This window comes from Diabrotica undecimpunctata, chromosome 6, assembly GCF_040954645.1.
Source record: "Diabrotica undecimpunctata isolate CICGRU chromosome 6, icDiaUnde3, whole genome shotgun sequence".
NCBI classification, from domain to species: Eukaryota; Metazoa; Arthropoda; class Insecta; order Coleoptera; family Chrysomelidae; genus Diabrotica; species Diabrotica undecimpunctata.
The window spans coordinates 144,407,466-144,616,237 of NC_092808.1; the positions used below are offsets into that span (position 1 = coordinate 144,407,466).

Genomic DNA, 208,772 nt, shown 5'->3' on the forward strand with positions numbered 1-208,772 from the left:
CCTTTTTTTTAATTTTTACGTTGACTTAAGACAAATTTTGTTGACATTATTTTATCACTCGTTCTTACAACTTCTATTAACTTTCATTAATCAAACTTTTCATCAACATTTCAAACGTCATTCAAACTTTTTTTTCATTATTCTATTAGCAATGATATTAAATCCATTTCTAGTGATACTTTACCTATATACCACAATAGTACATCAGATGGCACTAATATAAAAGGGGAATTAATTTATAATGTTTATGGATATACAAAAGCAAGTAAGACTTGGCTGTGCTTTGCAAAAGTTTAAAACAACAAAATAAAGAGATTAATTCTGCATAAATAATTAAATAAGTATATAACTACTACTTCTTTTGGTGTCTTATTCAACAAGACAGCCCAGCCCATTCAACAAGACAGTCCCAACCCACTTTTCGCTCAATTGGCGCCCAACGTGGGGAACGAATTGTGTAACAAGATGACGCTGGGCTCCCTTATTTAATGACATCGACTAGATATCCCAGATATAAGATAGTTTGATGACTGTTTTGTAAATTTGGACTTTCGTTTCTTTCCTGATATTTTTTTCCTCCATATTATTTGATTCAGGCATCCTGTGACTTTTTTGCTCTATTCACATGATCTTTCACTTCTGTTTCGAGGTTTCTGTAGCTAGATAGTGTGATGCCTAGATATTTAAACTCCATCACTTGCTCTATTAGTATCGCGTCGTGTGCATAGCAGGTTATTTTTAGTTTTTTTCTCCCATTTGGTATCCGTTTTTAGTTCTGTCTTTTTTTATTATTTCATCCATGATCAGGTTAAACAATAGAGAACTCAGGGAATCCCTCTGTCTTATCCAATTGCCAGCTTCAATTGGATCAGTTAGTTCTTTTAATAATTTTACTTTTACTGTGTTATTCTGGTAGATATTTTCGATCATTGTGATTATTTCTTAAGGTATCTCTCTTGCGTACAATATGTGGATAACGTTCTTTAATTGCACCTTGTCAAATGATTTCTTAAGGTCCGCGAACATAAATATGCCAATTTGTTGTAATCTAATGATTTTTCTTGCACTTATCTCATTACAAATATAGCGTCGGTACATGATCTTTCCAACCTAAAACCTTGTTGTTCTTCTGCTAGTGCTATAATTTCATCCAGTTTATTTGCTATCACCTTGTTTATTAATTTAAGTATTGTGTTTAATAAATGAATTCCTCCGTAATTCTCTGGGTCCGATTTGTCTACCTTTTTGAAGATAGGTATTAGAATGCTTGATCTCCATTCTTGTGGTATTCTGGTCCTCCATACTTTAAGAGTTCATTCGGTATTCTGTCCCATCCTGGTGATTTTCTTTACCCCTTCCTCCTCAACGTTTATTTCTTCATTTGTCGTCACTTCTGGTATTGTTGGTTCATTATCGTCACCTTTGGCAAATATAAATCGAAAGTAGTCTGCCATATTTTCTCCTGAATGAGTTTTGCTTGTCTAAGTTCGTTTATCTCTTTTATTTGTCCTCTTATCATTCCCTATATTTCTTTTTCTATTCCGTAGAAGTTTATTTCTAATTCGTCAGTGATTGTATGCCTGTTGTGTTTGTTGTGTTCTGTATTGTAAAAGGCTTTCTTCTTTTTATCACATTTTGTCTTCACTTCCTCTCTAAACCATGGGCTTTTCTTTTTTGATATGAATTTTTTTTCCCAGCTTTCATCGACGTTATCGTTTTGTAATATGAAGTTATGGAAATACATGTTATTTGTAATATTAGTGGATTTATTAATAAATTTAATGGAATTTCTGCTTAATGAATTTGATACAGTTCCAGGAAATAAAATAAGTCTTTCCGGGAAAGAACCCAAGTAAAGGAACTGAAGTAGCAGAAAGTATCCTACTGACTACCGAGAAATGCCTGTTGACAAGATGACGGTTTTGCTAATTGTTAAAAAGACATTATGTGTATCAGGAACGTCTACAAGCAATATAGAAAATCGAAATAGAAAAATAATAAGTAAACAGGATATTTACGTGTAAGATAATTTGGATGCTAACTATTTTTGAAAGAAATATAATAAAGCAAAACAAAAAGTTAACAATTGGACGAAATCTAAAGAAATTAGGAATAAAAGAATGATTTGAAGATGTAATGAAAAATGTAGCGTTTCTTACATTTCAATTTTTATTTATTTTTAATATGTAGCATATTGTGAAGTTTATATTAGTCTATTTCGGATTGGAAGTCGAGTCGTAAAAAAACAAAAAAATATGTAATTTTCGTTACAATCATTGCCATTCATTCTCAAAACATAAAATCTTCAGCCAGAATAAAGATGCTGTAGTAAGTATACTTTTAAATCTGCTAAAAATTGAATACTTAACAAAAAGCCAATACACGTATCAAAGCAGACCCTTTCAGGAACTTATAGTTATGATATGAATAATATTTCGAGACAGATGTTTACCCAAAGCTCACAAATCATTCAGACTCAATATCTTTTCAAAAACACACTCTCGATTTTATGTTAACATGCTGCAAAATTTGTTTTCCTATTTTACGGAAATAATAGATACTAAAGGGCATTATTAGCAAGTTTCTTCAGGACCAACAATGCGCCACATATTGAGGTACAAAACCCTTGAAATTTCAGGTAGAATTCTTTACAAAGACATCCGAATCTGTACTACCGGTATGTTTTATTATGTCTCTATATTATGTAGCGACTGATTTTTGTTGATGTATTAGGCAAATAAAAATAACCGCAAGGGTCAAATAAGTGCAGGGGCTGTACTAACTATATAATTTATTTAAAGCTCGAACTTAACGTATATTTCTGATTAATACAGTTAAAAACGTGTATTCTGTTTTTCGTTTACAGAAATTGTAGATTGTTGCCAAAACAATATTGTTAAAGAACTACCAAACTCATCATAATTTTTTTACGCTAATAATTGTTAAGTTTCGGGAGTATTCACGTATTGATTGCAAGTATTGATTTATTAAAATTTAAGAGTTAATGAGCGATTTAAAATCTTTATAAAATCAGTCAATACCAATCCAGTGCCGATATTCGATCAGACCATAATCTACTTTGCTGTACAATCAGTGATAGGCAAAACTCAGAAAGCACCTACAATATTACTGAAGGCACTCCAAAATCAAGTTTTACCCCGTTTTACCCTATCTATTTGTAACCCGTTTTACTAAATATGTTAACATTATAACCCATTTATTTTATTATTATTTAATGCAAATTTACAAAACAATCTTCCAGGTGGTGTTTACGTGCAAAAGAAAAACTAATAGTCAAAAGTGTTCAACAGAGAGCATGCAACAGGCTAGGAGATGGGTTTCTACCGAACATCAATTGCATTTGCTGTTCCTCAGACAACTTTACAACGTCATGTCAAAAAACAACGGGATAATGCAAGTTATTCTGTTGCAAAAGTGTTAGGCGATAAAAGGCCTGTTTTACTCCCGAACAAGAAGTAGAACTTGTTTCTTATCTTAAAGATATGGAGGCAAGATTGTTCGGCTTGATCATGAAAGAATATAGGCAACTTGCCTTCGACCTTGCTGATAAAAATAGGATTGAACACCCCTTTAACAAAAATCATAAAATGGCTGGAAAGGAATGGATGCAAGGATTTTTAAATAGGCACAAAGAGTTGTCAAGCAGAAATCTCGAGACTACGTCAGGTGCCCGTACGATGGTATTTAACAAAATGGCTGTTCAACAATTCTTTAAACTGTTGGAAGAAACTGTCCAGAAATATAAATTAACAGCAGGAAAAATTTTCAACGTAGACGAAACAGGAGTTACGGTCAATCCAAAGGGGGTTTATAAAATCATAGCTTCAAAAGGAAAGCGCCAGGTTGGCGCGCTTGCATCCGCCGAGAGGGGTGAAACTATAACTGCAGAAATTTGTTTCTCTGCCTCAGGAGCCTCTATGCTAATATTTCCTGGAAAGTGAATGCAACAGGGGTTTTTGGAGAGCCTCGTGCCTGGTGGATAGTTGAGCTTAATAAAAAAGGGTGGATAGGTAAGACATTGTTTTTTCAGAGTTTAAGAAGTTTGTAGAGTATTCTAGAGCTTCAAAGTATTCACTGGTTCTACTTCTGCTAAATGGTCATTCATCACATACGAAAAATCTGGACGTAATTAATTATGCGAGTGAAAATGAGGTGAAAATTCTATGTTTTCCACCTCATTACATGTATCCTCTACAGGCCTTAGATGTTGCATTTATGAATACATTAAATGCATATTATGACAACAAAGTAAGGAAATGGCTTAGAACACAATGGAAGAGTAGTAACATTTCAGCAAATTTCGTCTTTATTCAGTGCCGCATATTTAGGAGCATCCACAATGACTACTTCGACAAATGGTTTTAAAGCAACCGGTGTGTGTCCTGTGGATATGGCCGTTTTTTCTGAAGCAAATTTTTTGCCATCAGCTACAACTGATAGAGAAATTGACCCAAGTAGACCTGAAAATCAAGTAGATCATATTGTACAGTACATTAGAGGGAAAACTCCCGAGCTTCAATTACGATCGTCTATTAGACTTGAGCCTCAACCAAGATCCTCCAAAGGGATTTACTCTATTTTTAAGTTTGTAATTCCCAACGCTATCGTAGCAGTGCCTACAGTAAATCAATCCCAGAAACGCGTATCAAAAAAAAAAGAGGCAAAACCGCCATATTAACGTCTTTGCCTTAGAAAACGGAGCTGGAATTTGCACAGGAAAAAACGCAGGCCATGGGGACAAAATCAGCAAAAAGAAGAATAGCCGATGATCAAACCAAATCACAGATGAGTAAAAAATCGACATTGAAAAAAACTAAAAAACTAGAGTCAGATTTAGAAGGCGAAGATAGTGACACTGACTGCTTGTACTGCGGAGACTTTTATTCAAGTTCCACATAGGGGTAGATTAGCTGTTCCAGTTGCCATAAATGGACTCACAATTCATGTGCAGGTGTAGAAGATGAGGATGATGAGGAAGTACTTGTATGCGAATTTTGTCAATAGGCTTTTCTTGGTTTAAATATCGTACCCTATTTTACCCTATACGATGGGAATAATGGGGTAATTTACATTATTTTCTGTTTTTTCATATAATAAGAAAAACTATTACTTTTTAATATCACTTAATATTAATAAGTAATTACTACTTTAACAATGATATTTGCCTTATTTCAAGACCTTGAAAGTTAGAGATTTGATTTAAATCCCAATGTAAAACTGAAGTACCCCATTTTGCCCGCCTTTCCCCTACTGTAGAATTTTTAAAGTTATAGAATACTATTCCTTAGGAAAAATTTGGAAGCAAAATACCCCAGTGCCTATTTTAAAATCAAAATCGACATTCTCAAGCATTATTACATAGTTTTAGCTGGTACCTATAATTCCAGAGACATTAGCCCGTATTAAACTTTTCGGACACCGTGTATATTTTAAATAGTTAAAAGCATTGTTAATATTTTCAGAAAAATATTTCACAAACAAGATCCAATTAGCAACGACACTTCCCCGTAAAACTCTTGAGCACGGGACTGAAATAATGAATTCTCCCTCCGAATTACCCTTCTGACTCTTGTCTTTAATTCATTTACTGCATTACCTGCTTCCTGAAAAACGTCTAATTTTTCTTCGGTACTCCATTCACACTCGCACAGTTGATATTGGGCAAGTAATGAAGCATAAATAAGTGAGAGAAGTGAAGTGAAGAGTATTATCATTCAGTGACATTTCAAGTGTGTAAGTGTGTGTGTTTGTTGCCGGATTGGATTCAATGACCACCAAATGGAGTGCACGCAACCGTTCTAAACAAATGATTACATAGGTACCTAATCGAATTAGGAAGCGACATAGGGTTTTTTCTACTTTTTTACTCGTTTTGCGAGATATAAAGAAATAAATAAATATTAATAACGATAACGATTATTTTGAACAAATCAAATTTTCTTTTTCAAAATAGGTAGAGGCGAGGACGATATTATGAAATACCATTTACATTTCTAAAAATAACTTACTATTTTTTAAATGAAAATTCCCAAAATTATCATGACTCCATGGTACGACTAATTGCAATGATGTAAGAAATAAATTATTTATTTTGTTTTTTAAAAGAACTGAAAAGAAATATTTAAGATTTTATGCTAGTCATTACTCTTTCTACTCTATTAACAAAAATCACACAATAAGATTCTTTCTGTGCTCCGGTACAGTCAAGGTGGGCCCACAAAGAACAGCTTAAGCATTGAATCCAAATCTCTCCTTGTTCATCTTCGGAGAATTTTCCATTACAGAATGTACATTGAGATTCTTTGTTTTCTGGTTCTTTAGTTAATGGCATAAATTCCATTACAGATAATACATCAGAGTGGAATGGGCCAAGAATTATTTCTAGTAGGTTTAGGTCTAGAAGAGGGATGTTCTAAGGTTAGTTTCATAACAGGAGATCTCTAAATTTTTGCCTTGTTTTGTTGTTTTGAAGCTCTCGAACGAAACGAAAGCGGCATTAGTTAGTCTCGTAGTTTCAGGCCTAGGAACAGTGAACTTAGAAGCAATGAAATCTTTACTGGTAAAAACATTTATAATTTATCAACAGAATATATATCAGTCAATTTGAAGCCGTTATTGCTATGTCCCCACGTTGTACTTTCAAGTAGGCTTTGCCAAACAATTCCATCATATTCAAAACACTCAAGGGCCTTGAGCTACGTCTTAAAAAAGATCTCACCTCTTGAATATAATGAGACTTTATCGGACCGATAAGGATTTTGTCTATTGTTTGTATTATGTGAACTATGTGGGCGTAGACAAAAAATCATAACATGATTTTCACTCACTAAATTAATTACATTAATGTTCCACTTGTGGGTTATGTGACCGTCAAGAAGAAGCAGAACAGACGACCCAGCTCAAGGTTTTGATACAGCAATGAAATGTTTAAACCATTTAATAAAAATATTTGTCTGTATCCAACTAGATGAGTGGCATGATGCGATGGTCCCTGAAGGAGCACCTCCTTCAGGTTAGAAATGCCAATGAATGCTTTTAAGAAGTCAGTATTGCCCGAATGAATTGGCCTGCTTCTAGCCCCGACCTTAATCTAATCGAACAACTTGCCTGAGGTTCGTGTAGTTTTTCAGACAATGTGTGGCGAACTGGTCAAACTTTATGTTTAAAATTACCTTGCAATATTACAAAATTATTACAATACAAAGACATCAATTACAAATGACATGAAAATAATTATTTTTAACACCTGTTTTTTATCAACAGACCTACATTTAATTTTTTTAATTTTACAAAATCTCCTAGCTCTGGCAAAAGATGTATCCATGGGTTTACGGACTGAAAGATTTGGGTTCCTTTTCATAAAAACGTAAAACCTGTCTTTGCCAGCAGATTCATCTTTAAATGGGTGGGGGTTGATAGGCAAGACTGCAGACATCTCTTTTTGTGAACCCATAGAACATGACCTCCACCTCAAGTAAATATTTTTGCAACATCTTCTACTTCTTAAGGGAAAACTGGCTTACGACTAAGAGTAGTTAAAGTTACTTCATACATAGTTCAAACGGGATAGTTTGAACTATGTATCACCAATCACTATATAAAAACTCTTGTACCGGAATATAAGTAGTATTTTGTTTATTTCTAGTTTATTACAATTCAACAGATTTTTTTCTCTTACCAATTTGTGGGTTGTTACTTTGTCTGCTAAAGCAATTTTATGCATATTAATAAACACAGACATGTAATATTGGCATAATTACTATACCTTTTTTGTTCTGTATCCTTATAAGACAGCACCCTAATATGGGCTTTTTTGTAATTTCAGCATTTAATTTACTTTGTACCACTGACCTGATGATGCTTTGTAAATTTTAGAAAGCGAAACCGGTCGTCTTGGGTAGTAAAATTAAATTGATTGTGAGTAAGTCTAATTTATTTCTTTTGCCTCTTTTTTAAAATCTATACCCTTTCCATTTTCAAAAAGCTATTTACTAATCTGTATTGGTTTTTTTTGCTAGGACCTGTTGAATTACCTGGCCGTTTAACAGGATAGGATTACCTCAATTTTCTAGAAAATATTTTACCTGATTTATTTGATAATATTCCGCTGATGATCTGACAAGGACATAATTTAATGTGGAATCAGATAACATGACAAAAAGAAATATTTTTAATAATTCATACAGGCTGTCCATTCCAGACAGGAATGTATGGAGAAGCAAGGAGTACCACAGATCTGGTATACAGGCGGATCCAAGACTGGAGAGGGTGTGGGGGCTGGAATATACTTCAAAAATAAAAGAAAAAACGAAAGCTTGGCTTGGGGAGTAATTGCAACGTTTTTCAATCGAAGATTTATGGAATACCGCAATGTTCAACGGGAAATATTAAGAGAACATTTGAAAAAGTATATATCCATATATTGTCAGACAGTCAAGCGATACTAAAGGCACTGGCGTATCAGGAAGTGACGTCCAGAATGATTTGAGACTGCATCAGAGAACTGAATTAACTAGGAGACCGGAACAAGATAGGGTGTGTCTGGGTACCAAGGCATCAGGGCATCGAAGGCAACGAAAAAGCAGATCACCTTGCTAAAAGAAGATCAAATGAATCAAAAGGACCAGTTGTGGTTTGGATTAAAGAAAATTATGAGCGATATTGGGAGAGAATCCCTGAACAAACACATGGGAAAATCTTCATTAGTGGACCATGTATAAAATGAACAGAGGAACTGCTTCATATAGACCAGAATAACTTAAAAATAGTAACAGGAATTTTGAAGTAAGGTAATGAAGGTAATTGTGTATTTATCTTACTGCCCCAACTTTTGTTCCTTTTCTTAGTTATTTTTTTCTAACTTTTGCTTGGGCTACTTTGTAAACGACTATATCACCGATATTCTTTCTATTGAGATATTTTGAGTACTTTGGTCTTTTACTCTTAATTTCAGTTTTGATTTCCTGATCCCACGAATAGTGTTTCTTTCTTTATCTACTTCGTATAGTTCGATTTTTTCATGCGGAGCTGCCTGTATACAATTCTTTATTTGTTTGTATTGTTCTTATATCAAGTTGAAGTGATTTCTGGTGTGTAGCTTGTCATCTAATCTATTTTTAAACAGACTTCTTACACTGTCATATTCCAAGCTGTTTAGATTGTATGTTCCTTCTTTTGGTATTTCGTTTTGTTCTGCATTATTTATTATTTAGCAATTAATGGTTACTCCCACAGTTTGGTCCTCGGCATGCTCTAACATCGCCCTAGTCTATTATGGATTTGACGCCTCTCATATTCTAAGTCCATGTGTATTTATGTATATCTATGTGCTGGTAGAAACCATTTAATAGGGTAAAGGGAGGAGAGATGGACCACCTTTTAGAAAACTGAAGCCTGTTTCTTTATTAAACAAACATCAGAATAGAAAAAAATTGTATAAAATAACTTAACATTGGTATTTGTTTTGGTATAAGTAAAAACTAGAAATTATAATTCTTAAACCTTAAAAAAACATAATGAACTGGCACGTCATCGGTCCATCTGTCCTCAACTGGTGATGTGAAATGGGTCACTAGGAGTAGGAGAGATGGACCAAGCTAAACCTTTTTCTTTTGATAGCAAGAGACATGCTTCTTCATTTTAATAAAGTCTTGAGCAGTAATCTCTTAAGTTATTTTTTTACGAACTCTCTTTACTGCTGCTGCCAATACAGGCACTTGCGTTACCTCATCAAGAGCCTTTCGGGGAGATATATCTTCATCAGTAATTGATGACATGTTTGGGTTACCGTGCAAGGATATTTTACCATTGATTGCAGAGGGATGTGGTTGAGGAGATTCTGATCTAACTGGAAAATTCATTGTTTCTGTTTCTGATGGGGTGTGTGTCAAAAATGCATATTTTGGGATTATTAATGGATTAAATGGATAAATTCCCGTGGATTTAAATTCAGAAGCCGCATTTTTTACAGTTGTGGAGTTTCCTCATGCTCGACCTAAGAGTTTACCAAACTGAAGGCGTTTTAGAACCCTTTTTGTGTTATTCTGTACCATAAAACGGCATTCAGCATAAAAGTTGCTTTTAAGTGACTTAAAAAGCACGATCCAATAAAATTATTTCATTTTGGTCTGCAAATTCTAGTAGAATTCTGGAGGCTGAACTCAAATAAAATTATCACACGTGGCAGTTTCAATTATCGTAAATAACACTCCTACAAGTACGCACCGATGCGTTACAATTGCAACTAACGTTAAACGATACAACAGAGTAGGATAGACTTGCTCTGTTGCTAAGCTTGGTCAGGTATACCTAGCGGGTCGACTATTCCCCTGATCCATCTCTCCTCCCTTTACCCTATCTTTAGGTTATTTTGTTTACTCTCTCTTTCCAATGACGATACAGCTCAAATCGAGCCTTGGCCTCCTCCAAACTATCCCTCCAACCTTGCAGGTCCCGATCCAATCTTGTCCAGGTTCTCACGTCTAGCAAATGTTGCGCGTCTGCTGCCATTTCATCCTCCCACCTTTTCCGTGGACTTCCTTTTGGTCTTGCGCCCTGCATTTTACTATCTAGGGCTCTTTTTGGCAATCTACCGGTCTCCGTCCTCACTACATGGCCAGTCCATCGAAGTCTCTGAAGTTTAACGAATTCTGAGATCGGTGCCTCTTCGAACAGTTGGTAGAGTTCATGGTTGTACCTGGATCTCCATACTTTCATCTTTCGTTTTGTGTCTTCTGTCATCACCCATGTCTCGCATCCATAACATACTATTGGTCTGATAATAGTTTTGTAGATCCTGATTTTCGATCTTTAGTGTGTGTTTTTGGAGCGGAACACATGAACGAGTGAAAAGTACGCGAGTATTTGGTTTAAATATGCTTATAAGTCGTAGGTATAAACGCAGTTCTTGCGTTATCGCAGGTATTTCGAATTATGATGACCTAGTCTACTACTACTACTACTAAGGATTTCCACAGTTTTCACTGTCTTCCTTCACTCAACCGTTTTCTCCAATTTTCCCTGTCATTCCAGTCTCCATCTCGCAGGGTTCTTTTCTCCATAGCCTCGTCGATTTCATCTCTGAATGACCTAGTCTATGAGGCTTAATTGAGAATTGCCTCCCCTGCTGGATTGTTGCATGTCTTTAATATAGTGGTCTCTCTCTTATCTTCTACATTCTTATGACATTAACTATTTTGAATAATTTACCAGCTCGCAGACGTTTATTATATGTCAATGTAAATACGAATTTTATTATGGGTAAGACAATTTCATTAAGTATAAAGTTCCTACTAATATAAGAATATAAGCAAGTTTGACTGTTTATTGAATATTTGGATATATATTGAAAGTTAAAAGCTTTTCCCAATTGCCCCCTAACGGTTTTAAAATAGCACCTACGCTTTTCGAGCACCTCCAGAAAAAATAGCATCCCTTGGCCCTGCCTCCATTAACTTTTACCGCCTTCTGAAAACTTGGGAGCTAGACGAGATAGCGTAACCCTTCCAAACATTAATATAACAAAGATAAGGAAGCAGAATACATATTTTATGAAATTATCGCGAGCACAAATAATTTTAATGAAAAGTCTGGCGTTGAATTTAGGGGAAAGAGTGACATCAGCTGTTACGTTCAGTCCAATGAGTTCCACCCTTACCCTTGTAGCATGCTCACCGCACACATTACACCACTGTTGAAAACAGTGACGTACTTTGTCGCAGAGATTTGACAAAAATTGATCATGCGTGTGTCAACGCAAATCTTCAGAAATCACCGTCTTATAGACATGAAATCCCCGTTTAAATCCACTAATTCCCGCTGCAAAATTCAGAAGGGCGCATCGTAATGAATTTTAGATTTTATTTAGCAATATTATTATTATAACAAGCATAAAAATTTTATCAAGAATGGTTAATTGTTTTATTTGTATTTTATTTTGTTCTACCAAGTGGAAGCTTTCACGACCAGTGTTTTTTAAAAAATGTCCTCAGAGTTTATAGGTCGTAATCTGATTATTTTATCTTTTGTTTTATCAGTCAGCAGAATATAGTTACGACCGTTGCCTAATCGTCTTTAATAATGTATGTTGCAGTTTCTCACAAAATTTAAGAAAAAAAATTTCCAGATCGTTCCCCATAAACTACAAAAACAATGAATTATTTGAAGACAACAGATTTGGTTTAAATAAATTAAAGAAAATGGTGACGTATTTTCTTGTTCTGCTTTTCGCATTGAGAGAACTGTAAAAAGTAAATAAGTGCGATAAACATCAGGACGATAAAGGAGAATCATGAAAGGACATAGTATTTATATAAAAAATATAGTTCTGTCAATTATATTGTTATATATGACCATCCCCTTCACTCCTTCTCCTTCAATATTGAGGAGGAAGAGGTAAAGGAAGCATTAAGGAAATTAAAAAATAGAAAATCGCCAGGAGAGGACTGAATACCGAACGAACCCCTAAAGTACGGAAGACCAGATCTGACCAAACAACTATTAAAACTAATTCAAGCAATAATAGAACAAAACAGAATTCCTCAAGAATGGAGATCAAGCATCCTAATACCTCTCTTCAAAAAGGGAGACAAATCGGACCCGGAAAATTACAGAGGAATTAATTTATTAAACATAACAATAAAATTAAAAACCAAAGTGATAACAAATAAACTGAATTAAATTATAACACTAGCAGAAGAACAACAAGGTTTTAGGTGGGGAAGATCATGCACCGACGCTATATTTATAATGAGGCAAGTGCAAGAGAAATCATTAAAATACACCAATCCGGCATATCTATGTTTCGTGAGCCTTAAGAAGGCATTTGACTGGGTCAAATTAAAAGACGTTAACCACTTACTGTACGCAAGAGATAAACGTATCAAATTTTAATTAAAAGTAATTTATTTGTTTTTGCAAAATAAAGCCTAAGGCATATTAAATCAAATAAACGTATAAAATGTCCAATTTTGCTAATCATAATATGTATATATATTATATATATACACTGGGACACGTTATGAGAAATCAGCACCGTTACTCCCTGCTGCAGTCTATATTGCAAGGTAAAGTCAAAGGTAAGCGAGGACACGGTAGAAGGAAAATATCATGGCTGCGGAATTTAAGAACATGGTTTAAGAAAACCTCAACGGAGCTGTTTCGAGCTGCAGCGAGCAAGGTCATGATTGCCAATATGATTTCCAACATCCGAAACGGATAGGAACCAGAAGAAGAAGAATATATATATATATATATATATATATATATATATATATATATATATATATAGATTTAAAAGTTTTGCATCACCCCTGGTATTCACGATTCTTGTACTTTTATAAATCAATGTCTGTACTAGCCCTCTAAAGAGACTTCAGGCATGCTACAGGCGTCAGAGTATCGTTGGCTACAACAAGAAGAAGAATTTTAAAGAGTTCAAGAGTTCCTCGGTTACAGCCTAGACATGTTTTGCACCACCTCCAGTGGGCAGTGCTATGTTTTGGGCAGGTATTATGGTGATTATTGACGGTACTCTAACAGGACAAAGGGACATCACACGGATCTTAGAACCTCATGTGAGATTAAGGCAAGGAGCTGTGGGTGAAAATTTTGTATTTATGGATGATTACGCTCGACCACATAGAACTCAATTGGTTAATGACTATCCTTAGACAGAAGATATTCGCCGTTTGGAGTGGCCTGTGATGTCTCCAGACATGAATCCCATTGAACATGCATGTGTTGTGCTCCTTTCTTCAACGAAGGGTTCCTTCCAAAACCCATCATGAATTTACAATTGCCTGTAAAAAACAATGGACAGGAAATGATTTATCGATTTGTTAGCAATATTAGAGCTCGAATCGAGGCATGCATCGATGCCCATGGTGGAAATACACGATATTAATATTGTTAAATAGATTTTAATTAGAAAAAAATTTTTGAGTTTTAATTTTTTATTTATTAAAAAAAAACAGTATCTCTTTTAAAACAAAAAAGATCTGTCAACGTTATGATATTTTTGTTCATAGATAATGCGAAAATTTTGGCCAACGCATAACTTTTGAAACTGTGTATACAGTATAGAAAAAAGTTTATGGTCGGTATGGACCTTACGAAATAATAAAAAAAGGAGAAATTCAACGTTGCCAAACTTATTGATTTTATATGACCTGTTGTCTTTTTAGCATTTGAACAATGTTCTAAGATAATCAAATTTAGGCGAAATGGATTTAAATGGCAGCTTAATGTTTTTTATTGGGAATATGCCACAATTTTACTTTACAAGTGTAATATAACATTTTGATTTCCACTTCGGAAATCGTTTTATATAAATAAAATTTATTAATGTTTCGTATTTTAAGTACGATTTCCGAATTAAAAATCTAAACATCAAAATAAGCTTATTTTAGAGTCAAATTGTGCCTTATTCCAATTAAAAATAATAAACTGCATATGAGGCTACAATAAAAAAGCTTCATACAAAATTATTTGGCAATGATCTCTCGATTCGTCAAAGCACCGAATCAAAGTAAGGACAGAGGTAGCGAGTAGAAGTGGGTCGTTGACGTTTTTATCGTAAACCGATTTTCGTAAACAAGTTACTATGATTGTTTAACAGTAGTTTCAAGTAAGAGAGTACCTACATAAACAAACATAATGGCTATTATCGTTTATACACAATATTTATTGAAGTGAAAGAAACTAATGAAGGATATATTTATTAGGTATAACTTGAAAAATAAACTAAACAGTACAACCCGATATTAGTAATTGTACTACGTCGGATACTATGGATGTAAGGTTACCGTTTGCTAAAATTTTATTGCAAGATTCTTGCAGGCAGTGTACCATAACAATCAGTGAACTACCCTTCAAGTATTTTTGGCCACTCATTGTACTTGTTATTTAAAAGGCCGTAAAATTTGGGAAAGTTGAGAACAAATAATCCAGTGTTCATTATTTAGATTTGGTCTAAGTCTAAGTCTGTATTAACTAATACCAATGTGGAACGGATTGCCTATTCTAACTCGGCCATTCTTTTTAACATGTAATAGGTGAAGTGAAGTTCTACCTAGTTTCCACGTCTTGGATTGGCCGTTTGGGAACTGTAATTAATACTTTAAAAGCCTTTCTGAAGGTAAGGTACTTTTTTTGAAATGTGTTTTTTGCCGAATTGTCAAAAAAAAAGACTTTTTATTTTATCTATTTTTACACGACAGCATTTAAGTGAGTCCTCCACCAATAAATTTAACGCATGAGCAAAACAATTTAAATGTTTTCATTCCAAAACATCTTTAATAGATTGGATCATATTTGAGGCATTATCAGTTACTGCAAAATTTACTTTTCGTTTTAGAGCCCACTGATTAATAATTTCATTAATTTCAAAAGCGATGTTTTCTGAATTATGGTTTCCAGAAAAATGGCAGCCAGCCTAATAAAACCGTTTTAAATTCTAAATTTTTGGTTAAATGTTGTCCTGTTAATGCGATGTAACTCTCAGTTACTCCATATGTCCAGAGGTCAGTAGTAATACATATATTTTCTACTTCTTTAACAACTTGTGATCTAATAATTTGCTCATTTCTGATATAACATTCTGAAGTAATGAACCTGACGTAATGAACAAGTTTTTCTTGTTGGCGGTTTATATCCATGAATCCACCCTGCAAACTTTTTAAAAGCTTGTTCTTCAACTATGGAAAACGGATGAAACGAGTCTTTGCATAGGTTTAGTAAATCCAAATCTATTTGTATCTTTTGTTCTAAACTAATATTTTTATTAATGGAAGTATCTTAGTATGTTAGTACTTGTAGTAGAAGTAGTCGAAACGGGCAGAAATACGTCAGGAGGAGTTTCAATCATTGCAATATTCAGAAAGTGGACCATAAAAGCTGTATCTTCTACAAATGTGCATTTTTTGAAAATAAAATTATTATTCTTATACTAGGTCAATAATTTTGACTAAAAAAAATAATTCTTAATTGAATATTTACAATAAATAAATTCTTTGACACACTATCAATAAAGATTTGAAATCGAAAATACAGATCAATCTTAAATCGAAACTCATTCATTAATCAGAATACCTAGTTATAAAAAACAAAAGAAAGAGTTAAGAAGCTGGTTACTTCTATAAAAAAAGAAGATTGACAAGTGAAAATCAACCAGTACAAGAAAAAGAAACTGATAAAGATGACTTAAGTCCATGGTGTATTTTTGATGAATTAATTGGACATGACACATCTAAATATACCCACATACATATATTACCCACAAAAAATTTCGAACGGAGATTGGAACTGTCCATTACAGTGTTGGAAAAACCATCGTCATGTATATCCTAACTTAACCACTATATTCATAAAATATTTTAGTATGGTAACAAAGTCTGTTCCTTGTGAACACATGTTTAAAATTTGGTTTAATTTTAAATAAAAGAAGAACACGGTTAACAAGAAAAGTGGAAAAACTTATGTTTTTAAAAGTCAATTTAGACGATTCGCGATTTAATAATCTGTAATGTAAATGTAAGTACTATTTGTATTGTTTAATTTATTTTTCAAGTTATAATAAATATATCCTTTGTTAGTTTCTTTCAATATAATAGCCAATATGTTTGTTTGTGTACTCGTTTATTTGAAACTACTGGTAAACAATCAACTAGTTACAGTTTACGAAAAACGGTTCCGATAAAAATGTCAACGACCCACCTCTAGTTTCTTAGGTATATTAGGATCGGAACCAGAGATATGTAAAATATCTCTGATCGGAACTAATCGTCTCACTAATGGGCAATGGGCATCAATAAGAAATATGGAGGGAAGACCAAGGGGAAATATGATTGTTATCTTTGTCTATTCGCTGAAAATATGATTTTATATCTGTCTTAGACATCCTGTTAAATTTTACCATACCAACGATAAACTTTTACCTACACTGTATACCTTATAATAACTAAGTTCTTTACAAAGACTTTTTTAATCTTCTGCCATGAAAACTGTACTATCAAGCATTTTCAAATCGAGATTAATGACGCTCTACCCCTTTTCTCAATACCGAATAAAGTATAGTTGGTTAAGTTTTAATATTTGATTATAAAAATTTAATTTATCCACAGTATTTTTGCGTTAGAGATGGTAGGAAAAACATAAAGACATAAGACATAAACGTAGTTTGAATTAAACAACGGTAGATATAACTGCATTTCAAAAGTTTTTGTGGAGTTTTCCTCCAATTCATTAACTACAAATCCGGTGAGACCGCAACCAACTGTACATCGAGGCGGCAAATATCGTTTTTCGGAAATTATATAATTCATTCACGCTTATAACGTCACCTTCATTTATGGTATTACTTATACGAATCTGATGCTAATATCTTCAAAGAAAATGAACCGAAACACAGCACGTGAGGTTTAACGAGACTGGGGAGGCTTTTCAGACTCACTGTAGCGATACGTTTATGACCTAAATTTAAAATTGAAACAAATTGGGATTAAGAGTTTACGGTGATTTAAACAACTCACGGAGGGTGAATCATCGCCCTTTACGGGATATAAAGTGGAGACAGAACATCAATATAGGTAGTTTTATGCTCACTGTAGCAAAGTTTTGGTGGAGGTTTGGGAATTGAGACAATCGTTTTGATTTTTGATCGATATGTTTCGACGTATTTATAGCGTAGGCAAATTCATTGCTACTAATACAATTCAATATCGCTTAAGGATTTTTATTAATGCATTGTCAAGTAATCCTCAGAAGCCATTTGGTACAAAATACACAAAAAAAGTGAATTGAAGAAGTTTCTTTTTTTATTTAGAATATAATGGTCATTTTATTTATTAAATAAATCGTTTTCTCTATTTTAAATGAGTTTTATTATCGGAACTGTGGATTTGTACGCATTTTCTTCATAGATTTTTGTAACCGCATTAACTTCTAGAATTGTTAGTCGGGTGGTTTATTTTTAATTTAGAAACAGTTTTTATACTTGGCAGTTTTGAAAAAAAAAATAGCACAAAACAGAGAAACCTGTCGTTTGATGGTCGCCAACCTTCGGTAGAAGACGGCACATAAAGAAGAAGTTTTGAAAAATTCAAACGTTTTATGAAATCTTACGGTTTGTTACACAGTTTACAAAACTTATTGTTTTATTTAATGTCTTCTCTTAGAGCTTCTTTCATATTGTGTTTCATTTTGGCTGTCGATTTTCCTGAATCCTGTACACTGAACAGAATATCATTATATGTTGCACTGAAATTGATATTTGACAGTTGTGGCAAATCGGCTGAGGGTCCGTGGGGATGATGTATCCATGTGTAAATTTTGTATGACCTAGCCGCAGTCTGTTGAGTACTACTTGGTCATGTCTTTTAGTTGGCTTCTGCTTGGCTTTATTTTTCTTGCCAGGTTTTTGTTAATGTAGGTTTTTATTAGGGTTTTTTGGTTTGAAAATGATATGTTTTACATTATCGGGATTGTCAATATTAATACACATAACAGGGATTAAACCTCATAAGTGCGAGTAAATGTATTCCTTAACAGTAAAGGTGATTCTCAGAAGTACCTTAGCTTATAGAGCTTTCCTGTACCTGATATGTAAGTAGTATTTGTATCGTCGTAGATTAAAATTAAAATGTAAATTAAATTCAATTTAACTAACACAATTTGCCTCTAATAAACCATGTACCAACAGCTGACTGACTATTTATCAGATTGACGATACCCAATGGCATTAATGTCTCAATACAATGCTTGTTTTGTTAATCTCACTCTCAATTAATGTTAACACTTTCACTGCTGATGTCACGCATGCGTAACTTTAAGTTATTTTGCCAGGTGCTGACGACATACTGGCGTGACATCTGACCAGTTAAATTTAAGAGAGCATTTTAAATACAGCGTATGCAGCAGATAGTTCACATCTTTTTAGCGTGTCACTAAGGCACAAAGTATTTAAAATATGTTTGCCGTTTTCAGAATTTCCCAATGAGGTGGCATTCTCGGTATTCGGCATTCGGTCATGCTAGAGTAGGAGATACAAATTAGCGAGGTCAAGTCAGACACGCGTTCAAAGAATTCGAGCAGTGTGATTGTATTGTTGCAGTGGAAGGTTGGTTGTCGGCTTATTTATTTTGTTACGTTCGCGTATAGATCGTTTTGTCTTATTAAAATGGCGGACTCTATACTGGGACCTTCAAAATGTAAAAAACGGTTAGCTTTGTTATATGAATCTACTAACGAGGAGGACTTATTCAGTAATCATTCTATTGGCAGTAACACTGATTCTGATTTCGAGGGCGTTTCTTCTTAATCCGATGAGTATTCAGACGATGATAGAGAGAGGTAGTATTTATATTTTATGTGATAACAATATTATTAATTTTTTTATTGTTATAGTAAATGAAATGCCGATTCATTCGACTGCCGAAGTTCAAGCTCGATTATACAAAGTACGACCTAAAATAGCGTTCTTCAATAATAAAATGTCTGCTGTTTATTATCCTGGAAAAAACCTTTCACTTGATGGTGTCAAGTGAAAGTCAATGGTACTATCGCGTGGACGCTTGGTATTCCGACAATATATCAAAAACAAGCGTCATAACTACGGGATAAAACTCTATATTCTTACAGAGCCAAGTGGTTTAGTTCTAAAATCTTAAGTCTACACTGGAGCCATGGATGATGTCGGTGGAAAAGGCCACACAACAAAAGTAGTTTTACAGCTACTTCAGGAATATTAGGACCAAGGACATAGTGTATACATGGAAAATTTGTATAATTCCTATGAATTAGCTAAAATATTAACAAATCGAAGTACTTACTGCACTGGAACACTAAATGTGAAAAGCGAACATAATCCCAAAGACGTTATTGAAAAAAAAAACTAAAAAAGGTGAGCGAATTGCTTGTTTTTCTGATAATATTTTAGTTGGAAATGGAAGGACAAACGTGACGTTCTTTATATCTCTAATGAATTTGAAAATGAAATGACGGAATTTCTTGATAGAAGGAATAGACCCAGAGAAAAACCTACTGCAATTTTTAATTATAATAAGCATATGGGGGGTGTCGATCGGCAAGACCAACTAAACTCTTACTACCCATCTGAAATAAAATCAAGAAGTTGGGCATAAATTACATACACTTGATGCTAATGAATTCGTACTCGCTACATAAACAATTTGTTTTACGTCCGATGAGCCTCTATGACTACCGACTGTCAGTTTTGGAAAAACTATTAAACACCGGGACGAATAACAAGCTGAGGCCGACAATTAAAACAGTCCACATTATTACCAAAATTTTGGCCAAGGACAAACAAGGAAAAACAGTAAGAAAGCGATGTAGAGTGTGCTCTGGCATCATCGTCAGTGGCGTTACAGCTCTTTATGAGCCAAAGCCTTCTTCAGAACAATCCTCCATTCGCCCCTGCCTCTGGCAACTCTTCTCCATGCTCTAATTCCGATAGACTTCAAATCATTTTCTAGGTTGTCTTGGTACCTAAGTCTCGGTCTTCCTCTTCTTCGTTGTCCGATCGGCCCTCTTCGGTCAAAAACTTTTCTGACTATGGCATCTTTCTCTCGTCTGATTACATGACCTATCCATCTAAGGCGTGCTACTTAATGAATTTTACAACGTCAGGTTGTGTGCTCTGGCAAGAAAATCCGTAAAATGACGCTTTACCACTGCCAATAATGTACAGAAGACCCCAGATTATGCGTCGAATGTTTTAACGATTACCATCAATAGTGCAACATTTTATAACATGTTATACATATAAACAAATTACGTAGTTATGTATGTTATGAATTTGAAGTTTTTTTTATTGTTCATCTGGTGTTTAAGTTTTTATTACTTTTTGTTTTGTTTTCAATTGTTTTTACTTAGTTTTCTTAAAATTTTCTGCAATAAACTTTTAAAGTAGTAAAAAATATATTGACACGCATGCGTGTCAGTCAGCACATGGCAAAAAATTTATACCTAGGTGCGCCCTACACGCATGCGTGACATTGATAAAAAACAACTAAACTCTCTATATATGGGCTTCAGTTTAGTACTAAAGCAATTATAAAGCCCAACATATTAAAATTTTTACAAAAAAAATGCCGCACCCAGCAACTTATATATCATAGAAGTCAGCAGCGAAAGTGTTAAAGCTGCTCACTTACTCAATTTGTTATTATTTAGTGTCATTTATTGTGTTTCAGTTGTTTATTGCTTGTTTTATGTTGTTTTAGCTTTTAGTTTTTAATACATATAAAAATAACGTACTGGGGCCCGATGATGGGGCAAATATTGTAAGCCTTAAAACCGGTAGCTCAAAATTTACCAACTTTTTTAATAAAATCTACTTAAGATTGTGAGTATTGACTTATTTTCCATATACTAGGATTGTCATGATATTGACAGTTTCTACTGCTGCTTTATTAGCCGCTTCGTTACCAATTATCTTAACATGGGATGGTACCCATAAGAATAATATGTTTTGCGACGTGTTTGGGCATTGTATAGCATGTCCTTTATTTGTACTAAATTGGCATTTGTACAAAACGTGACATCTGTAATAAGAAAATTTATATCGTTGCTGGTACATTGGTTCAATGCGTCGGCGATTGCTTAAAATTCTCTAGTATATATGCTAAACATCTTGGCTAGACGAGTGACAGAGGTACTGTCTTCGAAAATAGCTGCAGCAGCTACACCAGTGCTGCTTTTGGAGGCAATAAATATTGGAGGAGTAAATATTAGTTTGAAATCAAGATATCTAGAGATGGTAGACTGGAATTGTTATTTTATTTCAGAACGAATGTGTGAATATTTGGTATAGTTGAGTAAGGTAAAATCTACCTTTGATATTTGAACTTTCCAGAGAGCAGACTGGCATCTGTTTGTAGAAGTGGCTTTCGATTATTGTATATCGTATTCAAATCAATTTATACGTTCATTGAAAGGTAAGTTTCTAGGGGACTAATTTGAGTACAGATTTGGAGAGGTTTTCCTTATTAAGCTTATTATGATGGGATTTTCATTTGCACTGGGATATTTAATAGCACAACACTCTAAAAAATTAACTAACTTATCTAATTAGCGTAGTTCTGAAAGCTCTGAAAACTATGCGTAATGTTGTGGATTGAATACACATCCCTTTTTAAAAGTCAATCTCATCTGGTCAACATTTTAAACTAAAGCAACAAGAAAACAGTTCGACAGCACATAAACAATTTACGGGATAGCATAGAAATGAAAAAAATGAAAACTTTACAATCGTAAATGCTTGCATCAAGCAAGCATATTTATTCAATATGGTTAATGATGCATATTAGCTTGGATATTATTTGCTTTTTGGTTAACATACCACCTACTATCCTAAGCGTCGATCTAGACGAAAATTCAGTGAGTAGCGAAGTACAAGATGTATATGTACAAGATGTTATGACTGAGGGAATCATTTCACAAACTTCTAACATATCACGTTCTTCTAACATACCACTCGCAGCATCACATGATGTCACACCGAGTTCATCAAGATCTTCTTCGGTAAATCTAAAAGTAAACAAAATAAAAGACCAAGAGCAACAAGTTGTACTTGATAAATGCCTTAGTGTTATGCCTTAGTGTTATGCCAAACCCAGCAGATATCTTTAAAATCTTTGGGGATTATTTCGTTGACTAACTGCAGTATATGAGTTGGAAAGCTCCAAAGCTGCAGTCTTGGGTAAAGCGCGAAATACAACGAATTCTCTTAAAATGAACGATGACTTTGAGCTCCAATTACAGCAAAATACACTAAAATGACAACAGCAACCTATAAATAAACAGAAAATCATAAATCAGTCCATAAAACGGGCACTTCTCAATAATAATGACCTAGAAGTTCCAAATAATGATAGGGTAATTCCGGTAGAGATAGATCACCTTTTTAATTTTGGCGTTACTTTCTGTTTATTGCTCCGATTCTTATAAAACAGAAACTGTGATATTTTGTTGTGATAAATGTTGCTTATTTGTCGAAATAATTTATTTATATCTATTATATATAAAATTAAAAAAATGGCATGTGGCCTAGGGTTAGATGGACCACACTGTAGGGGATAATTGGACAAGCATATTTAAGGGTACTATAGTAGAAAAGTACTATTAGTAGTACTATAGTACAAAAAACACAAATACTTCCATTAATACTGTGTAATACAATATGTTTTGAAAGAAATTTATTCTAATACATCATAGGTAAAATTATAAACGTTTTTTTTTAAGAATGTGTTACAAAATTAAACAAAAAGTGTTTGTTTATTACATTTTGTTTTTAACATCTGAGTAAAAATATATATTTTAGACTTTTTCTTTCTAAATCAGTTAGTTTTCAAAAGTTTTTTTCTTAAGTTCCGTTTTCCCACAACCATCGGGAAGTTCGCCATATTTTGTACAGTTTTCGTGCATCCAACAGGAATATTTGACACACTTGACCGAATATTCTGTCTTAGTCGTTTGATCGTAGTCTTCATAGCAACACACACATTCATTTTCATATAAAATAAGGATTTCATCTTCATCATCACTGTCCTTACAAAATGAAAACGCAGTTGAGCTTTTATTCAATAGGCTTTTTAGGTAAGTTGACCTTTTCTTTATTTTAGATCTGTCTTCATTTTTTCGATCAAGCATTGATCTTTTTAGGTTTCAGAGTGTTTTTCTTTCTTCCTTTTCTTTCAATAGTTTTTCTTTCTTTTCCTTGCTTTGTAAAATATTTCCGAGGAAATCCGGCAAGTATAAAATTTTGGCTACATTTGCAGCCTTGCCACGAGCAGTTACCTTTTTCTTCAAAATTGGAATTGGTGTCAACTCAGCCAATATTTTGGAAGGTGTAAAAATTTTAGTCCGATCTATTTCACGCTGAGGTAGTTGAGTATTTCTAAGTACTGGGTATTGCAAAGTTGTTAGTAGTGCTGCTTTTTGCGTCAGCAGACTAGGTTATATTTTGACTTACTCCAATAGTTTCATGTAGACCTACAGTAGAATCTTGATGAGGAGTTAAAAAGCATAATTGGATATAGCAGACGTCTCCAGTGGCACCGCACCACAGCTTCTTAAACCTGACATTTTTTTGTTAAAAAATAAGTCGAAAAGTATTGACTTCAGAAAAAAATGTATAGGACAAAAGTTGCTTAAAATTCGTTAGTATAGTCACTCCCGGTATTAGTTTTAATAAAAAAAATTTATTTATAAAGTGTCATCCCCCCCCCCCCAGAGTAAAAGCACCCTACAGTGCACGGTGAAAGTAAGAGTAAGTAGAATCCTCAGCCAAATTTTTATTAGAAATCGGTGCAGGCTCAGAATATTATGCGGGAAAATAGTCATTAGCTGAACTGACTAAATTGACAGATTGGTTCCGTGTTCTATCCAGGACACACGTAAAACTCTTAGTTAGTAAATTGTTGTTCTTGAGAGTCTATGTTTCAACTGCATATGTAGCAATGGGAAAAATAAGTGTATTGACTAACCTGAGCTTAGCATTCTTTGTTATTGGGCGGATTTTCCATATTATAATTATTATAGCAGTTGTGGTTGGGATCATTGTCAGTCTATGCTTGATTTCAGATAAGTTATCGCCGTTGTTGCTTATCCGGCATAGCCGTTCGATGACGGTAGTCATTTCGGCTTCATTCGTTCCTAGTAAGTGTAAGTATAAGTGGGTCATCTACGTATCGCTGATTACTGATTTTTTTACCTCCTATAGTAATACCTCCATCTCATTCGTCTAGAAATTTTCTCATTATATAGGGTAAGTCTGGGTGATATGGTAAACAAAAAAATTAAGCCGTGTAGAAAACAAGAATTGTTTATTTAAACGAAATAAAAATAGACTTCTTTCATAAAATATATTGGCAACAACTTAACAGCGTCATAGTATTTTTAGAACATTACAAATGTTTAAAAAGAAAACAATATTTATTTTTATTTAATTCACCATTTTATCTATGCACAATGGTGAAATGGCGAAGGTACTTGGAGTGGAATTGTCAACTTAGTTCTCCTACTTTTTACCACATATATCAAACATGGATTAATATTTTGAACAGTCTTCGTGCAGCTAATACATTTGATCCAATCCACTTTCTTTTTAATGTAACTGTACAGTTTACCACACTCTACACAGCAATCTTTATCGTCCGTGTCATCATTGTCTTGCAAGTGGATATCCAGCGATGGGTCGGAATCGGTGTCAGTGGTACACGTTTTTCATTTCTTAGGTTGGTTGGTTTTGGTATTTCCTTTGGTAGCCTCTTTGGTTACTGTTTTTTCTTTGACCTTCCTTTTAGCATTTGGTCCACTCTTCACTGACTCATTTGTTTTGTTTTGTCGTTTTCTGTTTCGTAGGTTAGCGATGTTTTCTGGAGAATTCAAAATCTCAGCTAGAGCTGTAGAATTCTCCCTTGCAAACGTTACTTTATCTAGGATAGGTATCGGTAAATATGATCTAGGAGTTTCCCAGGGGTTGTTTGACATTTTCTGTAACCACTGTTAAAGTCAGATCTGGTGTTTCTGATGAAGAATACATGATTTCCTGAGGATTTCCAGCACAGCGTAGTTGTAATGAAGTTTGCCTGCGTTCATGTTCCTGATCTTTATCTACTTCTGCTGTTGGTTTTTCTGGCGAATTCGTGGTTTCCTACCAGTGCGACTCGTTGTTTTTCTGTTGTTGATCTAAATCTGATGTTAAAAGGCATATTTGAGAATAGCATCAAGATTACACGGGATGATTCTTGTACTTCTGAATCCCGATATTGCGTTGTCTGTCGTAGTTGCTTGTACCCATGTCTCTGTAAACAGTCCTCCAAACACTAGTCTTGAAATTTTTCTATTTGGATTCATTTTAATGTAGGAATTACAAGCATTGTAATTGTAATAATAGGATTTTAAAGCTTAAAAAATGCTCTATCTAGTGGCTGTAGAAAATGGGAAAATGGGAGCTATGTCCATTAAAAATGAGCAGGACTATTCCCACATGTTTCCTCGGTGCAATAAATCTCCTTCCATTGCCACCGCACACCTCCCACCATCTCCAGCCTCTAGATATCACGTTTTTTTTTTCTCCATTCAAAACAACGTACTACCAAGAATTTGACAAGTATATAAAACCAAAAAAAATGTGAGAAAATCAATACAACAGACGTTGCGGAACTTGTTAAAAATGCCTTTAATAGGTCTGTTGAGAAGGCTGTAAATGGTTTTCAAACCACAGGGATCTTTCCGTTCAATCCCGATGTTTTTTGTCAAGAAGAATTAATATCTATACCAGTAGTTAAACAATATCAAGATAATATGTCTTTTCTGCCTGATACATATCAAACATCATCGCCAACACCAGTTCCCCTAGATAAACTACCAGGGTCCAATGGAGTCCAAAATAAAAAACTGGGACCAAAAGCAACACCATCATCAGAAGATTCTTTATCTGTATCAGAAGTAGAGGAAGTCTAAAACATTGATCTGAGCGACGATAAGGATAAATCTGTGCAGCTAAAAAATTAAAGCTTATCTCGTATATCTTTCAGTGAACTTTGCCCTCTACCGGCACTACCAGTCAGTAGTTATACAAAAACTAGAAGCAGGCGAACTCAACACTTGAACATTTTAACATCAACACCATTAAAAGAACAATTAGAAAATGAGGAACAAAAAAAAACAAAAGAAGAATGAGGTTGAGCAAGTTAAACGAACAATTGAAGCTACTAAGATAAAAACAGAAAAATTAGTCAAGAAGAAGACTTATAGTGTGAAAGCACATTAAACACGAGAAAGCGAACTATGTGCAGTATGTTAGGAGTTTGGATCAAATGAATTATGGTGGAGATGTCGTCTCTGTGGTCTCTGGGTTCATGTGGACTGCACGTAAGCGGATACTGCTACTTTTTACTCAAACTGTAAATGTAACTTAAGTAATATATACTTTATACATAAACCTAAGTAAACTTAACCATTGAACTTGTCCATCTGTGATCGATATTTCCCATCCTTGGTGGATATTATCCATCTCCATTGTCGATATTACCAGAATTTTTTGAGTTTCAAAATAGTTGACTTCAATAGTTTTGAAGCAGTAATTGGTTAACTGGATGAACTAAACGTCCATATTATAAGTTTCAAATTCGTAAAAGCTATAGCAAACAGTCTATAACAGTTTTGTCTTAAGTAGTCGATATTCCCCCACCTTCCCCTATTAAACTGAAACTGTATATGTTATGAGCGAAGAATGCCTTGAACAATATACGGGGGTTTGAAAGAGATTTGGCTAAAAAGAACCAATGAAAAATTAATACGAAAAGATACTTTAAAAAAATAAAAATTACGATACTTGCTTAGTCACGTCGCTAGAATTAAAGGAAGAATTCCCAAAGAATTAATAACCAGTGAAGCTACTAAAAAAAGGAAAAGAGGACCTGTAAAGAAAATGGATGAAGTCGCTAAAAGAAGATCTGAAATTGTTAAGGATACAAAATTGGAAAATCCTATCACATGATAGAAAGAAATGAGATATTTAAAACTATTGAATATGCCTCTGAGACCTGTTGAGCTGATCAATACCCATATAATAATAATATAGGTACCTATCTATAGCATCCGAATAAGACAAATAACAAAGAACGTTTTTTTAAAATCATAAATGCTAATCTACAAAATGATGATCTTAAAATTTTGCACAAAAAATAAACGGTGGCTTAATATTTATTAATCCTTTCTTCTTTATTTCTTTAGATAATAAATATTTAATAAATACCTGCCTCTCATGATTATATGTCTTTTAGCTATATATAAAGGGGAGGTAGCAGTTAAAATAAGGAAATTGGAGGTTTCACATAATGTGAAAATGACAGTTGACTTAGTATACCTGAAACCAAAACACATAAACCCCTCCTCCGAAAAATCGCAACAGCCCATCCACAAAAGCGGCGATATTGTTAACGACTTGTTAAAAACGGGATCAGATTACGATCCGGATGTGGCGTTTGGCGTAGCACCTCCAGTCCCAACTCAAACCATTGACTGAGCAGGTCTAGTGGCGCCCTCTTAGCGGCGAGAATAACTTCCGCTCCAATGATCAACTAATTCAGAGAAATCGATACTTCGCCACACCCCTTATCTCTCCCATTGGACCCGGCGTGTCGCGTTTACCCGGGATTGGCGGACGGACCGGAGTGTTGACAGTTGTAAACACCTAAAAAGGTGTACTACAGGGCTCATATGGTCGTATGACAGATTTGCGGAGTGGCTGTCTATTGAATTCAGTTTAATTCGTGTAGTGTTTAGAGTCACACTAAATTTGTTTAGTTAGTTGACCATTACTTTCGGCCAGACTTAAGCGTGCTTCCCATTAGTCACGTTCCATTGAATCTGAACACTTACTCATCTAGTCAAGTATCAAAAATTGCTTAATTGTGTACAATTAATTTATTTTTAATCATTTTTTATTGCAACGGTTTTTTCGTCGGACTGGAAATTGTTGTTTGTGGACTTTTTAAAAAAGTTTTAGTGCAATACGGTACTCCAGATTATCGCAGGGTGTAAGTACATTATAAGTAATACATCTAATGTTTTTTGCATTAAATTTTATTTTATCTATTAATTTTCCAGAATATCTTTTTGCGCGTTTTGCAAAATTTGGCGATTACAGAATACGTTTATACAACGTAGCTAATCAAAATTCATGAAATTTTTGTCGACAATTATATTTAAAAAAAATTTAGCACGTGCTTAATCATAGTCTCGGAAAATAGATAGATAACCTAAATGTCTAAATGCCGGCAAAACAAACAATACAAGAGCATGATTCAAAATCCATGCTTGATTTCAACTATTACGATATTTGGATCATACTTTTTGAAAAAAAGTATTTATGTGCTTATAAAGTTATGGACAATTCTGTGATGTTTGTCCAGTATAACGTTTTGTATCATTTAATTATTTAAATTGTATCTTTAGCTTCTCCTAAAAAATATAACGTATCTATTAGTCTAAAACCCTGTCAGATTTTGGAGTTTGTATAAATCCCTAACAATATTTTAAATGGTCACTTTGTTTATTACTTTTATTTAAGGATATTTTATTAGGATTATAGTTATCAAGAATATACCTTCATCAATAACCATAACAAATTTTTCTATTTGATACACAATATAACATAACCTAAATATGCATACAATCAAATAAGAGCCTTCTTCTTTTTGTGCAATTTCGGAATTATCCGACGTTGGCGACCAGCACGGTAAAGGCGTCACGGTCTTCAGTTGCAGTAGGTATTTTATATCTATCTGCTCTCAATATACGCCGCAAAGAAGATATTTTCCTAAGTTTGACATTCTTAGTATCATCATAGTTATGTGTACTTCCTGAGGAATCCTTAAAATTTTCCTATGTATCCACATTTCTAATACTTTAATATAGTCCATCGTTGTTACATTATATTTTCAATATTAGATAGGTATATACATATATATTCTTCTTCTTCAAGTGCCATCTTCGTTCCGAAGGTTGGCGATCATCAGGGCTATACGTATTTTCGAGACTGCTGACCGAAACAATTCGTTGCTGCTACAGCTATACCATTCCCGTAGATTCTTTAGCCAGGAGTTTCGTCTTCTTCCTATGGACCTTTTTCCTGCTATTTTCCCTTGCATAATTATTCGAAGCAGTTCATATCTTTCGCCTCTTGTAATGTGTCCCAAGTATTGCAGTTTTCGTTTTTTGATGGTAAGTATGACTTCCTTTTCTTTATTTATTCTTCTCAAGACCTCGACATTTGTGACTCTCTCGGTCCATGATATTCTCAGGATTCTGCGATACATCCACAGTTCAAATGCCTCTAATTTTTTGGTATCAATCTTTTTCAACGTCCATGACTCCATTCCGTAGAACAGCACAGAAAGTACGTAACATCTCATCAGGCGAAGTTTCATTTCAAGGCTCAAATCTCTTCCGCAGAACACTCTCTTCATTTTAGTGAATATGGATCTGGCTTTTTCTATTCTTATTTTGATTTCTGCTGAGCTATCGTTGTCTTCATTTATAAAAGTGCCTAAATATTTGTATTTGCTAACTCGATCGATAATTTCATTGTGTAAATATAAATTTTGGACATTTTGTGTTGATTTCGATATTACCATAAATTTAGTTTTCTTTATGTTCAAAGATAGTCCATATTCTTCGCTGCAGTCTGCTATCTTATTCACCAATGTCTGTAGCTCTTCAAGTGTTTCTGCGATCAGAACGGTGTCGTCGGCAAATCTCAGATTGTTTAATCTAACACCATTTATTTTAATACCTACGGATTGCTCAGAGAGTGTTCTATTCATTACGTCTTCGGAATAGAGATTAAACAGGGTTGGTGACAGTATACACCCTTGTCTCACACCTCGCTTTATTTCAATTTCTTCAGTGGTATTATTCTCTACTCTCACTACTGCTTTCTGATTGTAGTATATATTTGCTATTAGTCGGATGTCTCGTTTATCTAAATTCTTTTCTGTCAGGAGTCTGATTAGGTGATCATGCCGCACTTTATCAAAGGCCTTGTTGTAATCTATGAAACACATGAATACATCTTGATTTATGTCAAGACATCTTTGAGACATAACGTTCAGTGCAAACAACGCCTCTCTTGTTCCAAGTCCATTTCGGAATCCAAACTGGGTATTATTGATGTCCATTTCCAGTTTTCTGTGTACTCTAGAGTGTATAATTTTCAGAAATATTTTCAGTACATGGCTCATCAGACTGATTGTACGGTAATCACTGCATTGTTTGGCATTTATCTTTTTTGGTATAGTAACAAAGGTGGATAAAAGCCATTCATTCTTGTGGTATTTTTCCTGATGTATAAATGCTATTGAAAAGTTTAACTAAAATGTGAATCGAGTCTTTTTCTATTAGTTTAAGGATTTCCGTTGGTATTTCATCTGGACCTGGGGCTTTACCATTTTTCATTCTTTTTAGTGCGTACATTACTTCTTCTTCCGTTATTTCTGGACCTTCGTTTCCTTGTATGTTACTTAGCTCAGATTGTTGTCTATCATCTGCAAAGAGTTCTTCAATATAGTTTTTCCATGTCTTCAACTGTTCTTCTAGTTCTGTTATTATGTTTCCGTTGACATTATACAGGGTATTTGGCTGCTTACGTTTTTGTGTACCTGCAAGTTCTTTCACTTTTTTATGTAAGTACATTAAAAATATCATGTTTTGCCTGCAATTGCTCTATTTCTTCACATTTTCTTTTATAAAAATCTTCTTTTACTATTCTGATTTCTATTTTGATTTCTTTGTGTATTTGTTTATACCTTTGTTCGTTTTTTCCTTTCATTATTCTCCGATTGTCCATGAGAAGAAGGATCTTATCAGTCATCCACCTTTGCTTTATTTTTGGTTTGTCTTTAGTCAGAATTTTCTTCACAGGACCTGTTATCGCCATTTTTACGTTTTGCCATTTTTTATCTATGTTGTTCGTTGGCTGTAGGGCTGTAGGGATGTAGGCATATATATACATATATATGCCTACATGAAATTTGCAAAATTCCACAAGATTGACTAACATCTACGTTTTTACCTTCCTAAATCCCAAAGCGTTAAGTAATGTAACGAATTTTGACTGATAAGTCCCATGTCCCATATGCTAAAGTTATTCCTGAGAATAGTTCATGACAGAATTTACAAAAAATATGAATAGAACATGGGCCTTAGGAATAGAACCTTTTGGCTTCAAAAGGGTATGCGAATCCGAGATTCCTTTCATTGTACTCATGCAACAATGTCGCGATCAGAAAAAATATATATTTGTGTTATATACATTATAAAAAGGCACGCACGAAACAAAAAATAGAACATCAATTCCAATGATACACGAATAAGCACAATACGTGAACTTTATTGGAACCAAAATGCATTTATTAGAACAGGGATAGGGAACACTAAGACGAAAAAACTCAAAGAGGAGTTGGACAAGGTTGTATACTCTCGCCGTTATTTTTCAACCTGTACGTAGAGGAGATATTTGCACGAGCTCTGGATGAAGCCTGTGGCTATTAAAGTCAGTGGAAGAATCGTTACTAACATCCGATATGCTTACCATACGGTAATAATTGTTAGAAGCGAACAAAAACTACAAAATCTGCTGAACAAAGTAAAGAGCGAGGGTGAACATTATAGTCTTAAAATGAAAGCAAAGAAAAACAAACATAATGGTAATCACTTCTTCTTCTTTTGCTGCCTATTCGTTTCGAATATTGGCGATCATTCTGGCTCTAATTATTTTACTGATGCTTTAAGTAGATTAGTTGTTATTCTGTAGAACCATTTCTTTAGATTTTTTAACCATGATATTCTTCTTCCAATTCCTCGCTTTCCGAATACTTTGCCTCAAAGGATTATTTTCAGTAATCTGTATTTAGTGCCGTTTCTCAATATGTGTCCGAGATATTCTAACTTTCTCCTTTTAATCGTATACATCACTTCTTTTTCTTTCCATATTATTCGTAGTACAATCTCGTTGGTTATCTTGTCCGTCCATGATATCCTTAAGATTCTTTTGTATAGCCACATTTCGAAGGCTTTAAGTTTTTTCTCGATCGCTTCAGTGAGTGTCCAGGATTCAACTCTGTAGTATAATATCGAGAAGATATAACATCGTAGGAGCTTTACTTCTATCTCCAGATTAAGGTTGCGGCTTTTAAAGAGTTTGGCCATGTTGTTGAATGCACTCCTAGCCTTTTCTATTCTACACTTTACTTCTTGTGAGTGATCCCATTGTTCATTTACTATTGTTAAAAGATAGGTAAACTGTTTTACTCAGTCCACTGGTGTATTCTTGATAAGCAGTTGGACGTCTCTAATTTTATTTTTGCTGATGACATGACCATAAATTTAGTAGATTGTAGTCCAAACCTTTCACTTACTTCATTTACTTTGTTTATTAGTTGCTGTAAACTGTTTAAATTGTTTGCAAAAATAACGGTGTTATCTGCATAGCGGATGTTGTTTAGGCGTTCTCCATTTAAAAGGATTACATGTTCGCAATTTTCCAAGGCTTCACTAAATATTTCCTCTGGATATAGATTGAATAATATAGGTGAAAGTATACATCTTTGTCTAACGCCTCGCAGAATCTGGATCGCTTCCGTCGGTTCATCTCCAAGATTTTTTCTTATTGTGGCTGATTGGTTCCTGTATAAATTTTGTAATTTACGCCGGTCTTTATCATCTATTTGGGCTTTTGTTAGAACATCCATTATTTTTCGGTGTTGAACTGTGTCAAATGCTTTTTGGTAGTTGACAAAGCAGGTGTAGATATCGCAAGTCATATTGCTGCATCTTTGGAATAATACCTGTGGCCTAAACAGTGCAACTCTCGTACCTACGCCTTTCATGAATCCAAACTGTGTGTCTTGTATTCTCTCTTCGCATAGCTTGTATATTCTGCGATGTATAATTTTAAGAAAAAGTTTTAGTGTATGGCTCATTAGACTTATTAGCCTATATTCTCCGCACTTTTTCGCTCTCTGTTTCTTTGGTAACGTAATAAATTCTAAAACTAGCCAAACTTTTGTAATATTGCCTGGATCATAGATATTATTGAAGATTTTGGTAATCTCGAAATCATTTAATGGTAATCACGAAAAATAATAATCCAAACATAAACATATTACTAAATGACTAACTACTTGAACAAATTAAAATGTCTAAATATCTAGAATACTGAATATATGGGACCTTACGCTCGCAAGAAGAAGTCAAATTTAGAATTAAACAGGCCAGAAAATCATTTCTAAAAATGAAACAATTTTTCAACAACCGAGATCTTGATCTAACTCTACAATATCGCATAATAAAATGATTTATACACGGTATCCTACTATATGACAACATGACATGCCATTATTTGTCTTAGTTCTAAATTGAGATTGATACTACACAGTTTGCATTTTCAAAAAAATGTTCTTAGTTATTCTAATTCTACGCCTCATGTTATGTCAGTATCTACATAGCTAGTTCGTTATCATATATATCATATCTATAAGTAACATTCCCAAATATGTGAATTTGTTAACCCTTTGCATTCGGATTTCACTTGTTTCGAGCTGTTCATTTGGATATAAATTACGGCTGCAGACAACAAATTTGGTTATGTTGTGATCTCCGTTTTAGATCCTAATTCGTGGATACGATTCAGTGGAATTTATAGGCCTCCGACACTTAATTATTGTATCATCCGCGTATTGTGTCTTACATTAAAAAATTTCCAATTTATTTTTATTTTGTGTAGTTAGCCTTAAATTGCTTTAAAACACTGAGTAGATATTAAATAATGATGGCAATAGAATACAACTCTGTCTCACCCCTCTTTGTAGATATAATTCGTCGGTTACACTATTTTTAATTTTGACGTTAGCGGTTGGATTGCAGAACAAAGTTGTAATGATGCAAATATATTTTCTATATTTTTTTCATTTTTCATTCTATATTTTTTAGTATCTTCATTAATATAACATGTTGGCCTGTATCAAATGCTTTTTTGAAATCAACAAAGTACGTAAAACATCTTTGTTTTGATCAAGATACTTCTGCAACAGGACTCTGTGCCCGAATGCATTTTTAAAACCAAACTGTTGGTATTTGTTCGAGGTCTTGTTCGTCAATAGTAATTTTGTTGTTAATATCAACTAGTATAGATAGAACCCTTTTTGTTTTAATATTTCGGTTACCTATCTTATTTTTTATGTATGTTAAAAAAATCATTTTTAGCTATTTATCTTCCAGTTCCTCGCCTTTTTCATTCATAAATTTTCCGGCAAAGTAAAAAGTAACTGCCAATTCCATAAATACCTTTATTATTTTTGCAATAGTATTACATATTTATTTTAATGAAATAACAGATCTGTTAGTCTAAAGGTCGGTACACATATACGAGCAGAACTGTTCGCCAACCGTTTGTGAACGCTATATTCGTCTATTTGTACGACGGGACGAACCGCTTGCGAGCTGTTCGTTCGTTGTTCGTCAGGAACCACTGCCTGTCGGTTTTTGGGACGAACACAAAGAATGTTCGCAGTTAAATTTGGACGGTGTTCGAGACTATAAATTGTTTCTGCTAAGTGTGCGATGAGATCATTCGGTTAAACCAAATGCCGCCTACCGTGTAAACAAAATACCGAAATATTTAGAATAACGAAGTAAATTAATTCTCGGTTTGTTATTAGATACTTAGGGTATTGGATAGTAACGAACATAAACATATTTTCAACGAACTGTTCGCGAACAGCTCACGAGCAGTTCGCGAACAGTTCGGCTCGCATATGTGTACCCATCTTAAGATCCCACTGCAAGATCACAACTTAAAATTAGGAGAATACATTGATAATAGGTTTCCAGTCAAAAAGTGATAGTAAATATTTTTAATTCAATTAATAGTAATTAATTTTTGAACAAAAATTTTATGTCGTTCAATTATTTTTTAAATAAAATACACTGCTCATGACGTGTGTGTATGTTTTTTATATCAAATTAAAGCTATTCTTTGGTATGATGATATAAGATTGCTTAAAAAATGGTCACAAATTAGGGTTAACAGATGTTAAAAACGTGAAATATCAAAGATGAAGAAAATAGAGTTAGCGCACAACAACACTGGTTTGACAAGTGATAATATGTATGTACATTATTAACAATATTTATCGATGCATGCTTTAAAACTCACACAACTAACACTTCAAACCAGTGGCGTTGCGGGCTAGCTCTCTTTTACTTTATTTTTGATACCTCGTATTATTAACAGCTGGAAATCCTAGTTTGCGACCGTTTTTTTTTTTCAGGTAAACTTATACCATTATAATAAGAAAATTATCTTTAATTTGACATAAAAAGACATGCATATATGTCACGATCAGCAAATTTTATTTAAAAAATAAATGAACAAAATAAAATTTTTGTTAAAAGATTAATTACTATTAATTGAATTAAAGATATTTACTGCCACTTTTTAACTGGCAATCTATTATCAATGTATTCTCCTAATTTTAGATATACGTAAAAATGTGAGTTTGATTAATTCGTTATGTAAGTAGTAATCTTGCAGTGGAATCTTAGACTATCTGTATCATCCAGGATAGTGACGGCCAAGCTTACCAAGCCGGACTAAGATACCAGAAATTTTTAAATTTTTTATTTAACCGTGCTTCAGATGGCAAGTAAAGCCGTCCGTCCCAGCTATATAAGCAGTCGTCAATACTTAAATTTGAGCCTAACGGCTACACAAATGGAAGATGTCCAATAAACCAATTAGCTGCAGTAACAACAACAAACGGCTTCCGAAAAAACAAATATCCCGAATATTGTACGATGGGAAAGACAGAGAAGACCGGACTGGAACCAGTGTATTAAAGGAATTGATATCTATATAGCAACGTCTCACATACGACTACAGTCTTAAATCATAGAAGAGGTAGCCCAAGGTCTAAAGTCGGGTTCCAACGACGCGTTGGGTACCAATCCTCGCCTCAATACGGTTAGCGCGTCCAAATGTGATCGGGCCATTCCCATGGAACGTGAAATGTCGAGGTTTTAGTTTACTTTTGCGCTCCAGGCTCCAAGCTCTTTTGAACCGTGTTGATTTACAGACAAATTTGCCAGGCCGAAGTTTGCCAATTCTGTCATATTCAACGACGCGTGAACTGGTAAGATTGGTGCGGGGAGTGGTACTCCACGCGCTAATCGGAGCGAGAAAAAAAAGGAAAAGTTTCAGTATAAATTACAATATTAATTTATAACGACATTGTCAGTAAAACACACAGATAATAATTTTCTACATTTGTTATAATCTGGTTAGAAACTGAAATATAACTTAATTATATTAATGATAATATTGTTTCATAATCACTAAAGCACATGCGTCATTACAACTGACGATCTGAAAAGTCTTTTCATTTGTTATTTCTAATAATTTTTTTAAATTGTTTTGTTAATGTAGTCTACTCAAAAGCTCGTTATGAAAATATTTATGCAATTTACTATTTTTATTGGGAATAAACCACAATGGACGGGGATGTTAAAAACCTTTCCAAACATTTCTGATTTGTATGTATTTGTCCCATAAGAAGTTGGAAAATTTGTTTTTTTTAATTGTTTGAATACTAAATAAGGACTTTTGGTTATGAACAGTCATTCTGTGCGATTGGTATTATTTGTTGTTGGTGAATTTGTGAGGTAAGAATATCAAAGTAATAAGATATTTACTATGAATGTTTATATTTTAAGGTTATGTTATTGTTTGATTAAACTTTAATTATTTTTTCTGTATTTCAAGGTATTTTGTTGTTGTTTTTATCGGTGTTATTTGAAAATTAATCAAGAAATCATTTAATTTATTTACGTAGTTAAAAAATATTTAAATTAATGTTTTTTTTCTTTTTAAGTGCTAGTGATTTTATCCCCTAAAGACTAAATAAAACTAAAAAGTATTATATTCAAAAAATATTTTTTAACATCCATTATGGTAATTTGATAGAAGGGTTTCCACATAATGTTATATTCTAACTTAAACTACGAGAAAACGAATATCTTTAGTCTTTTACAGAATAAAATCACTGGCAAGGAAAAAAGAATAAAACATTAATGAAAATATTTTTCAACTTCGTAAATAAATTCAAGGATTTATTGATTTAAAATTACACAAATTAGAAATTATTGGAAAGGTTTTAAAATCCCCGCTCATTGTGACGTCAGACTTCATTTGACGTTTCGATTTCCGAATTGTTAAAATAGTTTTGCAGCTTGTTTCAAATAAAAATTAATGTACCAGAAACCGTCAACAATTACCGTACTTTTTCGATACAATTCGATAGATTATTACAATATAATAATATCATATGTTCAAATGGAGACTAGGTTAGAGTCTACACAAAAAAAAAGAGTTTTTTTAGCTGCTATTTAGAACTATGTATTTTTACTTTAACTTGATACATAAATAGAGATAAATAAATAAAGAACTCCGCCAAATGCAAGAGAACATTGTAGTTTTACATCGCAAAAGAGCTGTAACGAAAGTCATGCTCTTAATTTTGTCCGTAGATATGATCATATGTTCGACAATCTGGTAAAAATAATAACTTACTTCAGAGATTTATTATTGTTATTTACTTGCTTTGGACATCAAAAAAATAATTCTCTTCATCGGTATTTTTTTATTGGCAACGACTGAAACATGCTACTAAGGAAAATTTAACTATCGTACACGTAGATACTGCATTCAGCAAACCTCTTGCCTCCACCAATAAATGTGTTAAATTTAATCTATATTTTTATTTTATCGGAATTCACAACTTTTCAATTTGCATTTGGTAAAAGCAATGTTAATGCAATAACTGGTCTTCGGTTTTTCGTTTCGACTTTTAAAAGTAAATCTAACATAAAGACAAATAAATCAAATGAGCAGAAAGGCGATCCTGGTTGTGTGGACTTATGTCTATGCTTTAAATAGGTGTGTGCTTCTACTTTATGTTGCTCTTCTATCAATATCATCGTTCTAACCTTATTTGCAGCAATTCTAAACAGTTTGTTTGTGTTTTAGCGTTTTAACTTCCTCATCCAGTCTTTATTGACATTTATTCCTTTACTTTATAAAGCCAGTCTAAGACCAATAATGACATATGCCTCAGAAACAAGACCCGACACAGCCACAACGCAAAGGCTACTGGAAACTGCAGAGATGAGAATACTGAAAAGAATTACATGAAATACGCTGAGAGATCGAAAGAGAAATGAAGACATTAGAAGAAAATGTAACGTACAGTGTATAAATGAATGGGCACAAAATAGAAAAAAAGAATGGAATAACCACATCAGCAGAATGGAGGAGAATTGCTTATAAAGAAGAAGAAGAAGAAAAAAAACTTCCTCATCTAGAGCTTTATTCTGCGGCTAGGAGTCCTTCTTCCCTGGATCTTTCCTTGCATTAAATTTTGTAGAAATATGTAGGAACCTCTCAATGTTTTTATTATTTAACTTGAGAGTCGATGCTTCTATGCCTTACAGAAAGGTATTTAAAACAGGATTTTAACAGTTTTATTCATAGAAGGAAATTTATACCACAATTATTAAACAATTTCTTTTCATTTTGATGAAAATAAAGAATTTACCATGCAATTTCAATTCATCTTCGAATTTCAACGTTTTGGTCACTTGTTTCATGTACCACATGTATATACCTATCATATTATTCCAAACATTATTGTCAATTATTTTTATCTACTTAAATTGTATTTCATCTAAAAATAGCCAAAGTGATTGTTAAAGAAGTTATTATTGAGAACACTCTCAAAAATACTTGTAATTATTGTAAACGAACAAAATTTTAATACATTTAACCGAAACGTTTTCAAGCGAAACGATCTCTAAAGTATCCGACGCATCACCGGTAGCGGATCTTCCACAAAGGCTTAAAAATCTCTATTCAGGTATCGCCGGCATGCTTAAAAAGGAACTTATAATGTATACTTAATGCCGTTATAATGTAATCCTTTGTAAATAATCTTGTTGGTAACCTGTGTACTTTTCAATTAGTTTGTACACAAAGACTCATTTCCGTTCTTATTTGCGGCAGTTGGAAAATAGTCCATATCTCTATGTAGGTACCTACCGTTGTAGGTGGTATTTATTTTGGATCGCCATACAATGATGACCAAATAAACATTTTTGAGTTGTTATTATACATTTAGACGTTGTCCGGTAAGGTATTAGGTGAAATAATTTACAGAGCCAGCAAAAAATGTTGTCTGTGAAAGAATTGAAAACAAATATAGTACCTATAATCTAACCTCACAATTGTCTGGTTTATTTAAAACACAAATTTAAAGAAAATATAAAACGTGTTTAAAACTTATTGATTACTTTAATCAGTAAATAAAATTTGATATCAAACATAATTAAAACAGGAGCTTAAGAACTTATTAAAGCTTAAGAAAATCCTGCAGAATGAGCTAACATAGTTGAAAACCTTCTATAAAGAGTCTTCTAAGAAAACCTTCTAACATAGTTGAAAAAACTTCTATACTGAGTTATACCGCTCAAGAAACGATCCCCCCGACTCTTCAAAGCAAAATCTGAAAAGACAAATAACAAACGTAAATTCTGAAGTAATGCCCGAAATAAGCGAAGTAGAAATAGAAAATGCAATTAAAGAATTGAAAAGAAATAAAGCACCGGGTAGTGATGGAATTCTGGCAGAAATGTTGAAAGAAGGCGGAGAAGAAGTCATCAGGTACCTAAAAATACTTTTTAATAAATGCCTATTTGAAGGAAACATACCAAAGGAATGGAATACTGCTAACACAATATTAATACACAAAAAAGGGGACAATACAGATCTGAAAAATTATCGTCCAATATCACTACTATCACAACTTTATAAAACATTCACAAAAATAATTACAAATAGATTGACAACAAAGTTCGATGTATATCAACCAGTAGAGCAAGCCGGATTTAGAAAAGGGTTCAGTACATGTGACCATCTTCACACACTAAAGGTCCTAATAGAAAAAGTTAACGAATACAATTTACCAATCTGTTTAGCATTTATAGACTACGAGAAAGCTTTTGACAGCATAGAATTATGGGCTATTGAGGAAGCACTGGTCAACAGCAGAATAGAGTCTAGATATAGGATATTAATACATAATATATATCAACACGCTGAAATGGTAGTCACAATGGATAACGGAATGAAAACGAGGCCAATAAAAATCAACCGAGGAGTAAGACAGGGAGACACCATATCTCCAAAACTATTTACTGCCGCACTTGAAGACATCTTTAAATCACTAAATTGGGAAACGAAGGGACTATCGATAAACGGAAAGTATTTAAACCATCTAAGATATGCAGATGACGTAGTACTAATAGCCGACAGCTGGAAAGAACTGAAGACGATGATCGATGAGCTTCATACGGAATCCATAAAAAAAGGACTAAAAATGAATCTGAGTAAAACTAAGCTAATGTTGAATAAAGATGATCAACCGACGATAACCATCCAAGGAACAAAAGTGGAACATGTAGAAGAATACATATATCTGGAAAACATTTGGAAAACTCTCATACATACTGAAAGACAAAAAGATACCCCAAAACCTTCGAACCAAAGTGTTCGATTCTTGTATCCTTCCCGTTCTCACTTACGGAGCTCAAACCTGGACATTCACAAAAAAGAACATGGACAAGATTCGAAAAACTCAGCGAGCCATGGAACGACAGATGCTTGGTATCTCACTAATAGATCGGCAAACGAACGAAGCAATCCGGAACAAAACAAAAATAAAGGACGCCGCGAAACAAGCAGCTAAGTTAAAATGGAAATGGGCTGGACACAACGAACGTCTCGAAGATGGTAGATGAAACAAAGAAGTCGGAAACTGGCGACCGTACGATGCGAGGAGACCAAGAGGAAGACCTCAAATGCGCTGGAGCGACGATATCAAAAGAGTCGCAGGACCAATGTGGAAACGCCTAGCACACAACAGGGATGAATGGCGAGAAATGGGAGAGGCCTTTATTCGACAATTCGGATAAAAAAGGGCTATAAAAAAAAGCTAACATAAAAGAAACTATTTTACAACCAATAAGTTTCAATGGTGTCATTGGTGTTTGTAGTGAATCAGTGACTGCCTTAGAGAATTATTTTACATAGTAGAGTACTAGCAATACCGAGTTATATTACTAGTAGTACCGTAAAATGGGGTGAAATTGATCCTTCTTCTTCTTCTTTATCGCGGTCCATCTTTTGCGCGGTCGTCCGATACTTCTGTCGATTGGTGACTTATCTCTTGCTGTTTTGACGACACGGGTCTCCTCCATTCTGCTTATGTAGTTATTCCATTCTTTTGTTCTATTTTGTGTCCATTCATTTATACACTGTACATTACATTTTCTTCTAATGTCTTCATTTCTCTTTCGATCTCTGTCGTTTTCAATAGCCTTTGCATTGTGGCTGTGTCGGGTCTTGTTTCTGAGGCGTATGTCATTATTGGTCTTACACTGGCTTTATAAATTCTTGACTTCATCTCAGTGTTAATGTGTCTGTTTCGCCATATAGTGTTATTAAGGCATCCTGACAGTCTATTTGCTTTGTGTACTTGATCTCTCACTTCTTTGTCCAGGTTTCCATAGCTAATGTAATTCCCAGGTATTTTATTTCCATTACTTGTTCAATACAGTGATCATTTTTTATTTTTCTTACAATTTATTGTGCATGTGTTTCGTTTCTAATTGTCTTGTAATTATGGTACGCCTTCTGTGTTTTGGTTGACTCAAAATGATCCAAAAGGATCACCTTGCTGTACTGACAGATTCTGCTACCTATGCCAGACTCTGCTAGATGCTAAATAAATTTTTAAAAACGACGTTCTTTAACAGCAACTTTCATTTATTAAATTAAATTTTAGTTTGCTTGAAAAAACTATTACTCAATTAAAATCATCAAAGTTGTTCTGGGTAGCTGACGTTCTTGTTTGTAATTTTTGCGAAGAAATAGAGTTCAAATATTTTTGTGAATTTAAATATTCTCCAATTACATCCGTTGAAATGGAAAGAAGTTTCTCAATTTACAAATATATGTACACAGATAGAAGCTATAAGTTTTTATTGAAAAATTTGGAGTTGGAGTCACTTAAAACTTCACTGTATTTAAAATTCTTAAAAACATCAAGTATATCTGTTAGGTACTAGTGATGTAACGAATATTCGCATTCGCGAATATTCGCATATTTTTGCATATTCGCATTCGCATTCGCGAAATTTGTGCGAATGTTTTGCGAATATAAATATGTATAAGAAAAAAAATAATTTGAAGATTAGGTTAATAAAATAAAAATCCATTCACTTCTCAGTTTTTTTTATTAATAAAACTCACTTTATTTTACAAGCTTAGAAAACTATAAACTTAGAAAACAAAAAATAAATGATGCAGTGTAAACAACCAAAAACAAATTATTCTCTGAAACTTTTATTATCCAAGTTTTTAATTTTAGAAAATCATCTTGAAAAAGTCTAAGAATTATTAAACTACAAATTAAAAATAGGCTATGTGTTTTTATGTAAAGAGTTTAAACAAACAAACATAAACAGTTCGACTTCAGTTAGATAAGTTTAGATAAATTTATTAATTCAACAATTTTCGGAACAAGATACATATTATAATGTACATTACACTATAATATAATACAGTACATGATTTGTATAATTGTTCTGAAAATTGCTGAATTACTAAATTTATCTGAACTTATCTAACTACACACCTCACGCAAATGAGACTGCCGGCAGTGCCGGAGACAATTAAAATTGCCAAATTTAAAAAAAAACTGAATATTAGCATTCGCATTCGTATTCGCGAATGTCGGTGGCATATATTCGCATTCGCATTCGCGAATGTTCAAAAACTGACATTCGTTACATCACTATTAGGTACATATCCAATATGTGCAAGCTCTACTACTAAGAGACTTCTTTCCGAGTCTACTTTTTTGCCAATGGATTCCTCATCAAATATATCAAATTCATAATTTTTAAAATGGTGTTTTGTTTCATTTTGATATTACTTTTGGACGACATTATATACGTAATTTCCATAACAATCACTTATGAGCTGAGGAAAATCCACATGTGTAATCTTTTGAAGCTCATTCTCAACATCAGTTTTTTCTAAATATGTGGCTTGGAGTAATTGATGATCATTTAATTGGTGCATATATTCTCCCACAATGACTAATAGACGAATTTTACCTTTCTGAGTTTTCTACGGCAAAGTTACCGATTCTCTTTATAGAAATTCGTCTACAGCTGAGACAGAACTTATGGTTGGATATGGAGGGTAGGTACAAAACATTGGTATACTCGATCTCCGGATTTAAAACCTCCATTTTTTAAAACCTCATATTTTTACATTTGGTGTTTTTAAGTCCTTAGTATCCCAGTCTCGTCAAAAATGTTGATGACCTGAGGAATCGAAATATAGTCAGCTATGTGACAATAAGAAATACACAAGGAATATTTGCGCAAATATGACAATCAACGAGGCTAAGAGTTGAATTTTGTATTACGTCTAAGGAAGGCCATTTTAAACACTTTGCGGTAGCTCACCAAATTTCATTTGCATATCGCAACCGGTTTTAGAGCAATAAATAAATGGTCAGTTTGTGAGAAAAATATTAACTCTAATAACTAACTAAATATTTCCGGACATATGTTTATATAGTAAATTGCCTATTATTTTTTTCACGTAAAATCACCTGAAGTTTGCCGTACTTATTTACTACAACCCTGTATAAACAAACTACATTAACAATGTCAAACTATATATGTTGCGACATTCAGCATGGTGATTAAACTATAAAACAACGAAAACTACGTTTTATTTGACTTTACGATTATCGTATCAATAACAGAACTATTTATATTAAAAGATGCTCTACTGTTTTACAACGGACTAATATTATGCGAAGGAATATCCACAATAATGAGTATTTAAATCGTCATTCTAATCGAAATCGTCAATAGATAGATATTATTCCCTAACAGAACAACAGAACAAAAAGTGATTCTTGATGTAAATACAATTAAGTCCGATCTGAGAGAGAAATCCCGTTTCGTACCACATACAAACCAATCGAATCTCATCCCTGGCCTACCCTTTATGTGTGTTGTGTACGTTCGTTCTCCCGTTCGAGGGAATCTCGCTTTGTCGCTTTCCTGTTTTTCTGTTATAGTACAGGAGCTATCTACATATCCGTGTATATTTTTGGATTTTGAATGTTGTGATGTTGTACTTATTTCCTTTTCTTTTGAATTTTCCTGAAAAGCCCTTTACATATGGTATATATTGTTGTCTTTTAAAAGAATAAGCCAAGCTGCATTTTGGGATCATTTAATCAATTATGAATTGTTTGGTATGAAGTATTTTACAGTGAGAATTATATTGGGAAGAATGCAAGAGTGCGTAAATGAAAATAACAACCAACAAAATAGGATTTAGGCCAAATACCGCCCCTGATATTCATATCGAGGCACGAGGAATTATTTACGAAGAATCAGCGAAGATATACGATAGTATATTTGAACTAATTTGAACTACGATAGTATATTGACTTTGAAAAAGCCTTCGATATAAGTAACTAAAAGAAAAATGTGATATATTAAAACAGTATGAGTTACCACACAAAGATGACAAGATTCTACGACGAGAACACAGCAGGAGTAGATCATAAGAGCGAACTATCATAACAAATTGATTTAAAAAAGGAGTGAGACAAGATTGTGTGTTGTCTCCAAACGTTTGTTTATAGGATACACACACTATCCAATGACATATATTTAAACGAAGTAATACCAAGATCATGGCTGAAGTCAACGTTAACTACTCTACCAAAAAAAAACAAAATCCGTATCCTGCAACGATTTTCGGACCGGCAGCTTAATGAGCAATAAAAAATATAATATAGCAAATAAAAAATTCAAGTTTATTTTCGGCTTTCTGATGATATTGTAGGTACATAATAAACACCATGACGTACGTCAAGACAAAAATGTCTTCTAGCAAACCAGTAATAGTATTAAACCCAGCCTGTTAGACTGGAAAAATGACATTCGGGTGCTACAATTTATTGTAGGAAAATTAGCTCGTATAATCACGAACCATTTCACCCAACCCCAATGCTCCACCACCGACAGCACGCTGATGTGCTATAGAAGCTTTAAATCAGCAGAGTGCTTGTCACGTGGACACCCTGGGTACAAGACTCCTGCATGATAACTTGCCCCGAAGTATGCAGGACAGCGTGAGGCGCTATCGTCTCTACTGACTTATCATCGAACTAGAACTATATTGCTTGATCGGACGCTGAGTCTCCACTCCGGGCTAGGCCCAGTTAGGCGACTCGGTGCTCGAGAGCGTAGGTCCCTCTTGCCCTTTTTGTTACCGTTTTTTGAGGTTTTGCGGTTTTGTTCGTGTTTAAATAATTTTTGTGATAGCTGAATCGATTTTTAGCGTTTTTTGTAGATTTTTTGAGGTCTGCCCAAAACGTATAAAATCAACATTAGTAAATAGGTACGCTGCTATGCCAAAGGTGAGCGTGTGGCCTTATTTTAATAGAATTACGATTATTTAAAATGTATTGTGTATTTGCTGTTTGGGTCTTCTGTTCTTCCATCTAAGGTACACATCATACCTTAATATCTCTCTCAGGATCCAGTTTAGGTGGTTTTTTAGCTCAGCTGATTTTGTTCTGGCTTTTTCTTCCATCAGATTAAGTACCCGTACTTATTTTAAGTCTCTGAACAAGAAACGTTTAAGGACGTATCTGGGCACATTTGCAGCTTCTCTAAGGTAGCTATTGTATGCTGTTTGTATATTCTTCTTATTGCCATGACTTATGTGTGAGCTCTCTTATTGCGGCTAGGACCGTTGCTGTTTTCTGGATTGTCGCGTTAATATGTGTGAATGTTATACCTTGCTTCAATATGACTCCTAGGTATTTAGCTTTGTTTATTCATACAATGAGGTTACTTTGTATTGTTAGCTGTTCTTCTGGGTCACCCCTTCTTTTTTTTTGAAGATAACCGCTTGGGTCTTCTCTGGATTTTTTGCTATTTTCACTGTATACTTCATTCTTTTATTGTCTTCAGTGTCTGTAATTTTCTTTCAGCTATATATAGGTTCCTATGTTTTCCGCGATTACAATGTCGTCGGCATCGTGGTTCTGACGTCCATTTTAGGAACACAGCGATATCTTTAGCGAGTTGGCTCTCAGTTGCAGGAGTTCCGTCAGTGCATTCTATGGTTTCGTTTAAAAGAGTTTATCCCATCGAAATATAAGATAAGGGGAAGTAGGGGTTGAAGTATTGTCCGTCTCTGAGGACAACACCCGCTGGAGCGTCGCAATAATATGTTTAAAGGACAAATATGTAATATTCACCTCTATGTCTGGCAGATACAATATAACTTAAATCTGGAGGGTATGAATTGTTATTGGCTGCACGGGCTGCTTCTTCATTGGAAAATAGGCTGGGGAAGTAGTCAGATAACTTTCCTTGTCTTTTGAAAAAGTTACCCCTGTCATCAGGGCCATCTTTAATCATTTGTTCTTTAGCTTCAGCTTCGGTATGTGAAACTCCAATTAAATTACGGTAAGCAATGGAACGCATTGAGTGGCAGGCAGCACACACTTGTTTGTATACCTCATAACCTCTTCTTACACTAGAATGATCAAAGGAACTGAAAGTTCTAGAATAACTCCAAATATTCTTTGGAGAATGCAATTCTAGATCAAATGATTTAAGTGATTGGTTCAAAGCAAACAGCAAGTCTCCAGTAACACCAGCAATAAGCTCTAAGCTTCCCAAAAGTGCTTTTCTTTCGCAGGTCCATTCTTTTGTTGTGGAATACGAACTTAACTGGCCCACAGAGGATGAGATTGTTGTTTTTAAAAGACCAGTTTCACAACGTCGGCAAAAAGGCTGAGGCAAAAAGTCTTCTCTTGCTATAATTTCCTGATAGGTTGGTCAAATGGTTGCGGATGAGTTGTAAATGGAATATATTATAAGCCAGTCTGAGTCTATAGTGATAGTGAAAGTACACATCTCAAATGATTGTCCTGATTTAAAATTTTGCATACATCAAATATATTTTCTAAGCAGTTTAAAACTAATTGTGTTCTCAGTATTACCATAAAAATATTAGTTAACTAAATAATGTATTAGCACTTTCCCGTTTGGTTCCAATAATGTGCAGAAAATGCATAATGAACAAAGAATATCAAGAAACTTTCTTGAACATAGAAATAGATATTGTGTCATGTTTTCGAGTATTCTGCTGACCTGTATTTTTTTACATTTTTTCATACTGTTTGTAGTCTGAATAGTCCAAATATATTACAATATTTTTATTTTCTAAGCTTTTGTATTATTTTATTGTTTTCAGTAGTTGAATCTTAATTATTAAGTACCTACATCTTTGCTTTTTATATCTTTTTTATTTTTAAACATGAAATAATTATTTGTGTAACTCCCAATGATAACCATATAAGATTAAATTTAATGCCTTGACTCAATTGAAAACTCAATTGAAAATAAAGTGAGCATACCCTCATGCAGACAATAACCAAGAAAAATATATTTAGATTTCTCAGGATAAATGTGTCAGAATCTTTTGTGTACGATTATTAAGTATATCCAAATATCTCTTGACATCTTTATTTCAGCGTAGCTGGCAATAGAATAAGAGGCGAAATGGCTAGACAAGTATCACCAAAATATCTGAATAGATCTTACGCTAATATTTGTAGGAATATACATTTATTTAATAACCCTTTACGCAGTGAGGTTTCTCCGCGTTCCCTATTAAAAGTAATAATTATTTCACCTATTTATTTCTATAAAATGGCTGTTTGAGGTAGGACTGAAAAAGTCGGCAAAAAATGTGCCATAACATTAACTTTATTTTATACTTCTCATCTTCTCTAAAAATGAGTATAGTTGATTAGTACAATTCTTCTACATCTTGGTTGAAAATAAAATATCGGGTTATTCTTGAAAGCATACTACTACTACTAAGGATTTCCACAGTTTTCACTGTCTTCCTTCACTCAACCGTTTTCTCCAATTTTCCCTGTCATTCCGGTCTCCATCTCGCAGGGTTCTTTTCTCCATAGCCTCGTCGATTTCATCTCTGAATGACCTTCGGGGTCTTCCTCTCTTTCTTCTTCCAATCGGGCTCCATTCTGTGATTTTGAAAGCATACTAATTGTTATTAAGTAGATGTATTTATATAACTATTGAACTAATGTATTCGTACATAAATAACAGATAAAAGGTGTATATATAAAATTAGAGAAAGACAATAGAACTGTTACACACTTTTTAGCCAACAATTGATGACGTCAAGCACATTTGGTACAGCGCAAACCACGTCCCCAATTAAGCATGTGGTTTGGCATAGAGGACCAACCAGAGATGTTCGGTAGTTTGCTCTTCTCTACTATCTCATAGGGCCGACTCACAGAGTAAACCCCATTTTGTATGGATCTTGCCACACCATCAAGAAGTCTATTGAGTGCTTTCCATGTCATCCATCTCCTGCTTTGTCTCCAGATGTGAGGTTCTCGGATGGCATCATCCATTCATTACTCTTGTCACTTTAAACTCCCCACAAGCTCAGTCTAGTCACTAGGGCTAGCTCAGTCAGATCTTCGGTGGTATGCAGAAAACCACCACAGATACTCCTGGATTTAAGGCGTTGGCAGGCGGGTTGGTAGCCATAGAGATGGTGTGCATGTGAGGAGGATCCTTTATGTTTTTCCTTCCGAGCTGCCACTTCACGTCTAATGTTAAGCGGTGCTATTACAGACAAATAGTACACCTTGTTGATCTCAGGCAGCTCGTGGTAAAGTTTCATTTACAGCTATTGAACTATCGACATTAATACAACTATCGAACCAGCTCAGCTCACTAATCTCACTAAGTTTAAGAAAGGAATAATTTCTATTAGATAAAATAGGAGTTTACCGAATATTAGTACCTAAATGCTCAGAGAGAGATAATTAAATCGAAAAAAATACGATGAAAATTTTTACTATAAATAGACAATTTACCAATAAAAAATGTCAACATTATCTAAAGTTGATCTTCTTCTTCTTAGAGTGCCATATCCCTACGGAAAGTCGGCGACTACCATGCTTATAATATTGTTATACTGATCTCGGTCTTGCGCTACGTGTAGCAATTGGTCCGCTGTCAAACCTGTCCACTGCCGCAAATACCTCAACCAAGAGAGTTTCTTCCGTCCTATCCATTTCTTTCCTTCAATTTTACCGTTGAGAATTAGCCGAAGGAACTTATATCTTGGTCCTCTGATTATATGTCCAAGATATTCTAGTTTACGCCTCTTAATAATATTTAATAGAGTTCGTTGATGTCCCATTCTTCGAAGAACTTCTTCGTTTCTGGTTCTGCTAGTCCATGGAATTTTTAGTATCCTTCGATACAACCACATCTCAAACGCCTTGATTTTATTGAAGTTGATAATCAAGCTTAATTAAGCGCCGACTTAATAAGAGTAAAAACTTAGGAGTTTAAAGTTTCTATCTGGACGTAGTTAGGTATTTTTAATAAAAAAAACAATGCAGCAGACATTACTTAGTAATAAAGCATTTACGCAGCAAACGCTCTACAAAAATTATTGTCCCGCTAATAACCTTAGTAGTTGATGCAGTTAATTGTAATAGCAAACATATAATAATTGCTTCACGTATCATTTACATTATCCTATTAAAATACTTATTACTTGCACAGTAATATGTAAAGAGTTATATTTATATCGAAATTTGATCTACAAGTAATTGTCACACCTATTTTCTAACAAAGTGTGACTTGTTTTCACGCCAATATGTTTTGTAACGACGTATAATAGAAATAATTGAAGACTTTGTTAATTAAAGAGTTATTCAAAAAGCTCAACAATAAGTAAATAATAAAAGATTGATTGTAGTGAAAATTATACTTTTAACTAACGTTTGACGTTGAAGGTTAGGTTATTTCAAACTTGACGGGTTACTCACGTTGGCCTCGAACTTGTAGGTAAATATCTATGTTTTCAGTTGAAAATTCTAAGCGTGGTGTTTTTACCCTCAGTATCAGTGGCGGCTTGAAGTTTTAGAGAGGTTTTTTTTATCTCCTCAGGTAGGAATACCGTATAATAAAAAGGCTTCAATCATCGTAGGAGATTTTTTTTGGTTTTTTCCTATAAATTTAGAACCTAAACATGTTTATAAATTAACTCTAGTCTACGTTGTTTGGAAGTAGCAAAATGAGTTATAACGTCATCGTAAAATTTATTAGAGTTTTGGAGAGATTTTAAAAGTTTTTTTCTTTTGACATTTGTGACAAGTTTGACATTCTCTCTTGTTTCATTATTTTTGGACAATATGTTTTGATTCTTTTGAAACAACAGAAATCCCGTTCGTTTGAGGCAGAAGATGGTAGTAATGAAATTAATGACAATAATTAATTAATTTCGGGAATAGTTTGTTGTTATGAATTACAGTATATAAAATTATACATATCTTGTAATTTATCCTTACCTTCTGAAACTTTTAATTCATTTTCTAATTTGAATGATGTAAAGAATGATGAATACTTTTTAAGTAACTTGTCTAATAGTTACCTTGGTAATTCTTTGGCGTAACTTTTACATTTTAAATCTTCAAAGAGGCCAAAAATTTGCAAATCTTTGAAATTTGAAAAACAAGTACCTATTTGCATAGTAATAGTATTCAAAATTTCCAAATATACTTGTTTTTCGAGATACGTGTCTATGTCATGCCTTTTTCTTTTTTGAGGGGGGGGGGGTTCAAAAATATATGCGTATACACTGCGTATATATTGAAAAATACTATCATTACGAATATCTCTGAGATTTTGCACCAGCTTTGATATTCTATTTTTGGAACAAATAATGTCATTTGGCTGATTTTGAACAACATTGAATATTAAATCGGATTGGATAAACACTTTCTTAAAAATATTTAAAAGAATATTAAAAGAGTAATCATTTTCAAATCGATTGCTTCACGGATCGAGAGATCATCACTTTCAAAATCGTCGCCTTTAATAATAAAATCAAAAACTTAAAAAGCTGTTCATGGAAATCTGTTACAGTTAAAACTACCCGAGATTTAAAATTTTATCGCGTCTGATAAACTGTTGGCATTTTTTTCGAAACAAATTGTTCTTAAAACATTAATCCGTTTAGATGAGTTTAAGAAAAATGAAGCAAATCGCTTAAACTGGCAAAAAAAGACGACATTCTTTAATTTTTCCACGTATCCTACAAAACTAAATTCATTATATACGCATAACAGTGAGAAAAGAAAGTTTGCAGTGCAATAGTTTTACTTTTTGACTGGAGACCATTCAATTCAGCGGATATCACGGCAGCGCCGTCATACGTTTGCCCTACCAATTTAATTTTGATATTAAAAAATTTTAATCTGTCCTTAAAACACCAAAAATATATTCTGCCTTATGGCTTTTACTCACGTCTGTAAAACCGAAAAACCTTTCATAAATATTACCACGTAACGCGTATCGAACAACAATTTAAAAGTTGTGAATGACATGATATTATATGAGTAGTTTCATCTACTTCTAGTGAAACGACAATGGTCTCCTGAATATCAGATTCATTAATGTTATTCAAGACGTAACTAATTAATTCTATTAATTCATTCTGGACTGTTTTAGATACGCCACTAAATGTCTTCGAATCAGAGTAGAATAAAGTAAATTAGAAAATTCCAAATCGTATTTCTTAAGCATTTTTATTAGTTCTCTATAATTACCTTAATTTAACGACAATGGAGGACACCATGACCTCCGATTCATGGTGTCCTCTAAATGATAATTCCTGACAACTTAAAAAAATTACAATATCAATTAAACGACGTAATACTGCGTGATTATTTTTTACAATTTCTTTATGTTTAATAGCATTTTCCCATGTAAGCCCGGTAAGCCATGAGTACTAGCCGTACCAGTTTTCCGAAAATAATCTATTACTTCTTTTATCCCCCGCACTTATATTTATAAGCCGGGACATTTTAGACAAAGGACGCACCTTATTTTTAATGTCAATTTGTTCTTCGTATGGAATAGATAAAAACTTATTTTACAAAATTTAATTTGCAATATCAGATTTAACAGTACTTACAGTTTCTGCCAGAGCTATTATTTTTTATTTTCATTTACCTGAATTTGTTTACACTTAAAAAAAACACCTTCCAATATATCAAAAAACCTTTGAACTATTTATGGTAGCGATAACTTATCACAGCATAACTTTAAAAAATTTAAACAAATCAATACAAAATGAATCGATCGATACGATACCAGGAAAGCCAGTCAGTGCACTCCCACTACTTACTGCTTATCCCGAAATAACATTTCATCAAGCGCTCGCAGGGCACGTGACACTTTGCGGCCAATCCAAGTCAAGCATCGAAAGATTCAAATTTGCCGTACCTGCCGTTTAAATGTATGTTTGGTTGCTTATCGACTTCCGTTGATTTTTACATGCAAATCCTCAGGCTTGCCGAAACGGGTCTTAGAAGAATTCAAACAGTCGGATAGATGGCTCGAATCATTAATTTAAAAATTGTTTTGATGAGCATGGATCACTTAAGGCTCGAATTGGTCGAATTATTTTAAAAACCATGCATAAAATTTAGTCTGTATTATCTCACAGAAATATTTATTTTTTTATTTCATAGAGACAAATGAGATCAACTTATTACCTGCGATAATTAATTATTGAAATAATGAATAAATTGACTATTAAAAAAAAATCTATAATATTTATAAAAAATGTGTGGGTCGGCACTGCCGACTCACACTGCTCAGTATGATATTCAATTCTGATTATTGTTTGTGTTATTTGTTTTTGTATTATGTGTTAACGTATTATATGTTTATGTATTGTGCATTGCATGTATTATGTAGAATTGTAGACGAAGTGTCACCGAGTTTCTATTAATCTGTTAATGTTGGTATCCTCTTGTTGCTGACTTCTTCTTTTAGTATTGACAATTAGAGCCTGCCGCATTCTGCTGATGAGTTTGCTACACATTTTTTTTTATTAAATAGGATGAGTTCGGCTTCTTTGATGTTTCCTTTTTTCATGTAAGTTTTATGATTATTAATGCATATTTCCATTGTACTCAATGTGTTCATTGTCACAGGCATGTTTGCCTATCTGTGATTTATCGAAGTCTCTATTTTTGATATATGTTTCATGTTCATTCAACCTAGGACTAAGTGGTCTTGCGATTTCTCCCACACATAAATTTTAAGGACCCTTGCCCACAACGGTCAAGTGACGAACAGGGGTCACCAAATCATTTCTGTAACAAAAATTGTAGCCACTCATTAAGTTACAGTTAAAATATTTAATTGTTTAAAAACTGGTCTACAGGAATCCAAGCGCCTTCTAAACGTCATGGTACGAATAATTTTTTTTTTTTTTTTTGAAGAACAAGCACCTCATTAATTCGCGAGCAATTTCCTCAACAAACTAAGCAGTATTGCAAAATTGTTTGATTTTGGACAGAATAGATCTCAGTGTATTGCTAGTTTTGAATGTTGTTTTGCTGTTATTTCTTATTTCCTATCCTTTTTAAGTTTTCCAATAAGCCCTATAGATACATATGCTATTGTTGTCATCTTTAAATCCCTTCTTGTGAGATTTCTTGTAATGTTTTGTTGTTAGCTTTCTTCAATCTTATGAAATTCCTTATTTATAGATGACAAAGGGTAATCATTTTTTTAGCAGCATTTTTTCTTCCGGAAATGAATTTGCATTAGGGTAGTTGTTTTGGGCTTTATCATATTTTGATTTCATAATTATTTTTTGAATGTTTATGATTTTGGTTTAAGTGGTAATTTAAATATCTGTTATTCCCAATAACAATTTCTGAAACCGACTTGGTATTCCCAAGCCGGCTTCAGAAAACATAGATCGACCATAGATCAGATCTTTACTCTAAGACAGCTGCTTGAAAAAAGATGGGAATTCAATAGAACTATCCATAATATCTTCATAGATTTCCGGCAAGCGTACGACAGCATTAAAAGGTATCAGATGTGAAATGCAATGGCAGAACTTTCAGTTCCAAAAAACTTATCCGGCTTGTTAAGTTATATGTGAATAGCTGTAGATCCAGAGTACGGATAGGTAACAAACTCTCAGAATCTTTCTAAATAAGCAGTGGCCTGAAACAAGGAGATGCGCTGTCACCTCTCCTCTTTAATATCATCCTGGAGAAAGTAGTAAGAGCAGCACAACTTAAAATATAATTACTGACAGTAAATAGACCAAAATTACTACTAGCATACGCAGATGACATTGACATTGTGTGAAACACAGTCACCAATGTGAAGGAGACTTTTAATAAATTGGAAGTAGAAGCAAAGAAAACTGGTTTAAGGGTAAACGAAGAGAAAACCAAATACATGTGCATCAACAGACAAAAGGGACGAGATAGAATAGGGCAAAATGTTAAAATAGACCCATATAACTTTGAAAGAGTGGAGAGTTTTAAATATCTCGGAGCAACAATCACTGCAGATAACGATATCGCGGAAGAGATTATAGGAAGATTTCAGGCAGCAAACAGATGTATGTACAGCCTCCACAATACTATTACATCTAAAAGCCTAACACGAACATCAAACATTAGAATATATAAAACGGTGATTGGACCGGTGTTCATATATGGGTGTGAGATGTAGACCCTGACCAAATAAACTGAAAGAAAACTTAGATGTTTTGAGAGGAAAATCCTCAGAAGAATCTTTGGGCCTTATCACGACATTAATAGCAACCAATACCGAATGAGAACAAACGCTGAGGTCAAGCAGATGTTTAAATCGAGCGATATAGTCCAAGAGATTAAATCCCAACGTTTAAATTAATTACTATTTAAATGGGAATAAGCCACAATTAAAGGTTAAAATACGTTTATTGACGTTTCAATTTCCACTTCGAAAATCGTTCTCAAAATACAAAACAAACTTTGTTTGTATTTTGAGAACGATTTCCGAAGTGGAAATTGAAACGTCAATAAACGTATTTTAACCTTTAATTGTGGCTTATTCCCATTTAAATAGTAATTAATTTAAAATGCCACAAAAATAGCTTCAGAACAATATCCCAACGTTTAAGATGGGCTAGCCATGTCCATAGACTCCCATAACGCCTTGCTAAGTTAATATGGGAGGAAGACTCCATAGGAAGAAGGCCCTTAGAACGTTCACGAATGCTATGGAGAGACAATACAACCCACCCTGGGTTGTAGTGCTACGAGAAGAAAAAGAAGAATATGTAGTGTCTAATCTAAGAAAAAAATAACTTTTAATACTCACGTTTTATTACATAATATATATTATATCTTTCTAACTTTTACGAGGTCCAAAGCTTCTTCTTTTTCCACTCTTCTTAATACTTCGATATTTGTGACTATATTCACCATGTTAAAGTTTACATCTTATACAAAAATACGAGAAATGAGTAACATTTAAATTCTGGATACTTCTTATTCTAGACATAAATACTTATTTAAATTTTACTAGTTATAGAAAATTATTTTCCAAATTAATTTTAAATACCTAGTACATCGTATTGACCACATTTTCGTCATGATTTATTATTATTAACCTATCCCAGAGGTATATACTAATCGTCCTAGGGACGGTACAGCCCCTGCACTACGTGTTCTGGAATCCGGGGGAGTTTAATGTTTAAATGCCTCTTAGTTTCATTGCCATTCCGTTCCGATTCTGTTATTGATAAAGTTAATGAAATTAAGTCCGAAACAGTGTTCGTCGAGGCCCATCAGTATCTTCACTTGAAGGGGACTTTCTCTCGTGTACTTCCTAATTAGTAGCAATTTATCTACGAATGGTATTTGTGGTATTAGAAGTTTACGTATGAAGAGTACGACGTATTGGGGTAATATGTTATTCTGGGAGGTATTTACACATTGAAAATTAAGATGTATAACCAAATATTATTTATTAGAAATGCGCAATACAGTATAGAGCCCTCGAAATAATCGTAATTTTATAAGGCCATAAATTCATTTATTTATACAGCTCGTTAGTAATGTAAAATGTAGTCACCATGCTAAATGATGTGATAATTATGGTTTGATATTTTCAGTTTAAAGTTTGATTGCGTTCCTATGTTTAACAATTAGTTAAACAAATTATTTGTTTCTTTTTTTAAAATATCATTTTTGGAATAAGGAATAAGAGTCAAGTAATAAATGAAATAGACCTTATTGTGTATGTACAATATATAAAATGTGTACATATAAAGATAACGAATACAGCTAAGCATATTTTAATATCCATCACAAGATAAATGAATAAAATAAACTTACATTAAAGTAAAAACGTCTGATATAGAATAGAATAGAAATATGTTTTATTGTCACTGAAAATTGTACAATTTTATGGACAAAGCTTACAAAAAGACTCAAGAGCTGCCGTGAACAATTTTAGTGAAATATTGTCTCCTTGTCGAACTCTTCGACCTAAGCTGAATTTTTCTGTGTCTTCATGTAGTCGTATACTTGATGTAGCGTTCTCGTATATGTTTTTAATTAGTGTCGTGTACCGGTAATCTATTCGGCTTTGATTTAGGGCTTCCAGTACTGTTTCAAACTCTACGCAATCAAAAGCCTTGTCGTAATCGACAAATGCAAGAACCAGTGGTATGTTGTACTCGATGCACTTTTCTATTAAGATCTTTATGGTATGCAAATGGTCGTTTGTGCCATATCCTGCCCTGAAGCTTGCTTGTTCCTTGGGCTGATAGAAATCAAGTTTAGGTGTTAGTCTCTTTGTTAAGATTTTCATAAAAAGTTTGTACATATATGTCAAGAGGCTGATGGGTCTATAATTTTCTAATTTAGTAATATCGCCTTTTTTGTGTAACAAGACTATCACTGCATTGTTCCAGTCTTTTGGAATCGTACCCGCATGTAAGCAGTTATTAAACAGTTCGCTTACTGATTTTAATAGAATTTCTCCTCCTGCTTTTATTGCCTCAATAACGAGTCCATCATCACCAGGCAATCGATGGTTCTTCATTTTCTTTAAAGCTACTCTTATTTCTGAAACAGTAATGGGTATAAGTATTTGCGATCCCTGATTTACGAGAATCTTTACTCGTGTTTGGAAATTGTCTTGTGGTCTTTGGCTGGTATAGAGGTCGTTATAAAACTCTGGTTATTTTCAGAATGTTTTGTTTATCTTTTGTTACCTTTCCGTCTTTATCTCTCAGCTTGTATATTTATTTTTTACTTTGTGTGAGTTTTCTTTTCATTATCTTTAAACCTTTGTTCTCTTCTACTGTTTGAGTAATTACATTAGTATTATATCTTCTTACAACTTTTCTAATTTCCGCTGAAATTCTTTTATTTAGTTTTCTATATTCTTCTTTGTTTCTTCTTCTTTAGGTTTCGTCGTATTTCCATGAGAGCTTTTGTATCTTTGCTAATCTTTTCACTTTTGGTGTCTTAATTAACTTACGAAAGACCTAATTAACTTACAACAAAATACAAGTTACTTTAAATTTTTGGTATTTGAGTAAGTAAATTATTTATATTATATTATAGGTTATTTTTTGTTGCAGGTCGCCGATAATTAGTCCCTGGCCAATATTTCACCAACATTCTTCCTGCACAGCAACTCGGAGCCGCGGTGGCACCATGGCCATCCGGTATAACCAGTGTAGACGACATGGCCCACAAAGGTAAGGGAGCGGGTATGCTATATAATGCATGATGATTTTTCTAAAAGAAAAATGCAAAGTTACGGTATATAATCTCTTCAGAGATATGACCCCTAAAAATCATACGAACGAGCTGAATTCTGCCGAGAATGTCAATTTTGGGATACTAAAAAAAATGCAAAAACGTTAGCTACTTCCTTGGGCTTTTCCCAAAATCCCTCCTCGTAGAGAGAGGAGGGGACACATCGATTTACCAAGAATCTGTACGCCATAGAAAGAAATGTTTCAATCAAAAATGCAGCTAAGATCTTTTTGAACAAAAATGTTAATTCACACTTTTTCTGTAGAATGAACCATTCTCTCAGAAACAACACTTGAAGCGACCGGCGATTTTAAATGTCAGTTTCGCGCACGAAATCAAGTTAATAAATAAAATTTCTATTAACTCGACGGTAAAAATTCGATATCTTTTGATCCGAGTGTCCTATCGACAAAAATTAAAATGGGGTTTAAAAGCGAAGAGTGCAGATTTGGTTTTTGTATTTTGCCACAAAATAAAGTCAGTTCCTATAAAGCTGATGAATAAATAAACGTTGCGCGATTTTTGACATTTTTTACGATTTTCATGAGATCAATAAAATTTATTACTTCCATTAATCGGTTGCTATGGAATCTCCATTATTAGAGCCTTATCTTTGTTTTGGCAACGAATATGAGGGATTTGAAATATGCTACAAAGCGCTAAATTTCACATTAAAAACAATCTCACGTTAAGGTGAGATAGTGTTTACATTTCATAGACTGTGTGTGTGTGTGTGTGTGTGTGTTTTTTTTTTCGATAGGGAAATTTTACTCTTAAGTTTGTTAAAATATTTACTAGTGCGATAGAGCTTACTGATAAAGCAATGCAATTTTCCGATGTAGAATACTGAGAATATACAATGCACAAAGCAAAACACGTACTGTTAAAAATAATTATCTTCACTATAGAATTATTCATGGACGTTACAATAAAAATACCAATTTAGCAGAGTTAGAAACTTTTGTTAGGACGTTTTTGATCGACAAGTCCAAGTACAGAGACAAATTGAGGGGCTTAGAATACAAGGGATCCAAGTGCAATTTTACTAGTTTTGAGATATTTAAGGTCAAAGTTTTTTGAATAATAAAAATTCCTTGTACATTAGCTACAGTCGTACATAGTATTATTATATTATTAAGGGACCAGAAAAATATTATACCTACACACATTTTCAAAAAAATAACCAATTCACCTTTATTTTGAAAAAAAGCACTTGGAGCCCTCTTATTCTGAACGGTCAACCAATTATTATCTGGACTAAAATGCATCCGTAGGATCTGCAGGAAAAGAGGTAAATTTTGAAAATGTTTGTTTAAACCTTTATTGGGTAAATTATTTATTTATAATATGAAACGATAAAATAATAGAAGATTGCCAAAAATATCTTTTCACTAAGCAAGTTTCACTCATAATCAGAGTCCAGCACTGCTGTATCTTCCATGTCTTCGCCAAACTTAATTTGCTGCGATGCCGACTCCAACGTTTCAGTTTTTTCTTGAAAACCTTCTTCAGACGCTTCGTTGGCGGTCTTAGTTTTAAATTTTTTCTTGTGTTCATTGGGAAGGTTGTTGTAGAACTCGTGGTAAATCGGTAGAATAAAATCGAGAAGTTTTTGAATATTGTCCCATTTCAATTTATTGATTTTTATCGGCTGAGCGTTAAGATTTTTTTTAAACATATTTTCCATGGTAATAGTAGGACGTCAAGCTCCTTTTTGTACACATACACATGTAAAAAATAAAAACTCTTCATTTAATTTTTCCTTAAAAGAAAACGAAAATGTTTCGGAAGATTTTTCATACAAAAAGTACCGCACTGGTCTCCATTTAAAAAGAACACCTTTACTGTCTTTTTTGGGATCACTTATAACTTTGTTTATTGTTTCAAAACTGTAAAAGTTTTCTTGATTTATTCGGTGTACATCAAACTTTTTGCAAGCTGATTGAATTAGCTGGGCCCAGTGCTCTGGAATAAATACCTGTGGATTCTTACGCTTCACTTTTTCAATTATACCAAAATCTCTATCGCACTCCATAAAAGTATGGCCTGGTTCCAAAAACTTGTGATGAATCTCTTGAATATGAGTAGATTTAACCAAGAACATAAACAGCTTTACAATGTTTTTATTTTTGTTCTGTCCACCACAGCAATCGCTATATGCGATGATCTTGGTAACACATTTAGAGAGTACGTTATTTGCAAAATGAATGAGGCACGAACCAATTTCTTGAGATCCCCTGCTTGAAATGGATTCATCCCAGATGTACATTTCTGATCTTCCTGTGGTTACATTGTGAACATAAAAATTATACGTCCAAAGCTGTCGCAAATAAAATGCTTTGGAAGTAGTTATTAAGGGAGTGGGAAGGGTTTGCTGAAGATCAAAACAGATTACGTTCGTATCTACAGATGCTTTGTATTTTTCACTATCGTGTTTTTTCATTGTTTCAGCCATCTTTGCTTTCCGTTGATGAAGCTCTTGATCAAATTTGGCTATTTTTACTTTTTCTGCATCTGCTGAATATTCTATAATATTTCTATAGGCGTCACATCTACTGCATGTATCTGAGTTTGGCCTATGAAATCTTAGGTTAAATGCCGTATTAAAAATATGTCTATAATATGAGAGCTTCACTGGATCCTCATGTAGTTCCTCACATTGTTAAACATATAACTGGTACATTTTGTTTAAATTCAAATCTGGTGCCAAGTATCTTGTGTTCAAATTTGAATTACTTGAATAATGACTTATATATTTTGGGAATTTGGCTATATGCTCAATAACACTATTACGTTTCTGTGGATCCATTCTTTTAGTAGATTGTTGCCCTCTTCGATCTTTTTCGCATACACCAACCTGATCAGTTTTCTTACAAACAGTTCTAAATCTTTTATTGCTTATGTTTAATGTTCGAAGAAAGAACAGTTTGCAGACTCGTTTATTTTAAAGACATATCTCTGTGCTGTAGCTTTTATGTTTTTTTGTCAATTTTGATCTAGCTACATTCTTCTTTTTTATACAGGAAGATAAAAAGGAATTTTGAAGATCATATGATGCCAGTTTGTAAAAGCTTTTGAACAACTGAATTCGTTTTTCTTCCGAGATGTTTTCGTTGCATTCATACCTACAGTTATGGTTGTATTCCTGGACAGATCGTGCAGCATGGTTTTTCCCTTTATGAGCCACATATGCCATTCCACTATTACGTAATTTGTTTCTTTTGTTAATTTTCCATTTGCTTTCATTTCTGCTCTTTTTACGTGTTTTTTTGAAGTTTTTACATTTTCTGACGATAAGGATTCTTCTGATGATAATGAACTACCTGGGTTAAATTCACTTTCTTCATCTGTTTCAAACGGATCGACGTTCTCTGAAACAAAACGTACCGATTACCAAATTGGTTTAAAAGTAATATTGTTAAAAAATTAAAAGAGAAAGTCCCAGTGGCTGGCTGTATACCGTAGTTTTAAATTTAAAGTATTTTATTTCAGAGAAGTAAAAACTTAGTTTGTTACGTCTTCGGGTATATATCGGGTATATATTTTATTAAAAAACTTTTAAAATACTGCTAAGATATTTAAATAATACTACAACAGACGACGGTAAAAAAATTAAATTTTATTTATGTATTAAAAGCAGCACGATGTAGCCGTAAACAGCAATCATAATAAAAAATGTACAATCAATAACGTTAATTTTAAGGTTAGCTCAAAACAACAACATACTCAGTCCGAATTGAACTCTCATTTTAAAACTTAATAAATAAAAACCTACTTACCTTCACTGCCACTGCTATAATACATTTTATATAAATATTTTTAAACTATTTCTATCGTTTTATACACAATTTAGGCCATAAATATCGAAGGTGATAATATACGTTACAACATATAAGTCAAAGTATACTGACTGAATTTAAGTTGGAAGTTGGAATATAAGGGAACCAAGTGCGCTTGGATCCATTTTAAACTGAAGGTGTCTATACTTTTATTTACAAAACTTTTTTCAAACCCCAGTAGATGACAATCTATGTATGAAATCACTTAGATCTATTTTAAAATTAATAATACTATACTTTAGGTATTCAAATCTGTATTTAACTCGATATTAAAAAAAATGCACTTGGACCCCTTTTATTCTAAGCCCTTCAATTGTTGAGACGATACAATTATATGAACTAAACTTGTAAAGGTATTTCTAAACTCAAATAAGAACCCTAAGATAAAAAATCTAAACAGTACCGTAACTAAAACCGACAGTAATTTGGCGTCTGTAATAAAAATTAATCACATATTCATAATAAAATTCATTAATTTTTTTTTTTTAGTTTGCTAATTATATGTTAATTTATAAGCGAATTTGCAATTTTATTCCAAAATTACAATATCATAATATATATATATATATATATATATATATATATATATATATATATATATATATATATATATATATATATATATATATATATATAGTGTTTCCCTATTCTTTCTTCTTCTTGATGTTAACGTTTTTTGTTACTAATAAAATCTTGTGCAGCAACTCGTTATCTTGTCCCTAGCTCTTTATATAGATATTTTCATTAGGCTTCTTGTTGCAATTTTCCTTTTCATAAACCGTCCAAATACATCCATCAAGTGCGTAAATAAAAGATTGATTTTTTATTGTCGGGCTTTAGAAATAGGCGTCACACCCTACATTCTTTCGTTAAGTATTTTCGAGCTGTAGCTGTAGAAAAATTCCATTATTGAGAATCCCTTTGTAACAGTGTGATTGTGAGCTGGAAGTCTATATATAAGGGACAAGGGACATCTTCCCGTTCTTATTCCTTTTCCTTTTCTCTACAAATCAACCGAAGTGTCTAGTCCAGTACTTTAGAATATTTACTGGATAAAAAGGCATGACGTCAACCCCGAGCGGTCTTTATAAATTGTCCCTTTTATTTGTTTGGATGTTGCACTTTGTTTTATGGCGATAGAGAAAATATAGCATAACGCGTTTATGAACACGAATTTTTTATATTTCGGTGATATTTAATGACTATAAATAGTCTTTCTATGGTGATTATGTGTTAATATTCTTTTTATTATGAAACACAGTGCCACACCAAGGATTATTTAAAAATATAAAAATATTAATTTAACACTAATAAAAAAAATATGTAATATGTAACACAAAAGATATATCGAACTCTTATCGGGGATGCTTTGCACGTACACTACACGACATTTAAATCAGTTATTTATTAAACATATTACGTCACCCATTTCCAGAAATTGACATTGACAGAAAACCAATGTTTACATATGCGTATCATTTGCTGATGAAACATATTAAGTACTATTTCCGTCGACCGTCTATTTATAATCAATTTTAACACCCTCAAAATCATTGATTAATGACCCCTATTAATGAATGATTTTCTATTAATGAACGATTTTATTGTAGGCAACACAACATACATTGCTTGCATAAATTAATTAAACGCTCTGTGATTGGCAGTGACCTGTGGTCGTATTTTCGAATTCGTTCGAACATATTTCGTATACGAAATTAGAAGAAATTCGCTCGAAATCCAGTTTTTTATATTTTCAAATAGTGCGTATACGAATTTTTTCCTATACGACGACACGAATGGGTATGAACCATTCGAATTTCGATGCTAGTATACGATCAAATTAATTTTTGTCATTTCAGTTGTCACTGGGCCCGTGTACATCAGATAAAATTTCAGTTGATAGTTTTTAATCGTTGTTTTAGATTGAACAATACAATAAAATTTACATTAATACCTACCATATTTTTACATTGAACTTTGTTTTTAATGGGTGGTTTAAATAATTTTTTAATAGAAAGAAATAGTTAACGCCCTTGCCGAGGCGATAATATTAGCGGAACGAAGAGGCAAGTTTACCAACCCATTCTTAACCATCTAGCAGTGGCGGCTTTTGGGGGTAGGCAGGATAGGCCGGGCCTACCCAATAATTTTAAGAGCTTTGAAATTGAAAAACATATATTTAAAAATTATGTTAATGCATGTAAATAACTTTTAAATGTACTAAATCACTCAATACATTAGCGTCCGTTAAATCAACTAAGTTATTATATTACCACAGAAAGCATCGAATCGTATTCAGGCATTTTAAATATCATTAATAGGCATGATCGGAACTGGCCGACCCAGCTCACATAAGATCCCCCTACAAAAAGCTTTTGAAGTTAAGCAGCTTGCCGGACAACGATTTATATTGTCGTGTTTATGCTTGCTGTTTAGGCACCAGACGATCGGGCCTACGATGACCATCGTTTCACTTGCAACGTAATTATCGAATTGTAATATAAATTTTCTTTTAAATTATGATAAAAAAATATTTAACATAATCTATAATTGTAACATATTTTTGAACAAACAACACAATTGCAAAGAAGTGCACGGTTGCCCAAATAAATTTAAAAAAATTCGTAAAATTCGAAGAAAAAAAATCACATTTGCGTGATTTCTATATCGCCTGATTGTATGCAACTTATATATGTGAGATTGTTTTATAACTGATACATAAAAATGAGTTTTTATGACGCTTTAGCAGGTTGCAGTAATAGTAATGTTGATAGTGAGTGTTTGGACATTGTTGTTTCACTATTGAAATCGCCATTATCTAGAAGAACTGAAAGTGATAGAAAAAAAATTATTATGAATGAAAGGCCTACTCCAACATTGCGAATTGACCAAAAAGATTGGAAAAAGGTGCGTACTTTTAATTGCTCTTGGTATGATATCTACAAATGGTTGTCTGGAAGTATTACGAAAAACTGACTATATTGTTGGCCGTGTTTGTTATTTTCTAATAAGAAATATGTATAGAATTGTGAAAGGATACTTTGATTTAAAAAATATGTCTGCCTCCTTAAAAAAACATTCCAGTTGCAAGGAACATTTAAGTAATTTGCTGTCCGTTAAGGATGTACAGAAGAGGGCGTTTTCTGTTCGCGATTTGCTAGATGAAAAATAAAAAATCGCAAAAATTAGATACAACGCAGAAGTTAAAATGAACAGAGAAATCATTAAAAAATTAGTTGGGGGGGGGGGAAGCGGGTCATGACCCCGTGACCATAGCTATGTAATTTGCTGGCTTGGCCTACCCAAAATTTTACCACACCAGCCGCCACTGCCATCTAGAGGACTATTCGGATGTACAATTTCAAAAATTGTACAGATTAACAAGGCCCCTCACAATGGAGTTGATAGAATGGCTTTTTTTTGTTCGGCCGACACTGAAGCACCATATTTCATGCCCTTTTTTACTTCTTGTTTTAGATAACAAATTCGCCATAAACTAGGTTAAGTAAAACTGCCAATTATTCTTCTTTTTTTATGATTTAAGTTTTGGTTGTTCGAATTTGCAGTGTTGCCGGTGCAAATTCTTTTAGTATACGTATAAAATTTCGAAGGACGTTCAAAAATACAGATTCAAATTCATATACGAAATTTTTCATTCGAGTTTACTCGTATACGAAAAAATTCGATTGAATTCGAAAATACGAGCCCTGTGGTGTAGGTAACCAAACATAAGTATACCTATTTATATTCCTACTTAAAAATTAATTTAAAATGAAGTAGCCGCTGTTAGTACTATCTGTCATTGTATGTCATTATTTACTTTATTGTTTAAAATTCTGTGTATTTGAAAAATCAAAGTATGGATATTGACGAAGAGTTTAATTTAACTACACCAGAATTTAACTTCTTTTATCACAGAATTTACAGAGGTCCAAGAAGACTTAAATATAAATTTCTCAAAATGCTATACAGCAGATAATCATTTATCAATATCTTCCTTTAATTTCAGTAATTGCACCATTTCGAATATTAATGTTTACTATAATAAAACTACCACTAAGGAAACTTTGAATAAAATCAATGAAAGCTGAATACATTGTTGTTTATCGTTAAGTAAATAAATATTTAAACTAAGATATCTTTATTTCTGAAAAGTACGGTCGACGGAAAATTTTGTAACGAACTCGTGAATTAAAATGGCGATTAACAATCTCGAACATTAACGCGCTCGCTTCGCTCACGCGTTAAAATATCTCAATTGTTAATCGCCCTTATTAATACACTTGTTGGTTAAATAACTATTATGGGTCCCCCACTAACAGACCGTATTTCATTCAGTTTATTTATGAAAGATATTAAGTCGCTGACTTAATATGTACGTTCATCTACCAATTTGACAGAATACATACAACCTCTAACCTAACTTTTGTTTGTTTGTCATCTGTCGTTGCTAAAGCATTACTGTTGCTTTACATGCATATTTTAGTAACAAAAATGAGTGAGTGAAAGCGTTAAACGGAAAAAGAGAAAAGGTATACTACACACTGAAGAGTATAAAGTCAATAAAATTAAAAATGCAATACTTTCTGGAGCAGAGTATGTTAATAACAAAGGCAATATATTACGTGCAAGAAAAACCGGAAAACCGTGCAGGTAAATAGTTGTAACTAATATACATAGGCAAGTTATGTTAAATTAGGTTATATTTTACCCGCAAGATGAAATGCTGGGATAAAATTTCGGAAGGACATCGTCAGAACATTTTGAAAAAAATATTTTCCTTCAAGACCAAAAACGAACAAAATATTTACTTACGGAGTCTAATCGAGGCGACATCTATAAAAAATCGAAGACCAAGAAAATTATAAAACCAGAGGAAAAGATCATTTAAAGACAGAACCAGTTTATTTGTTTATAACGTTCATTTAGGAGAACGTAAAAGAATGATTTGCAAGAAATCGTTTGAAAACTTCCATGACGTAACATCATTCAAAATTAATCGCATACAAAATTTACTACTTTTGGGAAAAACTCCTGAAGATAAAAGAGGGCAGCAGAATAACAGGAAAACCATTCCAGCCAGCACTGTTGCTCAAATAATGGATCACATTCAATGTTTTCCCTTAAAAAAAGTAATTATTCTATGCAAGAAGTCGAATATCATTGTTCAAGCCTGAAGATAAAAATTATTTACGATCATTTTAAAACTAGGTACCCTTACACAAAAATAGAATATCCATTCTGTTACAAAATTTTTAAAGAGAGGTGTCCACAAGTGGACACTTGCTGTGAATTTGAAAGACTAACATTAAGATTGAAAAACACAACACTTAACGATACTGCAAAACGTGTTGCTGCTGCCGAATTGCTTGTCCACAAAAAACGGAGTAACAAATTTTACAAATCTATAAGAGATACAACAGAACTATGTAAAGCGAGTAAGGGCACATCACTTTGTTTAACAATCGACTATATGCAGAATATTTCACTTCCATGGATTCCTATCCAGGAAATGTACTATTTTAGGCAATTATCCGTGCTTCCATTCTCAATTCATAACGTTGCTGATGGAACTGCTACGTTTTAATTATATCATGAAGGCCTTGCTAAGAAAGGACCAAACGAAGTTTACTCCTTCCTATTGGATTACTTAAATGTTTATGCTTTGTCTAGCGCTGAAAATTTGTACCTGTACAGTGACAACTGTGCAGGACAAACAAAAATCATTCCATGATACGTTTTCTCTTGGCATTGACAGATATGGGCCGATTCAAAAAATCTCTTCATTTCTATAGATTGCCTTTAAGAGGTCATTCATTCCTCCCGAATGATAGATACTTTAGTCTGGTTAAGCATGTATTACATCGAACAGATCGCTAATACACTGTCAAAGAAGTCATGGAACTAATACTACACACTGGAAAGGAACATACGTTTTTAGTAAAGCTAGTTATTACCAGACATTCTTGATTTTTTAAAATGGTGGCTCACTCTCTACAAAAAAGTTACCAAAGAATTTTATAATACGCTACCAGACTGACCAACTCGCCAATAGGGAATAGTTTCTTACATCATCACATTAAGTAAATTAAGTTTATAAAAGCACATTAATGTTTTTTGGCAATAGTTTCTTGTTATTTTTTCACGTTTAATAGCTTATTTTTATGTTTTAGATAAAAAATAACTATGTTTTTTTATGAATCATACAAGTCATAGATTCAAAATTTTGTAATTTTGTCATGTTTCATTTAAACCCTATTGTCAGTGTTTTATATATTTAAAATAATTTATAACATGTAATCCTGGAAACGGTTTTTTGTTTCTCCTATAAAATTTAAGTTTTATGACTTAATATGATTCGTTTATTCGATGACGTTTGTTAATCCACGAAGGTTTGTTAGGAGGAGTACACAAAATCACAATGAACAACACAGAACTACGTAGCAACACGGAGCGACGTACGTGTCCAAAAAACGCAACTGGTCCTCTGGTCGGTCGACAAAGATCCGATGTGTGTGCCTGTGCACGTTTTCATTTGGTACCGTTCGCTTTGGAAGGACGGAAACGATCACGGCAGACTTCCATGCAGTGGCAATGATCGAACGTCACACGGCATCTCTGCCGTGGCCGTGCCGTTTGCCGGTCGATGCGTATGCAAGCTTACATTGTTTCTTCGCGCCACCAAAGGAATTTGTTCGATCGAACGTTTATCGACCGTCTAAATTCGATGTGTGTGCGCCTAGCGTCTCCATAAGATTGAGAACACTAAAGTGTTATGTGTGGTCTCTATTACTATATGGCTGTGAGACCTGAACATTAAAACAGTATGAAGTCAACAAATTAAATTCATTTGAAATGTGGATGTACCGCCGAATGCTAAGAATAAGCTGGACCAGCAGAACTACGAATGAAGAAGTACTGAGAGCAATGAACACACGCTCTCATCACGCCCATATCTAGGACACATAATGCCCCATAGGGAATTTGAGCAACTCCAGGTAATATTAGAAGGCAAGATTGAAGGTAAAAGGGGCATAGGACGAAAGAAAAAATCTTCGCTACGAAACAGAGATTGGATCCACACAAAAGGAAATGAATTAATTCATCAAATTTAGAACAGAGAGAAATTTGCCATATTGATCGCCAACCTCAACAGAGAAGGCACTTAGGAGAAGGAGGCTCCGAGCGTAAGGATGTAAAAATATAGCTGATGAGAAAAAAGAAAAAAGGAAACGACACTTATGACGAATGCCACTCCATGGAAATATCCAGAACAGCTTAACTTTTAAACTGAAATACAGGAAATCTTAGAAAAGGGTGGAAAGGCGCCTAAATTTTGTAGTAGAAATTGGCTCTAGCAAAAACTCTGAACATACAAACAAAGAAGAACCTTTAAAAAGAAAAATACAGAACATAAAATACTGATTGAAGAGGAAAATTAATCATCACTAGCATTCATTGATTTTAAACGAACAATCGCTAAAATGAACAAAAATAATGAAAATATAAATATTTCTACGAAAAATTAGGTATAAGCTTTTTATATTTACCTTAAGTTAACCATTCTCTTTATAATTTATTCATTAAACGCCTTCTGGAAAATGGTTGACACCGTTTGATATAATTTCAGAGATACGCAGTTAACCATTGTAAATGAGAAACTCCGTGGAACGACTTAATCTCAAAAGTTCCGAAACCTCGGTAATGGTATCAAGAACAGTTTTCTCCCCCATCTTTTAAGCCGCGGCCCTGAACCGACTTGTGTGTAAGGTGGAGATATGTCTTATATCCTTTTCAACCCCAGATAAAGCGTAGTTAGGATAACAAAGCAACCTGTATGTCTGTGTGGGTGTATGAGAGTATTTTAAGTGTCATTATCAGACGTGAGATGTTGAATTTACTAGTAAGAAAAAGCGCAATATTTTAAACAAGATTTTGCAATAGCCTTCGTATTCCAATATTGTTTAAAATATATATTTTTTTTAATTTTGGAGGATTTGAGAAACTATTTAATTTAATATCTTAAAAGTGCTTTCCATAAACTTTTGCTTAATATTTGACAACAATAAACTCACTAGAGTATAGCAACACATGGTTTTTTCCATGAATAATGTTTACGCCAACAAACTAAAAATGGAGACAAAGGAAGTAAAACCAATATGCAAGGGCGGACTAGGTAATCTAGGCACGTACCTAGGGCCCATAATTTTTTGGCCCGAAAAAAGGCTTTTAATTTAATTTTATACTTAACTTTTGTTTTCATTTAACAGAAAAACGTAATATTCATAATTATTGCTGAAACGTGTCTAAATTATACGGAATCTTTGATTGATAAAGTCGACAAGGTTGGACAAACGTTCAACGTAAAAAGTCAAAAGTAGCTACATATTTAAAATCATCATCATCATCATCATCATCAGTGGCGTTACAGCTCTTTATGAGCCAAAGCCTTCTTCAGAACAATCCTCCATTCACCCCTGTCTCTGGCAACTCTTCTCCATACTCTAATTCCGCATATTTAAAATCAGTGTCTCCTAAACGTTAAGTATGCACCTTACAGTGGCGCACCCAGAATTTGTCTTAGGAGGGTTTTTCAAATTTTTTTATGCTACCTCCATTTTGAGTCCCTAAAATTTGGGTTTTAGTTTAATATAAAGTACTAAATATAGCACTGCCAAAGATTCAGGTATCTATTATCCTGCCTACCAACTAAAACCACCCTCTCTTACTTGTGCGCAGTTGACTGTCGCACGTACCGTACTCCAAAAGTGGGGTGGCCACTGCAAGGCTGACGACATTTTTAGAACACTCCTTTCTCTTATCTAGATCTATTGTTCTGAAGCTATTTTCTTGTGGAATTTTAAAGTAATTATTATTTTAATGGAATAAGCCACAATTGAAGGTTAAAATAAGGTTATTGACATTTGGCATTAATCCAACTTGTAAATACAATACATTTTGAAGACGGCTATTGCCGTATTCCCGTTCTCCCCCGGGAATCCTCCCGGTCCAAGGCCTGCTCCTCCTCCAAACCTCTCGATTCCATCGGTCTTCTAATTCCTTCATTTCATGAGCGTCGACGTCTAGCTCTTTTTTTTTCTTCCAGAGAGCTTCCATTTGTGAAGTTTTTGGGGCCAACGTTCGTCAGGTATTCTCAATAGATGTCCAAACCCTTTTGAACCTCTTCTTTCTATTCTGTCAATGACCGTTTCTGTAGCATTCATGTTATTTCTTATAGATTCGTTGGTCTTCCTTTACTGCCTTGATGTTCTAGCACTTCTTCTTAAATAATCAATTTCAACTGCCAACAATCTTCTCTTCATGTCTGCATTAATTGTCCATACTTCAGAGCCATAATAAAGAACTGATTCAACCATGGTTTGCTTCAACCTATTCTTTTTTTGTTCCATTTGGAAATGTGGTGATCCCACCATAAGGAGTTCGGAAATCCTATAACTTTACGTCCCTGATTCTTTCGTATTTAATTTCGATTCCGCCCAAGTCGTTCTTAGCAATGAGAGGACCTAAATATTTAAATTTTTTCACTTGTTTGATTTCCACGTCCTCGTCTATCAACACTTCAAACCTTGCATCTGAATTGATAATTAAGTAAATATTCTGTTTTCTTCATGCTGAATAGTAACCCCCATTTTAAATATTCTCTCCATAGATGCTTTATCATAAACTCCAGATCATGACTAGGATGACTTGGTCATCCGCAAAGTTCAAGGAGAACAGTACGTCAGTTCCTATGGGGATTCCCTGGCAGTGGTTTTTCCAATTTTGGATAGCTGCCTCAATATATAAATTAAACAGTAAGGGTGACAAACTGCATCCTTGTTTTAGTCCTTTAGTTACTTTTATTGGCTCTGATAGTCTATTCCGATTTTTAGGTAAGTAGTGTTACTCCTGTATACTTCTGTGATTGTTCCTAAAAGGTAAGGACTAATGTCGAGTTGTTGTTAAGTTTGCCACAATTTAAGTCTTGAACTGTATTATACGCCTTTTCTAGGTCGATGAAGGCTAGATGTACTTCGGTACCAACCGCTATTCTTTTTTCTATTAATTGTTGGAGTATAAACAAGTTATCAGTGCAAGATTAAAGATCAAAAATTCAAACGTCAATATACTTATTTTGACCTTTAATTGCCACTTATTCCCATTAAAATAGTAATTAGATCTTATCTCTATCGTTACCCCGATTGGTGTTTCTGTTCTTCTTCTTTCTTTTTAATGACTGCTCGGATGTAATTGTGGACACTATTCCATGCCTCCGTATTTCCCGTCATCTTCACGATCATCTCTCTTACAGTCAGATCGTTCATACCCATTTCTTTATAAATTCTGTTTCTCTCCACTGTACATCTATTACACTTCAGCATTATGTGAGTAACAATGTCGGAATATTTACAGTATAGGCATGTATCTGTATCTGTCTTTCTGAACCTATGAAGATACGCCCTAAAACAGACCATGTACCCAGTCCCTTAGGCTCGGGATCAGCATCTTAGTCCACTGAGCAACATCTTCCTTGTTGTTCCACTCTTCTTGCCATCTTTCCATTGATCTTTCCCTTTCTTCTTTTTTTTATAGCTGTTGTCAAATGCTTTTTTCTCCCATAGAGATGTCCCTTTTCTACTGCTAACACATGCAGAGGAACACAACCCGTAATAGTCCACAAGGCCGCCGCAGATACAGTCCTGTAGGCGCATGCTACTAGCAACAGACTGGTTCTGTCTACTTTTTCATAAGCCTAATATTAGGTATCTATATCTAAATATAATGAAAAATATTATTAATTATTGGGTTCTACATATTTAAAGTGGTAATTTAATTATTCAATCAGCGTTTTGGATTTTTTGTATTGTGTCTGAAAGACAAGTTACATTTTCCTACTATTCTTTATATATTGTTTACTTTATATGCTCTGTGGGAGAACGTTTAACCCCCAAAATCCCCCTGGGTGCGCCACAGGCACCTTATGTGAGTTTTGATTAAAAATTGTGGAATTAAACTGAAGTACCTAGACTTGATTGTATATAGATTGTTTTGGATTAATAGTTAATACTACAGGTATTTGACTTCTGTTTTTACTGGTAGTGATATATCGTTCATTGTGATTCTCGGGTATATGATGTTTCTGTTCGTGAATGTAATTTGATTGGACTTGGTTTGGTTAACTTTGATTTTCCATCTATTCATCCAGCCTTGTAGTAGATTCAGGTATATAGGAAGGTTTCCTGATGCTACTTGAGAGTCATCATCTATATATATTATCGCGGTGTCATCTGCGAACATGGCTACTGTGGTAGTATTTGTTGTTGGGATATCAGCCATATATATGAGGTACAGGGGAGAACCAAGGATACTTCATTGAGGAAGGATGGATTTTATTGGATAGTGATAAGAGGTTTCTGTAAGGAATTTGTTTATACAGAAGGCCATCGTGCCAAACACCGTCAAAGGCCTGTTCTACATCCAGAAAGCATCGGTGCATATTTTTTTTTCTTAGAGGCATACATATCGTCTATTAAAATAGTATCGTCTATTAAAATAGTTAAAACACGTATTTACGTAAATATAGCTATTTTATTAAATTAAATCAAACTCGTTCACAATGGTCATAATTAAATCACACTAAATTATTATCTCTCGTTCCGCTGTGTTTATGTGTCATCACCGAACTACTCGTGACCATATAAGGCAATTAGGGACCCAAGCCAATCACCGTATTAGAAGTTGAGTGTGTCTTCACAATGTCATAACAGAACTACCAGTATTCCATCTTAAGCTGATTAGGACATTAGGAAGTTAGTGACTTAAGCTGATCAGCGTATTAGGATAATAGTGTGACTGCATTCGACCATCCTGACGTCACGATCGTCCTCGATCGTACAACACCTATTAAAAAAAATAATATGTTCTTTATTATTAAGAATGCCAATTTATAGAAAGGCTCCATTATTCTGCAGAATGACATAGTCTAAATCAATTCGTTTCAGATAGCTACAACTATCCATACAAGCTCATTTTTAAACATTAAAACATATGGCTGTCATTTTTCAGAATGACAATGTGAATAAATTTGTTTCGAATAGCTACGGCTATTCAAACAAACTCATTCAAGACATTAAAATATTTGGGTGTCATTTTGCAGAACGGTGAACTGAATATCCATTCAGAACATTAAAACATTTATTTGTCATTTTTCAGAATGACGAACTGAAAATCCATTCAGAACACTATAACATTTATTTGTCATTTTTCAGAATGACGAACTGAAAATCCATTCAGAACATTAGAACATTTATTTGTCATTTTTCAGAATGACGAACTGAAAATCCATTCAGAACATTAGAACATTTATTTGTCATTTTTCAGAATGACGAACTGAACATCCATTCAGAACATTAAAACATTTATTTGTCATTTTGCAGAATGACGAACTGAAAATCCATTCAGAACATTAAAACATTTATTTGTCATTTTGCAGAATGACGAACTGAAAATCCATTCAGAACATTAGAACATTTATTTGTCATTTTTCAGAATGACGAACTGAAAATCCATTCAGAACACTATAACATTTATTTGTCATTTTTCAGAATGACGAACTGAAAATCCATTCAGAACATTAGAACATTTATTTGTCATTTTGCAGAATGACGAACTGAACATCCATTCAGAACATTAAAACATTTATTTGTCATTTTGCAGAATGACGAACTGAAAATCCATTCAGAACATTAAAACATTTATTTGTCATTTTGCAGAATGACGAACTGAAAATCCATTCAGAATATTAGAACATTTATTTGTCATTTTTCAGAATGACGAACTGAAAATCCATTCATAACATTAAAACATTTATTTGTCATTTTTCAGAATGACGAACTGAAAATCCATTCAGAACATTAAAACATTTATTTGTCATTTTGCAGAATGACGAACTGAAAATCCATTCAGAACATTAAAACATTTATTTGTCATTTTGCAGAATGACGAACTGAAAATCCATTCAGAACATTAAAACATTTATTTGTCATTTTTCAGAATGACGAACTGAAAATCCATTCAGAACATTAAAACATTTATTTGTCATTTTGCAGAATGACGAACTGAAAATCCATTCAGAACATTAAAACATTTATTTGTCATTTTGCAGAATGACGAACTGAAAATCCATTCAGACCATTAAAACATTTATTGTCATTTTTCAGAATGACGAACTGAAAATCCATTCAGAACATTAGAACATTTATTTGTCATTTTTCAGAATGACGAACTGAAAATCCATTCAGAACATTAGAACATTTATTTGTCATTTTTCAGAATGACGAACTGAAAATCCATTCAGAACATTAGAACATTTATTTGTCATTTTGCAGAATGACGAACTGAAAATCCATTCAGAACATTAAAACATTTATTTGTCATTTTGCAGAATGACGAACTGAAAATCCATTCAGAACATTAAAACATTTATTTGTCATTTTTCAGAATGACGAATAAAATAAATTTGCTCCAAATAGTCAGAACTACTCAAATAAACCCATTCAGATCATTGAAACACTTTGTTGTCATTTTTCAGAATGACAATTAAAATATATTTTTTTTTTTTTTTAGTTCCAGCTATTCAAACAAATTCCTTTTAAACCATAGAATATCTTTATGTCATTCTACAAAATGACTACACTATCATGTAACTAACCTGAATCATTTTAAGATCTTTGAATCTTAAATCTCTTGATGTGTTCTCCACCAACAACTCCTTCATAAGGACGCCTTGTTCTTGATGAATGTACATCTTTTTTTTAAACGATATCTATCATTTGGTAGAACCTCAACAATCCTGAATGGCCCTCTATACTTTTCTAAAAGCTTCTTACTTTCATTGTTTGCTGGAAAACTTGTAACTTTTGTCAATACCAGGTCACCAACAGCATATTTCACTGGAGAGCATCTTTTTTATTAAATTCGTTATTCTGTTTGATTTTGTTTTCTTCTAATCGTTTAGCTACATCCTTTCTCAATGACGTTACACCAATAATGTCCATATCATTATCATCTATGTATTTGTCTCCATCAACTCTTAATTTGTACCCGAAAAACACTTCACTGGGAGAAGATTTAGTTATTCGGTGTTTTGTTCCGTTTATTCCTTGTTGAATGTTTTTTAAATATTTATCCCACATATCGGACTCAAACTTTGCACCCATTGTGGCCATGGTATCCAGTAATATTTTATTTGCCCTTTCTACTTGGCCGTTGCCTCTTGCCATTCCTACTGCGGTTGTAAACACTCTAATTCCTCTCTCTGCCATATAATTCAAAAATTCTTTTGAAACAAAAGCTGATCCTGCATCTGATATCATTCGTTTGGTGTTACCAAATATTTTAAAAATTTCTTCTAAAGCACGAATAACATGTTTACTTGATGTATCTGGGACAGCTTGACTCCCTTCTCGGCGAAGAATCGGTGGACGAAATAGTTGTGGTTTCACTACTGGAACTACTATTTCGCTTGGACTTTTTCCTTTTCGGCATTTTGGACACTTAACATTAAAAATCACTTATCATTAAAAACAGTTCACTAAATTCTACCGTAGGTTCTTTAACACACTTCTGATATCGTCTATTAAAATAGTATCGTCTATTAAAATAGTTAAAACACGTATTTACGTAAATATAGTTATTTTATTAAATTAAATCAAACTCGTTCACAATGGTCATAATTAAATCACACTAAATTATTATCTCTCGTTCCGCTGTGTTTATGTGTCATCACCGAACTACTCGTGACCATATAAGGCAATTAGTGACCCAAGCCAATCACCGTATTAGAAGTTGAGTGTGTCTTCACAATGTCATAACAAAACTACCAGTATTCCATCTTAAGCTGATTAGGACATTAGGAAGTTAGTGACTTAAGCTGATCAGCGTATTAGGATAATAGTGTGACTGCATACATTAGTTTTTTACAATCCCATTACACTGGTAGTATGAAACTAAAATTTTTTACATGGTTGGAAGTAAGCTGATTAATCTATATGAAGGGGTAATAATTGGTGATTGAATACATTAATGACGCTAGACAAGCTAAATAATACATTTATTAAATACTGTCATAACTCATGTTATTTTATATTTACTCTGTATTTATAGGCATAGTGACTCACCATGAAGCTGTATAATATAAATTGGATATACAATATTTAGAAAAAGGTTAATACTGGTATAGTAAACAGTATTTATAATCTGAGTATTTAAATATTGTTGCTTGTTGTTGAAGCAAGAAAAATTATAAATTAAAAAAAAATTATAAATGTTCTTTTTATCAATAGTTTGTCATAAATTAGTCAAATCTAAAAAAAGCTTCAATATCTAAAAATATATGGATTTATTTTTTTTATTCTTTATGCAAAAAGGGGATACACATAATTATTTGTTTCAAAAACTTCTTCTTTTTATAAAAGTGTTCTTTTATATTTTTACTTTACAATGTTATATACAATCAGATATATAAAGGCCAATAGACTCAGATGGGCAGGGCATGTGATACGCAATAACGACAATCGCCTTATAAACAATGTGTTCTGGGAAAGGCCAGAGGGAAGAAGGTCTCTAGGGCTGCCTAGAAAAAGGTGGAAAGATGCAGTCAAAGAAGATCTAGAAAAAATGGGAGTGCGACAATGGGAATTACTGGCACAGGACCGACAAACATGAAAGACAATAGTAAACGCGGCAAAGACTCACGAAGAGTTGTGGCGCCATTGATGATGATGATGATGAATGTTATATCTACAAATATATAATAATGAACTTTAGAATACCTCCTTTAGATGTCATTGGAGAAACTTAATAAAATGTTCTTAGATTCAAATTCTTTTGTAGATTCAGATGTAATCTACAAAAAAGATAAATCATATTAACAGATTTAAGTCATGGGGCTTTAACTCCCCCTAAGAGCAAAATTCACTCATCCTAGATTCCTAAGCACAGAGCTCTATAGAGATTCAATATTTAATGGATTTCAATATTTTCAGCTGTACGTTTAGACAGACTACCATTTCCAGTTTTCGCCCAATGCTACCGATGTCTTACACAATTTGTAAAAACATTGTAAACAGTATTGTATCTGTAGACTGGTTGAAGATATTCTTCACGAAAATTAGCCATACATTTAGGGATCGTTGTCATACTAGCACTGGTCATTCCCTTTTATGCCTGTACGGAAGTAAAATTCGATAAGTTTTGTTTTTTGCTCTTTGTAAAACACCATTGGTTTAATTTAATCTTAAAAAACCTAAAAAATAGTCAATCCATATGTTACATCATTTAGAACGGTCACTAAACTACCAACAAGCCGTATAAATATATGATTTCGTGGCCATCTTTATGAGAATTTTGTTTAAAGGCTCTTTAATTTATATATTAAATTTTTATGTTAATATTTTTCATTTTTACATTTATGTTTTTCACATTTCTGGACATTACTATTACAAACACCAAAAGGCATGAACTATCTCCTAGTTTTATCCATTTGTTTATAATATTTTTCTTCTGTTCTCCGTCTATCGCTGGGCGAAGATGTCCAGCAAGGCGAACTGGAACCAGTGTAAAAAAGAAAGAAAAATAGTTTCCAGGCCAACTCACATGAGAATACTTACGATAAAAGAGTGAAATCTCGAATAAGGAAAATTGTCCATAGTTTTTTTTTTGGAAAACATACCACCCACCATCCACAGCATAATAAACAGAGTGAAGGATGATGAGGACCTACCAGTTTTTTCAAAAACCTCATTTCGTATGCTACTAAATGACATGAGTTTTGAATATGGTAAAAGAGGTTCGATAATGATGGAAAGAAAAGACATCATATCCTGGAAACACAAGTACCTCAGACAAATAAAAACATTGAGGAAGAAGGATCATGTAAACCTTGTTTATACCGATGAGCCTTGGACTAACGTCGGTGTTTCAGTCACAAAGGAATTGAGGGACATAACAATCAAGAATCCACGAGATTCCTTAATAAATAAAAGGTATTTATATACGTTACAAAAAAACTGTCATTTATACTAGAATTTTCGAACTAACCATCAATATCTAGCTTCTAAATCGTTTCACATAGGAAATTTCCCACAGAACTGTATAAAGGCCCCACGTAAGCCCAAGGAGAAGACTTGCTACGGTAAATCGGTAGAGAAACTTATCCATTTTCGACTTCATTTATTTATTTCGATTTACCGTAGCAAGTCTTCTCCTTGGGCTTACGTGGGGCCTTTATACAGTTCTGTGGGAAATTTCCTATGTGAAACGATTCAGAAGCTAGATATTGATGGTTAGTTCGAAAATTCTAGTATAAATGACAGTTTTTTTTTTGTAACGTATATAAATTTCTTTTGCTACATTCATGTAATAAAGTTATTGAATGCAAAAAAAAATTAATAAAAGGTCTCTCTACAGGACTGAAAGCTCCAACTCAAAGAGGTCCTCGGTTTGTTCTTCTTCATGCTGGAAGCGAAACTGGTTTTGTGGCATGTGCCGAATTAACTTTCTTGGCCAATAAAGGAATCGTTGATTACCACGACGAAATGGACGGGGATCTATATGAAGAATGGTTTGGGAAAACGTTAATTCTAAACTTGCTGAAAGACAAAAAAACGTTGACCTTTTGGATAACGCGTCATGCCACTCCCGCAAATTTATTTTTCCAAAAAAATTGTGGAATAAAAGGCAAGTCAAGGATTGGCTAATCGAAAAGAACATTTTCTTCCAGGAAGATTATAATTATGTATTTTTATTGATGTTGCAGGTATTTATTTTACTAGACTTGGCAATAGACAAATGTTGCTCAAGTCAATCAATGTGACAATATAATATCAATCATTATGACGAATGTATTGTAATTTGGCTGGCTTTAATTTCTAAAACTCAATTATTTGTTGTTTTTTCTAATTTTTTTTCTACCAGTTCCATTACCCTTTTCTTCTAATATTTTTCTACATATTTGTATAAAACTAACAAAAAAGTATTAAAAAGACCTTTTCTTAATCACCTTGTATATAAATCCCGCGTGCGATTCCATACAGTTTTGATTTGGTTTTGGACGTGACCAGGTTGACGAACAAGAAACCGTGAAAGTAATTGACAACTGTAAGTGAGAAATGTGAAAAACGGGGAGAAGTTCTTGATAAATTTTCTCAGCCGAAAACGTAGAGGAAATTTCCTTAAAAACGTCAATCATTCGGTTGGTTGACGCAAGTTTCCTTTTCAACGCTGCCATGCTGACAAACTTAGAAAAACGAAAGAGTAAGACGGAAGCGGGTCTGAGTTGAATAACAATCAATCCCTACACTTGGAAGTTACTGTATACTCAACTGCGTTGTTTTGATTCGGATTTTATGCATAGAAACTTTAAAGCAAATATTATCGTAAATTAAAGTAGATAAAATATATAAGATTAGAAATTTGTATATTAGGAAATATTCAAAAACTCTAAAAAATTATAACGTAAAGTAAATTTAGAAGAGTATTAAATTTATTATTCAACAAAAAAAAAGTGTATATTATTATTTTGGTAAGTTTGCAAACGTACAGGTAAATAAAAAGGAACATGTACTGACAATACTTAATTACTAGGAAAGTATTTCCTAGTATTCCTCCTACACAAAATTCCTCCTATTCCAGTAAAAAAACATTTCGACAATAATATTACAAATCCAATCATTACATCCGAAATTTCACATCTTCTTGAAATTCCAAATATTTAGATAAATCAAGATTACGTTGAATCAAGTAATCAAATATATACAAATAACAGTGTAGGACTTAATCATGGGTTAGCTAAGCTAAGACCATTGCTCGGATATACTGATCAAAACGGAAAAGGAGCTACACCATTGGGTTCTATTCACCTCATTACAAGACTTTCCTTTTATCTCGACCATGATGAATCTTCTCCAGGTTTGTACTGGGCGACCTCTTTTTCTTCTTCCTTGGGAGTTAACTTTAGGGCAATCTTTGTAAAACTGAAATTATTTTTTCTGAGTGTGGCACCAATCCAACCCCACTTTCTGGACTTTATTTGATGTTCTACTCTTTTTTGTTCGGTGAGGTGTAGTAGATATTCGTTTCTGATGATATTGGGCCAGAAAATATGAACAATTCATCGTAGTGATTTATTAATAAAGACCTGCTGTTTAGCTGACAGGGTTTTTGTCACTTTCCAGGTTTCACATCCGTAGAGTAGAACAAAGATGACATTTGACTAGAATGTGCGGATCTTGGTCCTTGTAGTATACTCGCCAGATCTCCAAACAGGGTTAAGCATGGTGAATGCTTGTTGAGCTTTTCGTATACTCATACGAATATTGTCCTCTGTACCTCCGCTTTCTGTTATGTCACTTCCAAGATACGTAAAGCTTTCCACATTTTCAGTCTGCATGTTGTTGATAGTAAATAGCGTGTTGTTTCTTGCATTTACTCTCATGGATTTAGCTTTACTAATATTGATTTTCAAACCTACTTTATTGGCTTCAATGAAAAGTGTTTCCAATTGATTAGTCACATCTTGGAACCTTTGTCCTAACAGGCAGATATCGTCAGCGTACTTCATCGCTTAGGCGTGTTAGGCGTGTTAGGGTTAACTTCTATTGTATTGCTCTTGTATCGGAGTCTAGTTTGGAGAGAACATAGTCTACTGCTATGGTAAAAAGAAACAGAGAAAGCATGTATCCCTGTCTAACTCCAGTAACTATGTCAAATTCGTCGCTGTTGATTCTATTGTGTGTCACGCTACATTTCGTCTCAGTTTACAGTGACTTTATAATGGAAATTATTTTATGCGGGATGTTTCTTAGCTCTAAAATTTTCCATAAAGCAGCATGAGATAAGCTGTCAAAGGCACGCTCGAAGTCAACAAAAACCATGTATAGTTTGTTTGGATTGTTTCATTATTACCTTCACAGTATTAATGTGGTTTATGCAGAACTATTCTGGTCTAAAGCCTGCTTGACTAGCTCGAAATTCAATCTTGTGTGTTAATCTTTTAAATATGATGGTCGTGAAGATTTTATTTATTGCAGTAAGCAAGGTTATTCCTCTCCAAGTTTTGCACATTGTGAGGTTGCCCTTTTTTGGAAGCTTAATAATGTAACCCCTTTTCTAGCCCGATGAAATGCGGTTTGTTTCCCACACCTCTCAGATTATGGGGAGCAAAAGTTCAGCAGTTAGATGCGGATCAGTTTTAAGTATTTCGACAGCAATGTTATCGATTCCTGAAGAGTCTTTATTTCTCAGAGATTTGATAGCTGTTATAATCTCCGTTTTGTAAGGGAGCTCGCAAGATATACGCAAGTCTACATTCTGCTGGTTTTCGACAATTTCATCTGCGTTTCGCATGGGCGTGCCTAGCATCTCCTAAAAATGCTCTTTCCATCTCTTTACTTGGTCATTTGTTGTAGTAAGTAATTCGTCTGTCTTGGATATTACAATGTTTGAACAGTTGGGCTAATTTTTTGTTAGTCGTTTAGTAATTTGGTATAGCTCTCTAGTTCTGTTGTGTTGTGCAGCTGTTTTAGCTTGTTTTACCAGTTCTTCAGCCCACCTTTTTTTATCTCTTCTTGCATGTCTTTTAACTGCTTTATTTATTGTTTCATATTCTTGTTGTCCATTCGCTCTTTCTTCTACAATTCTTGCTTGATTTTGTCTTTTGTCGTCTTGATTTTAATGGTACCGATTACGAGATGATGGTCACTTGCTATGTCTGCTCCTCTTTTATTACGTACATTAAGAAGAGATGTTCTCCATCTTTTTGATATATTTTATTTTGATATATTTTTGATATACCAAAGTTTCAGTAATAAAATGAAATTTAAGATGGGTAGGTTATTGACCTTCCGCACCCGAGTCTGGTGCCGAAGCTGCCGGCTGTAGCTTCCAGACAAGCTTCAGGGGGTAGTGGTCTTGGAGGTGGTATCGACATTTTCCTCCGATGGTAAGGTTATGCCGTCTATCGGGAAAGAGTATGTAGTAGAAAGAAATATAGTGACCCGTCTGCTTTCGGAAACCTAATCGCTATTCGGGGTCGGAAGAAACAAGAGTTGGCCAAGATAGGCTGATAGAAAAGATTAAAGACATTTAACTTAAGACAAGTTGAAAAAGAGTCAAATGTGAAAGCCCTTATCATTCGCCAGGTGCGTTTCATAAGAGTATGAGTATTGATTCAATTTGTGTTCCCGCCCATACTTCGGGGTGTTGACTACAGACTATATGATTCGTCCAGCATGCCATAGCATGCAAGACATTCTACAATGTAGGCACATGGCCTAACGCCAAAGTTTTTATTACTGAACTGTATTTTTTTTTTTCTTGTGAAAAACTGGTTTCTTGTGGTTATTACTGAACTCTTTTCTAAAAATACTTTTAATGTTTTTGTAGTATCTATTAATTGTTATATTCTCTTTTCTGTTATTAAAACATTTCTGACTTTTCTACGATCGACAAAATAAATAACTTTACTATCACTCTATATTTAGTTACTCATGCATGGCTTCGATTCCAGGATAAATATAAAAATCGAGAAATCTCCACCTTTCACTAGCAGCCTCCATTTGTCACTGGACGAATGAATAAAAGAGAATAAAAGGATCTGTTTTGGCAGCTCAAAAGACTGATTTTACTGATATATACGTTTGGTTAGAACTTTTCCGTATTTATAAGAACTTTTTATTGACCCAATGAAGAACTTCACGTGTGGCGGTGACTTATTTGGGATGGCGAGTCTGGTGGTGTATCAAGGTCGTTAGAAAGAAAAACGAACAGATATTTATATTTACACCACGACGTCTCTGAAGAGAAATCAATGGGGGGTGTGTGTTTTGTTTTATTTTTTGCGAAAAAGAAGTCCGCAAAACAGGAAAACGTATATTTTGCAGGCAAGAGGAATTTTATCTCTAAATTATACCGGCTTTCGTTTTAATTGTATTTTGAATTTCGGGCTTAACTAAAACTATCACATAAAATATTACAGGTAGAGTAAATTTTTATTTAGGTTGATTAAAAATATATACAATGTTTGAATACTTTACGTATCTTACGGAAAAATAAAACAGATGGAAAATATAATTTCAGTTATCTTAGTTTGTTTTAATAATAACGCAACAAAAAGAATGTATATTAAAGATTAATGTTATGAATCGCACAATAAATGTATTTATGTAGGAAATATGAGAAATGGCTGGTTAATAAATTAAAGTAATAATCTCCCTCTCTCTCTCTCTCTCTCTCCCTCTCCCTCTCTCTCTCTCTCTCTCTCTCTCTCTCTCTCTTTTTCTAATGGCGCTACAGCCCAAATCGGGCCTTGGCCTCCTCCAAACTATGCCTCCAACCTTGTCGGTCCCACGCCGATCTTCTCCAGGTTCTCACGTCTAGCAAAGTTTGGGCGTCCGGCCACGTCCGCTGTCCCATTTCCGTGGCCTTCCTTTTGGTCTTGCGCCCTGCCCTCTAGGGCTCTTTTCGGCAATCTTTTTGTCTCCATTCCTACTACATAACCAGCCCAGCGAAGTCCCTGAAGTTTAACGAATTCTGAGATCGGTGTCTCTTTGAACAGTTGGTAGAGTTCATGATTATACCTGGATCTTCATATTTCGTTTTCGTTAATAGGTCCAAATATCTTTCTTAGGACTATTCTCTCGACGACTTCCAGTTTTCTTTTTGTCTCTTCTGTCATCACCCATGTCTCGCATGCATAACATACTATTGGTCTGATAATAGTTTTGTAGACCCTGATTTTCGATCTCCAGTGTGTGTTTTTGGAGCGAAACACATGATCGAGTGAGAAATAAGCTTTATTTCCCTTTACTATTCTTCTTTGGATTGCTGGTTCTTCTGTTCCATCCGTGTTTAATGCAACTCCTAAATATGTGAAACTTTTTACCGTTTCAATATCGTCCTCTAATTCAACTGTGCGTCTGTTTCCCCTAGCTCTTGCCTGTGTTAACTTTTTTGTCTTTTGAATATTTATTTCTAGTCCGATCTCTTTTGCCTTTGATTTTAATTGTGAATATATTTCTGCCGCCTCTTCTGTTCAGCGAGACATGATGCTGATATCATCGGCATAGGCGACAATCTGTATTGATTTATTTGTTAGGAGATTACCTCTTCCTATATTCAGCTGTCTTATCACATATTCCAAGGTCAGGTTGAATAGTGTCGGTGCCAGCCCGTCTCCTTGTTTTAATCCTTGGGCTATCGTAAAGTTTTCAGTGAGCTCATTTTGGACTCTGACTATTGCTATTGACGAATCCATTGTTGTTTTTACCAGTCGGATGTATTTTTGGGGATATTAAAGCTCTGCAATATTTGATACAACTTGTTCCTATTAATTGAGTCGTAGGCTTGTTTGAAATCTAGGAATATGTTGTGGACGTCAATGTCGTATTCCCACGATTTGTTTAAAATTTGTTTCACTGTGAATAGTTGGTCAGTTGTAGATCTTCCTTGTCGGAAACCGGTTTGATATTCCCCGACAATATTTTCAGTTAGTTGTTGGAGTCGTTTGTTTAGTATGTAAGTAAAAATTTTGTACGCCGTGCACAAAAGGGTTATGCCGCGATAATTTTCGCATTTCAGTTTATCCCCTTTTTTTAGAGATTGGGCATATAATCCCGGTTTTCCAATCATTAGGGATCTTTTCATCATTCCAAATCTTGTTCATGAGCACATGCCTTTGTCCTACTAGGTGATCGTCACCTAATTTATATAGCTCAGGGAGAACGTTGTCAATACCTGGAGCCTTATTGTTCTTTTGTGCTCGTATTGCCTGTTTTATTATTTTTATGGTACAGGTGTGGCTTTTATACATTCATTTTTACAACAGAAGCTGTTGCCATTATAAATATTTGAATAATACCTACTACATACCTAGTACATAATTTTTACTGACTCCCTTTCAGTTTTAAATAGTCTAAAATTTCATTTGCAAATCAACTCCGCGTATAACATCCTTACAACAATCCTTACATAGCCAAAATAAAAACGCTGCACTCGCAAATTTTAAGAAACTAAAAAACTGATTTCTCTTTGGGTAAAAGCATACTCAGGCATCACGTACAATAAAAAAGTTGACAAAGCAGCTAAAGAAAGCACACAGTTGGGAGAAGAAGTTACTTATTAACATTGGATGAGAGAGTAAATATAGCCAAGGATAATTTACATCAAAAATGATCTGAACAATACATATATTTCTGTTTGACAAAATGCACAAGATACTCATTCTTGACATTCGAAAAAACTGCTGGTTCGCAAATTACAACGAAGTATCCGAGAAGTTCCATAACAACCATATCCCGAATGAAGTTCTGACATCCTTGCTATCTAGCTCATTTATACAAAATAAATATAATTGACAACAATCTTCGTGATATTTGCAAAGATATCCCAGATTCGGATCATATATTTTTTAATTGTAGCAAGTATACACATCAGTCAGACATCCTCAGAAAAAATCTAAGAAGTTTAAACGTTATCGGTCCCTACAATGTTACGAATCTTTTGGCACTAAATGATAAACGTGGTTTAGATTTTATTTTATTTTTCATATTTCAGTCTAAAATTAAATTGTAGAATAACTAGTTTATGCTTGTAACCTTAACTGTCTTTCCTTTTGTTTATATACCTTAGTCTACCCGGTATTTGTTTAAAAACGAACACTCAGAACGACCCCTGGGCGAGAAAAGTGTGACCCTTGTCGTAATCGCAAAATGCTTATTATGATTAGTCTTTCCAAAAAAAAAATTTGTTGAAAAAAATGTTTGTTTTAAATATAATAAATCGGTCTGTTCTGTCTGAGATAACCTAAAAACAAAAAGCTAGACTTAAAAGAAATACTTACTTCGTTTGTGGATGCATGCCAAGGATCATAATCCTTAAAAAATCGAACTTTTTCGACAAAAACAACTCACCCAATCTATAAATACAGATCTTACTGTTTTACATGAAAGTGTCTCTTAAGTAATCTATAATCATAAGTTTTAATAATTGTTATTATTTCTTGCAGGTAACTCAGGATGTAAGAAGAAAATTGAAGCTTGGATTAAATAAACAAAGACCCGTACGATGTAGTGCCGATTGATTCTTAAAATCAAAATATACTAAGAACTTTTTGTAGATGCTTTTAGAACATAAATATTATCAGAAATAAAATCTATTTTTGATTTGTGTGCTTATTTAGCTACATTCTTTAAAAAAAATATTACTTTAATTTCAAATTTTATTGCTATCATTTTTAGAAAGTTTTTCATTTGAATATTTCATTTTGAGTTAAGTACTACATTTAAATATAATCTGTAATATTATAACCAAGAGCGAAATCGAGTAGGCCAATATATGAAGACTCTTATGTTTCTATTAAAAATTCTGGCGAAGTTGATCAATTGATCAACCGTTGACCAATGCTGTGTAAGCGCATAGTTAGGTACTATTAGTTTTGTTCGCGTTAAAAGTACTGAATGTGTTCAGAATCTGTTCATAACCCTTTTCTTAATCGGGTTGTATGCAAGCGCGGTTCATAATCGGTTCAGGATTTATTTAAACTGAGAAAGAATTTTAAATAACCTTCAAATATAAGTTTACATATTCTCAAAAACGGCAATGTTAACTTCATCATTCCAATGTCAGCACTTTGATGTTTCAGACCGTAGTTACATACCTTTGTGCTTGCCGAAATTCTGGCGTAGGTAATACGTCATAATTTTGTTCCCAATCACGGATTTCCATTTTTACGTGGCTTTTGGGTAGCCTGGCCTGAGAAAAATGAAGGTCACAAAATTTTTGTTAATCCTGTTATCTGGTCCCTTCAAGAAGTTAATGGAAGGAATATTAGAAAGCAGTTAATCTACGATTCATAAACGAGTTGTTGGTCCCACACTTAAAATATTCCGACCGTGACAATCCATTTCAGGCCGTAGTTAAACATACATTTGTGCTTGCCGAAATTCTGGCGTAGGTACTACGTCATGATTTTGTTTCCAATCACGGATTTCCATTTTTACGTGGCTTTTGGGTAGCCTGGCCTGAGAAAAATGAAGGTCACAAAATTTTTGTTAATCCTTATGTTGTCTGGTCCCTTTAAGAAGTTAATGAAAGGAATATTAGGAAGCAGTTAATCTACGATTCATAAATGAGTTGTTGATCCCACACTTAAAATATTCCGACCGTGACAATCCATTTCAGGCCGTAGTTAAACATACATTTGTGCTTGCCGAAATTCTGGCGTAGGTACTACGTCATAATTTTGTTCCCAATCACGGATTTCCATTTTTACGTGGCTTTTGGATAGCCTGGCCTGAGAAAAATTAAGTTCACAAAATTATTGTTAATCCTGATGTTATCTGGTCCCTTTAGGAAGTTAATGGAAGGAATATTAGAAAGCAGTTAATCTACGATTCATAAACGAGTTGTTGATCCCACACTTAAAATATTCCGACCGTGGCAATCCGTTTTAGGCCGTAGTTAAACATACATTTGTGCTTGCCGAAATTCTGGCGTAGGTACTACGTCATGATTTTGTTTCCAATCACGGATTTCCATTTTTACGTGGCTTTTGGGTAGCCTGGCCTGAGTAAAATGTAGTTCACAAAATTTTTGTTAATCCTTATGTTATCTGGTCCTTTTAAGAAGTTAATGGAAGGAATATTAGGAAGCAGTTAATCTACGATTCATAAACGAGTTGTTGATCCCACACTTAAAATATTCCGACCGTGACAGATCTCTTAAGTACTATCTCTAAAGTACTTGTAGTCATGATATAAATGATTGTGTCTTAGATCAAAATTAAAATGACCAGGATATCTATCAACTGTCCAATCCATTGTTAAGATATAACATTAGCAAAAATATTTACCAGTCAACCACTTAACCACGTCTTTGGTTTTACTCTTTAATTTCAAGATAATTTTATTTATTATTTTTATAGAATGACCCTTATTGTTGCTGTATTTTCCTTATGACTTTTCTTTGAGTTTCTTAGTCCAATTTTATCTTCAAGGAGAGGATTATATATTTTGATTATATTTTTTGCATATATTTTTCTCTGATTTGGTGACTTATCTTGTAAAACTCGTTCTTTTCATTTATCTCATTCCGTCCATTTTGTTTCCAATATTTATTTTGTTTTGGATATGGTATATAATAACTAAGGTTGTTTACATGTTGTATAAATTATACCGTTTCATCATGATACATCCTCTGTTTGCGTCTACAGTCGGACATTGGCCTTAAATTTATTCCATCATATCTGTAGCTTCTTTTCATCCGTTATTAAACCTGTATCATTCATAAAACGGCGGTTATTTAACTATTCTCTTTCAATGATGATTCATTTGTCCTCCCAGTTTAGTATTTTTAAAGCATATGGAACTGCTGAAATGTGGGAGCGCAAGGATCTTATCCTTTAAACGAGTATTTTTCAATAAAATCGAAGCAGAAGAGGAGATTTCAGTTGAGTGCAATCTATCATACGTGTCCTCCATTTTCAAAAAGGGTGACAAAAGGTCGACAAATAATTATAGAGAGTATTATAATGCCTTCAATAGCAAGAAGCTTTTCCACAATTATTATAAAAGAAAAAATGGGACAATACATGGACCATTACGTCGAAGAACTAGTCGGATTTCGAAAAGACAGATCATGTCTAGATAATATATTCATCATAAGAAAAGTGATAGAAAAGAACCAAGAAAGTCGATAAAGCGTGCATACGATAGCGTGCTCAGGAAATAACTATGAGAAGCAACCAAAAGAATGCACGTTAGAGAGAGTAGAGTAGAAATGGGTGAATAAAACACAGAGACTATATAAAGAAAAGGAGATGCAAATAAAGCTAGGCAATGAAATAACAAAAGACATTAAACATTCACCTACACTTTTTAACATATAGGTATTATATAGATCAGGCTTTGAAAAGATGGTATAAAAAATGCGGAACAATGAGCAAACCAGTACCAGAGAATGTATTACAATCACTTCTTTTGGCAGATGAGCAAGTCATTTTTACACAAGACAGAAAAGACATGGAATATATGATAAGGAGATTAAAGGAAAGATGTGAGCTATGGAGACTCAAGATAAATATATGTAAGACAGAATACTTATGTATTGGATCCGAGATTGAATACTTGAACTTAAGTTTAGAAAAAGAAACTAGTAAGACTTTTAAGTATTTAGGGTAAAAGATAAACTGAGATGGTACATGTATGAAAGATATCGAAATGAAAATAGCACAGGAAAAACAAGCCATGGAACAGAATGATATAAAACGACAGTCTATCCAAAGAACACAAAAAAGGATCTTTCAGAGCATAGAACTGAATATTACCTTATATGGTGCAGAAGTATGTCCAATGGCAAAAACAATACGAAATAAATTAAAAACAGTTGAATTGGATTTTATGGGAAGATATGTACAATCCACCAAAGAGTATAAAACATGAATAGAGAAAATATGGAACAAAATGGAAATAGAATTCTTAATTACAAAAAATTTGGAAAACAGACCCATGTAAAACAGGCATTACGGGCACGTACAAAAAATGCCAGAACACAAGAAGTCGAACAGAATATTGGGTTTGGACCCGCCAGGAAAAAGACAGAGGAAGACTTTCTATTAGATGAAAGACGTATATAGAAAATGCTGTGATAAATAGAGATCTCATTGAAGGTGATTGGGCGAATAGAGTGCTGTGGAGGATGTAAACGGCGAATTGATAATGGGAAAAAGCCGAAGAAAGCATAAAGAAGGGAGACATAGCGTCGCCGTATCTTACTCTTCTCCTGATGTCTACTTTATTGGAGGTTTCGTGAAGATTAATAGTAGCTGTTGCATTTTCATATATATCTCTGATGCTGTGATTGTGTTGTGGTCATTATCATCGTCGTTTCATAATGTACCCACAACAAAGTTTGCCATGATTACTTGTTATTTATTACGTCTATTACCTCTTCTTCAAAATCTTATATAACTAGTATAATTCTTTTATGTTAAGCTGTTTTCACTTGAAGATCCTTTTTGTGTGGGGGATCATCGCTTTCTGGGTTTTACAGTTTCTCGTCTGACTTCTCTGTTTCCACTACTTGTCTTCATTCTTCTCTCTCTTTGATTGTATTTTCTATATTTCCAATTTCCATATGTTAGATAATAATATATTCTTGTACGCTGTTTCTGATATTAGTCTGTTTTGTCTTTATCGCTGGTGTCTATCTATAAACGACAAAAATAATGTGTATAATAAAATAAGCGTCAAGCGTCAGTGGCAATTTAATGCCTTTTTTAACAAGTCTAAAGATAAGATTCGACGTGTTTGTGACTCTGTCATATTTGCTATCTTCTTGAGAGGTAGTGCATTGCCTTGGATATAGAGCACTTTTTCTCATATATAACACTTGGCGAAATTTTAGTTCATTTTAGCAACATTAGAATAGATATAACAATAGTAGCGTATTTATCTTAGTAGTAGTTTCGTTACTAGTACAATAGTGAAACTTATTACATGCATTAACCTAGGTATATTTTGTTTTTATATAGATCAGTCGAATTCGACAAACATTGAACGTGTCTTTGTTTTCGAGTGAGGTAGTTCAGTTGACGAGACTTGTCTCGTAGCTTGTTACCACACTAGTGTTATGTACACAGTTATACCCGTATGTCATCTTCCGGATGATGTACGGTTTTATTAGAAACGTTTATCAAAGAAAGTAACATATGGTGTGCCATATACTTATTTATTAACCATACACAATTTGCCTAGCTATAGATGAAATTATACTGAATAATATTCAATACAAAACTGATGAAATGGAGACTAAAAGTCGATAAACTAGATAAAAAAATTTGTGTAAAGAAAAGGAAATTCAAAATAATAATTGCACGATATAAGCTGCTCGATAGGCATAAGTCAAATAGTCTTAAATTGCGCAATATCACGTGTTCCAACATCATTTTAAATATAAGAATAAAAAATTATTGTAGGCATTTTGTGTCAAACGCATTATGGTCATTCAGTATTCACCTTAATACGTTAACTGCGCATGACGCCATTTGGCGACGACATGGTCTGTTACCAGGTGCGCACGCCGTCATTTGGCGTAAGAGCTCCGTTTTAATTTACTTAACCAGTATTTAGTACGTAATGAGTATAATACGACGTAGTGTTGTACACAGCGAATGGATTAATCATTTATAATCAAGTAGCAGTAATTAAAAAAGAAAACGAATTTCCTAAAGAAGTAGGTAATGAAATAAGCGTCAGGAATAGTTTTGAGATGACCCTGTCCTATGTAACACGTATTAAAAAGAAGTATAGGTATTAGGAGGTTACACCATCGTTCGAAATTTGACAGGGAAAACACTAATAGTAATAAGTAATAAACAAATAAAAGATAAATAAGGAAATATATATAATTAAAATAGAACATGAAATAATACAAAGATGGAAAAAAACACTTTGTTACACAAACTCTTTTAACAAGATTTACAATAACACTGCTGAGCGCTACACCCAAGATAAGATAATCTCCACGATCATACTTACAAATAATTGATGCAGAATGAAGTGGCGAATTATCTGCGGCGATTTAACCTTTACAAAAAAAAAACAAAATAAACCATTTGAAAGGTTATGAAAAAACACATCTTTTTATCATTAAACCAAAAGAAAGTTCGCCGAGATCGCAGGGTAAGGGGAATTTCAATAAAATTGATTTTTCTTTTTTTGTTTTTCAAATAAGATTCTTCTTCTTTTGGTGCCTATTCGTTTCGAATATTGACGATCATTCTGGCTATAATTATTTATAATACTTTGCTTTGAAGGATTATTTTCAGTAATCTGTATTTAGTGTCGTTTTTCATTATGTGTCCGAGATATTCTAACTTTCTTCTTTTAACCGTATACATCACTTCTCTTTCTTTCGCCATTCTTCGTAGTACAGTCTCGTTGGTTATCCTGTCCGTCCATGATATCCTTAGGATTCTTCTGTATGGCCACATCTCGAAGGCTTCAAGTGTCATCGCTGCAAGCTCCATCGCTGGCATCGCTTCAGTGAGTGTCCAGGATTCAACTTCATAGTATAATATCGAGAAGATATAACATCATAGGAGCCTTACTTTTATCTCCAGATTAAATTTGTTTCTTTTAAAGAGTTTGGCCATGTTGTTGAATGCACTTCTAGCCTTCTCTATTCTACATTTTACTCTTTGTGACTGATCCCATTGATCGTTTACTATTGTTCCAAGATAGATTTTACTTGGTCCACTGGTGTATTCTTGATAAGCAGTTAGACGTCTCTAATTTTATTTTTGTTGATGATCATAAATTTAGTTTTTGATATGTTTACTTGTAGTCCAAATCTTTCATTTTCTTTGTTTATTAGTTGCTGTAAACTCTTTAAACTGTCTGCAAAAATAACGGATGTTGTTAGAGGATGTTGTTTAGGCGTTCTCCATTTAAAATTATTCCATGTTCGCAATTTTCCAGGGTTTCACTAAATGTTTTCTCTGAATATAGGTTGAAGAATATAGGTGAAAGTATACATCCTTGTCTAACGCCTCGCAGAATGTGGATCGCTTCCATTGATTCATCTTTAAGATTTGTTCTTATTGTGGCTGATTGGTTCCAGTATAAATTTTGTATTATACGCCAGCCTTTATCATCTATTTGGGCTTTTGTTAGAACATCCATCATTTTTCGGTGTAGATATCGCAAGTCATATCTCTGCATCTTTGGAATAATACCTGTAGACTAAACAGTGCATCTCTCGTACCTACAAATGTCATGTATCCAAACTGTGGGTCTTATATTCTCTCTTCGCATAGCTTGTATATTCTGCGATGTATAATTTTAAGAAAAAAATTTTAGTGTATCAAATGTGATAAACAAATAGAATTGTTTAAAAACCACTCGAACGATCGGACCCAACTTTTGCTCAAATATAATAACTGCATAAAAACTGACACTGGGAGCTGTGTTTTAAATAGTTTTATTGTTTATTTTAATAAATATAAGCAATTAAAAAAATGCTTACTTTCGGTTTTCATTTGCAATAACATTTTTTAATTGAGAAAATCTCATTTTAAAGTAGTCAATGCATTTCAAGGAGTCTGTTAAACGTTTTCATCTACAATACGTAGTTTTTCACAATATTGAAATGAATGAAAATGTCGCTTTTTTTCTTAAATGTTAATAAAAAACACGACTTAGTAAAATTTCGATAACAACGAGATGGTACGCCCTTTATATAGACTTCCCAGTTGAAAAATAGCGCCCGATAATTTTTCGATTTTTAAACGCTTCGTTTCGTGGGTTATATAGAAAATATGAATAAAAACATGGTTTATTGCCGGCAATACATTTTCCAAAATCAAAAGCACAGTATTCATAATGAAAATGTTAGTATATTCTTTATTTAAAATTAACTTAAATTAATATTAAAATTTCTTAAATATTGTCGGCTGGTTCTTCAGTTACTTCCAGCATTACTACGGTAATAGGAATATTCAATGCTGCCTCTAACGGTATTTCAGTGATCGGTCAATACCGACTTTTTAGTTAAAGTACGTTAACAATACTGCGTAAGCTATAGGATAGGTATACGAGCAAAGCGCGGTGAGAGAATTACAAGCGCGTGAATAGCATTCGAAGCATCGCCACCGCAGCAATCATTCTAATCCTCCGCATTAGATGTTTCACATTTAGACCAGGGCATTTAGAACAAGAAACACCGGAATAAATCGTAACTTGTAACTATTTGCATTGTGTTCTGGATGACGTCAGGAAAAAAGTCGACAATAGAAAAATGGGTAGAAATGCATAATTGCATTTACAGTGCATAACATGCATCCAAAGGTGCATAACATTTTTGGGACCATATCGAATTTAATAAAAACATGTCAAAATCAGTATATTAGGGGACAGATTTTATTACTCGGGGGATTTTGGGGTCGCTGAACACGAATACGTCATCAGAATCAACCCCAGAGCACCTGCAGCGTAGAGTTATTGCTAAGTCACGTTATCTTCTGGAGTTTCGAGTGTTTTCAACACTAAATTGATGCAAACAGATTACTCGGGGGTTTTTGCGGTCGTAAAACTCGAATACGCCATCAGAACCGACCCCAGGAGCTCTTGGTGCCGAGGGTTACTACTAAAGCACGTCATCTTCTGGAGTTTCGGGGGTTTTGGCACTAGATTGATGCAAGTAGATTTCTTGGCACATTTTGGGGTTGCTGAACACAAGTATTACAACGCACCGACCCTTATAGCACCTAGTCCCCAGGATAATTTCTATGCACGTTATCTTCTGGAATTTTGAGACTTTCCGACACTAAATTGATGCAAACAGAGTACTTGGGGGTTGTCGAAGTTGCTCAATACGATTATGACGTGGAGTACCTGGTGTCCAGGGTGACGAAGAACAACGTTAATGCCTGTTAATAACATGAACAAATTATAATCAAGTAAATCGATTTGAAATAAACGAAGAGAATTGTTCATTAAAAATTGAGTTTCTATTTATAAATTCAACAAACCGTAAAATAATGATTTTTCGTCAATTTGTTTTGCAGTAAACCTAGTCACCAGGTAATCCGGAAATTAGTTCCTATGGCGTATTCATATTTAGTGACCCCAAAAACCCCGAGTAATCTGTTGGCATCAATTTAATGCCGAAATCCCTCGAAACTCTAGAAGATAACCTGCCTTAGCAGTAATCCTATGTACCAGATACTTCGGGGATCGGTTCTGATGGCGTATTTCGAGTTCAGCGACCCGAAAATTGCCCTAAGTAACAAAATTTGGCCCTTACTATAATGATTTTTGACATTTTTTCATAAAATTCGATATGGCTTCAAAAACTGCATGCACTGTAAATGCAAATTATGCATTTCTATCCATTTTTGTATTGCAGATTTTTTTCCCGACATCGTCTCGAATACAATGTAAAAAGTTGCAAGTCAAAAGGTGTTGTATTTAAAAATCGACTAATTTTTTCCAATGCCCTAGTCTAATTATTACTTTCAAACAGGTTTTTTTAACTACATAACTCTCGTGACCGAAAACATTGGGACCGACGGTTGGTGTATGTGTGTAGGCTTGTTGACCGACAAAAAAAGTTGTCAGGTTGGGTAATGGAGAAGTCGGCTGTCGGGATGTTGCGGATTTACAACCAGATCGGTCGGCCCGACCATCGGATACAACTTTTTTGTCGATCAACAAGCCTACACAACCGTCGGACCTAATATTGTCGGCTACGACAGATGGGTGGTTTTACCGGAACGTGTGTAGGGGGTTTAACATTGCCGAACTATACTGATACTACATAAAATAACGATTTAAGTTAAACTAAAACATGGACGCCATATGTTACATTTGAAAATAGAATATAAAAATTCTAATAATAGTATGACTGTGGACAGGGCATAGCGGTGTCAACCAGCTAGGGGGGGTGTTCGTCAGCGGGCGTCCCTTGCCCGATTCCACTAGGCAGAAGATCGTCGAGTTGGCGCATTCTGGAGCAAGACCCTGTGATATTTCAAGAATTCTTCAAGTCTCTAACGGATGTGTTTCAAAAATACTTGGCAGGTAAATAACTTACTGTATTAGTATGTCGTCGTGAGAGTGTTATGTAGGTATTTTAAGACAGATCTCCCTGTTTTAATTAAAAAAAAGCAAAATATAACAATATTTAAAAAATAAAATTAATTATCATAATAAAATAATTTTTAATAATCTTTTTTGAAAACGATTTCTGGATTGGAGACCGTATCGTCAAAACAAATGTAATTTTCATTACAATAAATTGTGGTTTAGTCCTATATAAATACAATATTTAAGAGTGGGGGGGGGGCTCAACGATCCTCCTAAAAAAAAACTTCCAAGATGGCAAAATATTTTTAAAATTGCATTTTAATAGGATATACACCTAAAAGAGTAATTTATCTCAATACAACAGGACTTTTTTGAAAACAATCTTTATTCGCTTTTTAAAAATACACAAAATAAAAAAAAATAGCAAAAGGATCATTTTACCTGCATATTTGGGGTAAAGCGATTCCTTATACAAACAACAAATATATTATCAAGAAAAAAATGTCTTTAAAGCCTAATATTTCTCTGAACTCTGGCGAACGCAAGGGGAAAATCGCAGCAACGTTCACAAAGGAATTCATCTTCGTCTTCTTCAACTCCTGCACACAATTCGTGAGCTCATTCCAAACACTTTCGGCATGGAATCCATCCGTCACTTGAAGTAAAATATTCCTCGAAGCAGAAGAGACAAGTTGCATGTCTCTGATTGTCTTCTGAATCCGAAGAGTTGAATAGACTTTTTTTATATTCTTTTGTTGTTTTGGTTTCTTCTGTTCGAGATTCTTCTTATTTTCATTTTTCCTTTTAATTGTTTTTCCTTTTGCTTCTTTCTTGTTGATGTTCTCTTCAAGAGCAGTTTTGTACTTCTTTCTGTTGTGTTTCTCTTGCCTTGAATTTTAGGAAGAGGTTGGGATTCTTGTGATGTAACTGTAAACGATGAATTCATTTGTTCATCTTGCTTTAAGCTGGGCCCAGGCTCAGGATTCTTGTACAGATCGCTTACTTCGCTAGAACCATTATTTGCTTTGTTGGTTAAGCCTGTCGATAAACTAGCTACTTTACAGAACCCGTTTATACCATTTGTTGGTATACAAGCCTTTACGTAGCCTTTGCACAATATTTTGCTAATTTGAAACACTGACACGGTTCTACCAGGATGATGGTTCAACCATCTTTCTAATGTTTGGTCTAAATAAGTCTAAATTAAGGTATATGTCTCGCGTGTCGCCTACCCACATACTGAGTTTACGAGCCGCCACTGGTGTTGACAAAAACTTCTAAATTTTATTTTTTTATGCAAATTAGTCAGAAATAGTTTGATAAAATTTTGTTGTTATTTTTGTAGGTATTATGAAACAGGATCAATTCGTCCACGTGCAATCGGAGGTTCAAAACCTAGAGTTGCCACCGCTGAAGTGGTGTCTAAAATATCTTCATACAAAAGAGAGTGTCCTTCCATATTTGCCTGGGAAATTAGGGATAGGTTATTGCAAGAAGGTGTCTGTACAAACGACAATATACCAAGCGTAAGTATTTATTTGAAATTTTCGAAAGATACAATTTAATGCATTATTTTCTATCCTATTATATACCTTTTCTTTATACACTTATATACCTTTTGTTTATACACTAAATAATTCTGTATTTTTAATTTAAAAGTAGTATCTTATTGAATTTTTTTGGCTTTTTGCAAAAAATTATATTGGTCAAACTGGTAAAACCTTCAACAAACGTATAGTAGAACACACAAGGTTTTTGTGTTCTGCTCTACACAATAATTAAACAACAGATTTCACATACGCACTTCTAAATCATAATCATTATTTTAATGACCAATTTGATTATTAGAATTTACAAAAATTAATAATGAGACAAACAGCTCCCCTCTCCTCAACATTTCAGTTAAAACGTGTAAAGTGAGATAGTGACTCGAGAGCAACTGCCGAAACAACTGTAGTGTAAATAAATTATTGTAATAAATTTTATGGGAAAGCAGAAAATAAATGTTTTCAGTGTCTTATTCTTAAATAAAATGAACTTCCTTCAAGTAACTGTCGAATCCATCACTGAAATTCTTCTCATACACAAATTTTGCACTTTCAATCGTTTTAACTGCAATCTATAAAAACAAATTATGTATCTAATATATAAAATGTTCTGGCCATTATTCATGAAAAACGATATCCTGTTGGATCTCTTAAATACGTAGGGGACGGCAACAAATATACAATGTTATGAACTGCATTATCTAAACAAACCAACACATTGTACTATAATTATGAAGAGACACCCAACACACCCTAACAATCTAGACACGTCAGACGGATTTCCGAGTCCAGCTTAGACTTCCCTAAGAACTGCTGTCTGATGGACCATATCAACGTTCCCCGGGGAGCGGAGTGACAGAACTATAATGAATAGAGATTAGTTTCGAGATAAGAGTACATACATCGAGTTGGAGACATGTATAAATAAACAGACAAAAAGTTGGGACGGGATTTTGATGTATTTATTTGAAGTAATATGGGCACATAAAGTAATCAATGATTATAGTAGTATATTTTAAAATTTGTTTTTTTTATATTGCCACATATGCATATATACCAGTTTAAATGCAAATATAAAGGATTATTTGTTGGTTTCTGTGTGCTTCATTTATTTTAGTGGTAAATTTTTATGTAGTTCTACTCCACTGTTAAATTATGAACATTTTTGGGCTCAAGTACACTTTCTAATTTACGTAAATATCCATGTAAAATTATTTTTTGTGTAACTGATTTTTTTTAATTTAAATTTAATTCCTGAAGATTTAGCTTGAACGATTTAAATTTTGTTAATGTCTGTCACGGTAGGTCAAGAATATATATAACTGGACTACAGCCACGTTTCTTGTAAGGCCATTATTTCAATTCTATATGTCTAACGTATTTGATCTAAATTTCTTAAAGCTCCTTCCTCCATGGAACGTAAGTCCCTCTTACGTTGCATCGTTTCATGTTTCCATTTTTAATCTATTTTCCATTTGTTTCTTCTCTTTCCTGCTATCTTCTTTTCCTTATTCTAAATTCTAAATTCATCGAATTCTCAACTAAGACTGAACATAAGACATATTAACCTATCTATAAACATAACCATAGGAACAATATTATAATAGAAACTTTACAACCACTTGCCTAAATTCTTGTATAGTATCTACCTGTGAAATACCAAATACCTGAAATCCGAAAGCCGCCAGCCGCTTTGAATTAAAAAGTATTCCCGAAACTGCTTTATGACTGTACCTGCAAAAGGGCGGCAGTTCATACAATAAATAATATTTTCTGACATTCTTTTTATATTAGGATGAAATACATGATAAATGAAACGCATTTGAGTATTATCACGTACTGAATAATTATTATTGTTTGGAATATTAGAGTTCACAGAATTATCTGAATCATTACTATTTAATTATTTGAATTTATTTTCATTTTAAAAAAGTATTATCATCAGTGGACTGCTTTTGGCCGCCCCTATTGTTGGCCGCCCGTGTGCGATGCACACTTGGCGCACATGGTAGCGACGGCCCTGCATATTCTTATCATTTTTCCTTTGTTGATTACTATTTACTAGTTTTTTGACGATTGTGCAGATGCTCCTTTTTTTATTGCTTATAGCTGTTCTTTTTCTTCACCCCATCTCCATTCATTACCATCTACTGTTAACTTTTTATATCCTATTCTTGCCTTTTTTCCTATTCTCCTTTCTTCTTTCGCTACTTTGCTTATTTGTTTCTGTATTTCTTTTTCTTTCATTGTTAGGTCACTGTTTATGTAAACGCGGTCTTTTTGGTTTTTTAACTTGTTCTTGTTTTTTAATACATGTGTTTCTTCTATCATTCTTTCTGTTTCTATAATACAGAGCTCTCCTCAATCTTTGTGGCATTCTTTAATTTCACTTTTACCTGCAGTTCTCTGGATATAAAACTTCCCATTCATTCTCTTATGTTTCTATCGTCCATTTTTAATCCTGATATCACGTTTTTCTTCTTACTGCATTTCTCTATGTGATTGATTCTTTCCTATAGTTAATTTACTTCTCTTTTCAAGTTCTTTTTAAGGTCAAAATTGGATCGGATTTTGTGCAGAGCTATATTTTTGTTGTTTCAATTATTTTGCCAAGATCTTTTCTACGTTGGATTTTTGACAAAGGAATAATTGCAGATGAGGCTTCTTTAGCATGATAGATGAGGGGAGCCTGATGAATGTAACCTTTGTATCTTGAACATGAAGAGATTGGTATATATGCTGTAATATTTGTGCTAGTTGTGCTAGTGCGTGATCGTTGAAAATTTATTTTAACGACTTAATGGTTAATACTAATCAATCTAAGATTTAAAAATTCCGTTATAAGCATTAAGACTTACCCTGAAGCAGATGTCCTATGAGACCATAAGCTCCTTGTCTCAAACATGAAACCGAGGATAAAAAAAGATAATAAAATCCAAAATTTCTAAGGTGAATACTTAGTTCCTCAAGATAAACGAGATACGTGCTGGGGCACATACTTAGAAATTATCAGTACGAGTTGTTACAGCTGATTATGAAGGGTAAAATCGAAGAAAAAAGGGGTCTTGGTAGACGACAAATATCCTGGCTAAAAACTTTCGCGATTGGACCGGATTTAACATATAGACGCTTTTAAGAAAAGTAGAAGATAGAGACGAATTTGCAATGTTTATAGCCAACCTTCATTAGTGAAGTCGGCACGAAAAGAAGAAAAAATGGATGATAAGGAGTCAGGATAGCGACCTCTTTTATTGGAGAAGAAATATATTTGAAGGCCTGAACTATACTCTATAGACCTTATGTGAAAATGATACATAAAATGTATCATATAATGATCGATGTAATTTAATAGAGAGCAAGGAGTTGAGGAACTGGTTTTTAGCTGAGGATGAGAGGGTGTTGAGAGAAGGATCAGCTACAAGGTAGTCAGATGGTGAACAGGGTTGAAGCAATTACACGATGTAGAGGTGGTGCCATGATGATTGCCAACATTCGTAACGAATAGGCATATCAAGAAGAGGAAGAGGTGGAATATGATAGTAGGTATTGGCTCCTGAGATGCAGAGGAGGTTCATTGACTTTGCAATATAAACTGTCTGCCAGATCGAGTGAAAGACAGTATTATGAATTGTATTTAGTAGGCCTTGATCATATTTATATGTGATCATGTGAATAAATTTATACATTATTAAATTTAAACTAAATAAGAGCTCTAAAAATGTTTAAAACGACACCTCCATCAGTATCCCCCTGAAAATGAAAGTGTTTTTCTTAAATTCTGTCATTTTAGGCCGTTGCCTTTGAATGAATGATCATAAATTAGAAATCATTCTTACAATTTTACAGTGTTGGACCATAGACACAAAAAAGTTGTTGAGGGTGATGAGTAGTGCAGGAGAAGAGAATTTTTACCGAATTTTATAATTATTTTAGATCTACTTGATGATATGTATAATCCTAGTTTTTTATATTGCTTTGAAATTGATTAGCTTCAGTTAAATAATGATTTTTTAGGACGATTGAAATGTTTAAATGGTTAAAATATTGGTTTGTGCGGTGTTAATAGTCCTTTTAAATTCAGTCGAATTTTGTGCACAAATAGTCCAGCCGGGATCTCTGAGTTTGTTTACAACTAGAATTTCAATTGCTATAATTTTTGTTGATGATAATGATGATGACATGAATCAATAAGGTTTAAACAAATTTGTTTAATTATTTTTTGCACCAGAATTTATTATTTTTTATTATTATCGTATATCTTCAATTTTTGTAAGAATTTTCATTCTGAAAAATCGGATATAACACCCATTCATTGATTTCATTGATGTTTTCTTAATTTATGCTATTTAACAAAATTTGCCCAGATTTCTTTAGATGTCCTCGATAAAAATAGTTGCCAATTTGAGTTTAGGTCAAGGTTATAACAATCGTTGAGTCGGGGAGGATTCAGATACCCAAGTGCATCGGCTCCCGTTTTTCTTGTGAAACAGGCGGCAAATCTATGCACCCTCTACGCACTCTTTACGGTTTGCTGCCTTCCACCCCTCGTGTATTCACATTACACAGCATAATTCCACACCACCGACTCGCTCTCCGTCTCTCTCTTGCTTCTCTCAACGTCTATTTGTTTTCTGATCTTAGATGGAAAATTATCTTTCTTTCTTTTACATTGTATCTATGTGATTCGCAGCGGATGTGACTACGGAAAATAAAAAAAAACTGACGACGTTGCCTCGGGGGTATAAACCAGAAAAAATTGTCGTTGGTCTCTGAAAATGTAAGCGAAAAGCATCCTCAGGTATATGTCACTTAATTAGTACATGAACCACATGTTGGTAACAAAAAAATCAACCTGAAATTATATATTTGTCAATCATTTATGGAACAGAAGTTTTGTAGACAAAAATTTCTTTGAATTTTATATTTTATGTTATTATCTACTATTATAATAAAAGACAACTACATTATACAGAAATATTTCTTCTTCTTCTCCAAACTCCTTTTACCCGTTAGGGTGTCGGATTTTTTTGTTGTGTTGGTGTCTATTTTCTCTGTCCATCCGTTTTTGTTTCTCGATATTATTTTCATTTCTGTGTTGTTCATCATTCTGGCTTTACCTGCTTTTATAATGTCATTTATCCAGCATTTTCTAGGCAGTCCTCTCTTTCGTTTATTTACTCTTTTAGTTTTAAATATTATCTTTGGTCATTATTCGACTCCCATCCTCTGTACGTGCCCAAACCAATAAAATTGTTTTTTGATTATTTTATTTATGTATTCTTGATCTAGCTGTTTTCTTATTTGATCATTTTTGTCTTTTCTGGTATTGTGTGTTATTGTCCTCAATGCTTTGATTTCGATAGCATTTAATTTACTTCTATGTTTCTTTTGTAAAACCCAGCGTTCACTTGCATTTGTAACTATTGATAATGTTAATCGTATTATGTACTAGTAATTTAGATTTGATATTTTCTTCTGTGTGTTGTTTTGTTTAGCGTATAGTAGATTTTGTTGGCTTCCTTCTGTTTATCTGTTTATATTTATTGGAAAAGATACTTTCTAGATATTCAAATGTTGAGACCTCCTCTAGTTTTTGTCCTTTGTACGTCGCATTTTTGTCTTTAAAACTCATTATCATAATTTTCTTGACATTTACTGTCATCTTGAACTTCTCTATCTCTTCTATCCATATACAGTGTGTCAATTTTAAAACTTACAATGGGCTATATCTCACGAACAAAAGCTGAAATCGAAAAATGCTTGAAACCGTTTCTATGATAATAAGGTGGAACTAAAATGACATGAAAGAGAACTCACCCCCATCAACCCCCTAGGAGGCACCCACCACAATCAAAAAAGTTTAAATTGCAAATCCCTACTTGTGATACATCATTGAAAAGACTATAAAAAATGCTATCCAATGGTATAAACAATAATTATACAGGGTAAAGCAATAATTGTGAAACTTTGGCTTAAATGGAAAATTGAATTAAGTTTGTGTTGAACTACAAATTTGTTAAAAATGTCAATTAAGTAAATGTACAAAGTGGGTTCCGTTGTTTTTTAAATTATAAAACAGCCTATTTTCAAATTCTGCTCGAACTTTGGCAAATGTTGTTCTAGTAATAGCACGACATGCTTGCATAATTCTTTCTCGCAATTTCTAGAATCTAACCCCATAGAAAAAAGTCAGGTGGCGTTAAGTCTGGTGACTTCAGTGACCACTCAATAAGACCTCTCCTTCCAATCCATTTGTTCGGATAATTAGTATCTAACCAGTGCCTAACTGGAGCTGCATAGTGAGGAGGTGCTTCATTTTGTTGGAAGTGCAGCAAATCTTCGTCTAGAACTAATAATACAAAAGTCATAGTAAGCCGACTAATATTAACACCCTGTATAATTTTTAAACGATAATAATAATTATACAGATCATCAACAGAATCAACAAAAACCTCATTAAATTTTACATTTAAGCCAAAGTTTCACAATTATTGCTTTACCCTGTATAATTATTATTTATACCGTTGGATAGCATTTTTATAGTCTTTCCTAATGATGTATCACAAGTAGTGGTTTGCAATTTAAACTTTTTTGGTTGTGGTGTATGGGGCCTATGGGGTTGATGGGGGTGAGTTCTCTTTCATGTTATTTTAGTTCTCCTTACTATCCTAGAAACGGTTTCAAGCATTTTTCGATATCAACTTTTGTTCGTGAGATATAGCCCATTGTAAGTTTTAAAATTGACACACTGTATGTAATATGTTACTTTTTACACCACTATAGAAATAGAAAAGTTAAGAGTAGATTTATGATAACCAAATTGAGTTACCTGAAAATAACAATTAGGTTTTGTTATCATTTCATATTCATAATGTTTATTTTCACTTGTCACTGTCACTCGTCTCTCACCGGCTCAAGCTGCTTCGTAATATGGCGTTCCGTCAATAAGGCGGTAAAATTCAAATTTAAGAAAATCTCGACAGCCGATATTGTATATTGGTATTTTCCATATTTATTTACTAATTGGTTTCATCTTGTTGTGATTGTTCGCTATAAGAACTGTACTAGTATCCAAAATTCCAGAAAATTTTCAGGGTTTTTCATCAACACTCGTCTCATGATCGTGATATATATATAGTTTATCAATATAGTACATTTGTATTTTGCTGTTTTATATTTCTGATTAATATTTTATGTATTTTTCACTCTGTATATATTAATATAAATATTTAATAAAATATGGAAATGGATTCAAGCGAAAGAGAGTCAAAGATATTGCGACCTTATTGCGACAGAGTTTGGCTAGTCAGTTAACGGCTGCTAGTTACGAGTGGCGTGATTTAGTCTTCAAATTGGAAACGTTTAGTACAATTTTGTACAACTTCCAGTGTTTATTAGTAGTTATTGCTAAGGTCTTCTTCCTCTTATACTCATAGGATGTCACTCAATATTTTGCGCGGTTGCCCGATACTTCTTCTGCAGATTGGTGATTTATCTCTTCATTGCATTGCATTGCATTTTTTTCAATTTAGTGTTCATTCGTTTATACACTGTACGTTACATTTTCTTCTAATGTATTCACTTCTCTTTCGATCTCTTAACGTATTTCTTGTAATTCTTCTGTTCTCTCATCTTTGCCGTTTCCAGTAGCCTTTGTGTTGTGGCTGTGTCGGGTCTTGATTCTAAGGCACATGTCATTATTGGTCTTACACTGACTATAAATTCTTGACTTCATCTTATTGTTAATGTATCTGTTTAGCCATATAGTGTATTTGCTTTAGACTAATGGCAGGATTACTAAGGTGATATTTTTTAATTCTCTGATAGGAACACCTTAGTGTCGATTCAACGAAAATGGTTTCCAGAAACCAAAAAGGTGTTGCCTGGTCGCCAGGAACGAAAGAGAAAGCAGTAACACTTCCTTAAGAACTTTATACATATCAACAAACAGCAAACAAGTGGGGTGGTGGCGCCACAAAATCAGGTGTAATGAAAGTTTGTAAACCTTGTATAACACTGGAAAGACAAAATCAGCAAAAACAAACGGCAGAAAACCAAATGTTAGTTAATATTGTCTTAAGGAGATCGTCGTAGATCCGCAAAAGACAGTAATGCTGTTTTCAAATCAACTGACTTACAAAAATATGAGACCCAACTGTCAGAAGAAAATTTTGTGAAAATAGATTGAGAGCAAGAAACCCTAAAAACAAGCCGTTGATAAAACAGAGGCAGAGGCATTGATTGGGCTTTAACACACAGAGGACGGACAGAGGAACAGTGGAGTAAGGTAATTTGGAGTGATAAAACCAGAATATCGATCTTTGGAAGTGATGATGTGAAGTTTGTTCGCCGCCGACCAGGATAAGACCTTTTTTGTGAGTGTCATGTTATGGGCTCGTGTGACCACTAACGGACTTAAACGTTTAACATCAATAGAAGGCAATATTAATGCAAACAATTATCAGGAGAAATACTGCGTGCCAAACTATTGCCGACTATCAGAGATGTGTTTAAAGGGGATGCTCAATAATGCATCTTCCAAAAGAAGAACCAAAACTTCCCTCAAATGGTTGAGAAACCATGACGTTATAGTCCTGACCTGGCTTGGAAATAGTCCCGATCTAAATCCAAAAAAAAATGTCTAGGGGTAAGGATGAAAGTGTTAGTATCACGACGAAACACATGTAACAAGAGAGAACTGATAGAAGCCATTATTCAAAACTGGTTTAGAGTTCTTTACCCAAGAAGATTTGGCTCGTTTCGTGAACTCCATAACTCGCATGATCGAGTCTATGCTAACAAACAAAGGTTATTCCACCAAATACAAATTTCTTTTCATTTTTTTTAAATATATCTACCAATAGCTAATGGCTGTTGTTTGATTTATTTTAAAATTTTTAGAGGGTTTGCCTTCGTAACATATATGTTAAATATTAAGTAGAAAAATTAAACGATGCAATAAAATTATAGATAACATTTTTGTAAAGCTTCCAGAATTTTATCCACTAGTGTTTAATGTCTGAGTAAGAGTAGTTTTAAATTTGTATAGGGATAAGTCGACTATATCCAACTGTTATTTTGAGGGACTTCGTTCTAGATCTTGTATTTTTTATTATTATATCCATGATTGTTATAAATAGTAGAAGGCTAGGCAGTCTCGTTGTTTCACTGTTTTTTCTAGGATAAAATCTTGTGATGTTTCTCCCCGGATTTGTATTTTCGCTCTAGTATTTTCATATACACACAACGCAAAAGTCTAAGGATATGTTAATAATTTGACAATACCAATGACAGAAATTTCATGACCATATAAATTTGCTTGTACTATAATTGTTGATACAGACACTCACTTCTTATCAAAAAAAAGTTGTAAAACTGATAGCAATACGTGTTTTAGCATGTTTTTTATAAGGGACAAAAAAATCGACATTTTTATGTTTTGTTTATTTTTAATTTTAGTCACTTTATGCCATTCTTGCTTAATAGGTGAGTTAAAGATATTGTCTTTTTACCATGCAACGACAACATTTACCATTGCACGAGATGAGTAGAACCGTGGGCCTCGTTAAAGCTGGTATGCGACAAACTCAAGTTGCTGACCAGCTGGGTGTCTCCCAAAGCGTTGTAAGTCGTTTATGGCGTCGCTTTAGGGACACTGAGAGTCCAGCCGAGCAACATCCACGATATGGTCGCTCAAGACCGATATTTAATTTTAAATGCTAGAAGGCAGCCAACAATCACAGCACCCGAGCTGGTTAATGAATTACAGCTTGCACATAATGTAACAATTAGCAGCAGTACTGTGAGGAATCGTCTCCATGAAGCCAATCTTCGTAGTCGACGATCACTGAGATGTCCACCTCTATCTAGAGGCAATCGCGCTGCAAGATTATCCTGGTGTCAAGAGTTTCAGAATTGGACTGACAATGACTGGGCCACAGTTTTGTTTAGAGACGAGTCTAGATATGAATTTCATCCAGATTCTCGTCGGACAAGAATTTGGAGACGACCCGGAAATTGAGAACGATTACGACTTCAAGAAGTGTATGCATACAGAGGTGGTACATTAACGGTATGGGGCGGAATCATAATTGACGGAAGAACTGACGTCATTTTCCCACGTGGCTTTCTCACAAGTCAGCAATATTTGGACACTATTTTTGAACCTATTATGCGCCCATTTGCTGCTGCTGTTGGAGAAAACTTTACGTTATGAGTGATAACGCTCGACCACATGTTGCGCATATTGTAACAAACTGGTTGGATAACGAGGGTATTGATGTATTGCCGTGGCCAGCTTAATCACCGGACTTGAATCCCACTGAGCATGTATGGGACATGCCCCAACAAAGAATTACTCCACATATGGGCAATATCTACAATGAATTTCAATTATAAGAGCTTCTGAGAGAACAATGGACACAAGTACCTCAACCAGACATTAACAATGTGATAAGGAGCATGATCAGTAGATGTAGAGCTGTGATAAGCCAACGTAGTGGCCATACTTTATTTTAAGTTTATATTTCGTATTTTTGACATTTTATGGTGGTATGTGAAACATGGGTGATTTGCAATATATTTTTTTGCTCCAATTTTCTGTTTCTTTTTTGCAATTTATGGTTTTTGACATATTAAACAACAATTTAAACTATTCATTTTGTATTACTTTTTTTAAGTTGATTATAGATAAACAAAATACGTCTATTTATAAAAATATCCCTAGACTTTTGCGTTGTGTGTATTTATATAGACAATCACACAAACTAATAACACTTATATAAAACCAACAAAATAGCACGAAAGTGTAATAATGTCATCCACAAAAAGGGAGACAAAACCAAGTGCTCTAATTACAGGGTCATCTCCCTACTTAATATAGTGTACAAAATCTTATTGAACATCATATTAAGTAGTATCTTTTGTAGAAAATTTGATAGGAGAATACCAAGCCGTATTTTGAAAAAATAGATCGACCATAGATCAGATTTTTACTCTAAGGCAGCTGCTTCAAAAACGATGAGAATTCAATAGAATTATCCATAATCTCCTCATAGCTTTCCGGCAAGCATAGTGAAATGCAATGGCAGAACTATCAGTTCCAAAAAAACTTATCCAGCTGGTTAACATATGTGGAGATCCAGAGTATGGATAGGTAACCAACTCTCAGAATCGTTTGAAATAAACATTGGCTTAAAACAAGGAGACGCGCTGTCACCTCTCATTTTTAATATAATCCTGAAGGAAGTAGTGAGAACAGCACAAATTAGAACAGAACTACTGACAATAAATGGACCAAAATTACTACTAACATACGCGAGTGACATTGACATTGTGGTAAACACAGTCCCCAATGTAAAGGAAACTTTCAATACATTAGAGATAGAGGCAAAAAACCGGTCTAAGGGTAAATAAAGAGAAAACCAAATATATGTGCATTAACAGACAAAAGAGACGAGAAAAAATAGAGCAAAATGTAACAACATACCCATATAACTTTGAAAGAGTGGAGAGTTTTAAATATCTCGGAATGACAATCACCGCAAATTACGATGTAACGGAAGATATAAGGAAGAGAGACTTCAGGCAGCAAAAAGTTGTATGTATAGCCTTCATAACACTATTAAATCCAAAAGCGTAACAACAACATAAAAAATCAGGCTATTAAAACAGTGATTATACAAGTGCTCATGTATAGGTGCGAGAAGTAAACGGCGACAAAAGCAATGGAAATAAAGCTCAGATGTTTTGAGAGAAAAATCCTCAGAAGAATCTTTGGACCTTATCACGACCCGAATACTAACCAATACCAAATGAGAACAAATGTCGAGGTCAAACGGATATATTTCCTGGGTGAAAAATCTACGTACTTGGCTCAACACAACAACCACAAATCTTTTCAGAGCAGCAGTTTGCAAAATACAGATTACGATGATGGTCGCCAATATCCGAAACCGATAGGTACTACAAGAAGAAGAAAATGTAGTCCAAGAGATTAAATCCCAACGTCTAAGATGTCCACAGACTCCCTTATAACCGCCTTACCAAGTTAATCTGGTAGGAAGCACCGACAGGGAGAAGGCCCTTAGTACGTCCACGAATGCGATGGAGAGATAACATATGGTCAGATTGTAACGATTTGAAAAATTCTCCAGGACTTGGTTTGAGTATTTCAAAATCCTTTGACTTAAATTAATTTTATTTGAGTACTTTTGTTCGATCCTGTATAAGGTTTCTAAATTCTGTGAGTTCCACTTATATATTCGAACGTTATTTTATCATAAACATCTCAGAACGAAGAGATAATTGTTTATTTGTACATTTAAAGTGCACTGGAATTGCTTCGCTTTCAGCTTCGCGATACAGAAATAGATCATTATATCTCCATTTCTATTTTTTTTTATTTCTCCGTATTCTCACATGCATCTTAGTCCTTTGTTTATATCATTTTCTATCCTAGCGTTCCAGTCACTTTTTATTAGGAATATTTGAGTTTTTTTTTTTTAATTGTATTAGTGTGTTTTGTAGTTGCGTATAGAACTCGTTCAATTTGGTATCATCTGATCCCGCAACTGGTGCGTATATCTGTATTATGTGCTGCTGATACTGCTTTACAAAGGGTTTTTTTACAGGTATAGAAATCGAGTGGAGGTTCCACTCGAACATCGACAAGAAGCAGACCATCCAGAGAGACTTGAAAATGGCAAGTGAGATCTTGCCGAAACGTCGTCAAAATGGTTTTTATCAAAATCAACAACATTTAACGCGGAGTCAAACCCGGAATACCATTGATATTATATATATATATATATATATATATATATATATATATATATAGAGAGAGAGAGAGAGAGAGAGAGATGATTACTGCCTCTTTCATTCCCCAATTGAACAACCATGATGTGCACGAGCTGTCATTTCAATAAGATGGCGCAACATGTCACACAGCTCGTGCCATTGATTTATTGAAGGAAACATTTGGTAACCGCGTAGTTTCACGTTTCGAAACGTGAATTGGCCTTCTAGATCGTGCGATTTAACACTGCTAGACCTTATGTGGGAATATGTGAAGGTGCTAGTCTACGTCGATAAGCATGAAACGATTGACCACTTGGAGGACAACATTTGCCGCGTTATTACCGATATATGGCGACAAATATGGGAAAAAGTTATCAAAAATTGGACTTCCAGATTAGACTACGTCAGAGCCAGCCTGCCAGCCAGGTCATATGTCAGAAATCATATTTAAATTAGAATGCCAAAAGATTATCTCTCGAAAAAAGTCAATTTCATGTAAATTTATAGAATCATCTTTGTTTTATTTCATTTCAAAGTGCCATACCTCTAAAAAAATACCCTTTACATAGTCTCTTTTTAAATTTGTGCTCCTTTCTACGCTTGAGTAATATAATGTATAGTTTTTATCTAGTAATTTTATCATTTTTCCCTTTATTTAATTTCACTTAATCTTATAATACCCATTCTATATTTTGTCCATTTCTTCAATTATTTCTCTTTCTTTACTATATTTAGTGATGTTACGTTCCACCATGCTACGATAGTGTTCTTTATATATTTGCCTGTTTTTTCATCTGCTTTTTCGTTTATCCTGGCTTTGCCTGTTACGGTAAATATTAAAAAAAAAAGTTTATTTCGTAAATATTTGCCCATTTTAACATTTACAGCGAAAGAAGTAGACAGGATAGACAAAGGTCAGTTCAGTTCAGTTCAATTCAATTATTAGTATTGCTTACACCGTTTTGAAATGTAGCAAGTGACCCGACCTGGTCAATTGTAAGTGTGTTAAAGTATATAATAAATCAAAAATAAAATTCGTCTTTCTTTGTGGAAAAGTAAACATGAAAGTTCAGTTGGCTAATATAGCGAGATCCAACACAACATGGCGATCCTCACAATAAAGAATAAGAATAATCTGATCTATCAAAAAAAGAAACAAGATTCAAAAATGGAATTTTCATCTTAAAAATAGGGAACAATCATAATAAAGAAAAAGAAGAACACATAACAGGTAACACGAATCAGAGTGGAACGCTGTCACTTGTAAATTAAGAATTTTAAGAAATATAAGAAATCAAACAAAAAAATCAATAAAAACGATCCTGAATCACTTACAAGAAGGAATTTTTAGAGAATATCAATAAGAAAAGGTAAAAGAAATAATAAATTAGACTTACTCACAATCAATTTAATTTAACTATCCAGACGACCGGTTTCGCTTTCTACAATATGCAAAGCATCTTCAGGTCTCGATACAAAGTTAAATAAACGCTGAAATAATAAACCCATATTATGGTGTTGTCTAATAAAGATAAACAAAGATAGAAGATATAAATTACAGTAATTATGCCAATATTACATGTCTGTGGTTTTTCAAAATGAATAAAATGTTTAAGCAGACAAGGTAAGACCCACAAATTGGTAAAATAGTCTAATAAATTGTAATAAATTAATAAATGAACAAATAAATAAAACATTACTTACATGCCGGTACTCTATTAATTGATGGTTGAAAGAACATGGTTCAAACTATCCTGTATTGTTGAATGAAGAACTTAAGTCTGCTATTGTAATTGTTTGACAGTAAACGGGGAAGTTCTTAAGGAGACAGATTTTATCCAATGAAGTAGAGATAGGTGTAATGTGATTGTTTGTTAGATGAAAGTAATGTTCCATACCATTGAGTTATTTAAAAGTTATTTATATTTATTCTAGAGATAGATTTATGAAATGTGTGTTATTTATTGAGATTTTATTTTTTTTATTTTATTTTATTTTATTTTATGAAGGTGACACTCAATAAATAACACACATTTCATAAATCATAAACACAGTAATATGGGTTTATTATTTCAGCATTTATTTAACTTTGTATCGAGACCTGAAGATGCTTTGCATATTGTAGAAAGCGAAACCGGTCGTCTGGATAGTTAAATTAAATTGATTGTGAGTAAGTCTAATTTATTATTTCTTTTACCTTTTGAAATGGACTCACACAAGCAACACATTCATGATTTTAATATCAATAAGATACACAAAAATTTTATCGGCAAACTTAAAAAAGATAGAAAATAATTACACCATTACAAAAATATTTAAAATAACCAACACACTGAGATCTATTTTATGCAAATCAAATCTAACAATGAATAAGAAAGATCAAACAAAATATTTCATTTGAATGCTAGCATTCCTTTGATGAATAGTTTATTTTTTAATTGTATGATTTATTATAAAGTCGATCCTAAAAGAATCATCAGCTCTGTGTCTTGATCATTATTGCTATCATAAAATAATCAATCACGTTTGACGTTCAGATTCAAGCAGAACGAAACTATCATCATTATTGGTTTCGCTTCTTAGCCCTTTCCGTAAGTTAAACAAAAATATCCTAAGAATGTAGAAGGAAAGCATCGCCAGTGTTTATAGGGAGCATGCAAATTTCCATGGCAACATCCCCTCGACTCTGCCGCTTGTCGGATGACTATATCCGAAAACAAAAACGTTATGGATTTTTCAGCTAAATGCGCAAGTACTTATTCTTTTCAAAAGCTGATGCTGATCCCTACAGTAATTTCTTGAAACGTTTTGTTTTATAATATCCAGAATGTATATGTATACATCCTAGTGGAATCTGACGGAGTAACGTATATTTCGAACGTATGGATCTCTAAAAGATGGAGTTGACTCTGCAGTGAAATATTCAGGAATTAAACGCTCGCACTTATAGTACGTAGTTTACCAATGCGGGTTTTTTTTTATTTTTAATAATTCATATAGATCAGTACAGTGCATACTCTTTTCCAAGTAAATGTTCAGTCAGAATTTTTTCTGCTCCAAGTGAAAGCCCCGACATCATCTTTATCATGGTATTACCACTGTCAATGGACCGTGGAAGTGATGACGTAGATTTTATTGACATATGTCAGTTTCACTTTCCAAACAAACCTTGTTTAGTGTGGATAATTTGTATTTTTCGTTATTTTTTCATTTTTTTTACAGAATCTTTCCGCTTTTTGCAATATCTAAGTATTCTAATAGTTACTACAACAATTTTACAAGGTTGTGTAAATAATAAAGCATGTTGTTTTATACAAATAGCAATAAAATGCATGTATCAATAAAGTAAGGTTAGAATGTCTTTAATTTAAACTTTTAAACTATATTTCATAGAAATAGAACACTGAATTATGATGGTATTATCGTAAAAAACACTATACTTAAAAGAAAAAGCAGCAGAGGAAGCAAAATGTTAACTTTATAGAAATTAAAAAGTCTTGAGATTAAAAAGTCAGTAACGATCTTAGGTTACCAACTTAAGATCTTCTTCTTGTGGTGTCTATCCGTTTCGGATGTTGACGGCCATCATGGCAATCTGTATTTTGCAAACTGCGGCTCTGAAAAGATATGTAGTTGTTGTGTTGATCCACGTAGGTAGATTTTTCAGCCAGGAAATGCTTCTCCTTCCTGGTCCTCGTTTTCCTTCTACTTTTCCTTGAAGAATTAATTGCAGTAGTTTATTGTGGTATATAAATTTAGTTTTATTGTGGTTAACAACTCTTTTCCTTTTTGCATTCTTAATAAAATGTCCTGGTTAGTAACGTGGTCGGTATAGGTCGGTATATCTTCCGGATTCTACGATAAGCCATATTTCATAAGCTTCAATTTTCTTACAGGTAGCGTCTGTGAGAGTCCACGACTCAACTCCGTACAACAGTATAGGAAAGATATAACATCTTAGTAAACTGATTGTATGGGTACTGATAAATCGTGGTATTTGAATAGCTTAGCCATTTTTTGAAATCAGCTTAGCCTAACCACAAGTAACTTTGTCTTTATTGTATTTATGCTTAGTCCGTTATTAGAGCATTCTCTAGTGACTCGATCTATAAGGAATTGAAGATCTTCGATACTTTCAGCCATGATCGCGGTGTCATCTGCATATCTGATGTTGTTAATAGTTTCTCCCCCGATTCGAACTCCACATTGCCCTTCCAAGGCTTCGTTAAAAATTATTTCTGAGTAAACGTTAAACAAAGTTGGGGACAACATACAACCCTGTCTAACACCTCTTTTAATACAAATTTTGTCTGTTTCGTTGCCGTCTACCAGAATAGAGGTTTCTTGATTCCAATATAGATGTAAAAATCTCAGATCTTTATCATCTATTACAATCATTTCTAGATATTCGAACAGCCTACCATGTTGAACCCTATCAAACGCCTTCTCAAAATCTATAAAACACGTAAATTGGTTTCTGTACTTCCCATGATCGTTGAAGTAGTTTTAGCATTGAGAACAAAGCTTCCCTTGTTCCCAATCCTTATCTGAAACCCAATTGTTTATTTCCCATTGTGTCTTCACATTTCTGCTTGATTCTATTAAGAATAATCCTAAAAAGTAGCTTAAGAGAGTGACTCATGAGACTAATTAGTCTAAAGTATTTACATGATGATGTATTAGGTTGTTTTGGAAGTGGGATAAATGTAGACTCCAACCATATTCGTGGCAGTGTTCCAGTTTCGTATATGTGGTTATAAATGTTTGTTAGTTCTGAGACATATTTTGTGGTGTTAAGTGGTGGCCTCGTATCCAGGAAGAGCTCTTTTATGTAGTTGGTCCATTCTTTCTTTTTTTCGTTTAAGTCGAGAATAATTTTACCTTTGGAGTTTCTCATAAAGTGAGGAGTTCTTTTTCTCTGAGTGTAGGTAATTTCCTTAAGTTTTTTGTGTATATTAAACTCGTCATGGTTTCTTTGTAGTTCTTCCATCTCACGACATCTCTGTTTCATCCAGGCCTCTTTTGCTCGCTTAACTTCGTATCTTATTTGTCGATATATTTCTTTATATCGAGTCTTATATTTATTTTTACAATTTCTTCTTTGCTGAATAAGGTCTAGTATGTTATCGGTCATCCAATCCTTTTTCTTTACTGGCTCTTTTTCTGATTTCAAAACTTCGTCTTCTATGGTAACCATGGCGGAATTCATTATATCTATATTTTGTCCGATATTTTCTTGTTCAAATCTTTCTAGCTGTTTTTAATTTCATGATTTATCTTATTTCCGAACTCATCTGCTATTTCGGCATTTCTTCTTCTTCACGTGCCATCTCCGAGACGGAGGTTGGCAATCATCATGGCTATTCTGATCTTAGATGCTGCTGCTCTGAATAGATCAATTGATGTGCATCCGTACCATTCCCTCAAGTTACGCAACCATGAGATTATTCTTCTTCCTACACTTCTCTTGCCTGGATTTTAACTTGTATAATCAATTGAAGTAGGTTGTATCTCTCATTACGCATAACATGCCCCAGGTATCGCAAATAACGATATAGACTATAAAGATATAGACTATATAGATAGACTATATAGATGTCTTATTATTAGTTTTTAATTTTTAATGAAATCTGTTTAATAAAACAGATGTTTAAGCTAGAAACTCAGATTTCATTTAAATGTGCATTGGAAAAAGTCTTTTCCTTGGTGAATAGTTTCTACAAACTATTTGAAATTACCAAAGAAACGGATCCCCAAAACACCTTACTAAGGCAATGAGAAGTAGGTTCTCGAAATTATCCAATGTAGAAATCGAAACGTCCAAATAAACATTTTTAAACTAAAATTATTGTTGATTTCCAATAAAATTAGTAAATAAATATTTTAGAATATTTTAAAAATTAAAACCAAATTCACACTCCGTCAAATTCGATAGTTTAGGCGGACGATACATTTAGGCGATACCATGAATTATTTGATCCACCTGCTGTACAGTACTTATTTTAATTAGCTAATTAGCTATCAGCAACGACTGTTTACTTTGACCAATATCTTTTCTCGCACCGCCTATAAATCTTCCGATTTGTCGCTGTTATCAGTAAAACCAACAACTTGTGATTTGGCACCAATAATGCTGGTATGAGTCATTTGTAGGTTTGACAAATTGAATGCCACATTAATTAAATAAGAATGTTCAGTGATTTTGTTAGAATATAAATATAAAATTTAATAAAAAAAAATTACAATTTCTTTTAAAAATTATATATTCGTACTACAACAAAAATAAAGTTTTACAATAAAAGAGAACTTGTTAACATCTGTTTTATTAAAAGATGATTATCATTTGTCGTTTTTAAATAGGGAATTTTTATGTATAGACAAAATGGGACACAACAGCTTGGAACGAGATCCTATAACATTCACAAGACACGATACAAGGAAAATAATAATACCATACATAAAAGAATTATCAGAAAAACTAATAAAAAAGATAGGAAATAACTTTAATATTCAACAATATTCAAAACAACAAACATATTGAGATCTATTTTATCTAAAACCAAACAACGAACAAGAAAGAACAAAGGATTGTATTTATAAAATATCTTGGGAATGCAAACTTGTATAATTCCGAGTCTGGTAGTGATTTTTCAGGAGTTGAGCGTAAACATTTTACTCTTCTTAATTATTATTTCTTATTGCTACGTCTTAAGTTTTAAAATTTTCTTTTCTGTCCATTTCTAAGGCTCTATATGCTTTTTTCTTTGTATATATTTTTTGAGGAAGACTTCTGTCCACTGCTGGACATAGGTCTCTCCCATTTTTCGCCACTCTTCACGGTTCTGTGCGTCTTGTTGCCTTTTCTTGGATATTCGTTTAATGTCATCCATCCAGCGTGTTGGTGGTCATCCTCTGCTGCATTTGTCCTCTCTTGGACGCCAGTCAATTAGTTTTCTGGTCCATCTTGAGTCTTTTAGTCTCGCTATGTGACCTGCCCAATTCCATTTCAGCTTGGCTATACGTTCGACATCAGTGATACCTGTTCTTTTCCATAGGTCTTGGTTCCTTATTTTGTTTTTTGTTTTCATGCCGAGAATCGATCTTTCCATGCGCCTTTGTGCCACTCGCATTTTTAGTGATGTTGTTTTTGTGAGAGTGAGAGTTTCTGCTCCGTATGTCATAATAGGAAGAACGCATTGGTCAAATGTCTTCCGTTTCATAGCTATCGGGGTGTTGCTCTTAAAGATGTCTCTTCGTGAACCATACGCCACCCAAGCAAGTAATATTCGTCGTTGAAATTCAGAGGTCTGATAATCCTTGCTTATTCTGATTTCATGACCGAGATATATGTACTTTTCTGTTAATTCTATCACTTGATTTTGGATGGTTAGGTGTTCGCTGGGAACCCAATTTGTCATAAATTTGGTCTTGCTATGTTCATTTTTAGACTTATTGTTGAAGATACGTTTTCTAATTCTTGTAGCATTTGTTGTGCTTCACGCAGATCTTCGGTAATAAGTACTATATCGTCTGCAGAACGCAGATGATTGAGCATTTCCCCGCCTATTTTTATTCCTCTATTTTCCCACTTTAGCATTTTAAAGGCGTATTAGCGGACCGTTATAAATAATTTAGGTGAGAGAGTGTCGCCCTGTCTCACACCTCGCTTTATATGATTTTATTTTATTTCTCTGGTGGTATCATGTAGTTTTACACGCGTTGTGGCGTTTTGGTACAATGTTTGTACTAACTTTGTAAGTCGGTAGTCTATTCTACTATTGTTTAGAGCAGTTATAATGCTGTCTAATTCCACGGTATCGAAGGTTTTGTAAAAGTCTACGAAGATAAGTACCAGTGATCTGTTATATTCTATCGATTTTTCTATTAAGGTTTTTACTGTTTGTAGGTGATCGTTTGTTCCGAATTTTAAGCGGAAGCCAGCTTGTTCTCGGGGCTGGTAGAAATCCAACTTTTTTTCTAGTCTTGTCGTAATTATTCGGATAAATATTTTATAGATGTGGTTCAATGAGCTGATTGGTCTTTAGTTTTCTAGGTGCGCCTTGTCCCCTTTCTTGTGTAGTAAAATTGTTACTGCATTGTTCCATGTTTCCAGTATGCAACAATCTGTTTGACAAATGTTAAACAAAATTTTTATTTGGTTAAGAAGGTCACGTCCGCCCATCTTTTTAGCTTCTATTACGACTCCATCAACTCTTGGTACTTTGTTGTTTTTCATCTTTTTCATTGCGTCTTGGATTTCGCTTAATGTGATCTCTGGCATGAGCTCTGAACCCTGGTTGATGATTTTGCGTGATGCGGCGGCTTCCAAGTTTGTTTGGTCTTCTCTTTGACTTGTGTATAGTTCTTGATAGAAGTCTTCAACTATGTGTAGTAGTTCTTCTCTATTCGATAAGGCGACTCGTTCTTTGTTCTTTAGTTTGTGTATTTCGCATTTTTCATTATTTAGCCGTCTTCTCAGGACTTTCAGACTGTTATTGTCTTCTATAGTTCGGTGGAACTTTTCATTCTTACATTTTCTTAAATCTTTCCTTATAGCTTTTGATACTTCTTTATTTATTTTTTGTAGTTTTTCTTCGTCAATGCTTCTGTTTCCTTTGATTTCTTTTCTAGTTTCCATTAGTTGCTTTGTTTCAATGGTTATTTTTTCGTTGTGGTGTCTTCTAGGGCAGCATTTTACTCAAGCCACTCGAATAGCTTCTACGATATTTTCGTTTAGGGTATTTACATTATTTATGCATTCATTTTGTTGTAGGATTTTATTGATATTGTCTTGGTATTCATTTAAATTCGTTGGGTCGTTCCATATCGGGTTGGCTTTCTTCCTAATTATTTTGGATCTTTCTGTTATTCAGTCTAATTTAAGTGAAAATACTAAACTATCTATTTTTGTTTACGACTTCCGAATGAATGATTGTAAATTGTATGTGCATTGGGGCTTACAAGATTGGAGTTCTATGTTATTCACAGATGAAGGTAGGTTTTGTCTCTGCTCTGATTAAAGAAGAGTGAGAGTTTGGAAAACACATAGTCGACAAGAGAAACTCAGGCATGTGCAGGGTGTTCGTCCATATAGTAGTCTACAAGTTATAATGTAGGCAGCAATAATTTTTTATCATCGAACTGTTGCTGTTTTTGTGGAAGGCACTTTAAAGCAATATCAATATTTTGATCGTATCTTAGAATAGATTGTCCTTCAATTTGCCACTGCTGCAGGTCCTGATTTGCATTACACACAAGATAATGCAGCAACAGTAAGTTTGATTTTATAATGAGGATATTACACTTTTACCGTGGCCAGTACAATCACCAGATCATAATCCTATCGAGCATAGATAAAATTTTCTTCAGAGACAGACTGCTCTTCATCTGAACAATGTCCATACTAAAAGAGGTCTTCAAGATCTTCTTACACAGGAATAGATCTAATTGCCTCAAAATGAAATTCATAATTTAATTTTAAACATGCCAAGGCAGTGTCAAGCTGTAATTAATGCTGATGAAGGAAAAATAGATAAGTTGTTAGATTTTTATGTTTTATACTGACTTTTATATTAAAAATCTCCATTAAATTAGCGCTTTTCTTAACGTTTGTTTGAATATTTCATCAAACAAACTTATCAGGCATTCTAACGGTATGTCACTTTTTAAAATCCAATCAAAATTGTGGTATATATTAGAAAAAAAATGTGTTCCTTAGACACTTTTGATGTCTCTATATTGATCTGAAAAACAATATCCTTAGAGCAGTGGCGCACCCAGAATTTGTCTTAGGGGGGGGTTTTGAAATTTTTTTATGCTACCTCCATTTTGAGTCCCTAAAATTTGGGTTTTAGTTTAATTTAAAGTATTAAAGATAGCAGTGCCAAAGATTCAGGTATCTATTATCCTGCCTACCAACTAAAACCACCCTCTCTTACTTGTGCGCTGTTGACGGTCGCATGTACCATACCCCGAAAGTGGGGTGGCCACTGTAAGGCTGAAGGCACTTTTAGAACACTCCCTTCTCATATCTAGATCTTACCTATTGTTCTGAAGCTATTTTCTTGTGTCATTTTAAAATAATTACTATTTTATTTGACATTAATCCAACTTGTAAATACAATATATTTTTAAGTCGGCCAACGTTCGTCAGGCATTCTCAATAGATGTCCAAACCATTTTGAACCTCTTCTTTCTATTCTGTCAATGACCGTTTCTGTAGCATTCATGTTATTTCTTATAGATTCGTTGGTCTTCCTTTCCTGCCTTGATGTTCTAGCACTTCTTCTCAAATAATCCATTTTAACTGCCAGCAATCTTCTCTTTAGGTCTGCATTAATTGTTCATACTGCAGAGCCATAACAAAGAATTGATTCAACCATGGTTTCCCTATTCTTTTTTTGTTCCTTTGGAAATGTTGTGATCCCACCGTAAGGAGTTCAGACATCCTACAATTTTACGTCCCTGATTAATTCGTGTTTAATTTCGGTTTCTTCCAAGCCGTTCTTAGCAATGAGTGGACCTAAATATTTAAATTTTTCCACTTGTTTGATTTCCACGTCCTTGTCTATCAACACGTCAAACCTTGCTTTTGAATTGATAATTAAGTAAATATTCTGTTTTCTTCATGCTGACTTGTAACCCCCATTCTCTCTATAGACGCTTTATCATAAATTCTAGATCATAAGAATCTTGAGCTAGGATGACTTGGTCATCCGGAAAGTTCAGGGAGAACAGTACGTCATTTCCTATGGGGATTCCCATTCCCTGGCAGTGGTTTTTCCAATTTTGGAGGGTTGCCTCAATATATAAATTAAACAGTAAGGGTGACATACTGCATCCTTATTTTAGTCCTTTAGTTACTTTTATTGGCTCTGATAGTCTATATCCGATTTTTAGGTAAGTAGTGTTATCCCTGTATACTTCTGTGATTATTCCTAAAAGGTATGGACTAATGTCGAGTTGTTGTTAAGCTTGCCACAATTTAAGTCTTGGAACTGTATTATACGCCTTTTCTACGTCGATGAAGGCTAGATGTACTTCGGTACCAACCGCTATTCTTTTTTCTATTAATTGTTGGAGTATAAACAAGTTATCAGTGCAAGATCAAAGATCAAAGATTCAAACGTCATTAAACTTATTTTAACTTTCAATTGCGACTTATTCCCATTAAAATAGTAATTAGATCTTATCTCTGTCGTTAGCCCGGTTGGTGTTTCTCTTCTTCTTCTTTTTTTTTAATCACTGCTCGGATGTAATTGTGAACACTATTCCATCCCTCCGTATTTCCCGTCATCTTCACGATCATCTCTCTTACAGTCACACGGTTCATACCTATTTCTTTATACATTCTGTTTCTCTCCACTGTACATCTATTACACTCCAGCATTGTGTGAGTAACAATGTCGGAATATTCGCAGTATAGGCATTTATCTGTATCTGTCTTTCTGAACCTATGAAGATACGCCCTAAAACAGACAATCTACCCAGTCCCTTAGGCTCGGGATCAGCATCTTTGTCCACTGAGCAGCATATTCCTTGTTGTTCCACTCTTGTTACCATCTTTCCATTGATCTTTCCCTTTCTTCTTTTTTTTATAGCTGTTGTCAAATGCTTTCTTCTAATATAGAGATGTCTCTTTTCTACTGCTAACACATGAAGAGGAACACAACCAGTGATAGTCCACAAGCCCGCCGCAGATACAGTCCTGTAGGCGCATGCTACTCGCAACAGACTCGTTCTGTCTACTTTTTCATAAGCCTAATATTAGGTATCTATATCTAAATATAATGAAAAATATTATTAATTATTGTGTATTTATACAATAATTATTGTGTTCTACATATTTAAAGTGGTAATTTAATTATTCAATCAGCGTTTTGGATTTATTGTATTGTGTGTGAAAGACACATTACATTTTCCTACTATTCTTTATATATTGTTTACTTTATATGCTCTGGGGGGGGGGGTTTAACCCCCAAACCCCCCCCCTGGGTGCGCCACAGCCTTAGAGAAGGTAGTAAAACGTTTTAGCCTAATATATTTATGAAAATAGTATTGAAAGTTTGCCTGAGACGTGAAAAAGCGCTATAATTAAACGCAACAAAAATTATACTTTCTTTAAATAAGTCTTAGAGTACACGAATGAAAATTATTCTCGTAGTTTGTTCCAGAACTAAATTAGCCGCAATACACTAAGTTTGTATGAAACGTTGGAGCTCGCGTCGACGCTCGAGGGGTTCGTGAGAGAAGAGAAGTGCTTCTGACAATATTCATAGAAACACCCCTCTCACGGAGCTCGTCACGGAGGTTAAACCGATAATTACAAACTGTTTAAAGCAACTAATACTGTTATATAGAGTTTATCTTGCTCTTTAGAGAACGATAATTTCAACGGGAATCAGTTACACCGCACTTGGGAAGTTTAAATACATATATAAGTAATTAAGAAAGTGAGTGATAGGTTATATAATTGGGGAGATTTTGAGTGCTATCGTCAATTATATATTTTAAATATATTTGATAATGTTTCTATTTTCTCCATAATTATTAACAGTGGTGGCTGGCGAGGAAGAGCAGTGGAGCCCGCTTTTGTTAGAAAAATTATGTAAAAACAAATTAATAACTTTATTTTATTAAAATATTTTTACCTGGCCCAACTAAATTTTATAGTAATCGCATTTGCTTTAAGCACTATATACGTGGCTGATTTCATAACGAATGAGAAATTCATGCAGTTACCATGGAAATGACACGCAGTAAATATAATGTTTTGGAAGCACATCGCCCTACAGGCACGGAGCTAAGGCAATGGTATAGGTGTTCAGAAAGCAGGCACGAAAAAAGCTTGGTTGAGCATTACGGGTACGTACGTGCGTTTTTCTAATTCTCAGGACAAAACAACAGCGTTAAAGTAAGTCTGAACAAACGAATTAACAAATCATCGCAAACAGAATAGAATTTTTAGTCTAGAGCGATACCGTAAGCGAAACTGTATTTTAAAATCGAGGCATCCTGTAAAAAAGTGAAGTTGCCTTTGGAAATATAAAGGAGCAGACTACGATTAAGAATTGAAGGGATAATAGAGGATCGAAGACGAGTAGGCAGAAGAGACATGTCATGGCTTCGCAAAATAGTAGAACTTTAACAGACATAAACGTTCAACGCCACGAAGAGTGATGCAGAATAGAGAATATTTTCAATGCGCAAATGCCGTCAAAAAAGTCACTACACTTCCTGGGGCAGATATTGGATCTGATCTTCAATCACTTGTAGCAGATATTAAACTAAGGTTAAAACGAATTCAGCGACAAAAACCAAAAACCAATATACTTAACTTTGACGATATAAACATAAAACATAACATTAAAAAAAATTTAATTCAATAAAATAAAAAACATCGGAGAACAACTAGAAGATCCAGAAGAACTATGGAGTGAATTTAAAAACCAAGTTAACGAAATCTCCACAAACAATTATTATAGAAAAAAATCAAGAAAAATAAATGGATGACAGACGACATCTTGAAATTAATGGAATAACGTCGACTGATAAAATCTAATGAAACAGAATATAAACACCTGCAGAGAAGAATAAAAAAGGAGATCAAATTAGCCAAAGAAAAATGGATGAGAGAAAGATGCGACGAAATGGAGGATGTAATATCTAAACACGACTTATTTAATGTGCACAAAAAACTAAAAGAAATGAGTAACATATTTAAAAAACGAGTTCCCTCTGTACTCGTTGACAATAATAACAAAATTATTGTAAATGAACACGAAATAAAAAAAATGGCAGCTGTATTTATCAGAGTTGTTTGAAGATGACAGAAATAATATTGCCGAATTCTACCAAAACTGTACTGCCGGCCCAGAAGTTATGAAATGCGAGGTAGAACACGCTATAAATAATGCTAAAATTAGAAAAGCTTGTGGTCCAGATGATACACCAACTGAGTTGCTGAAACTAATAGAGGATAATAACATAAAAGTAGTAGTAAGACTTTTTAATTCAATATATAGTCTAATGAGCCACACTCTTAAAATTTTCCTAAGAATACTTTACGACAGAATTAGACGCAAATGCGAAGAAGATCTCAAAGATACCCAATTTGGTTTTAGAAATGCTATCGGAACCGGGGAGGCACTTTTTGAGCTTAACATCCTATTACAAAAATGCCGTGGCCAAAGAAAAGATGTATTTGCATGTTTCGTGGACTTCGAAAAGGCATTCTATAAAGTACAGCATATAAAATTAATGCAAAGACTTAAAAATATCGGAATAGATGACAAGGATATTCGTGTCATTAAAAATTTGTACTCCTTTCAAACTGCTATCGTCAAAATTGGAGATAACCCAAAATATCAGGGAAAAATCTGTTGGATAGGGAGATAAGAGAAAACATAAGGAGAGCATGTAATATAGAAGACATAAATGGATGGTTGACAAAACGGAAACAGGAGTGGAACGAACACATTAGTAGTATTGACAGATCAAGAAAAAGATGGTGCGATAATTTAAACAATTTAAGATGCTAATATTGAAGAAGAAACAAGCTTTACAGCCTACATACAAGAAGGAAGAAGAAGTTTTTATTTCTATGTATAAATTTCCTTTTTTGTCTCAAATAATCTTCAGACTCCATCATTCATTATTGTATACCTGATTTTTATCGAGCGGCAAATTATTGTCGCTCAGGTATTGATGGTGATCCTGCGTTCACTTTGAATCCTTATTAGAGGTGATTTTGAAGAAGATTTTTCTTCTTGATGTGCCTATCCGTTACGAATGTTGGCGATCATCATGGCAATCTTTATCTTATCGGCAGCAGCACGGAAAAGCTCCACAGATGTTGTATTGAACCAAATTCTGAGGTTCTTTAACCAAGATGTTCTTCTTTTTCTTGGACCTCGTTTTCCAACTATTTTTTTTTTTGCAAGATGGCTTGAAAGATAGCATATCTCGATTCATTTCGCATAATATGTCGGAAGAATTGTAACTTTTGAGATTTGATGGTGGTCAGTACCTCTCGGTTCTTATTCATTCTTCTGAGGACCTCCTCATTTGTGACTCGGTCAGTCCACGAGATCTTAAATATTCTCCGATATAGCCACATCTCAAATGCTTCCAGTTTTCTACATATATCTTCGTTCAAGGTCCACGATTCAACACCATAAAAAGGGAAAGAGAAGACGTAGCATTGCAGCATTCTTACTTTTGTATCAAGAGAGAGGTTGTGACTCTTGAAGAAGGCACCATCCAATTGAAGGTGGATCTAGCTTTTACGATGCGTGCTATAATCTCCTGGTTGTTGGTCCATTCTTCATTTATTATGGTGTCGAGGTAGTTGTAGTGCGTCACTCTTTCTACAGGGGAATGGTTGACGTAGAGTTGACCTTCTTTTATCCTTTTCTTGCTAATTATCATAAGCTTTGTCTTCTTAACGGTTATATTGAGTCCATATTGTTGATTGTACTACGTGATTTTGTTCATAAGAACTTGTAGGTCTTCTATGTTGTCCGCAAATACTATGGTGTCATCTACATACCTGATGTTGTTTAGCCGGTAACCATTTAGTAGAATACCTTTTTCAGTTTCGTGCAAAGTTTCTTTTTACGAAACCAAAATAAATATTCTTTCAGAGTACAGATTGAAGATTAGAGGAGACAAAATACAGCATTGCCTCACTCCACGCATGATTTTCACATAGACAGTGTGTTCACCTTCAACTCTGAGATTTGTTTTCTGATTCCAGTAAAGATTTCTAATTGTTTTCAGATCTCGGTGGTTAATTCCTGCTTCTTTTAGTATTTGCATCATCTTGGCGTGCTGTACTTGATCAAACGCTTTTTCATAATCAACCAGACATGCGTATACGTCACAGTTGACGTCTCTGCATCTCTGGAATAAGACTTGTACTGAGAACAAAGCCTCTCTAGTACCAACAGCATTTGTGAACCCGAACTGGTTGGGGGAAATTTGACTTTCACACAGCTTATAGATTCTCTCATGAATTACCTTTAGGAATATTATTATTTATTATTATCTTAAAGAAGATAGTCAAACCCAATATATTATATTTAATCATTTGTTGTTGATTTATTCACATAAAACAAACTATGACTACAATAAACTTTATTAATTATAAGGATTTTCCAGAAACTCCAATGGATATATCCAATTACCAGAAGAAGAAAAACAACAAAGTTGGGAGAAATACGTCAAGATCTTATTTACAGATAATGGGGGGGAAATAAATGAGCCATTACCAACTAATGAGAATATACAAATTCTAATATCAGAGCTGAAACAGGCAAACTCAAAAAGTAGTAAACCCCCTGGATGAAATTCCTGTAGATATATTAAAAATCCTGAATGACGAAAATATTGAGTGTCAGATGTTAAATTCTTGGGAGCGATGGAGGGGCAAGAAGCTGTTATCTGTACCTCTGGTTTCTTTTTATAGTTTCTTCTACGTTTCTTCTCTTAATTTGTATGTACTTTTTGTGTACCTTATGAATATGTATTATTTAAATAAATAAATTGATAAATAAATGATCTAATGTGTTTAAACAATTGTTTTTCAATTTTGCACATTGTTCTTTAGAGCGTCTAGCGATATTTGAAAACACTCGCATATTCGTGAAATACACTATACTCTTGTTTTGGTATTATCCTGATTGTACTCATATTCAATTCTTCTGTAGGTTCCGCCATCGTTATATTTCTATATGTTCATAAATTGCAGAGTTGTATTACTAATATCGATACCGTTACAAGATATATGCATATCTTATTTTTATTTAAAAATTTCCCAAGATTCCTTCACAGTGGGTTAGTTGATAACAAGATCAATATTAAAAAAAGCCGATTGAAATACAAAACGTTTTTCGAACAACCCTCGCAAGAGTTCTGAGACCCCAAACGTTCTCATCAAGATTACATCGGTATTCCTAAATTAAAATCTAAACAATCACATGCCCTTGATTGCAAGTACCTTGTATATCCATTATGAGTCGCGCTGTCGATTTTTAGCCGTCAATGCTAAAAGGTCACACAGCATAATAGTCGATCAGCAGGAAGTCATTTCATTGACTGTCACCCCGTGATACCCGTTCCGACTTTTTTCATTCGAGAATAATGAAGACTCAAACATAAAACCCTCGTTCAAGTGAACCTTTTTCCGTATAATAATTGTATTTCCCAGAGCAAGGTGGCCTCTACAAGTGACATTTTTGACGTCTATAACTTTTGGGAACATACTCGCATGTACTTCAACTACTTCATTATGTCTGCACTTTAAGAAATTGTAAAAATAGTTTTAAAATACTGTCGGTTTTATTAGTTTTAACTAAAAATTATATAATTGTGCATTGTTATGGCTGAATAAATAATATTTACTATTTTTGATCACTTGTTTTCTAACGTTGCAATGTTTACTCAAATAACTTGTCAAAGTTTAAATACATGACTTCGATCTGTAATACCGATATTATAGAAGAAAATAAAAGTGTTTGTTGCAACAGTTTCATGCTGATATTCCACTCGACTGATAAATGCTTGGGCCTTTCTGCAAGTGAAGTTCGGGCAATAGTGTTAAAAAGCAGATCACTAATATTCTTCTTTGTTGATTGCCGCGAAGCCTTCAAAAAGATTCCTAACTTGGTGAGGCAAGTTACTGAGTTGAGAAATGAGCTACACAGAACCAAGACTGATTTGGAGATGGTCACCGTGAAAGTCACAGCATTAGAAGACAAACTGTCGCAATTAGAAGCAAGTGATGGGAAAATAAACACTAACATGCCAAACCAAAACAACACATTTGACGTTTTGAAATGCAGGATCGTGCTACGAGATCCAATAACATTATTATGTTTAATGTAGCTGAATCACATTCAAAGGATGTCAAAGAGCGCATAAATCATGATAACCTTTTGATAACGGCTACTTTGCAAAAAACGTCTATTAATACAACGGACTTCAAATCAATACTCAAATCAATACGTGTGGGAAAAAGCAACCCCAATCTGCTAAAGGTGATTTTTTTCAGATATGAAGTTTGTTGGTGAGTGTTTGAAACGCCAAAGATCTCTGCCTCATAATATTAGGATTAATGTAGATCTAACAATACTGCAACAAAAAACACTGAGAGTAGTACAGAGTGAGCTCAAAAATAGAAGAGATAATGGTGAGATAGATCTGGTTATTCGACAAATAAATGGGATTCATAAAATCATAAAAAAACCAACTACCCACTCTCACAATGGTAACCACAGACATCCCAATGGGGAAAATTCCAAAAGTGCATAGGGTAGCGCCCCATTAATAGCATATTTTCATAATATGGTAGGATTGCGAACAAGATTTCGGCAGTTAGAGATGTCAGTATTAAATTGCTCATATGATATTATAGTTATTATTGAATCATGGCTGAGTGACGAGTTTTCAGAACATTAAACCAAATTTCGTGGTTATAATTTGTATCGTTGTGACAGGAGCATGACAACAAGTTCTAAAAACCGGGGTGGAGGTGTAATTATTGCTATAGCTGATAGTTTTATGTCAAAACTCATTCCCTCTCCTAATAATACCATTAAACAATTATATTATGTGGAATTAATGTTAAATTATCAACATTACATTATTGGTGCAGTCTATCTACTACCTAGTTCCTCAATGGAATGCTACATAATTCACTGTGAATCTGTCAATACCAAAGACACACAGATAGCAAGTTTATAATACTAGGTGACTACAATTTACCTGAGGCGATATGGTATAATAATGAATTGGGAGTTTGTGTGGATTGTCCTGAGAACTCGAATGCATTAGTAGTTGCTGAATATTTTTCTTTTTATATTTTTTTTTTTCAAAAAGTAATACATCCAAATGATAGGGCTAAATATTTAGATTTAATGTTTACAAACATATCTGAAGTCAAAGTAGAACCAGCTGTAGACCTTTTAATGCCTTTACATAATAATCATCTAGCTTACACATTTGATCTTTTATGTACTATCAAAATTAACCTAACATATGAAAAATACTATTTTGACTTCAGAGATGGTAATTATATAGCGATAAATGATTATTTGGCAGGTAGCAATTGGGACAAGTTATTTTATGAATTAGATATTGAGTCTGCTGTACAAAAGTATTATGAAACTCTGGATGCTGTCTTTAATCAGTTTATTCCAAGAAAACTCATTAATAGCTCTAACTTTCCAAAATGGTTTTCCCCATATTTAAAAAAATTTATTATTACAAAGAAAACTAGTCGCAAAAAATATTTACAAATTCTGAAGCAGATTACTTGATATTTTCTAACTTAAGATCTAAATGGAAAATAGAAACTCAAAAATGTCACTCTAATTATATAAAAAAACGGGTGTGGCAGTCCAGTGGGACTGCGGGTAGAAGTTATACTTTTATACACGCGTTCGCCGTTACAAATTTATATGGGAGTCAATCTGCACAATCATTACATATGTAATGCTATAGGTAAGGGAGAGCAGAAAGAGAAAAAGAATTAATTATATAGAGTCAATCTGCACAATCATTACATATGTAATGCTATAGGTAAGGGAGAGCAGAAAGAGAAAAAGAATTAATTATATAGGTACATGGTGCATCGTTTGCTGTATATAAACAACATTTGACCTGTAATAGGAGTATAGTAAATGAAGGATTGAATCAATATTTTGATGAAAATGTATATTTTTATTTTCATATATGTATGAGTTGAATGCAAAAAAATCTTTTTAAACATACTCTGCAGTAAAATTCATTGTTTATTTTGTTATTAATATAAAAATACACTACAATACACTGCAACATAATTCAATATAAAAATACAATACAAATTAAAATGCAACCTTCATAAGTATTTAAAAATGACAATATGCATAACTTACTTACGCATATGTTTAATTTACCATGATAAAAATATTAATAAAAAAATAATAATAATATTAATAAATATTAAATATATTTACGAAAAGAACATTTTTATTCTCGAGAGAGAAAATATATCTTCTGTCTCTCTCTTACCTATATCTTACATATGTAATGATTTTGCCAATTCACTCCCGTACAAATTTCCAACGTCGAACTCGCGTATAGAAGTTTAACTTTAAAAACTGTTGGTAACAATCTGAAACGTAATCCAGCACATTTCTGGGGATACATTAATGATAAAAAAATCAAACAATAATCACATGTACCTTAATAACCAAATGGCAGATAATGCCCAAAACATAGCTAACTTGTTTGCCGAACATTTTGCTAGTGTATATGATTCATTCATATGTCGATTGCCCAAAACAGACTCATGTTCAAAAGCAAATATTTCTTTATATACTATTAAAATTTCTGATATTTATGATGGTATATGTCAACTCAGAAACTCTTTTTCAACGGGACCAGATAATATTCCAAATTATTTTTTGAAAACATTGTTCATTTACAATCTCCAAATGCAATGGATCTGTTGGAGACATTGGAGAGGAAGGAACAAGTAGACTCAATCTACACTGACTTCTCCAAGGCCTTTGACAGAGTCAATTTCGGCCTTTTTGCTTGCAAAACTCTACAATTTAGGATTTACTATAGAGGGAAAGAAAGAAAGAAAGAAAGAAAGAAAGAAATAACGAGAGTCTTCTAATAAACGAAACCAACGTCGAACAAGTGGACAAATATGCATACCTGGGAACAATGATTAACTCCACAAATGATTACAATCAGGAGATAAAAATAAGAATAGATAAGGCTAGAGCAAATTTCAACAAAATGAGAAGAGTTCTATGTACCAGGGATTTAAAACTGGAACTAATTGTTAGGTTGGCGAGGTGCTATGTTTTTTCGACCTTATTTTATGGAATGGAATCTTGGACCTTGAATGCTACATCAATGAAAAAACTGGAATCATTTGAGCTGTGGGTGTACAGAAGAATTCTGAAAATATCATGGACAGAACACGTCACAAACAAAGAGGTTCTGAGAAGGATGAACAAAGAAATGGAAATTTTAAATTCAATAAAAACAAAAAAATTGGAATATCTTGGACATATTACACGTGGAGAGAAATACACCTTGCTCCAACTGATCATGCAGGGAAAGATCCAAGGAAAGAGAAGCATAGGGAGGCGTAGAATGTCATGGCTGCGCAACCTGAGAGAGTGGTACGGATGTACATCAAATGAACTTTTCAGAGCAGCCGTCTCAAAAGTTCGAATAGCTATGATGATTGCCGACCTCCGCCGCGGAGATGGCACTTGAAGAAGAAGAAGGAGGCCATAGAATGGATATCAATTTTTTTAGGGTATCCAAAAACAAAGGGTGAAACTATTTAATTTCCCATCTGAATCATTTGAGGTTTTATCAGGTGTCCCACAAGGAAACCACTGTTCACCATTACTATTTAATCTCTTTATAAATGATATTTCTGATAATCTTGAACCATTAGTTTTACTTATATAGATGTATAAAATCTATAGCTGATATACATATGTTGCAAAAGGATATTGACAGGTTATGGGACTAGAGACAGAATAATCTTACATTAAATATCGATAAATTTATATCATTTTTAAGAGGAATAACCAATACGACTCAAACTATCTTATGAATAATGTTAACTTAAGATATAAAAATCAAGTTAGAGACCTGGGCATCACTTTTAATGAAAGCATTAATTTCAAGGACCATATTTGGATTATGGATTTACATTAAGAAACTGTAGTGAGTTCCCAATTGATGACGAAAGTGGTGTACTTTTCTCTTGTACGCTCTCAACTAGAATATGGCTCACTAATCTGGTTTCCTATGTATGACCAGTATATCAATTCCATTGAGAAAGTTCAGGATAAGTTTCTTAGGTATTGAGGTTACAAAATGGGAATTCCAGTTGCAAATATAGACAAAAAAGTAATTTTAGATAGATAAATCTAACAACACTTTATAACAGACGAATTCAGTTTGATTCTGTATATATTTATAAATTATTAAATAACTTAATACATCTTTCATGAAGTTTTTCGTGAAAGTAATAATTTTTACGTGAAAGATAATTACGTATATATTGAAATAGGTCTACAAATTACTTGTATTCAGACAGCTGCTCGTCTAGCCCCGATTTTAATACTCAAACACGTTGTTAGAACGATCTTGACAAACTAAAATTTGTTACTTCTTGCTGTGTCAAACTTCTTTTTACTTTCGATTTAATGTCAGTATTTTTTTCGTCATCATCATCATCGTCCAGCTTCCTGTATCCAAAGTTAAACATAGGACTCGCCTATTTTTATTATCCTTTCGTCTATTTAAAGTGGGGTTTTTTGTTCCAAAACCCATTTCTCTTCTTAAATCTCTATCTTAATGTTTGTGTTTTTAGAACGATTTTCGAAGGAAATTAAAAGTCAATAAACTTATTTTAACCTTCAATTGTGGCTTATTGCCATTAAAATAGTCCCTGAAGATGCTCTTAGAGCGAAAGTACTTGGGCAAGATTTAATAAAAGAACTGTGCTCGATATCTACCTTTAATTTGTAAAATTCATACATTCTAGAATTCAACCATATCCCATTTTAAAAAAGTAAAGATTCTTTGTAATCGTTCTGATCATTTTGCAAAGGTTCACATCCACCGTGGTCAAAATTACTTTCGAAATCATCCATCGAAATATGAAATCTAAGCTATGTATTATTAAGTATTATCTGCAAAGATAAAATCTGTCGGAAAAGCTGTAGAGTAAAAGGGGAAGCGTTTAAAAATCGCAATGTGCAATAATCTGGGATAGAACACGTGTCGGGCACACGTCTCACGCATTTGAGTACATTGTTGATCTCTCAACCAAAAAACTGATTACGATATTAAAGTTGGAGATTAAAAAGATATTTTAATATATAGCTCAAATTATATCCTGTTGAATGCATCTAAAGAATGGTCAAATTTAATGAAAAAAATTATTACATTAATAAAGGTATATATATATATATATATATACTGTTATGATTGTTTATTTTGACTTTAATCTTAGTTTATTGAGCCAATAAAAAAGAATTATAACTTATTTGTTATCAAAAGTAAAATAATCCTTATATTACCTGTGTTCGATAGATTCAAAAGATTTTCTAGTTGTCTTTTATCGGATAGGAGAAGAAAGGATAAGAATACAAATATATTATATTACAAAGATTTACGTTTCTTTATTTTATATGAACGAATAAAACAATTATTAAATTCTGTCGTTATCTTATCAATCAGCATACAGGAAAATAAATCAAATTTTTATAATAATAAGATTATAAAGCTACATACATTTATATTACGTGAAAACCAATTTTACTTAAATTTTTCTTTACTTGAAACAAGAAACAACAAAACTTTAAACTTTTGATTAGCCTAACAAAACCTCAGTTCTTAAATTTTAATGCTAATGACCATGATGTCGAAACGCTCCTTCACAGATATAAAATTCAATTGTACAAACACTTACAGCTTATTTTCTTCTTGAGTTGTATGTTGGAACATACCCAGAAAAGTCCAGTCCCCTCAACGATGTGGTCTCTCCTCTTTGGCACCTCGGCTTCTTCTTAACGTCTCTGCAAACCTCCTGCAGACTACACAAAAAACACCTGATTCACTTCTCCAAACTCAGCTACTTATTTATGACACCAGGACCTCCTTTTGTCAACTTGATGCCGTAAGAATACTTTCACATATACTTTATAAAATGCCCACGGTAGATACAAGGACCTCTTTTAATCTACTTGTTATCTCCTTCTGCAAACTAAAAACTTCTTTTCGTTACGCCGGTATCCAAACTCACGAACCACACCCTATCTTGAGACAAACGACTGTTTCTGTCAATGACCAAATTATAACTAGCTTCTCCGGTCTCATGATCGGCTCACAAAATTCCCATTTAAAAACGACCGTCCAATCAAAAGCTCAATTACAATATTGTAAGATTAACTTACAGGTAAAATGTCTTCTAATTCTAAACAAAAGGTTTTTTGATAATTTTGTTTGAAACGGAAAAAGGTCGTTTGCCAAACAAATTTCTATTCTTATCTACATTAAATCTTATCTTAAATTACTATATACATTTTTGTTTATAATGATATCTTAAAATTTTATTCCGATGGATATTTTTATTTATTTTTCTTTGGTTGGGAAAGAAAAAGTATGACAATACATATATATATATATATATATATATATATATATATATATATATATATATATATATATATATATATGTATTGTATATATATATATATATATATATATATATATATATATGTATATATATATATACATATTAATTAATTAAGAATTGTTTAAGGATAAAATGACACGCCCAGTCATGTAAGATAATTCCTCTTGTGGCTCTTTCTTTACCCTAAACTCGGCTTCTTCCTTAATTTTACTCATTTTTATTAAAAATATAATTCTGAAAACGTTGTTTTATATTGTTTTGTGTGGTAAAGGTTACATTTTAAATAAAAATCTGTTAAATTAAGGAAGAAGCCGACGTTAGTGTAAAGGAAGAGCCCCAAGAGGATGAAAATATAGCAAATTGCAACGGTATTTTAAAACCGATGGCAACCCAAGTGCCGTTTTATAGTTACATGACTAAGGTGTCGTTTTATTGTTAAACAATTGGCATCCAATGATCGAGGAAGTAGCTTGAGTGATAGACATTGGTTATTTAGTTACACATTGGCGCTCAACGTGGGGCTCTGAACGTGGCGCTTAAAAAACATACAGTGTTATGGAAGACCCTATGTATTTGTTACTAATATTAAAATGTGAAGCTTATAGCTACCTTTTATTTTTGTACCCAACTTTTTTTTGGTAGCTCCTAAAATAATAGATATGGCGGACTTTGTCACATATACTTGTATATATTAGACAAGTGTAAAAATTGCTTGCATGCCAGCGTGTATTTCTCTCAGTCTGCCTTATATTCTAGCTTAAGTTCATATTTTTCTTTTATTGAATTCAAATTTGTTTAGTATATAGCTATATGCTGACAGGGGGGAGTCTTATTTTAGTAATACTAAAACATTGCCATTTTCTAGATGTCTAATATTATCATCTTTTACAGGTATCATCAATCAACAGGGTATTACGTAATTTAGCCGCACAAAAAGAACAAAACTCAACGCCTCCCGTTTCTAGTGGTAATGATAATGTCTACGACAAACTCAGGTTATTAAATGGAAATCAGACAAGTTGGCGATCTCCATCCTCGTGGTATTCTAGTGCAAATACAGCTTTTCATTTACAACCTCTTAGTCCGCAACCTTCCATTTTATCTGACGACATTGTTTCCAAGAAAGGTAAGTAAACTGTAGATCAATATATATTTTTTAATATAATCTTAGTCTTGAATTTTAATTAAGGGAAAACTGACCAATAGTACAATATTTCACATTAATTTTATAAAATCAAGCAGCCGTATTTAAATGTCATATTCAGTAATAGAACACTTTTACAGATTTTAAAGGAAAAATGGTTTCAAACTTAATATCCAACACATATTACAATCAACGGTTCTAGGGTATTTCACTTAAAACTTCAAATTGTGAAAAAACACTTATATCACGATGGATGGATACAGAATCTTTCATCTGAGACTTACATCACATCTTGAAAACTCATATATCACGATAGACGTCTACAGAATCGTTCATCTGAGCTAATAATGAAAACTGTTTTACTACACAAGAGAAAAGTAAAGGACAACTTTAGATCAATTTAATAAAGGACAATAAATTTGGGACAAATGGGACATCATAAAACAAAAAGTAAAGTTGCTAAAGAAACAATAACAAAGACTTGTGTTACCATATAAAGGGCCCCACGTTGGGTGCCAAATTTGTGTATCATACATAGTGAACTAGATTACTAAGAAGTAAACTTAGAACACTGGTAAACTCTGTGCTCGAACACCGTTACTCAGTCCTGATAGATTAGGGAAAAAGTCGTTCATAGAGGTAAGAAACGCTATAAAGAATATATACAAAACAAAAAAAGAAATAAAGAAAAGAACAGAAAAACTTCAGAAAAACCCCCTAGAGTCCATATAGATTCTACGTCTTAGGGCTAGCAACCCCAATTGGGAGACTTTAACATCATATAAATTTATCAGCAACGATATAATAAATAACAACTTGACCTGGTAACACCACTAATGGTGGACTTTCGTCCGTTAGTCCAAAAACTTTTTGTCCGACTACATTAAATTCAAGTTTCTTGTGGAAGTATGAATTACTTTTTTAGTAATTTAACCCATATATCCGTTACTTTCCGAGTATTTTGTTAGTAAAATCAATTGATCATTCGGCTTATTCTTCTAAATCTCATCTTTACATCCCATCCCTACATCCCTAGTAATATGTTAAAACTCCATGTAAAACACAGCAATTTTAAAACATTCAAGTGATAATTTGCGTACGTTTCATTTAACTGTTTTACATAATTATGCAGTCAGTGCACGAGGGGCTGTTTGAATGTAAATCATGGCAAAGAAAAAAGAAACAAATTCGTATTGAAATCAAAGATCAAACAAAATAGGAAAATTGGCAAAACATATTCATTACACGGGCCCGATTGTTAGACTAGAACAGAGAACTTGCGGGACGAAGGGTAGGAAGAGGAATGCGTTTGTAAATTACCGCTGTTTACAGTGATCTTCACCCCATTTTATATTACGAACTGCGTAGAGCAGTTTGGCCAGAGGGCACGTCTTTGTTACACAGTATCAAATCTCCTGCAAGTGACACATTTGTTAAAAATTTGAAACGCTGGAAAGAGCCAAAGGCACAAACTAAACTAAAATTGAAAATGGAAACTTTGCGTTCTGTCGGTCGGTACACGGCGGCTTTTTACCGTTTAATTTGTGCAATTCAAATCTGACACGCGGCCACAAAACGGTTTTAATGAAATCAAAACGCATTAATTAAAATTTCATTCAATTTGGTCAGTTAAACGGAGTTATGCTTTGTGCGAATACCATATTCTGGATGATTATGTATTGTTCTGAAACAATTTCCACTGATTTTTAATTTTCTATTTAATTTTTACTTTGTGCGTGGCCATGGAGCGGTATCGAACAATGCCTGATGCACGTTATGCATAGCAACAGATTTTTGCAAATGCTCTGTTTTGATAACGATACCTTTGAGGTTAATGATTTGGGAACAAAACTGATTAAACGGTAATTATGTATTTGAAATACCTATATTTTTCAGTCTATTTCCATTCACTATTAAATATAAATACGAAAATAGCAAATCAACATATTTTTAATTTACTGATAATTTACTTGACTAAAAAGGTATAAAAAATATTAATTGAAAAATAGGCTTGAGTAAGGGAGTAAGAGTTATTAAGTTTTATGAGAGTTAATTTAAGCAGTTATATATATATATACATATATATATATATATATATATATATATATATATATATATATATATATATATATATATATACAAGGATTTCCACAGTTTTCACTGTATTCCTTCACTCAACCGTTTTCTACAATTTTTCCTGTTTAGCCAGTCCCCTTCCTGTAGGTTTTTTCTACTCATTGCTTCGTCCACTTCATCTCTGAAAGATCTTCGGGGTCTGCCTCTCTTTCTTCTTCCTATCGGGCTCCACTCTGTTATTCTATTTATCCACCGATTTTGGTCTGCTCTTCTGACATGTCCGTACGAGGTTAACCTCTTCTGTTCGATGCAGTCTATTATGTCGGAGTTCATTCCCATTCTCCTCTTAATCTCCATGTTATTTATTCTATCTCTTCTTGTTACTCTGCAGCTTCTCCTTAGGAATTCCATCTCTGTTGCTCTTATTTTGTTTTTGGTTTTCTTATTTATTGTCCAATTTTCACACTCATAAGTGAGGATACTTCTTGTCATGGTATTATATATTTTTTTCTTTGTTTTCATGCTGTTGTTCTTATCCCATAGTACCGGGTTCAATTTTCGTATGCAGTCTCTTGTTTGTCCTAGTCTATTTTTTATATCTTCCTCCGTTGTTCCTTTGTTTGATATTATGAAGCCTAAATACTTATACTTGTCTGTTCCTTTGATTTGTTTACTTTTGTCTATTTCCAGCTGTTTTATTTCTGTATTCTCCGTTGTTAGGTATTCAGTTTTCTTTAGGTTTATTTTCATCCCATTATTTGTATATTCCTGCTCCAGTTTTCTCATCATAAAACTGAGGTCATCCTCGTCTTATGCGATCACTATTTGGTCGTCGGCAAAACTACTGTAGTAGTCCCTTTGTCGTCTTAAATGGACCGCATATTCTGTTGCCCGTTCTGATAGCTACTTCGTTATTCTTGTAGAGTACTTTTACCGCGTTTATTAATCTTCGTGGAACTTCGATGTTTTCCATTGCTTCCCATAGCTTGGTTCTAGGTATTGAGTCATATGCCTTCTTAAGATCAACAAAAGTTATGATTAAAAATCTTAAAAATAATTTAACAAATTATTGCACTGTGTAACAGCAGTGTGATTAGTACGTCATAACATTATTGAGTGATCAATTACAAGTATACAGTATATGGCTTCTCTCATACTCACTGCAATATTAAAACTAAATTTGGTGTTTTCTTCACTTTTTCTATATTCTTGAATAAAAAATCTTTAGGAATATTTTCAACAACTCTGACGTCACAATGAGCAAGGATTTTAAGAATATTTCCAAACCAATGGACATATCCGGATGTAGTTATAAGGATCGAATTGATTTTTAATGCCCCTTTGTTCGATTCTTCTCGATCGACGATAGTAATACAATAAAAGGTTGAAGTCGTGGAGTAAAAGTTATAGTTTTCTTGACAGCTACTAATAATTACACTATTAATGTTAGTTAGGTAACCTTCTATAATAGACTGCTATTCAGGTTTTCTGGTGCTCAAAGGCTCTCGTAAGGCTCCTACCCCTAATTTCGCTGCTTTCTGGTCTTTGTCTTATTTTTTCTTTTCTCCACACTTCGAATTCGATCGTCGACCTTGTACGGAAGAAGCTCCAATCCAATTAACGCCCTCTTGATGTTCTTTTGTCGAAGGACCACTAGAATTAGGTCCACTATTTTGTAGCCTTCTGTTTTCCGAATTCCTTCTGTTATCATAGTGACTTTCTAACCCACTAGAATTTGGACTATTTTGTGGCCTTCTGTTTTCTGAATCCCTTCTGTTATCATACCTTCTAACCTGTGTAGTAATGACTGGTGCTGACCACCACATTCTGCACATCTATAAGAGAAATATCATGGTACTTCCCTTTTGTGTAGTAGATATCTACCGCACCATTGCTTTTCCTTTACGATTTTGTTTCTTTCACGTACTTGTAGACTTAGAAACTTTGTACATTTGAACAGTTTATGTTCTTCATGACAACCACACAGGTTATCTTCTTCTTTACCTGTTGTCTGTGATCTGTTCCTTTTCTTTCTGTTTCCAATATCTCCAATGTCTGGAATCTTCTTTGTAAGAATTCCTGCGTTGACTTATATGTCGGAATGTCCCTACTGTCTTGAATTGACGTTTCATATAAGCTCCTGGTTTCTGTGTCACGCTTTAGCATGCTTGGAAAGAAACGTGTGTATTTGTCTCATAAGAAGTTGGAAATATTGGTTTTTTTTAATTGTTTGAAAAATAAATAAGGACTTTTGGTTATGAACATTCATTCTGTGCGATTGGTATTAATTGTTGTTCGTGAATTTGTGAGGTAAGAATATTAAAGTATTAAGGTATTTACTATAAATGTTCATATTTTAAGGTTATGTTATTGTCTGATTAAAACTTTAATTCTTTTTTACTGTATTTCAACGTATTTTGTTGATGTTTTTATCGGGGTTATTTTAAAATTAATCAATAAATTATTGAATTTATTTACGAAGTTAAAAATTATTTCAATTAATGTTTTATTATTTTTTAAGTGCTAGTGATTTTATCCCCTAAAAGACAAATATACTCGTTTTCTCGTAGTTTAAATAGTAAATAGTAGTGTTGTTGTCATTACTGAAAAATTGAATAATACAGGAAATCTTTTTAATACATGTTTGCTTATATGCCCAAATAAAAAAAAACTCAAAAAGTATTACCACATTCAAAAAACATTTTTGTAAACACTAATTATGGAAATTTGATAGAGAGGTTTCCACAGAATGTTATATTACAACTTAAACTAAGTGAAAACGAATATCTTTAGTATTTTACAGGATAAAATCGCTGGCAACGAAAAAAGAATAAAACAATATTTTTATTTGCTAATATTTTTGCTAGCAATTGATAATTGTGACTATCTTGGGAGCAGATATATCGGACTTGGTCACAAAAGTTGATCACCCTGTATAAGTATGGTAGACGTTTGCGTTTGCTAACTCTATCTATTTATACAGCTGGTTCAAACTTCTGAATTCTATAACAGTTTTTTTTCGGTTATCAAGTTCTCCGACTACTTAGGTTTCAAAATATTTAGTGATGTCCAAACGATAAAATATAAAACACCCACACCCACAATTAAAAGATATACTTAACTGTCGTATTTTCAAGTTATTTTTTATACCTTTAGCTAAGTTCTCCAGGAAAGAAAACAACAACAAAGTATAAATTGTCAGCCGGAAATGTTATTTTGTGCGGTTTAATGTGATAAATTATTTTATAATGTGCTACAAAATTCATTCCTAGCATTAAAAACTCAATTTGGCTGTTTCGTTACTTTCCTAAGTCGTTTATTTTGTATAGTGAATCATGAATCACTCCGATTTATAAACTCTGAAGTGGTAAAAAATATAGTAGTTGTTTACTACGTGTATATTTTTTATTTCATTCGATTAAAAATACTATCCAACTAATAGTTTCATTTGTTGTATCTAAAAGGTGACAAAAATTCTCCTAGAGGGCGTTGCTACTGCAAACTAAATATTTAGGCCAGGTTTTAGATTATAAGTTAAGCTTCTTTTAATGTCATGTGAAATGGTAAAAATATATTATAGTAAAAATGAAGACTTGGTATAGTTTATAGGTAACCAAGTTAAATTATGTCGACAGTGTAAAGTTATCATAAGATTATTATTTCAGTAAACCTGTAGATAAAGTTAAGACTATGCTATTAGTAGTAGGCATTCTAAAAAATCATAACACTCAAAGAAGAAGAACAAAAACGAAGCTAAGAACTTTGTCTACTTGATACTTGAAAACTATTCTTCTTCTTCAAGTGCCATCTCCGCGGCGGAGGTCGGCAATCATCATAGCTATTCGGACTTTTGAGACGGCTGCTCTGAGCATTATTTGATTATTTGAAAACTATTAGAGACACGCAAAATTTTGTTGAGTACAGAATTGTAGGTATTGCTCTTCTATGGGTAGTTTTCGATTTATTTGTAAAAAAAAGGAAATATCTGTTAAGATACAAAAACCTTCCTCTCACTTCAAACTCAATTTTTTCAAAACTAAGCATTTTAAACCAGCCAAACTTCTACAGCATACTACAAGTACATTTTTTAAAGTGAATTGTAAAGAGGTTACGATAATTTTTAATTAGGATGGTAATTAGGGGATAATTTTCACGTTTTATGTCGCTGAAAAAAATACGGATCAACCTTATTTTTGCCATTACTCCCTTAGAATTGGATTAGAGACTTTTAAAAAAACAAAAAGATCTTTTCAAGCACTACAAAAGGTTTTGTAAGTTTTCCTAAAAAATCTATTGATTTCTTTATATTTCATGTTGAAACTTTTAATTTTGGCGTTTGACGAAGAAGAACCAACTTTCAAGAAGCTATCATCATCATCATTCTGACTTTACTGCGTGGGTCCTAGCGTCCTCAAAAATTTCTCTCCAGTCGTCCCTATCCATCGCCTTTCTCGGGGTTCTGGTATATTCTATAAGGTTCGAAGTTGTATCGTCTGCTCCACACTCCATTGTTATTCACTGCTCCATAGATTCGTTTTCGTATTTTTCTTTCGAAACATCCTAACATGTTTTCAATATTTTTTGTTAGAGTCCAGGTCTGTGAACCATATGTTAGGACTGGGCGTATTATTGTTTGTAGAGTTTTATTTTTGCAAAAAGGTTAAAGAAATAATAAATTAGACTTACTCACAATCAATTTAATTTAACTATCCAGACGACCGGTTTCGCTTTCTACAATATGCAAAGCATCTTCAGGTCTCGATACAAAGTTAAATAAATGATGCCGGTACTCTATAAATACCCATCATTTATTTAACTTTGTATCGAGACCTGAAGATGCTTTGCATATTGTAGAAAGCGAAACCGGTCGTCTGGATAGTTAAATTAAATTGATTGTGAGTAAGTCTAATTTATTATTTCTTTTACCTTTTGAAATGGACTCACACAAGCAACACATTCATGATTTTATTTTTGTATTTCTCGATATAATAGTGGATTTAAGGAACAGATTGAGCCCAAAATAGCATATGTTTACGGCGCAAATTCTGCGGTTTATCTTTGCGGTAGTATTATTTTCAGTGTTAAGGAGAGCTCCAAGGTATACAAATTCGTTCACTGCTTCGATGACGTCGTTTTCTATAACAAGTGGCCGTAGGATTTGTGGTTGCATGTCATATACTTCGTTTTGTTGGTGTTTATTATTAAACCCATTTTTGTAGCTGATTCTTTTAATGCTACATACGCCTCTCGTACAGCGTTTTTTGTTCTCTTCACAATATTGATATCATCAGCATAGGCCAGGATTTGCACTGATTTATTATATATTATACCAGTGATTGTAATTTGTGACATACGTATTACTTTTGTCAGAACCAGATTGAACAGTATACAGGAAAGAGTGTCTCACTGGCGCAGCCCGTTATTCGTTTTAAAAGGTTCAGACAGTTTTCCCTGAATTCGTAGTCTACATTCAAGTTTTTCAAGAGTTAGTTTTGTTAAATATACCAACTGATTTGGTATTCCTAGCTCTGAACATTTCTCATTGCTTTGAACATTTCTCTTATGTTCACATGGTCGTAGGCAGCTTTGTAGTCTATAAATATGTGATGAATATCAATGCCATATTCCAGTGTTTTTTCTTAAATTTGTTTCAGGGTTGCAATCTAATGAATTGTCGATTTACCACCGCTGCAATCAGCTTGGTATTTTTCTGCTATCCGTTCTGCTAGTTCTTCAAGAAGCTATTTCTCAGCTTATATTAAGGTTTATAAAATAAATTGCAAAATACCATGAGATCATAAATACACAAGACCCTGTATAGGTCAAGAATTTGTAAATATAATGATTTATAATTAAGAAGTGTTTTCGGAGAACAGTGGACTTCAATAGGAAATGGTTTCTAAGAACAATTTTTATAGGAAAAACATTTCGGAGATATTTAGAAAGTATTAAATATTATTTAAAATCTTGCAAATTATTATACATGGTTTTGATCAGATTAAAAATTTCAAATTAATGTTTGATAGACAATAGTTTGTATATTATTTTTCTTCGAAGGTAATGCTATGAATTAGAGGTTGTCTTTTACAAATACGGATTTGCCTGTAGACACAAATGTCGGTATTATCTTCCGTTAATTTAGGGAAAAACCTAAGTGAACCAGAACGAGAAGTCTAGTTTAAGAACAGTGTGTGAAAAATAAGTATAAGTTGTTGTTTGTGATTTAAGCTGGTGATAGCAGAATAGTTGAAGGCGAATCGAGACCAGGTAGAGAATCCCAAACTCTTTGTGTCCGAAGAGACTCCTAACTTTGTAAGTAAAGAAAGAAAATGTATATAAAGTTTGTACGAGACAACCAGTCGAGGCGGGTAAACCATTTGGCTGAAAGAGTGCCATTATTATTATTTTGAAAGGAGTCGGAGGTTTAATTTTGAAGGGAATTTGAACGATTGTTGTTTGGAGTAACAGTTTTGGAAGGAGGAAGCAGAGCCACACGTGTTTGGAGAATTGGACAGTTTTGCGGAAACACAGTCGGGAGACTAAATCAGTATCCGTCGGGAAACATCGCGGAGAGTAAATCGAAAAGGTCGGTCAAATTATTTCTGAAATAAACGTTGTATTTGTACTATATATGTTTTTTTAATCATATCATAAAGTAATTGATTAAAAAAAAGACTTGAATTCACAAATCAGATAAGTGGCACATAATAAAATTTTGTTTGTTTTTTAAGAAAGTTAATCAGAACAATTTTTACACTAAATTAAATAACTTGGTTGAAAATGGATATAACAAAATTAAGTTTTTTTTGTTCTAAGGAATAGATAATAAATTGTACACGATCTTTATTTTTATATTTCTATATGGTATTAAAATAAATGGTGTTTTTTTTAAGGTCATAAATTGTGTATAACATATTTGTTCTCCTTGTCTATCCTAAAGAAAGCCAGCATCCAGAAAATACTAGAAGCCATGAATTGAAGGTAAAATATTTTTGTTTGTAGTAAAGAACCCTGAGGAATTCAATGTAATTTAATCTAATTTAATTCAATTCAATTTAACTCCGGGGTTAACGTCCGGATTGAACAGCGTCGATTATCATTGCGCTGAGCTTTCTACATCCTCTTTGATGCCTTCTTCAAGTCTCCGGAGCCTCCAGACACTACTACACTGATCACTAACCAATGCATTGGGTTAATAATGATAAATTGTTTGATGACTGTTGTGTTAGTTTCTAATTTGCTATCCATTTTTAATTTTTATTTTCTTCGTTGGCAAGTTTTAGAGTAAGAGCCGCTACTGATTGTTGACAATTAGTTTGACTTTTTTTTATTTTTTTTTTTAAATAAAAATGCTTTTTTTGTTTATATCAATGCGATATTTTTTAAACGGTTTATATGGATTGAATAAAAACTGTACTTACAATTATTGTTATTCCCTCTAGTTAGAAAATCACTTGCAAGAGAAGCGAACTAACAGCCACTTGCAAGAAAAGTCTAAAACAAAATTGGGAAATTGAGTGGTACGCTTTCTGTAATCGAAGCAGTAATCTTTATACAAAAATTCATCCAGTTTTACCTACTGAGTCGTTTGCCGTAAGAAGTTACCCCAATAGAAATATTTATTCCATGTTTGTTAGAAGTCTCTTTAACCATGCCATTGTCAAGACATACCTCTATAGACTAAATCTATCCGAATCAGTAATTTGTGATTGCAATGGTTATGTTGGTACGTGGATTCGTACATCTACTTGGGAACAACAGTTAACTCAAATTGGGACCAAGCGAAGGAAATACGTATAAGAGTAGAAAAGGCAAGAGCATCGTTCACTAGCATGAAGCAAATTTTCACCCCTAAAAGCCTCACCCTACCTCTCAAAATTCGACTTCTGAAATGTTATGTATTCCCGGTTTTGTTATATGGAATGGAGGCGTGGACAATGACCGCAACATTGATGAAAAAAGTATAGGCCTTCGAAATGTGGGCTTACCAACGTATATTACGTATATCCTGGACTGAGCACGTGACCACGAAGAGGTACTACGCCGGATAGGTAAAGAGAGAGAGAGAGGTAGGAATAAGTATAAAGAAAAGAAAGTTGGAATACTTGGGTCACGTTATGAGACATAATAAATATAGAGTACTACAGCTGATCGTTCAAGGGAAAATAGACAGCAGAAGGGGTCCAGGGAGGAGAAGACACTCGTGGCTCCAAAACTTGCATCAATAGTTCGGATTGTCATCTGCTGAACTATTCAGATCTGCCGTAAACAAAATCAGAATAGCCATGTTGATTGCCAACGTTCGGAACGGACAAGGCACATGAAGAAGAAGAAGAATGGTTATGTTGATGATATTAATCATTGGCTGTTTGGATGCAAGCATAATGATGATGCAATTAAGTATTTGATGCACACTCTGGCTCAAGAACAAATACCTTTACCACAAAATCAAACTTCTCTCTTATACTTGTCTCGAAGAAACTATAAAATACAACAAATTATTTGGGAATTTGTAAAAAAGACTAAGAGAAAAATCTAACTTGTATGAATGAGTAGGCTTGAATGTGTTTAGCAATTATTATTTTTCATTTTTATTCTTATGTAATATTAAGTACCTCCCTGTAAAATATGAAAATTGTTGTTTAAAAAATAATTAAAAAAAACCAAAAAAAAAAGAAAAACAGAAAAAAAGAAAAAAAAAGGAAAAATAGAAAAATATATATATAAATAAAATTAAAAAAAAAATGTACAAATAAAATATTAAAAAACAGTCGTATTAAAAAAAAATTTTTAAAAAGAAAAAAAAACATTCACAAATTAGGCCTAAACCTCCGAGGTGTTATGTCTTAGTGAAAAAGATGTGTGAAAAAGTGTGAAAACAGATTACTATTTATTAGTATTTAGTATTAGCATTTATTATTATTTGTATATTTCTTGTAAGTTGGTTAGGGCCCTGAATGAAGAGTATAAATAGAGGTCAATTTAATGTTTCCACTTCCTTTTTGTATTTTTTTATTTTTATTTAACAATACCTATTTATGTATGTGCGTGCATAAGTGTGTATATGTGCGCATATGTATATAGTATCCGTATACCTATTTAATATTGTAGCAAACAGTATTTTTTATTATATATCGCGGCTGAATGGATCAATAATCCAAAGCCATTAAAAAAAAACTTTATCAAAATCACTTTAATTTCACTCTTAGTAACAAACCTGTTTTTTTTTTCCATAGCTAATGTTAAAGTGTTGCTATAACAACTGTTTTGAGTAGATAAAGTATCACTTTAACCGCAAGGGTAGATAAAGTGACACTTTAACAGCAAGAGTAGATAAAATGTTTTAACTTTTTCACTCACGCCATTGATATTCTTAATGCTTTTCCACTTTTTAAAAGACTGGTATTCTTTCTCATACATCATCCTAGATTTTTGTGGCAACAATAAACTTTCTGCTTCCAACGCTGCATTTTCTACATCTGATGGCAGGTTTTCCTTTTCTTGTGTCAATTCTTTTCCGTCCATTTCGTATTTATTGACTTTGTACACAAAACGCAACAATATTCTCCGCAAAAACCAAAACGTAACATTTGTTTGACATTTGTTGACAGAGTAATTCATATCCCTAGCGGCGGAGCAACACAATTGCGATTTTTGTGCTAAAAATTACAATTTTCTTTGAAATTCTATTTTTTACCTGAACTTGAAGTCTTGCTATAGAAAAAAATGTATTGCACACGACGATAAAATCGCATTATCTTCTCGAGCTAAAAACCGCTCTCGAAGATAAAATACAATTTTATCGTCTTGTACAATAAATAACTATTAATAGTTGGCATAAACCAACAAAAAACAGTCTTTATTCGGAGCTGAAATTATTGACAGTTCTCTCAATAAAATATTTTGACAGTCCGATTATTGTTTATTTAAATATTTAGCGGTGAGAATTTATTAAAACACAAAATAATTTTAATTATCGGTTATATAAAAATACAAATTTAATTAAAAACAATGCGATAATGGTCCTAAGAGAGTCGAAGACAGAATTCAAAAGGGTAAATCGACAGCGGCATTGGCCGACCAAAGAGCAGATATTAAATTTGAGGAATTTTGCAGTATTCTAACTCGTAAATTGGATATAAAGGATTAGGGTAATTCCCTTTTAAATGAATACATTCTTGAAATCATTATCCGTTTTCAGACCTTCTGACGTGCTTGTAATAGTTAACATGGGGGTAAATGTTGGAATATCGCGTTTCAGACTACTTAACGAAAAACCGCAAAAGTTTGAGGTTAACTTGGGCTTCGCTGTTAATACATTCGCTATTTAATTTTATTGGCCGTCTACGAATTGTGATTCACAAACATTGCCGAAAATTAAATAAATGTATGCATAAATGGATGTTTATATGATTTTTATGATTAGTCATGTATGCCCAAATTCCTTGATTTAATGTGAATAAATAATCCTTTTATATTTTTGCAGTTGCCTTACCCAGATACCCATAAGAACATACTTATAGTAGAGAAACTAAAATTCTTCCTCGGATAGGAAAAACATCATACAAAAGGTTAACACTAAGTTTATACAACTAACAGTAAATGTTAAATTTATTTCTTGATTTCAACTAGGTATTTGGAAAGAGAGGACTATGGAGAAAAAGAATATCTTGGCTTCAAAACCTAAGGAAGTGGTTCAATACGTCTACAACCGGACTATTCCGAATAGTTGCCAGTAAAGTTAGGATATATATAGTTATATGTATAGGTATAGTTAAACAACTACCGTCCTATTTCCCTTTTGTCACAACTATATAAAACCTTCACAAGAATAATAAACAACCGACTAACCTATAAACTTGATAACTACCAACCAGTGGAACAGGCCGGATTCAGGAAAGGATACAGCACAATCGACCATCTACATGCGCTTAAAATCTTAATTGAGAAAACCAATGAATACAACCTTCCGCTGTACTTAGCATTCGTAGTTTATGAAAAGGCTCTCGACAGCATTGAACACTGGGCGGTGGAAGAAGCTCTGGTCAATAGTAGCATAGATTCAAGATACTGACAATTGATACATGATATTTACCAAAACGCAACCATGACCGTAATTCTGGACGACAAATTAATAACGGATAATATAAAAGTTAAACGAGGAGTCCGACAAGGCGATATAATTTCACCTAAACTGTTTACCTTGACCCTCGAAGATATAATAAAATCAACAAATTGGGAAAACAGAGGAATATGTATTAACAGAAAGTACCTAAATCACCTTAGATATGCGGATGATATACTCCTGATCTCCTCGGAACGACAAGAACTAGAATTAATGCTGAATGAACTTCATGAAAAATCTAAATGGAAATGGGCTGGACACAATGAACGTCTCCAAGACGGACGATGGAACAATGCCATCGGAAAGTGGCATCCATACAATGCAAAGAGATCAAGAGGCAGACCACAGATGAGGTGGAAAGATGACATCAGGGAACAAGGCAGAGAACAGCTCAAGATAGGGAAAGATGGAGAGAATTGGGTGAGACCTACATCCAACAATGAAAGGATAGAGAATAGGTTCAAAAAAAAAAGTTAGGATAGCTATGCTGATCACAACATCCGGACCGGAAGTACCGTAAAAAGAAGAGTTAGTCAATATTTGCTGAAAACTCTCCTAGAACATCACAAATTGTTGGATTATTTGTTGCTTAAGGGGGTATAAGATTAATATGTGGCCGAGATCTGTTCACCAATGACTCCACAAGTATTCTTCTATTCTAAAAATGTATCTACGTGAAGCATTCACATCAGCCAATGTGCCAATAAGTCTTTATAATGCTTGTCTATAAAATTAAAGAGGAATAATTCCCATTAGTTGGTGGTATACCATATATAAAAAACTCAAATATCGAAGTAAAACACTTATGTTGTAATTGGTAAATTTAATTAAAAATTAAATTTAGAGAAAAATAAAAAAAATCAAGTCGAAACGTTTTCGAAACCTAACAAGGTCAATCTCCTGGTTTTCATCATGAATATTACTTTTCAAAAACAGAGTTCTCATGCTGTTTTGTTTTACTTGCAATTAAACACAGTTTGACAGAAAAACTTTTTGTTTGTTAATGTTTCTTTTTCTATTAATCAAAGGCGGATTTTGAAATGTTTTGACTTCATACAAAGACCTAAAATTTTTAAAATCTTCTAGTTCCATATTATGTACAGTATATTTCATTTGGGTTTTGTCTGACTAACTGCTGCCAGTCCCAGGGAGTTAAAATAGAAATTATAATTTTTATTTTATTTCTGATTTTAAGTTTTTCTTAAACTAACTTCTGAGTGATGATGATTTATTAAATGATCCACCTATTTCATTTAAATGAATCAATTTACAGCAGGCACTTGGTTATTTACTTGACCAATTACTTCCTGATATCGTCTATAATGATTTCTATATGTTTTGTTGTCAACTAATTAAATCCAAGTATTTGATTCCTTGCAAGTATTTGGTTTAAAGAATATTTTGAAGGTTGAACGTCTAAAATTACTGCTTTTTGTGATTAGTCTAAACTTTTATATGTCTAAACTAGGTAAAAAAGGAAAATGGAAACAGTTGTTTTATGATTTGTATATTAATTAAAATATTTGTATTGTTTGGTTTGTACTTTCTAATATAATGTGAGTTTCGTTCATAGAAATTTTCATTCTGTTTTATATAATTTTGTTTTTATTAATTCCGTTACAGATATTTACCACAGACTTTGGTAGTTATACACAAAAGTTTGTAATTTGTTTTTCTTAGATATTTCGAATCCTTATAGCTGTATTTTTTTAATTAGAAAAGTTGTATGTTTGTAAAGTATAACCATATCAAACAATAATAACATTGGATTGTGAGTACTTGTGTGTACTTTACTAGTATATTTATATGGCAACTCTATTTTATTGGATTATTTTTATCATAAACATTTTGGTTACTGATTTTCATTTATTGAAACAACAAATCCTGAAAATATTGTTGAAAATCGAACTAATATTCTACCGAGGCTCATACAAGGATTGAATAAACTTCTGAGTGATGATTTTTACTTGAGGATACTTATTGAGTATCCAAAAGAAACACATAATAATGCTAACATTTTTATTCTGGCCGTACCGACCATGGTATGATTTCTTCAATCTCACTTCCAGGAATGACGGTATCTGCCCATTTCAGAAATGCAAATCGGATTTCATTTCCACCACGAGTAGTTCATCATATCTTTTGTCTATATCAGACTCATCTTCTTCATCAAAACTCAAGTATCTCTATTAATATGCTCTTCATTTAAAACAGCATTACTTGGTGTATTATTTGATTCTGAAATAAAACTAGGCTTATAATATTGGTTGTAGAATATTTAATAATATAGCTAGTATAAGCTTGGTATCAAATCAGTACATTAACTTTTTGAGGTTATGTTTTTTAATGATTTATAAATAATGAGCACAAAAGGAAGCTGACCTGTAAATGCTGTAGAGGAATTCGCAGAACTTTTCAGTAGTTCAAGAATCTTTCTTCCACGAAAATTATTACACAGTATGCTTATTATTAGTAACAAACAACTGTAAACACACCATAAATGGCAAAAGTACTATTATTAAATCACTAACAGTCTACCTGTCATCACGGAGATATGCAGCACTATGTGCGGCGGTCATTCACATGCATAGAAGAATAAAACATTAAGTCCACATGGTGTTCTATCTCTCTATGGTGAATATGGACTTGATATTCTTTTAAAGGTCGCTATCTCAACTAACAAATGGTTTAGGGTGTTAGTGGTTTAACATAGTGTTGTATCCCTCCGAGGTACAGATATATAAATATATGTTTATATATTTATATATTATATATATTTATATATTATTATATATATATATATATATATATATATTTATATATATATATACATATATATACATATATATATATATATACATATATATACATATATATATATATATATATATATATATATAAAGTCATAGACAGTAACTGACTACTGGTAGACAACAGACAGTTTAAGGTAACCGGGAACGGCCCAATACTAAGGAAGTAATAAAAAACGGGTGCTTCTAAGTGAATGTCTTTTATTAAAAGTCAAGCTTTCGCCACATAATTTTGGGCTTCATCAGAACTTGCTGTAATGGAAAAACAATATTTACAATCATCAAAGATGTTAGTTTTTATTCTTACCTTAATGTTGACACTATATCTTCGTGTATAGTAAAATCGATATGAAAATACACATAGTTTTAAAACCAAAAGAATCGCATCTCCCAATTGGAGGAAAAATGGCAAACAAAGCCTTTATTAAATATTCAAAATTATTTTAATATAACCATGTGGCCGGTATTTTTGACACGCACTTGTTAATTAAGTCATTTGTCGTTTCAACTGTCACTTATCGAAACGTCACCTGTCTCAATCACTTCTTCTTTTTGTTAGCATAGAACACTATGATTATTCAGTCACAATGTTAGACTTTTTTAAATTTCACACAAAATTAACATTAAAAAATATATATAAATATAGGTCCCGTTCTATATAAACATATCATGCTTTAATTTAAACCAAATAATTTATTAAAAAAAAAAGAAAAATGCTAGAGAATGCACCGACCACCGCACCATAAGTCTGATGTCTCACACACTTAAAATGGTTTTAAAGATCATATAAACACATTTACCAAATACTTGATATGAATATTGAAGAAACAAGAAACCTAATAGAAGAGACGTAGGTACCCGTGAAGCCCTCTTTGCATTCAACGTACTAATCCAGATTTGCTTGGATGTGAACCAAGATATCTACGTCTGTTTCATAGATTACAATAAGGCTTTCGATAAAGTCCGCCACAAAGAGCTAATGGACGTCCTCAAAGCAAAAAAATTACAATACAATGACCTTCGAATTATAACAAATCTGTTATAAACAGCAGGCACACATAAGCATTAATGAATACACATCAGAAGAGTTCGAAATTAAAAGAGGAGTGCGACAGGGGTTTGTATTGTCACCACTACTATTTAATGCATACTCTGAAGAAATTATGAAAAGAGCTTTTGAGGGAGAAACAGCAGGAATAAAGGTCAATGAAACACCAATTAACAACGTTAGATATGCGGACGATACTTTCATAATAGCAGACAACCTCCAAGACCTCCAAAAGCTAATAAACAAGATAGTTGAGTATGGAGAAGAATATAGATTATCAATAAACATCAAGAAAACTAAATTTATGATGATATCAAAAACCCGAAATAATGATGAAAGCCTGACAATTAACGGTAAAACTTTAGAACAAGTTGAAAACTACAATTATCTTGGCACAATAATTAATCACACAAACGATTACTCCAAAGAAATCAAAGTTCGAATAGAGAAAGCACGAACAAACTTCAATAAAATGAGAATGGTACTTTGTGCAAGAGATATGCATTGATATTAGACTTGGGAGTGGCTGGCAAGGTGTTATATTTTCTTTACTCTGCTTTACGGACATGGACATGGAACATGGACACTTAACGCGTCGACTACTAAAAAATTGGAAGCATTTGAACTGTAGATGTATACAAGCATCCTGAAAATATCATGGACCGAGCATGTAACAAACAACGAAGTCATGAGAAGAGTCAACAAACACTTCAATTAATTATACAAGCGAAAATCCAGCGCAAGAGAAGTGTAGGAAGCAGAACAATCTCATGGTTGCGTAAGTTGAGGGAATAGTACGGATGCACATCAATCGAACTATTCAGAGCGGCAGCATCTAAGATCAGAATAGCCATGATAATTGCCAACCACCGTCGCGGAGATGGCACGTAAAGAAGAAGGCATTTTTTTACAAACTTTTTTGGATAAACCGTACATAACAGAATTATCATCCAATGTCGCACTAAAAACTTACGCTGTATATATATATATATATATATATATATATATATATATATATATATAATATGTATATATTAAATATACCTAAGCTGAATATTATAAATCACTTCTAAACTTTTGTTACCTCTAGGTGCATATAAATCTTTGGAAGGGTAAAGGATCCAAATAAACGTTGTATGGGGATATTTAACATGTTAAAAGCACAATTACTTTATTGGTGTGAACCATTGTAAACCCTGTCGATTTATCCATCAACGGTGTGTAACAAGCACAGATGCATCTGCATAGGTGCGATGATAGGGGCATTTAAAACCACACCTACTGCAATTATACGGGAATTTTTGATCCCCTTCTATTGAAATCGGTAAAGGAAAACCGCACGCATGATCATACGCGTTAGGAGCGTTAGTTGGATACAATGAGTAAATACAGCGGTGGAAGATGTTTTAATACAGTTTGTGTATGGATATCATTTTGAACATTTAGTTTTAGGTAAGTGAATAACTCTTGATTCTCTTCGCGAATTCATCATATTAGATTAAATATTTTATATATAGCTCTGAATATAGTATCAACTTGATATCAGCTGCTGTAAACTCTGAAAAGGACTTATTAATACGTATATGCTCAATACACTTTATTATGTATATACATATATTTATATTAACTATTTCTTTATTTTTTTAGATATTTTGGTTAGTGAAGGCAGTATTCACGATTTTGTTCTTTATTTTCTTATTTCTTTTATTATTTAATTTAACACCTAGGTATTAATACATCTTAACGCATTCCTAAAAGAGTGCCTACTCCATTGTTTCCCTTTTCTCTGTTTCTCCATTGAGTTTCATAATGTTTTGCCTTTTTTGAGCTGACAAAGTTAATATTATCAATAATTTCGATGTATCTTCTACAGGATGCCACCGACGCGCGACGATGATTAAACTGTTTAAACCATAACCATTTTTTTGTTTCATTCTGTATGTTGTTTTTGACTAGAAAAATCTCTTTCTCTGTTTTTCCTTATTGAGAAAAGTATACATTGAAGTCGCTATTGGCAAAGGTTTCCGAGAAAAACGAGTCTCAAAAGGATAATATTAACATCTAAAAGAAATGTTAGTTTATTGGCGTAGGTACTTGACTGCTATCCGCAAACACCAAGAAATAACACAATAAAACAAGGATGAGTTGTGTTATTATTGTATTAAAAATTACAAATTGAGAATAATTTTAACTATTATCTAATTAGAGAAAGCGTCTTTTTAAATCGGATGTTCAAAATATCGGATGTTTGCCTCAGTATAAATTTACTATTAATGTAGATGGTAAATTATCTGAAGAAAGAAAAGTCCATGAAGGAGTTAGACAAGAATACATACTATGCCCACTACTATTTAAACCGTACTCTAATTATACTTTCCATCAAGCTTTAGTCACATGTACTTAATGCGGGAATTTCTGTAAATGGAAGATTGATCAATATTATACAAGGCGCCGATGATACAGGGTTAATTGTTAGCAATCTGCAAGATTCACAGGACTTATTAAAAATAATAAATATATCCATCCACATGTTATTCAATTCTTGCATTTTGCTTTTCGACTTGATCCCTATTTGCTAAAGGTGACGATAATGCACCACCAACACCAGAGGTGCCGATAAACGAAGAAATAAATATTGAGGAGGAAGAGGTAAAGGAAGCATTAGGGACATTAAAAAATAGAAAATCACCTGGAGAGCACAGAATACCGAACAAGCTCCTAAAGTACGGAGGACCAGATCTGACCAAACAACTATTAAAACTAATCCAAAAATTAATAGAATAAAACAGAATTCCTCAAGAATTGAGATCAAGGATCCTAATACCCTTCTTCAAAAAGGGAGACAAATCAGACCCAGAAAATTACAGAGAAATTAGTTTATTAAACACAACCTTAAAATTAACGACACACTGATAACAAATAAACTGAATGAAATTATAACAACAATTACAATTTTACTGTATTGATTTTCTTCTCTGCCTTTGTCAAATTACCCTGTAGTTTTGCCGTTACTAGTCTATGATTTGTCCCGATTTCCGATTCTTTATCTATCATCACGTTTTAATTTTTTCGTCAGCTCTTGTGTATTGTTAGTCAATCAGGCTTTTCGTGATTCTTTCTATTGCTACAAAAATATATATAAATAGAGAAAATATGTTTCCTATTAAGAGATCATTTCTTCTGCAAAAGACTATCAGCTTCATTCTGTTTCTGTTTGCTACTTATTTGGCATATTTTCCAACGCATGGATCACGTAAACAAGATCTATATTATACAAAATGCAAAAGTAGTCCTTGACTATTCAAGTGCGTGTTTTTTACAGTTTTATACGGCGCTGAGGGATAAAAGATGACAGAAACGAGGCGTTTAAATCGAACAATTTTCAGGCTATCACGCGTCAGTTATACAACGAACACTGGAGTAATTCAATGAATGTAATCAAAGGAAGAACTATCAATCAATAATTTATTAGATCTAAAAAATACAATATCATTATCAAAGTATATGCTCTAGTAATTTTACTTGGTTTAGATTACAAAAAATACTTCGCATCTTTTGGGATCGTTCCCAAATCAAAAATATAACTTTCTTCGTCATAGTGAAGAAGATGTCAAAGGTAGAAGCGGACTGAGAAGACAACGAAATTTATGGCTTAAAGCTTATGACAGTGAACCAATAAAACCTCGGATAGAGTTATTATAATTAGCAGATAGTCATTTGTAGGTCCACAATAGCGGTCTATATGGGCTATTCAATTTTTTCCAAGCAAAAAAACTGTTTCCCATATTTTTCACTTTTTCTTGCATAGTGGGGCTCTAGATGCTCAAATTACAGATACATTTGCGATTTTGTTAAACATGACTCCGTTAATAAAATTATCCTAACCAGCTAGACAAAATGGGAAATTTCGAAAAACTCTCTTTTCCTTAAAGAAAATTTAATCTCGAAAGCATCTTTTTTTTTCAAAATTTAAAAAAATAATGGTTAAAAAATATATACTTTATCGTAACAATAAACACAGCTTATATCTCATAGAATAAAATGGTATTACATTCACTTGAATGGTCAAATTCTCAGTTTTTCCGAAATTTTACGTCTTTTTTAGTTTTTTCCAGTTTCTCATTAGTTTCTGAACCCAAATGCCATTCTGAATACATATTTATATCCCCCACAAAATTGGGGAATTTTTATAAACAATTAAAACAATCTATAGAGCATTCGATAATAAACACGTTATCATAACGTTTTCCAACTACAAAGCTGAGGGGACTAAACGACGCAACCATTCTTAAATAGCTGACACATAAGTCATGCGCAGTAGAACAGTGAACCATTGAGCGGGTTATTTAAAATGTTCCTACTCGCAAATAATGTTTGTCATTAATACTTATTTTTCAAGCAAGAACAAAAAGTATTATGAGTTACATAATTATCTTATTTAACAATGTTTAAAAATAATAAATTGAAATTTAGAAAATTGTAAATAATAATAACTCTTTTTTCTGTAATTGAAGTGAGTTGCTATCAACAAGTCCTCACAGACACTTCGTCTAAGGACTAGCAACCCCAATGGAGTTTTACGTTGCCGTGTAATCAATTCCTTTTTTAAGTTAAACATCATAGTTTTTAATTATAAAAAATGTAACTCAAAGTTAATCTAATAACATTTAAATGGTTTTTACCCATGAATTTAGTGATTTCAAACATGTACATCCAGATGGCACTTATAATGGAATAGTTATTCCGAAAACGTTCTGTATAGCCCGATAGGGTTCTTATTATTATACCTTTTTATAAAAAAATTTTTAAATAAAAACAAAAAGTGAATTCAATTCATTTATTAATAAAGCTTTGGATTGTAAACATCAAATAAATAAAATAGCATCACAAATATAAATAAGTCAAGAGATTATTGGTAAATCTGTACAAAAGAGGAACTGTATGGTGTCACAACCGATGATTGAGAAACATATCCCGCAAGGAAAGGAACTGCTTGAACTGGTTGGTATTGAACAGGTACGGCCTGCTCTACTTGAACGGGAACTGTTTGCTCTACTTCTACTACTTGAGGAAACTCTTCCAAACGAGCTGGAGCTGCAACAGGTGCTGGGGCCCTTATTGGTGTAACTGGTTTTGCATTTACTGGGGTAACTCTCAATGGTGCCAATACCAATCTTTCAGATTTGGCTGGATTCACGATGAAGAAGAATTGGTTTGGTTGTGGAACGGTGGATTTTTCTGATTTTTTAGCTTGGAGTTTTGCTGATGAGGGCGATGTCTTTATACTTTCGGCCTATAAATATGAATTAAAAAATTATATTAGAATTATGAATTAAAAATAATAAATCATAAATAGAGATTAACTAGTAAAAATTAATGGATGGTCATAAAAATACAATTATTTAGATAACTTTTTTTTATCATCCTTATTTGATTGGAATGTATTCCAATAGAGTATTTTTTGAGGTCTCTAAAGAGCTAAAAATCAACTGCTGTTAGAGTGCTAAAAATGAAGAAGTGGCATCTGTATAAAGTACATATGGTGGAGGAGCTGTTAGAAGATGCCTTTGATAGAAGAATCTAATTCTGCGAAAACATTATGGAACAATGTAACAGAGATCAACGTTACATAGAAAAGGTACTTTTTTTTAGATGAAGCGGCTTTATGCTCAACGGTATGTAAACCATCACACATATCGATACTAAGAAAGAGAAAATCCACAATGGATGGAAGAATATACAACACAATATCCTGAGAAGGTAAATGTTTGGGCCAGCATTATAAAAAATCGTATTATAAGGCCATTGTTTTGAAGAAAACTTAACTGCTCCTCGTTATCTGAAATTTCTTCAGAATTATCTGAAACCAAAGCTATTTCCAAATAGATATGATTTGTGCTTCCAACAGAATGTAGCTCCCCCACACTATGACTGGGGACTATGAAGGTGATCTTTCGAATGGTCACCGAGGTCTCCAGATTTGACTACGTTAGACTTTTAGACTTTTTTATGGGGATATTTGAAGAGTTAAGTATATCAATGTCTACCGAATAATGTAGAGTAGTTGAAGTAGCACGACAGAACGGAAATTGCAGAAATAACGACTGAAGTCATTGAAAACGTTAATAAAATTATTAAAACCACACCCATTTATAAAATTTTATACTTTAAAACATCTGCGACGAATTGACTTGTATCCAAGTCAAAAGCTAGCACACACACATAAATACATAATTAAACCGCTTCCAAAAGATCCGTTATTTTCCTAGCTTTGTGAATTATAGACCAAAATTTCAAACAACACCATAAACACTTTTTAACTTCTTCTATTGTAGGTTTAAAAATTCAATCTTTATCCCTAGTATTTATTTAGAACATAATTTTATGTTCTTTTCTGGAAATAACTTGCGAGACTGTTGAATTATAAATTACAAAATCGCTTATTTCCACGACCGGCTAAAATTCTCGTTTATATGGAGGGAAACCCGATCGTTAATAATTTACATGGAGCGAGTATGGAGTCTGCGAAGGGATAAGAAAGCGTTGATAAGGAGAATACGAGCAAGAAGCCAAAATCAATCAAAATCTTATTTAATGCGTATATTCCGCGGGGTTAGACAAGAGCGGTGTGTATAAGTGGGGCGAGAGAGGGTGTTAAACTGTCGAGAGGTAATGGCTTACAAGGCTAGCGGAAGACTTGGTAATAAAGAGCACATTGGACTTTAAAATATGAGGTACTAACTAATTAGAAATGCAAAGTATATTAGATAAACTCCAGAAGACAATATTATGGGACGATTACAATTGATGAGATATTTATCAAGAAGACAATAATGGATAAACCGCTTCAGTAATATTCCCTAAAATACAAAATGGGTAGTTTAAACATAAAGAAATCCGTAAATACCATTTTAAACAGCGTACGAAGGATAAAAAATATATTATTGATCTCATAAAACACAAATGTGTAAACAAAATAAAAAAACAAAACCTGATTCAAACTACAAGCAGCCAATATACCAATTAGCTGCAAAAGGTGCTGAAGGAGAAAAATCATCAGCATAAAAAAGAAACAACTATTTGTGAAATTAAGAATTAAAAGATCTTTTCAAACAAAATAGGCTGTTGTAGGTCGACTGCAATGAAATATGGTTAGTTCATAAATATAAATATTTAGGTCACGAAATCCAAATTACTAGGGACAACCAAACTGCTGAACTGCAAAGAAGAATTACTTTAGCATAGGCTTCTTAGACCACATACACGATGGACAGACAACGTCAAAAAAATCGCTGGGAATTGGCTGCAGGAAGCTCAAAACCAACACAACTGGAAGATATTAGGAGAGGATAATATTCAACGTTGGACGCAGAAGGCTAGATGATGATGCTGATGATCAAAAAAAAGAAAGAACTATAATAAATGAGTAGTTTCCAAAGATACAAAATATTAAAATATGTACAAAAGGTACTGCTGCCTAGTTAATAATAAAGCAGTCAAAAAAATAATACTAGGAAAGAAATTGTCATAAGATTGATAGTGTATCAAGTAGCTCTGAATTTAAAGCTTCCTGGAACATACCCTAAAAAGTTTTGAAAATAAATGGAAATGATAAAATATTGATTGGTCAAATTGAACACGAAACCTGGAAAAACTATTTAAATACACTACCATTTGATGTCTCAGACTAACGTTCATCCTTTCACAAGAGAAGAAATAAAAAAAATGTTATCGAGAATCAAAAACAGCAAATCATCTAGCCCCTGAGCTATACCTGCGGGACTCTTAATTTAACTTTAATATTTAAACAAAAGTTGAATTAAGGAATAAGTATTATATGATTGGAAATTTTATACAAGAGCAGGGAAAATACAACTGAATAAACTACAGTGTGCTACAGCTTCCACAGGTAGACTGTACAATAGAGCATTACGAGATGCAAAGGAAGTTAGTTTAAAGAATACGAGAAACAGAGTGGACACCTGGTACAAGTCAAGTGCATCTAGTATTTAAAGATTAAAAGTATATATAGCTAGATATGATGATAACAGGTGGACACGGAGAATATTAGAATGAAGACCAAGAAGGACAACAAGAAGCATGAGAAGACTTCAAAAGAGATAAGTAGATGATATAAGAGCAGTGGCAGGTAAACAGTGAGTCATATTGGCGTAAGATCTAGAAAGATGGAAGTAATTGGGAGAGACCTAAGTTCAGTACACATTACTGTACAGTACCAAGTACACATTAAAAAGAGTAAAGGAAAAGAAACTAAAAGAAAATAACTAAAGATAAAACGAAGCAAAAAGTATAACAAGAAACAAAAAAGAATGGATAATTTGGTAAATAAGATTGAAAGGGACCATGTTGTACATAATTAAAATATCGTTAAGTCCTCTTTGCTCCCTATGTGATATATCACGTGATATATAAAATTAAAAATCCAATTTTACCTGTGGCTCAAAAGTAGTAGTTTCTTCAATGGTTTCAGTTGTAGTAGGCTCTAACTCAGTGTCGTTCTTAGGAGGTCCATAGATAGTTTGGGGCTCTGGAGGTCCATATTCTGTATTAAAGAAAAACATTATTATATTGTTTTAAAACTTTAAACAATTTTTATTACCTTGAACGTTACTTCTGACTGGGTACTGGAGAAGAGGTCCGCTTGGTTTCCAACCGCTTGGTTCGTAGGGAGCTTCCGCGGCTTTCTGTCTCAGAAATTGTCGTGGAGGCTCAGCGGAGACGACGGTGGCGACAAGGAGAATAGCTGCTACAATTGACTAAAAACATTTCATAGGTAATGAATTATTTGTATTCTCCATAATTAGAAAATATATTTGTGAAAGACTTTAAAACAGATATTTTTAAGAAAATTTGAACCAAATCATGGATTGATTTAGTCGATGTTAGTCAACAAGTTCCCGATGGTTATAAAAAGAAAAATCAACAAAATTTACCATGAAGGAGAAATGTAATAACTTAGCCTTTCTGGTGAAATCAGCTGGTGTGCGAATGTGTAGTATATTTTGGTGAAAAATGGAACATAATTAATAAAGGTACTATATTATATTTACATGGCACGAATAGGGAAAACGATAATATTACAGATTTCTTCGATCAACAGTTTTAATATTTTTAAATCAATTGTTCTTATCTTTTATTTTGTTTTATTTTTAATATTAAAACAATCTGACCTAAAATAATAATAAAAATTACTATTATTACTAATAAAAAAATAAAATAATTGATAAAAGAAACTGAGGTATTACTGTTTTTTTAATTAAAGGTAGGTCGAAGCCTGAAATGAAAAATCTCACTACCAAAATAAAAACTTGCATCAGACATTTTAATTCGGAAAAATCTTACGAATAATACGAGTGGCTAACTGGTTGTATATTTAGGAATAAACTCTTTTGCTGTTGTTGATTTTTTCGCTGTGTGTTTTTTATGTTTTCATGAACTTGGGTTCAGAGGTCACGGCGAAATCAGTACATCAGCAAATAGGGGCAATTACATGGATCTTGTTTCACTAATTTCTAAGTACGATCCTTGTTTAAAAACTTATTTAGAACAGTCCAGTGTGTTTCAAGGCACCTCAAATTGAATTCAGAATAATTTGATTTCACTGATAATGTTGGAGATTTTGAATCGTGTTATAAATCGCGTCTAAAATATTATCAGATTTTAGACCAAATATTCCAACAAATGGAAAATAGGTTTAAGAATTTTGATGACCTGGACTTTCTCGAGCTGTGTAATTTTAATGCATTTAAAAAACACATTTTCCTTAAAAACAAATAAAATCTTTGATACGTCTTTATGAACAATACTTTGATTTGATTTCATTACGTTCGGATCTAACAGCTTTATATGAAACTGAGGACATTGACACAAAAAATAATGCCAGTGAGTTACTAAAGTTTTTAACTTCTTTGGACAAAGCATAGGTACTGAAATTATGTGAGTTACTACTGACCATTCCAGCTACTTATAACTCTGTAGAACGTAGTTTTTCAATACTAAAACGATTAAAGACTTACTTAAGAAACTCGACAGAGCAAATTCAACTCTCTAATGTTTCTCTTTTGGTAATTTAAAATAATCAGGTTAAAGAAACGTCACAATATCCAAGTTTTTACAATGAAGTTATAGACGAGTTTGCCAAAAATGGTAGAAGAATTGAATTACATTATAAATAGGTTAGTTTTTACATTTTTTTTTTTTATAAATTGCTTCCCTTGTTTTAAATTTCACCGCACGCCCCTGGTGCAGTGGTTTACAAAGTTTACGAACGCGGCACGTGAACTAGGACTTGTTGTAAACGAAGAAATAATAAATATATCTGAGTTGCCAAAAACTTGATTGTAGAATTTACAAAACAGTCATCAGACCAAGAATGACGTACAGGCAGAAGGCAGAATGACATACGATCTGATACAGAGAGAATAAAAAGGATGTTATAAACAGCAGAGATGAAAACACACAAAAATGGATAGTAAAACACTATGTGACAGAGCTATAAGTACAGATATACGACGTAGATGCAAGGTGGAGAACATCAAGAACTGGGTAAGAAATAGAAAAGTAAAATGGAGCGATCATATAAGCCAAATGACAACAAATCGAGTAGTAAGGACGGCAAGAGACGGTTCCCCATAAATATATTCTGATATATACCCAAAGTGGAAAACGAAAAGTCAAAATAAATGTTAAACCAATATTTTGGCTAGTTCTCAATAGAAATAGTAAAGTTATACAAAGTAAACAAGAAGGAAAAGATGAAAACTATGGAATAATTATGTCAAATTAAAAAAAAGGAAACAATGGTAATAAAATAATAAATAAACAATAAAAAACATGATCTTACCTTCATTGTTTTGGTAGGTAGTTGGTTCTTGTTATCACTCGAACAAATGATAATAATCAAAAGTTAACCGGCAATATTTATATCAAAAAAACTCAACTGCGGTCCTTGACTGATTGTTCAAATCGGTATTGAATAATAATTCGTTGGGCTTCGTCCAGAATAAATAAACAGTAGACATATTCAATAAAAAACTGAAGATTCTAGCGAAAACTAATATCGATGCATATCGATAGGACGACATTGACCCGATACGTGAAAACTATGCTTAATATTGACGTTCGGATAGGTTATGTTCTCAAATGTTTACACGTAATTATTTTCTTAATTAGTCGCAATACGTAAATTAGAATTGTAGCAATTTCTGAAATTTCTTCAAAATGTATTATATGGACGTTGGTACATTTTTTGGACGTGAAAATTTGAGCAATTTTTTAAACTAAAAGAACAAATATCGTTTTTCGATCATTCTTATATTCATATCAAAATCTGATTATTTCATCAATGAACAATTCACCTCTAATCTAAATTATTGGAGATATTATTATCCAGATTTAGCCATACGGCTCACACTCCCTCTAAGGGGAAAATTTCCTCATCCCAGATACCTACGGTATCAAAAGGATTGAGCTCTGGTGGGACTCTTTCCATGTTATCGAGTCCTAGGTGACTTGGTATGTCGGTGTATCTCCCAAAAATTTTCGTAATTATTATTATTATTATTATTATTACATAGTAATAAGGACTGGGGTTATGAAGACCCATAAGCCCATTTATAAGAAAAATAAAATAGTATATTACAAAATAATTAGTTATGCAAATAAACTATGAACTAGTAAATTGTATACAGTATTGTTCAGTTTACAAACATGTAACAGTCTAGTTGGCTTTTAAAAGAATTTATAGATGGGGAATTTATAATTTCCGTTGGAAGACTGTTCCATATACTAAAAATACGATTACACAGAAAATGTTGGCGCCTTGTCCATGAAAATGATTCCTTGTTCAATTTCAAACTGTGTCCACGTAGTCTGCTGTGATGATCTAAAATAAACAAATGCTGCAGATTTACTTTAGATAACTTTAAAGTTTGGATATGGAAATCTACAGATATGGAAATCTCCACCAGTTTTTAGTGTGGCGGCTTTCTTTTGGACATTTTTGAGAAGAGTTCTATCGCGCACTAATTCTGGACACCAAACTGTTCCATAGTACTCCAAAAGGGGTCCTACATAAGTTTTATACAAACGAATAGAACCTGAAAAGGATATTTTTGTAAAAGTCTTATTAAGTAGGTATAATTCACTATTCGCTTTTTTAGTGATGTTTGAAATATGCTCCGACCAACCTAAATTTTCAGTAATTGTAACACCAAGGTCACAATATGATCCCACAGTATCCAGTTAATGCCCATCTATCGAATAAGACAAACGCGGGTTATTGTTTCCCAAATGGAAAACTACACACTTATCTCTATTTAGAGGTAACATCCAATCCGAACACCACTTGAAGATCGAATCCAAGTCACTTTGTAAGTCTTAAAACTGGTTTTTTAGAAGCACTTAAAGAACTGAAGAATAATTAATTACCAGGAGGAGATGATATTACAGTTGAACTGATTAAAAACGGTGAGAAAGTTACAAGAGAAGTTTTGTATATCTTAATAAACAAAATATTAAGCAAAAGAAATATTTTGGCTTTCCAACCCTACGTGGGTCCTAGCCTCCTCAAGAATTTCTCCCCAGTCGTCCCTATCCATCGCCGTTCTCCGCCAAGCACCTATTCCCATATTTTTCATGTCTTCATCGATGTTATCAAGGAACCTTGTTCTGGGTCTTCCTCTTCTTCTCTGACCAATGGGTCTATCAAGGAGCGTTTTTCTAGCTGGGTTATTTTGTTCCATCCGCATTACATGCCCTATCCACCTCAGACGTCCTATCTTAATATGTTTTACGATATCAGGTCCTGGTATATTCTATAAAGTTCGAAAGTTGTATCGTCTTCTTCACACTCTATTGTTGTTCACTGCTCCACAGATTCGCCTTAGTACTTTTCGTTTGAAACATTTTAACATGTTTTCATTATTTTTTGTTAGAGTCCAGGTCTGTGGATGGACATGTTAGGACTGGGCGTATTATTGTTTTGTAGAGTGTTATTTTTGTAGTTCTCGATATAATTGTGGATTTAAGGAAAAGATTGAGCCCAAAATAGCATCTATTGGCCCTGCAAATTCTTCGGTTTATCTCTGCGGTAGTATTATTTTCAGTGTTAAAGGGCGCTCCCAGGTATACACATTCGTTCACTGCTTCGATGACGTCGTTTTTTATAACAAGTGATCATAGGATTTGTGGTTGCGTTCTTATTTTCATATATGTACTTCGTTTTGTTGGTGTTTATTATTAAACCCATTTTTGTAGCTGATTCTTTTAATGCTACATACGCCTCTCGTAGAGCGTTTTCCGTTCTCCCAACAATGTTTATATCATTAGCATAGGCCAGTATTTCTACTGATTTATTGTATATTGAACCAGAAGTTGTAATTTGTGACATACGTATTACTTTTTCCAGAGCCAGATTGAACAGTATACAGGAGAGAGAGTCTCCCTGGTGCAGACCGTTATTTGTTTTAAAAGGTTCAGACAGCTTCCCCTGAATTCGTACTCTACATTCAACTTTTTCATTTATTAAATTTACCAACTGATTTGGTATTTCTAGCTCTTTCATTGCTTTGAACATTTCTCTTTTATTCACAGAGTCGTACGCTGCTTTGTAGTCTATAAATATGTGATGAGTATCAATGCCATATTCCAGTGTTTTTTCCAAAATTTGTTTCAGGGTTGCAATCTGATGAATTTGTCGATTTACCTCCTCTGAAACTAGCCTGGTATTTTCCTACTATCCGTTCTGCATATAGTGTCATACGGTTACATAGTACTGTAACAGAACTGTAGTCAGAAATATAGTTGTCCACCAATTAGTCAGCAAATTGTTGTACGGCTTGGTGTTGTGCTGGTAATATTTCACTAAAGTCTAAAGCAAAACACTCACCTACTTCTAATGGATCTAGGAAAGGTAGACTAAACATATATCTAAGGTATTGTCTGACTTCATTGTCGTTTGAATACTCAGTAGCCAGACCAACCTTTTGAATTTTTCTACACCATGATTGTCCGAGATGAAACCTACATCCTTTTATTTTCGCAGATAGAAACACTTCACTTACAGCTGCATGGATCGCTTTTTCCAAATCGGCATACACAACTTTGGGACTAAAATTTAAGTTTAATTTTTGACACTCCGTCTTTAAACAATTTAAGGCAGTCTCATATGAGTTTATTTGAACTTATTTGAAAGCAAAAAAGAATGCCAACGGCACATAGTGTCCATTTTCGAGTCCGTGAACTGTAAATAGTTGAATAAAAAATTTAGTGCAGTGTTTAAAACTTTCATCAACATAAATTGTTTCTAATTTACTTAAAAATGTTAGGTTAGATACAAAGAAAAAGCAACAAATTGTTTTACCGGATCATTTTTCAATAAAAATTGTTCTTTTTGGTTGGTTGTCACTTCCAGGGAGTTTAACAAGTCATGTACTTCCTGCGCGCACTTCGGAATTTTGGAAATAACTTGTTGTTTGCCATTATAAATATTTTTTCTAATCAAATGTACATCTTTCACAGTAAGACTTTTAGTGCATGTTTGTTTAATTTCGCTGTGTCTCAACTTCAATGGTTTTTCACACAAATCATCCATTGCCTTCCGCTTAACACTATTACTTAATTTTTGCCGGTTTAACACTGTTTTTGATAAACTTTCATGGGTATGGTTATGACTACATTCGAATACACTGTTACAAATATTTATAACAATAATGCTTTGCAACTTCTTTCTACACACTGCCAACGTTTGATATTATTAGCAAGCATTTTATGGAAGTTATACTTGTAATTGTCAATAACTAACATTGACTTGCCCTTTTCACGTAACATTTCACTTACTTCAGATTTCTCCATCATGAACTAGGTATAATGACATTCAAACTGGAACTAAAGTAATAATGTTAAGATTCGCACCACCCCTAGTTCTTATCTTAAAATTTCAGGTAGACTACTAATTACCTACCAATATTTTGAAATATATCAATTGCAACTTCTGATACGGAAAAACCCAATCAAATATTGAACAACGGAATATGAGCTCTAACAGCATAATACTTTAGTGATATTATCGTTATAATTTTAATATTTTTTTAAGTAAGAAGTAATGTTATATAGTAGCATTGTTTAAAAAAGACTCATTCTTTTTTAAACAATGATGGTAGTGTTGTATTAATAGGTAAATACAAAGTTTGAGAAGACATTATTTAAATATCTTTTCTAAGAAATATATGACAGGAGCGAGTTTACCTATGCCTTTTTTCTGTGAGGTATTAAAATCTGACCGCGGGAGCGAACTAGTATACACTCGTTGTACAACAGACTAAAATAATTAAAACTGAATGGTTAGACATTCTTAATGGGTAGTATGGGTACTTAATAGGGATTAAAGCTGAGTTGATAATACGCAGTTTGTTTTGTGAGAAAAATTACGTACATTTAACACAATCACACCCAGATAAAATTAATTATAGGTTGAAACTTGAAAATAAGACGTTGTCACAGTCTACAAGGTATTATAAGTACAGCACAATCGAATTTTTAAGGGCTTGGAAAATCAAACGCTACAAACCTACGAAAATAATTTAACTTGACCACTACCAGACTTTTTAGAGTAGCAGTCAAAGTCAAAATAGCTATGTTAGTGGTCAAGATCCGTAACGGATAAGCACCATAAGAAGAATAGTTAGCCCAAGACAAATCACCAATCGAGAGAACAATCACAGACACCCGTAGTATAAGAGGCAATTTTGGGAACAACGGGAGATACGTTTGAATAAAAAAAGAAGGAAAAAGGAAGAAGAAGAAGAAAAAGAAGAATATTTATTATTAATTTAATCGTGTCAAATTTCTTTTCCACATTTAAATCGCCATTCCAAACGTCCGTTAATAATTTAATGGGTTTATTAAAAAATGTATACGAAAGCATTTTTCATTAAAAAACCTAATCAGAATCAGGCGGCACTACATATCAATAACAAAAGGTCATTGTTTCCAAGCCTCGAGTAATAGATCGTTGTAACTGAAGATTTTTTAAGAGTTTTTTCATCTCAATCTCGATTCTAGTTCCCTTTTGAAAAAAATCTCGGTGTGCAGTCGACACGCACATTGAACGGCGAATAAATGTGCGATTATAAAAATGTTGATATATCAATGTGCACTTCTGATTGTAAGTGGCATTAGGGCGGATCTGAAAGAACGGAAACACCCTTCTTGAAAATATATCGTATAATTTAGATCCTAAGTATCGGTTATGCTTTATGAAATATGGAGGGTTACAGTCCTCTTAATATAATAATAGATTATATTTCTCTCTATCAAATTAGTTTTGTTGTTAAGTCAAGTGTGAATTGTTCACTAATAAAGCGGGACTAAACGGCTACGGCAAAAGGGACAATAACAAATAGGTTCAGTTGACATTTGGATTTTTGTTGTTCTCTTTTATTCAGCTTGACTTGTGCCATTTGTTCGGCCCAGCTGAATAGTGTACCTTTTCATCGTGACTTTCTGACCACTTTTTCAATGCGTCGCTTCGTTTTGGTTGTAAAACGAATTCTTTAGGTATCAAACAGTAAAATTTTCATTATTCAGTATCTATGGTTCTATCAGAGAAATCTTATTCAATTTTATATTAAAAAATATCAGTCTTTGTTTTTTTTATAAAAAGCGTAATAGATATAACGTATGTACCTAAAGCTTTCGGAAAATTTTTGATTTAAAAGTATTATTGGTAGGAGCATTGGATCAAGTTGCCATTGGAAACAAAAGTTAGTAAACAACTTAAACGATATAAACAATATAAGTTTTGACAAATGCGGTTCGTTAAGATGTCGTACAAACTTAATAAATCAGTAAGAATTTTTACTGCCCAAAGCATTTCTGTGTCAACGATTTACCAGACAATTAAAGAGTGCGAAAATGGTATACCATGCCTAAGTTTGCCGAAAAATGCAAGACCAAGAGTTTTAACTCCTGCTCGTGAACAGAGATTAATTCAGAGTATGGAGAACCACTTGGGAAAGTCTTTGCGAAATGTTGGCCGAAGATATACCTAATTGGAGACGTAAACATTTTCCTGGTAAAATTCTCATTATTGATGATGAAAAGTATTTTACTTTATCCAATTCCGAAATGAATGGCAACGACGGATTTTATACACACAATGTACAAGATGCACTGGACGAAGTTAGGTTTAAGGGCCGATAAAATTTTGGTATGGTGTGTCATCTCAGAAGCTGGTGTTTCACAGCCTTTTGTTATAGCCTGTTCGCGGTGAAGCTCTCAATGCTGACAATTACGTTGACAGGTATCTAACAAAGCTTGTTCAATTTATAAATACTCATCACCCCAATGATGAAATCAAATTTTGGCCCGACCTAGCATCATGCCATTACGCCAGGAGAACGAAGGAGAACGAAGAATATAGTAAAGACCCATTTAGCGAAGTTACGGCAGAGATAGGGGAGAGACTGCAGCAAACACTAAGTACCTCCAGATAACAACAGTGGAACGAGACTTTAAGTAAAATGGATATGACGCACTTGGCTTGGAATATGATCAAAAAACTTAATGGTGATCCCACAGAGATAAAAGAGCTATGTGCAATAACGCCAAATCAGATAGCCCACCAACTGCTTCTAAATGGCAAAACAAACAAACGTTGCAAAACGCCAAAGATTATAAGAACTCAAGACCAGCAAATAACTCTGTTGCGAAACCCATTTACCATCGAAGAGCTCAAAAATGGTATTGACTGTATGAAAAATGAAAAATCACCTGGGGTGGACAAAATCCTAACAGAGCAGATAAAACACTTTGGGTAAAAAGCGAGAGAATGGGTGCTCGATCTATTTAACATCTGTCGCTCTACCTACCAGATTCCAAAACTGTGGCGTAAATCAAAAGTAGTAGCCCTTCTGAAACCTGGGAAAGACCCTGAACTACCGAGTAGCTACCGTCCAATATTTTTGCTATGCCATTTGTATAAATTGTATGAACGCCTAAAACTGCTGCTAAAATCCTGATAGCTTTCTTTTGCATTCTAAAAATTTAAAATGCATTTGTTGAATTTGCATTTTTAATGTTTCAAAGTTGACAACCCTTGCTCGTTGGCGAATAGCAAATAATAAACTTGATAGCTTTTTCTTAAGTTGTGAGATATGAGCCAACCAGTTCAGTCGATAATCTATGGTTATTCCTAATAGTTTAGTTAATAGTAGTAAAGGCCTTTATGCACTTTAGGACTTTTAGGCACTATCGCCTGGTGTTTGTCACATAGATAAGAGGTTATAAGCTTAAGAGGCACACCTCTGCTTCCATAGTAATTTAATCTGTTCAAGCCCCTCAATCATCTCGCTCACTACATTAAATACCGCGTTAGTAGTAGAACTAGCACTTCTGAATCTATATTGTGAGTTGTTGAAGTAATTATTTGACTCAAAATAGGAATAAAATTCTTGTCTGATAACCTTTCCCAAAAGTTGAAAAATGATTATTGGTCTATAATTGTCAGTTTTTGAGGAATCACCTTTTTTGTAGATAGGTAGTACTTTTGAGTATTTGAGTACTTCTGGAAATACTCCAGTTGATAGAATTAAATTAATAAGATAAGTGAAAGGTGTTAAAACTATTTGGTAAGTTTCTTTTAAAATTTTGCAATTAATTTCGTGAACGTCCCTACAATTAGAATTACTAAGAGACTTTATTATTTGAGAAACCTCTTCTTGCGGCACGGGTTGAAAAAAAGGACTTGCTCGTAGAAGGATAATTTCTATATTTGAAGAGGGCATCGACATTAATAGTGGGAAGAGATAATTATATTCTCTGCAATTGTGGTAAAAAATTGATTTCATCTAGGGCTGCATAAATAAATTTTTTACTACAATTGCAGAGAACATAATTACATCTATTCCCACTATTAATGTCGATGTTCACTTCAATTGTAGAAATTATTCTTTTTCAAGCAGTGCCGAGCAGTTCCATGAAATATTTACAATATGACACAATTTGAGAAGAATATTTTATATTTGAAGGCGCAAAATATTGTATTACTCACTTAAACAATCAATGAAATTTGCTTTTATAAATATTGTTTTGTCGTTAAAATTGTAATTATACAGTCATTAAGGATATATAAAGAACTGAAAAGAATTATTTTGAGGATTTTTAACTACTGGGTTTGAAAGGAGTTTGTAATTCTCACTGTGAAGTCTCACTATGTTTTCTAGTCCTGTAAAGTAAGGTGCGAATATGTGTAGTTACGAGTAAACAGATTAGATTGACACCGGAATCCAAAGTATAAAGTAAAGTATACAGTGTTTAAATATATCCTGAAAAGAATCGAACCACTATTAAAGGAATACGTTAACAAACCCAGAATGAAATAATGCACAAGAATTTTCAAATACAGGATTACAGAATTTTAATTACCAAAAGGAAATCAACTATAAAAGAGCTGAAGGACTACGACAAACAGTAGAATTTACTATTTTCATGAGACTGGAGGTTGTTGTGTATCATTGAAGCTTTGGCAGTAAAAGTTGCATATCGAGGATATATTATTTATATTTTAAAATAACATATACTGCGCGTCATTAAAAAGAGACCACCTAGACTTTTTAAAAAATTTTTTAATAATTTTAAGTTTATGCAATTTATTATTTTGTAACTAAACTCCCACTATACCGAAACACTTTTAGGCACCGCCACTGGGTGCCGACAGGTCAATTAAGGGTAATAAGTTTGCAGAATTGATATCAGTTTTACGACTTCGGAGAATGCACGTGTTGTTTGTACATTGTTTTTCTTGGAATATGGCTGTTCTGTTTTCAAAAATCTTTCAGTGTACAGTTGTTCAAAGAGTGCCCCTGTGCAATTTTTAAATGTAAAAGTATGGCTGAGATATTTGCTAGATCTGTTCGAATTGTTACTTTGATTGATAATGGAACGAGTCAAAGAAAAGTGGTCAGTCGTTGTATGGTATACTGGTATATCTTGTATACCAACTATTCGTAACGGCTAGAGCAACCCAAAACCGTTTTCAATATGCTCACGGGTGGATAGCACTTCTACGGTGAGAAGAATGTTGGGGAAATTTGGTATAAGGGCTCGCTGTCCAGCAACAGGACCTTTGTTAACAGCAGCACATCGAAAAAATCGACTTGAGTTTGTTAGAGACCACGAGCATTGGACGATAGAAGATTGGAAAAATGTTTTGTTTAGTGATGAGTCCCGGATGGTTCTTTATAGCTCGGAGGGTCGCGTTAAAAAGGCCGTAATGATCTCTTGTTTATTGATAGAAGAGCGTTGAATGCTCACCCATACATTACCGAAATTCCAGACGAGCAAGTAATGCCTATGCTGAGCTTGTGGGCGAAAACCTTATTTTCATGCAAGACAACGCGCTGTCACACGTAGCCAGGATGGTAACGTAATACCTGGAAACCGTTGTTGATGTGCCAAAAATGAATTTGCAGGCTCAAAGACCAGATTAGAACTCGATTGGGAATGTTTAGTACCAACTCAAACGAAGAGTAAGAAACAGAATACCTGCTCCAATAAATCGTGAGCATCTTCGGTTGGCGCTCATGGAAGAATGAAATCTTTTCTTCAAGACAACATTCAGAATTTGATCAATTTATTTCCAAGTCGAATGAGGAGTGTAATTTAAAATAGAGATAGTAATACACAATATTAAAAATCACGACTTTATTGTAATTTTTATAAAGAAAACAGCAAAAATTACAATGTTAATTTTTGAAACTTTCCATTAAAATCTTCATTTTGCGAGAGAAGTTTTTTTTTAATGTTTGTTATTTAAGAAATGGTTGCATACTACTTTAGAACATATTCTTAAACATTACACAACCATTTAATTACAAACAATTTTTAGGGTAAGGTAGAGTAGGGTTCGTAAAATTTAAAAAAATCCAAAAATTTGAGGTGGCTTTTTTTAATGACGCACAGTGTACCTACATATAAAATCAGAGTTTGTTGTTTATTGAGAGTAAACTAAATGTAAGACCAACTAGTCTTTTCCTCATGTCTTACTATGGGATCACTAACAACAGAATTTCACTGTCATCATTGCATGCAGCTCTTTTTAAAGAGAAATCACATGCTATGATTTTTCTGACGAATATTCTTATGTTAAAGTTGATTTTATGTAATCGAATGAACTATCTTTTAATAAAGTCGTCAATATTTTTGAGTCATCTACCCCCTAAAAGTCATCTACTTTAAAATGGATAATAAATGACTGAAGTATCAATATGAATAAGATAAAATTAAATTAGAAGAATTTTTTACCAAGTGACAAAAACAAAATTTGTTAAATGTTAAATCAATGTTTTGTAATTGTATTAAGATTTCACAAGAAAATACCTTCAGAACAATAATAGTTGAAATAGAAACAACATTTACTGATATTTATAGTAATTGATACCTCTAAAGTTAAAAGAACGCGTGCTTAAATACGAAACTTATTGTTCCAAAGTCAATATTTCAAAGGAATCCCTTCTTTGTGCGCCTATCTATACAAAATTTTAAACAATCAATTAAATACGAAAATCTATACATGGCAGTATCATCTTGGAACGTTACTCCGCCTATGAGCCACTCTTTCGTTTCCTCCTTATCATCTGTTTCTGGTTGGCTGATTTCACCACGACAGATCTGCAGGTCTTATCTTAGACGAGAGAAAGACCGGCCCACCCAAACAGAAAGGAGAATGCATCCGCCATATCCCCCTTCTTCCTTTTCCTTACCCTAACACAGAGTCGGATCTTGCGGAAGCGAGTAGTGGACAGAGTTTCCAGGACTAGTTAGTTTCCCGAGAGAAGTTAGGTAAATATCGATACCAATTTATCAGTACATACAAGGGCATGCCGTTGATAAGTAGAACCAATACTAAATGGAAATTAAATTCACAAATTAAATATTGAAAGTTATAGTTTCCTAAATATTTATATAGATACTAAATAATATATTTATTTATTACTCAAGGATGATAGCTTCTTTAATAAATGCGTTATTTTTATAAGTGCACTTGGGAAGAATAGAAAACTCGTAAAAGTGACAGGGCACTGTTGCCGGTCTCACAATCTTTTCATAATATTTAAATACCTAAAACATTAAAATAATCAGGAATTAATTTTAAACGGTATAATCTAGATGATAAGAAATTAATAAAGGTGTAACTCTGTAGTTAAAAAATTCAATTTCTTTCTCCTTTGATATAAAGTTTAAAAAATAAACCGTTTTATGAATATTCTGTATAGCTTTTTTGTGATCGTTTATTTGAAATAATAGGTATTGTGTAGAGTACGTGATAAATTCAATCGAATACTCGCATTAGCTACTTTGTTCCTTGTTTTTCTTCTTCATGAATTTTGAACTTTTTGTGTTTAAATCAAACTATCTTCTGAAACAAAAAATTTAGCTGATGGAAAACTATAGAGTGCGGATTGAGTAACTGTGGTTATAACATGAATATTCCAATATATTACTTTGTTTTATTATATTACCTTAGTACCTGTCGTCGACTATGTATACAATAGTGGCACAATACAAAAATTGGTAGTTTTTCAAAACAGGGATTTAAAGTTTGTGTGCCAATAATTTTATCTTATTTGTTATATTACATGGATTGAGATTTTCAAAAAAAAAATTTTTGGTTTATTTGGGATAGCGTCAGGTAGCCTTTAATGAATTGTAACACAGACTTTTACATTTAACCCTTATTTTAAGTTGTGCCACTATTGCACATCAACATTTTGTCTTTCAAAACTAATTAAGGCAAAGGCAAAACTGGCATTTTTTTCGTTATTCCTATCAACCGAAATAAAAGTTCAATAAAGAATACTAAAGTTACTTGAATAAGAAAATATGTTTATTAACAACTATTTAAAAAACGAAATAAAAAAAGTATATATTAATAATAATAGGAAAAGTTATGATTAACAATGCTTTAAATGTCGGTAGAAATCAGCGTGAATTGGTGAAACATTCTCGACTACACAACGGCTAGTAAGGTCTTTTTTCTTCTTTTCGGTTATTGGCAGACTGCCAGTGTAAGCCTTTTCTAGTTCTATAACATCCAAGTTTTCTAATCTTTTCTTGTTTTTTTTTTTTTCTTGGCGGTATCAACTGATCTGTACTCCTCTTGTGCAAATGAAGTTTTAAAATAGTAGTAAGTACCAGAGCTTTTTTTACATGAATTTCACAAATATCATTGAAATGAAAAGTATTTCCTTGGACATATTTATTGACAATTGTCGCTGCTTTAGTATTTAACTTTTTTAGGTCAAAAAAATCATTATGACATAATTCGTATACTTCGAATGGTTATTTGAAACGGACAGTCCGGATTAGCATAGCGTAATGAGTCAGTAGATAAATAGGCCTTCCTTTTAAAGCTTTAGTGATATTTCTTTCTGTTAAAGAGTGGCAGCTATCACCCTCATTTTGAGTATATCCGACAACTAAATAGCGATGAGTTATAGAAGAAACTTTGAAATGGTTTACAGCATACTGATACATTGAAATTAGGTACTTATTTTTTCCTTGGCCACCACACTTTTCTGAATAAGATATGAATTTCAAATCGTCAGAATAGATTTTTATAGATGTTTGTTCCAACTACATCAGCAGGCACGAACCAATTTCTATGGCACCTTTACTGCCTTCTACTTCGTGCCAAACATAGCTGTGCACATTTCCCAGTCCCTTTTTCTGAAGTTCACATATAGGGAAATGATATGTTGATAGCTTAGATTTAAAATAAAAAGCGGAATCGTCTCCTTTTGGTGGCGGTAGAGAAGCTTGTAGGTCAAAACAAGAACTTTTTGTAAGTTAGTTACATTCTCTTTATCAAGTGTTTCTAGCTTCCGGCTTAAGTTTTTCTTCTTATGATGGATTATAAACATCATCTATAATATTTTTTCTTTACTGCTCGAATTTTTGTATTTTTCACAATACTGACATTGACCTTTTTTGGAAGAAAAGAATGCATAGTTAAATATATAATTAAAAAGTTTATGATATAAACCAATTTTTACAAATGCATCATTGTCTCTTTGGCAATCAGCTTTATAACCATTGTACAGATCTGTCAATGTTTTGCATCCTTCTATATATTTTTTTGAGGTACTACTTCGACAATTGTGGCGCTCCATTGTCGGAATTGAAGAAAGGTGTTTACGAACCCTGTTCATACTTTCGTTACAAAATGTTTTATGCAAGATTACCTCTTTGATCGTTGCTTATACAGCCACTTTCCGTCTTCCCAATAACAGTTCGAATACATCTATTAGTAACTCCAATGGTGGATATAAAAATCTTTTGCACACTTCTTTTTTTTTATCACGGTTTTCCAAATAAAATGCATGATTATAACCACGGCTTCATGTGTTACCTTTCGCAGAATATAACTTCGTTGTTAATTTATATTTCCCATTGACCAATATTTTTCAAAGATCTGTGTTCTTTCTTGTAACGTGAATTTTTCATCGCATTTCAGTCTACATGGATTGCAAGATGGACCTAAACTGATAACCTATACAAGATTACCGTTAATATTGGTGTATTTTTGGCCTGAATTTCTAAGAAACTTTCTGACATTTCTTTTCCATTGGTCCGGACAAGTCTTCCTTTTCCTACTTTTAGGTTTATTAATCGTCACGTCTTCTGATACTTCAGTTTCCACATTTTCACTTTCTCTGTAAATGTAGACGATACATAATCATTTACGTAATGAGGGTCCGCATCAGAACTAAAATGGGTTTATTTTTTGTTTAAATCGGTAGATGTAATCAAAAAATCGTTTAAAGTTTTCTACTAAATCGATTATTTGGTTCGATTATAACTTAGAATTTTGAAATGTGCAGATCACATCGACATGATTGTGACTGCGCATCCAAGCTGTCATATGTCACATGTCACCTAAACATTTCCGTTAATACCGGGAGCCATTCTCTCTCCTGTTGCCAACCAGAATGTAGTTTCGACTTTTTAAATAATTTTAAACTGTTTGTCCTTGTTTAGTGTAGAGTTATGTTCAACATCATGTTTAATTTTATGTGTATGACATTCTGCAATTGTTGGATAGTCCAAAACTGACGAAATGCCCCTGAAGATGCTCTAGGGGGCGAAAGTACTTGGGCAAGATTTAATTAATAAAACTGTGCTCGATATCTGCCTTTAATTTTTAAAGTTTTTTTTTATTAGTGTTTCCTTTTTATTTTTGGTAAATAAAAAGGAAACATCGTTTTTATTTACTCAACATTTCCTTGTTTTAATGCAAGACATCTATCAGATGTCTCACATTTAAAAGTTGCTATATGGCTAGTCTATTATTAGTGTCTTTACTATTATTGCTAGGATCAAGGGTGAAGCATGAAAGGAAAGTATTGTGATATCATCAGTGGACCTTGCTAATCAATGTATCATTGGTTTCTCTCTTTCTTGAACATTAGGTGATCAGTATACATATATTATAAGCTGCCACAAATACTTTCCTTAATATTGTCTGTGAAATGACCTGGTAGAACTATGAACAATAGTAATAGTTTCGAATAGGAAGCACACTTATACTAGCAGCAAACGAAATCGAAATGACTATCATCATTGAACGGCTAAACCAAATAAGCAAAGAATTCTAATTATCGTAACCAGGGCAAATAGGCATATTTGTATACTTGAGCTCCATGATAACCAACAATGGCGATAGCTATTGCTAGCTGAATAACAAATCATGCGTAAACTAACAGTGACCACAACCACAATAGCTAAATTAATTAAAATATGGAAAGATCGAATCAAGAAAGACTAGGCTCAGGTTTATCAAGACCCTTATTTTTCTATTGCTACATACGTGACTAAAACATGGACCCTCAAAACAATCGATAGAAGTAAGATCGAAGCATTAGAATTTGGGGTCTACAGAAGAATTCTACGCATATCCTACATATAATTCTACGCGTGTCCTGGATAGAACATAGAACCAACTTGTGAATTCTATAAGAGCTTATTATAAAAGAGAAGCTTTAAAAACAAACCTGAACTAAGCATACCTAAATTACTTCGGTTACAGAGCCAGAAAAACGGGAACTATGAAACTATTGATAGAAGGAAAGGTAGAAGACCGAATACCAAGAGGAAGATCTCCAACAAGTACAACATGTTTAAGCATCCCACTATTTCTACCAATTGTTTTCCTCACAGGAAAAGTGCATGGTTTGCTTCTACAACCTTTCTCTTCTTAGAAACACGAATCAATAGCTTGTGTGTTTTGTCTATTTACTAACTCTTCACTTCTAAGGACAGATTTACTTTTATCGCTTTCTAAAACTTTCTCCAAAAGTCGAGTTCAAAGAGAAAGTCCCATTTATCCGAAACGGTTCTCTCTCATAAAGTATAATTAGGGCTTATCTCGCATGACCCAAAAAAAATCCCCTTCTTAGAGAAAATTTAAGTTCTATACGAATATCGCAGAGTGTTAGTACACCTGTGTACCAGTGTTCGAGTGAAGCAGATCAACTTGGCGGTAAGTCGTTTATTCAGATCATTTCTTGTAACTTTCCCGATAATATCGACTCTTTACTATTAATTGTAGACTTGTGATATCACTTCTGTGTGTCATTGCATCTTACATCCAACATTCTCCCGCTGATTAGTTATATTCTGCCGCCGATTAGTTATATTCTGCCGCTGTATTACCTTTGAAGTACGCTGCTTGTTAAGATTAACACAACTTCCATTTGGTTCTTGGTTAGTCCCCAACATTGCGATTGCCGCATATCTACCTGTATACACCTCTTTGACACGTGCTGATGGTGAAACTGCAAGTACGCTTTGACGTTTTACAACCAGAGTGATATATCTCGTTGCAATATTTTATTTTTCTTTGTGATAAAAAACAATTCAAATTATAAGTACGGTCAAAATATTTCTGAATAATTTATATGTATATATCTGTTGTATTTACCTGTATTTAACTACCATTACCATACCATTATATAATTTCATTAACTTATTAGTAATTCATAGATTACAGAATAATTTTTAAAGTAAACATTTATTTAATTAACTTTAAAACATTTCTTTTTGATCTCTTGAGGATATTAAAGTTGCAGTTATATTACTTCTTGTGGACATACAGCGTATAATTTATTATTAACTTTGTTCAATCTTTTCTTTTTTGATCTATCAATATACCACTATTAGAGAAAATGTTTGTTCTCTTATTTCAACACATAAGTAGTTGATTTATTGTTAGTGCTTACCGCGTGATATGATTAAACTCCTCATTGCTCTTTTGTTCCCGTCTAGTAACCGTCTGTATCTTTCTCGTATTGTTTTTGTCTTATTTTCTTTCCATTCTCGTATTTACCAATGTTCCCTATTCCTTCAAAAATAGGATAGTGCCCAAAATTTTCTTCTCTTACATGTTTCCTTATCTATCTGCGAATCTCTTGTAGTCTACCTATCTCTGTCGAACCCCGACCAAGACACCTCTACCAGACTGAAGCGCGGACTGTAGTATCCTTATTTGTGAAGCTCTGTTGCCAATGATCAGAGCATTTTCAATTTTCCATTAGGCACACTTCTCCACAGCCCAATAGTTACCCAATTAAATGGCGTTTATTTCGCTACACAAGATGGGCAGACCAAACGAAGACTTTGATGGGAAAATCCCTACATAAAGCCGACCGTTTGTCACAGGATCGCGGCCAATAAAGGCAGCAAGCTAACAATATTTAGAGTATTACCACGCCATGACAAGGTCCCAAGTATGATGAGAAGAAATGATATTAAGGTCCTCTAATTATGCTTCAAATATATTTACTTTTTTTGTCTTCATAATGTTCAGCAGTTGTCGTTCAATGTCATCATTCTCAGAATATGTGTGTTAACCTGCGAATATACCAGATGCTTCTAGTTTTTTTTTTAATATTTTCCTACAGTTTATTAAAATAATTTCACTAAGGAATGCTGGCAGATTTAAATTAAATACAATGTATTTCCATATCACAAAGAGTCTGCATTAGTTATTTACTTTTTTTCTTTATCCACATAGGATGTTGAGCTACATTTATATTTCTAATTATCATTATTTCGTTTTTGCAATTTACTATTTTACTTAAATTTTCATAACTGCCTTTTAATGATTGCTTCTATTATCGGTCACACTCATTTAATGTTACCATTTTCGTGTGGAAGATAAAAATGTTCCATTTTAATTAATTTTTCAATTACTGACAGTATATCACTATCTTTTACATCATAATCAAGTTGCACTGATCGTTTTGATTTAACTAATCCTTTTTGATAATCTGTACATTTAAAAATACCTATTTTAAAATAATTGTTTATTCCTTTTTATTTTTATGTTATGGTATACAGCCAACCGTTGGAAATTTTCCCTTGATGATTCTGTAATTGAACGTATTACTTTGAAAAACTCTATTTACTGCACGAAGTTGATCGGTGACCGTTTTACAAAATATTCGTTCTCACATTTATTATCGAGTCCGGCTCTGTAAAGCGAGGATAGGATTACACGGTAAATAATCATAGTTCGGTCGAGACTTTCCAGCTATGTATTAACAGAAATTAAAAGTGACTTTATCTTTTCTTTTATATTTATTTAAGGTATAAAATATTTATAATACGTTTTAAGATATCTGACGGCGTACAAGGGGGCAATAATATTCAGCAAATTTTAGCTTGCGTAGGTACAGATGGTATTCAAAATTATTTTTGGGGAATCAATTAATAATAAACTGAAAAAAGTTAAAATATTGTTAGTATTAAAATAAAACAGGACATTTTTCATATTTGGTCCCGGTGAAGATAGCCTCAAATTGGCTGTTGATTAAGTTTCACAGAACGAAATATTGCGTTGGCAGTGTTGCCATGTCCTTATAATTATACCTATGTTATATGCTCCAAATACAAAGAGAGAAAGGTTTTAAAAAGTACATTTTTATTAAAACATTTTATGGATTCTGCAATTTTATAATTTATATTAAACAAGAACGAATTAACATTTGTATCTTTTGATATAAATTGCAATTCATTATTAGATTTTTTTTGACAATTGCCATCTGATAAGATAGCGGATAGATTTGGCAATAGAGTCAGAACCCTCACTCAAAGCACCAGTTGCCAGATTACAACAGATGTCTTTCTAACTTTATTATTTATACTGACATTTTAATATTTACTTTTAAAAGCCGTTTTAAAGCTGGTAATTTTTTCTTTTTTTGTTAATTCTAAAATATTAATTTTTAAATATTTTATTGCTTTTGATTGCATATATTTCATTTGTAATGCAAATTTCAACACTGCCAAACACCAATATTTCATTTTGTTAAACTCATTTGAGGTTATCTCCACTGCGTCTTCTATAAATGGAGGTAAATAAACTAGTATTCCCAAAAATGATCAGTACATTTTTATGGTAACAATTAGAAAGTAATAAATACATTATCAAGTGTTCGGTTACAATCGTTACAATCTTCTTAATAATATTCGCTCCGTGCGTGACCAGGGTAGGGGTACTTTGAAACGATGCCAGCGTGCGTAGCGGCGAAATATGACACAATTGGCCCTACCTTTTTACGCATAAATTTTATCAAAAATGTGTGCAAATACATATTGCGTATTTAATTGTGCTAATAATAGCAAAAATAGTAAGTGTAGTTTTAATAGGTTCCCAAAGATTACATATAATTTAGAGAAAAGAAAAAGATGGATCTGTGCTATTAATATGAAAAAGTTAATATCACGTAACATCATTTTTATGCAATTGAAATAGGAAAAATTTAAATAATTTACCTTAAATGATACCTATTTTATAAGGCTTCAAGGCTGCAGAGTGCCTGATGACTTTAGCTTTTATATCGTAACTTTTACTATAACTGTTTTTAAATATATGCTCTTTCACGTGAAAAACTTGATTTGCCAGTACTAGATTTTTCCCTTTCTTTTCCGTTTGTAATTGAAAAGATATATTATGATGAATTTTGAGAAACCCAGTTTTTAATACTACATTTATTTTGTACATAAACTGAAAAAATAAAATTAAAAAATTAATCATTAATAATTGTCAATTTCGCATGAATTTAACAATGTCAAACATATGTCATATGTTTAACGTTTAACCTGAAAATTGGTAGGTCCAAAACTGTCAGATGAAGGCGGTAGGTGTCGAGTCAGTCACGCACGGAGCGAATAAAGAATAATTAGTAGATTTTAAATCTCTTAAGTCTTCTGCTGATAGTCTTGGTACTGGTTGGTTGAATGGTTCTATTATTAGATGATTTTCGACGTGATCTCTAATGAGGTGTCAATATGTATATATTTGCACTTCAGTTGCATATTCTTCTTCTTGACTGGCTTTAGAACTCGGGGTGAGTCTCCGCATCCACTAGAGCCCATATTCTATGATCTTGCATTTCCATTTCCCATTTGTACCCCAACCCTAGATAAATCGGCTTCCTTTTTCTGGTACGGCCTAGTGATCTTCTACCGCCTGGTCACTCAAAAAACACTATCTTTGTCACTGTCTTCCTCTGATCTTACCACATGACTGGCCCATCTTATCCGGTTAGCTATTATATGTCTGAAGATGTTTTCATTACCATATAAAGTCAATAATTCAGCATTGCGGCGCTTTCAACACTCTCCTGTCAATTAATATATTTGAGAGCCAAATATCATTCTGAGAGCCCTCCTTTCAAATAACAGCAACTTATATATTTCCCGCTGATGTAGAGTCCATGTTTCACTTCCAAATGTAACAATTAGTGAATAATTTAATTACAATACAATTACAGTTACAGTTTACAATTACATATTGTAGGTTTAAATCATTTTGTAGAGTTTGGTTTGAGTAGATAATTACCAATAATGACCAGTTTTCATTCTGAGCATATTTGATTAAAATATTTGTAGGATCTTTATCTTAGATGGTCTTTTGCATCAATAGTTTTATGTCGTATGTTCAGATTGGTCTCAATATCGTCTGGTATATGGTTCTCTTGTTCTCTTTTTAATTTTTTAGCTTGTAATTGTAATCTCAAGTTGACGTCTCTTGGGATGTATACCTATATAATTTGCAAGTTAGTTTTTCATCAATATAAAGTCCTACGTCCTAGATATTTCACTTGTGTTTTAATAGAAATAGGAGTATTATATATACTTACTGTTAAAGAAGTACTTCTTCTTGTTGTAAATATTACATTAGCTAACTTAACTCAACTTACGCATTAGTGTGTCATCGGCTATTGTCACATCGGCAGATTGTAACAGATAAATAAATGTTCTAAGTACACTGTCCTGTGGTGTTTCTTCCGTTATTGTAGTCAAATAATTCATCATAAGCTTAGACTTGGAAGTAAGGCTCACAAAGAAATGATTTTAAGATGCGATATAGTTAGTCTCATTAATATAGTTTTAATTTGTATAGAAATCCTACGCTCCAAACTTTGTCAAAAGCTTTATATATGTCAAGAAATACTGAAGTACTAGTGTTGCCCAAAATCGGTCTTGGTCTTGCAGTCTTGGTCTTGTTCTTGCGTTTTCGCAAGACCAAGACCAAGACCAAGACCGCCTAATTTTAGCAAGACCAAGACCAAGACTGACCGTGCAAGATTTACGCAAGAACAAGACTAAGCCTGCGAGACTCTTGCGTCTTGCAGTTAGGACGGAGTGTCGTTTCAGCCAGTATTGTAGTTCGGGTATATGTTTAAATACTCTATGAGATGCAAAAAATATGTTATAAAAATTTAAAAAACTGGACTTATGCGCATTACGAACAATACCATAAACATACATCAAAATCATCAATCAAAATATTCATTAAAAACAACACATTTGACAAGTGCTCAGAGATTATAATTACAATGTAAAAAAATAAAATATTTTGTACATTCTTTTCCAGCATACGACTTCTTCGCTCTGAAATTAATTGTCCAGATTTATAGATGCCCTCTAATCATAAAATAATCTTGCATTGATACGTCGACAGTAATATCGTATCGAAGTTTTTTAAAAATATGTCACCTTAGCTATAAAAAATAGAACACTTATTATTACAGACACCCACTTCCCACTTAATATTTCAATTTTTTTCCCATTATAATTTAGTTAGGAGGAATCTAAATAAACAAATCGTATCGGCCTAAGACTAAACATTGTTTCTGCTGAGTGTGCGATGAGATCATTCAGTTAAACCAAATTTGCTGAAAGAGCGCGATAATATTCAAAAGTTTATTAATAACAGATAATGTAGCTTACCGTGTAAACAAAATACCGAAAATATTTAGAATAACGAAGTAACGATATATAATTCTCGGTTTGTTATTAGATACTTAGGGTATTGAATAGTAACGGACATTTATAGTAGTACTTTTTCGACATCACTAAACTTCATTTGACAAGTTTACAATTTGATATGGGGGACAAAGATTCAAATAGTTTTAAAATAGTCGGAGTAGTAAGCGTTGGAATTATAGATATAAAAGACCTAAAAGCAAATTTAATGAGTTTTTCGAAATAATTTATGCATCCCAAATTGCTTTGTTTGAATTGTGCCTACATAGAAAGGTTAAAATGAAAATAAAAAACAGAAAAACTTCAGATTTAAGGAAGCATCTAATATCTTTTCACAAAAAAGAATTACAAATATTTCTTCCTGAAAAACCAAAATTCTGGTTCCTAAAAAAATATTCCTACTACTTTATTTTGGTAAATTAAGTAGATATCTCCTTAATTTAAAATAACTTCTTTTGATTATCATTGCTTTCTTACCTATTCTTTATTTTTTCAAGTTAGTTTTTGTGGATTCAAGTGGATTATACTTTGTTATCTTATCACCTAAAGAATATGTGCCCTTGATACCTGTATTTGGATTTTTGCCACGTACCAATATTTTTTAAGATTTCCATTTCATATATGGTGGAGGTCCATCAATACCTTTCTAGACAGAAAATGTTCTTTAAAATACAGTTTTTTTTTGTGTTTTAACCATGTTTGATTGACTTTCATGGGGCATGGTAGATAGCTGGGTTAGTTAGAGCATAGACACGGATCGCTTAGATCGTGGCTTCAAACTTCCCTAGTAACGTTTAATAAATAGCAATAGGCTAATGGGTAACTGCAAGACTTGCAAGACTCTTGCTGCAAGACCAAGACCAAGACCGGGAGTGCAATACCAAGACCAAGACCAAGACCAGGTGTATTGGCGCAAGACCAAGACCAAGACTGTCTAAGTCTGGTCTTGTTCTTGCATTTGGGCAACACTATGAAGTACCCTTTTTTCCGTTACAAGCTTTTATTTAGTTTATTTGACGATTTTGTGATACTGTTGAATTGTAGATTGGTTTTCTAGAAATCCAAATTGGTATGACGATATTACGAACTATTTCGAAAAGATTTAAGTATTTAAGTTTTTTCTATTGTTACGATAATTATCCTGGCCTAAAATAACCGTATTATATTATGACTAATGCTGTTCTGTTTTAGAATATACGAGACCTTTCGAATAGCTGGCATAAACTCCAAGTAATAAAAAAAACTGGTTCCATTCGAATCTTCCGGAATTAGGCCTGTCCATTCGAGGCGAAACCAGGTCAATTGATGTCAAAATCCATGGGATTCTAGAGCAGCTGTTTTCGTATAAATATAAGGGAACTTTTATTTTGAAAACAGTTAGTTAATAAAGAAGATTCGCGCTCGTGGTATTATTGTTACGCTCGCCTACTAATAAATTATTGTATATGTAGTGATAAATAAACTTATATAAATGATCGTGCCTTTTAATAAATTAAAGTAGGAACAAGATAATAAATTAGTAAAGACATTATAAATTAAAGACATAACAATTAATAAATTCACAACAAATGGTGTCAGAGTGAGATCGAACATAAATTAGACTTATAATAATAATACAAGTGAATATTTATAAATTGTGAAAATGACGACGATTTATGAGCTGACAGTGACTAATTTAAGAAGACATCTTGAAGACAGAGAATTAGCTTCTACCGGAAAAAAGGCTGAGTTAGTCCAACGACTAAAGAACGCTTTGCTAGAAGAAGGACTAGATCCAGAGACTTATATATTTGAAGATGCTGTCCTCTCGTCGATTTCGAAAGTTTCTGGTGACATCGCATCATTAGAGAACAAAGTTTCTGGCGATATTTCGAAAGTTTCCGGCGACATCGCATCATTAGAGAACAAAGTTTCCGGTGACATCGCATCATTAGAGAACAAAGTTTCCGGTGACATCGCATCATTGGAGAACAAAGTTTCTTTCGATATTTCGAAAGTTTCCGGCGACATCGCCTCATTAGAAAACAAAGTTTCTAACGAGATTTCTTCTCTGGAAAGTAAAGTTTCTGCTAACATCTCTAAAGTCACTTCTGAGATGTCTGCTCTTGACGATAGAGTGTCTTCATTAAAAAACCAAGTTGCTGCCGATATGTTGGCCTTCGAAGAAAAGATATGGAAAGAGATGGAAAGGAAGATGGAGGAAACAGGGACAGCAGAGAGAGGAAACAATCCAATTACAGCAGAGACAAAAGAAGACGAGACGAAATGTAAGTTGGAAACACGGCCGAAATTTGAAGGAAGTGGAGGTTCTGTCCATGTGAAAGTCCCAACTTTCGATGGAAAATCGTCATGGAACAACTACATGAAACAGTTCGAATCAGCCGCAAGAGCAAATGGATGGTCTGAAAAAGAAAAGGCTGTAAACCTGACTATCGCTCTTCGAGGAGATGCCTTAGATGTGCTTCAGACCATAGCCGTAGAGGAGACCGATGATTTCGAACAACTGAAGAAGAGATTAAATATGCGATATGGCCACGAACATTTGGAGCATGTATATCAGTCACAGCTTAAAAATCGTAGACAGAAGAAAGATGAGGCTCTTCAAGAATATGAGGTAGATATTGCCAGATTAGTACGATATGCTTATCCAACAGCTCCCGAAGACATGATGGAAAAGTTGGCCGTTCAAACGTTTATTGATGGTCTTCGTGATCATGAAATGCAGAGAACACTACGATTAGCTCGTCACAAGACGCTGGTTGATGTTTTATCCGCCGCCCTCGAATACGAGTCAGCTACGCAGGCCTCTGGCGGTTACAGTAAAGTTAGGACTGTAAAAGAGGAAGGAGATGAAGATAAACTTGACCAGCTCTTTAATTTGATGAAAAGCATGACATGCAAGAAAAAGAAGACCATAAAATCAAGAAACTCACCATCAGGAAAACCAGAACGAGTCAACCTTAGGGGGGCAGCTTCGACCCGGAACTCTTCCAAAGACCCTCTTATACTAATAGCTTCTTTGAAATGTCGTGAAGATAGTGTATATGTAGATGGAGACATAAATGGTAAAAAGCATACGTTGTTGGTGGATACCGGAGCGACCAGAACCATTATACGCCCGACAGTTATAAACAGCCGAAAGAAACTGTTACCAACGAGGTTACGACTTCGGACCGCTACAGGTGAAAATGCCAACATTCATGGAGAAATCCAGGTACAATTGGGAATTGGGGCAGAAAAGTTTGTCCATACTGTTATAGTTGCTGACATCGAAGAGGATGTTATATTAGGAATGGACGTAATGAATATGCATGGATTCCAATTGGATTTTAAGAATAAGGTAATCAAAGTTGGCAACGAGGAGGTATTTCTCCATCCACATAATGACAACACTGTGCAAGCAGCCATTACAGAAGATACAGTCGTGCCTGCGAGAAGCGAAACGATCATAGTAGCGCGACTACAGGGAATTGTAGACGAAGGGAGACCTGTTATGATGGAGCCTTGGAACCACGACGATGAGGTTGGCCGTGGAATCATAATTGGAAAGGAATTGGTGACTTCGGCTAAAGAAATTCCTGTGAGACTTATCAATGTCAACGACTACCCAGTGACCATAAAGAAAGAGACAAAAGTAGGAACTTGTGTACCTGTGACATCCATAATCCGTCAGGCGACAACATCTGATAATTCCAACGACAAATTCGACCAAATGGTTGCAGTTGCAGGACAGTCTCTAAATCAGATGGAGAAAAGGAAATTAAGGGAATTTCTGCGGCAGTATCGTGATATTTTCGTACCGAAAGGAGGAAAGACGGGAAGAACTACCGTTGTTAAGCATAAAATTGATACTGGTAATGCTAAGCCAATTCGTCAAACAGCTCGACGATTACCACAGGCGAAGAGAGAGGAAGCTGAAACGATTGTTCAGGAAATGAAGAAAGACGGGGTGATAGAACCTTCTACGAGCCCATGGGTCTCTCCGGTGGTCCTGGTTAAGAAGAAAGACGGAACGACGAGGTTCTGTGTGGATTACCGTTTGCTGAACAACGTTACCAAGAAAGATAGTTATCCTCTGCCTCGGATCGATGACACATTGGACACATTGGCTGGAAGTAAATTGTTTTCTACTTTAGATTTGAAGTCTGGATACTGGCAGGTAGAAATGGACCCAGTCGATAAAGAAAAGACAGCCTTCACCACAGGATCTGGATTGTGGCAATTCAACGTTATGCCATTTGGACTTTGTAATGCTCCTGCGACATTTGAGAGGCTTATGGAAAATGTGTTGAGAGGGTTATCTTGGAAAACATGCCTGGTTTATTTGGATGACATAATCGTCTTGGGGGAGACATTCGAAGATCATTTGAGGAATTTAGAAAACGTTTTTAATCGACTTAAAGCTGCCCAATTGATGCTAAACCCCAAGAAGTGCCAGCTATTTCAAGGTAAAGTCAATTATCTGGGTCATATAGTCAGTAAAGAAGGAGTGGCCGTGGATAAAGGAAAAATCGATTCCATTAAGGAATGGCCAAAACCAACTGACAAACATCAAGTGAGAAGTTTTCTTGGACTATGTACTTACTACCGGAGGTTTATTAAGAAGTTTGCAGATATCGCTAAGCCATTAACGCGACTTACGGAGGAAGCAAGAGATTACCGCTGGGATACAGACTGCCAAAATGCCTTTGAGACCTTGAAAAAGCATTTAATAACAGCACCAATTTTAGGGTATCCACTGCCAGAAGGAGAGTTCATCTTAGATACAGATGCAAGTAATGTGGGAATTGGAGGAGTGCTGTCTCAGATTCAAGGAGGACAGGAACGAGTCCTCGGATATTTTAGTAAAGTTCTTTCAAAACCTGAGCGGAATTATTGCGTCACGCGGAGAGAACTTCTAGCAGTAGTTAAATCAGTAGAGCACTTCTATCAATACCTCTATGGCAGAAAGTTTCTAATCCGAACCGACCATGCCGCCCTTAAGTGGTTGATGCAGTTTAAGAATCCAGAGGGTCAGATAGCCAGGTGGATCGAACGACTCCAAGAATACGATTTTAAGATTGAGCACCGGGCCGGAGTTAGCCATAGAAACGCTGATTCTCTTTCCAGAAGGCCATGCCCAGTAGAGTGTTCCCACTGCAACAAAACGGAATCCAAGGAAGCAGCAGTGCTAAGAACAACGATGGTCAACGACGACTGGACGCCTATTAAGATCAGAGAAGAACAAGAAAGAGATCCAGTTATACAGAAAATTCGAAAATGGAAAGAGGAAAACCGTCGACCACCTTGGCAAGAAATATCAAACCTATGCTCAGTAGTTAAGACGTATTGGGCCCAGTGGGACTCATTTATCATGGAAGATGGCTTGCTTAAACGAGTCCTGGAAAATGATGACGGTTCAGAGAAGAGAAGACAGTTGGTGATCCCAAAGAGCAGAATAGCCGAAGTACTTCGTCAGTTACACGACAGTCCATCGGGAGGGCATTTTGGTGTAAGGAAAACCCTTCAGCGAATTCGGGAACGGTTTTATTGGATGAACAGTTCCGACGACGTAAAAGACTGGTGTAAGAAATGTACTATTTGTGCTACGAGTAACGGGCCTCACCGGAAAAGGAGAGCTCCTATGAGACAATATAATGTTGGAAGCCCGTTTGAAAGAATAGCTTTGGACATCGCTGGACCATTTCCAGAAAGTGAAAATGGAGGCAAGTACATGTTGGTAGTAATGGATTACTTTACTAAGTGGGTCGAGATTTACGCACTTCCCGACCAGAAGGCCGCCACCGTTGCAGATAAGTTGATCCAAGAATATATCAGCCGATTTGGAGTGCCTTTGGAGATACATAGTGACCAAGGCAGGAACTTCGAAAGCGATCTATTCCAAGGAATATGTGATAGACTAGGCATGAAGAAAACAAGAACTACAGCATATCATCCGCAATCTGATGGTATGGTAGAGCGGATGAATAGGACAGTCGGCAAGTATTTGACGAAGATGGTGTCCGATCATCAGCGAGATTGGGACCAATACCTTCCGTTCTTCACAATGGCCTACAGATCTGCTGTTAACGAATCAACAGGTCAGACACCAGCCAGAGTCCTATTCGGACGCGAAATGCGACTACCTTGTGATCTAGAATTTGGGTGTCGACCTGGAGAAGATGTAGCAGGTGAGGATTATGTGATCGAATTACGAAGAAAAATGGACGATATACATGAGTTGGTCCGTTCCCACCTTCAGATCGCTAGCGACCGAATGAAGAAACGGTACGATACACAAGCCGAAAAGGGTTGCTTTAAGAAGAACGACAAAGTCTGGCTGTATAATCCCAAGAAGCGAAAAGGTTGTTCTCCCAAATTGCAGCAGTTTTGGGAAGGTCCATACCTCATCATGGAGAAGATCAACGATGTCATCTACCGAATAAGCAAGATTCCGAGGGGAAAGCCGATGATAGTACACCATAACCGGCTGGCGTCTTTCGAAGGTGACCACGACGTAGATGAAGAAGTGGAAGTAAACCAAGTCCAAGACGTGTCTGACCTCACGTTTGAGGAATTCATGGGTGCCTATGGAGGTACCGGTAAAGCAAGACATGGTGTTACCACTGAAGAAAAGCAAGATCTACTCGCGCTCCCCGATGACTACTCGCTGGCCCTTACCATCCCGGCCAGTATCAAAGACGCACCAGGGTTGGCATCCGTCTTTCGAAGGAAGTTTGGTCGAGTTGCAGAACTTCAATGCCAGGTGCCAGCTCCCGGTAAAACCTTGAAACTCCAAGATGCATCACGTTACCTTTTCTACCTGGTAACAAAAGACACTGCCCGTGACCAACCTACCTACCGAGATGTGTGGGAAGCTTTACTTCAATTGAGAGAGCACGTACTAGAGTCCGACGTGCAAAAGTTAGCCATGCCAAAGTTGGAGTGCCGCCAATTAGATTGGAGGGTCATCCGAAATATGGTGGAGGAGATCTTTAAAGACACCGAAGTCCAGGTGTTAGTCTGTTGCAATCCGCATAGTTACTGGTGCGGAGAGAAAACCGTCCCTTGTCATTTTTATACAACTGGAAGTTGTAAAAGAGGGTCCAGTTGCCGATACCAGCATACAGTTCCGGTTCCAGTCCCGACAAGGTTCCAGGAGGAACCATCTTTTAAGAGGGGGGCAATGTTACGATAATTATCCTGGCCTAAAATAACCGTATTATATTATGACTAATGCTGTTCTGTTTTAGAATATACGAGACCTTTCGAATAGCTGGCATAAACTCCAAGTAATAAAAAAAACTGGTTCCATTCGAATCTTCCGGAATTAGGCCTGTCCATTCGAGGCGAAACCAGGTCAATTGATGTCAAAATCCATGGGATTCTAGAGCAGCTGTTTTCGTATAAATATAAGGGAACTTTTATTTTGAAAACAGTTAGTTAATAAAGAAGATTCGCGCTCGTGGTATTATTGTTACGCTCGCCTACTAATAAATTATTGTATATGTAGTGATAAATAAACTTATATAAATGATCGTGCCTTTTAATAAATTAAAGTAGGAACAAGATAATAAATTAGTAAAGACATTATAAATTAAAGACATAACAATTAATAAATTCACAACACTATACTTTCTAAAAATAGAAAAGTCGAACATACAGCTGATATCGAAAATATATTGGCTTTTGTTATACCGGCCAAAGATACCGGCTTATCTTATAGGATTGGTACATGCCGGAAATACCGCAGTCGTTTGAACATAAGCGACTCTTTGAATGATGAATTAGATGAATGATGAATTGATGGATCTGACTTTACTTAGGATTTACCTATTTACTCAATGCAGAGTATAAAATACAATTATCTCTAAGAAGCTTACATTTTTGATGCGGCTAATTTTAAAGATAATTGGAAATTATATCAATTTCTGACACAACAATCGATTTTGGACGACCTTCATAACTCTTTTCTGGAAGCGCACAGTGACCACAATTAAATTCGTTATACAAGCATTTCACTTACATAGAAGGACCACGAACTGCGTAAACAGTTCGAGCGAAAGATCCTAAGAAGAATATGTGGAATAAAAGAACAAAGTTTGTGCTGAAGTCGTTGCAATTTTGAGTAAAAATGATAAGGAACTTGACGTTGCAAAACGTATTAAAGGAGCACGCCTTAAATGGATAGTGCGTGTAATTAAGTGAGAGGAAGGTGAAACAGTCAAAAAACTTTTTGACCGAAAAGGGCTGATGGGACAACGAGCCAGAAGAAGACCGAGACCGTTGATATCAAGACAACTTGAACAACATGAAGGTCATTTTGGTATGGTTAAATGTAGAAATGGTGGTTAGGTTTGTCTACACAGATAGAGAACCTAGTTAGAAATTGTCCTCAGTGTATTGAAAATAGAACTAATCCTAAAGAACCTATGATTGCTGATAAGTTTCCTGATAGACCATGGCAGAAAGCAGCTCTTGACCTATATAAATGTCATGATACATGGCATTTAATACCAGCACCTTATTACGTAAAACCCAGTCGGTTTTCTCCAACATTAGTATCAACAGAGTCCGTAAGAGAAATCAAATTGAATGATTCTCCAAAGACTATGTCTGAAACTGTTGGTGCTAAGTCACTACCACTATCATATGAATCTCAATTTGTGTCTACTCCTAAATTGTCACGAAATATTGCTGAAGTCTCTCCTTCAGGTAGACCTAAACGAGAAATAAGAAAACCTTCTCACTTAAAGGATTATGTACAATAATTGTAATCTTTAGTATAAGATAGTATAGTGTTTTGTATTAATATTTTGTTGAATTTATATAAATGGCTTAAAGGGGGATGTTCTGTTAGTGTATCTTTGGTTGCCTATATAGATGGCATGTAGGTAGAGATTGAGGGTTAGGAATAAGTTAGGTTAAGTGTTATCCGGGCATGACCGGATAGTAGTTATAAAAACTTATATAGAAGCCGGAATAAAGATAACTTAATCTCAAGTAATAGTCATTTTTCAAGAACCCAACTAAACATGAACATGATTTAAAATCTTGGAGTTATAACAAGGAATAGAGTTGCCAGAAGCAAGGATAATTGGAGCATTGCTCTGAAGATGTCTATGGCTTATAACGAGCTGTGATGTCACTGCTGAAGATGATTGTGATGATACACGCTTCTTGAAATGGCAAAGAATGATCTTCATCCACAAAAGTAAAAGTAAATTTATCAATGCACTCCTTTCTTAATAACACACGTCAAAATTCGAAATAAAACATCACTAAACGTCAGATAACACTCCACGACACTCATTGTTGTCAAAGCTCAGAACATAAGAAGTACTCTTCTTACTTTACTCTAGAGCTCTAGTATATATACACAAATATCTTAAAATTTTCCAAAAAAATTTGTGTGGTACGTCCCTGATGTCAAAAGTCTGAAAGTTCACACTTTATAGCGCCATGGTGGCCACCGCGCCACTTTATCGCGAACGGGAAAATTCTATGTGTTAAAGAAACCATACATTATCGTCGGTTATACGCGTTTTAAACGGGAAAGTAAAAGCGGGAGGATAGATCTAGATAGGAACTTCGTAATAATGAGAATATATTTCGTGGGTAGTGTTTTTGGCGGGTTCTTGATGTAGGGCTAAAGATTCACTGCAGACATTCTTAAATATTATTCATAAAGTCTTATTTATATATTTTTCTACTTCATCATTTATTCATTATCTATTTGTAAAATATAGGAAGAGAATATTTTACTGATAAAAGTTTAACTTTAAAGTCATTGGCATAGCAGCATATTTATAACAAATAATCTTTCGAATACTCCCATATCTTTTACGAAATGATGTTTTATATCAATATATTTTGAGCGTTTGGTCTCATAAGTATGAGCAATTTTTATGCAACCTTGGTTGTCTTCAAAAATTTTAGTAGGATATTGAAAATCAAACATTTCTTTTAAAAATTGACCTAAAACAAACACTCGATCATACGCGCAGACAGAGCCAAATATTCGACTTCTCTGCTACCAAGAGCAATTACCGGTTACTCTTCAGAACACCAATTTACAACTTTATTATTAGAAAGAATAACACATCCAGAAACCCTCTTTATGTCATTAATATCGCTCGCAAAATCTATGTCAGCATATGCATGAACAAAAACTTGATCATTTTTAGTAAATTTATTGTATATTAAGCCCATCTCGTTAGTATAACTCAAATAATGAATTACATTTTTAAGATGCTTCCAATGATTACTATTAAAATTATTTTGAAATCTTCCATAAAATGAAACTGTATAACACAAATGTGGCCTAGTGCCAAACATCAAATACATCAAGCTACCAAGTACTTCCTTATAAGGAACAAAATCAGTTTGACCTTCTCTTTCTAAATTTAATTTAGCTTCCATTGGAATTTTACTAATCTTGCAATTTATCATGCTAAAACGGTTAAAAATTTTTGTAACTAATTTTTTCTGGCTAACAACTAAAGTCTTATTTTTCCTTTCAATTTCTAATCCTAAAAAGACAATTTTTGTTTCATTTGATAAATTACTGAATTTTAAAATTTTCTTTAAATGTAATTTTAAAAATTTGACATCTTCAGAAATTGAAATAACAAAAATATCATCTACTATATCAAAACATAAGTTTTTCCATTGAAATACAAGCAAGGATCAACGTTAGATCTTTTAAATCCTAAATTACATAAATCCTTATTAATAGTTGTATTCCAACATATAAGGCTTTCTCGTAAACCGTAGAAAGGTTTCACCAACTTACATATTACACCAGGTTTAATATTTAGGCCATCCGGTAGCTTTAAAAATACATCACTAGACACTGGACTTTTCAAAAAAGCACCTTTCACATTAAGTTGATGAATATCCGTATCACGATCTACGCCATGGCGAACAGTAGCCTCAGGGTTGTTAATCTAGCTTCTGGTGCACAAACGTCTTCGTTGTCTAATGCTGGCTGCTAATAGCCTCTCACCACTAATCAAGCTCTTTTCACTAACTGCCCATCAACATTTTTCTCAACAAAAACCCATCGTGAATTAATGATTACGTCATCAGCCTTAGGTTCTACCAAAATCCAGTTACCGTTGTTTCTAACGCCAAAAGTTCCTTATCTATGGCCTCCTTCTATCCATTTCTCATCGAAACAGCTTCGGTAAAGTTTTTAGGTAATTCAGAAGGTAGACAGCCAGCAGATAAAAGTAAAGATACGTCTATCTCTTGAACTTATATATATCTCTTTTTCTTGATTATTATTATGTTGTATTATTTCAGGTTAAATTTTAACAGTTTCAGTAATCGTTTGCTCATCCACACCTAACACTGCTCTAACACCTGTTAGAACCTCTAACCTAGATCTGGGAACCTCTAACACTGCTCGTGTTAGAGGTTCCCAGAGGCAGTATGTAGCCATTGTCACAATAGTCAATAAAAATCCATTTTCTTGATCTCTCAGCAAACTTCAAACATCGATCTTCTTCAGAAATATGTGCATAAGCATTACATCCAAATAATTTAATTTTGCTCACATCAGGTTTGTAACCATACCAGACTTCAGCTGGTGTCATTAGGCAATGTACTTGTAGGAGTTCGATTTGTTAAGTACACAGCAACCAATACAGCTTCTTCCCAAAATGACTTGTCAAGACCGCTATCCAAAATTAAACATCTAGATTTATTTAAAATAGTACGATTGTATTTTTCCGCTAATCCGTTATGCTGTGGATTCCTGGGTATAGAATGTTGTATGTTATTCCTTTACTAGTACAAAAATCTTTATAGTATTTATAACTATTCTCCTCAGCATTATCACATCTTGAATACTCTATTTTTATGTTTAATTTTGATTCAGTTAAGGCTATAAAATTCGTAAAGCATGTTTCCACGTCATTCTTTTCTGTACACTGTACAATGACTGTATAATTTATGTACAATAACTGTAATAAATCAATGAATGAAATATAATAATTTTTGCCATCATGAGTAGGAGGACTAATTTTTCCAGATATATCTGTAGACACATATTGAAGTAAGCGTCGAGCTTTCACATATCACCTGGGATGCTCTTTAAAAGTGGAGAATGTGTTTGCGTACCTTTCAAGTATATCTCACATACTGAACTCACAGGAAATCTACACGAGTGTGCCATCCGCTTGTGCTACAAGTAAGATGTATCACAAACAATGTTAACCACCCACATCTGAATACAATTGCAATTCTATAAAATATAAATTACCAATTAATTTTCCGATAATAATTGCAGTATCTCCCCTCTTGATTCCCTCTCCCCTTATGATTTTTACCTCCTTATTTTCAAGAATCACATGAAAAACTTTTTCTTCAATTTGTCTTACCGATAATAAGTTGTAAGAAAGATTGTCACAAACAAAAACATCATTCAAAGTAACTGAAAGTCCTTCTTTAGATATAGCTGAGAAACTACCTTGAAATTTTGCTGCTACAGTTTCATCAACCACTGCTTTGGAATTGTTTAAAAATTGAATGTATTTTGACATAAACAGGTGATTTGTACAACCGCTATCCACAACCAGATGTGCACTATCCATTACATTTGAATCACAACTGACTTCAATTTCCAGTTTTGTGTGACTACCAAGAAATGCAATTGCTTTATTTTCAACATTACTCATATTAGCAGTTTGATGATTTTTAGACAATCTTTTTGGACATTTCGAACGAATATGCCTCATTTCATGACAGTGATAATAACGAATTTCTAAAGTATGTTTACCCTTACCTTTATACAGCCAGCTACAGATACATGGTATACAGCCAGCTAAAGGAACTTAGTTTCCTTGTGGATCTTACCTTTATCTTTATCATGACCAACAAAGGTATGCAAATGAACAGGTACACTACTAACTTCCTTTGTTTTTAAACGATCATCTTCTGCCATTAAACTATTTTTAACAAAATCTACAGTTACTTTTCATGGATCAGAACGAAATAGAGTATCAATGGATGTTAGAACTACTGAACTAAATTTATCAGACATTGCAGATAAAAATATGATGATCTTTTCACTATCATCTATTTTACTTCCTGCATCATTTAACTCTTTTAAGGTTGTATGAAAATAGACCAAAAACTCACCCAAGTTCACTAGACTGAAGTCCTATCTTTTCGTAAACAGTTTTAAGTCATTCCCATCGAAGTTTCTTGGGTTTTAATTATTTCCAAAACATTATTCCCAACTATTTCGCCCCTTTTAGATTTTGAAAAAACCCGTCTCACTAAAAGTATTTATGTATGTTTCATTTTGTTTGTATATTAAGGTTGTTAATTGTTTACCAGTTTACCTAAAACCATTTATTTCAATAGTAGGTACGCTGGTCCGTAGCGCTGATTCAAAGAAGCAGTGGTTTTATCCCTCGGGGAATTTGAATGAACAATTTTGAGAAAAGGTTTGCACATTCAGAAAATATTGGCATTATACATTGTTTTTATAAACATAAAAACATATGCAATTTCTTGTGAAAATATGAAATTTATACAAAATATGTCAGATATGAAAAAAATGCATTTTGTATATATTGCTGTCTTTATATATAACCTATCATTTATTCTTCGTTCACAAATTGTTGAGAGCACGAAATATGCCTCAAACTCATAAAACGGTCGTAAATCATAGGCGTTCCTAAGGTGTTTATTCATTAAATAATAATATAATGTTTTAATACTGTTATATATAATATTGATAATATTTTAATACTAATATATTTAGCAAAAAAACAATTAAAACTTTCACGACTAATGTTGGTTATTATATTATATTAATAAAAATAAGAATTTAACCATTAACAATTTTGTAAATAAGAATACCTTATCTCTTTGGATATTTCAATACTAATCTTCGCGTTTAATCACTTTACTAGAAAACCTGGAATTCATATCCGAAGGTACTATTCGTTGCAAGATAATTAAGATGGAATTCCCCAGATTTTTAATAATATAATTATATTTGAAACTTAACTTAAAAGGGTGAAGTTATTACGAACGAAAACAATTTTTTTGTTTAGTACGTTTTTGATCGCATGTAATTTACGGCTCGTCGGTGTTTCCGCGTCTACGGCAGTAATTAGCGTCTCGAATATTTCTTTTGCGAATTATATGCAGTGCATGAGTGATTTTTTATTCCATATACCTACGAACATATACGTACCTTTCGCTCGTGCTCGTTTTGTTGGATTGTTTGTGATGGCTTCATCATCAAGTTTTACACCGGTACTGTTGCGTACAGTCAGTAAGTCTGTCTATTCACCAAGAGAGAAGACTATTGTCCTGAATGTTCACGATGCTCTGGTTTCTCAGAATCCCACAAACACTGTTCGCAACATAGTCGAAAGTTGTGCCAACATGACTGGCGTAGGAGAGTCAACTTTATATAGGTTCCTATCAGAAAGAAAAAAAACACGGTATAGCTAACCTAAATACAAACGAACACTTAAAGAGAGGGAAAAAGCCTATTGAAATTGATGAATTTGCCAAAAATGGTATTCGAAGGAAAATTCATGGATTTTTTTTTTCAAAAAAGAAATACCAAACCTAAACAAAATTTTACAAGAAGTTAGAGACGACCCGGATTTGCCTCATATCGGACGAACTAAATTGTGGCAAGTTTTAAAGGAATTAAATTTCCGGTAGGAGAAATCAGACCGAAAATCACTTTTGATTAACCGGGAGGAGAAGATGATGTTGGAGAAGAAATTATCTAAGATTCATACGAAAATTCCGGGCTGAAGAAAGGCCCATCTTCTACCAGGATGAAACGTGGGTAAACTCAGGTCATACTCTAAAAAAAATTTGGTCAGATAAAAATATATTAAGCTCCAGGCAAGCCTTTATGGAAGGTTGGTCTACTGGTATCTCCCCACCTTCTGGTAAAGGCAGTAGATTAATAATTTCTCACATTGGCAGTGAAAAAGAATTTGTTAAGCATGGTTTGTTGGAATTTCATTCCAAAAGCACAAAAGACTATCACGAGGAGATGACAGCTGATGTTTTCGAAGAGTATTTTGAGCAAATGATTGAACACATACCACCAAATTCAATTATAGTATTAGATAATGCACCTTATCATTCACGACTAGTAGAAAGACTTCTAACGAATGCGTGGAAGAAACAGGATATTCTTGACTGGCTGCGGAATAAGTAGCTGCCTTACGAAGATGGAATGGTAAAAGCAGAACTTTTAAAAATTGCCCGGCAGCACAAATCTAAGTTCAAGAAATACGTAGTTGACAAAATGGCGGAAAGGCGAAACATCACAGTCTTTAGACTTCCACTCTACCACTGCGAAATAAATCCAATTGAACTCATTTGAGCACAAATGAAAAGTTATGTGGCTAGAAAAAATACGTCATATAAAATACAAGTTGTACGTGAATTGTTATACGAGTCTTTATAACATATTACAAAACAAAACTGGAAAGATGCAGTAAGACATGTAATAGAAGAAGAACAAAAAATGTGGGATCTTGTTAACATAATTGATGCGACCGTAGAGATTATTAACCTAATTATTAACCCTCAAGACGACTCGGATTCCAAAGTTGATCCTATTTATTTTGAATTTGAATAGTTTTCTAATCGTAATTATATAAGGTAAGTAATAGTAGTTGTAATCGTAAGGTATTAAAGGAAAAGGCGCAAAATGTCGCCTGTCAAAATGTTCAATGTGTTTTAAATGTATCCATTTTTTTTTTCAAATCCTGAGAAAACTAAAAAGCATTTTTGAAAAATTTAAAAGCAGAATGAAATATTTTTTAGAATAAATAAAAAGTTTCTTTTGCATGCAATATTTTCAATTAAAAATTATACTATATTTTCTCTTTTATTTTCACCCCTGTTACATAACATATTAAAATAAACACTGTAGAAGTTTTCAGGGACTTTCTGCCCTGAGTAATAATGTAATCTTTCATTCTGCGTTTAAATTTTTTAAAAATATTTATTAGTTTTCTCCGGATTCGAAAATAATGGATACATTTAAAACACATTGGAAATTTTGCCAGGCGACATTTGGTGCCTTTTTCCTTAATTAAATAAATGTATCTTTTACAAATGGCAAGAAACTTTTTATTTTTGAATAAAATAAATAAGTTTTATTAAAAAATACAATTTACATAAGTACAATTTAAAAAATATATTTATTTAGTTCAAATAAATGTTTCAATCATATACTCTACGACACTGGTCGTTCATATCTAACCATTCAAAATACCCCCGTAATAGGATTATAAGGTATTGTATTCCTTCAGATATGAGGTGGGTTAGTCGAAAACGTCTTAAACCGTCAGTTTTAGGTTGGTTTTTACTATTATATCGTATTACTTATCCTCTCTGTATTTCAGTTTTCTAATTAGGGTTAAACTTGTAGTGAGCTATCAACAAATTGTGAACCGGGTATAGTCACATCACATCTTTTAAAAACGTCCAGCTTACATTTTTAAACAACACAATCACGGAATATTACAACATTCATTGCTAAATTCCTATGTATATATCGATTAGTATAACTAGTGACAAATATTTTTCTAATAATTGTTTTTGTATTTTAGGTGTCGAATTAGACGGTCCACATTCCGATGAAACTAACTCTGGTGATAATTCGAACGCGGGATCAAGTATAGGTCCAGATGATGATCAAGCGAGGTTGAGATTAAAGAGAAAACTCCAAAGAAATCGGACGTCGTTTACAAATGATCAGATCGACAGTTTAGAAAAAGGTATTAACCCATTAATACCAGATTAATTTTCTTCGCAATATTTTTGTAAATTTACTATGTTTGGATAAAAACATTAAAAGTAGAGTTCGGATTTAAAAGCATAAAATAACGCAAAAAAGCTCTTAAAAAGCGTAACGATTTTATAAAAAAAAGCATTTTATTATACAAAAAAACGTATAAAAATAAGCATATCAATTCTGACAAACCATTTTAATTTTAGTCGACAGACCTTAGATAAAGGAAATATCATTTTTGTTTAAAGGATAAAATAACAAAACACTCATTTAAATGTTCCATCGTAAAATTTCGGCGTTTGTCGCTTAAAACATTTTATAAAACGAAAAGCTTCTTTGAGCATCCACACTGGTTGTTGGCGCATACTTATATTTTGCCACTACTGCCGGATCCATATTTATATCAACGTGTTCTCCATTTAAAACTGAAAATATTTTCTTCCTCTTTTGAAATCCTTCGTTTTTTGTTAATGCACGTTTGAGTTTTGTTAATACTATTTGACCAGAGATACCTTCCATCTTTTTTTCAAAACTGATTTTTTGAATCGACTTAACGAATGACATTTGCTGTTTTTCCAAATCTTTTGTTGTTTTATTCCTAAAACAAAAGTTCACATCATCTTGATCGATTTTTCCCCATTTTGCCATGTTTGATTTTACTGGAGAGACCCCCGTTCTTATCCGATTCATAGTTTTCCACGTTTTAAAGTCTAGAGACTGGCCGGTCCATTGAACCTGGGGAAGAGGAAAATACACAGACGGTTCATCCTGCACTGTTCCAAGGAAGCTTTTCCTAGATTTGCAAATGCAAAAATGATAAGCAAAAAAAGTGCTGTCAAATGACTTTGCATATTTCGTTTATATTTAAAAAGAAAATATTCCTGATTTTATTATTTACCGTGAGCATGGATGGTGCATGAAAATACGGACTCTAATTATAAGAACTTAAGTAACACTTGAATTTAAGCAATTCATCGTCTTTTTAGAGCAGCCAGAATGCGATATTACATATTACGGTTCTTCGCTATTTTGGGCTAGTAAAATTTGCAATTATTAAACAGTAGTTCGTTAAATCTAATTATATTACTTTTTAGAATTTGAACGTACTCATTATCCTGACGTCTTCGCAAGAGAGAGGTTAGCAGCGAAAATCGGACTGCCCGAAGCCAGGATACAGGTGTGGTTTTCCAATCGAAGAGCCAAATGGAGGAGGGAGGAGAAACTGAGAAATCAACGAAGAGGAACGTCTGTTACGACAGAACATCCCGTATCTTCCGCATCTCCACCGAGGCTGCAAACGTTCAATAATACTACGATGTACTCTGCAATTACGCCAACCATGTCAATCGCTGAGACGTACAGGTAACAACAATGATTTATACAAAATAATATAATATAATATGGTTGAATGCTCGAATATATGAACTTTACAAATAAAAGGCAGATATCGAGCACATTTCTTTATTAAATCATGTTATGCCATCATCATAAATCATTAAATGTTATGTACATTAAATACATTTACACAAAAACTAACAGTAGACAAAGGATAAACAGTTTAAAATTATTTTGATGTGGGCAACGGCAGGAGACCGAATAACTCCTGCCACAGCATGAGTCATCACTTCACTTTCATGGGAAGTTCCCCCTCCCCAAGTTGGAAGTTCCCCTCCCAAGGCAAATGTCTAGATCCGCCACTGAATCCGCTACTGCATGGGCTGTGTTTGTTTGTATTTGCTCTGTTAGCAGAAACGCAAAACTGTTTTCCAACCTGTTTTTATTTTTGCATTATCACTGCTAATTTGTCCTTCGCTATTCCTACAAAGATTGTGGTGTGTGGTCACTTCTAATGGTCCTAACATTATAGAGCCCCTCAAGCAACCAACTTATCTATGGTGATCAATAAACCATTTGGGCTGTGGCGTCTAGTCATGAGATAATTGCTTCGTTTTTGACTACAACGAGAAGGATATAAAGTAACTATCAACCAAGGGCGATCACGCAAAATGTAACAATATTGTCACTTCGGTGCATAATTTCGATATTAAGACGGTAAAATAACGTTGTTGAATTAATTATTATTTTTGATTTTAGTCCGATGTCCACTATGTCCAGCTTCACTCATAGTTCTCTATCGACTGGTATGGGTCATTCGCCGGCGGCTTGTTTGCAACAAAGAGAAAGTCCAACGATGACCGGTGCAATGGGAGGATATTGTATGGGTAGACCTCCGGGATACGATCTTCCAACCATAGGTTACGGAGCGCGGCCCTCTCCATGTAGCCCTTCACAGCCATATCAAGTGAACGGTCATCAGTACAACCCGGGTGCTACATCATCTACAGGTACATATATTGGTTATTAGTATCACAAACGCTCTATCTAGTGAAATGCTGCAAATTCAAAAATCCGTATCGTTTAACTACATTAAGTAACTGTTCTAAATACTAAGGAGAAACTGACTAATTTGGAAAATAATGATTTATCATTACGGGTTACAGCTGTTTATCGGAAAATAACAGACTGTAGTATAAGCTAGGTAACTATTTGGATAACTGTTTTAAATATTTCTTTTATCCGTTTAATTTTATTCATGATTTGGGTATAGTTGTATTATTTTTCCGATCAATTATTTAAAAGTAAATGTCACCTTCTTTGAACGCATTTTCCGGTCTTCAACTTTATTAATTGAAAGTTTGTACAGTCCTAGTCTATAGCAAACAATAATAAGTAAACAGAAATTGTATTCTCATTATAAATAAAATAGTTATAACAAACTATAGGACAAAACTTGGCGACAATGTTCTGGATTTGCTAAAGACAGTGTATATCCGTCTTGTACTTATTTTCTATCATGTGTCCATCTCGCGGCTCTTCGCTATTTTGAGTTAGTGGAAAAATAATTTATATATCAGATTTGAAAGTATTCAAAAGAATTAAGAGATTAAGATTTAATTTTCAAAAAGTTGATTATGTTTTTTTACGTAAAAACATTCCTTAGTATTATAGAAATACCGTCCTAAAATTTTGTTAAAGAAATTCAAAATAAAAACGAAGGTATAGCTATATTTATAACATCTGAGCCAAAACTCGTTTGTATACAACACCACGCACCCCGCTAACTAGACAGTTAAGTCCGTGTCAGACGCATCAGACGGTCAAATATTTGATCAAACTAGTTTGACCTAACCAAAAAACTGACAGCATATGACGTCACATCCTGAGTTTGATCAAATTCACAAGGAATCTAAGTTCCTGTAGTTGGCTGTATACCATATATAACAAAAATTTTATTAAAAATCCTTTATAAAAGGTATATAATTTAAAAAACCCAATCGGGCTATATCACAAAACGTTTTCGGAATCCATATTTCATCATCAGTGCACTAGGTGGGTTTACATGTATTGAGCCACTAAATATGTGGGTAAAAAACCTGTTAAAAGTTGTTTTTTAAATTTGGTTTACATTATATGGTGATAAATTCTATGATGTTAAAGTTACCAGTGGATTTGGTAACATGGCGACGTATGACTCCACTTGAAGTTGCTGGTCCTGAGACGATGTGTCTACGAGGACCTGATGAAAGCAACTCTAGACTTGCTTTCATCAGGTCTTTCCTGGGCCTATTTTTCCCTTTTGCCACTGTCGCAATTTTCGGCCGGAATTTTGCCCCGCAAGATAGTGCTGATAACTACATAATTATTTGCTGTTGCAAATTGTGCAACCCTAAGTCCATTTTGACTGGTTTCATAAATATAATAGTTTTCTTTAATTTTAAATTCATAAATATAACAATTGGAAAAAATGACAATTTAAAAATTGTCCTTTTTTCCAATTTAAAAAGTAAAAGTCTCCTTAATAAATATTTACAATGTCTTGAACATATTATGTAAAATGTCCCCAAGAAAAGATTATGGGAAAAGCATAGGGAAAAGAAAAATGTCTTTGTTTTACCACTAAAAAAATTATTTAGCTGCAACACCAAGTAACTATTTTAATCTGCTGTATCCAAATTCAAATAGGAAACGGAGAAAGCATATAAAGTAGAAAGAACAAGAGGAAAGGGCTATAGAACATAATTTGTTTTTACTCGTCTCCCCTTATAAATTACAATTATAATAAAAGTTAATACAAATCTTTTTGTTTCAGGTCTTATATCACCCGGAGTATCTGTCCCGATAGCAATACCTCCAAGTCAACCCGATGTAACTTCCCATCAACCGTACTGGCCCCGATTGCAGTGACCCTGGTGGAATTAATTCGATACCTTCAAGTGGACTGTTGCACCTTTCAATCTCCATTAAATTATTTCCATTCTGTACTTAATATTTGTATACCTATTTAAGAAGATACTGAATTTGTTAAGTAGATTGTGAAATTTCAAATATCAATAGAAATACAGAGTGTTTTAGAAATTATGTAACCTTTGTTTTATTTTTTATTACCTTGTTTTGGTCATCTCCCTTATCGAGCTTGGAAATCTTCTATTCGACTCTATTTACTCGAAGTGAGTGCTCTAAAGAGATGTTTTGATCCCCAAACATACGATTCCCTTACATTCTTTATATATCATATTGCTCTCCACACATTACATTTCTGAGATATTGCATTTTTCTTTGTTTTGTCGTTTTTTCACCTTCTTTTTCTTTCTTCGCTTTTCTTAATACTTCAACGAACGTGATCCACCCATGAGATTCTTGCTGTATGTCCACATCTCTAAGGGATTAATTATTCTTATTGCATCTCGATTAAACCTCCACGATTTGACTCCAGAGTACGGAACACTGTACAGTAAATCGTATTTTTAGAATAATGCTAAATCCCTGCTACAATAAACTTTTTTCATTTCTATAAAGTTGGCAACTGCTTTTTCCTAAGTTGTTATTAGTTTTCCCAAGTACTCACACTGCTTTACGTTCGTATTGTGGTTCAATGAGTCCATATTCCTCACTGCACCTTAATATTTTATTCATTATTGTTTTTTTGGGTAGCTTTTACGTATCATCAGGACTAGTTGTTCTGCCTGGTATGTTTAGACACGTATATTAGAATACCGAATAAAAAAATACTACACTTCCTCTGCCTCTGTTTCCCCTGCATGACTAACGGCGGTTCCGCCGTTGTGGAATCCTTCAATTCTTGAGGTTGTCGAAGTCATTGTTTCTCTCCTTTTAACCGCCTTTACTCCCAGCTCGTCTTCTTTCAATGCGACGTGTGGAAGGACTTCCATCGCAAATATTCTGATTGCGTTCCAAGCTGCCTTCGATAAAACCATTTCTCCTAATAAGGTCTCTGATTGAATTTTCTGTTTAAAGACAGTTTCTACAGTCGCGGAGCAAGTTGAAATGTCTTTACTGGCTCCAGGACAGGACGTGCACTCTGGAGAATCGTCATGTTTGAACCGATAAAATATGCTCCGAAGTAGCCATGTCCTCAGAGCATGAACGTTAGATAGTAGTAGACCTCGCCGTGTTTACGGTCCAGCCAAATATTCAACTGTAGTATAAGACAACGCGTCCACCTGCCTGTTGTTACGGAATCCTCCTTGCAGATTGCATTTGCCATCAACGCAGACTGTTTTGCCGTTGTTTTGTTCAGAGTTCACCAAAACACAATGTAGTTGTAGTTAATCTTCTTCGACGATAAATGACTGTCTTTCTCTAGTTAGCAATGCAATAGATAGTATCCTGGCGATGACGTTCACATCATCCACAGATACTGTGAAGAACACGCTGACAAATCTCAAGGTGCTAAGACGATATACTGATAAGACCTTCCTCCGTGATTGCTGGGTTCCGATGGTATCAGTCCGTACGGTATATTCCGTATGTTAACACTGACGTGACTGCTCACAGCAATGACCTCCGGCTTTGTTTTGGGTCATCTACGTTCGGCATTAGCCGTG

The 208,772-nt window shown here is 33.7% G+C and overlaps 3 protein-coding genes and 1 pseudogene across 3 annotated transcripts; 2 read left to right on the forward strand and 2 right to left on the reverse strand.

The window, feature by feature from the left end:
* The first annotated feature begins 3,503 nt into the window (after positions 1-3,503).
* Positions 3,504-3,962, forward strand: LOC140444659 (uncharacterized). The gene has a single exon (XM_072536420.1). The coding sequence runs from the start codon at positions 3,504-3,506 to the stop codon at positions 3,960-3,962; it is 459 nt and encodes a 152-aa protein (XP_072392521.1).
* A 24,363-nt stretch (positions 3,963-28,325) lies between these two features.
* Positions 28,326-207,285, forward strand: LOC140444029 (paired box protein Pax-6-like). The gene is made up of 9 exons (XM_072535613.1): positions 28,326-28,589; positions 58,304-58,423; positions 96,795-96,960; positions 98,312-98,492; positions 136,426-136,660; positions 202,685-202,852; positions 203,961-204,228; positions 204,961-205,211; positions 207,017-207,285. Exons 2-9 carry the CDS (start codon positions 58,411-58,413, stop codon positions 207,109-207,111), a joined length of 1,377 nt encoding a protein of 458 aa, XP_072391714.1. The 5' UTR covers positions 28,326-28,589; positions 58,304-58,410; the 3' UTR covers positions 207,112-207,285.
* LOC140444660 (uncharacterized) lies at positions 46,720-49,232 on the reverse strand (annotated as a pseudogene).
* Positions 158,561-164,761, reverse strand: LOC140444030 (uncharacterized). The gene is made up of 4 exons (XM_072535614.1): positions 164,602-164,761; positions 162,358-162,514; positions 162,191-162,300; positions 158,561-159,030 (listed from the first exon to the last, which is right to left on the reverse strand). The coding sequence occupies exons 1-4, from the start codon at positions 164,605-164,607 to the stop codon at positions 158,647-158,649; spliced, it is 657 nt and encodes a 218-aa protein (XP_072391715.1). The 5' UTR covers positions 164,608-164,761; the 3' UTR covers positions 158,561-158,646.
* Positions 207,286-208,772: the final 1,487 nt, after the last annotated feature.

Bases quoted from the DNA above. Each gene is read 5' to 3' on its own strand.
- LOC140444029 (XM_072535613.1), top strand. The intron at 204,229-204,960 runs GTAACAACAATG...TTTTGATTTTAG, and splicing joins TCAATCGCTGAGACGTACAG to TCCGATGTCCACTATGTCCA. The intron at 205,212-207,016 runs GTACATATATTG...TTTTTGTTTCAG, and splicing joins GGGTGCTACATCATCTACAG to GTCTTATATCACCCGGAGTA.
- LOC140444659 (XM_072536420.1), top strand. From the start codon at position 3,504: ATGGAGGCAAGATTGTTCGGCTTGATCATGAAAGAATATAGGCAACTT.
- LOC140444030 (XM_072535614.1), bottom strand. The intron at 162,301-162,357 runs GTAATAAAAATT...TCTTTAATACAG, and splicing joins AGTCAGAAGTAACGTTCAAG to AATATGGACCTCCAGAGCCC. The intron at 159,031-162,190 runs GTAAAATTGGAT...TCATATTTATAG, and splicing joins CTACTACTTTTGAGCCACAG to GCCGAAAGTATAAAGACATC.